This window comes from Sinohyriopsis cumingii, chromosome 6 (assembly GCF_028554795.1).
Source record: "Sinohyriopsis cumingii isolate HCF-2022 chromosome 6, ASM2855479v2, whole genome shotgun sequence".
Taxonomy (NCBI): Eukaryota; Metazoa; Mollusca; class Bivalvia; order Unionida; family Unionidae; genus Sinohyriopsis; species Sinohyriopsis cumingii.
The window spans coordinates 36418886-36675306 of NC_142966.1; the positions used below are offsets into that span (position 1 = coordinate 36418886).

General features: G+C 36.3%; 1 protein-coding gene across 3 annotated transcripts; it reads left to right on the forward strand.

Annotated features, from left to right (window-relative positions):
* The first annotated feature begins 6176 nt into the window (after nucleotides 1–6176).
* LOC149796718 (inverted formin-2-like) lies at nucleotides 6177–213671 on the forward strand. 3 transcript variants are annotated; one of them, XM_089961357.1, is made up of 15 exons: nucleotides 6177–6350; nucleotides 104805–105968; nucleotides 152754–152869; nucleotides 167564–167723; nucleotides 170887–171065; nucleotides 172944–173023; nucleotides 181464–182215; nucleotides 184340–184485; nucleotides 185780–185944; nucleotides 187300–187557; nucleotides 190955–191136; nucleotides 205809–205929; nucleotides 207516–207680; nucleotides 208390–208471; nucleotides 209418–213671. In XM_089961357.1, the coding sequence occupies exons 2-15, from the start codon at nucleotides 104810–104812 to the stop codon at nucleotides 209537–209539; spliced, it is 3687 nt and encodes a 1228-aa protein (XP_089817483.1). In that variant the 5' UTR covers nucleotides 6177–6350; nucleotides 104805–104809; the 3' UTR covers nucleotides 209540–213671. The 3 variants fall into 3 exon arrangements, with proteins under 3 accessions (XP_089817483.1, XP_089817482.1, XP_089817484.1); XM_089961356.1 differs by lacking the exon at nucleotides 6177–6350 and adding an exon at nucleotides 66068–66447; XM_089961358.1 differs by lacking the exons at nucleotides 6177–6350; nucleotides 104805–105968 and adding an exon at nucleotides 135830–136656.
* The last annotated feature ends 42750 nt before the right edge of the window (nucleotides 213672–256421 follow it).

The window sequence follows — 256421 nt, forward strand, 5'->3', positions numbered from 1 at the left end:
AACACACGTCCAAGTATTTGATTTCGTCTCCTTTCTCTTCGTCGGAGTGGCACAGCAAACAGGTGGCATTTGTTTCTCCTCCACATAAACTGTTCCATGGGTTCAGTGGAACCACCAGCTTGTAATTTTCCACGATGCATTTAAACTCGGCATCGGTTTTTAAACAGTGATAGTACTCGTGTTCCCACGTGTCTGTTACTTGGTATCCTTGCTGTTCTAACTTCAAAGCATCGTTGATGTGTGACAATGTACAAATCTTCCATGGTCCTTTATAAAAACTGATTTTTAGTTTCACGTTCAGGGTGGCAGAGAGGACATCTGTGAAATAAGCATCTGTTAAACTCGTACACAATCTGAGGGTTTTCTAAGTCTCAGCCATCCACTGAACACGTTCCGATGGTCTTTTCGCCTCCTCCGTTGCAGGCGTGTTGAATCGATGTGTCTTCCTTTGAGCAGAAGTAATCTAGGCAGCGTAGGGCTTTGACCGAGTACTGATGTTTGACAATGTTCGTCGTTTGAGGGCGTATGACAGCCAGGTCATTTACGGGCATGAATAGTTGGCGGGACACTAACGAACACGCTTTGTCAGTGGTGCAAGCTTCTTTCAAAGGATAGATCCCTCCATGTTCCATGAATAATTCTCAAAATGTAAAATGTCCATATGGGAACAACAGTACATTAACATTTCTTCCAAAACGTCGAAGGAATCCGTGGCGTGAGTCTGGTTCCAAGCGGTGAAAGCTTCTCGCTGTTCGGTACGCATGTCGTCGGGGTCATAGTAGTGATCATCAGTAACTAGGGTAGAACGGCGCGTTGATTACCTTAGGTATTGAAAAAGTGCTTAAAATAGCCTTTGACCATTTCTGTCATTCCTAACGTTTGAGGCATTCACCTCAATGGCATGGCAAAGTAACTCATCGAATCTCTAAACAGAACTTATCCCAGTTGCATTGAAATAATTTTGGCTTCGTTCAAAGTCACTTTAGGACCTTCGGTACTTTGCTCCGTATCGTATCTAAGAAGAAACCATCCATCGTATCCCGAGGAATTGTGAACCTTCGCCATGTCATGGCGATAACAATCTCCGTAATGTTCGACGTCCTCTTGGTTCCACGTCTCGTCGATGGGGTCTAAGAACCATTGGGCCGGCCAGCGTGTAAGGTCCCCGAATGATTTTTCACGTCCTCAGGAATCTTGCTGCAGTGAAGACAATGACTAAAGATAGGTTCTTGGATGCACGTCTCGCACGCTAGATGAGCCACGCAGAAATTATGAATGTGAATACCAGTCTCTTGCATGCATTCTAAATCGAACAAGATGGAATTGCCTTTCTTCTGGTCATCTTCCTCTTTATGTTTGGAGTGGTATTTTGTAATGTAGCATTTGTGCTCAAAGTCTACGATTTGGTGACAAATGTGAAATCGTTTCTTTCTTCGACATACGTGTAACATGGCACTGTTGGTAAATATGCCTTGTTCACAAGTAGTACACAATCTCAGGAGCTAGCAAGCACATTTCTGATGTGACCCCTGTGTCTTCAAATGTTGTTGGTAACAGGCAGGGCTGACAAAGGTGCACTCGTTGTAGTCCTGCTTCAATACAGGGTTTAGAGTCCAAATATCCCTCACAGTTCGATCCACATTTATTGTGTTGCTCTCGATTGTTATAGCCATAGTCAATTTTTCTCGCAGCAATAACTGTATCCCAGGAATCCTGATATACTGGAATATGCATTGAAATGTTCATCATGATGATAGACGTTAATGTATTTTTCGTCTTTGAAATTTTTGCCTCGAAACAACAAAGGTTCACGCGCTTCCTGAGGATGTACTTTCGAGGTGTAGCGTGGAGCTAAGACGCCTTGCGATTTTTGCTTTTCTGGAATGCCACAGGGTTTATATTTGGTTAGCCCGTCTTGCTGTAACAGGAGTTCTTCTTCACTTTGTTGCTTGGTTCCGTCCGATTATCGAATGTTCTCCCAGGCTGTATGTCATTCTGCCGTGTCGTTCTTGTCGACATACGTTCGTTCCACCACGATGGCATGGGCTAAACACATCTGGTCTTGAGTGTTGATAATTTGAACGAGGCTACGCTTGATGTTACGAAGTTCGTCCACAAGTAACACTTTTCTGCGTTGCCTGGTCCCTTTGGGAAGAGACACGTGGGTCATGAACAGTTTCGCTTTTCCGTCGGTGATTTTGAAACTTGTAATTGGATTGTTGCACGTGTTGAATCTTATCGATGACTTTGGAAGGTATCGATCACAACGGGGGACATAAAACTGTCGCGATGATTGGAAAGTCTCAAACAATCGTCTTCTTTGGCTTTACATTACCGACTCAGTGTGGTTAGCAAAGACTCCCACACCTCGGTGATGAACTCTCCTGCTTTTTCCAACGGTATTTCGGACTTGAAATCTTTAAACTTCCCTGTGTACGTGTAAGCCGTAGTTGTAAATTTTCTAGAGGAGCGCTTTTCCGTCTCTCGAATGTGTTAGTACGTTTGGGGGTTTACTGGTGGTGGTGAACTTTGGTTAGGCTTCCTATATCCAAGTTATATCAGTATCTTCCCTATATAAAGGTTCAGTGTCTTCCCTCCGAGTATTCATTTCACTCTCAAACATACCAGAAGGATGGAAGAGCCAACACAGATCGAACTTCTAATCAGAGCTTTGTGAAGTCTCATACAAAAGTTTTTTCAGACCAGCCGACCGACTACTCCCCCTCGTTTTGAAAAAAGGTCACGATACTTGCTATATCTGTAAGAAGAAAGGGCGTTGGGCTATAGAATCCAGACCGTCAAAACAGAAAGACGGGTGCAAGAAAAGAAAAAAGTCAAGATACATGTTATCATTGTCAAGCAAAAGTACATTGGTCTTCAGAATGCACTAAAAATAAAACAGGAGCAAGAGGAGGAGACGGGATCAGAACAGGAAGAAGAGGTACCCTCTACAAAGGAAGAACCCAGAGACGTCCTGAATGAACATAAAGAGATGAATAGAAGACGAGAAGAAACTGAGGAAGAAGAAGAGAAAAAAAAACTGTAAGCGTGAAGAGATTCAAACAACAGAGTGAACAAAGAAACATATGAAGTATATGCACTTTTTAAATTGTTGTGTTGTGAATTGGATTGTAAAATGTGTACCGGACTAGACCAGACAGAAAATGTGTCTCTTGTTTTAATTTGTTATAATACGGACCTACACTCACGCATTCGCACACGTATATCATGGGACAAAAAAGGGATTTTGAGTTTTAATTGATTTGAACAAAATGAATAATATCTCTTTTCGAGAGAGGTGGGTTGTCATTGAAAGGACATTTGGGTGTTTGTTTGTTTAAAAAACAAACTCAGAAACTAGATGTAATCAGCTTTAACTGCCTTAAGTATCTGATACGGCCGCGGCCTACTTCTGGACTGACTCCTGTCGATGATGATTTGTTAATAATCACTAGGGTGGTTCGTAGGCGTAGAAACAAGGTTGGATTGTTTGGCTTGGGAAGGCCTGTTTCTTTTGGGTCATATTAAAGACGTCTGATGCATTTGTTTCAGACTCCTTAACTCTCCTATAATGTATAAGAGTACCATCAAAGTTTGACTTTCACTGCCCTCTTCCTGTCGTTTCCTTCTTCTTGTCTCTACTTCTTGACGTTGCCTTTGATGGAGAAAAGCTGGCTCTGCTTCTTTCTGATGTTGCAAACACTTCTCGAATTCTTTTTTCTGTCTCTGTTTAAAATCCTCGACGTGTGGTAAAGAAGGACAAGGTGGCGAAGATACTGGTACCGGAACAAATTCTTGCGAAGAAGAAAGAAAATCCTCAAAATCCCAATTAAAATCGACCTCTCCTGGAAGCAGGACTGTGTTGACTCTGGTAGACGCTACTACACCATCGCTTCTAGTCCCCAAGACCGGTACACCCCAATTCTTAGTTTTCGTCGTGTTTGAAAACCCTATCGCATTGAAACACTGCGCACAGACTATATAGAGAATGTCACATCACAGGCAGCTCTCATAGGATTGGAACACAGACTCCACGCTCTGACTGCAGTTTGAGACGCGCGTTAGAATTGGTGAGAGAAAAAATGAATATATTTCGATCGGCTTTTCCACTCTAAATAAGCGCAATTATTTTAATTTCCTTCACCTGTTCACCTGTTCTCGTCACAAGATGTGGACTAACGTTGAATCATCTACCATCATATCGTCAATGCTGTTCAGAATGGACTTACCCATGAATGTGAAATCATCATGGACTATCATCCGGATCACCGATACGACCGTTTGGAAAAGAAGAATATCGGGAAAGACAAGGCTGTTTGAAGAGTCTTCATTTACGGTCCAGAAGTCAGAAGAAGTATGAGAAAGAGAAGAAGATGTATGAAATCCCTTTTATGTTAACGGAATGATGTTAACAAAAATATCCAAAGGTCCTTTCCATGGCCACACATATGACTCGAAAAGATTTGCTTTCTTGCCTAAACAAATATTTCAGTCGGTTATATAGTTGTTTGTGTGATAGACTGATGTTCATCATTTTATATATGTATGTTGAATGTTGTATGTGTTATATATGTCTTTGTCCCGCCTAACGTTTTAGGTTTTTTGCCCGCTATTTGGTCAGATTGAGGTCAACCACTTGCAGCATTGTTGCAACATTGTTTCCAGTGTTCAGTACCGTGACGTCACCCCTGTTCCATTCCTATTGACCCTATACAGGCCAAATCCATTCCCTATGTTAAACTCCCCTTGTACCTATACAGACCCACCCACGTTAAATTCCCTTAGACCCCATAGTGCCGCGGTATCTTTTTAACTAGGTTTCCATAGACCCTATATCATCCCCTATCACTACTCCTACAGACACATAGAGTATTGAATACTGAACGCTGATCAACGCATTGACGTGCAGGAGCAAGGAAATTAGCATGGAATATAATCTAAGTGAAACGACGTACCAACAAGAGGCACTTAAAATATTGTAATATGTTCAAAATTGATCTATGTCTTTATTCTGCTCTAATTAACATTACTACCGACCATAACTCTAACTCTCTCTCTCTCTCTCTCTCTCTCTCTCTCTCTCTCTCTCTCTCTCTCTCTCGTGCTTTGGTCGGTTTGACTTAACATTTATCATTGTTCTTCAGAGGCTGAGAGACGTTGTGATAGTACACAAGCGAAAATCATCCATTCTCGTCTTTTCATGGATTTTCGCCATTATCTTGATAAGATGCTCAACATAGAAAGAGATGGGAGGAGGGGGCAGCCTTTGGATATTTTCATATTTAGTTAACAAAAATCAAATTTTAGAACCTTATGATAGTTTTGAGAAGAAACAACAACAACATCAGCAAAGCCTTAAATACATTACATATGTGTGCCCCGTAACTAAGACAGTTACCTTACTATGTCGACCGGCTTTTGCAACTTTGTATCATTGATTATATAAACACTTTTGAGAGATCCCAAGGGAAGTGTAAACATACCGTTATGAAGAATGATATTTTAGGTTATTTGGTGCAATTCAGTTTCAATGTATTTTATCTAGCCCAATTTCTATTTCTCTGACATTCCAGATTTCCGCATGGTTTGTCTCTTGTGGATGAGATGGGAGGGGGAAATGGACAAAGAAAGGATTCCGATTAAATTGTGAACGATGTTAAATTCGTTTAGAAAACGGGGATTGTTATTACTTTTTATATTTATTTTCATACGTCACCAATGATTAAAGAGTGAAAATTCATCATTGATCTATAGGAATAAACCCAACAGAATACAGTTCAAGATTGTTTATGTATGCGTATTATTGCAGCATGGGCGGATCGCAATTTGATATACCAATAGTGTTGGTTTATCAAATAGCTTTATACAAACACTTTCAAAGCCATATTACTTTTAATTTATATAATCTTTCCATCGGATATTTGGCCACATTCTAGTGATAGATTTTAAAATTTCTGAGGTTGAAATATAATATAAACAAGTGTTGTGGTGTTATCTGAATGTTGAATAAGCCATATTGACTGAATTTTTATTACGCCCAATGAGCCGTCACACACACACAGAGTACGCCCAATGAGCCGTCAGACACACACACACACAAACACACACACACACAGAGTACACCAAATGAGCCGTCACACACACACACACAGTACGCCCAATGAGCCGACGACCGTGATTACAACAAAGTGCGCAGTAATCAAATCGTTGGCTAACGGACATCTATCAGCCAAATGTGGCGTGTGACTGTCTACAATTACTGCGATCGCATCTTTCCCGGAATACACATAGAAAGTTAGATGTATTGGACAGTGAAATAATTGGTGGTGACGTGCAAGACACAGTGACAAGTAAGTATATATATATTTTGGCTGTTGCTTACTAAATTTACGTGTAGTTAAAAGTCGCGTCATGGACGAGTGAGTCATATACACCATAGTATGTGATACCGTTTTAATTAGGTTAAGGACGAATCTGCCAGGTTTGTTGAGGCATGCACGCATCTATGCATACACGAAGCACTAAGACATCAATACGTACACATCAATACATACATACATACATACATACATACATACATACATACATACATACATACATACATGCATGCATGCATGCACGCAGACAGACAGACAGACAGACATAGTACATCAATTACATGTATAGAGGACTGTACACGAGTACTCTTTTTAAATACAGTATTCTAAGCGAGCTGCATAATTTTCATCTTAACAAAGCCTTGTCTAGCAAACGATTTCAATCATTCCACGAGTTTAATACAGTTTTGTTTCTAGTAGGCACTTTAGTAATGTTATGTTTATCACATGGGGGGGGGGGGGATTTTATTTTACTCGATAAAAGCGTGTAAATTGAATCGTCTTGCAAGTACATTCCGATTCATTTCATATTACGCCATTTCTCCACGTTATCTGATGTGACATCACGATTTGCTATGAAGATGTTTAGTATTGGTGGAAAATAAAAAGTAAAGACATTATAAGTATATATTACACAATAGATGTGAAAAGATGACCCGTTAAGATGTTTAGACCATTGCTGCACATTTGCATATTTGTAAACACTTCCTTTAAGCGTTTCGCATTTAGACTTTCTTGACAAATTTGTATCTCTACTATTAATCAAAACCAAAATGAAATGTGGAAGGCTTTGTTATATGTGCATGACCTGATTATATTGTTTTTGCCATTCTGCATTGTTTAATTCTTAATTATTTTTTTTTAAACATTGGAACTTTTTCTGCAATCGGGCATACGTGTTTTATAAACAATAACTTACTGACTTTGTTTAACTCTGCTATAACTTTTGAGCGTGACTAAGAGTTCAAGCATAGAAACCACGTGTTCAGGTGGAGGTGTCCTAATACTTCAGTTCGCGAGAGATGCAGTTTGAGCACATAAGCACGTACAACTTTCTTTTCAAACCAGTTGATTCAATTACCTGAACACCTTCCAAACTCTATGGAACCAGCGTGTGATAACAGCAGAAAATCAGTGCACTTTTCTACCAGATGAATTGATGGAGTTCACTCACCAATTAAAATTTGATAACCAGCGTGAGAGTGTACGTGCGGAATGGCAAGTACAATAACTGGCGAGCAGAAAGGTGCTTCTATTTTCAACAAGGACTTGGGGTAATGTTAAACACTTATCACCTGATTATAAGCTGAGTAATATGATGTCCCCATTTTGTGCATTGAATACTCAGAGAGATTATGTACATTAACTTGCGGAAACTGTCAAAGTACGGATGTCAAGCAACTTAAAGATGGCCTGGCTGAATTAAACTTTTGAATGAAAACTTCTGCGCACAAATTAACTGCGTACAGGAAGCCCAGAGGAACTTCATTTACTTCCAAAGAGTGATCACAAACAAACAACGAATTGCATACACATCGATTGCGGGTTTGATGAAATTTTAAAATTTTATAACTTAAGGAACACAGCGGCTGGGGTCTAAGAACCCTCATAATCGCAAAGCCAATAACGGTAGTCAAAATAGTTAAAGTATAAATTTCGAGAGCCCATGGATGTTAAGGACACTTTTGTGGGCCCAGAATTAGAGTGATTGGGGAAAAGTGGTAAGCCGTCATTCCCCTCGTGGATTAATATAGAAATACGTATGGGGGTTACGAAGTTTAAGGTATATCTCCTCACATTGGTGAAGTTATATAAATTAAAAACGACGGGCGGTGTATAACATATTGCTGTGCTAATATGATATCCTCTCACTAAAATACATGGTGTAAAGACGAATGCATGAACATAAAATTAAGCCGAGTTTATGCTGAGTGTCACGTTATAAGTAAGGTACAATAGCCGGATTGCAACATGTATATGCTAGACCCTGAGGCTGATTATTCGCATCATAAATGTTGCGAGTGTTTGCCTTGCAAACAATGAGTGTCAAAGCGATGTGTACACAGCTGGCCGGCTGGCTTATGTTACGATAGTGTAAGCCGACATCAAAAGGACGGGTGGGAAGCCAGTTGTATATAACATGGCCATATGAACCTGTTAATGTTGCATTATTTGACTGCGTGCGATTCACAGGTAAGTGGCATCTATTACGGCTAGGAAGCTTTTAGGGACCGGAGGAGCTGTAGGAGACAGAGAAGGGAAATACCTTGGTACAGTTGGTCGCTAGTCTCTGGGAGACAAGAAAAGGAAAAAACGGAAGTGAAGGAAGTGGATGGGTGAAGGACGTGGTTGTTGAACTGAAGGGGTACTGGGTACCAGTCAAGAAATACTACAGATGAGTAGAAACACAGGACAGGAGGAAAATCTATCACACTAAGTCAGATGATGAAATAGGCCGTCACTTGATCGAGTAAAAGACGAGTGATAAGGTTTTGAATATTGAATTTCATTTGAGGAAGGACTGTATGTTATTGAATGGCATTAAATTTGTTGTTTATTTGAATTCCAACTTTTGTGTATTCAGTAATTTAACTGTCGGCATCGCTGACTGGGGGCTCGGAGCTTTGCATCTCTATCACTACTTCAATTTCTAACAAAAACGAGCCAGGGTGGGTCTCTGTAATAATTCAAGATAATACTGGGTGCACCCCACCCCAACCTAAAGTAGTCTACGAGACCTTTACATTGAGTCTCTTTGAAGTATCCACGCGGGTAGATGGTGAATAGTGCCAGAGTTGATGATGAGTTTCATAACTCATATTACGTTTTGCGAGAATGTTATCTTGAAAGGAAAGCATCAGACACCGGTAAGGATGCTGACGTAACTTCCGGCGGCACCCGACGTAATTTCCAACGTGCCGTCGGACACATATATGTGCTCTGTTGCATCTAACACGATGGCGTTTTGGTCATCATAAAGACTGACGATCCAGTTGTAATTGATAACAATGCTATTGCGTGGTGACATTGGACTAATGAGGTTTCTAGCGGGGAGGGGGGAAACTGGTGGTGATTAAAATTAATCGTTATGCGTCATATCAAACCATGATGAGAATGGGAAGAAATTGCGTTTTGCATTTCGGAACATCCAGGACGTGGTGTCTGAACTCCTAGAGAATCTTCACTTTCCTTTGGTAACGAAGTGGTTATCTATGATATTCTATTATGTTAAACCTGGACGTCGAATATTGATGTGCTTGATTTTGAATTCATTTATTTCCATGGAAAAAATATAAACTTTCAAATGGGACTCCGGGGATTGATTATGTAATACATCTCTTCTGTCGAACAAGGGATTCAATTTATTTGAAATGAATGTGTTGTATGTGATTTGGGTCTAATTTAATTCTTTATTTTGTTGGGGTTTTCGATGATATTTATTTACGCCTGACATAACCCCCTGCCTTATAATGATGTGCATCAGTTGAGGATTATAGCTGAGACTTTAGAGAGAACATTAAATTGAATATAGATTAGGACATGAAAGGCAGCTGTCATTTATAGCCAGTGGCGATATGAATGGCCGTTCACGTTCTCTTCTATACCTTACTTACGGCTCATTTACATTTTTCGGAAGAGTACGTGCAATTAATATTTAGATGCTAACATGAGAAAACGCATCGGAAATATGAAAGAAAAATTAGGTACGACGACGAGACGCCAGGTATACAATATATCACTGATATATTTTCATAAATTTTTATAGTTTCACTTATCCAAAGACTTTTCTCTTCCACAGCATACATAGCAAGGTAAACTAAGCCCACGTAATGTGCAGCTTGCCATATATATATATAGTGAATATCAGTGTTATTAAGATGGTAAGCATGCTGTCTAGGTGTAGTTTACATCGGTGTCATTAAAATAGTATGCAGGCTGTCTATGTATAGCGTACATCAGTGTCATTAAGATGGTACACAGGCTATCTAAGTCTAGTGTACATCGGTGTCCTTTAGATGGTACGCAGGGTGTCTAGGTATAGTTTACCTCAGTGTCATCAAGATGGTACGCAGGCTGTCTAGGTATAGTGAACATTAGTGTCATTAAGATGGTATGCGAGTGATCAATGTATCTTATACCCTTGCCAGTACATCAGTTTTTAGGCCAGCCCATTGGAGTAAAAAAGTGCTCAAAAGCAAAGCACTGCGCCATGGCGCTGGTATTTGTGCAACTTTTATCAACCATTTCGGTTGATGTCATGCTATGTGTTCAAATCGGCTTGCAACATGCTTGATTGTTTGTTAATTTGTCATACATTTTTCCTTTCACAGAGTTACGTTTCTAAAGGAAGCATAATGCATCAACCCATATTAAGGCTTAATTTATATCAATGAATATTGCTTTTCTTCGTTCGCTGATTCTTTGCTTTCTTGAAACAAATACAATGTCAGTAAAATCTTCAATATAGACATTAAAATAAAACTAATATTTCATTCTTTTGCAATGTTTTTTATGGAATATATTTCATTCAGCACCGATCATTTTAGCAATTTTTTTTTTCAATTCACCTGTAAGCACAAAAGATGTTTTAGGTATTAGTTGCCTAGATTTTTGAGAAAACAATTCCTGTTAAATATGAATAATCAGACATGTGAATACAAGATAGTAAATGTCCTGATATCACCGATCGTGTATGATGTCAACTACAGTGAAATCTAATATACGGATATGAAATCAGATCGCATTTAATTTTACTATACATTCTGTCCATTTGTTTCTCAGTAAAGTACAATCCATTGTGTCCAAATCATTATGAATTATGTCGTATTATAAAGTACCTTCAAAGATAAATTCACGGTGAATGTTATCTAGCATTCTTTTTAGGCTGAACTTTAAACAAATCCCTGTACATTGGGTCACAGATTGCACTACCGAATTATAATCAATGCCCTTGTATATACTGTGTACTGTCGCCGAAATACACACAGGCGACCACACCATAATGCACAAATTGTCAAGAGTGCAAAAATACCTTGATATCAACACCAAAAATGCCTAAATCTAATTATGGTATTACCACCAAAAGAAGTCAGGAACAAATACTCTAAGAACAGATTGGGAAGACATTAATGGGTAGTGAACCGGAACTGATATAATTGTGATCTGAATCCTGTCATGCCAAATTATTGATGGCCAATTTCAGTCAAACTTTCATATTTGCATGCCACACCTATTTCAATTTTATACATCAAGTCTTTAAATTTCCTTGCAAACAAGACATGTGACAGCTGTCAGAAAGTGTGTAGTGCTGGTGTACCACAGGGTACAAGTTTTGCAATTAATTAATTAAGGAAGATATAGCAAATATAGGTTGGGTTTCTCAAGATTAATTAATTAATTAATAAAGTTTTGCAAGGTAATTTTGCACTCTTGAGAATTTGTGCATTATACTGTGGTCGTCTGTGTGATCTTGAGAAACCAAACCTATATTTGCTATATGTTCCTTAATTATAGAAATTTTTAAATGGAGTAAAACGAAGTTATAATACAAGATGAGGCCTGTCTGGAAAAATGTTTGAAATATAAATAAACATCGATAAATCAAATTCTAATGAAAATATAAATTACTAATTTAATTTAGTATTAACGGGAACAAAATGATTTTCATACAAGTTTAAAATTCAAATTGAAAAAATTTAACAAGCACGGTTGACTAATGCTTGGTATTTAAAACAAGAGGTAGTTTGTTTCTATACAAATGATAGCATTTTTCCCAGGGACAGTGAAGCATGACAGCTCTCTGTGATTTTGGCAGCAAATTGCAATATGCCTGTCCAGATGCATATATGAGTACACACTAAGAAACAATGACAGGTGCTATTTTCCAACTTTATTGTATCGGGTACTCAGCTAGTTGCTAGTAGAAATAATAGCACAACCAAACTGAAAATTGTGATGTGATTAGTACCTTGTTTCGTAGCAAATATGCATTCCATGGCAATGTTGATAACCACAAAATGCGACAATGTGATAAGAAAATACATTTCCAGGAAGGCTATACCATAACTGAACAATGGTGCTGATCTCCATCATGAAGACCTAAGTCATGTCAATGAGGTGCTGTATATTAGTGTGGTAATATGAACTAATACCGGTCACTTATGTCAGGTACCTTGTATATGCTCTTATGAAACCTTACTACCACCTTCTGACTACCGGAGAGCTTCCAAACTATTCCAACTCTTCCATTTTGTTCAAAATACCGGGCTAGACCTAAAACAGTTATAACATGTTTCACTTATCTTAGAGAACAGTGAGATGTAGGTAAATGAAGTTATAATGTATTAGATGTGGAGATTCCAAATAACATTATGGGTGCAAGCACGGGAAAAAAAAATTAACGACATATTGAAACTCGGAAACGTGAAGCAATGGGCATGTATTAAAGTGATAATACATTCCAAAAATATTAGAGGTGTCTAGAAGTGTATTTAGCCATTTACAGGCTAAACAACTAATTAGGTACACTAAGTATCATAAAGTTGAATGCAATGTGCGGACGGTGAGGTTTGATCATTGATGCAAACATTAGCACATACCTGTATGCGGAGATGTTAAGTAACAATGTACTAAGTCCAAATATAATATAACTAAACTTATCCGTGATATTTTAAGTGCATACAGCCATATATGTTCCTTACATGTCCACTATAGGTACAATGAGATTTTAATTGACATCCTAAGTGTAAACATTCTAAACTAAATGGGTATTTGCTTAAGTGGAAACTATATGACCATGTTAAGATCAGTTGTACAAGGTTAAACTCAAATAATCTGTTGAATATTTTTGGTGTAATCTTCAGAATGTCACCCAATAATTATTATTAGTAATTAATAATGCATCAAGTTAAATGGTTTATTAGAATCCCCATATTATCAGCATAGCCCACAATGCCGTACTACATCAGTCAATGTCTTAACTAAGCATAACAATCAAATGGAATGCAACGTGTATTCATCTTACTTCATTGTGCTGTTTTCTTTCACTATATGGTACATATCCCTTTGACCTATATTTCTTTGCACATCTGTCCTTCTATAATAGTTTCAAATGATTTATTGGATAATGGGAGCAGGTTCTACCATAAAATTTTCATCTCTGTCCCCTTATTAAGTACCATATAACTCCGTTTACAAACAATCACTGAATTCTATACAAACAGAAATGTGTTACTCAGGAAGTCACCTCATCATAAAGGTATAAAGTATTTGCTTAGACCCATAATAAATAGTTTGGATGACCTACAAGCACAACTTGAAAGCTGTCTTCATGTATTTTAAATAAAGGTCTCATTTTGACATTCAAAGATGTTTTCTCTGACACAAGTTGACAAATATCTACCATTGCAGCTTATATATGGTGTAGAGATACATACATGCTGATAATATTTAATATCATCCCCAATAAATATTATATATGCATTTTGGAGAAAAAGATTAAAAAATTAAAAACGAAAATTCATTTTTTTAAAATAGAAAATAATTTTTATTTTCATTTTATTTTAAAATTCAATATACGCAACATATTAAAATATCATGTTTCTGTCTTTAATAATATACTTTGAATACCAATTTAAACTTTGAAGTATAAACTACTGACATGAATCAATTAACTGTGATCTGACACGAATCAGATCACAATTAATTAAACTATATATTCTAGAAACTTGTTTCTCAGTACTGAACTTTCCATTGTGTCTAAATGATAATAATTCCAATTTTTATGAATGAAACGGATTTTCTGCAATACGATTCACGTACACGTTCACGTGATACTGATCTGGAATTTTTTTACACATCGATAAATTATGGGACTACTTTCGGTTTTTTGTACTGTTTGCAATATAAATAAACATTGCAGACACGTCATTGTGAAACGTCTGTTTCATCTTTTAATTTTGTTATTCAGCAAATAAACAGAACTTATACCATTTTTTATACTTTTCAAATATTCTTTGATTGAAATGCATAGTTTACAATTTGGCGTTTGAGTGTTATATAGTCGCGCTTTATGGCCGATTACGGTGATTTTGCAATTTTCTGCGGATTTTCTTTGAACAATTAGATGACAAGGAGTAAAAAGAAATAATAGCTGCGATTGAAGCAGATGAAGATGGATTTGACGATCATGCGATGGATGTTACAAATGCTGAAAGTAACAACAGTTTGATAAATTCCCTCACACAGCACCCCATGACATCAGTCACCCTAGCCATACACAACAACAACTATAATAGCGTGGGAACTGGGCCAGGAAATTTTGTGGCCGCTGAGGGATATAAACCGAGATTTGAGAAATTATCTGAGGAGGTTTTAAAGGCTATTGAAATAAATCAATACTAAGAGGCTACTAGACGAAACACAAAATGGGGCTTTTGCGTTTTCAATGGTAATTTCTTTTATTTTTTATTTATTTTAATTTTGTTTGCTTATTTAAATGACGTGTGTGGTTGTTGGTGGTATGGTAAATATTACCACGTACACAAAAATAAAAACAAATATTTATGAGATCATTATTAAAAGACTGAATAAAGTTTTTAAATGGTAAAACTACCATCTCCACAAATGTGACTTAACACCATTGAAAAATGTATATAATAGTCCATAAATGTGATCATTTTGCAAATTTAAATTATTTTAGATTTTTAATCATTAATTCCTTCCAGCACTCCAGCACTCAACTACGCAACCAAACAAAACATATGGCCGGTTTTGCGAGCAACTCTACATTTAACAACTGCACAGTTAACTTCACATAGATAACTGAAAGGGTCATGCTAAGTATTAACGCTGATGAAAAAGATTTTTTTTAAAAAAAATGTTATTCCTGTTTAGGACACACTAAAATTAAAAAGGAATGTTATTTTATTTATATGAAAAGAAATGTGCTGACAACACGGGTAACCGGTGCCTAAGATGTAAAGTAAGAAGTTGCCGAATAAACGTGTGTGTGTGTGTGTGTGTGTGTGTGTGTGTGTGTGTGTGTGATTTGGACTTTTAACGTAGCTTTAACAAAATTTCAGTCATATCGCTACGATGTCTGCAGTGTGCCAGTTTACAGTGATGTCTAGCACTGGGGCATCATGCCGCAGACATGAAGCACGATGTCCAACCCAGTCACATTATCCTGACACCAGGCCGATCATTCCTAACACTAACCTCTCAATGCTGCGCGCCAAGCGAGGCAGCTGTTACTACTATTTTTTTAAGTCTTTAGTATGACTCAGCCGGGGATCAAACCCACGATCTCCCTCATCCAAGGAGGGCGCTCTAACCACTAGCCCACCCAAGCGGTCCGAATAAATGTAAATGTGACAGTAGTTCCATTTCATTTGACATTAGATCACTGAACGGGTCTTTACAAGTATTAACGATGTAGAGAATGATATAAAATTTTATTCATGTACACAATTTATTTCATTGTTACCTATATGTTAGTAAGGGATAGCATCATCTTGTTTATATTTCCATTGTGCTCATTGATAAAATCCAATATGATTTAAGGTTTGATTGGAAATGTAATCTAGCACTCTTGCTCATTCTGTATCAGCTGTTATTATGTATGGTCGTGATCATCTGAAGTAGCAGATGGGACTGACTAATTATTGAACAAGAATGGTGTAAATGAACTAAATGTGTCGAAACCATCCGCAGCCATTTCCTAAGATGTAAAGTATGAAGTTTCTGACTAAACGTTACTGTGACAGTAGTCAATATGTTCGTGTGATTCTGTACAGGTTATGTATCATGGGGCGATGTGAAGCGGCCAATGAAAGGAAAGTGCACGCTACTCAAACTGGAATGCATTGTTGATGGAATAAGTTGATTTGACGGAAGAAAGGACGAAATTGGACTTATAAGGATAAATAATGGCCTTTACTTTGTGAGTGATTAGGTAAAATTTACACATCGATAAGTACCCAACCATGATCATTTAATCCTATAATAAATCAAATCTAATTATGAAGTACCTTCAAAGATGAACTCAGCGAAAAGTTCTTATCATAGGTTGCCCGGCATTTTGTGAGGGGCTGGACTATCCGTTTTTTACACGTGACGTCACAAAACGTATGTCCTTCCATATCCGCCATTTTGATTCCCTAGCCACGCAAACCGGCACCTAATAACATTGTTCTTCCCACATAAGTATGAAGGCACGTATCATTTTGTGCGTAAGAATATAATAATACATCACATTCTGTTGTGCATGTCAACCGACCCCGAAGAGACCGAATGTGTGACTTTCCCACTTTTTTGTATTCAAGTACAACATTGAAATTTCAACCATCTTTGTTATTCTGTCATAAACAAACAGATCCATCAATAAAAAGACACATAAACAAATGGATAAGCAAACAAGTAGAGACATGTAATGCTTATCAGTTGTCGTGGCTGAAATCAATAATTTGGTTATTGTTAAGGTTAGAAAGCTAATCGTTAATATATAATTTCATATTTTGTAAAAGCATTTCAGGAATACATGGTTTTGACATTTGACACAAAACCATGTTCTGTTAGGCACATATTTGATTTTAATACACTGAAGATAAAACTTCTATGAATGGTTCACGCTTTCATTCAGTCTCATCCTACGTCCTTTATCTCAACTACAAATAAAATATTTGACCGTACTAATTAAAATTTGTTTGTCAGCTGTCTTTGGCACAAGCACTTGTATTCGCGAACGGAATTCGTACATAAAGGTTCTGGCATAATACACGTATGAAATTTTAATTCCGTAACTGTTGTATCCCGAAGATCATTGTCCGGAAATATTCTTTCAGGATAACAAGCTTAGGGACATCATGAAAAATATTTTTAAAAAACATAAATATTGTCTGTTAGTAAAAAAAATAACTTCTTTTCCATTTGATAGCAATATAGACTATTGCTGTTATATTTCACTATTATATCTTTCGATATAAGCACGGGAACTTGCAGCCTTATTTTTATCTTCGTGCTGTAGAGGCACTTAATTTCAAATATAATCTATGTATCATTTCGATTAAGTAAAATTTCTTATCGACAATAAAATCAAATTACTGTTTTGAATATACGTGATGACTAATGTTGACAAAGGTTTGTTACGGACTCAAATTGACGGGGAAGTTGTGCGCGTTGCATTGAGAATATTTGCGTACACAATCGTGACGTCTGTAAAACAATTTATAAATAAACAGTGTGTAATAACAGCAGAGGGAGCGAACCCAACAATTTCTAGAAGGTCCTTTTTTAAAATGAAAGCCTCCTACGAAAACGAAAAATAAGGTCAATAACGTCAAACCAAAGCCTCTAACCAACCGAGAGTTTCTCTAATTGGGTTAGTTTAGTTTTGTTACTGTATTTTTGTCTTTGTGTTGTTTAAAAAGTATGCACGCGCGTTTATCCGCAATGACACTTATTTGTGGTCGCGCCCCCTCTGCTGCTGTAATTAAATCATTTTTATATCAATAATGGCATCAGCTATGAAGTGTCATACATCTAGATTGGCTGGAGAGAGATTAGAAGCAATCAAAATATTTCTTCTCGTTCGTGATTATGTTAGACAAACATTACAAGAACGCTAGGAGTCTCAGGTGGTATTTGCAGAGGGTGCAGAATAATTATTAAAACCGGTTACGAAGGTTACCGAATGGGTTACAGAGGCTACCAAAGGCCTTCTTCCTACGTTTGAGCAAACCGCTAAAGCAACTGGAAAAATAGCAGAAAGAACTAAAAAAAAAAAAAGATTCTACGAGAACTTCCATGTGAAATAGCTGCTGCTCACCAGTGCGAGAAATATTTGAGGGTATTGACCAAGCTCGTGCTCAAATAGGCGATATAAAAAATCGTATACGAGAACCAGAACCAGAAACAGAATCAGAATCAGAACAAGCAAGGGCCAAACTTGATGTAAATGATAAATTTACCGAAAGTAGTATTGCATACTTAAAAAGTATTACTAAAGTGGAAGAATTAGATGAGTTTGCCGTGCAAAGGTTTGATCGGCGAGGAGAAGTTTTGAAACCTTAGTATATCAATGATGTTGTAAGCCGTGATACCTGGTACAAATGGATATATCGTATACACTACGGAGTTGATCAGGCTCGAAATAGTGATAGTAGATATATTGTATTGATAAATGCAATAGATAACTACCTTGCACGGTTACAACAAAACCACAGCCACTATTACAACAACTAAGCAAAAAATCAGGACGAGGTCTTGTCACTGGCAATGTAAAAACCCTTCCGCTGCCTGATAAACTCAGTCCCAGCAACGTTCTTTCTGACGTAGAACGACTAGAAATTCTGATTGGAGGGAAACGTGCTGGAAATAATTCTCCAGAAATTATTAATGAAGCAGCTGATATTTGTCGAAGATTATTTACAGGTGGTATCATGGACATCGAGGTGTATCGGTCTCTCATTGATGAAATCATTGACGAGTATCACAGTGATTAAATACATGAATAATAAATAAGATCATCGCACATAATGCTCAACGTGGACATACAATGGTCAAGGTGATGAATTCGCGATTACCTTTTTATAAAGCGATTTACGGTGATCGGCTCTGCGATGTTATTCAGGGTCTATTCAGAAGGATAGCCACAAAAGTAATACCGATTGCAAAACAACCAGTAACGAAAACTATTGACGTTGTTCGTGATAAGGGTATTGGTGCTGTTGGTGATGTTGCCGGTAAATCGTTCAGCAATCAAGGATAGACTAGCACGATTAATACGACGAAAACGCAACCACAAGTAAAATTAGCCAACACCTAAATTATATTTGCGAATGTCAGTAAAATAATAAATCAAGCCGCAAATAAAAAACTAGCAGAGTTGGCCGGTGAAGCAGAAAAAAATATAGCTTCAAGTTTGATAGTTGGAAGTGGTATTTCCCGAAATGGTCTTCGTGTTAGACGAAGATAATTATAATACAGATGTTTAAGCGTATATCCAATCCAGCGTTAGATATGGATGCGCTAGTTCTCAAGGATGAATCTGTACGCGATTATGAATTTTATTCTTGTGATGCACAAATACCAAATCAACGTGGACGAGTCGAATTACAAGTTCATGATACAAGTAGATATTTCTTACCCGCTGAGGCTTTTATTGAAATAGAAGGTGAAATCTTAAAAACAGACGATACTGCATATGCAGATGAAGTTAGAATTAGTTTTGTCAATAACGGCATCATGGCGCTGTTTGACAGTGCTACGTATACAATTGATGGAATAAATACTGAAACAATTCCGAAAGACGTCGACGTTGCCACAACAATAATAGGTTTAGCATGATACTCTGATGATTATACAAGATCAGCCGGCCCCACAATGATTTTTGAGAAGGACACTTCCGACCATCCTAGCGACATACCGTTTAATATAAAACGACCAAGAAATTTTGCCGACGCCGCCGACGTTGATCTGTGACCGATTGTTCATGGTGCTAATCCAGAATTCAACCTAGGATTCGTAAAGCATCGATCAATGTTGGGACGAAATCGTAGAGGTTTTTCATGAGCGAATCCCCTACCTCACATCTTTGGATTTTGCAGAAATGTTAGAAAAGTTATCTTTGGAGCTAAGCATACAGTTGCTCTTGTAAGAAAGGTTACCGACGACGACGCTATCTGGCGACCTATGGGCGATGCTGGTAAAGTAATACTAGCACAACTCTCGTTGTGGATGCCACTAATGACTCCAACGATCGCCGAATTTCAGCTACTGCTATCTTTTACGGCTCAAGGCGGTAAATCACTGTTGTCATCATTAACAGTAACCATGGATAGTACTCAAACTAACATTAATGGCTTATTTGCATGGCATATAGCATCATAGCAAGGTGTTTGTGAACCGCTTTATATATTTGTTGCTTTTCAGGAATCTACGCGATTAAACTCACAAACGCGTAGTCATATGATATTTGACAAATTTGGAGTTAGTGAAGTTTCTTTACGGATAAACGGACTACAAGAACCAACTGAAAATATACTACTGAATTTTGATCAAAATCATATAGCGCGTGTGTATCATCGGTTAATGACATTTATGGGGCGCGATCAAAACGTAGACACAGAAATGTAAATATCACAATTAGATTTTAAAAATTTGTATCCGATATATTATTTTTCGTTAGAGCATCTTGATGCATTCAAGCAATCTGTTGGTGATATTCATTTTCAAGCCAGCGAAAATACAGGTGGCGGTGTTAATTACAGAGCAATAGCTGTTATCGTCAGCGACAAATCAATGTTAGTCGAGGGTGCTGGTGGACGAATGAGAGTTATTGACGCGCCAGTGGAAAATATTTAACATTTTTGGAACACATAATGTTCTGAATATGTAAATGAATCAGTCACAGATATTGTAATTCATATCAACATGTCAATGTCAGTCTCACTCCTGGTCAGATTAAAAGGATTCAATCACAATCAGAAAAACGCACCGGAATAAGAAGTTCACTAAAGCGAGATCAGATCAAAGTTGGTCAAAATAATTTATCTTTGACCGAACTTTCAGCTCAAGCATTTCAATAATGCCAAACAATCAGAAACCGGTGTTAAACTCAATCTTTCTGCGGTTGCCAACAGAGACTCGATTAAAACAGAAATTTTATTTCCATTACTTGAGCAGATACCGCATTGATAACTACTAAAGCTTCCGCCGTTGCAAAGGTAGCCTCGTTAGGTGATGTTGGAACCGCCTCTGGAATGGCATTAAAGAACGCAACTGGACAAGGAATGAAAAAGAGGGCGATCCGTGAACGGACTGGACCTAAGATTACCAGGAACTCCTTATCGATACTGAAAACGTCTGAGACTTCCAGGAACAATTCGTTAGTGTCACTGATGTCAAATTTTGATTTACTTATGCTACTAAGAAATTAAATATAAAATAATTCAGAGGTGTATTTATGCGCGATCAGTTACCTTTCAAACGAAACAATATTGAAACAGACATTATCAATCTTGATAATAGTACCGGCGTTGACACACATTGGGTGGCATACGCGATTGATCGACGTGGAATTATATATTTTGATTGATATGGGTTGGCTCCACCAAAAGGATTTATGAATTACGTGAAATCAATAAAAACTCAGGCGTTGAAAACGCATATCTGGTATTCATCATTATCAACACAGACAATAACTGATCAGCCAATATGCGACCGTGAAGCAATTGCTGTTATCGACGCTATATCAAAATCAATATAACCACTTCATAAGTCGTGCATGATTATAAAAGTACATGGCCTTTCCGCGCGATATAAAGTGATCTTAAAGTATAATGGTAGATATAACGGTAAATATTTACGGAAGATCCTCTTCGTCCAAAGACAAAAAACAAATTCGACAACGTAGATTTATCAAATTATGCGACCAAAGATGAACTCGCTGGTATTATGAACCTCTCTGGAGTTGACCGAGATGAAGTGTTTTAAAAACGCGTAATATCAGATGCAATGACTTAATTTGTAGAGTTCTCGGTGCTACCACTGATACCATTCTAGTATTTACTGACGGTGATAAAATCAGAGGTTCAAATATATCAATTGCAGCTATTAGAAATGAGGTGCAAAAGTTGTTGATAATCATTTGCGGATCACCGGCGATACAATGACAGGTGAACACAGGATGAACGGAAATAAAATAGTTGCGTTAACAGCTGATGAAGATGCTGCAACAAACAAAATAAGTAGACAATAACTATAATACCGTAGATACTAAAGTATCAGCGTTACGAGCTGAATATGACGTTCACGTAAATATGTTTTTAAATACTCGTAGAAATTTTCAAAACCTCAATAAACTCGCAGATGATTTCCTTGGAACCCTTTTGACTGTTGACGTGAAACTCTGATATTAACGCAAAACTTGATGGTAATAAGACCGCTATGTCAGGAATTGAAACGATTAAAATATGTCAGATACTGAATCGAAAAAATAACTAGAGGATAAGTGGCATTCCCTATAACGTTAAAAAAACTAATCTGATTAAACTTCCCCACACGCAGATTACCAACAACGCTTACACAGTGTCATCAGGATTATCAACATGGTCACAGCAAAATAACACTGTCAAACATACCGCGGACGTCATTAGTGTGTATAGACTGTCCGTGTTCAGCGCTGCAAAATTTAGTATACACACTACGTATCCGTGGCATCATGCAACCGATAAGTGTTCTGAAACTGTATCTTTTGTGTTAAATATCGGCAACGAAGAAACCTTATTCTGGAATTATCTGATAAAAAAATTAAGCTCAACGGCTTACCGGTGATGCTTGAAATTTGTCGCTGAAACGCCTCAGTTGTTTACTAAATAGGGTAGAATGAGCATACCAAACGTGCAGAATTTTAGGTACAAACAAGTGGGTGAATGGCAAACAGCGCTGAAAGATATGGTTTACGAGTATGTAGTAAAAGTAAAAACATATATCGTAGACGTGTAATTGTTATCGACCTTGTGGTTTATTCATCGTCTGTTGTTATTGCTGGAGCCGGCGTAATTTTGTCGGCGGTAACACCATTGGGGCCGGTGCAACCAGCCGCAATTTTTACAATTTGTGTGTCAGCGTCAACAACGATTGCTGATATTTTTAATATCATCGCGCAACAGTATCCCCGTGCACGAATGCAACATTATGCAATTATGTAGTAAAATTACATGCATCGACGCACGCATATTCTAAATTATCCTCGCTGATATGGCCAAGCCTCAATGATAGCGTAAAATCAGATTCTGAGTTTCACGCGATGGTTAAAATCTACAACGAAGTAATTGATTTAGACAACTGATATTTGAATAATGACAGAACTGTTATTGCAGATCGTCAGGAATACAACGCCGGTAAAAACCACGATGATATCATTAAGCTCAGCCAGTCCTGAATTTAATGTTAATTTTCCGACTGCAATTCCAGTGAAAGAAAGAGCGTTATAACAGTTGGGTGTATATTACAGCTGGCCTAATATCAGGGCAAGATCGTTTGGTGGGTTGGCTTTAAATAAATCGTTGGTGTTTGCAAAGAAACAAAAAGCCAGATGGAACCCCGGACGGGCAAGTTGTAGGTATTCCGACGGTAAATAATCAAATATAACAAATCAATGACGAATATCAGCTTAGAATAAAGTCGAGAACTGAATGTGAATCAAATATAGCTATAACGTTTCATGAACCAACTTTGTCGGCCGCGGTAGAAATAAATTCACCTCATTACACCGTTGATATTTATCAATCGCGATTAGAAGTGTCTTGGGTTAGCCTGAAGTAGCTCCCCATATGGCTGCACAAGTACCTGAACCGACGTGGGCTGATTTTGCTTCAGTTGATAGATCATATCATGGATTAACTGAGTTATGAACAAAATTGTTTTTTTCCAAGCAGCAAAAATATGTCCAGATGGTGGGGTGACCTTGATAGTGCGTACAAAGCTATCAATGATGAATATATTAAACATCTTACGTATTTGTCACAATTATTTCATGAATACATAGCCAGTGCTGATAAATTCAAGCATTCTCCCGATTTTGAAAGTGATTTCATCAAGGAAATAGAAATATTAAATAAAATTATATTTGATTCTGAGCTTGTTCATAACAGTGCTAAATCATGAGTGACAAATACAGTAGATGAAGACGAAAGGCTGCATTTTTATAATGCTTATTCGATAAACGAAATATATTTTCCAGGATTCAAATTTCTCGGGTTTGAAGTAGATAAAATACGTGAATTTATTAATATATACAGTGAAAAAGTGTTTAAGGATTTACATGATAAGTGGAGAGCAATAATATCACAGCAAAATAACATTCTTCGCGCTGACAACAGTGCCTCTGGCGATGGCTGTCATATTTTGCCGGGAATCGTAAATATAAACTCGACGATCGTGGTCAATCTTGTATGCGATACAATCGATGGTGGTTATCAGGCAAATCTGACATAATCAAATCAAGCTCAACAGGGGTATATTCTTTATACTTTTACCCCACAAGTTCCTCCCAGATATTTGACTATACAAGAACCGATCAATCCGGTCTATCTACGATGTCATAATCCGCTATTATCAAGGATACATTTCAAACTAATTGACCAGACCGGATACTTGCTTGATCTAAGGTGGGGAGACTCTGAGTATAAATGTATATGTGCGATCAGTGTGATCGTAATAACACCTATTTTTAATCTTAAAGAGTGTTTTACATATTAAATCAAGAGGTATGTATAATGTACCAACATGTGAGAGTTTTATACACGACTAACACGTACTTGAAAATGCCATCAGAACAATAATGACACCGTCCTAAGTCAATACGGAAGATTTTAGTGTTAATATAATTATTGAAGAATACGGCAATGAAAAATGTTTGTTGACACAGGAACAATTAAATGAACTGCAGCGAGAGTATCTTAATATGATTACATGTAATAGAGATCAGATTCAGAATTATGAACATTCTTGTATTGAGTTTGATCGACTTACAAATATTGTCTAATTCTGAATAAAAATATCATCTCATTAAAAAAGAAGAAAAAAATTACATAATAATCCTTGACAAGGTCGAATCAGGTGGGTATATTTTTTAAACTATTTTGTGTTAATTTGATGACCCAGATAGAGGCCTCAGAATAACCAATGATGACATTTCACCCGACACAAAATATTATACACATGCGCCACGACAGGGGGCCTAACTTTTATTTTGATTACTATAGTCACTGACAGTATTTTCACGATCTGACATAATCTTTCTTACACGTGTGTTCATAAATTTTTTGTTTCGTATTCTTGGGACAATTCCGATCTAATCTTTTCGATCGCGCGCGAAAGTGATACGAATTTATTCACTTTTGTTTCCTCGACCACAGTCAAAGATTTGAACATAGCTTTTTGAATTTGCTTAATGAATTTGTACTCCGCTGGTAGTGTATATCCACCTTCGAATATATGCTCTTGTAATGATTCAAAATCACAAATAATATGTTCATGCTTTAGTTCACCATATATTTTTATGCCGTCGGGTTTTAAGTTCTTAATTGCAGAAATAAAGGCATTGACATTTTCGTAGTTCATTATATAGATACATACATACATACATACATACATACATACATACATACATACATACATACATACATACATACATACATATATAGATAGATAGATAGATAGAATACTCAAATTTAAATATATGTTTGCATTAATTATAATTTGAAGGAGTTTGATAGATTATCTAAATTCAAACCTCCTAAATCTAGATTTGACCTTGACAGAATAACCCCTGACTTACCGAAGCAAGATCTGTTTGATCCGACGATTAATCTGATTGAAAGTATTAGTGCCGCCAAGAAAGAATTTCGCATCGATGGTGCATATCAGGTGTGGTCAACATTCAAAATTATAAGCAACACCAAAAATATTGACGATGTTATTAATGATATTATGAACGACCAACGAGAAACAACCATTATTATTTATCTCGACGATCAAAATATATTCTCAAAATAAAATTTATCATATTAGCCGAAACACATAATAATACTTTGATTATCCATGACAAACGTGACCCTGTCCTTACTAATGAAGAAATTCCTAAATTGAATAATAATTCCAAACCAGGAATATCGTCTGGTATTGACGAACCGTATTATACACGAGCGTATCCTGTAACCGCGGTTATTTATGGGATATATCCGCTGAATGATGATCCCAGCGTTGAAGATTTAGCGCCGATGAAATTTTCGAAAATAAATTGTGCAGCCGAACGAGTAACGGAACATTTCGCAAATGCGATACGTGGAAATAGGTTAACGGATCTACGACGTAAAAAATGGTGACTGGGCTGAATCAGTCAAGCATAAGGAAGCTACAATTATTGATGTCGCTAAGTTTAAAAAAACACATTAAAATTCCCAATAAGAGTAAAAACGATAATAGGAGAGATTTTACACGATTCGAAACATAAAAAGGGGGAGCTCCGATAAATATCGTTGATCATGAGACGCACGCGTAGGCTAATGCAGTAATAATATTTCCACGAAATCGAACCTTACGATTTTATGACGGTGATATATTTCATTTTATTAACGAAATAAGTAAAGCGATCCTGTATCCGTGTGGTTGTGTTCAAGTTCCGATGATGAAAACTATGATCAGTTTGTACGACCTAGCGGATATATTTATCGTTTAGAATCTCTCCACGAAGAACTGAAACATCTTGCGCAGAAATTTTCATCGTAGACTGACAATATTGAACAATTACTAAATGTTTCACCGTTCCGTCAGTTGCTGCTCACTTTGCAAAAGAAAAAAAAAATTCGTGGAAGCCAACACGATTTGAATTTCTTGAAGACGTGCAGCTAAGCTGCTGCGAATACGGACACGGTGGATTATGGGATACTAAATACAGACACAATGATGTTATCTCGGATGATATGGTTGCATACTATCCGAGAAGTTTTCTTGGTATGGGAGGATATTATGAGCATTTTAAGAGATTTGGAAATTCCACGCACGAGATGACCAGAGTATCGGTAAATGGACCACAAACGGAATATTCAGATAAAACTGATGAAGAAAATAAAACCGAAAAAGAACTTGGTAGAAAAATAATCGGTAACTTTACCCAAGGAGGACAATATGATCATAAATGACAATATACAAGATTAATTATAGACGATGTTGAAATCGATTTTATAATTGCTGATGCAAGAAGAGAAATATATTTGTAAGTCGAGAAATGCTTACTTGTCTAACGGAACACGATTAAGTACAAGTGTTGGTTACATTGATGACGAGTCACTGCAGTTTACTGATTTAAGATCTTCAATGCTCGCGTATGTTTCGATAAATTTATTATCGATGATAAAAAGATTTCCTGACACCACGGTCAGAATTGCTACGGATTCATTCGATATCGAAAGAAAATATTCAGAATTGCTGACTCAATTGTATATATGTACTACTTACGATGCATCATGGGGATAATGGAGAATAAAGCAAAAAATGTTACATAACTATTCTGAATCTGCCGACGTTGAAATCAAAGATATTTATTACAAAAATAATCAAAATTGTCATCAGCACCATCTGTATATGATCCCGTGACTAGACATAAGACTGTTTATCTAAAAGGACCAGGAGTTCCGTTAAAACAACTCGTGTTATTGAACTTTTTTCGGCAGCGTTCAGTTAATATGGTTGTTTTAACACCTACAAACAGACTCGCAAGAGAAATGAGCGAAGGAGGAGTAAAATCATGTACTTATCATAGCTTCTTCCGATGGAAAGAGAACACTTGGACTCCTGATCGAATGGGCGAGAAATATATTTCAAGGATTATCATTTGGGATGAAGTATGCACAGTATTTAAGATGTATTAAAAATATTTCTCGATTGGTTATTATTGAATAATACAGATGTGGTCATGTGTGGAGAGTTTGGTCAACCACCATCTTTTGTTGTATTGTCTCCTCACGAATAGCTAAAAAAGTGTGTAGATTGTTTATAAGGAGATAACTGATGATCATAGAGCGCTTGATCCAGAATTAAAAGAGTTTAAGAAACTAATCAGACGACAACCGAATAAAACTCAGTGTGAAATAATGCGTAAGATAATTTCAGAAATTCCTATAATTGATTTTTGGGATAGGCGGAGACCAAACAACTTAATAGTTGCAAGTAGAAAGATAGTTTGTGATACACGTCAGCAGAAAATATTTCAGTTACAACGTGAGACGTTTTCAGAATTGCCTGTACCATTGTGTTATCGACCAGCAGATACGCGAGGACAGAATATTGACGTTGATATAACAGGACCCTTGACAGAGTCAAGGACGAAACAAAATCTTGTATTAAATGATATTGTTTTAGTTGATGTCAGAGCTGTTGCTGATGCGCTGAAAATGAACAAATCTCCATGGACGTTAGGATACATAATGACGATCCATTCATCATAATGATTAACCATTTCTGATACAGTTGTTTGGATCGTTGATGATCGTATCGAATAGTCAAACTTGGTTTATCTCGCAGTGTCTCAAGTCAGAACAATATCTCAGTTGAGGAGTATTATTGAAAATTTTACAGAAATTGCTGGCACCAATAACGAAGTTGTTAGCGATGATATAGTATGAAAAAAATTGTTAGTTATAAACAATGTGATAAAAAAGCACTACTTTGATCTTCACGCTGAATTTATCAGCACATTAAAACAACAGCAGAATAATCATTGTGTGAGCTGTGACACAGTAATGTGTTTGCAGTATTCAAGTAATAATCCAAGACAATTTACCGTAGATAGAAACGATAGTAGTCTTGGTCACATACGTGAAAATGTGATGCTGGCCTGTCTTGAATGTAATCGATGTAGGGATGCTAGTCAAGTGAAGACTGTGGTAATTGTGTATCTTCAGGAATAGCTTGCAATTGTTCGCTTACAAATCCTCGTTGAGGAGCAGTTGAATCTAATCTGTATATTGCAGGTCTTCCCGTGGATCTTACCACGCTGGAAATTGTATGTGTAGTTACACTCCAAATAGGATCAGCCGGTCTTATTTTTACCACCTTCAGGTTCACCGGGTTCATGTAAATATCTTACAGTAACACTACCTAGTACTGGGTGTTTTGAAACGTCATGTCGTTGTATTGATATATGTTTCTTGTGATTGCATTAAGGGATTTCATAGCAGTTGCACGAGCAACTTCATTATTTAATGCAGCTATCACACTTGGTAATCTTGCAACCCATTCACGAAATCTTATATTTTGGGAATTATTTCCTTCGCGTATAGATATACAAATAACCGCTCAGCAAGCGTTCGATTAAATCGCTCAAACAATTGCCTGATCACGATGAATGGTGACGTTATGTTGCTTCATCAACGACGATACTGCTGCTTGAAATTCTTTTCCAGGATCAACCCGTAGCAGCTGTAGCCATTGTAGACCACCTTGTGGTCAAGATCCTCGCTGATAAATTCGTTCAAACGCAGAAGTAACTTCAGCTGCTGTTTTAGTAGATAACGGTTCTGCTTCCTTGTATCTACTAGCAACGTCAACAACAGTCAACCTGTATTTGTATGCTCATTGACGTCTTCCAATTTTAACAGTATTGTGTGGCAAAAATAATATATCCGCCTGATGAACTTCATTTGGAACGCTGACATCAAAATGTGCGAACTCGATTCGTTTAGGCTGTTGTAGATAAATTTACCATATTGCTTTTAGTGCTAACCCCATGCTAACCACGCTGCTCTACCCTTCCAATGTCCTTATGGGCTATAATAAATCGATTCCATTATAATAATAAACGGTTGATTAATTACCAGCCCCTAATGCTAGTTTACCTTTCATCGCGGATCTTACTAAACAATTAGCTAATGATTCTCTGAAAGATTTATTTTTTTGTAGAATTTATTGCATGAATTAATTTCACATATGCAATATGTCTTTGTTGTAAATCTTTAGTTTTATAAGCTTCATCATGAATATTACACGCTTGATCAATTTCATTTATCGGATATTCACCAGGTCTTGGTTGATCTTGTTATATGTTTCTCCTGGGTATTTAGCCCATGGGGTTCCTGGCAATTTTCTCAGTGAAGTAGCGATATCACCACCCTTAACATCCGTCAAGGAAGAAATAAATTTGTATGTATTTGCACCACATCGTACACACTTGCCTGTAACGGCACGCTTGTTATTTTTGGCTATCGTTGTTGTCAACATACTCGTAGGAGTATGTGTTCTGCATCGAACACAATATAGAATCTTATTATAAGTATATGGATGTAATTTATTTATCAGCGACATGAAAGCAAAAACCAGTCAAACATCATACAGCGCTGCCAAATTATATCAGAGCAATTATCATCAGTCCATCTGGGTCTGGTAAAACACAATTGTTACTTAATTTGATAATGTGATGGATCAAATGGGATACGTTGTATTTAGTAGCTCCATCCGTAGATGACCACAAATAAGAGTCACGGTGGGTAAACGCGCGTCCATACTTTTCAAACAACACAAAGACAAAAATACAGTAGCAAAAATAAACTAACCCAATTAGAGAAACTCTCGGTTGTTTACAGGCTTTAGTTTGACGTTAGTTACCTTATTTGTTTCGTTTTCGTATGAAGCTTTAGTTCTTTTTAAAGGACCTTCTAGAAATTGGTGGGTTCGCCCCCACTACTGCTGCAATGGAACATAGATTTCATTATCGGATAATCAAAATATAAAAACAATCGCACCATAATGCTCAAATTCTAAAGAATAAACAATGAACTTTAAATGAAAAACAGAAAGCCTAAATCTAACACTTATATCACCACCAGGAGACATGAATAAATGCTCTAAAAATAGACTGAGATTATAATCGTGTGTACTGAACCGGAACTAATAATTGTGATCTGATTCTAGTTCAGGTTCAGTGGTCTCAGTCTATTTTTAGAGCATTTTTCCAGTCTTCTCTTTGGTGTTGATACATGAGTTAGATTTATACATTCTCGGTATGGCTTTAAAGTTGATTGTTTATTCTTTAGAATATGAGCTTATTGTGTTGTTTTATTGCACGTTGGTTTGTTTACAGTCCAGCCTCTCAAAAAATGCCGGTGAACCTATAAAAAGAACTTCACCGTGAAGTCATCTTGGAAGATATTTTACATTAACCTATGATTTGTATTGATTGTCACACAGCGGAAAGTTCATTACTGAGAAACAAATGAAGAGAAGATATTGTAAAATTATTGTGTTCTGGGTCCATATAGGCTTTTTCAAAAACTAGGCTGCTCCCCTTGAAATGGAACTCGTCTGTCCACTCAGTACGCATGAACACCATGCCACCGCAACTTCCGGGGACTATTGATACACGTAATATCTCACGTCATTGACGTAAGCAGTTGTAAAACCAAAAATACGCAAACTAAAACAATCCCAACAAGATGAGTTTCGGAGATTTACTATTTGTATTTCCGTATATCATTAGATACTATTTCTTCCTTAGATGTGAATAAGTAAGTCTGGTTTAAGATTGACTTTCTTTCATATGTTTACAAAAGATAGATTGAATAAAGTAAAAACATGGTGTCCGCTGAAATTTCATTTGATATCGAGACACCTTTCAAAATTATTGTCTCCATGCACACAACTTGGCCTTACATCAGCTGTGCACTTTTCAAAACACTGCTAGCTCCACTTGGTCATTTTCAGTCAACAATTTACTTAACACATTAATCCCTGGAGGTTATTGTCGTTTTCGCCTGAAATTCGAGTAGGAAACTCATTTTGATCGCACTTTCTGAATACGTCCGAAAACACCAATTTCCAGGTGCTCATCCAATGACATACTGCCTAGTTGTGCTAGATACGTCGTTTTTCATTGGCTATTTGTCTCGCGCATGAGCAGAAGGGTAAATGTTGGATTTATTTTTTGGCTTTTTTTTTTTTTGGTTTTGCTAAACGGAGCCAATATTTTTGTATCGAGACCACTCTTTATTCCAAATGCTCATCTGTCTGTTTGCGGTTCATACCGGTTTGCCTTAGATCTGAGACCAAAACGTCTAAAATCCGGACACAAAATCGGATTCCGACCACGGAAGAAGTTTGGGTTTAAAAAAATCGGGTCCAAAAACGAGGTTTTTCCCTCTGTATTTTGTAGTGCAACTAGGAATTCCAGATTATTTGGTATCATGGTAGAGCTACATCTGTCTACCTTTCTATAATACCACCCACTTTAGTGTATCTTGCATGGCCATGACGCTACAGAGCTCGGCAGTAGGCTACTGCCTCCTGCCACGTTAACTCGTCGCCAGGGGTTAATGTGTTAAATGATGTCCTTCAATGACTGTCGAAAGAACCACTTAACTATACTGTCAAATTTATTTCTACGTTACGAACATATTCTTATTTCACAAGTTATTCGAGCAGCGTGGGGGGGGGGGCGAAACCTACAACTTTTTATACGGTTCCAAATGTCAAAATAAACCCTCCAAATAAAAGGGTTTCAACCGGAAATAAACCATCGACTACGTTTCAAGAGGAACCTTTGGAGGGAAAAGCCTCCCAAGAGGTCCTCCTGAGTTAGTCTATAAACGGTTTCTGGTTGAAAAACTCATTAATGGCGCTTCGATTAAAAAAATGAACCAATTTGTTGTCGTCGCCCTCCCCTGCTGCTCTGAATTAAAAATTGCTATACCAAATAATGGTACACTCGGAATCCTACACAGCTAGACTAGCTAGAGATCGAGAAGAAGCACTTAAAAAATATATTCCTGTAAAAGAAGATTTTTTAAAAAAATGTGCAATCGCGGCAGGAAGCACAAGTTGAGTACGCAGTGGAAACGGAACAGTTGTTAAAACCTATTACCGCGGTTACTGGAGATGTTTTAATTGCTATCAGGGGACCTAAAAAGGAACCAGGTGAGAAACAAGAAAGTCTTATTCAGGTATTAAAAGAAACTGCTGAAAAAATGGCTGCGGTCCAGCCTCAACTTGAAGGTGCTGTTGAAAAACTAAAAAAAGGAAAAAAGGGAGTTGATTTTAAGGAGAAATTTACTAAGGAGGGTATAACAACAATAAAAAAACAAATTGCTAAAAGTCCTGATGAACTAGTCGAGTTGGGTGCATTTGCTGCTGCTAGTTATAATTCAAATAAAGATTTTTTTCAAACCCGAATATGTTAAAAAAAAGTAGGTCGTGATGAATGGATTGATTGGATGTATAAAGTAAAAAAAGATAGTGATCGATTAGACACAAAAAATTTGTCTTATCGGACATATTTATCAGGAGTGGACAGATATGATAAAATGATGCAAGAACAAAAAAAACGACAAGAGAGAGAAAAAAGACTAGAACAACAGAGAAAAAAAACCAAGAAAAACAAGAAGCGCAAGAACAAAGGAGGAAAGAAAGGAAGAGGAAAAAAAGACAGTTTCGTGCTGATATTCTGGATAGTGAGTATTTCCCACCTGAAGAAGAAGAAGACCAAGATGATCCTCCTTTATATCTATCTTCTTCGTCTCCGCAGCAAACAGAACAACAACGATTCTGGCCCGAATTACCAGAGAATCTCGCAGAGATGTTTGAAGAACGTTCTATAAGAAAAATTCAAAAACATTCAGACCCTGCTTTAGTCTGGTTTGATGTGAGATATGATGATCGTAATTCTCATTTAAAACCTGGATATTCTGAAAAAGTAACGCGTGTGCAGTGGCCCGCTGTAGTATATTTTACCGCTAAAAACTTACCTGTTGACCTAAATGATCCCAATTACTTGGAATTTATGGAAAAGGTCAAAACATTTCAACAATCTCCAAAACCACCCAGTATTGGCCGTGGTTTAGGAAGTATTCCCTGCCCTGATAGTATTTTTAATGACGTTTCGCGGTTAGAAGTTCTCATAGGAGGAAAACGAGCTGGAAACAACTCACCAGAAAAAATTAATGAAGCAGCTGATATCTGTCGGCGATTGTTTCAAGGTGGTGTCATGGATGCTGGTATTTACCGAGAACTCGTTGACGATCTCATTGATGATTACAGCGATTAAACAATAGTAAATAGCATAATGGTCATATATAACCGACATACACCTGTGCAGATCAGAGCAGTAAACTCACGATTACCAATCTACAGAGCAGCTTACGGAGACGGACTTGGTGATGTAATTCAAAGATTATTTGCAGGGTTAGCACCAAAATTGGGTCCTCTTGCGAAACAATTATCGATGAAAGCCATTAATGATGTTAGTGAAAAAGCTCCTGGTGCAATTGTTAGCGCTCCTGGTAAGGCGCTCTCGGCGATCAAAGAAAGACTGGCACGGTTAATAAGACGAAAATCAGCACCGGTGAAATTATTGAGTACCGAAATTATGCCCGCGGATGTTAGTAAGGTGATAAATCAAGCTGCAAATCAGAGACTAGCAGCGTTAGAATCTGACCCCCAAAAAAATATAACAGCGAATTTGATAGCAGGAAGTGGACTTCGTGTTCGACGAAGATAATCACCATTTGGAAATAATATAAAATGTTCAAACGCATATCCGACTCAGCATTTAATATAGATGAGCCGGTCGAGCAAGATAACTCAGTGCGTGATTATCAATTTTATTCCTATGATGCAGTTAAACCAGGTGCACGGGGGCGTATCGAACTTCAAGTTCATGATACAAGTAGATATTTCCTACCTTGTGAGGCTTTTATTGAAGTAGAAGGTAGACTTGTGAAGACGGATGGTACTAACTACGGTGCTAATGACCGAGTTGGTTTTGTCAATAACGGGATCATGGCATTATTTAATAGCGCCACTTACATGATTGATGGAAAAAATATCGAATCGATTCAAAGTGATGTTGATGTTGCTACAACAATAATTGGTCTAGCAAGATATTCTGATGATTACACAAGATCAGCTGGTCCATCAATGATGTTTGCTAAAGATATTACCATCCACGCTGACCATATTCAGTATATAAAGTTGCGAACACCACGAGATACTGCATCTGACCCACAGCCAGTTGCTGAAAGTTTTTATTCACGACAAGCAAGCACTTGAAAAATACATCAAGGAGATGTTTATGCAGTCCCCGGTCAGCACAGTTAATTTGGTTATTGATGTATTCTGTAATGAAGACTTTTTATTAACGCAGGGACAGTTAGATGAACTGCAGCAAAAACATATCTGTGTGATCACATGTGACAGAGATCAGATTTTAAATTACGCGCACTCTTGCATGACACTTAGTCAACTTAAGGAAATATTAGTTAACCCTGTGGATCAAATTGATCCAAATCCAGATGCAGATCCAGATCAAATTGATCCAGATAAAGATGATATAAGTGAAAATAACTTATCTGATTGATGTGGGTCAGATTGATATGATATTGGTAAAAAAATGTGAGTAAAATATTTTTTTTTCTGTCAGTGCAGCGAGACTGACTCTACTTTCGAGTTCATTTCCACGTACTTGACTTCATTTCCCAGTAATTTCATCCTTGATTTCGTCAAGGGGATCTAACTTACGATCTGACATAATTTTTCTCAGCTGTCTTGCACGCGTACTAATTACCTTCCTGGCTTCATATTCCTCGGATAGCGCTAATCTGATTTTTTCGATTGCACGGCAGAGAGGCACAAATTCCTCTATTTGCTGTTCTTATATTGTAGCTAGTGATTTATACAACGCTGTCTGCATTCTCTTTGTAAATTTATACTGAGCAGGCAAAATATACCGACCTTCCAATTTAGCCTCATATAGTGCTTCAAAATCAGACATGATTTTTTCAGGATTTAATTCATCAGATATATTAATTTTGTTTTCTTGTACATGTAATTTTTTAATAGCAGCAATTACTTCATTGATATTTTCGTAGTTCATATAAAAGAAAAAAAAATAAACAGTTGTCTTGATGAGCGGTTATCAATCATGGGACACACTGGCCTGTGCGTCTCCACGAAGGTCATTTCAGACTTTTTGTCCTTGGAGACTTTTGTCTTACAGATCGTTTCTTGTCGATTCTCGGCATCCTTCGTGACCGTTTCTTTTTGGCCGCATTCTTTCTGAATGTTTTGTTTTTGTGGAACCCATGTGACGTAGAGCTTTCTGCATCCAAGGCAACTGTTTATTTTGGGGGGGTGCGTATTCACAAACATACCTCCAGCGAATTCTCTAAACGAAACCGAGGCGAAATGTTAGAGTATTCAGAAGGCTGTCTGTGTTTTCATGCACATACCCCCCCCCCAATTAAATCCCGGGGTGATAAAACGTCACCCCACGATTTAACGTGGAGGATGATATGTACATGAAGGGCCCTTCCTGGGTCCCCCAACTTATACAAAAAAAAGCCATAATATCGGCACCGTCGACATATGTCCGTGACGAGATTCGATCCGAAGGCAGTGATAAGTCAGGGACGAAAGTCGGCTGAGCTAACCACTAAGCCACGGTCGCACATCTGAGGATATAAGATTTAAAAAACATCATATAGGTAACTTGACAGAGCTTGGCAGCTGAATTCTGTTCTGAGCTATATTTTAAGTTCTGAACTAGATTTTAAGTTCTGATTTTGTGAAAATAACATTTATTTGTACTGACAATTGTTGATTTTATCAAACGCGGAAGAGTCAGTGCGAAAATAGACTGCTGCTAGTGTGTATACAATAAGACGGGTTACAATTGGCAGTGAAAAACTGTGTACAGTTCTGCCCGCCGCTGGATACTGTATATTACCTTTATGTTTGTGCAATTTCCTTGACGAAACATTTACTTGGACTGACAAACGCAAGGTGAAAATAGACTGCTGCTAGTGGCTGTGTAAAACAAAATTGTATATAGTTCTACTCGCTGGATTTACAGGTAATGACCTTGACTCGTCAAAGGGATAACTGCATCATTGACTTTTACACAGTCGCTGCAGAGTTATCTCCGTTATCTGCATCTACATAACGAAATGAAAACCCAGCTATCAAATTTACATGAAAACGTTGATTTGATTATCTCATCTGCAACACGTTTGACTGATACCTGGCGAATATCAAAATACTTGCTAGCTGCATACATCGAATGAAATATTCTTTCTTCGTTTGTCTTTAGATTTATAGATACAACTGTCTTGGCGTTTTTATCAGCACAGCCAGTGTTTCCAAATTTACAATTCTCGCTCGGTGTGACGATTCTCAGATTGGATAAAGAATTATTAAGTTTATTATTATCTATGTGATCAATCACAAAACCATCTTCGATCACTCCATTAAATACCTCAAACACAAAGCGATGACAGTGATATCTTTTCTTCCCAACACTAAATCTAAGATAACCAGCATTACTAACACCACCAACTGGGTTTTTCAACCTGCAATGTCTAACTATTCCATTACGTGACGCTTCGTAATTCTTGATGATGGGGTGTCGGACAAATTCCTGGGTCATTATAACAATGTCATTTGTCTAATTTATATTTGTCTGAAAACTTAGTTATATAATCGCGCTCCCATTTCAGCGCGTCATTTTTATTTTATTTTTTTTTTTGTTATAATATCGCTTAAGTTCGCGGTATCGCTTACCCCCGCAACCCGCGCATAATTGTGTTTTGCCCCTAACCCCAATACCACACAACAGACACGGTATTGGCCCTGAACACCCCCTTCGGATACTTTGGGAATGTTCTCCGCAGAATTCTTTTTTGCATGATTTGTTACAAACGGTCACAGACCCTACTTTGGGCCACTTGCAATGGTTCATTATATCTATATTTCTTATTTAAATGTTTGCCTTAAATATAATATGGAGGAGTTTGAGAGATTATTTGCAATCAAACCCAGTGCTATCGGCACCGGGAAAGCTTCTAGATTTGATCTCGACAGACTAACCCCTGATTCGCGAAGGCGAGCCCTGACTGATCTGTTTGATATTATCAGAGATGCCAAAAAAGAATTTCGTGATGATGGAGCATCTCACGTGTGGTCTACATTCAAAATTATACCCAACATTGACAAAGTCAATGTCGACGAAGTCAAGGACGCTACAATGAACGATGCACGAGCAAAAACAATTATCGATTACCTTGATATGCATCAAGGCAACCAGAATACCATTTCAGAATAAAGTCTATTGTGCAGGCGGATGATGATACTTGGATTATCCGTGACAAACGTGACCCTATCCTTGCTGGTGGAAAAACCGCTCTGTTAAGTAAAGATTCCAAACCAGGAATGCTGACAGGGATTGACAAACCATATTACGCTCGAGCGTATCCTGTGACCGCGGTCATTTATGGAATTTATCCGATAAAAAAACCAACATTAATGATCTTGCTCCGATGGGATTTTCAAAGCTGAATTGTGTAGCCGAGCGAGTAATGGAATATTTTAAAAATGCGAAGCGTGGAAACGGTTTAACTGATCTGCGACGTGAAAAAATAAACAGATGGGCTGAATCGGTTATGGATACAGGAGCGTCAATAAACGATGTTGCCGAGTTAGAAAAAGCATTAAGATTCCCCATAACCGTAGCAACGATAACAGGGGAAGTATTATACAAATCAAAATATAATCGGAATGGAGCTCCAATAAATATCATTGATTACAACGCTCATGCTTGGAGCTCCGCAGTCACAATATTTCCACGAAATCGTGTTGTGAGATATTACTCGTCAGAGAGTTTTTGGAATGGAATATTTGATGCTATTAGCCGAATAAGCAAAAACGACCCTGTGTCAGTGTGGTTGTTTAAAAGTTCCGAAGAAGGCGAGTATGATCAATTTGTAAGACCTAACGGCGAATTATATCGTAAAGAATCTCTCCACGAAGAAATGAGAAAACTCGCACAGAAATATTCAGAAAATACTGAGCAATTATTAACTAATTGTTTTACAATCCCGTCAATTACTGCCTATGCCGCGAGAGAAAAAAATTCATGGAGACCAACACACGCTGAGTTCCTTGAAGATGTCCAGAATAGTTGTATCGAATACGGACACGGCGGTTTGTGGAACACCAAGTATAATTACAGCGAGATGATTTCCGTAGACATGACCGCGTGTTATCCCGGAAGTTTTCTTGGGATGGGCGAGTGCGCCCGATATTTTGCGGGGTTTGGTCATCCTTGTCATGAGATGGCCAGAGTATCGATTAATGGTCCATTACCCGATTTTGATCTGACAGGATTTGCTCGTGTAACGTCGTTTGAATTTACTATGAATCTTCATCCGATTTGTTATGTTTGGTTTGGCAGACATTTTTCGGAGAAACGTTGAGCGCCAGTAGTGTTATTACGATATATGCTTGACAGTAAAATACTGATATCCTTGACGGTCAGCGAAGCAATTATATCGTACCGAAAACAGACTTCGATTTGGTTACCAACACCGGAGTGTATCAGTCTCGAAAAATGCAAACAGGAATATCCGGACCTGTCTGCGGATGTCATTGTTAATATTCTTAAGATTAAACTTAGCAACAGTGAAAAAACAGCAAAAGATCTCGGTAGAAGAATAATCGGTAAATTTACTCAAGGTGGTGCATATGATCATAAACGACATCACTCACGATTGATTATGGATGATGCTGAATTAAATTTTATAATTAATGATGCCACTGCGAGAGATATACTTTGTAATCGGGACGATGCTTACTTGTCTGACAGAACAAAATTGGGCACAATTGTTAGTTACATCGAAGGAGAATCTCCTCAGTACACACATTTAAGATCTTCGATGCTCGCTTATGTTTCTATAAATTTACTATCGATGATAAATAGATTTCCTGACACTGCAGTTAGATTTGCTACGGATTCATTTTATATCGATAAAGAATATTCAGAATTACTGACTCGCTTCACAAGCAATGATGAATCATGGAGTTCGTGGAGAATAAAAAAGGAAATGTTGCATTGTTATTGTGAATCCGCTGATATTGCGGTTAAAGATAGTTATTGTAAATCAGAATTATCAGAAATGTCTAATGCACCATCTGTGTACGATCCAGTATCCAGACACAAAACCGTTTATTTGAACGGAGCGGGAGGCTCTGGTAAGACAACTCGAGTAATCGAATTATTTCGACAGAATTCAGATATAATCGTGCTAACACCAACACACAGACTTGCCAGGGAGATGAAACAACGAGGAGTTAATTCTAGTACTTATCACAGTTTTTTCAAATACAGCGGCGGTGTGTGGACTCCAGATCGAATGGGAGAGAAATATATTCCAAAAGTTATTATCTGGGATGAAGTGTGCACAGTGCCGTTAGAAACATTAAAAACATTTCCTGATTGGTTGTTATTGAAAAATACTGCAGTGGTTATGTGCGGCGATCACGGTCAGCCACCTCCGTTTGTTGGATCATCTCCACACGATTGGTTGAAGAATTTTGTTGATTATTACGAAGTAGTGACTGATGATCATAGATCTCTCGATGCAGAATTAAAGGAATTTAAGAAATTAATCAGACTGCAACCGAATAAAATTCAGTGCGAAATTATGCGCAAGGTGATTTCAGAAACCTCCTTGAGCGACTTTTGGAAAACGTGGAAACCAAACGATTTGATAGTGGCAAGTAGAAAGATAGTCAGAGACACACTTCAACGGCAGTTATTTCAATTACACAAGAAAAAAATTTCCAACACTGCCAGTGCCATTGTGTTATAGACCAGCTGATACACGGTTACAGAATATCGACGTTGATATACCAGGACTGACCGAGAAACAAAATTTAGTATTAAATGATGTTGTTACAGTTGATGTCAATGTTGTTGAAGATGCACTGCGCGCTGATAAATCCCCGTGGACGCTAGGATACGCAATGACGATACATTCATCTCAAGGACTAACTATCTCTGATACAGTTGTTTGGATTATTGATGATCGAATCGAGTGGTCAAACTTAGTTTACTTGGCTGTGTCCAGAGTCAGAAGAATATCTCAACTGCGAAGGATTATCTTGGATGAGTTAATGGCCGATGAAATTAATAATGAAAACAACAGTGATATAATCAGAAAAAAATTAGCCGGTTACAAACAAAGTGACAAAAAAAAATAATCGAGAATTTGACCTTAATGTTGAATTTATCATGACACTGAAGCAACAGCAGAATAATCACTGTGCGGGTTGTAATTGTATAATGTTATGGCAGTATTCGGATAAACATTCAAGACAATTCACCGTAGATAGAAAAGATAATCGTCTTGGTCATACACGCGAAAATGTGATGCTGACCTGTCTTGAGTGTAATCGAAGTCGTGGTGCTAGTTAAGTGATTTGGGCGGTAATTGTGTATCCTCGGGAATTGTTTGTAATTGTTCACGTTTAAACCCACGTTGAGGAGCAGTTGAATCCAGCCTGTAGATTGCTGGTCTACCAGTAGATCTAGTTATGTTAGATATCTTGTGTGTGGTGATGCTCCAGATGGGATCAGTCGCTCTTTTTTTACCACCTTCAAGTTCACCTGGTTCATATAAATATCTTACAGTGACATCACCCAGTATTGGTTGTGCTGAAGAACCAAGTCGTTGTGGTATATTTTTTTTTGGTAATTGCATTAATAGGTTTCATATTGGTTGTTCGAGTAATTTCATTATTTAATGCAGCTATCACGCTTGGTAATATTGCGACCCATTCGTGTGATCTTTTATCTTGAATGAATTTCTTCGCGTATTGATATCCAAATAACCGCTCAGCAAGTGTTTGATTAAATCGTTCAACAGTTGCCTGATCACGATGAATTGCAGTATGCCCTCGTCTGATGGTAACGTTATGTTGTTTCATCAGTGATGATACTGCACCCTGAAATTCTCTGCCAGGATCAACTTGTAACAACTGTGGCCATCGTAGACCACCTCGTTGATAAATTTGTTCAAAAGCATTGGCTACTTCAGATGCTGTTTTAGTCGTTAACGGTTCCGCATCTTTGTATCTACTTGCAACATCAACTACAGTTAACGCGTATTTGTATGTGTTTTGACGTCTTCGGATTTTAATGGTATCATGTGACAGAAATAATATATCAGCTTGGTGAACTTCATTTGGCACACTAACATTGAAATGCGCAAAGTGAATTTGTTTAGGCGGTGGTTGGTAAATTTGCCATATTGCCTGTTCGGATAACCAATTTTTAGCAGTAACTCGCGTAACTTTTGCTGCTTCAGCGAGTTTACTAATTGCTGCGCTACCCCTCCAATATCCTTTTGGGGAATAATAAATCGGCTCCATTATAATTAATTACCAGCACCTAGCGCTAATTTACCTTTCATCGCGGATTTTATTAACCAGCTAGATAATTTTTCCTTGAGAGATTTATCAGTGATGGAATTTAGCGCGTGAATTAATTTCACATCCGCTAGATGCCTATCTTGTAGATTTTTTACTTTTATAAGCTACATCATGAGCATGACACGCTTTATCAATAGCGTTTATCGGATACTCACCTGGTTTTGGTTGATCCTGGTGATCAAGTCTGATATCAAGTCGGGTTCCAGGGCCGCAGTAACTATATCCTGGGAGGTGTTTTTCTCCTGGATATTTAGCCCACGGAGTCCCGGGTAGTTTTGTTAATTTTGCTGCAATATCACCCCCGTGTTGCTTTTTTTTACTCGATTTTGATTTTGGTTTTGACTTTGGTTTTGATTTTGACTTTGACTTTGGTTTTGACTTTGGTTTGGGTTTTTCACCTGACTTGCCAGTGGAAATAAATTTAAATTTCTTTGTACCGCATCGCTCACACGTACCCGTAACCGCAGATCAATTATTTTTTGTTGTAATGGTTGTTAGATCACTTGTCGGTGTGCGCACCCTACATTTCACACAATATAAATCCATATTCTTTTTATATATTTTCTAATGGAAATCACTGACTTTTCTGCTACAAAACGACGAGAACCAGTTAAACATCACGCAGCACTACCAAATTCTGTTCGTATGATTATTATAGGTCCATCTGGATCGGGTAAGACGCAGTTGTTACTTAATTTAATAATGAAATGGATGAAATGGGATAAGTTGTATTTGGTAGCTCCATCTGTAGACGATCAGCGTTGTTATGATGTAATAAAAGATTATAATGAAAGCGCAAAATTGTTAAATGAGAGCGGAGATGATGTTGTTGAATTTATAACTGACATTAATAAAGCACCAAGTATTGATTCCATTGACGGGTCAGTTAACAATTTAGTTGTGTACGATGATGTAATGCTGGATAAACAATCAAATCCTGCCAGGATATTTTCCAGAGGTAGACACAGAAACACATATAATTTATGTAACCCAGCGGTATACACAAATACCAAACGTGATCAGGGATAACTGCAATATTCTTGCTGTCTTTAACGGAGTTGATACTCATACGTTACGAAATATTCATCAGACCTGGTGTAACGGTGATATGGACATAAATAAATTTAAAAATTTCTTTAGTCGTGCTAAAATAACCCCGCACGGATTTGTAACAATAAACTTACATGATCCTCGAACACGGTATCGAATCGGGTTAGATAAAAAAATTTAATTAAGCAGCAGGGAGGGCGACGACAACGAATTTGGTTCATTTTGTAATCGAAGCGCCATTAATGAGTTTTTCAACCAGAAACCATATTTAGACTAACTCAGGAGGACCTTCTGGGAGGTTTTTCCCTCCAAAGGTTCCTCTTGAAACGTAGTCGACGGTTTATTTCCGGTTGAAAACCCTTTTTTTTTGGAGGGTTTATTTTGACATTCGGAACCCTATAAAAAGTTGTAGGATTCACACCCCTCCCTCCCCCCCCCCCCCGCTGCTATTCGTGTTGATTAGAAAGCTTGTTCTAATTTCATGCATTTTAAACCATGACGTGTTCATTATGCCTGCGTGTGCAACACGTAAGAGTAGGAAACAGAAGAGAACATTTGAAGAGTAATCGTCCAACCCACCTGTAATATCAAAATCTTCATATATTCACTCGTCTCAATTTAGTCATACTGATGGTCAGAAGGAGTGTGTGTGTGTGTGAGAGAGAGAGAGAGAGAGAGCGAGAGAGAGCAGGAGTGTGTTTATTCCCAGTTGAGTAGATTTGTCATTAGAACATGTATGAAAAAAAATGAAGACAAAAACAATTTTATTTTCATTTAAATGTATATATGATTGATTAAGTATTGTAAAGTTATCAATTAAAGAAGTGTATAACTAATAATATATTTATTTTTGTTAAGATATGTCCGAAACGGTTAGTGCAATATATTTCTTTTGATAGGCTTTCCTTTTCAGAACTAATGTTGAATTATGCCCCTTTATACAAATTGTGTACATGGCAACAATTATATAATATTAAACTTAGATTAAGAACTAATTAATACAATTAAAACTGTTTTGTTCTTAATTTAATAAATAAATAGTTCAAAAGAAAGACCATAGGAAATGATATACATTTTTTTAATTGCACTGTACATGGGTATTGATTCTGACAGTTTTCAACAAATAATTGATTTGTCAATTTCCTGTGTAAAGAGACAACAGCTGCTACGACCGATCTGAAATGAGTGTTCTATGGCATGTTTATGTATGTACATGTTATTAATATATTGATTTTCGGCTAAGCACAAAATGCACAAAATAACCTTGAACAAAGTAACAGCTTGGCGTTATATGTTTCATTTCCTAGTAGCTTTGCTGGTCTCCATTGACACCTGAATGGATTAAATAGGGATTTTGGTGAATTGTGTCAGGGATAATCATGCATGGTCAAAATCTTTTCTTGATGACATTGTTTGATTTATTTTATAATTTTTTAAGTATTAGTATTTGACAATGCCTTAAGTAACAAAACAAAAACAATATTTAAGCGATATTTCATTGCCGAGAATACGATAACAAGCTTTGAAAAAGATATGATTAATTATATCGTTGAAATTTTGTCACAGACAAAATATAATACTGATATAAGTACTGGAATGAATAGCAATCAATCATGTTCCGTCATTTTCAGGGAAGCCTGTTGATGCCACTTTAAAATCAGTTGTTGTATCTCGAAATTACGACTTACTATCTCTTAATTACGAGTTGGCTGTGTCCAAATTACGACTTAGCTATGTCAACATTACACGACAGCTAAGTAGTAATTACGAGTTGACTATGTCCAAATTACGACTTAGCTATGTCAACATTACACGACAGCTAAGTGGTAATTACGAGTTGACTGTGTCCAAATTATGACTTAGCTATGTCGACATTACACGACAGCTAAGTAGTAATTACGAGTTGACTATGTCCAAATTACGATTTAACTATGTCAACATTACACGACAGCTAAATAGTAATTACGAATTGACTATGTCCAAATTACGACTTAGCTATGTCGACATTACACGACAGCTAAGTAGTAATTACGAGTTGGCTATGTCCAAATTACGACTTAGCTATCTCGACATTACATGACAGCTAAGTAGCAATTAAGAGATATTAAGTTGTAATTAAGAGATAACTTACTCGTAATTACTGGTGGGTGGGGGTGGCACCAGACAGATGCCCCCATACATTTCCAAAACATGAGTTTTATGTGTATTTGTTTCCCACAAAGGTGTGTATGTTTGTATTCTTTTATGAAACGAATTTTGCTTAAAACTGTATTTAAAATCAAATTACTGATGGGGTATTTTATTTTCCTGGTGTTCTCTAAAGGGTGGTTCATTCGATCTAGGTTTTGTTCCTAGTCGAAATATCCTACCCATGTTTTTAGAAGTGACCTCTGCCAAGGGTCCTCTACGTCCTGTGTGTGCTATATGTGTTGTGCTATGTTTGTTTGTATGTTACAGATTTGTGTGTAAGGACAGCATTGATATCAAATTTACCCTGGAGTTTCCTACATCTTGGTGTTATTTCTTTTTTGTATTTTTAACATTACTTTTAATTAACAATGTTTAAGTGAAGTGAAACGGTTGCATTTTTACAATTTGAAATTTGAATCTTATTATTGTAAATGTTTGATCATGGTGATACATTTCCCGTGTTTATTTTGTGGTGGACAGCCATGCCCTGAATTAAGATGTGCATTTTCTTTACTTCTCTCATGCTTCTCATAAACCTGGGGAACGAGCATATCCACCATTTTTATTTGTGGCCGTAAGTGACTATTTGCAAGACATAAAAAAAAAACGGCGACAGATAAAAATAAACGGCTATGAGGATTTACTTTAGATGTTTCCCCTGTATTAGTTTACTGTTTGTCCATGTCTTACGCGTGGGTTTTTCCAGGACTGTTTCACAGGCCTGTCCACTTCACCTAGCGCCATGTGACTTAGCCCTGTAACGTCTACGCCTCGTACTTCCCCCATGCGAAGGTTCCTGTCCCTTTGTGTTACTTATTGTATTAATGGGTTTTAATTCTGTTTTATTAATTTGGAGGTGAGCAATGAAAATAAGGATCCGGCCCTCGCACTGTCCGTATCCATACCCCGAATGGGTAGCAAACCGAAGTCCCCCACCCCCCTCCATCAATTTGTGGATTCTATCTCTAAACGCGATCCTGCGTTTTCGAGACACCGAAGAACTAACTGAAGTTTCCTTAAAATAATTGGAAGGTAATTATTTTTCATGGGATGCATTGGTTTTATATTATTATATTTTCCAGGAGTGAGAGATGAAGGCGGAGCTCCAGCCCGCGCAGTGGCTGGTAACTGCCCCTATTGGGCAGCAAATGGGAGCCGCTCCCCCATACCCCCGCCCCCGGTTGATGATTCATGTTGAGACTATTTTTTTATTGTGATCACATGACCACAAGACAAGTTCGTTTTGGTTATATAATCCGTTGTCTTTATTATTAGTTTCTTATCAAACTTTCCATCTAAGAAGAGAATGTTGTTCCTTCGATACCTCTCTTCTTTTTTATACAGATATCTATTATTAGTTAGATTCTATCCTGTTTCTTCTTTTCGCACTGTGCTATATAGCATGATATTTGGTTACGTTTGCTATCTTACACATGGGACATTTTGGCATTATTCTAATCATTTTTCTTCTAATGGCCACTTCTCCTCTCAACCACGCATCTGAGCATGCATTTAAACATCAATCTTTGTATTTCTTACGGAACTAATGTTGGCACAGTGCCTCCATGCCCTGTCCCTGTTAACTCCGTAATTTTCTTCCCCTACTTTATTTCTTAGACTTTTTGTAACCTCCTCTCTTATCCAGTCATACGTTTTGTTTTGTTCTATTTCACATAGTTACTTCCTATCCCTAATTGTGACTAACATCACCTTTATATGTTTAAAATGTTTGGGTACTTCCAATCGTTTTGATAGCTTATTGTTTTTGCATGTATCGTTCCTACTTCTAATGGTGAAACCGTACCAGTATATGTGAAGTGCCTCCCAATGAGTTTGTGGTCTGAGTTACGCCTGTCAAACCCATTTATTGTGCTTGTAAATTTGTGAGCAGGGGACTAGGTAGAACTAGACCTCCTCTCAGTTTTGCCTTATATAAGGTGTCATTTCTAACGTAATGCGTTTCATAGTTCCAAATGGAATCTATTATATCATTATCTATTTTGTCCAAACGTGTATTCACTATATCTATGGATTTAGAGTATATATTATGTTTGAGTATATGTACGTTTTGGCAACTTGTGCCCGCTCCATAATACATAATGGCGTGAGTGCCCAGATATTGATATTTTATTTTATTTTATTTTCCATGTTTTTGTAGTTTTCTTTCTCTTTCCTTTTTCCAATAAACACCCCTAGACCTTTGACACGATCATTTAACAGGTGGGGTGGTAACACAGGGTGATTCCCCCACCAGTTTGCTATTTTTAGTATTTTTGTTTTATCTTGATTAATTTTAGACCCAGAGGCTTTTCCAAACGAATCGAATTCCTTTTCTAGATGTTTGTAGGAATTTGGGTCTCTGATAAAGTTCGTACAATCATTTGCATGTTGGAGCATCTTCATTTCAACCTTTAGGTATGGGGTTTTAGTTCCCTCAATTTGCATGTTGTTTCTTACTTTGATACTTAAGATTTCGACTGCTATCACATATAATAGCATGGACAGTGGGCATCCCTGCCGCACTAATCTTAGTATGTCGAATTTATCCGTGACAGCTCCATTAACCTGTACTCGTGTACTTGGATCCATTTTTGGAAATTTATTCCAAAACCAAAATTTTCTGAAACTTTCTGTATGTAGTTGTGTTCTAATCTGTCGAAAGCTTTCTTTTGGTCGAAAAGTACCATGGCACATTTCTGACCTGTTTCGTGTAAAAAAAATCGATAACTGTCCTCATGTTTAAAATATTATTTTGGATATTCCTTCCTTTCCCACTATATGTTTGGTTTAGATTTACTATATCATTTATATCTTTTATTAACCCTGTTTGTTAAGATCCTACTTAAAATTGTATAGTCAATGTTAAGGAGGGAGATGCACCTCCAGTTTGTTAAATATTCCCTATTCCCCTTCCCTTTATATATTAATGTTATTAAACCCTCCCTTACTGAATGAGACATCGTGTCGTTTCATAGTAGAATGTTATTATATAGACCCTCAAGAATCGGCGATAACTCACTTTGGAATTTTTTGTGGAATTCTGCTGTGAGCCCATCTCTACCTGGGGATTTACCTTTCTTAGAGACTGCTAGCTCACAATTATGACTGAAATATTTTTAAAGCTACGTTAAAAATCCAAATCACACACACATACACAGACAGAGAGAGAGAGAGAGAGAGAGCACGTAGTTACGAGATACTAAGTCGCTTTCAAGAGACAGTTAACTCGTACTTACGAGAGAGTAAGTCGTAATTATTTGAGGTCGTATATCACCATATGAAGTGAATCATTAAATGGAGGTTATACATCTAGGTTGTTACTGTTTTTGTATTAAAACTGTAGTCGAGAAAATGTGTAGGGAAGGTTGAAAGCGATAAACCCATACCCCGCATTCCTCACGTGTAAAAGATTATAACGGCATTCGAGCATTGGAACAGTTCCTTCAAATTTGCATATGTCAGTTTGATTAATTGTATTTTGTAAATCCACGTTGAGTGGCAATCCAGCAGTAAGGAACACAATATATCACACGTTTGATGAGAGGGAGAGAGAGAGAAGTGTGTGTGTGTGTGTGTGTTAGAGAGAGAGAGAGGGAACTTGAACTTGTGCTCGTTTGTACACAAGATTTGGGTGGCACAAGCACAATAATTGTTTCTGATTTACTCCAGCTACGAAATAAAAATAGAGATTAGCACTGTTTGTATATGAACTTAGACACAGTTCCAAGCAAACGAATTAGGCTATATACATTAGGATTATTGAAAACAGTTCGAAGTCGTGCAAAGGACTAGGAGTGAGTTGTTGTTGTGGTGGTGGTGTTTAACGCCATTTTTCAGCACACGATAGGCTATACATGGTGGCCAGTATTAATGGTTGAGGAAGAGCCCGGGAAAACCCCAGAAAGAACCGCCGATCCACGAGAAGCTACTGGCAAGCTTTCTCACATACCCACATTGGCCGATTCCGAGACTCAAACCCACGCAGACAGAGGTGAGATGGCAGTGATCCGTAACGGAGAGCAAATTAGACCACTCGGCCACTCGGAGCCCCGACTAGGAGTGAGAGAAATTAAAACTTTACATGCAAATCTGTAGATAATTGTGGACCGTTAGTTAATGTGGAGGCTGAGCTCTTCGATAGATTTGACTGGAGATGAAGGTGTAAATATTAATTATAATTATGAGCAACATGAAGATTATAGTATAGTGATATCAATGAGCGTACAAATAATGATGGGATGCAAAGAAAGAAACAGATGGAAAAATATATTTAAAACTTTGTTATCAACAAAATAGGGAGAGTAATTTTAAGATATCAGAGAAAAAAATGTAAAACAAAGAGAAGTATGGTGTTTGAAAATGAAATAAAGTAGTACGGCTAATTGGTGAAAGGCAAAATCAGAAGATGATGGTGTTGATGGTGATAATGATAGTGACGATGATGATGATGATGATGGGGGATACTTGTACTATATTACTACAACTACTAATAATAATAATGAAAGAAGAAGAAGACGAAGACGAACAAGAAGAAGAAATAGAAATAGAAGAAAAATAATTCCAAGCCCCCTTATGCCGAAGCACCCACACCCACCACCCACTCGCGACCGACCCCGCCGTCTAGTAATTACGAGTCAGCTATCTGACTCATTATTACAACTTTTGTAGATATCAAATACAACTGTTATGGTGGAATATTTTCATGAAACTTTATTTTAACTTAAGCAGATTATAAACTGTAATGTAGATTGTCAGTCAGTCCCCTTTATGTCTCTCCTAACTGCCCAGGCTAAAGTTGTCGGTAAGTGTGTCGCGGCAGGTAGAGGATTATGGAAAAATATTATAGAGAAAGTTTGCCTTGCATAAAGAGAGCGTGTTATCTTAACGGATATATTGCGTTACGGACGACGACAAGTCTAGCTGGAACGTAGAAGTTGAATATTTCAGAGCTCTGTCAATATCCTGGGTTGTTGTTGGCGGATTAGTAAACAGAGTTAGATGATTTGTGAGTCGTGCAAGCCACGCCTGTTCTACTTTTACCTTTGTAAGATTACCATTGCTCGTACAGAAGACCAGGAAACAGGTGGGTTTCTTTACAAAGAATCTACGGTATTTCTTTTCCTATACTATGTAAAGATGCAATAAAATAGAAACAAATTACGATGTACCGTATATAAATATATATCGGTTACAACTTTTGTATATATCAGATACAAATTTTGATCTGCCGTCGGATCATGCGCCGCCAGATCAATGTTTGTGTTGTTTGTGCTATTGGTTAGCCCTAGTAAAGTGCTTGGAGAAAGAAGGACTTTTTGGAAAGTTATGCAAAACCATCCCGGACCACTCTGGTGGCCTAGTGGTTAAGGCGTTGTTCTCAGATACGGGAGGTCGTGGGTTCAATCCACGGCCGAGTCAAACCAAACACTTACAAAAATGGTACTAACAGCTGCCTCGCTTGGCGCTCAGCATTAAAAGGTTAGTGTTAGGACTGGTCGGCCTGGTGTCGGGATAATGTGACTGTCTGGGACATCATGCTACATGTCTGCAGCATGATGCCCCAGTGTTGGACAACACTATAAACTGCCACACTGCAGACATCGTAGCGATATGACTGAAAAATTATTAAAGCTACGTTAAAAATCCAAATCACATCACACAGAGAGAGAGAGAGAGAGAGAGAGAGAGAGAGTGGCGTCGCTAGGTGGGTGCGGAGGGTGCGGACCGCACAGGGGTGACACCAAAATGAAAAATTGCAAATGTTACAGAGCACACACTGCTCGGTCTAGTCGGATTTCATAAGCGGATAACCGATCATAGTTAAATACATGACTAGTAGGCACAGGGTGCCACCATGCAGTCTGCAGAGCGTCTAGTGCTTATTTGAATGAGATTCAGAGCTGGTCGGAGCAAAATTTGGAGTTATTTTAAGAAGAAGAAATCCATGGTGGAAGTCTGGAGGGGTGACACCATGAGTTTACCGCACTGGGTGACACCAACCCTAGCGACGCCGCTGCATACACACACACACACAACCATCCCCACCGCACCGGCATGCTATACAATCCTAACGTTTTGGTACTAAATGCCCCCATGGAGCAGTCACTGAAGTTTCAGGTGTCAGATTATAATGTTGTAGGATTGCAAGGACGTTACATACGTCAGCACGGACGGAATGTATCTCATTATATCCAGCTGCTTTAAAGATGCAGAGATATTAGAAAAAACAACATTGACAACGACAACAACAAAAATGTGTGCGGACTTTTAATGCTGAGCGACAAGCGAGGCAGCTGTTAGTACCATTTTTGTAAGTCTTTGGTATAACTCGGCCGGGTATCGAACCCACGACCTCCCGCATCCGAGGCGGACGCTCTAACCACTAGGCCACCGGAGCGGTCAGAACAACAAAAAGGGACATTAGTACAGAGCCACATTATGAAGAAGGCTGTATGTATTCTATCCCTACCCAACCCCCGCCACACCCCCGTTACGACGAAATCAACTTTTATTAATGAGGTACAAAATGAATAAAAACAAAACTCTTCAAGTAAAACAAGAACGAGCATAACAACGTCGAACGTTCCTCAAATTTATCCGCCGCGTTAAAAGCAGAGAGTATTGTGATATGATGTTGTTTGTCTGTACGTACGTCAGCCTGCGTGTTCAATATGTAATTTTCTGACAACAGCTCAAGTTTTCCGCCAGCTACTACTACCGTACTACTTATAAAGTAGTTTGCGTTGGGGCAGAAGAAAGAAAACCTAACGATTTCGGACTTAAACGGTCAAATGTCAAAGTCAAGGGGACTAAAAGCGAAAATTGTTTCTCCGCAATTACTTGACTTGTATACCAGATACTTGACAAACTGAAAAAGGGATTTTTGTTTCACCGAAAACAGCAACAATAACGATATCAACACAACTACTATGCAGAGATCCAATTTAGGTCCCGTCAAATAATGAAAGCGACGATACTGTGTTAGGCATATGCATAGATATCAATGAGTTATGTCCCATGATTTTGTTTTGGCATGTAATTTTACCCGTGTCACGTATAACGTTTATTTCCCACACTCCTTTAAAATTCGTGAGCTGTGCTTGTTGTCTGCAAACCACTAAATTGCATTTCATGAAAAAGCATTGAATGCTGTCAAATGTAATCAAATAATGGTTTGTAAACACAAACAAAATAAACAACCCCAAAGCGAGCTTCCATGCGTGATAATTGTATGTATCTGCCCTAACTAATCAATTGGCGCGGAAAATATAAATATGTACATATGTATTGATTTTACTCATAGAGGCAAAATCATAAAAGCTGTACTTTTTTTGAACACATTTCTGCAAATAACCATAAATATTAACTGACTGCAGCAGTTCCGTCAACAGCGCTGAAACAAAGGAATTCCTTCCTATAACTATGACATTTAAATGGTGAGCTATTTTCTCGTTCAAAACCTAGCTGACACGACTACAGCCCATTTCGGATCGTCTGCTTGATCGAGTGTATAATGTTCCTGCATAATAAATGAAAGAGTACCATGAGAGGGCAACATATTCCCACGTAGTTGTAGTTCAGCAACATACATACATACATCCATGCATGCATGCTTGCATACATACATACATACATACATACATACATACATACATACATACATATATTGCACTTATTTTTAAAGTATGTACAAGTCACCTGATCTCTCTCTCTCTCTCTCTCTCTCTCTCTCATGCAATTCAGTTACCAAGTGGACGAGTAGTACATTTTATGTTTGACAAACGCAGCTAATGGATGCTACGTTCAAAATGAATTTATAGTATGTGAACAAAACAAGTATATTTATTCGTGTTCACGTCATTGGAAATATAAACTGACACCGTCGTCATGGTCATCGTCATTATCATCCACATCAAAGAGTACATCATTCAAAACAAAACTCGTCATCTTCGTTATCATCCAAATCCAACATGTAGATCATTCAAGACAAAAATCTCATCAGAGAAAACCGATGCTTTCGCTGTCTATATGTCATGTTTTTATATATTCATCTGAAAATAAGGCATGAATATTAGTTTGTAAAACTCCATTATCAATAAATCATGTGTCAAAAGAAAATGTTTTAAATTAAACGAAACTAGTATCAGATCTTAAACGCTAAAATCAGGCGAATGATCAGGGATCATTGATTGTTGGCGATCTGCGAAGATTAGGCTTGTGCTATTCGCCTTAAAGGTATGAGATATTAGAACTTTTCTAAACTGAAAACTATCATAAATGTTTGTGGTACTTGAAAAAACAAAGGCGACACCGCCTAATAGGAAACATCGATTCATTAACACCACAAAATAAACAATTATGTAGTGGTATTAACATCAACAATGTGTGGATAATAAAGAAGCCATTGTTATCACTCTTTACTTGAATTTGGAAGTATAAGCCATTTTTGTGTACGTGCAATGTTTGTATAAGTGGAAGGAGAACTTCATTGTTTTGAGTTTTACAACGTTTGAACAGATACAAAATAAAATTTAACGGTAGAAAATGGCATGCATGTATCAAGAAGCAAACTTATAAATAAAAACACAATTGTTGGTTACGTTTTAGCTGATTTTATTAACATATTATTACCTATATCATGCCCAGGAGATCCGAGGACATGTGTTTTATGTGCCTTTGCCAATATCATACCAAAGAACCCACCCGAGCTGGCCCGGTCGGGCGTTGAAACGTCTACCCTTGGATTAAGAGTTCGACGCTCCACCAACTAACCTAGTGTGGCTCCTCAACATATAAAGAAAAACGATACTGAAAATAGGTCACATGACTAAAACAGATAGACTTTTGGTCAGGTCGATGTTAGGAAAGCGAGATGATGTAGACATTTCACTTATCTTGTCAGCTTGTGAGAGAGAGAGAGAGAGAGAGAGAGAGTGTTGCATGCACAAGCAACATTATGCACTCGGTATAGAGACGCAGACGAAAAGGGGGCGATTTGGACGAGATCCGACTCATTTCACAAGTGGAAATAACACCCAGCTTCATGAACAAAGCCTGTGGAATTCTATTTAAAAATGCAAGCCCATTCTGAGTTCATGAAATTAAAATGATAAATTGGCACCATTTTACAACGCGAGGAAAGCGCTTGTCCAGGGATCACCGAATTAATTAAACACGATTATATGAAAGAAATATGTAAAGAATGACACCGATATCATCAAACAGGTTAGAGAATAACATTTCGTTTCAACGAGGTTTCAGAGTAGTGCCATGTTCTTCAATGAACCAGTGCCTTTATTTATGTGAGTGATCGTGTGTGCGTATATCCTACACTATATTATGCTCAACTTTAAAATGTATTATAAACAAACATTAATTTCTTTTCATCTTTAACTAGGAGAAGGTATCATGTAGGTGTGGTTCTATTTCTCGTCTAATGAAAAACCTAAAACAACGCCCCCCCCCACCCCGAAAAAAAGAAAGAAAAAAAAAACAACAAGCCAGCAAAAGAAAAGACAAACAAAAAATAATAACAACCTAAACCTGTGTGAACAGAATATATTCAGATTTTCTTCCTATTCTCTTAATGCCTGGGGATACTCTGAAGGACAAGGATATCAACTGTGTAGAAACAAGAAAACGCAACACAAAAGAAATCTAGTATTAGTGAATGTTGTTGTTGTTGTTGTTGTAGGGTTTAACGCCATTTTTCAGCACACGATAGGCTATACATGGCGGCCAGTATTAATGGTAGAGGAAGAACCCGGGAAAACCCCGGAAAGAACCACCGACCCACGAGAAGTATTAGTGAATGAGATTAATTTGCATATGTACGCGCTTCCAAAATATGACGTTTAGGGCGTGCCCTGCTCCGGTGCATTGCAAGAATGCATCCCAAAGTTTAAGATCTGTATCAGTTGAAACATATTCTGTAATTCATCTTTGTTTTGTAGATGGAAAGTCATCTTTAGATTTTGTGCTTTAATGTTGCAGAAGCAGCTACATATTATTGCTAACGGACAAACAAAATTAATGACGGCCTTGGCGACATAATCTTCCGCCTTGCAGGTATAAATAGTTTAGATTAATCCCATGTGAAACAACTATTTTTAGAAAACAATTCACACGATAAATTTACCAACTCTATTGCGCTTCTGTTTAGTTTAGACTACAGGGCGTAGCATTTTAAACGGCTTTCTACTTGTTGTTATATACGAAGCCGGGTGCCCCGTGTGGCCGAGTGGTCTAAAGCGCTCTCCGTTACGGATCACTGCCATCTCACGTCTGTCTGCGTGGGTTCGAGTCTCGGATTCAGCCAATGTGGGTATGTGATAAAGCTTGCCAGTAGCTTCTCGCGGGTCGGTTGTTCTTTCCGGGGTTTTCCCGGGTTCTTCCTCCACCATTAATACTGGCCGCCATGTATAGCCTATCGTGTGCTGACAAATGGCGTTAAGCCCTACAACAACAACAACATAAAGTCTATATACAAGTCTAAAGCGCTCACCGTGTCGGATCAATACCGTCTTACATATGTCTGCGTGAGTTCGAGTCTCAGGCTCGGCCAATGTGGGTACGTGAGAAAGCTTGGCAGTAGATTCTCGTAGGTCGATGGTTCTTTCCCGGGTTTTTCAGCGTTCTTCCTCCACCATTTATACTATCCGCCATATATAGGCTATCTTTTGATGAAAAGCGGCGTTAAACCCAACAGCAACAACAACACTAAGTGACCTTGAGTGAAGTTCTCCTATTCGATAATAGTCAATACTATCGAGAATACAAGATTTTAGAGTGGACCAGGGTAAATATATTTCATTTCATTGGACGGATGGCACGAAATTATATTTTAATTCATTATGTAAAATATTTCCCAATGTTGGAGCTTTCAACTACAAAAAAAGAAGCAACAAGCATATAAAGAGAATGAAACAATGTATGCAATACATGATATGGTTGATTCCATCTATACTGACACCATCAATCGAGCAAACAGCTTATTCCTTCAATTTGTGACAACACTGGGTTATTGTACATGTACATTTTTGGTCCTGACTTCTGATAAACATACATCACGTAATAATAACCACTGGACAGTCGTGCATGTAGAATGTAACGCTTACCAATACGATACCGACCCCCTACCCCACCCCTCTACTCCACCCGTCTTTCTGGTACTTCTATACTAGCAATAAATGTCTAACTTGACATAAATGTCTTACTAGTACTGCGTACCCGACGTACAGGGCCGTATAGATCGATTACGGGCCATGGGGTAAGAAACATCCGTGCCTCTCTTAGTTCTTGTTCAAACAAAACTTTTATTTTATAAAATTAAAAGGTGTTGTTCGGTCCGGGCCCGAGGGATATATCCCCAGTTGCCCACCCTTGTCGGCCCTGCTGATATAAATGTCTTACTGGTACCTGACAGTACCGTTTTAACTGTCATCGCTGATAATGCGCTGTAGGTGATTATTCTATAGCCTACACGTATTGCAAGCTAATTATGGAAAGATGTTTCTTCCTTGATAATTATGTTTGCTTGTTTGTTTATGTGTAACAGACAGACCGCATCAGGACACCTACCTGTTTTTATCCGGTTTCTTTTGCATCGTACAAGTAGACAAGAATGTTATCTGGCAAACGCCTTGGAGGAAGTTGCACATCTCTTGTGTATGCCACTTATATATTTGTGAATATTAATCGTTCGAGGGCTATGAATCGTAAAAGCGCCTGCGAACGTTGGATTTCATGACGTGCATTTGTGGTCTGACAGTTTTAATAAAATTATTTTGGACATAACTTAGTAGAAAGATGCATTTTTTTTATATTGATGCTTGTAATATTTTAATTATTTTCTGAATAAAACAGGCATTATAACACTATATCACATGATCATAGGTGTATTTAATTTATATAAACAAAATTGGAGAATTGCAGAGGCAGTGCAAAAGCGTGAGCGGCATAAATGTCCGAACCGCAACATGTCCTGTATTGATCAAACAAACTTAAGCGGCATCTCGTGTTAAATGTGCAACAGACATTTAAGAGCACATATTTAACTGATCAGTCACTCACGTACTCGCAGAAACCAATCCAGTCATTGATGCAATGGTCATCTTGAAACTCGAAGGACGAACGACACTTTTACTTGTATGTCGTGACAGCTTATTTGATTTGTGTTATTATTCTGTCGTTTGGACTATGTTATTCATCTATTAACATTGACAGCTGGTGTGTCAATAAAGTCTACCATTGTACTGACCGTGTCTTTGAACTTACACATGCTTGACTTAATTGCAAGTGGTTCAGACATCACATTGTTTATATCTGCGGGCAGTCATCTGCACATCCATCTTCGCTAGCAAAGGTTCCGATATAATAACCCTATCTAAACCTTGGCGTATCGAGCAGATATATCTGTGCTTCGGTTTGTGAATTTCAGTGGATGTGGCGGCAAGCCACCTCATCCAATCAAAATTAAGCTGTTCAAAATTGAACACTGTCCTACATGATCGAGACAAGCGAAAAATCATATTGAAAGGACCGATATATAAGCAATTTTCCAATGCCGGCCTGTGTTTGTACAAATACATTTCACTCAAACACATCTGTAATTTCCTCCATCTGGTACGTGGTCATACTTTCCATGTTAAACTTACAATGTATCCCTTTTAAGTCAATTACCTGCACCATTTTCGGCCGGTGTACACATTTTCGCTGTTAAACACTATTGGTTAGTTGGCATTAAATACTAATGGAGGCAACTCATTAAATCCAATAGATATCGCTAGGACAAAGCACTTACATATCTGTTCGATCCGCCAAGGTGTAGATAAGGTTATCATATTGGAACCTTGGCTAGCGAAGATGATGCACATCAATCTGATTAAAATCAGATTTCCACTGTCCTACGTGGAGATCTGACAGCGACCACTTAGAGGTCATGTTCTGCGGACATATGTTACTACAATAGGCGCTAATTTCATCATCCAATTAGATGGGATCTTATATCGCGTTTGGGAAACAGAGTCAGTATGGCTGATGGGCATCTGTGTGTGCTGAACGATTTGATTCACTTTTAGATTTCTCAAAACTGCATTTCCATTCGTTAATCTGTTTCAGCATTGTGTTGAGGTCATCCAGTTTTTCAGTGTTGTCTTGGCATGCTTGTCTCCCGTGCTTATATCATTTGCAGTTACAATGTTTTCAGTATAGGCGTCTACGGTAGATTGGTTCTGGTCACCATCCACTGTGACAATAAAGTTCGCAGATGTCATATAATCACTAGATGTACATTGCACGCTTGCAGATAGTTTATCTGTTGCTGTGCGTGATTGAAACAGTTCCCGCAACTGATGAATTGATGTAATTTGAGCCGGGAATCTTTTACATTCATATAGTCTCCGTGCCTCTTGTTCACGGTATTTTGAAATGAAATAGGCTTTTGCTCTAAATTTATCCTCACTGTATCTTGTGTCTATTGTTTGAAGTCTTAACAGAACTTATCTATATATTCAGATTTGTAGAAACCTTTCAGCGGTTACAGCAGTTGTACTTAGTTATTGTGACTTTTACATACTTCCATATATTTAACAAAGGATGTATACACCGTTATATTGGAATGAAGTTGCATCTGTTCAAGGAGGGGTAATGGGTCGGTTGTCTAATATTGTAAATTAACATTACCTTTTGACATATCTGAGTCGGTCTCGGATACATGTTCGAACAGACTATATATAGTATCTAAGTTGCGGGAATGACAGCTGGTCGTCTGTTAGTGATGTGATGCGCCAGAATGTTTGTTTGCAATAAACGACTTTCACTGTTTATTTTCTTGCGTTTTTGGAAAATTATGTGTGGGTCTGATTTGGATTTTTAACGTAACTTTAAAAACATTTACTCACATTGCTGCGATGTCTGCAGTGTGACAGTTTATACTAGCGATGTCTAGCACCGGGGTATCCTGCCGCAGACATGTAGCATGATGTCCCATCAAGTCACATTATCCTGACACCAGGCCGATCAGTCCTAGCACTAACATATTAATGCTGAGCGCCTAGCGCGGCAGCTGCAAGTACCAGTTTTATAAGTCTTTGGTATTACTCGACCGGGGTTCAAACCCGCGACCTCCTGCATCCGAGGCGTACGCTCTGCCCACTAGGTCACATGAGCTGTCACGGAAAATGATCCACGTGTATTCTGACACATGAAGTTAGAATATGAATCAGTCCACTATAAATATTATAGTCGCTATTTTTGTGTCTACATTAACCTCTAATCAACAGAGACGCTATGGCTGTCAAAGTTGATAAAAATATTAAAAATATTGATTACAGCCGAACTTATTCCTACTTGATACTTTGGTGCAAAGATAGTCTAATTAGAAATTAGCATCGCTAAATATGCATTATTTACTTGCATATGATATATGATGACAAATATGTTATGAGTGAACACTGCTTATGACAAGAGACGTATTCCTCTTCCTACAAAAGTACACGAAGTTGTTTTCATCTAACACTTCAAACTAAAACTGTCAGATAAATCACTGGTTAATTAAATGTTTGCCTTCGTAATAAAATGAAATCACAGATACGGTTTTGTTCTTTATTTTTATTTTTTATTTTTATTTTTTATTTTTATTTTTCTTGCACACTAGATTCATATGCTCATACGGAAATAATCTGTTATCTTTTTAATAAAGACATTAAGCAAGTACGTGTCATCTCTTCATCAAAAGAGAAAGCAGTTATGGGATTATATTTACTGCTGAATTCGTGATGTACGGAGAGTAGTCTCCTGGCTAAAATGGGTCACGTGAAAATATACCGTGGAAATTACCGTCTATGAAAATGTATAAGTCGAGTCAAACTGCAAACAACAAAAATCCAGATCTGTCGTAACCTAATGCGCCTGCAGAGCATAGTCTATTTGTTCGTTTCTACTAATTACTCTTAACAAACCGCACAGACCCGGATCTGGGTGTGTGAAGTTTGTACTTGGATTCGTCTTATAGGCAAGTAAGTACGGTATATCAAAAACTATGACATTTTATTGTTGTTCTTATGTGATATAAGTGATAAAATGAGGCATACCTTACATAAATGGTCTTATAAATATTATTCTAAGATTATTATACATAGAAAAATATATCGCTGTTCTATCGGAGAGAAAATAAATTTTCATGCAAAATGGAAACAGTGGGAACCATCTCTACTATTCAGCCATGGTTTAAATTTGCATCATATTGCATGTATGTAATTGGTTAGGTGTGATAGTAACTGTAATATAAATGTAGTTCTTTCTATATTTCTTTTTATCTTTATATATATCTTTCTTTCTCCTTCTTTCTTTCTTTCTTTCTTTCTTCCTTTCTTTCTTTCTTCCTTTCTTTCTTTCTTTCTTTCTTTCCTTTTTACATCACTGAACTACGTGCATTAGGTATTACTATTATTAATGTATTAGTTAAAATGACGGTGGTACTTTGCGTACGTAATAACTTCAAAGGAGGTGACCCTAATGTTACGATAACATATTGTTCAATTCCATAACTGTTCTGTTTGCAGGAACAATAAAATGTCTAAATAAGAAAATTTAGTAACAATTGTAGTTATAGCTTTGGGATACGGACAGTAAATTTGAGTACAAGCTGTGAATGGACTGGTGAAATCTATATACAGTTTATATGCAAAACTATGATCTTCCATTACTTACGCAAAGACACACCAAGAAGGAGACAATATTTACTCATCTTAGAAATTACAAAGAAAAGGTCTTTCAGATGAATTTGTATTTTGAAAGGCTTTAGTGCATATTAAATTTCATGACTGTTGATCAGACGATGATTGTGGTATCTTGCCGAAGTAGATTGAAAGTGGACGGACCGAATAACAGCATAAAAAAAATGCACTGCTTCTGTTATGGCAGTTGTGGCCAAAATAAAAATAAGAGTCAAATGCAAGATGAAATGTAGCAATTTGCTAAATATTACTGATATAGCAAACAAGATATTTAAGTGATATAGTAAACAGGCGTAATTATATTTACATGAGGCGGCAAACAGGGGTGATAGTATTTCCTTGATATAGCAAACAGTGGTGATTATATTTCAGTGGCATAGCAAACAGAGGTGCAAAACATGTAATTATATATATACGCGATATAGCAAACGGGTAATTAAATTGTATGGGATATAGTAAACAGGGGTAATTTTATCTACGCGATACACCAAACAGAGGTAATTATATTAACGTGATTGTGACGGTTGCACGCATTGGGGTGGGGTCCTTCGAATATAAATTAATTAAATTATGATGAAAGTTCCACCCGGGCTCGTGGGGTTAGAGAGTTAAATTAGTGACGAGGTAGATTTACAGCTCTGAGCCCCCAGTCAGTAATGCCGACGGTTAAATTATAGAGAACACGAAGATGAAGTTCAATTAATAACAATTTAATAAATTCGATAATTTAAAACGATAAACTCTCAATCACCCGTCTTTCCCTCGACCAAGTGACAGCCTAATTCATCCTGTGATTTACAGTGTGAGTTCGATTTTCCCCCGTCCTTGCGTCTACTCATCTCTTTCTTTCCCGCTAATTCCTTCCTTCCTTCCGTTCCTCCAACACCTCCTTCGACTCCGTTTCCCTCTCGACTATCTCCTCCTCCAATTTCGCTCCCAATTTCCTCTTCCTCCCTTCTCTCCCCTTTTCCTCCTAGACTTCAACTTCTCTTGACTTCTCTCCTTTCTTCTCCTTTCCTCCGTCTCTCTATCTGAGACTACGGGACCAAACTGTAACTGGTCTGTCCCTCAAAGCTTCCTTATTTGAAGCTGTCTGTACTTAGAATTTCCTGTTCTAAGATATTCCCGCCAATAACGAATGGCTGTTCGGAGTTACGCTATCCTCCTCTGGCAATCTCTCTAGCGAACTAATTCTTGCCGGAAGATGCGGAGATATCATTCTAGCCAAATCAGGGTCTCTCCCCTATCTCGATTCTGATTGGGTGGCATTGTGACCCTGTCCAATCGTCTTAGCGGCCAGTTCAACCTGACTGTCTGTCTGCAGGAAAAAGAAGTTAAGACACTCCCACTTCTTCGGGCAACTTCTTTTGATCTGGACAAACGTTTCCACATCTAGGTGATAATTGACTATCTGGCGGCCTCGCAGCTCCTAGGTCTGGCTCTCCACTTCTAGCCACGGCAATCTTACGTAAGGGATTAGTACTAGCCTGTTTAACATCAAACAATGGCTTGTCAGAATTATCTTGATTATACATGTTTCAAACTGGGGCTACTCTGGGTCGGGGTAAACGTGACAGTGATTTCGCACGCATGGTAATTCTATTTGCGTCATTTAGATAAAGGGTAATTATATTTACGTGATATAACAAACAGATATTGTATCCTCGTGGTATAGCAAGCATGGGTAATTATACGTGCGTGACATGCAAACAAGCAGTTCTATTTATATGATATTGATCATTCTTAATGAGATGCTCATGAATATTAATGTATCGCGAAAACGAGGCTAAGCTAGGCAGATCGAGAAACAATATGGCGTCCTACTGTATATCGAGTAACGATCTGAGCTGTTTCTCGGATATTTATTTTACATTCATTGAGAATTTCATCACGGGTGTCTCCAAAATAAAAAAAAACGATGAGTTAGTTGCAATAATCAGTTGTAAAAAAATCAAACAATTATTTCAGCACAGGCCATTGAAATGATATCATTTCAGTATTAAAAAAGATGCCAGAATATGCAGAAAAAGGGGAGAAAGAAATCATTTACAGAAATATATATTTGCTTCCCTTTTGGGGGAATTCTCTGACATTAACTTACTACAATGATAGAATTTCAACGGCCTGTGATTTAAGTGTGCATTTTTCCTTACGTTTACACACATCAATAGGTTTTTATCAACAGTTGTATTAATTCTTATCCAGTCTCTCTCTCTCTCTCTCTCTCTCTCGTAATTTCATTCAACTTGTCCTCTCATCGTTTTCATTTTGCTGGTGCTATGTCTCTTCTCTATCGTGGTCTTTATCATTCTATTGTTTATTTTTATTTTTTCAACGAGATAATAAAGTTCACTTTTTCTGTGATTACTACTCGTACATCAATTCAAAATCACTGATATGAATTCGCTGCGTGTAGGTACGTAGAGATTTCAATGACCCCGTTTTGTGGAATGGGACTTGGGGTAACATTTTTAGAACCTGCCATTATAAAACACAGAAAGATACACTCATTTACTTCATAGACAGAACCTATTTTGCGTTTTGATTTCTCTTTCTTACATCATTCAGTTGCAAGAAAATTCAAACACACCAGCAATCATCCAGTTTCTTATCTTACAAATCGGCCGCTCATTATGACGTATAACAACAATTCATTTTTTACGAAGCTCCATCTTCTTCACTGATTGAATATAGTGGAAGCTTAAATCTATGTGAATTCTAGCATTGCCATTGCACAACGGAACCAAACAATATTCGTCGAGATTTTTTCCCTTGCCAGTATCAATTATAGCAGCCATGGTTGCGAGGTAAAACGAAGCTGGTGTCTAACATAGCCTCGTTTTGGATTCGTTGACCCAGGGTCACATGAATACATGAATACATCCTGAAAATGGTCTATAGCAAACACGGGTAAGTATGTTTACGTTATACAGCAAATATAGGAAATTATATTTACATAATATAGCAAACGTAATTATATTTATGTGATGCAGCATAAAAGGTATTTATGTATACGTGATACAGCAAACGTAATTATATTTAGACAATATAGCAAACGGAGGTAATTATATTTACGTGATACGGCAAACGTAATTATATTTAGACAATATAGCAAACAGAGGTAATTATATTTACGTGATACGGCACAAAATATAGTTATATATACATGATACATCAGATACATGATACATGAAACTTAATTATATTTACACAGTGTGTGTGTGTGTGTGTGTGTGTGTGTGTGTGTGTGTGAATGTGAGTGATTTGGATTTTTAACGTAGCTTTAAGAATTTTTCAGTCATATTGCTACGATGTCTGCATTGTGTCAGTTTATAGTGATGCCTAGCTCTGGGGCATCATGTCCCAGACATGCAGCATGATGTCCCACCCAGTCACATTATCCTGATACCAGGCCGATCAGTCCTAACACTAACATCTTAATGCTGAGCGCCAAGCGTAGCAACTGTTAGTACCATTTTTGCAAGTCTTCGGTATGACTCGGCCGGGGATCGGACTCACGACCTTCCGTATCCGAGGCGGACGCTCTAACCACTAGGCCACCGGAGCGGTCTATATACACAATGTAGCAAACAGGCAATTATGTTGGGTGATACAGCCGAGTAATTTATATGTACATAATACAGCAAACAGAGGTAATTATATATACGTGATTAGCATTTACATGATGTAGCAAAAGGGTATACACACATATATATATATATATATATATATATATATATATATATATATATATATATATATATATATATATATATATATATATATATATATATATATATATATATATATATATGTGTGTGTGTGTGTGTGTGTGTGTGTGTGTGTGTGTGAAGTAATTATATTTACTGTTTGCCAACAAATTATGCACAAGGAATGCACAAGATGCCCCAGAACAAATCGAAATTACGCTAAGTCCTGATACAGCCATTTGTGAAATCGCTTCTGTAATCACATTTTAGTATCTGATTTTAAAAATGAACAGATAGACGGGATATGTCAATTTTTTTAGATGGGCTCCGGGTGGCATTTACCGATCACTGTAATCCTCACCTCTGTCCGCGTGGGTCCGTGTCTCTGGCCCGGCCAATTTTACTATGTCAGAAAGCTGCCAGTAGCTACCGTGGGTCGGTAGCTCTTACATGGGTTTTCCTGGGTTTTTCCTCTAGCATTTAAAGTGTCAGTCATATATAGTCTATCTTGTGCTGAGAAATAGCGTTAATCCCCCCAAACAACAGCATCTTTTAATATTTTAAGATTGGACTGAAGATGGAAACAGTTTCTATCTATTGATCTTATAGTTTTGTTTTTCAAAGGTATAAATACGGAGGATTTCATATTTCATCTTTTAATGTTAAAATGTTAGAGATCAGTATATGTGAGATGATATCGTTTTCCATATATTTATTTCAGACAGTGTCAAACGTTGCACTGCCCAGAAAGGCTAGAGCATTAATGTGTCGTATGTGGTCGGTTAATTCGGTTTCTCACAGGCATTTATCACCGCTCCGGTGGCCTAAAGTGTTAGAGCATCCGCATCGGATGTGGCAGGTCGCGGGTTCAAACCCCGTCTGAGTCATACCAAAGACTTATAAATATAATACTAGCAGCTGCCTCGCTTGGTGCTCAGCATTAAGAGGTTTGTTAGGACTGATCGGCCTGGTGTCAGGATAATGTGATTAAGTGGGACATGATACTACATGTCTGTTGCATGATGTCCCAGTGCTAGACATCACTATAAACTGCGACGCTGCAGACATCGTAGCAATACGACTGAAACATTGTTCAAGTTACGTTAAAAGCCATCACGTGCACAGGCATTTGGACTGGATATAAGAAGTAAGTATGCAGTTAGTCGTAGGTGAAATAGGCGAGACATAAATGGCGCTTAGTTTGACCGCATATTAAACATCTGTGTGATTGATGATAGTACTAAAGAGCTGTGTTGACACGCCGTTTCACACACTGTCAATTTCCAGCTGATTTGCCTTGTACTTGTGGCATCCGGTTGGCATAAGCTATTTCTTCCAACTGCTGAAAGAGGAAATTCAACGCAAATTGTGGAATTCATATTGAATTCTTCAGGCGTGCATTTTATGCTGTCAAGACAATACTGGAGGACGTCAATGCTTTACTGACGCAATTTAGATTCGAGGACAGGCATTACATTGTTTGCAAGTTGAACTTAAGTCTGTGTAATAACTAAAAAGCGAAATGGAATATCGAAGGGGAACTGTTTTCATCTCTTCAAGGAGGAGGTAAGGTTTACTAATGTTTGAGCGCTGATTGACACACACTACTTCCCACATTTTGTGTGTGTCCGTATTTTTGAGGTGTCTTTGTCAGCCTGTCTATATGTTCTTTGTTTTATTGCCTGGTTGCTGTTTTCTGTATACCAGCCAGCTCTGAATATACACCAGTTTTCTTAACTGCGTATCCACCCACATCTCTACTCAGTAGCACTGGGGCTCGTTACAAAGAAAATCAAGGGATGGTGTTATATTATTACAGGTTAGAACCCCCATCCCTTGATTTTCTTTGTAACGAGCCCCTGTGCTCAGCAGCTACCCCCCCCCCTCTTTCACTGATTAACAGGAGGACATAAAACGCACACAAAGACCTGCCTATTTCAAAGTATCCTTTATATGGTTTTCACCCTTCAGGCGAAGCGCTTATGTACTGCCTCACGAAGCCTCCATAAAGTAATGTAATGACTAACTTGAACATTATCATTTTTCTTTTATTTCTGTTGCAAATTAAACGAGTTTAGTATTTACTGAAGACAAACACTGGTGCGGTACGCTTCATGTGTTAAATGTAGGACATATTAATTTCATATCTGTCTACCATTTTGTTTATGTTATTAGCTTTAACATGTAAATAATAACAGTAGGGATTGGTATTAGTCATTCATGTCAGACACGTGTTTATACTAATATAAAACCATTCAAAACTTTCTTTTTAGTATGACCTATGGATTCACTAATAATGTATGTATATACAGCATAATTGTAAGGTTCAAATTAAATATTGTTACCAACCATTTTCAGTAGACTATATCTGAGGCGTGGTCGCTGAATTCTTTGATTTTGTTTTTGGAAATTACGGCGTACATTGTTATGCTGCAAGTTCTGTAAGTCGTGCTTGAAGAATAGGTCCCGGTCCCAGCCTTTAAAAATTTACAAGTTCAATTACTGCTGTGGAATCAATTTACTGGGCTTTAATGTTCTGTGTGTAGTGCAGTTAGGTAAATGTTAATATACTGCACTCCGCTAATGGCAACGCTGGTGTGTTATTTTGTTGCAGTTGTTGTTGGTTGTTTGGAGCCTAACAGCGATGCTTATGTCATGCAGATAAAATGAGGTTAATGGACTTTATCAAGGACACACTGAAGCAGCTCGAAATAATTTGTGTACCACTTACCACTTTATACGAAAGATGAGATTTCAATCTCGTACGAAGGACGAGATTTCAATCTCGTCACGCATAGGTAGTTTTCATAGCCAAAGGATTATTTCAGTTTTTCTACATGTCACTAGAGGCTCTCTCACATTCCATCGTCGATGTATCTTTTATCTTGATATGCAGCTTATTTTTAAGATCTACTTCATTTACACCAGGATAGATTAGATGTTGACCCATGTTTTCCGTCGGTCCGTCCACTAACACAAGTTTGTTATCACTACTTCTAAACTATTTAGATAATTGACAAGAAATTTGACACTCGTTCATCCACAGCAGACATCTTGAAATCTTTTTACCACTACTCATCCTCAACGGATGGTCATATCCACACGGAGTTTTAATTTGAAAGACTTCTTATGAAGTCTAGTTAGTCCTACATAAAAATGGCACCGTTCTGACGCCCATTATGGCCACTACGGCATCCATCTTGAAAATCTTTTTATCACTGTATTACCTGAACGGAAGGTTATGTTAACCAGAGGTTTCCACCAGAAGACTTAGCACCACGTATAGTTTGCCATACGTGAATACGGCTCCGCGTTGAAATCCAGTATGGCAATTTTTAAAATCGTGTTATCGCTGTTCCACCAGAATGGGTGATTTTATCTGTATGAAGTTTTACTGAAAGAATTCTTAATCATGTTTAGTTGGTACTAATTGAAAATGGTGCTGATTTGACAGAAAGTATGGCCACCACAGCAGCCATCTGCAATATTTTCTTATTGCTACTCCATCTGAACGGAAAGTCCCATCAGCTCAGAAGACGTCTTATCATCTCTTGTCGGTTTTAGCAAAACATTGTTCCGATCTGATATCATGTCCTTCACAGCGGCCACCATTAAAATCTTATCGCTACTCCACGATGGAAAGTCATATCAAAATTGGGGTTTAACCCGAAGACTTCTTATGATGTCAAGTTGCTACTAAATGAGAAAAGTGCCAATCTGACATGAAGTAAGGCCACAATGGCAGTTATGTTGAAAATCTTGTTATCACTGCTCCTTCTAAATGGAAAGTCCTATCCACATGATATTTTCAACACAAGACAGATCATGATATTTGGTTAGTCCTGAATGAAAATGGTGCCGACCTGACCTCAAATATGGCTGTCACAATGAACACATTGAAAATGTTATTCTTCTAAATGGATGGTGATATCAACATGGGGTTTTAACCAAAAGTCGTTTAAAGTCCAATTTGTCCTAAATGAAAATGGTGCCGAGCGTGCATCTTATATGGTTGCCACAGTTGCCAATTAGAAAACAGTACGGCTCAAATGTATCAGAGATGGTCGCAAATCTCAACTTTGACAGTCGAATGTCAGTCCCTTCAAAATTGCTCTCGCTTTTTTATCTTTATAGAGGAAGATCTATAAGAAACAAGGCGTGTTTTTCAGCTGTTGATGTTAGAAAAAGACTTTTCAATAAGTGATGAATGCAAGGTTAGAGGACGGGTTAGATAGCGCGACATCATGTTTCATACTGTATTGTATCTATTTAGACTTCGGATGTTCGGCATATCGCATTCGTATTGCTGTTACAAACTTGATGCTTTAGGTGTTAATTTACCAAACCGAACACTTGATTATGTATGTATACAAATAGCGACCGTATGAAACCTGGAGTGATTCCAAACATCCGAAATCGGAGTTGATACAATGCGCTTTTTCAGACTTGAAAATTCTGGACTAATTAATTGTATACGCTCATACCATAGGCGTATTTATTGAAAACAGGTTTTGTACAAGTGGCGCTACCATTGCAAAAAGTGTGTACATTTGCTACTTTTTTCTTTATTTTATTATTTCTCGAGGCCACAAAACATAATATTATTGACGCCAGCCTCATTTAAAAACGGGGGCACGGTGGCTTAGTGCTTAGCGTGTCAGACTCGCTACCGAAAGGTCGCGTTGTTCGAATCCTACAATCAGATCAGGCTAGGTCGGTTACTGTGGTGTTTCCCTGGGCAAGGCACTTTACTCTGATTTGCTTCGGCTCTAAATTGCCTTTTAGTGTTGCTATTCTTAAAATACTAAATCACAATAACTTGTTTAAAACGATGAAATATTTGATCACTGCAACTAAATAGTTCTAAACTGAAGAACTTACCGAATTACGTTTCATCTTAAGTACTCCCCCAACCTCTTCCCCCACCCCAGAAAGAAGAAGAAGGAAAATCCACAAAAAATATTGTTTTAATCATTATTTGTATGGCATATTTTTTTGCTATTATTTGTAACTTGTAACTTTCACTTTTTCACTTAATTTGTGTATGCGTCTCTGTATCTGTCTCTGTCCCTGTCTCTCTGTGCGTACACACACACACATATCACACACACACACACACACACACACACACATATATATATATATATATATATATATATATATATATATATATATATATATATATATATATGTGTGTGTGTGTGTGTGTGTGTGTGTTCTTAAAAAGAAGATAGTGTAATGTTTTGGGTGGTATGTAGCATGTATGTTCACCGACAAGGTATGACAATGATCAGTGATATTGGCAAGTTTCACGTTTAATAGCGGCAATCAATACAATGCTACGTCCAAACGCCAGTAGCGACAAAATCTCTCACAGCCTATTTTGATATAGAGGTGACAGTCCTATTTGTAAAAAAGAAAATAATGTCACACAACTCGACATAAACGCAATATAATGCCACATAACTCGACATAAAAGCTATATAATGCCACACCACTCGACATAAAAGCAATATATTGCCACACAGCTCGTCATAAAAGCAATATAATGCCACACAGCTCCATACTCCTGAAGCTCTGATAATTAGTTTGTCCAGCTAGAAACAGTATTAGGTATGTGGGAAGCCCTCGCCGCCAAAAATACGAAATGAAAACAAAAAGCAAAACATAAATTTCGAATAAAGAAAGAAAAGCTAAAATAAATCAAGCGTTCTTTTAAAAACAAAAACGTTAAAGCTCAAGCTAGAACAATATTCAAATGAAGCAAATGAGTCACAAACTAAACTGACAAAAATGGAAGATGTAAATAACAGGGTAAAGGAAACCAAAAGCAAGGAGAACAAACTTGATCTTGTTTGTCTGCGCTTCGATTTGTTGTTTTTATGAGCATACATGTTTTGTTATAGTTTTTCTGGCCTGATTTGAAATTTAGTTATTTAGTTTTAATTTCCTACTGTGGCACCGATGGCCTTCTATAACGCCAAAAATGACCGTGGAGAAAGGTTAACGGTTGTTCCTATAACATCGGATTTTGTCCATAAGCAAGTAATAATTTTGTTAACATGAAGATATATCCCTGTCCCAAAATCATTTAGAAACATAATTTGTTCATACAATTTGGGAAAAAAAAGTAGTAGTATTGACTGGCTGGTAACATAGGTATTAGGGTCATGAAAGGGATGTTAAGGCAGCCAAAGCTGCCCTGTAGCAATCCGTTTCTGAATGGAAACTTCCTTTTACTGTCTTCAAATATTAAGAACAAACCAGCACGTTCTCCATTGGAGACCGCTCCGGTGGACTAAGTGGTTGGAGCGCCTGCCTCGGATGCGGAAGGTCGCGGGTACGAGCTCCGATCTTTTTGTATAGTTTCTGAATGTTTGCCGCCAGGCTTCAGGAACTAATAATAACCCTTTAAGATGCATTCTTTAACCGTATCATAGTCACCACTTTGTTTAACTGAAAGTGAATTGTAAATATCACTAGCCTTACCTTGCGAGTACACAGTGTAATAATTGAGGCCAATGCTTCCTTGTCCATTTCAGATTTTCAGCAACTTTTTCAAAACGAATAAAATATGTGTCTACTTCTCTATCTCTGAAAGGGGGCACTAACCTGATATTCTTTGCAACATCAAAACTTGACTTTGTATTTGAAGTGGGAATGTGCTTTTCACTTCCAAGCTCCATTTCGTTTATTCTTCATTGATATTCCCTCACTTCTTTCTCACTTTGCATCCGCATCTGTATCTTTCTCCTCTTTCTCAAATTGTAACTGCATTTGTTTTTCTTGTAACTGCATTTGTCTTTCTTTCTCTTTTTCTTCCTTATCTAATTGCATTTGTTTCTGTTTCTCTCTTTCCTGTCTCTCTCTCTCTCTCTCTCTCTCTCTCCTCTTTCTCAAATTTTAACTGCATTTATTTATTTTTTCTCTTCCTGTCTGTTTCTCTCCTCTTTCTCAGATTGAAACTTCATTTGTTTTCCTTCTTTTTGTAATATCATTTGTTCTTTTTCTTTCTCCAGTTTCATTTATTCTTTCTCTTTCGCCAATTTCATTTGTTCTTTCTCTTTCTCCAATTCCATATTGTATTTTAATTCTAATTCCTTAACTTTTATGCCAGAATCTGATACAGACTTACGGATCACAACCAAAGCACTTTTATCCAAAACATTCTTTTCTGCCAAGTACTAGACCACAATATTTTTTATTTCTTGCTTTGTTAAGGGCGCCTTTACCTCAGAAAGATAATATTTTCTGGCAAGTTGAATTAACTCATCTTTTTTTAAAAGGTCTAATTGGTCCTGGTTAGGACTTGAAAGAAAGATTTCCACTTTCGATGAGATTTTAGAAAAAACTTGCCGATTTCACTAAAGATTTTAAAAAGAACCTAAGGGAATTCAAATTTCAAAAAACAAAGTTTTCTTAAATATTTTAGCCAAAATTAAAAAATCCAAGGACGAAGTCCCAATTCTTATTTTACGTGTTTAGGCTCTAATAAACAGTAACAAAAGAATGAGTAAAAACATCAAGCTTTGAAAAATTTAATAAATAATTTATTTCCCAGGAAAAACACTGTAAAAACACAGCAAAAATAAAAAAAAAAGAACTTACGGTTTTAAGAATCAAATCCAAAAGTAATCCAAGAATAATCCACAAATTAAATTAAAGACTTTCTAGTAATGATACAGTAATTCGAGACGCAGATCAAACTGAATTTTCTGGAAGATATCAAATGCCTAGTAAACAAAATTATATTGACATGTAATGAAAATTAAAACAAAATTTAAAACTTACAGACAATTAAATTAATCAGATATAAATTAAATCAAATATACATAACAAGAAATTATGATTTTCTAAATATTGATAATAATTAAAACAGAAATAAATATTGCAAAATTTAAACACACTTAATTACCGCCATCTTCTTTAGGCATTGAAGCAAAGACAATTCTTTTCCTTTCGTTTCCATAATGTCTTTACTTTCAACCTGACAAAGGTTTTAATTTTCCTCTTTTATGTCTTTACAGACTTAATTTTTGTTTTCTTTTATTTTGTTTGAATTATTGAATAAGATTTGATTGTATTCCTTTAAAATTAAAGAGTTCCTTGCTTTTGTATTGATTGTTGCAAAGAGGGTCCAGACAACTTTATGGCGTGCGTGTGGCAAATATTTTTATTTTGTCTCTCATTTCTAGCAAGAACAGCTTCGGTGCTCCAATAGTATTTTCCCCAGGATCCAATAAGAGTAGGGTATTTATCTTCCTAGAAAGGCATTCAAACGTCTGTCTCATAATACAAAAGGGTACCCGCTTTTATTATGACTGTTAGGGGCACATCGAGAAATATAGGCATTCGGAGTTTCTGCCTATAAGGTATTTCCATGGAATAGTTTTAGCAATCTAAATGTAAAGATCACTTACTTACTTAAAATGTTGCAGTTGCTTCGCGCTCGTCTTTTTCTTTGCTATTGTTGTTGTTGTTGGTGGGGATCGTTGGCCCCGCCACCCATCTGCTTCTGATTATTGTTGTTTGTTTTGTCTATTGTTGTTGTTTGTTTTTGTTTTTTGTGGGTTTTTTTTCTTTTTTTTTTGTCCTTAAATAATCTTCAAACGGCTAGTTGATTTGCAAAATTAGAAATTCCAACGTTTCATATATAGTTCATCCTTTGCACAAAACATCCAAGGTTACGTTTATGAGAAATGAAAGAGCTATTTTGAACTAAACAAAACGCAGATTGCTGGGGAAAACGCCTAGCACCGTGTTAAAAATGGCCTGAGGCAGTAAGTAAAATATAATGAAAAACTAAAAAACGAAGAAGAAAAAGAAAAGCCCGCCACAGCGCCAAATGGCTGGGACAGAGATTGTTGGCGGGATGGACGGCGTTATTGACTTCAGGCGTAGATGTGTCGCTTATAGCACATTTGTGTGCATTTTTCTTGCGCACAATTCTAGTGCACTGATTTGTTTGTCACTGCTTTGCTGCAGTCTTTTATTAAATATCATATTTGATATTAGCGTGTTATATTCACAAATACGTATCTCAACACCATATATGATGCTTACGATGCATATAATTCTTGATAAACTGAACTAAACGCAAGAAGGCCAGGACCTGCACGTCGTGACCTCCATGAACATGTGACCTTGACCCCAAACCCTAATAGTTGAGCTAGAATGTAGCAGTATTAATTTTGATAGCTCATTCAATGTATGAAAAAATCAGCGACTGATTTTGGGAGAAAAAAAATATCTGAATGTCAGTTTATATTATGACTGTGACCGAAAGATCATGGGTGAGAGTGCGTGTTGCAGAATGGTGTTAGCTTCATAATGACACCCCACCCCCACCCCCAAGTAGGATGAAAACTCGTAGATTGGTTCAAGGAATACAACTACAACAAAAGTAAAAACACAAAACAAACAACAAAAACTTTAACAAAATCCTTAACGCAAATTTTCAGTGATTGTGTCCATGACCCCTAGGTAAAAGGGCAAGTGTGCATGTCAACAAATGTATCCTTATCTTCGTTTTGACTCACTGCAGATATGAACAAATCGATACAATGAGTTTAGGTAATATAAGCAAGTGAAAACACTTTTACCAGAACCTAATTGTAAATTATATACGACTGTGACCTTGTGTCCGAGGTCATAGGTTGAGGAAGCATATCATGTAATGAACTGTCTCAGCTGTATAACGACGAATGCCAAGTTTGATGAAAATCAATTAAGGATTTTAGAAAATATTAGCAAACGAAAAACCAACCCAAACCTTAACGCAACATTTCTGTGAACTTGAACCCAGGGTAAAAGGGTTAGTGAGCATTTTGTAGAATGGATTGTATTAGGGTCATAATTATTTATGCCAAGGGGGATGAGACTCTACAGAGAGTTTTAGAAAATGTACGCAAATATTTTTTTTTTTGCATAAACGTTTAACTGTATATGCCGCCTTCGGAAAAGGGACTGCTTTGTCTCGCTTCCCACTAACAAGAGTTCGAAAATAAAAGGACATATTGGTCTGGGTCTAGCAATGCGAAAGGAACTAACCTAAAAAGCACCTGAAATCAGACTCACATTAGCATTTCATCGACGAAATTTCAGTAAAAAAAAATCTAAACACAATGCAAATCATTGCAGACATTGTTAAGCAGGTATATTTAGGGAGCCAGTCATTTCACCTGACCCCATGACAGCATTACAGAACACATGTAATGTCATAAACAAACATCACAGAGAATTTAAAAAAGTGCAAGAATAAATACAGGAGTTCACATAAAACAATATCTTACATACATGTACTTATGGTGGTTTCTTGACATAGGAAATGGAACTTTCAGCCACTGATGTGTAATTCAGCAGAAAAAAATATAAAAAAACCACCCCTTGTCATATGGAATGGATATTTCAGTTCAAACAATTAGATTCAACTTGTGAAATTGAAATTCTATACAGAAAGCAATGAATTTTCAACCACTGCTGTGTAATTCAGAAATTAAAATGTGAAAGCTCAACAAACAAAATGCAAATTTCAACCACCGGTGTGCCAATCAGCAAATGCAATTTAAAAACGCGACATATGAAATGGCACTTTCAACGTAAACACTTTGACTCATAGTGTGAAACTGGAATCCTCGATATGTAATACTTAAATTTCAACCACCGATGAGTAATTAAACAGGTAAAATCTGATAACTTGACACAGAAAATGGAACTTTCAGCCACCGCTATGTAATTAAACAAATGAAGTTTCAAAACTTGAAATATGAAAGCAACTTTCAACACCAACAATTTGACTCCGCAGGTGAAATTTACAAATCGATATATGACATTGAAATTTCCACTGCAACGTTCTCTCTAGACCAGCTTTTGTTGGCTACGGTGCTTGATAACCATCTGGAGTATCGGACACACATGCGCGACTCATGCATGCTTCCTGAACGGTGTATACCCTGCCAGTATCCACTGGCGGTGGAACATGTTCTTGTCAAGTGTATCAACTTTACAGATTTTTTATGTGAACATAAAAAATAAATTGTATGATGAACCTATCTTGAGAATATCTTGGAACATTTTGACAGAATACGGATTATAGAAAACTAGTTTACCATATATTTTAATAACTGTACATGTTATACATTTTACAGATTTTTAAAAACTTCTTTGTCTTTTAAGTTTTATCGTTTAGTACTGAAGGTTTATGTGGGTTTTTGGTGAAGACTTAATGTTCCAAGTTTTGGGGTTTCTTTTGGTGCAGTTCTTGATATGCGCTCTTGTATGGCTTGTCTTGAATCGACACCAAATATCCAATATTGTTCTGATGTGCCGTTAATTTTTTTTTTTTGTATGTTGATTTTTCACCCCCAAATATATATATATATATATATATATATATATATATATATATATATATATATATATATATATATATATATATATATATAGAGAGAGAGAGAGAGAGAGAGAGAGAGAGAGAGAGAGAGAGAGATAGAGAGATGTATACGTGTTTCTGAACCTTTTGTAAAGAAATGCTATCTTAAGTTCTCTCTTTGAAGGTATATATATATATATATATATATATATATATATATATATATATATATATATATATATATATGTGTGTGTGTGTGTGTGTGTGTGTGTACATGTTCTTAGTTAGTGTATAACACGTGTGATCCAAGGTAGTAGTGTCACAAAGATAGACTGAGTTGCCTCTGTCTTTGAATTCACATTTTATTATTTGCTTACTAATCTGCTAATTTTATGATTTTTTTTTCTTCTGGAGAACTGCACATCAGCTAAAAAATATTAAAATCAAAATAAATTTTACAAACTGAACAATCCTGTTTATCACGAAGGATGGGATGAAAGTTTATTCAGTTCTGGTATCCCAGTTTTGTCATATTAGTACTTTAGAAATGTGTAGGACTCGGTCAAGTATTAGTAAATATTTTGTGGCTACATTCTGGATGACCCCTCAATTTACAGTGTCGACCTGTCTGGTTCGTGTGATAAGGACCATTTCAAACTGTTCACTTGACCACAATAGACTGTTTGGATATGGGAGATGGAATGCAAACATTGAAAGCGATAAACATTTTTTCTTTTCTCCTGGTGTATATTAAATGAGATCTAAATAACAGGCATAGTGCTTAGATACATGTTGATGTAACGGCCTTTATATGTACGGCATATATGTATGTATATACTAATGTACGGCATATATGTATTTATATAATAATATGCGGCATATATGTATTATATAATAATGTACGGCATATATGTATGTGTATAGTAATGTACTGCATATATGTATGTATATAATAATGTACGGCATATATGTATGTATATGATAATGTACGGCATATATGTATGTATATAATAGCATTTAGCCTGATCCAGATTCCGGCATTTGCATATGATAGCATTTAGCTTGATCCGCATACATGCATATGTGTTCATAATATTTACATTGATCCGCATAGCGACATATGTATATGACAACATTTCAGATCTCTTTAGAAGTTTAATAAACAGGAAGGCACCACCTCATACCTTTTCGAAGTTTTAATGGTTCGAGTTGTAAAGTGCTTATGGCCAATTATAGCGCCATGTTCCGTCTTTTCAGTATTAAAAATAGTGCCGATGGTATAATTTTCGTATGTAACGTGAGAAAGTGTTTTGTTCCTTATCGCTAATTAGAGTAGCTGAAAAACAAATGAGACTGGAAATATTATCGTTTTAATAATAGCAGAAGAACTATGTTAGATATGTGACCTTATAAGGGCCTACATGAGTCTATCTCATTTCTGTTCACATGACGATTTATCGGCCCAGGATTGGCGCTGTGCGTTAATCCCTTTATACAACGTGTTTGGTCATCATCTAATACATGTAAACTGTACAGAAATACAGTATGCGTTTTTGCCAGAATGAAGATAAGTGACTTGTGTAAATTTTGTCTCATTTGTAATACAGCAAACGCGCCTCGAGGGTAAACTTGTAGTGCTAGAATCCGTCCCGAATTGTCTAAGTGATACAAACACAGAAGTCCTTGAGACAATCTCTCACATATGTTTCTTGAAAATTACTTAATTGTTTAGTACTGATTCTAATTTTTGGCGCTTAATTGTACACAAGCGTACATTTCTGGACATTAGAAAAGATAACTGTGCGGTATTGTTCAGGAAATTTCTGTATCAACGTATGTACTCGTTTTTATATAATAACGGCAGTCCCATAATGGGGAAAATATTCCCCATTTCCTTTCATGGGTGATAAGGCCTAAATCATTTGCATCTCTACGGATAATACCTCAGATATATGTCAACAGCTGTCATTAGGACCATCTTGGTTATTTATGAAACAAGGAGTAACCGAAATGTTGCGAATGCATCGAGCAATTTTGTCATTCGCAGCTTCTCGGTCAAATCAAAAGTCAAACCAGTTGTAGGAGTAACCTAGATGGTTTGCGAAGATTGCATTTTCGTTCTTGCGAACAAATTCCCGGCGAACCGATTTTTGCTTCTTCTGTAAATCACTGTACGGACATACATTCGAGGCATATTTTTGTCTCGCATAAATAGCAGAAGATATCCGAATGGGCCTAAGTTATACATGCAATTATCTGTTAATCTGTATACCTTTTTAACGTCATACACTAACTTGCAATCCTCCTGAAAATCCTTTGTATGAAATTTGTTTCGAGTATAATTCTAAGATTGAGTTTCCGTAGAAAAAAAAATATTTCGGAAACTTCTACACGAAAGAAAAGATGAAATTATGAATGCTCAGAGAATCTGAAATTTCACCAATTCACTGATGCACTTATTAGTGTTGTTTGCAGTACGCCACCAACACGTTCGAGAAGAATAGTTTTTAGCTAGGTTCCCTATGAAAGTAAATTAGTTTGGGGTAGAATGGTACTTTCCGGGGCATTTCGTTTTAAAAAGAAACTCACTAACGATAAAAGCATAACAATTATGGAAGCACTGTATTATAGGTTTTCGCTTTTCTGTGTCGCTGGCAGCCTTAATAAGATCTGAGTTGGACACGGTGCACTTTTTTAAATTTTTGGCATGCTGATTGAATTGTAAATACCACCAGGTTGTCTCCAATGTCCTTCTGTTTCACATATACGTGTGCACTTGGATTTAACGTTCTTTTCATAGTCTGAAAAACAGACTTTAGCTTTGCGACAAATACAATATAGGTTTATGACAAATTCAATATAATATAGCTTTGTTTTTAAAACAATACAGCAACGAGTGCATGAGACTGCTGTATTTGTATGAAACAGCGTGCCCCGAGATGATTAAATAGGGAAACGTTTATGCGAAACCATTTTTGAAATGATAGCAAGAATTAATTAGGGTCGGAATGGCCCAACGTAATACCAGGAGATTTTCCGGATGGGTGGGGTTGTTGGGAAGGGGGATCCTATGAACTGATCTAGGTGAAGTATCCATTTAAGGTGCTGGGGGCATAGTCCACCAGTCATACCCTGGTATTGATTACAAACGGAAATATATGCTTCGTATTTAGTAACCCAACCCCCCTTTATATAATTGACTGACTGGCTGTAGCATTTGCATTTACCTTGAACGGCCTGGCGTAAACATTATATTTTTACAACAGCAACATTTCGTATACAAGTTGCAGTACTTCCAAAACTAGTTACAGTAAGTAACCCCATTTTCATTTGCCTTCCATTGCAGAGACAGCCTGTGTATTGCTCCGACTTGGTTGCGTAAACAATCATACAACCGAGCACATATACTGTCTTCATATAGAGTTATTTAAGCAACACAACCAGTATATGCAGGCTTTTATGTGCTTTTGTGCATGGTACTTATCACATGTTATAATCAGTCAAATACAGTTTGAATCGCACTCCCATCGAAACACGCTTTACTCGACAGGAGCGCGAAGAGGGTCGCCAGGATTTTTTAATTTCACGTTTTGTTAAAGGCTGGCGCTGCAACGCTCCGTGCGAAACGATCTCGTCTATGTATACTGCTCATTTAGCTGTAAAACAAAAACATACACCCATAACGGCTGATGTATAGTTACCTGGCTGATGAGGATATATGCAGTTAGTTTATGAATTTAAATGAATATGTTAGACTATGATTTAACCGAGCAATAGGCGATGGCAGCCTGGGGCTATGCTTTTAGAAGTTAGATTCACAATATACTTGGTTATACATGAACAGTAGTCCTTTTAAAGAAAAGAAATGGCGACTGTTTCGTCACGCTCTTTTGCACGTGCTGCACCTCTCCAACGCCATGGTGGATTGACACATCACAATGCAGATTTGATTATTGTCACGTTTGCTCAGCTTCAGTTCGTAAGTCGTATATAAACAAAGGTATTATTACAAGCCATGGGTTGATGTCTAAACATGGCCGCAGGCAAGAGGTAATCTCGTACGCAAGGTTACCGTGATCAGATATAAGACCCCCGCCCGGCAAATTGGATCGGCACAAGCGTTAAAGCGAGCGAATTTCCACATATGTGTTACAGATTAGTCCTAAGATCAGAGGAACCCGCCAGGAAACAGGACGTGTTCTAAATCCGTCCCCACTTGGATCGAGTCAAAACGAAACCAAATCAGAATTGTGATAAACGTTTTGATCCGAATTATAACTTCAAACTAACAAGCGAAAATGTAATGTCGCATAGGAAGATTGCTGAGCAATATAAGGTCACTCCGATAAAGCCACTTGTAATTTGGTGGTAAAAACTTAGAGAGGAGATTCTAATGAAAGACAAAGCTTCGTTAAGGTCAGTAAGTTATTTAGTAGAGTTTTGCATAATATTACGGCATTATCATTGTAATTATGTGTAGTATGTATACCTAATTGCTAGGTTCGTTTAGTGCGTACAATTTCCTATGTAGTGTTCATTTACAGGCGTATTTGAGTATTATGTAGAGAATTGTGTATATTGTTAGCTTGTGGTCAGAATTAATTTGTCATTCGCTAATGGGTTACTTAGTACTAAACTAGGCATTTTATTCGTCTGATATGTTAGAATTTACTCGTGCTTAAATTGCTAATTTGGAAAAATGGCTGAGATGTGTAAGATTAGTTAATATGAATGTATGGATATATCGGAGCATGAATATTTGGGTACTTGTATGAGTTGTAGAGAGAGATTGAGATTACAGTTGTAAATATAATCTTAATGAATATTAGTATATGTTAAAACCTGCATTTGTGTATATTATAAAATTTCAGGTCTTTTTATTAGCGTAACTAAATGAAGGCACGACCTCATACTCTATTCGAAGTTTCAACTTTTTCATTTTTTAAAGTGCTTATTGCCATTTATAACATAATGTTTAGTTATTTCAGTATAAAAAGACTACATTTTAGTATGTAACATTAAATAAATAAAAGATAGAGCCGACTGTACATTTTTCATATATAACAAAATATAATTGTTCCTTGTCATAGGGATGTGTAGCACTGGGGCATCATGGCGCAGACATGTGGTTACATTTCCCACCCAGTCACAATATTCGGACACCAGGCCGACCAGACCTAACACTAAGCTCTTAATGCTGAGAGCCAAGTGAGGCAGCTGCTAGTGCCATTTTACAGAAGTCTTTTATATGACTCTTCTAGAGTTCGAATCCGCGATCTCCCGCATGCGAGGCGGATTCTCTAACCACTTAGGCCACCAGAGCGGTCTATGGACAGTAGTCATTTTGAAGAAAACAAAATGGCAACTCATCCCTCATATTATGAGTTAGATTCAAATAATACATAGCTAAATATAAACGGTAGTTTTTTTTAAAGAAAAGAAAAGACGACTCATTCGTCACGCTCATTTGCACGTGTTAACCTCTCCTACGCAGTAGAGGATTGACACAGCACAATGCATATTTGATTACATGTAGGTTTTTACAAGTGCACTGTTACTTGAAAACTATAATAGACGAGGAGCACAAATGACGGGCATTAATGCAAGGGAGTGTTCAGTGGAAAACAAAGAAGCTCAGCGGGCCTTTAATAGTTATTTAATCCACATCTGTACTAATATCCCTTACGAATTTCAGTACATTTATTTCTTGATAATTGTACGGTTTTATGATAAATGTAAAGGTCTGAATTTCGAAGCCATGTTATCACAGCAGTAGGCAGTTGATTCCTCCTCCTCCTCGATCGATCGATCGTGTTACAGTAAATATTTCGTAGAGATTTATATTGTCCTAGCTTCTTTATTTATGATCTTCAATTAAAATGTGTAACATTAAAGTGAGATTGTAAACTTTACCTCGTTACAAGTCTATGTATTTTGGATGATGCTTTATACGTACATGACTGACACTTTTTGGGCATGTTAGTTTTAATAGTATATTCAAAAGTTTTCAAAACTTTCCACACCAGGACCATTTGAAATGTTTGAAATATCTCTTAACTGGGTGCTGCAGAGACGTTTGTATTTTGTTACTGCTTCTACGCTTCCGTGTCCTCTCCGACCTGTTATTAATATTTCGTCTAGACCAGCAGGAAATAATAGAGTTCTCTGCCTTTTTATGACATTACTGATGGTTGAGAGCAACAAGATTTGGCACTGTTTGTCCTACAATTGTCAGCCTCATTCTCTGTCGGACTATCAGTCAGTGGCTAGTAATTAATGGATTTATTTCGAGCGACCTTTGTATGCTGATGGCAAAAAATAATTCCCTCTTCTTTTGACTCATGGCATTAAATCCTTCAGAACGCTCACTTCTTTTACAGTTTTATTTCCTATCAGAACAAAAAAACCGTGTATCCCTCGGTTATTGACTTGAAAAAATTTAAATTGGTGACGCGTCCGTGGAAGCGATAATCCCTTAGAGCCAAAAGCTGAAAGTTTCAGCAGAAACAGTGGCAGTCATCGTTGTTCTAGAAATAATGGTGTTACATAGGTTCCTTTTTTTCGACTGGTTTACGCAATTTCTCTCCCAACTTGCCGACTTGTGTAATTTCCTTATCGTCTTAAATCGGTTAGAATAATGATAAGTATTTTGAACGAAACGAAGCTATCTAAAGACATTATTCACTAATAATATATTTTTATTCGTGTCGTTAAAGAAACATATGTTCACTTAATCCGATTTTGGCATTCCCCGTTTCCATCGCATTCCAGTCAAATGTGTGTGTGATTTGGATGTTTAACGTAGCATGATGTCCCACCCCGTCACATTATCCTGACACCAAGCCGACCAGTCCTAACACTAACCTCTTAATGCTGAGCGCCAAGCGAGGCAGCTGTTAGTACCATTGCTGTAAGTCTTTGGTATGACCCGGTCGGGGATCGAACCCACGACATCCCGCATCCGAGGCGGATGCTTTAACCACTAGGCCACCGGAGCGGTTTCCAGCCAAATGAAATGTTGACCGACGGAACATGGAAACATGTACATTTGAATGTGAGAGAATTTGAATTTATATGGAGAAAAACAAGGACATTGTACCAAGTAAAGTCTGACTAAAATCATTATGACTTTAATCTGTATAAAAGAGTCGCTGTATGTTTGAGATATTCCTGAAAATTTGATTTCTCGTTCCGACGTTAGTCGATATCGGAACACCCTACACAGCGCCGTTAGTGAAGCAGTAAGACATCGACCCCTAAAACGTGAATATCAGAGTCTATCTCTTCATAGTAGAACTAGGGGAGTACGGAGTCCCAGCGTTTTTGACAACTTCAATTACATACTCAGTGTTTTGTTTATATCATCTTCTAAAATGTTTATAAACTGTGCCGAACATGAGCCTTTAGCCATCGGCCTCAAAAGTACTCAACGCACAATTCGTTGCATCAGTGATATTTTTAATCACAGTTTCATTTATAAGTTTATCAATGTCACTGTCACTTACTTTGTTCTGAAATCGTAGCCGTATCTCATCCTTGGAATTTATCTGTTCAACCTTCTGTCCATCCACATCAGAATCACCAGTGTCCTCTAAGATTTTGTTCCATGCTTTCCAAAACATAAAATTTTTCATGTAGTAAATCTATTACGTTTTGTTTGTACGGTTTATAATAAGGCATTATACTTCACATTTCCACACTCATCGAAATCATCGCCAGTCTGATTTATGTCGTCTGGTTCGTCGATATGCCATATAGTTTATTTTTCTACTTCGTCCAGAATCTAGCTGAGCAACTTTTCTTCATCACCATTCCACATATTGAAACCAGACATCGTGTACTTTCTCACTCGATAGCTTTCAAACGTGTCTGCAACATTTTCCCCACGGCTTAAGAGCAGTATTGACCTGGGCTACTTGCTCATGTGATTGAAACAGCCATTGCACTAAAGCATGTCGTTTTCCTAGCGGTTAAGAGACAATAATTGCAATGCCATTAGCTGGTAAAGGAAAGTAACATTTCCATTGGTCACAATGTTACCACGTGATCAAAATGAATCGCGTTTATTTCTGTATGAACTGTTTAGTAGAACTACTTTTCTAAGAATACATACTTCTAAAAATAGAGTCAAGCGTACAGCGTAAGATAAACACTGTCAGTGAAGGAAGACACGAAGTAAGCATTAAAGAAAAGGAACATTCTTACAATTTTGTTTAACAAATAATTGAATAAATGTAAGGCTTCCATTGTTTGAAGGACTGGTATTATGATGACCTTATTACGATCAAGCAGGACAATACAAAGTGCTATAAATAGCTACGTAACAGAAAACCCGAAACATGTATTACTACGCTTAGTCATGATTTCTGTTTTTTAATGATGCAAACAAAATAATATAACGAATAATTGAAATTTCAGTTATAAGAATTTAACGTTGTTTTTTTCCGAGTTTGTTTTTGAGCAATTTGTAGCAATGGGGAATACCATGATTACATTAGACCCAAAGCAGTTTAAACCGTATTGTATTAGTGCAACTCAATGGAGTATTCTGTATACTAATTACATAATTTGAACTTATTAACCAATACTTAATTAATCTTAGCTATTAAAGTGGGACCGTCCAAGTTCACCATATTCATCGACGTCAGAAGGGGATATTGTTACGTTAATAGTGTTTTAATTACTCTCGTTGTGAATGTTCAATGCCGTCAAGATACTTGATTCAAAATGGTGACAAAATACCCGTATATTAAAATGTTTCAAAAGTTCTTCATAATTTAAGTAACATTTGTTGCTAAATTACGGATAGGCACATGTGTTGCCTTCAGAGCGTTACCATCCAATGTATGTTTAGTTGTCAAGAACTTAACATTATTCGATAAAACAATACCATCATGATCGAAACTCTCACACCACATCATCTCTATTTCCGGCTGTATACCATACGTCATCTTGTCTCAACGGACCACCATTTGCAAATACCATACCTTTAATTGTATTACGATAAATATTCAAAGAGTTTTTGTAAACATGAAACGTATAATGAAAACAAGGTACAGTGGGATTGGGTACAGGTTCTAACAAATTAATTTATCCCTCTACCGACATAGTACAAGTATTACTACATATTTCAGCACGACAACAATGGCTGATATTGAAAAAATGATTTAAGAGAGAGAGAGAGAGAGAGAGAGAGAGAGAGAGGCACAATGATAGTATTCACGTAAGTTATTGAAATGGCCTGGTATCAGTTTTACATTTACATACATGTAGAACTCTGTATGCTTCGTTGCATCGCTCTTTCTCCAGAGCAGTAAATCCAAACTAACAGTTAGATATGGCAATGAAAATAATTTTCTCATCAATGCATTTCGTTGCTGTCTCAGCTTGGGACAGAACATGAAGAAATTCATGGTGATTTCAATTCAACGCATGAATCAAAAAAAAAGGGTATCAGCAAGCTGAACACTTTAAAGATTATATTTGCATGAACTTATATTACGTCGTAATCTAGTATGGATAATATCTAGGATTTGACGATTAATACTAGGCATTTTGCTAGATAAGGTATTTGGACAAAACACTTTTTCAAAGCACTGAAAGAATGATACATTGATTATCAAGATTGTTCCACTAGGCCACGGCAGAGGGTATGCAAGATGATTTGGTAGAATTTAGCCTGAAATAGAGAATGGTCGTTGAACGTCGAAGGTTATGATTTGTTTTGTTTTTTGTATAATAATTATTGGAACTTTTTATGCCATATTTATATTTCGTTATCGTCACAATCATCATCATATGGCGATGAGTTTTTGTTGTTGTCTAAACGGACTGACTGTTTGTGAAACCGTTATATTATTTATTAAATTGTCAGGATGATGATGACGATAATAATAATAATAATAATAATAATAATAATAATAATAATAATTATTATTATTATTATTATTATTATTATTAAAATATTTGAAACAAATGCTTGAAAATTGTGCGATTGAATAGTTTGTCATGAAATAAATTTTAGAACCATATATATTGAAACTATGTATTTAATAACCTATGGCATCAAATATTTGAGTTTTATGTAATTTTTTATTTATTTATTTTGAAATACTTACCTTTAGTAACTGGACTTAATTCATAAAAGAACAAAAATAAATCTTAATATGAAAATTAATCTGATGATAAGACAAAGATAACGGCGATTGCTGGTTCTAAAATACACTGATCTTGTTGTGATAATTATCAAATTTATTTATAATCTTGCTATTAGGTATTGTCACATTCAGATAAAGCGCGCTTTCCTTGTCGTTTTCTTTTTTCTTTAACAAATAGAAGGTATTTGAAAAAGAAATTAGTACTGATGACAGCAGAAATGTTTATATCTTCACCGCAATATTGATGGGAAAAGCTTTATTTAAAGTTACCGGAAAAATGATAAAACTGAAGATAATTTTGGTATTTGAATGATATATTGGGGATGGATTAGAGCTGGGCTTTTCCTGTGTTGACGTCTTTTCGAGAGTAATAACTTTATAACGAAGGCCGTTACATTGAATATACCAAGTACACCTTTACTATCAACTTTTCTATTATTTTTTAATTTGCTTGCATAAGGTTCCATAACATAACCTTTTGGAATTCACGTTAAATATGTTCAGTAAAATACAGATTTTGTTTACATTTGAAATGAATACAATATACAGGCTAGCTCAGTGACGCAACTTCAAATTTTGGGTCGCAGAACAAACTTCAGGCAAAGTTGCGGATGTTGGGCACCTTTCTTAATGCCCCCCTCCCCCGTTGGGGCGAGAGAGGTAGCTAAGCCAATGGGCTAGCCACATGCATGGATGTGGGTATTTGTTTCGTGTGTGTGTGTGTGTGTGTGTGTGTGTGTGTGTGTGATTTGGATTTTAACGTAGCTTTAACAATGTTTCAGTCATATCGCTACGATGTCTCCAGTGTGGCAGTTCATAGTGATGCCTAGCACTGTGACATCATGCCGCAGACATGTAGCATGATGTCCCACCCAGTCATATTATCCTGACACCAGGCCGACCAGTCCTAACACTAACCTCTTAATGTTGAGCGCCAAGCGAGGTAGCTGTTAGTACCTATTTTGTAAGTCTTAGATATGATTCGGCCGGGGATCGAACCCACGACCTCCTGCATCCGAGGCGGACGCTCTAACCAATAGGCACCGGAGCGGTGGTGGGTGGGTTATGGTTGCGTAAATACAGATTGATAAAACTAGAATGCAGATTTTAAAATCATTTGAATTAACATTTCAAAACTTGATATTGGTTACTAATTCTTGTAATTATGGTTAGATTATCCTGTCAATGCCCTTAGTAATCAAAAGCCTTCCAAAGTAGATGATGATTACTAGACAATTCTATACCATCGTAAATATCTTTATTTCCTGTGCTTTCGTATTTTCTTATTGATTTTCAAAAAATGCGAATTATTTCCTTTAAATCCTGAAAAGGTGAGGATTTGTTTATGCCACATGGGTGTGGTGGGTCTGAAAATATGTTTTCGAACATACCCTTAAAAGCCACATGGTCCCACATAGTTGAGAAAAAATTATCGGTCGCTTCAAAACAAATTTTTAAGAAGAAAAATGAAAATGATGGTTCTGGGACTAGGAGATATATTCTGTCTTTATTCTTTACTCTGTTCTTTAGGATGATACTGTGCTCGACATGGAGACCGTAACAGATCTAAAGGGAATTAACAGACATTCATACTCTAGTCCCAATTTAACTATTATCTCAATCTGTGCCCCTCAAATTGATATCTTTGATGTTTTTTAAATTGCATGGTTAGTAAAATTGACTCTTTCTCCAATTTAACAATCAGCAGGCATCTGATATTAAAATGAAGGTAGAAAACTTGAATTTGCCTCAGATGAATGTTGCATTTTATTATATCTTTTGTAAGAATGTATCACTTTTGGAACTACTTTTTTCGCCATTTAGAAAATATATCTGTAATTATGTATATTATTCACATATATTCGTCTTCTTCTTTATTGTTCTAACGTTTAAAAAATATAGTCTCCCACACGAATCATGCAGTTTGGCAGTGACTTTGTTGAGACGACTTGTTTCTATTCGATATTCAGTGTCATCATACAGTGCCTGTTGCCTCGACGACAAACGGTACAAGTTTTTTGGTGGGGAACTCTTGATTAAATATATTAATGAAACGGTTGAAGTTTACACATATACAGTTATTCATGCCCTGGTTTTATACGGATGCAATATATTTCAAATATACAGTTTATTGTTATGCATACTACAAAAAGTTTAGTATATAAGTAATATACGTATATATTTTAAATGTTTAACATTCTTCAAACTCGTGAATTGTCCAGAATTCAGAATATCATGACTATTTATATAAAGTTATTTTAAATAAGATTTTGGTTCTGCATCAGGAAAATTATATTAAAGTAAAAGGTCGAAATTCTGGAATTGTTTTACCACAGTTACATGCAGCACTTGTGCGGTGCCTGACAATTACATACATAACTTATACGATGCATAAAAATTACATAAAGAACTTGTACGGTGCCTGACAATTACATACATAATTGTACGATGCATGACAATTATATAAAGAACGTGTACGGTGCCTGAAACTTACATAAAGCACTTGTACTGTGGAGAACAATTACATTCAGAACTTGTGCGGTGGATAACAATGGCATACAGAACTTGTACGGTACATGACAATTGCATACAGCACTTGTACGGTGTCTGACAATTACGTACAGCATTTGAACGGTACATGACAATTGCATACAGCACTTGTACGGTGCATGGTAATTACAGTACTTGAACGGTGCCTGACAACTACAAACAGAACTTGTGCGGTGCCTGACAATTACATACAGCACTTGTACGGTGCATGACAAGCACATACAGCACTTGTGCTATGGATAACAATTACATTCAGAACTCGTACGGTGCGTAACAATTACTTGCAGCATTTGTACGGTGGATAACAATTACATACAGACCTTGTGCGGTGCATTGCAGTTACATACAGCACTTGCACGGTGCATTACAATTGTATACAGCTTATGTACGGTGCCTAAAACTTACAACACTTGTACGGTGGATAACAATTACATACAGAACTTGTGCGGTGCCTGACAATTACGTACAACACTTATACAATGCACGTCATTTACATTCAGAATTTATACCGTGAATGAGGTATACAGCGTTTGCTGCGATGTTCAAAATTTGGATAATGTAGCAATGTTAGCTAAATTTTACTTTAATCTGTAGAATGACGAGACACGTCAGACTTGCAGATACGAAAGGTTCCAAAGCCATATACCAGATATAAATTGTTTGGTTTGATGTATAATGGAACATCAACAGAATTAGGTTATTTACTACCAAGAAAATCAGAGTTAAGTACCTTGTCTAAAGACACCCATGTAGCCGTCAAGGGCTGATGCATTGGTAGCATTAGAACTCGCATCTTTTCTGCTACGTGTCCGGCACACTAACACACACGAACCCTGCATCTTTTAGTTCCCTCTTACCACATGCAGGAGAGGGCATGGCGCCTCTTATCCACCCCAAGCCCGGATGACGTAATTTCGAGTGAAATATATGTGCAATGTGTACATTCGTAGTTTACATTTCTGAAAAATCATAACCCAAAGAGAAAAGAAATAAAAAGTAGTTACAATTCACACATTTGTTAGAAACCATTTCCTTCGAATGAAAAAAGTAATATTTAGAAAAGGTCTTAATACGTCGGTAAGTTTTGCGTTGTAAGTAATTCTATATTTCATTTGGATGTTATCTGGTTATAAATCCCCATTGATACATAATAGCATACACACACGCACATGTCAGATATCGCTTCTTAACATGAAGGAGTAGTCTCTCAGTACAAAAAGGTCGTTCATTTGGCAAACTCTGAGACGCCGTAGCGGACAAAAGCTGGTCCAGTGAGAAAGTTGCAGTTAAACTTTCGATGTCGTATGTCGAGAAATCCAATATCACCAGTGGCGTCACTAGGGTTGGTGTCACCCAGTGCGGTAACTCATGATGTCACCCCCATGGACCTCCTTCCTGCACAAAAATTCTAAATTCTATAGACAGTCATGTACAGTAACTCATGGTGTCACCCCCATGGAACACTTCCTGCACAAAAATTCTAAATTTTTATAGACAGTCATGTACAGTAACTCATGGTGTCACCCCCATGGAACACTTCCTGCACAAAAGTCGAAAATTTTATAGACAGTCATTTGGGTGTCACCCCCTCTGATGGTGTCACCCGGTGCGGTCCGCACTCCCCGCCCCCTCCCCCCCCCCCCGTGACGCCACTGAATATCACGTGTTGGATCAAATCGCATGTCCTTAAAGCTCCATTTTCTAGATCGAGATTTTAGATTGCATATGTTGAATTATACAGTGGTGGTTTAATGTTCTATTTCCTATGTCGACGTTTTACAGTGTATATTTTGAATTGCACAGTGGTGGTTGAAATTTCAATAGCATATATCGAGAATCCCTAATTCACACGTTGAATGTAACTGTTTGTGATGAAAGTTCCATTTCATATTTCGAGTATTTAGGTTTCATCTGTTGAATTTCACAGCAAAGAGAAGCAGTCTCCTTGTTTAAAAATAACACGGTCCGTTCACGTGAGCGACCTATAGCGAAGAAATTCATAGTAATTCTCGACCTGTGAATGGTAACTTTCAAACTGTAAATGCAAGAAATGTAATGGTGCCTCATAATAAAATACACGAATGATGTATCTTAATACTCGATATCATTTTGAATTGTTAAAGTGGACATTGTGTAATGTTACTTTTAACACATCATTTCACCATATAATTCTGACAAGCACAATAAAATGTCCAACCACCGCTGTGTAATTCAACAGATACAATCTAAAAATTCAACATATGAAATGGAACTTTCAACATAAACTCATTGACCAATACATAAATTAGGAATTCTCGACATATGACATTGTAATTTCAACCACCGCCGTGTAATTAAAACGAAACAATGTTAAACCTCGACATAGAAAATATAACTTTCAACCATTAATGTTTAATTCAACAGATACAATCTAAAATCTCGACCTAGAAAATGGAAATTTAAGGACAAGCATTTTTGATACGAGACGTGGAACTGGAATTCTTACATATGACATTAAAATTTCAACGGCAACGTTCTGATTGGACTAGCTTTTGTCCGCTACGGTGCCTCATAGCAATCGATATTATCCCCCGTGCCTATGAAGCAGTTACTTCAGTTCTTGCTTAACTTCAATTATCCATAATAATGCAGATATGTTACCTGCGGGTGGCTTTTAAACATTTCCACGCGATGCATCTAACAGCAGCGTCAGCTAATCGATACCAAAGCCTATTCTCTCAGAGATTATATTTCTGCCCTGGTGAATGTTTCGAATATTATTTCAACACAGCGTTCACTCTGACAGCCAAATTAAAAGTTAATTTTTCTTGTAATTAGAACCGGCGACAGCTTCTCATGGAGGCTACGCTAATCTTCCGGAAACACGTTTGACTCAAAATCGATTTTAGAAAGCTGTTAGTCGTGACCTCAATGGGAGGTTACTTGGTCGTGCTAGAAAGCAGCGTGCTATCAGTTTGGCAGATCGACGTGACCTGCTTGGTTATGTAATCTCCTTTGATAATTGCCTCCTCTAACTCTCTGAAACAATTATGTTTCAAATCTTTCTTTGCCGACATGTTCTGCTATTTATAATATTAGAATGGTTTGTTTTGATGTTTTCCAGCCAAGCAAAAGTAGTAGGTTATTTAGTGTCAAGGAAGTTAAAGCACTTTTTTTTTTTTTACATTTAACGGTACTAAATGCCAGTATTATAAAAATGATCATAACCGAACACAGGGAAATTATATTTTTTAAACATTATCGTACATAATTACGGGGGCCCCGAGTGGCCGAGTGGTCTAAAGCGCTCACCGTCACTGCCATCGCACCTCTGTCTGCGTCGGTTCGAGTCTCGGATTCGGCTAATGTGGTTATGTGAGAAAGCTTGTCAGTAGCTTCTCGTGGGTCGGTGGTTCTTTCAGGGGGTTTTCCGGGTTCTTCCTCCACCATTAATACTGGCCGCCATGTATAGCCTATATTGTGCTGAAAAATGGGGTTAAACCCTACAACAACAACAACAACATAATTACAAAGCACATACACTTTCGCTCTACCGAGTACTTGATAATTTCTATGGAAGAATATAATGTCCAGGAAACGTCATAACTCTAGCCAGGGTCTGAATCAGTGACGAATCAGTGACCGGAGCAAGACATATGATTCCAACATCCTCTGCAGGTCCCATGCTTTACTTTATTGCTATTGTTATTATTGACTTTCCCTGCAAACATTACTCGGTTCTACAGTGCGCTAATAAATATTAAGCCCGACAAACACTATAAATAATGGATGAGAAAGAAGACATTGGATAAATTTTCCAATTGCTGATGTGACTGATTCGCAGTTGGGGATCTGCTTCAGGCAGTGACCTAGATTTGTCATTGATCATCTTTTCTGAAGACCAGCTTCACATAGAAATATATATATATATATATATATATATATATATATATATATATATATATATATATATATATACACTCACCGCTCCGGTGGCATAAGCGGTTAGAGCGTTATAAATATATACCAGACATAACGGAAAGTGATATTACTGGATTCTGCATAAATATGCTTGATAACATAGGCCGAATTAATATTTTAATACACATAATACTATCTTAGAGGTTAGAGAATTTTTAATCCGTACTCTAAGGAGATTCAAACCCAGGTCTGTGGGTAAACGACACCCATCGCCTTGCCTGCACACACGAGCTCATATTCCCTCACGACTAAGCACACATCACCAAAAAAATGACGTCACTCAGTCCCTGTTATATGCACTCGTGTGTAGCAGACACACTCGAATGACGACCTTGTAATTAATTTTCATGTATCTACACAGTCATTCCAGATTCCTATGAAAGAAATCAAGGTATATAGAATTAATTATAGAGAATTATAAATATACACCAAACAGAACAGAAAGTGTTATTCCTGGATTCTATAGGAGAATGCTTGATAATAGTAGGCAGAATTAATATTTTAATACAAATAATACTATCATACAGGTTAAAGAATTTTAATTCTATCTCTACGGAGATTCGAACTCAGGTCCGCGGGTAAACGTGTATATATATATATATATATATATATATATATATATATATATATATATATATGGAAAAATTACATTTATAACAAAATGAAATCATACTTTATCCATTATATGATTTTGGAAAAAATATTAATTAATTTGAGATAAAAGGGAAGAAAGTATTTCAGTTCAAACGAGAATTACAGTCCCTCCTACTCCAATGAAATGGCATTTACCTAGTAGATGAATTTGCTATGTTTATATGAGCTGTTGTACAAGTTGCAATCTCAAAGCTGTGACTAAAAAGTAGGCTAATTAAGCTGACATTATATTATAGCTGATATTGTGAAAGAGATCGTTCTGACATTAGAAGCCTAAAAATAAAAATAGGAAGTATTTTTACTGAAGCCAACAATTTCCTTTTTTTAGCGGTCCGTTTGAGAGTAAATTTGGAGAGACAGAGAAGGCTCACAGCATCTACCGTCTTTATGTTTCACTGTATCACAAGAGTTTTTGTTCGTAACCCATTCAAGCAAAGATAGGTATGAAGTTCTTTTGAAGGTCTTGTAAATATGCTTGTGCAATAATACGTATTGAATAGTGTCAGACATCCATATTGTATGTTAGCTTATAACATTTTTAATACAGAATGTAAAACATGCTGATAATCTTCTTCAAATATGGGACAGTGTCACTGATACAATCCATATACATGTTGCTTGTTACCACGGTATATTCTCTTTGCACTGACATTTCTGTAAATGAATTCCCACGTCTGTAGGTTATATTTATATTCCCACGTATGTTGGTTATGTTTCTATTCCAACGTCTGTTGATTATGTTTCTATTCCCATGTCTGCTGGTTATGTGTCTATTCCACGTATGTTGGTTATGGTTCTATTCCCACTTATGTTGGTTATGTTTCTATTCCCTCGGCTTTTGGTTATATTTATATCCCCTTATATGTTGGTTATGTTCCTACCTCCCCCGTCTGTTGGTTATGTTTCTGTTCCACGTATGTGCTTATGTTTCTATTCCACGGCTGTTGGTTATGTTTCTGTTCCCACGTTGGTTATGTTTCTACTTCAAACATATGTTGGTTATGTTTCTATTCCATGTCTGTTGGTTATGTTTATATTCCCACGTGTGTTGGTTATGTTTATATTCCCACGTTGGTTATGTTAATATTCCCACGTATATTGGTTATGTTTCTATTCCACGTCTGTTGGCTATGTTTCTATTCCCACGTTGGTTACGTTTCTATTCCCACGTATATTGGTTATGTTTCTATTCCACGTCTGTTGGTTATGTTTCTATTCAAACGGCTGTTGGTTATATTTATATCCCCTCATATGTTGGTTATGTTCCTACTCCCCCGTCTGTTGGTTATGTTTCTGTTCCACATATGTGTTTAAGTTTCTATTCCACGGCTATTGGTTATGTTTCTGTTCCCACGTTGGTTATGTTTCTACTTCAAACATATATTGGTTATGTTTCTATTCCATGCCTGTTGGTTATTTTTATATTCCCACGTGTGATGGTTATGTTTATATTCCCACGTATATTGGTTATGTTTCTGTTCCACGTCTGTTGGTTATGTTTATATTCCCACTTTGGTTATGTTTCTATTCCCACGTATATTGGTTTTGTTTCTATTCCACGTCTGTTGGTTATGTTTCTGTTCCCACGTCTGTTGGTTATGTTTCTACTTCCCACGTATGTTGGTTGTTTCAATTCACACGTCTGTTGGTTATGTTTATATTCCCCGTCTGTTGGTTATGTTTATATTCCGACGTTTGTTGGTTATGTTTATACTTCCGTTTGGCTTATTAATACGTCCTAATTCCTTCTCAGTTTAATTGCTTATTACGGGTGGTGGTTGTGGTGGTGGTTGTGTTTCAGTTGTTGTTAGTATAGGCATATCAAGTATCAGTGTGTTCATTTTGACTTTTTAAACTATAAATATTTCAGAATATATTTAACTATTTTTGCATATTTGTTGGATTGACAGAAAGAAAACTGTCTACAGTGTTTGTATTTTTTTGTATGGAAAAGCAGCAAGAATAAGCCGTTCTTAGATAAGCAACACAAACACAGGAATATTGTAATTTGCTATTGAGAGCTATCATTTATTTGTTCATTATGATCAGTTGTTTCATCTGTATGTCACTTGTGATCACACTGTAAGCAAATGTATGTTAGTATAACTTATATTTTCCATACATATGGTTGTTTTGAGCAGATGTTCACTTTAACATGATGCTTATTATTAATAGGTACTCACTCGAACACTTTGTTCGTTCTGATCAGGTATTCACTATAAATAAATATTATGACTATGTGTTCACTTTAAAAACATTTATGTTTTGAGTACATGTTCACTCTAAACACGTGTCTGGTGTGGACAGGTGTGTCTGTCGGCTTTGCTCAGACGCATAAAGACTCTTGAATTAGTTTGCCTGAATTTACAATATCTAAAAAATCACATTTCCATATGTTTCCGTACCTCTTTCTGGTACGTCAGTCTTTTTTTAATTTAGAGTTTAATATTCTTGCATGGGGCTCCCAGAACATTAAAATATGAAAAACGTAAGTGTTTCTATAAATGTATAGCTCTGACTTTCAATGTAGCCCCAACTCATATTCTGGTCTAGTAATTTTTACTTTTGGTTTGTAATGTTATTATATCCTTTTATGAGACGATAACGCACGCACACACACACACACACACACACACACACACACACTAAAAGGTAAAGTATCAGTAGTCCAGGACTTTCAAATTATTTCCTACAATACAAATACTTTCGAATAAAAGTTTTAAATTATAATTCATTCGTTTGCTTTGTTAATTTAAAGTGAAAGTAGGGTGTGTTAAGCATGTCAAGTGGCGTTCGATACTAACATGTTGGTTCGGTCATTGTCGAAGTTATTCTTCTAATAACATTTTACGGCGGCAAAGATGCATTAAAGTCGAAACCAATTTAACCTTATAAGCAGTGGAAAAATATAAATTCTAGTTGATGACAGCACTAAAATTCACTCTGGGGAATCTATACGCTTTTCAACCATCACTGTTTCAATTGTTTTACACATGAAGAAATCCTCCATTACCATCTGATGAAGGTGCATTAAAGTAGCGCGTGGGATGGTGGTTGGGGAGGTGGAGGGTCAGGTTAGCTCGCATGAATATCTAACGGTTCAACTAGTTAAATATACATGTTACCAGCATATTATTTGCCCTGCATTCACACTGTACAGACCGCATCGGTGGCCTAGTGGTTAGAGCGTCCGCCTCAGATGCGGGAGGTCGTGGGTTCGATTCCCGGCCAAGCCATACCAAAGATTTACAAAAAATAGTACTAACAGCTGCCTCGCTTGGCGCTGTTTGGAGGGGATTACCGCCATACTTAATATGCGTGTATTTCCTAATCTTCCTTGATGCTTTATTGTAAATGGCTGCTTGCAAGTGCTACTTTCATAATTCTATCAATGTATATTGTATTTTCATTGATGCAGATTGTACGTAGCAATTTGCAAGTGCTACTTTCTTTCTGCATTATAGTAAATGACTGCTTGCAAGTGCTACATTCCTAATTATAGTCATACATTTTCTGTTTTTCATTGATCCAAGCTGATTATGATTGATCGCAAGTTTTTTTTTTTTTTTTTTTTTTATCAACTTTCCTTCTGCGTCATTGTATCTTGCGATTTGCCAACTACTGAATTGATTATGTAGTTTGTCGTATGACAAACACTATGTCATTTATTACAAGATTTGTATATTCTGTTTATAAACTTTACTATTACGTCATTCCAACTGCTGTTTTCATACAGATTTGACCTTGCAACAATGTAAATACTTTTTATCAGTATCGTCCTTGTTGTCCAACTTGTGTCGCCAGCTGTTGTCATAATGGCATATTAGAGATTAGCATGGCATTATGACAACAGACAGCGCTCTAAATTTCAAAAGTTTTACCTTTACGGCATTCATTTTGTGTCGATAACTCTTTCAGTCCCTATTTAAGGTGTACGTTAGCAACAAAGCTTTAATCGTCTCTAAAACCATATGCTTTTTTGAAGATATAAGTGATTTATAAGCACCTTACGAAAACAAAAACGCATACAGTACAGAAGGGTGGTCCATCTTTTTCAACCCGAGTTTTGACGCACTTAAGTATTTATCTTCACCGTTTTAGAAATCTACTTCTTAGTGATATCTCTCATTACTTTGGAAATATTAGTTATTTTAGCAACGTAAGGATCAGAAATGACAATGATATATTTCGTCGTACTTTTCTTAACGAGCTTTCATCAGACGAACCCTGGTTGTAAGGATTGTGTTGTACGTCACCCATTTTGACGCAACTCACAGACGTCTCTTTTTCTTTGTTACTCTTGTACATAAGCTCCCGCGAAAATAAAATATTTCAGAGCAACATCAATAGCACATAAAAACGTTTATAGGTAAAGTGACATTTTAAAAAAATTAAGCATTCCTTAAAGGTGTAGTTTTAGGGTAGTCATGGGGTCTTTAAATTGGTGGTAATTCTTATCATGATCTTCATTTTGGAACATATTTTACCGCAAAAACCGAAATAATCAAACTGTGGAAAATCATGTTCGTATCATGATAAAAATGTTTACTTGCGATTAGAAGTATTAGATTTAGTGTACGATTATTTTCCAATACTTGATTTGCATTGTTAATGTACATAACCTCAACCTTTGAATGTATATATATATATATATATATATATATATATATATATATATATATATATATATATATATATATATAACAGCTATAAAACTGGTTTGCGTCCTTTAAAACTTTTGTCTCTAAAAGTGGAAATAATCAGAGACAAAAAATGTTACAATAGATTTTACTTTTATTTATTGTAATTTTTACCATTATCAAACCAATTAAAATTAATAATTTGGATCAAGAATTTTAAAAATATAAATATAGCACACCTAGTTTCTAATTTATCAGCAGCTCTTTGTCACATTAAAGATTTTTAAGAAAAGCATTAAATAATTTATTGAAATATGATTGTTGTGACGCTTGATTCTGACGTTTTAATTGTGCTGCTCGTTGCAATATGAAAGTAGTTTAATGAATTATATATAATCAGAGAAAGAGAGAGAGAATGCACCAAAACTGCATATTTCATTAAGTTATTGTAATTGTATACATGTATACATGTATCCTGGGTCGATGAGTGTGTTTTGGGACAGTCTTCACCAGATATCAACAAAAGAATAACCTCTACTGATCTTACTCGATACTTTTTATTTGGTTTTATTCTATTTAATTGCCTACACGTATCCTGAGTAGCTGAGGGTGTTTTGGGACAGTATTTTGTTGTTTTAGGTTAGTCGTGGGGTCTTTCATTTGGTGATAAATACCAACATGGGGAAAAAACTCTCCTGCTCTTACTCGATAATTATACAATGCAGGAGTTTACTGATCATTGTCTTTTTTAAGGTTTGATTCAATATAATGTTATACATGTATCCTGGGTAGGTAAAAGTGTTTTTGGACAGTCTTGAGCTAGCCCCATTACTTTCAGGGTGACAGATATAAAAATTAAACTGTTGGATGTATGATTCATACTGGACAGATTTGGGGAGGCAAACGAGTGTTAAATACATTGTCTAAACTTTTAGAACAGTTTTTGTTTTAATATTCTTCAAAGGAATAGACTATGGAAATCTTGAGGACGCATACATTATGGTCAGCAAATATTCGTTGCTTGACTTGGTATTAGGTAAAGAACCGACAGTCTATCATTTTTTATGTTAAGTGGCTTGTCAAATGGTCAAATGCAGGAATAGGTTGCAGATGTTCCTTAGATATCTTCTGATTGGGATTTCCTACCATTTGACAAGTGTGACAAGATCTATGGTACTTATAAACATCACTTTTAATTTTCGGCAAACGCAAATGATTCAGGATATTGTGTTAAGTATTATTGACACCAAAATGACCAGCTTAATGAGTTTTATGGGCTAGACTATGCATTTCCTGTCTATATGACTTAGAACAACCATTTGATTGCTCACTGACCACTCATCACCGGCAGGTACATCAGGTGTCTCAATTTTCTCATGATGACCCCATTTTTCACAAAATAACAAAATGGTACTTGTGTGGCTTTAATTTCTAACACCCAGTCTTGTGTCTTCTTTGAGGAATATTACTTTGGGGGTCTATAACTCACATTAAAAGTACTTGCATGCTTATAAAGTAGTTGTTACTTTCTGCTCAGATATCTTACAACTGCAGTCAGAAATTGGCTAGTGGTTTCTATTATTCTGTGAAGAAACTAACTTACTTAGGAATCTCTGTCTGTCTCTCTCTCTCTCTCTCTTTCTCTCTAGCAAATAAAATATAATCCTTTTCATGGTTAATTGCTCATAGCAAGCACAATCAACATTTTTTTAATTGCCCGCAAAAGAAATTCTCCAAAAAAGTGAGCATTTTTGTACAGTGTATATATTGAATACAGATCCAGTAATGGAATGTTTTTGGGATTAATTCTTGAAACAGACACTAGGGAATATTACCTGACTGTTCTTGAGTCATAATTTACATCTGTATGTGATATACAAAAGGTAATGTGTCTTGGCCAATCTAGAATTTACAGTTTTATTTCCTCAGAATTCGCAATGATGAGTGCATGTCCAATCCAAAAGCCAGACTGTATGAAAAGCTTGTCTTCATTCATGTTTTATTCATGTGAAAGTGAAAAACAAAAGGGATTGGCAAATAAATATGTAAGAACAATGTAACAAGACAACCCAGTAATTGTTCCTTATAATTGCATACCTGTGTGATAATTATTTGTTTCAGACTAATTCATCTAACAATATTGATTTTATGAATGCCGATTTAAATTAAACTTTTTTTCTCTTGTATTTCCTATGAAAAGTTAAACATAGGACATTTTTATTTATTTTGCTTTATTGCATATTTGTATTGTGCTGATATTTTTGTGTCATGACAATATTAACTTATATTTTAAACAGGATAGAATATTGATAAAATGAAGATGTCTATGTGGGGTGGGGGGTGGGGGTGGTAATGGATGCTACAACCGCCTGAGCTGTGACTAGCCTTAAAAACTTTACAAATTTTTTTTTAGAAAATTATATGGGGGGGAGCGTGTCTTGCACTTCTAACAGAAAACAATCACATCTGTAGAAGATACATGTAAAAAAGTGCAAACAAATTGAGTTGGTTACTGGTAGCGATAGCAATGTTATTTATATTCAGTATATTATATTTTTATAATTGCTACCAAAGGAGTCTGATGTTTTATCAGTGAGGTATCATACAATCAGTCAACTTATCTGTACTTTAAATATCGCTTCATATATGGATAAATACGGCTTTAAATAATTAAAAAAATGTAGTTTCCAGTTTGATATCTGTCGAAATAAAGCATCTCATAATTGTATGGAAGTGTTCGTTATGTTTACATATAGAAAATATATTTCATACTCTTAGAATTTTTTTTTCTTATATAATGCAATAAGTTCAAATTTATATAGCATATATCCTTTGTATGTGATGGCCTTGTTTCAAGTTATTTGCCTTTTGCTATTGTATTGGAATTGGAGATTTAAAATGAAATTGGAAATATGACATACTTGTCACAGACAACTAGTGACAATACCTGCTGGCTATTGCATAATTATCCATGCCATACATATATAAAAATTCTGTATAATTTGATTATTTACCTTACTTCTTGTTATATATATATATATATATATATATATATATATATATATATATATATATATATATATATATATATATATATAAACTGCCACTGTAAGCTGCAGAATAACGGTAAAATTAATTACATACGGTTGAGATAATAAACAGAATCCTCATCTCTATAATGTACTCTCTCGTGAATAAAGAAGAAATGAAAGTATGGCCTCGAGGTGCAATTATGTGCAGTTTGCTCAAACTTTATGAGGTCTTCACTGCTATAAAAAGCAGAATTTGCATTGCACTCTAAAATAATAAATATGCTTTAAACTGATAACATTGTGAATGAGAATATGTAAACAAATCGGGGTCTTAAATTTTGCTTGTAAGCGGCTACCCTATTCTACCACCGTGCGGCAGCGGTAAATTAAGCATACAAAATGTTCAAATAAAGTTGTGTAAATACATCTCATTGTATACAATTTGATACATTTAATTTGTTTTGTGCTACTTGTAGGCCACCTCTCTTCCTAATGTTAATACTCTGAGTCATCAGCTACTGTAATTTAATTCGAATGATATTTTAAATAAGACGCCCAAACATGCTGTAAAGTGGTATAACCTCTTGATGCCAGGGTCAGGGGAGGAGTCGTATTGTAAGAAATTGACGTGTCACAGCGCCATCTGTTGTCATTACTGAGGCATTATTTTATATATATTCTTTGATTCTAACTTGCAACGTGCTTGATGCTACATTATAGTCATGATTTGGGAAGGTGCAATTTGTTTAACTTGTGATATAGCAAGTTTATAAAAACAATGTTAAAACTTGTAATAACTGACAGCATTTGCCATACGACAAAATACAGAATCAATTCAGTAGTTGGCAAATTGCAAGATACAAGGACCAGAAGGAAAGTAGATCTAAGCACTTTCAAGCAGCCATTTACAGCTTGCATCAATGAAGAATAGAAAATTCATGACTAAAATAATGAATGTAGCACTTGCAAGCAGCCATTTACCATAACGCAGAAGGAACGTAGCACTTGCAAATTGCCACGTACAATCTGCATCAATGAAGAATACAATATACATTGATAGAATTATGAAAGTAGTACTTGCAAGCAGACATTTACAATAATGCTTCAAGGAAGATTAGATAATACATGCATATTATTATGGCGGTAATCCCCCTCCATAGGCGCTCATCATTAAGAGGTTAGTGTTAAGACTGGTCGGCCTGGTGTCAGGATAATGTGACTGGATGGGAAATAGCCGAGCGCTGTTCTCGTTATAGTTGCCCCATTTTTTTAAAAAAAAATGTTCACGTTCCCGAATGTGCCAGTCTAATGTTAGTGACGAAATTGTATGCCAGAAAATTTGAACGTAAAGATGCCGAAATTAGAAACTGTACTTAAAAGTATTTGTCAACCATGAGATTTGTCTCAATATTAGGCTAATACTTATTATTTTTGTTTTTGTTTGTTTGTTTTGTTGCTTTTTAATTTGGACCTCTTTTTTATTATTATAAAGTTATCTGCAATGAAAATGATCCAGTGTTTTGTCCGAAATCAATTTCGGCGCTCAAGACATTTTATGACAATGGGGCCAAATTGAATGTGTCCGTCTGTTTAGAACTGAGAGAACAAGTACATAAGTCAGTATTACAGGAACGAATTTGCATGTGGGAACAAAAGGAAGAAAAGAAGCTAAAGTTCATTGAAACTTTCACTTTTGTTTTGGATTTTAACTTCTGTCCGGAACGAATGAAGACAAGAGGCCGGAACTCCCATTTCCTATTGCTGTATCGGTAAAGAATTGGCCTCAAAATTATAGTGACTTTATATCACGGGGTTGGGATATTGAAAGCAAAAGTAGTTTTTGATCGATGCATATATAATCCTGGTGTCTTCTTATGAGTTCTGTGAAAGTTATGCTATTAACCTTTGCTGTGAGTTCCCGATGACAGACTCATTTTGGAAGTTAATGTAACATTGGAATTTCCAGTTCACCATTTGTACGAGCATAACCTTTTTTTACACTGTATAGGTATTGATTACTTCTTTTTATAGAAATCTCGAAATTTCATACTTCTGTCATTTTATGCATAACTTAATAATATAAATCGCTGTGCCCTTTTCCTTGCCCCCGTCTTGTCAAAGTCAGTATTGTATGAACCTTATTAATTAATTTTGGAAATCGAACACACGTGCAAAGTATATATATATATATATATATATATATATATATATATATATATATATAGTCTTCTGTAATTTCGTTGAAACCTCCACCGCCAAGAAAGTACACATGCATTTCCTAGTTTGTTTAGAAAGTTTCTCCTCTGATATAATTTCATGCCTGACTTAATCGATGTGTATTCACTTTTGTGAAGTCTGACATTGACAATTTCGATTTATAACTGTCAATATGTGTGTATGTATGTATCTATGTATGTATCTGTGAATCTATGTATGTATGTATCAATGTATGTATGTATGTATGTATGTATGTATGTATGTATGTTCCAATTTATGTAAGTACGTACGTACGTATGTATGTATGTATGTATTTGTGTGTATGTATGTATGTATGTATGTTCGAATGTATGTACGTACGTACGTATGTAGGTATGTTCGTATGTCTGTATGTATGTGTGTATGTAATAAATTTGAAAGGGAAAACAGTATTAATTCAGTATTTGAACTCATGTAGTTGGAACTATACGGTGTATCTTCCAAATAATGGTTGCAACAAAGTTCAGATGATGCTATCTAAGAGTCTCAGCCGTTATATTATCCGCATAATGGTTCTAAAAGAAGATTTTGAACTAGGGTACAATGTTACACGATCGAATCTGGTAATAGAGATTCGTATAGTACATTAGTCTGTACTAAAGATCCACTATCTAACCCCATACATGCTTTAACCACGTTCTAGTTGCAAGATATCCGTTCATAAATATTGGTATGTCGAATTGTTGTGACAGAGGATACTTTACAGCCATTGCCAGTGTCTTTACATATTATAAAACAAATATGTACGCAAAGTAATTGACCTAGCCTTAGTGTTAGATCTAGAGTTAACCGACAACGTTTTAACCTTAAATTTAGGGGTAATTGACTAAGTCTTAACCTTAGATTTAGTTTATATTTGTGACATGGAAACTTGTAACCTCAACAGCCTGCCTCCTCTTTTTCAAATCTAAACTAGGTAACCATGTGCAGACTATATAGTCTGTATTTGCATTGAGAATTTCATATGTAGCATTAAAATGACTTTTTGGATCACTACTACTACTACTATTACTTATTATTATTATTATTATTATTATTATTATTATTATTATTATAAAGAGGAGAAGAAAGAGAAGCTGGAAGAGTCAGCCTGTAGCGAACTCCCCCATGTAACACAATTGAGTAGAATGGGTCTTTACACTTAGCTGGACCATTCCATTATCTATATCAATAAATAGTGCACATTATCAACTTTTTCGCCCACAATGGCATGTGATGAATTCCCTGTTTGCAGTTTAGTTCCCTTATCAGATTGTGTGGGCTGTATTCAAATCTCTTAAAAGTCGGTCATTTGTATTTTCAGGGACCATGGCAAGTTTTCGGAAAGGAAAGAAAGTGAATGCCTCGTCGGGTAAAGAAAAGCGTTCCAGAGGTAAATTTAAATTTTTTTGTGGGTTGTTTGACCGCGGATCAGAAGAGGAAAGTCTGAATCCTCCCTTTGAGTTCGACATGGGAAAGGCGGAATCAAAAAGAATTCAAGTGGTAGATAAGACACCGGATGTGGCTTTTAGTAATGTACCGGGTCAACAAGCGCAGGGAGAAAACTGGAAAACTGAGGGCTTAAAAAGTGCTCCTGAACAAATAGGAGAAGCGAAGACAAAACGTCTGGATGATCAATGTAAAATGAAGGCTGAGACTAATGGATTGTCTGCAGATGATGTGACATTAGAAGAATCTGATATTTTGGCAGAGCAGCAGAAATCTGTAGGTAAATTACAACTTGTAAAACAGCTCGGTTTTGATACAGAAGATAACGTTAATTATGCTGCTAAGTCAGCTGTCAATAAAAACAAAAGAACGGAAGTAGATGGCGCGGAGAATAACTCCAGGGATAATGGGATCCCTGGCCGTATTGAATCTGACGAGGAAGAGAAGGTACGAGACATCTACAAAATGGACGAGCAAGCCATGTCAGGCATCTGTGTTGCCAGTACAAACAATATTTGCGAAGTGCAAGAAAAGAGAGGTCAGTCAGATTCCTCTGACACTGACGATGAGAAGTCTGAACAGTCTAACTCTTCCTATACTTCATGTGATGAAAGTGTGGCGTCAGAGGGCGTAGATTGTGTGGATGGTGAAGACACAACAGAAGGTAAAACTCCTCCGAAGAAAGGGATAATGAGGCTGCAAAGTAAGCTTTTGGACGCTGTGCTTAAGCAGAAGCTCGATGACTGCACAGCTGAGTACTTTGTACAAATACTGAGTTCTCCCAGCGCTAAAATATTCGCTGCTTTGCGGACAAAACTGAGAAAAAACAACCAGGAGTGGAATCAAGAATTCTTGGAGCTTCACGGATTGGATTGTTTGTTCAACTACGTCGATGTCGTTGGACAAAGAAAAGTTACTCAACTCTCGGACGCTTTGCTGCTGTTGGAATGCGTAGAATGTATCAAGGCACTGATGAATTCCAAGATAGGCATGCAATATCTCGTACAGCATAGCAACTACGTGTCAAAACTTACGAAAGGTAGGTGATCGCCCCGTTTTTTTTAATTAAAATATTTCATTACGATCTTTTGAATACCACCATTTCTTAAAGAATGATCTTTTTGATCTCTCTAGACAGTGATGCCACCATTTTAAATTCATTTTTCATAATGATAATTATATTAATAAATAACTAATCGTCTGGAAGAATTCTTCTAGACTTTGCAAAATAATATTTTCAAATTCGGATTCATTCCAACCACTATTCTACAAAACATTGTTTTCTTCCATTACTGTAGATGGTTACCTTCTTTTCATTTTACCTCGTACAGCCAGCTGAACCTTTATTTCTACACCCGCTATATGAAAATCCCACCAAATGCAAATTTCATAATCTCTGTGTAGCTTTGTGAATAACTGTGTTTAAAATAAGTTGAGAGAATGTTTTACATTATCTTGCAGTTTGAAAAAAGAAAGATGCGCTTTACCAAGCGTTTCCTGGATTCAGATTCATCTGTTTTAGCTTGTTGATTCAAGCGTAATTGCAAACCGGGTCTAATCTTCATATCAATCTGTTCCGCATTTGTTGTATTGTTTTGTTGTTTTTTTTAAATACAAAAATTCTGATAAAGAATCTAGACTAGAAATGTTTTTGAATGGGATGTTCCAAGATGGCGATTGAACGAGAACGATGACAGAAATACCATCAGATCAGGTTTCTAGAAAGATTAAAGATTACATTTTCTTTGCGAAGGGCCAGGGGTACTTTGGACTCTAGCACTCTGAAGTCGAGACTGACGGGTGCACATTTGTAACCCAGCCACAGGCCAAGCCAGGAAGAACACTTCGATGTGTCTCTGAGACGTTTTACCTCAATGGCTTCGGCATGACATAACCTTTCATGTGTTGATGCACCTGTTACACCAATCAAGCAAGCAATTGGATGACTCGAGAATTAATCCGACTTGAGCGCAAAGACATCAAGATGTCTTACTAAGCTCCAGTCTAAATCTCAGATGGCATTTTCAATAGATGTTCACTGGTATAGGTGCCATGACTTGAGGTATCTTCAGTGTGTAACCAATCACATGTCATAAATCATCAGTTTTGGTTTGTATTGCCTTATTTATTTGCAAGTCTTCGCTGCTAAATCTTCAAGTCTTCACTACTAAATATCGAGTCATTCAAATGAACCGAATGTGAAAGTAATGAATCCTACATCATAGTCAGGTGTAGCACTGTAGCAGATAAATCCGAGACCTTTCTATAATTTGAGTTTTAGTCCGGCTGGTCTCTCTCTCTCTCTCTCTCTCTCTCTCTCTCACACACACACACACACACACATACACACACACAGAGTAGATATATGTCATAAATGACAATTAGAACTTTCCTGACATGATCTTCAGTACCATATGTTTTGGCTACGGAATCTTCTTAACTAAAATAATAATCACCTTCTCTTGGAGTTTCATTTTATGCAGTATTTTTAAGGATTTGTTATTTGAAATCATCTGATCATGAGCTTCCACTGCCGTGTGCTTGTGTTGGTATTGAAAGGCATATCAAAACATGAAAGGATCTAGTATGCTGTGGCAACTAGAATAAAGTGCATTGGCAAATGACACAACACACTGGCTGACTCGCCCTGGTCTGGGCAGAATGGAAACCTGCATTGTACTGGTCTCAGTTCAAGGAGATGTACCTCTTATCCTTCACAGCCTAAAGCCATGGATAAATTTGATGGAAACGTTGAGTTTAAAAACCTTATCCAACGTCAACTTTATCTACGTAAGCTTTATGCAAAAGACATACTAAAGTTCTTGTTATATATATATATATATATATATATATATATATATATATATATATATATATAGATAGATAGATAGATAGATAGATATAGATAGATAGATAGATAGATAGATAGGTAGGTGCAGTGTCACCTTTTTAAAAAGAATTGATGTAGGACTTGTGAGTATTATAAAAATTACAGCCATCACTCAATTTCAAATACTTACAGTCTATATCAGTACTAACTGCAGCAGTTAGCGTAGTTAATACGCTGCTGAACTGCAGACAAATCCATATTTTATGATCAATGCATAACGAATGTCCCATTGTTGAGGTAAGAGTTGTATAAAGAAAAATTTAGGCATCTTCATTTCTTTAGTCCGTTTGGGTGTCTTTGTTGGTAAATTATTGTGACCTCATCTTCATGTTGTGGTATCCGAAATGTAGATGAAGATTTGAAATGGAAATCTGGCATAAGAGTTCAAGTCTATGTAACGATGTGAAAAGGGGCATTTATATCACTTATCAAACAAAAATCATAACTAGAGCAATAACTCTCTCTCTCTCTCTCTCTCTCTCTCTCTCTCTCTCTCTCCTGTTCGTCTTTCACGCGATTAAAAGTATTCCATATTTGTACAGCCGCACCTGACATAACTTTTAAATTACTCCAGCCTGAAAACACATACAGTAATGCATTCAAACTTCAACAATTATCGCAATTCTTGGCCAATTAGACTAGCGCGGGTGTATTGATTCATACAGAATTAGTGGCACGTTCTCTGATCAGTCCGGTGTGTAAAATTGATTCATTCGCCCCATGGATCAATGCATAAGGCAGCGCCAAGAGTAATAAGCCAACCCCTCAAATTTGACAAAATTTTGGTTATAAATAAACTTGAGAAACCGGTTTGTTGGATAATTTAGTGCAGAGGAAAAAGAGGATACGCTAATGTACTACACTATGGATTTTTGTTTTGTTTAATTACACACTCTTGTCACGCCCAAGGAGCAATTCAGTTTATATTTTGAATGAATAATTCACTTTTGCTCTTGAATTATCCAAGATCACCCGGGTTTCTTTGAATATTTGTCGTTCCCCTTGCACTGTGATCATTCGTACGCCCGCCTGCGTACAGCAAAATACAGAGGAGATAAGGCAAAGTACAGTCACAGGCGAGACCGTGTACAGAGGAACTCGTGTAATAATGTTGGTTCATGAGGTTGTGATGGCGGCCGCGAAAGTTGCATGAGAATATATGTCAGTTTCCCATCTCATACAGCTCATACGCTTATGAATCGCACGGACTTGCGCGAAAGTATTAAATTTAAATGTATCCCCTTTAGAAAGACTTGAGATTCAAAACTTCGGTCCGTTTTCGTTGGACACGAATGACGTTACAGTTCATAATAATTTTACACAGTAGTGTAGCAAGAAATTCTGCCCCCCCCCCCCAATCCCCACAGCGAAGCCTAATTAGACGACATTGTCACCCTCTTAAGAGAAAGAGCACTGAAAATAGTTGAAGAACATTCATTAGGATGTTTTGTACCAAATATTGGGACCAGGCGGCTCGATATCAACGGCGTGGCTCCCATTGTAACAAGGTGGAAAAATATCGTCTACTTCTTTTCCAACACTGCTGAGCTAATTGTATGTGTGTGTGTGTGTGTGTGTGTGTGTGTTTGTGTGACTTAGATTTTTAACGTAGCTTTACGAATTGTTCAGTCATATCGCTACGATGTCAGTGTAACAGTTTATAATGATGTCGAGCACTGGGTCATCGTGCTGCAGACGTATAGCATCATGCCTCACCCAGTCACATTATCATGACACCAGGCCGACCAGTCCTAACGCTAACCTCTTAATGCAGAGCGTCTGTCGACACGGCTGCTATTACCATTTTTATGGGTCTTTGATATAACTCGGCCGGGGCTCGAACCCGCGACCTCCCGCATCCGAGTCGGACGCGTGAACCAACAGTATTCCTAGGACAAGCCCAGACAAAATTAAATCAAGGTCGGATTTCCTATCAACAGCGCTGCTTAAATTTGTTTGACTTAATCTGGCATTCGGTGCAGTATTTAACAAACTTTTACGAAATTTCCTTAGGGCATACCTGACCAACATTTGATATGGGTCGGCTTTACTAGTAGCAATATAGTTTCCATATCAGCCAGTCTATTGTCGAGTTCTTCTTTAAAGCAAATGAATAATTTCTGATTAAACTTGGTCGAAATATTCATATGGCAGCATGACACGAGTATTATACTTTCTTGAAAAGATCGCTTGATCAGTTTTGACAGAAGATGTGTTTGGATTGGAGTTCTTTTTCGATACTGTCATTTAAACGACCTGGGACCCACTTCGGTCTCTTGCTTACGATCTTAACCACAGGGATATGTGAGGTATTATCATGTGAAGGAGTATCTTAATTAAATTGTTTGGTTAATACATGTGTAGTTAATTCGAAATATTTGTACTAGAACACTGACATTTTCTAGACAATACCACTTAAATTAAGGAGCCGTCTTGGCTCCCTGGTTAGCACAGAGGCTGAGCGACCAAATGTTTCAGGTTCGAAGCCTATCATCGGATCGTCTTTGGTCAGCTACATTGGTGTATCCTTGGCTAGAGCTCTTGATTCCAGTTTCCTCCGCACTAATGACCTATTTGTACTGCTGTGCCGCAAATCTTAAAACAAACTGCATGGAATAAATGGAGACATGCCATGTTTACCCGTGGGTTTATTCGAGATTAAAGAGGGAATATTTTCTATTTCACTTATTCACACAGGTAGATTTCACTTCTTTTCGCCGATAATAACAATTTCAAAAATCTGAAATGGACTGTTCTAGAAAGCAGAAAAGGACAGTGATCAATCTGCCAGCTTATTTACATCACGATATTCCGTTTGCTTTAAAATTCCAATAAGTAGACAGTGTTGGGGACCACTTTGACGACAGTATGGTTAGAAATTACAAATCATTGATTGAAATGACCACGTTTCGAGCATTTTGTTTACATACTTATTTTCGTTTTTAAGTTCAGGGGAGGGTACAAACAACCAAGAGAGTGTGCGAATACTATTAAGACCTTTACTCCGATTAATCGAAGCATGTAAATGCACGAAGAGCACGTTCGGTCGTCATGGCGGAACGTCAGTTCATGTAAATGCACGAAGAGCACGTTCGGTCGTCATGGCGGAACTGTCAGTTCATGTAAATGCACGAAGAGCACGTTCGGTCGTCATGGCGGAACGTCAGTTCATGTAAATGCACGAAGAGCACGTTCGGTCGTCATGGCGGAACTGTCAGTTCATGTATACGTCTCGGACATCATCAGTCATCTTAAAAGTCCTAGTTCTAGATTCATTCCTAGCAAGTCCAAAAATAAAAATGACGTTTCATAAGTAGCTTGCTCACAAAAATAATCAAGATCTAAATTATAACTGAATCTCCAGATTTGTCCACATTTAATTCGAGGAATCGGTTTCTCAACTGCGAGTCACTTGTAGTTCAGACTTTATCCAAGGAATGGAACTTATATAATCCAGCAACTTGTTGACATAGAGTTACGTACGAGTTACGTACCTTTTCTTATGCTGCTACAGCCTGCATCACACCGGTCATTCAGGACTCAACGGTACTAATTCAGTTCTCATTTCAACCTTTTGGAAACACCGTGTTAATAAAAATTCAGTAATTTCAACTTTCTGAATGATCATGATCGAACCTATATTTATTAGTTAAGGATCATCTTTTATGCAATCTTCTGTGTACAAAAAAATAGTTAAATACCCATGCATCCCCGAGACGCAGTATTTTGTTTGATCATAAATGTGAAAGTTGTAATTCGATTGAAGAATGGAAAGGCCAGGAGAACATGACCTCGCGTTGGTGTCTATCAGCTTTCCGTTTTGTCGACATCTGAATTAAAATCCGATTGGTGGAACTGGTTATCCGGTAATTAATTACATTTGTAGTTGATAGAGAATAGTCAACCTTACTTTTTACTTGGAATTCACTATTTCAGCCTTCCATGTATGATAATTACGGTTGTGTCGCTTTTCTTGCATTTCGTTACCTGTGTGTTGGAGATATAAGCCTCAGATAACAGACTGGTTGACATTTATCAAAATCACTACTGGCATCATTTTTTCTAATTAATAATGAGATGCGTTAAAAGAAAAATTATCCTGATTTGAAATATAAGGACCAGACATGTAACCGATATTAAAATGTCGTAAGAAGAAAAGGAACTGGATAATATACACATATGAACAGATTTATTACTGTTTGGGTAAAGGTAAAAAGAAATTCGAAGAGAAATTGAAGGGTAAAACCCGAATGATTTAATAAGCACAGAATGTCAGCCATTAGCTCCTTCTCGCTGTATCAGTATTTATTGATCCTTGTTTCATTTGTTTAGGATTCGTTTCGCTATTTTTTAATGTTCACACTATCCATTTCATCGTTTCAACTTTGCATGTGATTTTCTAATATGTGTGCGATGCTTGACAACAAGACCATCATGATGGTTAAAATAATAATAACAACAATAATACAAAATTGTCATCGATCTTTTCGAGATAAGCGACAGTGATGGCAGTTAAATGGAAATCATATAAAATTAAATACTTCTCGAGTAATGAAAATAATTGCTCATATCGAACTTTTTTTTAGAAGAAAATGTTTATTTAGTGTTGTGTGGCTTGTGTACATTTTAAATATACCGTTTTAACATTAAGCTTATAAAGGAAGTATCATTTAAATTTACTCCAGACTCAAGACTAAGAGCTTTCCAATAAAAGTTCCTCATGTGTATTGTAGCAACTTACAAATTTTTGTTGGTACTTTATAACATTTTTTCCAAACAGATATAAATTTGTTCATATGTGTATATTATCCAGTTCATTTTCTTCTTACGACATTTTAATATCGGTTACATGTCTGGTCCTTGTATTTCAAGTCATGATACTTTTTCTTTCAAGGCATCTCATGATTAATTAGCAAAAAATGATGCAAGTAGTGATTTTGATAAATGTCAACCAGTCTGTTATCTGAGGCTAATACCGCCAACACACAGGTAATGAAATGCAAGAAAAGCGACACAACTGTTATTATCATACGTGGAAGGCTGGATTTCCAAGTAAAAGTAAAGTTGACTATTTTATACCAACTAAATGTAGTTAGTTATCACCAACCTGAATGTAATTCAGACTTCCACATTAACGGAGATCTGATAGACTTGACAATTCGATTTACTTTTCAAATTACAACTTTTACATATTCGAAAGTCGAAAACCATTCGGAATATAACGTTTCTTACCATTAAATACAATACTGTATTTTAGTTGATGGTTGATAGTTACTAGTGACCTGTTTACCTCTGCGGTGGTTTACAAAGTGGCAAAGATCATGTCCCGGACATCAACACCGTGACCAGAACTTAAGTATGCCAGCGAAATAAAATTTGTTGTATGGTTTAACGCCATTTTTAGCACAAAATTGGCTATACGTTGTGGCCAGTATAAATGGTGGAGGAAAAGCCCTGGGAAACCCCGGAAAGAACCGCCGACACACGAGAAGCTGCTGGCATGCTTTTTTCGCATACCCACGAATCCGAGACTCGAAACCAACTAGAGGTGAGATGGCAATGATCCGTAACGGTGAGCGCTTTAGACCACTCGACCACTCGGGGCCCCAATAAAATTTGAACACTAGTTAATGTGTTAACAATGTATTATAGGACAATTGATCTGGAAGAAAACAAAACATGAACACTGGAATAAACCTGTTGGAAAGAGAAAAATAGCAAGAGAACACTTCACCATTACGAATATTCCTATTTTGCAAATAATGCTCTGATACTTTACATTTTTCTTTACGTAAGGTTTCCTGTTACTTCGTTTTTATTTATTACGTACCTGTTTTTCTTATTATTATTTTGGTCTTTACGTACACATTTAAACGTAATATAGGATACAGTTATGTAAATCAGTTGTTCACTTTTTAAAATTACCATTCATACTATTATGTTAATATGGTATTGACTACAAGGGGAGGAAACACTTAGCTCCAAGTTGTATTCGATACCTTCCCGTGATTAAAAAAGGCAATAAAATATATGTTTAAACCAAACTATGGACAACGGCCATCAAGCCGTGTTTGTACATCGTACATGCTAACAACTTCCAAGTACAGCAGGCACTTTCTCAACATTTACGATGGTGCAGTATTGGACAAGGTATGTAACTCACAGTAAGCAAGCATCTGGATTATGAGTTCTTTCCCTTAGATATAAATTTGTCAACTATGAATCTCATTCGAGAGACCATTTCCTTACTTTGAATGCGGATAAGATCTAGTTGGTAAAAATAGGAGGTGATGATACTGAATCATACAATTTACTAGCTACACTACTGTTATAACAGACGGGGAAACTTTGTGTGGGATGCTGACACCAAGGCAAGATATATATCAGAGAGAGTCAGTAAACATAATACACTAGTTACTTTACAACGAGAAAATATTTAGTGAACTTCAGAAACTGCATAATATTAAAACAGAAGACAAGTTCTCATCTGGAAATTTTAGGATGATCAGCAGTCTTACCAAGGAGTTCATGTACAAAACACATTAACATACGCTAGCGAATGCCTAAAATTCCTTCCTTTTTTCAAAATCCGAAATATTTCAAAAAATTCGCACTTGACCCGAATATCTTTCACAAAGTCCAAATCACCACGTTGCCATACGTGATACGTGTAAAACACGATTAAAGGATGAGACATAATTATATTTCTAATATTTAAAATAAATTTGTGACAAATACGATTTATCTGTAAAAACAAATAATTTTGTGAATTATTTCGTCATGAAAAATGAAAACATTTTGTTTATATAATTAAATTTGTAACAAGATTACTGGTGAATTTCCATACATTTCTTACTTACGAAATATACCGACTTAACGGGGTAGTGAAAAAGTGAGATACGTACCACCGGAAAGAATTACCACGGGTAACCATTATACTGGTAGTACCGCGCATATCTAAGCCATAAACACACATCAACCAGATCATAATTAACTTAGCTCTTTGTTATAATAATACTTAATATATCCACGTAGTTGAAATCAGAACCAACTGGCCCAAAGGTGTCTGAGACGTTCACATGGAAGTGTCTTTAGAGAAAAACAGCCCAAACATATTTTCTATCCAATTGGTAAATATTACTCAAGCGATTGTTTAGAAATTAAGATGCACATGTACTGCCAAATGAACACTTATACCACGTTTGATCAGAAGTAATTCATTGGTTTAAAGAATTCGGCAATAGGTTTTTCACTTGTTGATGTGGATACCAAGCTGGTACTTGCGAAGTCATTTAATATGAAATTTGCATAGGGGATGCTCATGGGAAAGTTCTATCAGGTTGGATCAGAATTGCATCAGCTGTCAAAAAAAAAAGCCGAAAATACATTTTCGTTGTGGTTGCTATGAAAGTAGTCCGATAAATCCACCCCAAAAATCTGTGTTGATACTGATGGACGATGTTGTGGGTATGATGTCACCTGTTCATTAAAATGTGCACTTTTGCTGCATGCAAATTATTCTAAAACAAACCCGCTTACACTTTAGACACATACCGGTAATTGATAACAGTCATATCAAGCGCGAAATTCAAAACGGCCATAGGACAGATGGTTGTGCTATTCCATGTGGATTTACAAGTCACCAAACATATGATTTGCGCAGGAAATATAATCTACATGTCAACAAAAGAACCCTTTAGCTGACGGCAGCTGCACAGCCACGAGAAATACCGGTAAGTATATAATATTTGCACCGATGTGTGCAGCCAAATTTAGATGCAAATAATTGCAGCTTTTCATGAATAGGTGATATCAGCCCCTCACCCGAAAATCGATATTATCACGTGTGAAGGGTTGATTTACGGGCCTACTGTGAAAGCAACGCCCTTGCTGGGGATGGAACATTCTGTTAAGTTTTGATCAACATTAGTACATTTTAAGATACTTTTTGCGTTCACGTTTTTACAACCGTTAAATTACATACACATCTACAACAAGTATTCTGTCTATGTCTGTCTGTCTGTATGTCTCTCTCTCTCTTTCCATATATATATATATATATATATATATATATATATATATATATATATATATATATATATATATATGATAAAAGCCAAATATAAGATATATACCGTCCCTTTTTAATACCTTTTCATCATTTTTCATTAACATACAACATTTACATCCCCCGTTGATCGGGAAGCTTTATTTTTCACCGTTACCATCTTACCGTTTTAATTTCAAATATTTGTGTTTTAATATCGCTGGTCGATATGAGACTTATCATAATATTTAAAAGATTATACACATAACATTTTGTTTGGCGCTAAATAGCCTTACAGTGCTGATGCGCCGTTAAAAATAAAATCAATCAATCAATCAATCAAACCAAATATAAGATAAATACAACTTTGCTTTACAATGCCCTTTTTATGTAGATCTCAGAAATAGATTTGTACCATAAGTATAGACACACAAATCTTAACGTTTACCCGCATTGTATTTTATTTATTATACAATTTCCTAGATTAAATTAGCTCCCAAATATATCGTGTTGAAACCCTTAATATACATCGCCGACTATCGACATCCTGCCATTTCCAGACTTCTTATTCAGCATGTGTCTAATTAGCTCATCACGCATACACGATTGGAAAATCTTACATTGGTTTCTGTTTGTAAGGTAATCAATAGTTTTATAGCTTACAAAATTCCACTGTTCCTCTAGTTCCTTTTATTATTAGCTAACTGTTATGTTTTAGAGTGTCTTTATGTTCATTAACGTCGTGGTGTGAGTAAAACATGAAATACATGTAATTAACAATAAACCCCAGGAACAATTATAGTGAAGATACTTATTTTGTCTTAAGTCACTTCAAATAAAATCTTTTATGTCCATTTCGAACTATTTTTTGTACCATTATCTGCAGCTAAGTATTCAAGTAATCACACGCCTGTCTATTTATTTGTCTGTTTTCTTGTCATCTCAACCGCTCCGGTGGCCTAGTGGTTAGAGCGTCCGCCTCGGATGCGGGAGGTCGTGGGTTCGATCCCCGGCCGAGTCATACCAGAGACTTAAAAAATGGTACTAACAGCTGCCTCGCTTGGCGTTCAGCATTAAGAGGTTAGTGTTAGGACTGGTCGGCCTGGTGTCAGGATAATGTGACTGGGTGGGACATCATGCTACATGTCTGCGGCATGATGCCCCAGTGCTAGACATCACTATAAACTGCCACATTGCAGACATCGTAGCGATATGACTGAAAAATTGTTAAAGCTACGTTAAAAATCAAAATCACATCACACATCACATCTTGTCATCTCGGTGTATCTCTCTGCAATTCCAGCGTGAATTTCGGTACTATCCTAGAGTCGTCTTTTCTTTACAGTCGCCATAGCAACGCACCATCAGAGTATTATGTTTTAAGGTTCTGGAAAGCATACAAACAATGAACCTAACTTAAATACGATTACTTTTTTTGAGGGGAAGAGGGGATGATTGCCCCCTCACCCGAAAGTTTGATATTACACAACGTATGAATAACATTTTTTCCGCATTAAATATTTCACTTCGCTCTTGAAGCAGATCTGTTGCTTTACAGGTAGCAACTGTAAATGTGTGTGTGTGTGTGTGTGTGTGTGTGTGTGTGTGTGTGTGTGTGTGAGAGAGAGAGAGAGAGAGAGAGCTATCAGCCTGTGGTATTTATGCGCAGTTGTATGCCTTTCTTATCATGTATTATTTATTGTCTTTTTAAATACATCCAAAAAGGCATGTTAATTAGTTCCAAATGACAAATATAATTTTGTGACCTATGGTAGCCGAGTGATTCGTATAGACCACTGCCATCTGATATATGTCCGCCTTTGTTCGAGTCTCAGGCTCGGCCAATGTGCGTATGTGAGAAAGCTAGCAAGTAACTTTCCGCGAAAGGAAGAGCAACATAGGCAACAAAAACAACCAAGCCCAACAACGACGACCCTCAAACAGACAAAATAGATACATCAACAACAACAACAAAAGCAGTGACATAAACAAGAATTTTAACATGCTAAAGAAAGTTCACTGGAACTAGACGAAGAACAACAACAACAACCGATATAACAACAACAGGAAGAAAATGTACAGAAACAAGCAGAAGAACAACAACAAGAGAGAGAGAAAGGAAAAGGGGAACGAAATCCGACGACGAAAGGAAAACAAAAAAAAAGCTTAGAGAGATATCGAAGAATGAGGACAGTGGCGAAAAGGAGAAAAAGACAAGGAAAAAGGAAGAACAAGAGAAGAATAGGAAGAGTTACTATCAGCTACACCATGATAAGGAATTGGAAGAGACATTCCATGACATCAGAGATATGAGCTATTTTTCTGAATTAGTCATACAATTATAAAAACGGAAAACGATTACTATTACAAGATCCCAAAGAAACCCCCATATATATATTTAACTTAACATATTCCACTTAACTCTAAATTATAACACCTTCGGGTAACCATAAAATTTGGATCACGCTTTTCCAATTTTTAGCTGTTTTTAGTAATCATAAAAATGACGTGGGGCACTCTAAGCAGTCTGAAAAGATCAAAGAGGGAATAGCTAACTCCAACCCCACACTAACACACACACACACCAACCCCACACTCACACACCCCAACCCCACACACACCAACCCGACACTCGCACACCCACCCACCACATACACATTATCAAATGCAAAATGTCTTCCTTATAGCTACCAGTGATAAATAAAAACCAAGCTAACCTGATATTTTGTTTCAGACCCATCTCAACGAGATGTTCATTTCGCGTTATTGATCGGTGATAATGATCATTCGATGATCTATTTCATTTTATTGCTCGAGGTTTATAGAGCTGTGTAGGACGTAAACAATATAAAAGCGGTTTTACCGGTTTTGAAAGCGACTGTCAGTTTTCACTTTAATTACCTTTCAGGATTTGCTAACAGAAGACTAAGATTCAGTAACTCTTATCTGTATACAAATTTGCCAATATTTCTTAAATTTTTTTTTACTTAGACTTTAAAACCGATCTGGAGACTTCTGGACACTATGGCGTTTATTATGCAGCACGTATAATTTAATGAGTACCAAAGTAACAACACTGAAATAAAATAACGAAATTCATATCATAAATTGTTTACATCAAAAACAAGTTGTACAACCTGACTTCCAAATCTAAATTAAATCATCTTCCTTCTTTACGCTGCCTATGATTTTTACTTCTGAAATGTGCAGCCTATGATTTGACGTCTTAAATGTACAGTTTATGATTTGACGTCTTAAATGTGCAGCCTATGATTTGACGTCTTAAATGTGCAGTTTATGATTTGACGTCTTAAATGTGCAGCCTATGATTTTGACGTCTTAAATGTGCAGCCTACGGTTTGACGCATTAAATGTACAGCCTATGTTTTGACGTCTTAAATGTGCAGCTAATGATTTGACGTCTTAAATGTGCAGCCAGTGACTTTCTCATCTTATAAATTTAGCCTATGATTTGACGTTTTAAATATACAGCCTATAATTTGACGTGTTAAATGTGCAGCCAATGATTTTACGTCTTAAATGTGCAGCATATGATTTGACGTTGTGCAGCCTATGACTTTGACATTTTAAAAATTAGCCATTGAGTTGACGTCTTAAATGTGCAGCCTATGATTTAACTTATTAAATGTGCAGCCAGTTAGTTGACATATTAATTTTGCAGACTATGATTTGACGTTGTAAAAAATTAGCCTATGATTTGACGCCTTAAATGTGCAGCGTATGATTTAACGTATTAAATGTGCATCCAATTAGTTGACGTATTAATTGTGCAGACTATGATTTGACGTTTTAAATGTGCAGCGTATGACTTTAACATCTTAAAATGTTGCCTATGATTTGACCTTTTTTAAAAGGCAGCCTATGATTTGACGTATTAAATGTGCAGCCTGTGTGTGTGTGTGTGTGTGTGTGTGTGTGTGTGTGTGTGATTAGGATTTTGTTTAACGTAGCTTTAACAATTTATTACTCATATTGCTACATTGTCTGCAGCGTGGCAGTTTATAGTGATATCTAGCACTGGGGCATCAGGCCGAGCAGTCCTAACACTAACCTCTCAATGCTGAACGCCTAGCCATGCAACTGTTAGTACCATTTTTTTAAGCTTTTGGTATGACTCAGCCGGGGTTCAAACCCACGACCTCCCGCTTCACTAGGCCATCGGAGCGGCCAATGATTTGACGTCTTAAATGTGCAGCATAAGTTTTGGCCTTTACATTGCGTTGAAATTACGACACATTGTTCCTTTAACCCCCAGTCCCCCAAAAAATAATAAGAACCCCTCCCCAAACCCCAAACCCCCCAAACAAATAGACAAAGAAAACACATGGCACTATCAAAGTGCAACGATTGTTAATACTGATCTGCCAATATAGTTCAGATTTCAACTGTAAGGTTATTATAGGTTTGTAAATTTAATATTTTTCTCTTGAAATTACGTCCCAATGCTACCGTTTATAATTAATACCATTATAATTGGTCCCATTCCTATTCAAGTACTTGTCCGTACGTCCACAACCATGTTACTTAGAATTAGGATACATTTTGTATGTGTACATCACCGTTTTTTCCAGTGGCTCGAGAGCAGGCTAGACATGTAGGCCATGGCCATCGTTTTGTTATGAGACCCCCATGGGGCTCGGGGATGCAGAATAGCTTCGATGCGTCCTTCTGCATTCCGTAAGTGACAACTAACAGAGACAGGATCCCGGGTCAGGTACCATTCTGTGTCGTTGGACAAGAGACTTTACTCCAGTTGCGTCGGCACCAAATAGCCTACTTATATTGCTGTGCCTTAAAAGACCAAAGCAAACCAAATCAATGCACCTTAACAAACCAAAGCAGACCATACCAGACCGTACAAAAGAAAAAGCAAACCAAAGCAAAGCAGTCCAGACCAGGTCGTACCATGATTGCAAAAATAATCAAATACAGTCGTTTCCTTTTATATTAATGAGGAGTTTATATATCCATAACTTGCAAAGATAATTAAAAGAATTTCCATTCCAAACGTATCTCACAAATCTTGGCTTACAGTACATCTGTTTAAATTGAATTGCGCAGGGTATAGTGCAGATAACGAATGTGTAACCAAAGTTAACGGAAATGTCTTTCGGAAATATTTTATGTAGTGGTGGGTAAGTTTACTGGAGATGTTTCACGAACCGCACACTGTTTTTCTTCAAGAGACAAAATTTATCAAATAAAACAAAATAAAAATAAAAATATCATCTGTTTGAACTGTATCTAGATCGAGGTAGGACCTGAATGAAAATCCGAGAAACAAATAAAAGTTGATGTCGAGGGTTTTCTCCCAAAAATAGCCAGCACATAAAGAAAAGAAAGAGCATCATGGCCTGCTTCAAATGCTGTGTGTGTGTGTGTGTGTGTTATCCTTAGTGATGTAATGGAATTTATTAATTTATAGAGTCTTGACTTATGTATGAAATAATATCATCAGTAGTAACTTAAGAGATATTTCCGTATCGATCAACAAGTTGACATCGTTTGTAATTGCAAAGTGTTTTACATTTGGATCTCTGGATACCATTGTAACGTGGCCCATCGTATATATTTATGAAATGTTTAGTTACATAATCCTTCCTGTTTGAACGCAAATCGATGAACATAACGTGCGTCATTTTGCTCTGATTACGTGTGTTCGCATTTAGTTATTATAGATATTTGATGGGATCAGGTCATAAATAGATGAGATTATTGATTATTTCGTTAAATCCTTTTGAAAATATATATATTGTTTTATAGTTTTTGTCGTTTTCCGCTCATCCACTAGTCATCACTAATCGTACGTTTTAAAGTTGAAAATAATCACCAATTACCAGCCCTGGTAGGCACGAAGCTTTCGAAGAACAGAATATATCTCTGGTTCCTGATATCATAAAAAAAATACGTAAATTCTTTTGAGATCTGTGACATTACCCAGATATATCTTGCATGCATAATTAATCATTTAATGAAGTCTTCTTATTTCTAAATGTATTTATAGTAAAACTATGTTGATATGCTATCCAGATTGCATGTATCTTTGGGGACCTGGGTTGCCAAATGGTCAAAGGTGCACGTCTTTACAGATTACTCACACATCTTACCTCTGCCCGCGTGAGTTCGAATCTCGGTTCAACCAAGATGGGTATGTGAGAAAGTTTGCCAGTTGCGTCCCCTATCAGTTATACTGGCCGCCATGTGTAGCATATCATGTGATGAACATTGCGTTAAACTCAGCAAGAACAACTTTGTGTATCGGAGTTCTTATATTGTCACTAGGACGGTATGGAACGTGAAATAGCTAATGTTATACTGTAGCCTTATTCTGAGAAAACTGTCAGTGTGAGTTCGAGTCTGGGTTCGAGCAGCTTGGGTTTTTAGCTACACCGAAGGGCCACCAGCATCGGTGCCAGCACATAGGGGCAAGGCCCCCACAAGGCCTTTGGATTTCAGCTCTAAACATGTTTTGGGCTACATCAGGAAAACGTAATAGCTTACCACTAAATGTTTACCCTCTCCGTCACGGAAAATATTTTTGCGGCGCCTCTGTCCACCAAATATACTGGCCACCAAGGCGAGAGCACTCCACTCCAGCAGACAGTGCCGAACAAGAAGAAGACAATGATAAATTTAGTACATGCCTGCAACGCCATCTAATGGTGGCGCGTGAGACGTACTGGATGGAACAGTAGTCGGTGGGTAATGCATACCGTCCTAAAGTATTGTCAATCAATAGAAACAAGGAAATCAATCATATAATGTACTAAACTTTATTACTGCGAAAATATTAAATGATGCGCAGTACAATGATCTAAAAGTATTTTGATGTTATTTGGGAATTATCACTCTATCTAGAAAGCTCCTCTGCATCGCTGCGGCTAATCATTCATCGCGAACTCAGCTGTTTTGATGGGTACATGTAATTGCAATTCAAAGTAAAAACTGAAACTGTAGACGTTGGATTATATAGATGATGTCGATAATTCAGAGATCACATAAAATGCAAATGATATTTATTTACTGTCAGATGGTCATCGATATATAAAAAAGACAAGCGGAGGAAGGTCGTTGAATAGGGATGAAAATACTTACTAATATAATCGACGTTAGGAAAAAAGTCGAGGTTAGGAATTAAACCTATGGATTTGTAGAAAGATATTTAAAAATATACGGACCATTTCGTCACCGAGAGAATACCTTTGGTTGTTGGTAATTCTTGTTAAATTCTGAATTATTATTTTTGTATCCGCTGAGTCAGACTGGATTGTTGCAGAAGCATGGGAGAGATATTTGCCGAAAAATTGAATATCATAATACCTATTTTTAAAAATGACGCATCTCCCCATGTTCCATAGATTGTTCAAGTCATATCACGAAACAAACAAAAGATTTCTTACGTTTACCGAGACTTTCACCAAAGTTGCCATACATGACAGCCTTTAAAATGTGCTCAATTTAATAAACATTCGCTTCCTTGTTACTTTGCACACACAGTGGATAGTCATTTATGTGCGATACAGTATTGACGGACTCGCTCCAGATGTAAGAACTAAAACAGTACCAGTCGGTTATGTAAGTACCGAAGTTCCTTTTCCTAAATCAGACCATAGCTGATTCAGCTGTGTGATTCGAACCCGTACCCATTTGGTTGCGAGTCTTTCACACTAGCCACTGAGCCACGGTGACTCCTTGTATAATCAGTATCTCAGAAATCTTCAAAGGTAATGTCGTTAAACCTACAGATAATATGTTGAAATTTCATTGTGTGGAAAGATGCTCTGTAAGTTGTAAAAACGTGAGGTAGATCCAACTTTGTGTTTTGAAGCAATACAAGTCTGTGAAACAAAATGAAACAAGCAAGTAATCAGGTTGGAAGGATTGAGACATTGTTTGTTATGTTTCATGACATACAAGTAATTGAAAATATCAGCATAATGGGTATATTTGTGCTTGATGGTATCTACAGCAATTCTGAATAAAAAAATGTCGCATGTTATCACGTCAGTACTGAAATTTTTCCTCATATGAAAAGGTGTAAATGAAATGTTTTTTTATGTAGCACACACCTGACAAGGAAAAAAAAAACAAACATTCAATTCGTGAGGCATTCGAATCTGAGTTCAATCCTTCGTCACGCATTAGAATCCGAGTTCATTTATTGTCAAGCCATGGATCTAGTTTAAACCTGGGATATAGAGCATGTTTTTTTTTATTTGGATGTTGTTTTTATGGTTTATAGACATTATGCAGCACATTTTAGGCGATGCATTGGGGCCGTTGTATTTGGTGGAAGAAAAAACTAGGTAAGACCCCTTAAAGAACCACTGACCCACTGGAAGCTACTGGCAACCATTCTCACATACCCATGATGGTCAAGCTGAGAGTCGAATTCCTGCGGATAGAAGTGAGATCTGTGAGTTATCTACAAAGGAGAGTGCCTTAGACCACTCGGCCACCCAAGGTCCCGTTTCGTTTGGGAACCTGACTCAGTGTCAATGACAAATACAAATAGTACATGAAGCGGCGTTGTTTTCCATTATCAGAACATTGGTCTCTGTTCCCATTAAGCCGCAATGAAACCATTTTATCATCGGTTCTTTTGTTTCAAGATATTAATAATGATATTGGTCACGTTATCACATACATACATTGTAAACTATCATGTCAAAAAGCACGTCTCAGTTTGACTAGCTTCCTGAATCATTTAGATCTGCACTTGTTGATTCATCACGAAAATCCCTTATAAGAATAATTTCGAATTATAGTTATTCGGGTTTGCCAATATTTTGGGATTTATGGTTTCTGCCAGCGACACCCACGATTTTGAAGATAACGCGAAGACGATGACGCCCAATTTCTACATTCCGATCATCCTAATCTGTTTCCGATGCGAGACAAACAGCTTCCATTCTTTGAAAGACACTGAGGTAATGATACTCCCCCAAATTGTTTGTGCACGCTATACAGTTCATATACTTTTAGAATATATCGCTGCCATAATACACCAATCGAAGACAAAGGTCTTACCGACCGTGTGTCATCTTCCATACATTTGTCACAATCTTCAAAGTGATGAAAACACCTCAGAATTGTGGAACATAACGGAGTTACATCTGCAAACTGTATCCAACTCGGCCTTGATACCAATCAGAGTACCCTCATACTGTCTGGGCTTTACAGTAGTCTCTTTGCTTAGTTAGCATAATTGTTCTGCTTCTGATATTTTAGGTCCTTGTCATTAGCTGTATTACGCCAATACATATTTCTACAGGTATCCGTCGTGCTGCACGTGCAGCTGCCAATTATTTTATAGAATGTTAGTTTGTATTTCTATTGGTATGACAAAATATTGTGATAAGCATAGTGTATGTGTGTTTTATATTTACGTCTTCGTTTATAGCTTTGCTAGATTTGAGCGATTATTTCTTGATTATGGGGAGTGACTGTTAGAAGATGGGACTCAAACCGAGCAGTTCGTCCTGTTGCTGTAAATAAAATGCACCCACAAGACCTGTCGTGCACTGCCGTATTGTTACGGAGAAACAGAACAAAACGGGAGTGGACACATCGTGATGCTGACACTGAACTATGTTGCTCTGTTCGTATGAATGTATGCAAAACGGCCCTTACTTTTAAGGTGTAGAATAATTTTGTTCGGATCGTCTTCAGCTAAATCTTCCTATTGAAACGTAGCAACCATGTTACAAAGTTTGTCTGTAGACACTGCTCAAGTTTGGATATTTGTATGTACGAGGTCATTACATGTGGAATCTCATCCGCCTAATTCGTAACCTGCCTTGTTAGCCAATTTCTAGGAGCAGACGTCATAATGTACAATATTCACGAGATTGTATGACCATTTCTAATTTTTTAAACATAGTGAATTCTCAGGAGATTGTTAGGAATGCTTGTTAAGTAATCTGAGATTAGAATAATTCTTGGTATTAGGCGTTTTGGTCATGTTTTCTTTTTCATAGCGCAAGGTCCTAATATACAGTTCAAAAAGGCTTGAATAATACAAATGTGAAGCACGAAAAACCATGGACTTGAATAATACAAATGTGAAGCACGAAAAACCATGGACTTGAACAATACAAATGTGAAGCACGAAAAACCATGGACTTGAATAATACAAATGTGAAGCACGAAAAACCATGCACTTGAATAATACAAATCTGAAACAAGAAAAAACATGCACTTGAATAATACAAATGTTTAACAAAAACAACCATGCACTTGAATAATACAAATGTGAAACGAGAAAAACCATGCACTTGAATAATACACATGTGAACCGAGAAAAACCATGCACTTAAATAATTCACATGTGAAACAAGAAAAACCATGCGCTTGAATAATACAAATGTGAAACGAGAAAAACCATGCACTTGAATAATACACATGTGAACCGAGAAAAACCATGTACTTAAATAATTCACATGTGAAACAAGAAAAACCATGCGCTTGAATAATACAAATGTGAAACAAGAGAAAACATGCACTAAAATAATACACATGTGAACCGAGAAAAACCATGCACTTAAATAATTCACATGTGAAACAAGAAAAACCATGCACTTGAATAACACAAATGTGAAAGACGAAAAACCATGCACTTGTGAAATCCGAGTTTCGTGATGTGTGGTCGTTTGTTTATAACGGATAATTGTTCAAGGTCAAGGGAATATAACAAGAAGAAAACGACAACAACAGAACAACATAAATAAATAAATAGCCGAACAAATATAAACTGAATAACAGTGAGACATTTGCATATGTAAATGAAATTTTCTATATTTGTGCGTGTTTGCTTCCGTATATATAGAAAAATACCGGAAGTTATGTGCGCTTTTTCTTTTTTAATGTAAGTTTTATTTTCCTTTTGAGCTTATTGTCCAGATTTCCAGTTATTTTGTCCGTTCATACATTTACTTGAATACATCGCCACTCACTTTGATCTACTTTCTGTAATATTTATTTACTTAGTGATATATTTATATGCAGGGGATTCTTACATTTCAAAACATGTTCTCATAATTCTAGTAGAAGACAAAGAATTATTCGATCAGGTTACGGTTAAGAAGGAGCAGTCATTTGTCCGAAACTGTTAAAACGTGCGTATCTTAGAGCAAATTCATTGTGAATTTTTTTTTCTGAATAAAATCAGTTTATTTCTCACTACAAATGGAAATTTGCTCCATTAAACAACATTCGCAGAAATTATATTTTCACCAAGCATAGAAAAAAAATATTTTACAAAATTGTTTAATAAAGATTCGGAACAATTAATGTTGTATCATAGAAAGCCAGTATGTGTAAGTATACTTGTTTTCCACCAAAATAAATTCTTCATTCTGTTGGAACTTGTGGGTGTGCAGTACGATTTGTATTTCATGTGTGGCATTCTTTATTTCATATGCAGGGTTCTTAATTTCATGTGTGGCATTCTTTATTTCATATGCAGTGTTTTTAATTTCATGTGTGGCATTCTTTATTTCATATGCAGTGTTCTTAATTTCATGTGTGGCATTCTTTATTTCATATGCAGTGTTCTTAATTTCATGTGTGGCATTCTTTATTTCATATGCAGTGTTCTTAATTTCATGTGTGGCATTCTTTATTTCATATGCAGTGTTCTTTATTTCGTGTGTAACATTCTTTATTTTATATGCAGTGCTCTATATTTCATGTGTGGCATTCTTTATTTCATATGCTGTGTTTTTTTTATTTAATGTGTGTCATTCCTTTTTTATATGATGAGTTCTTTATATCATATGCAGTGTTCTTTATTTCACATGATGTATTCTTTATTTCATATGATGTGTTCTTTATTTCATGTGCAGTGTTCTTAATTTCATATGCAGTGTTCTTAATTTCATATGCAGTCTTCTTTATTTCATATTAATTGTTCTTTTTTCTGTTAAGTGTTCTTTATTGCATATGATGTGTTCTTTATTTCATGTGTTGTGTTCTTTATGTCACGTGCTTTTATCTTAATTTCATATGCAGTGTTCCGTATTTAATGTGTGGCATTCTTTTTTCACGTGCAGTATTCTTTATTTCATGTCCGGTGTTCTTTGCTTCATGTCCGGTGTTCTTTATTCCATGTGCTGTGTTGTTTGAAAATGCGTTGAACTCATTCTTCCATTTCCTGATATTCACGCTGCAAGTAGAATCTTTCACCTCTTGACTGAATGATTTTCAGATTATAAGATTCCATTAGTACTGTAAAAGTAATTCAAACTTGAGCTGAAAGAATATCCATTCCGTGCAGAACTCCAATGTATCGACGTATAATTGTACAAGTACAAGGATAGACGCCTACCTTCCTGTTAATATCCGCCGGATTAGAGTAGAGTAAAGTAGATTAGATTCTATTAGATTAGATTATCAGAACCATTTAGTTAGTATACAATTAATGGAAATCTGCTGACATTTTCTTGGACTTCGCTCACATTCATTTTGATTTTGCGGGTAATTCGTTGCAAATGTGAATGTTGGAGCTTTGGTGAGTTAGGTCTCTACAGATGTGTCCAATAGCAGTAAAAGAACTTACTGTCAGAAATAAATATCTTAAAACTATAGCAGTGTTACTGTTTATGTTCTAATATTGAAACTTGATAGTTGGATCTGTCTATGTGAATAATGTACCCATATCGCTAGAGAAGGTCACTGTGGCATAGTTTCTGTTTTACTAATATAGGCAACTGTGCTTAGCCCGTGATCACAGATTTGTCCATGCCATATCCAACAATTAATGACAAGTGCATTTGAAAGCATGAATAAATATGTTTGGTCACTGGAAACCATCCCTTATTGTAACTTTAGACGGTATATGCTATGGGTTACCCGTAACAAATTAACTGTATTCATTTGTATATGCGATGAGCTACCCCAAACAGATTAACTGTATCAGAGATGTGTGAATAAGTATAAAAATCATGTAAGTGAACGGACTGCATGCATTTGACACGAGGCCTCCACTTTAGCTAATAATCAATATATCTACTGACGCATGCATTTGACACGAGGCCTCCACTTTAGCTGATAATTAATATATCTACTGACGCATGAAAGAACTTATAATAGTTGTCATACTGGGTGTCAGCCATACCTACTGACGCATGAATAAAGCCTATACTAGTGGTCATAATGAGTGTCAGCCATATCTACTGATGCATGAATAAAGCCTATACTAGTGGTCATAATCAGTGTCAGCCATATCTACTGATGCATACATAAAGCCTATACTAGTGGTCATAATGTGTGTCAGCCATATCTACTGATGCATGAATAAAGCCTGTACTAGTGGTCATACTGGTTATCAGTCTATTCTTACTCAGGGACTTTGTCTCCAAGTAAAATACGGCTTCTAGGGGTAGAAATGATGATAGATTCTGATGCAAATTGAATCTAATGAGATTTTATCAACATATTATTGTACCTCTACTTTGATATTTTGGAAAAGAATATTGTTTTTCATCCGTTCTATGTCCTTTTGCAGGAGTTAATATTTCGTCGGCAGGATCACGTTGGTCTGCATGCTGTTAGTGCATGATAATTAAGCTGACAATACATATAGGAGTCAATTAATAGCTTGACATAGGTCGCGGATTACATTCTAGTTTTTATGTGTCTGAGGTTAACTTCTCAGCAATAGTGTATTGTTGACGTGGTATTGCATACTTTTTCATCATGCTTTGACAAGTATGTGTTTACTTGGTGATGTCACTGAAAACAATATCCTATGTATGTTTGTTACCGACATATGAGAGAGAGAGAGAGAGAGAGAGAGAGAGATCGTTTATTATATTGATTTATTGATTTAATTTCAAGATTGTAGAAGTCCAATAATATCATTAGCTCAGCCACAATGTCACATGAGTCCAAGGTGCAGTCACATATAACGTTTATCTTTCTCTTATAGTAATCTAGTTAAAAATACCCTATTCCCAAATTTGATCTGCATTATACAAGACAAATTCCATTAGGCCATAATTTCGTTATGCAGAAACAGCTACAGTAATAAAGATAGTCTGCATAGCTAACAACATGTTGCCTACGTGAAGAACGTTTTTGTTGTGGGTTTAACGCATTTTTCAGCACACAGTAGGATATATATGGCGGCCAATATATCTGGTGGAGGACAAAACCGAGGAAATCCCGGTAAGGACCACCGACCGAAGGGAAGCTACTGACAAGCTTTCTAACGTACCCCACATTAGCGGTGCCCGAGATGCGAACTCACGAGGACAGAGGTGACATTGCAGTGGTCGGTATAGTAGAGCGTCTTAGACCACTCAGCCGCCAGGGCCCTCTCTGAAGAATGTGATATACGGTATCAACAATCCAATAAACCGAATATTATACGTAAATAAGAGATAGTTTGTTTGCGTGTTTGTTGAAAGCAACTTTATCACAGATAAAACAACCTGCCAAACATCTATCAACCGCACATCTGCACGTTTTATCTTCATCAGGTTTCCGTACCGCCAACCGTTCAGGCCTTAGAAAATATACGAGTATCCCCTAACACTGGGAACTATTTTAACTCCGCCACCTTAGGCCAGTCAATGTATGCTTTCCAGGCACATTTCGCCAATATAACTGCACCACATTTGCCCCCCAATGGCAACATAAATAGTATCTGCCGAGTCCCTTCTTATTCATTCCTTTGTGTAATTTACCGGTTTCCTACCGTAAATACTGCCACTGCAGTCACATCAACAATGTACACCACTAGATTTGAATATGGACTATCTTACTCCAGGAACATCATTCAGTTTTGGCCTGAATTCACTATTAGTGAACCATGGCATCATGGAAACTCACTAACACTTCACTCCGTGACGTTTGCTCCTCCTAGTAATTGGCTAATTATTTTAGCTAAGGATATTTTCGTTGCGCCGAATTCCAGTAATCACACAAATCTAAGAATTCCTTAAAATGGGGCGCTATAACCAATATATATATATATATATATATATATATATATATATATATATATATATATATATATATATATATATATACAGTCTGCACAAAGTCTTTCACAGTATATGTTGTGATTGATAACGAGATCACGTCCAAACGGTTTCATCGTTGAAGAATGGCGTACACGGTATATTATCATAATATGTTCAAGATCTTGTCACATTCATGTGTGTGTGTGTGTGTATGTGCAGGTATCGTAGCTTTAACAATATCCTTACGATGTCTGCAGTGTTACAGTTTATTGTGATGTCTAGTAATGGGACATTATGCCGCATACACGTAGCATGATGTCCCACCCAGTCATCTTGACACCAGGTTGACGAGTCCTAACACTAACCTCTTAATACTGAGCGCCGAGCGAGGCAGCTGCTTGTTTTATGCCCTTGGTATACTTGGCTGGGGTTCAAACCCGCGACATTCCGAATTCGAGGAAGATGCTCTAACCACTTAGGCCACCGTAGCGGTACTTTGTCAATTTACTATTTTGTATTATTGGAAGTTTAATCTGAGTAAGTACTTTACAGCACAGTATCACAAGTAGATTATTTAAGTGTAATGGGAGCAGACTGGTCCGATGGTAGGATTCGAACCTCTCGATCGTGAGTCCGGCACTCTAGCCACTGAACCACCGTGGCTGCCTATTTATAGGAATACTGTCACGTAAATAACGTATTTACTCGCATACAGGACTGGTCCAACTGAAAACAGCACAGACCCAGATCGGCCGCCGCCTAACTCGGTTTGTTAAGAGTAATAAGTAAAACAAACAAGCATATCCATGATCTTTAGGCGGATTATGCTACGGCAGATCAGCATCCATGTGTTTTGCAGTTGGACTCGACTTATAAGCGAGTACATACGGTAAATCGCATGAAACGGTGTGTAATTTAAACTAAAACACAGCATTACTAACACGTATATATGACGACACAGACAGACCAATATATATATATATATATGGATATCAATATATATATATATATATATATATATATATATATATATATATATATATATATATATATATATATATATATATATATATATATATATATATATATGGATATCTTCATACCAGATAGAGGGAAAGGTAAATCCTTATTACGAAAGTTTGGATCGGTTTTTTAGAATAGCGTGAAAGCATGACAGTTACATACTTACCATTTTCAAGCTGCCTGATTTGTCGTCTCAAAGAAGCTTCTTAATTTCCTTCGTTGTTTTGTACTCATAGACCAAAAGAGCTTAAGGGATGAGGTGTTGTCTGTCGTCCGCCTGTTCGCATGTGCTTATAATCGCAACTATTAAACTACTTGTAGGATTGTCATGAATCTTCAAACACACTTTCATCCTGTTGTCTAGTTTGTCTTAAAAGAAAATGGTGCAATGTACATCCAAAAACATTTTAACAATGTTGTTATCGCCACCTCTCCTGAACGAAAATAGTGCTGCCAAGAGTTTTGTATTGCACCCATCTTGAAAATCATTGTTATTGTAACTGAACGTCATGTTAACATCGGTTTTCCACCAGAAGACGTTTTGTGATGTCTTTATGGTCGTATATGATTTAATGGTCCTACAATATGTATTGTGATACTAAATGATGTCATGTTGGTCCTAAATGATATCACATTGGTTTTAAATGATGTCATATTGGTCCTAAATGATATCACATTGGTCTTAAATGATGTCATGCTGGTCCTAAATGATATCACATTGGTCTTAAATTTTGGCATGTTGGTCCTAAATGACACCACCTTCGTCTTAAATCATATCATGTTGGTCCTAAATGATACCACATTGGTCTTAAATGATGTCATGTTGATCCTAAATGATATCACATTGGTCTTAAATGATGGCATGTTGGTTCCAAATGATATCACCTTTGTCTTAAATGATGTCATGTTTGTCCTAAATGATATAGCCTTGGTCTTAAATGATGTCATGCTGGTCCTAAATGATATCACATTGGTCTTAAATGCTATCATGTTGGTCTTAAATGGCATCATGTTGGTCCTAAATGATATCACCTTGGTCATAAATGATGTCATGTTGGTCCTAAATGATATCACATTGGTCTTAAATGATATCACATTGGTCTTAAATGATGTCATGTTGGTCTTAAATGATATCACCTTGGTCTTGAATGATGTCATGTTGGTCCTAAATGATATCACCTTGGTCTTAAATGATGTCATGCTGGTCCTAAATGATATCACATTGGTTTTAAATGATATCACATTGCTCTTAAATGATGTCATGCTGGTCCTAAATGATATCACCTTTTTCTTAAATGATGTAATGTTGGACCTAAATGATATCACCTTGTTCTTAAATGACGTCTTGTTGGTCCTAAATGATATCACCGCGGTCTTAAATTATGTCATGTTGGTCTTGAATTAAAATGGTAGCAACCTGACATTCAGTATGCCCATCACATCAGCTAATTTACAAATCTTGTTTTTGCTGAAGAATATCAGAAATGGCTTAAACACTCATCTGTTAAAAAGGAATAAATGCTATGGAAATTCTTTTGGGACAGTAGAGCATAGTCGCTTCTTGGGACTCTTGTAAACAATCATACTTACATTGCCTTTTGTATAATATGTAGTATTTGTGATTGTAAATTATTTAATGAGCAAATGATAGCTATCTGTTTCATTTTTAGATTCATATGACCTTGACATTTGAGCTGGAATCCAGAAAGCAGGAAGGGTTCCAGCTGAATCATAAAGATTGTCAGCAATATTGATTTGCAAACCTGTTAAAAATAAATTACATTACCTATTTAGATTCACATAAATACAATGAAAACCTTGAACATTGGAACAAATGTAACATTTTAATCTTGTGCTGTATCGTTTTTTGTTTTTGTGTGTTTTCTTTCTGTTATGGCTATATCGGTATCGTGTAATGTCAGGCTACTAATCATTTCTATTATTTGATGTGTACAGTATGAACAGCTGGGAAAGACATTTATTATTGCATTGATCCATAACTGTAGTAAAGAAAACAAGACATTAAATGTAAATATAGAAATAATTTAATGTACATTTTTTCTTCTTAAAAGTCAGGCATCTTGTAAACACGTAGCAGGTAATTCACACTAATCAAACCCCTGTATATTTAGAACTAATATTTATGGAATCGTGACTCGCACTAAAGCGATGAAAGGTGTCCCCTGCAGTCACGAATGCTATTTGTTGTATAGGCTTTTAGGATAATATATTATCGTTGTACATTGTACCAGAAAATTAATTGCACAGTTTTCACCAACAATATATATATATATATATATATATATATATATATATATATATATATATATATATATATATATATATATATATATATATTAATTAAAGAAATCTTCCTTGGTTTTTATTTACCTGATGTGGTACTTTCTATAGCCTCATATTACAATGTATTTTCCTGTCGAGATTTTGGAGACCATTTTATTTATTTTTTTTTTTATTCTTCTTTCTCTTTTCTTACCTCGCTTCTGTGCCTTTGCTATTGGTTTGGATTGCCGCAGTTTTAAAACTAATCCAACATATTGCTTCGTTCGATGAAAAACAATCATAATATGATCTTGAAAACTTCCCAAAATTAAGAAGCCATTCCCAAAGGAGTTTTGCTGACATTCATTATTGAATGTTTCCTATTAAAATGTATGATGACGAATATGCATTGCTGTGTATGTATGTATGTATGTATGTATGTATGTATGTATGTATGTATGTATGTATGCGTGCATGTATGTTTGGTGTGTGTGTATGTATGTTTGTATGTATGAATGTGTGTGTATATGTATGTATGTATGTGTGTGTGTGTGTATGTATGCATGCATGCATGTATGTTTGGTGTGTGTGTGTATGTGTATGTTTGTATGTATGAATGATGTGTGTATGTATGTATGTAGGTATGTATGTATGTGTGTATGTATGTATGTATGTATGTATGTATGTATGTATGTATGTATGTATGTATGTGTGTATGTATGTTTGTATTTATGAATGTGTGTGTGAGTATGTATGTATGTATGTGTGTATGTATATATGTATTTGTGTGTGCGTATGTATGTTTGTATGTATGAATGTGTGTGTGAGCATGTATGTATGTATGTATGAATGTATGTATGTATGTATGTATGTGTGTGTGCGTATGTATGTTTGTATGTATGAATGTGTATGTGTGAGTGAGTATGTATGTATTTGTATGTATGTATGTGTGTGCATGTATGAATGTGTGTGCGTGTGTGTGAGTATGTATGTATGTATGTATGAATGTATACATGTATGTATGCATGTATGCATGTATGTATGTATGTATCAGTGTATCCCCTATGGGTGCAAGACTGAGAGTCAAAAATCTCCTTGTTGTCAAAACTGGGGGTCAGACTGAGTTAAAAAACAAACTTTGGTATCAAAACTGGGGGTCAAATTTAAAATGTGGGGGTCTCTGAAGCGCAGATGAGGGTAAAGGGAAACACTGGTAGGTATGTCTGTCTGTACGTATGTATGTATGTATGTATTTGTGTGTGTATGTGTGTGTGTATGTAGGTTTGTATGTGTATATGTATGTTCGTATGTATGTATGTATGTATGTATGTATGTAAATAAAGGTGTGTATGCATGTATGTATGAAAACTGCATTTCTTACTCGTCACTCTGCTTGCATTGTTTACCCAGCTAGATAATCATGTTGAATATAATTACCATGCCATACTACTTCATAATTGTCACTAATATAACTATTACTTACCTACTCATTCACTCGTCTAAACTGTCTACCTTCGCAACAATTTTACGTATCCACCTTGCCAGCTATCATCCTCTGGTGCTTCTAGCTATGTATCTACCGGCACATAATGGGGCTCAGCTACCGATCTGCCCGACGATAACCTATTGTACCGCTTAATAACTAAATACATGTCAATAACCACCATTTGAGTTCAGCGAATGGGTAAGGATGCTGTGACAGTGATCGCTATTTATTTCCTATCCGCGTATTTTACAGGATAAAAAATACGAGCTAAAAAGTGTCAGGTTCATTTAGCTATTACACCTTCTTCGAACTCTTTGGATCGTATTATCAACGCCATTATTGATCGCCGATTGGTTACATTCCCATAGCATTCCGTGGACAGAGATGGCATACTGGTGACTGTAAATAACCTTGTGCAAGCATCAAACTGGTGTTTAATTGCTACTGTTCGCTCTCTAGACTGAAAGGGAACACGAACAATAACATAACCTCCTGAAGTTCGCCGCCTCGATGTTGTTGTGATATTTTGTGTCATGTTATTGTCAATCACTTAACACTTAAACATTGCAATGACTTCGAAAAGAAATCTTTTTGAGCAGAACAATCTACGGATTCAAGTGAATGCAACCCTTACGAGGGGTCTTTTAGAGCAGGAACTTCTAAATGAAAACGAAAATGGAAGCGAGCCTCATCTTGCAGACATTACGAACGATATCTTGCTTTCGCAGTATTGTTTTCATCTCTTACGGCATCCATCAGTCGCCAATTTTGGTCGTCTGAGAGCGAAACTAAAATGCGAAGACCGGCGATGGATGGATGTCTTTTTACAAAATGGAGGACTAGATATGTTGTTTGAATGCCTGGGCGCTCTAAGCGTCTATGTCGGATCTTTTACAAACCTTGTCTTGAGGTTAGAATGTGTCATGTGTATCAAGACGGTGATGAACTCTCGAGTTGGATGTCAGTGTCTGGTGATGTCAGGGACTTACGCGCCAAAATTTGCAGCAGGTAATTAAATGCAATTAAAGGTAATTAAATGCGATTAAATCTCTAATCAGATAAACTTCTGTCATGTGGGTTCTGCTTGTTGACAAGTTATTGTGAAAGAGAAAACTAGTACTTTCGAGGAACGTATTATCTGACATTTATGAATGAGGTATTTTCGATGGTATGCTTTAAAAATAATATGCCTAATAATTATCTCAGGATAGCGGAAAACGGTATTATGAATTATGTTTTTTGAATTAAAAAACACAACCCCAAAACCACCAAATTATCACGAAAATAAAGCTGCAATCTTTAAAATAGGTAGGATTTTTTTTTCATACATAGGAAAGCTCTAGTTTTGATCTGCATATATTTGAGTTTTTCCTTTTAAGGAAAATGGTAGATTTTTCCACATCGAAGTCAACAAAGTAAAATGGGTGGGCCTTTTCTTTTAAAATACTTTTCACGTTTGCTGATGGCTATATTTCTTTCATTATTTCTAACCTTTACGCTGCATGTTTCTACAAGGTTAAAATGTTATTTACATCATTGCTTTTTTCTTATATATTTACCTTTATACAAATGTAATTTTCATTTTTATTCTGTTTTCTAAGCAGTATTCTTTGTGTGCATCGACGAGTTTACAATGAAGTGACGTTTCTCATCAAATAGTTTGACATTTTTAACTTGCGTGACAGGTTGATATTTTATTTACAACTTCTTATTGATATGCACAGATGGAATGAAATACATACGTATAAAAACGGCATATCGTCATATCCTTGTCATTCGCAAAATGTGTGGGTAAAAAAATAGCACAGTATCATTAAAATAAAACTGATATAATACTTTATATATTATGTCAGTGAAACTTGTAAAATTATTTTTACACGAATTACTTCAAACATGTGAATAAATAAAAAATCGTTACTTCAGGAAGTTTATATAACCCTTGGATGGGCCATGTTTTTTTTTCTTCTTGTGAGATATCTTATTGGAATCTTTAACCAACTGGTTACCGTTTTACTTTCCTTTCAAAAGTATTTTACAATTTTAACTCTGTCCTTTCAATTGGCTCCATATGGATGCTATTGTACTAATGTGCCGTTAAATTTTAATGCGTATATGTGTTTACCATTCATGTTTATATTTACTGAATGTTTACGTTTATTCAAGGCTCCTTCATTCAGAATTGTAATGCAGTCTTTTATTTTATACATTTGTAGAACTTGACTTTTAATTGGCACCATATAATCCTTATTTTGGAAACGTTCTCTTAAGCCATATACATACCGTACCCTGTACATACCGTACCATTCTTCCTTTCTAACGTGAACTGTATTGTTGAGGTAGAGGGTTTCGTCGCCAAGCGACTAGCTTCTTATATTCACGTACAAAATGGCTTTTATTTCTCTTTTGTGATATGGTGTAAAAAAAATAAAAGAAATAATAGAAATGGTATTTTAGAAATGATGTTTCTTGCAGAATCTAGTGACATCAACCCCTAATTTTATGTCATTCGAATTGTGTCACTTTTGTACATTTTTACGAACCATGTATGACTGTTGCACAGATTTACGTTCCGGTTTAAATCACAGCTTATGTATTTTCTTGTCATCTCGTTTAATCTTGTAGATTTCTAAGCTTTCAAATCCTTCCTGTACGATAAGAAAATTTGTTTCAGAAAATATTCCATAATGTAATGAATCTGACATAATATTGCACTGCCCGTTTTTCTTAAAACGCGTAACAGTTGTGTATTTTCCGCAAAAAAAGAGCATTCTTGCCAGTTAACGGACTCCACACAGGAAAGCACAAAACGGACGCGATGATTGTATGTGGCACTCGACAGTAAGAATACAATTCATCACACCAGGGATTATAGAATCATATGCGCTCGGTGCTTTGGTTCGATCTATGATCCTGCATGCCAGCTTTAAAAGTGATAAATTCAGAATGACAGCTCTGGTGAAGTGTACAAGTTTTACGCTGAGGTGCTAAACTTACTTCGTCTTTTCTGTCGATATCATGATGAATCCATTCCAAAGTGTAAGTATAAAATAAATAATTAAAGTTGCTGGAAAATATCCAACTTTATAAATGTATCAGCTGTTCGTTTAATGTACATTGAAACGCTGAGCATTACAAGTTTTTGGGAGAGAAGAGGTGGCTGAGTTATTATTTTTTGGACTCGTGACTGAAAATTTACGGGTTCGAACCCTGCAATCGGACCAGCATGGGTCAACTTCCGCGTTACGTTTTCTGGCAAGGTACATTACTCCAAAATGCCTTGTCACTAAATAATCTACTTGTGTTGTTCTGCTGTAAAACACAAAACCGAAAACTTCTGCTTAATGCTAATTAAAAGCATACGTGTACAATTATTATTACAGCCGCTGTGCCTAACTTTGGATTTTTTGTGCGTAGTTGGATTCGGTCTCATCGATTCGGGTTGAAACTCTCTTACTCTGTAGGTCTCTATCACAGGAAATCTTTCTCTCTCTCCCTCTCTCTCTCTCTCTCTCTCTCATATACACACACGCAAATTATATATATATATATATATATATATATATATATATATATATATATATATATATATATATATATATATATATATATATATATATATGTGTGTGTGTGTGTGTGTGTGTGTGTGTGTGTGTGTGTGCACACCTCAAAGCACATATTTTATATGTATTAACAACAATTAATGACACTTGAGCAATGTTTTGTTACACTCTTTATACTATCAATAAGACAAGCGGCCAACAGTTCATTATTTCCCCAGTATCTGCTCAACCAAATTGTAATCTACGTGTTCCGTCCCCCGCTATAGTTGTTTGGACTATTTACTGGAGGATATTTAATGTAAATCTCGTTTGTGTGACAATTTATATTGATCTTCACAGAGTTACTTAGGTATGATAATTTCCGTTCATATTAGAACCGCACGAATGTAAGATAATTTAATGAAATGAACAGATAAAGACCAGAAAATGTAAACAGAAAAAGGAACAATGAATAAATCACCGTCAAGGATGTTCAGTTTCCTTGGGTTTAGTGTCTCATGCACGTCAATACATATCAGTGAAGTAAGGTGTGGAGCCTTAAGTGCATGTCGATGCGGTCATGCAGGCACATTTACTCATCTTAAATTAAATACTAATTGTTATCGTAAAATTTATTATTTTGATAGTTTAGACAACGTCTATTTAATCCTGATTATTGAATGTTTTGCATCGTTACTGTCATCAAGAAACTTCCCAGGCGGCAATTTTGAATTGCTATTGCCTTTTACAATGGTGGCCAGGTACTACTCTGTGTGAAAGAAAAAAGCACGTCGCGTTTAATCCTGACAATACAGAGTAGTACTAATTTTATTTTCAACATACGTAGCTTTCACTATGACATCACAACACGCGACATTCAATCCGGTTTGTACCAGACGTACCTTTAGGGTGACATCGTCCGAAAATGCGAGCGTAATTTAACATTTAGTTTATTGTATGTGTTATCAGGACGTGTAAATAATGACCTTACTAAGGAATATGGATGTAGGAAGATCCAAAATAGGCTACTTAATCGCCATTCAAAGGTATGTGTAATCAAATTCTAAAACTCGGCACACGATACATAAATAGTCGGTACTGAACGCATACATGACCTGTATGACTTTTAACACAGAGACACGACTGTAACTAACCATGCCTGGTCAGAGTAAGATTTCAACCATAACTCGCCTGACCTAGATTTTTGCACTCTAGCCACTGGGGCACAGTATCAAAACCGAGGTTCTGGTCTTAATTAATATATGTTGGAAGCACGCCGTGCACAGATGAAAAAGGTAGTTTGTGCGTTACCTTTTCAATAAGATACTCTTTTTCTATGCATGGATTTTAATGTAGCAAGTATTGTACAAGTCAACATAACGCAATCAGTTATTTATGGCAGTCCACGAAACATCAGCTTTACTTAATTCAGAAACAAATTTAAACAACCGCAACGTAAAGCTCCTACTTGATTTGTTTACAAATCAAAAGTGCTGGCGTCTGCGTCCATTGTTTGTTTACAATAGAAAGTAGTTCTTTTATGCACGTGAATGCAGTAGGAAGGTGTGCAATATCATAAAATACTGAACGATTCTGACAATATAAAGTTAACGGAGACACAAATGAGCATATAATAATTAATCAGACGTCACTTTCTTGACCGCTCTATGTATTGAAGACCATTAAATGCTTTGAGATACTGAGCTTAAATGGCGTAATTAAAACTTATATTTTTTACGAAATAACGAAACAAAATTCTGATCTAACCATGAAGTCAACGAAATGAGTACGAGATTTTCGGAACGCTTAAGGAATTTATTTGACCCATCATATCGGCTGCGCAGGCTTTCTGTTGCTGATAGCCGATGTGATCTCAATGATTGTGTCGTACTGACAAGTTTCATTCACCAAATACCATTTTCTTTAAGTATTTATTAAGAAGAATACATAGTCTTGAGCCTGTGCACGTTTTATGAATTTTAAAATACTCATTCAGCTTTAGTTTACTGACAGTAAATTGATCCCCACATTCTTCTATGTAATAATCTTTACTTGGGGATGGATATTAAAACAATGACAAAGATAAAATAATGCACACTATGCTTTACATTAGTAAGTGGTTTGGGATCTTTTGGACCTGATATATAATTTTAAAAAAGTAAACAAACTTAAATAATCCAGGAATGAACCCTCTAACAAGTCTGAAGATTTGGAAAAGAATTATTCTACCCTCGGTCCTATATAGATGTGAACTATGGTCAGATATCACAAACTCAAATATAGAAGAACTTGAGTTATGCCAGAGATATGCAGCGCGACGTATGCAAGCTTTCGATAAATATTCGCCTACGGAGGCAACGAGTAGTACCTTAGGACTCTGGTCAATGGAAGCATACATAGGATGAAATTGCTCTTTTTCAACCGATTGTGTAAGGGCGATTGGACTTTTATCTGGAAAAAGATTTTCATTATGCGCCTATGTCAGTATCTGAACAACCCGCTAAAACAGACGGGATTTATACCTGATATTGACAAAATAACTAAGAAATATGGTATGGGAAGTGTTCTTTTAGACTATGCAGAAAGAGTACAAACTGAAGAAAAACTCATCTGGAATCGACATATTATTGATATTATCCAAAACCATGAAGAAACTACCTGGAGAGCAAATATGGAACTAAGGGATGATTTAATTCACTTCAGAAACATTCATTTGGACTTAAAACCAAGTAATATATGGTTTCTTGGGCGTAAATTTCCATCCATGTTATGGCCTCTCCCTGAAGTAATGAAACTATATGTCATGCCTGTTGGTAAAGTTATGGTATGCAAACTCTGTGGAAAAGAGACTGACGACAGAGCGAAACATCTTATTTTAGGTTGCGAAATGCTGCTTGAGGAACGAAACGTTTTCTTTGAGAGAGTGATTGACTCTTTAGAAGTGAGAGACGGGGTTAACTTATTCAATCAAGAAGACGATATATTGTTGGAGACACTTCTTGGAAGCAGGGTTGACTGCATGTCGTCTATTGACGATGACGTATCAGATACGCTCATGTTGGTGACCGCAAACAGCATAGCTTCATTCTACAATAAAATGTGTGCCCTGCTATCAACTAACATGCCCTAACATGATATTAAAAGTAAGTAGTAGATTAACATTAAATATAAACAATTAAAGGCCAAAGTCTTCTTGTCAAATCCGCAAATTTTGTTGTATGACAGCTGTTTGTGTGTGTGTTTATGTATTTGTTTATGTATTTGTTTATTTTTATTTCCAAGAGATTTCTATATGGTTTTCTGTATTTATATATCTCATTTTGTAAACACATTAGTTGACGATGTATATATGTCATGCTTGCGTTCTCGTCTATGATGGGTCTCATAATCCTATGATATGTATAATATGTATCTTAGCAACCTGATATACTCTTTGTTGTAGAGGTAACTAAATCATTTAGACAGTCAGTCATAGATAAATGCATGCACGCACGCATACGCGCAAACAAGTATATATATGCATAAATACATGCGTCATATAAAGAAAAAAAAAACTACATATAGAATTACACTGTTAAAAGTTTTTCATTTCATTTTCGTTACTATCTCGAACTTAATGCTAAGCACATAACACTATAGACGTATTAACTTTTCGAAATATTATCATCATCAAGCAACTGTTAAAAGATTAGTGCCTTGCTCCGCCAAATGACTGCAGATTTGCATAATTGCAGGCAGTGAGATATTTCGTTTTGTCAATACGGTAGCTGACACAGTATTACTATTGTATTTTTGTCAATTTTCTGTTTTATTTTATGATCTTGTATTATCATGAATTTGTTTATTCTGATGTAATCTCTTTTTAAAGAGGAAATAAAGTCAGTCAGTCAGTCAGTCAGTCATACATACATACATTACATGCATGCATGCATACATACATACATACTACATACATACATACATACATACATACATACTACATACATACATACATACATATATATTGTCAAATCCGCAAATTTTGTTGTATGACAGCTGTATACAGTGCATATGTTTATGTATATATATGTATGTGTATATATATGTAAGTATGGGTGTATGTATGTGTATGTATATGTGTATGTATGTATATGAATGTGTGTGTATATATGCGTATATGAATATGTGTGTATGTGTATATGTATGTATATATATGAATGTTGTTGTTGTTGTTGTAGGGTTTAACGCCATTTTTCAGCACAAGATAGGCTATACATGGCGGCCAGTATAATTGGTGGAGGAAGAACCCTGGAAAACCCCGGGAAGAACCACCGACCCACGAGAAGCTACTGGCAGGCTTTCTCACGTACTCACGTTAGCCGAGCCTGAGACTCGAACTCACGCAGAGGTGAGATGGCAGTGATCCGTAACGGTGAGCGCTTTAGACCACTCGGCCACTCGGGGCCCCTATATATATGAATGTATGTGTGTATATGTGTATATGTATATGTGTGTATGTATGTATATATATATGTGTATGTGTGCATGTATATGTGTATGCGTGTATATGTGTATGTGCATATATGTGTGTATGTGTGTGTGTGTGTGTGTATGTATATATATATATATATATATATATATATATATATATATGTGTGTGTGTGTGTGTGTGTATTTGTTGATGTATATTTCCTAGAGATTTCTGTATGGTTTTCTGTATTTATATATCTCATTTTGTAAATGCATTAGTTGACGATGTATATATATCATGCTTGCGTTTTCGTCTATACTGTGTCTCATAATCTTATGATACGTATAATATGTTTCTTAGTAAAGTGATATAATCTATGTTGAAGAGGTAATTAAGTCATTTAGACAGTCAAGTCAGTCATAGATAAATGCATGCACGCATGCATACGCGCAAACAAGTATATATATGCATAAATACGTGTGTCATATGAAAAGAACTACATATAGAATCACACTGTTATAAGTTTTCCATTTCCTTTTCGTTGCTATCTCGAACTTAATGTTAAGCACATAACAATATAGACGTATTAACTTTTCGAAATATTATCATCATCAAGCAACTGTTAAAAGATCAGTGCCATACCCAGCCAAATGATTGCAGATTTGCATAATTGCAGGTATTGAGATATTTCGTTTTGTCAATACAGTAGCTGACACAGTATTACTATTGTATTTTTGTCACTTTTCTGTTCTATTTTATGATCTTGTATTATCCTGAATTTGATTAATCTGATGTAATCTCTGTTGAAGAGGAAATAAAGTCAGTCAGTCAGTCGGTCATACATGCATACATACATACATCCTTACATCCATCCATACATACATCCATGCATGCATGCATGCATACATACATACATACATACATACATACATACATACATGCATGCATGCATGCATGCATGCATGCATAAATACATACATACATACATACATACATACATACATACATACATATATTGGTCTGCTCGTTAAGACTTGTTTTAATATCGCGAGAAATATGGAATATAATAGGTGTACCTTTCTTTGTGTGTATGTGCGTTTGTGTGACTTAGTGTCTCGCATTGAAAATGCGAATTTTAAACATTCATAGGTTAAGATTGTAAACTTTGATCTTTGGTTTGAGATTTTAGTTACTGAGTTTAACAATTCAAATAGAATCTCATTTGTATGGGTTCCAAGTCTTAGAACTTGATTTGTGCAATCTCTTTCGTTCTCTGTAATTTAGCACAGCGCCTTAAGCCATAAATATATTTGTTTGATGTTCAGAACTGAACAAATAATGCTTCCTATCAAGCATGTTAATAATAATATTGCAACGTTCTATACTTGTTCAAGAAGTCACGTGTTTCCGTAACAAAATGATTGTAATCTCCGTTTCTGATTCATATTTCAATATTAGTCTCTACTCATTGCTTGCCAGACTTTAATAACCATTTGCGCACACTCTCTTTTCTTACTAGCCGATAATTATTTTTTATATTTTCGATTCAGTCCTGTCCAAATCTAATTTAGTCACGTCAAAGTAAGGTATTATGTTCAAAACCAGATTAATACGTCAAAAATGGGGCACAGTTTAGTGGTCAGTAAATGCCCAAACTTTTTAATAAATGAAATTAGTCCATAGCTGTTTTCTTTCTCTCTGTATACATGTTTTGCGAAGCTAAGATCTTTTGACATGTTTATCGAAATTCAGATCCTTTGACATGTTTGTCCAAATTCAGATCCTTTGACATGTTTGTCCAAGCTCAGATCCTTTGACATGTTTGGCCAAGCCCAGATCCTCTGACGTGTTTATCCAAACTCAGATCCTTTAACTTGTTTGTCCAAACTCAGATCCTTTGACATGTTTGACCAAGCTCAGATCCTTTGACATGTTTGTCCACGCTCAGATCTTTTGACATGTTTGTCCAAGCTCAGATCATTGGACATGTTTGTCCAAAGTCAAATCCTTTGACATGTTTGACCAGTCTCAGATCATTTGTCATGTTCGTCCAAGCTCAGATCCTTTGACATGTTTGGACAATCTTATATCCTTTGACATATTTGTTCAAGCTCATATCCTTTGACATGTTCGTCCACGCTCAGATCCTTTTTGACATGTTTCACCAATCTCAGATCCTTTGATATGTTTATCAAACTTAGCTCCTTTGACATGTTTGTCCAAGTTCAGATCCTTCGACAGTTTTTCCAAGCTCAGATCCTTTGACATGTTTGACCAAACTCAGATTTTTTGACATGTTTGTCCACGCTCAGATCTTATGACATGTTTGTCCAAAGTCAGATCCGTTGACATGTTTGACCAAGCTCAGATCTTTTGACATTCACATAGAAAAAATAGAGTAAAAGTATGGCGATTATTTAATCACTGAACATATGTGCCAAAATAAAACCAAGATACACTCATTATTGTAATAAAAGTTACTCTTACTAAGTACATTTCACGTGCAATGGATATAAGTCGAAATCTGTCAAAGCATGCTTATTTTGTTTCACTCTTTCATATTTTATATTTCGTTTCATTAGCCTACTCACACTTGCCCGAAGGCCGATTTTTCTTATGTGTTATAGTAATTTACCGAGATAATCCAAGGCCGATTCTTCTGATGTGATATAGTGATTTACCGTGATAATCCAAGGCCGATTCTTCTAATGTGCTATCGTGATTTACCGTGATAATCCAAGGCCGATTCTTATAATGTGCTCTAGTAATTTACCGTGATAATCAAATGCCGATTCTTCTAACATGCTGTTGTAATTTACCGTGATGATCCAAGGCCGAGTTAAACCGCTCCGGTTGCCTAGTAGTTATAGCGTCCGCCTCGGCTGCGGGAGATTGTGGGTTCGATCCCCGGCCGAGTCATACCAAAGACGAAAATGGTACTAACAGTTGTCTCGCTTGGCACTCAGCATTAAGAGGTTAGTATTAGGACTAGTTGGCCTGGTGGCAGGAAAATGTGACTGGGCGAGACATCATGCAACATGTCTGCGGCATGATGCCCCAGTGCTAGAAATTACCATAAACTGCAACACTGCAGACATCGTAGCGATATGACTGCAAAATTGTTAAAGCTACGTTAAAAATCCAAATCACACACACACACACATACACCAAGAATCTTCTAATGTTCTATAGTAATTTACCGTGATAATTCATGTCCATTCTTCTAATGTGGTATAGTAATCTACCGTGATAATCCAAGAGTTATTGCCATGGACCTCCTTTCTTTTTTTAATTAATTGAAATATCCCCCCCCCCCCCAGGCTTCACGTGGTAATTGCTAACTCATCTTTTAGTTCGTGAACCATTATCTTATTACTTTCGGTTTTAAATCTCTGCAGGGTAACTCTGGTCTAACTTACAAGAAGCTAATGAAGTAATAAAAGATAATTTGGTAAAAAGATCATTGGGTTACTGTTTTGTCTTGATGCTCACAAAGAAATCTGTCCAAGTTAATGACACTACAAATGTGTAATTGGAAGATCGTAATGCTGTCTAAGATTTCACTGATGTGCCATAAAAAGACCAACAATAGTGCCTTATCGTGCCTTCATATAAGGTTTCGAAGAACGATAATATCTATAGAGACGTTTCAATTAATTAAAACACGAGATGCAAGCAGTATGAAAAAGTAACTCCATTTTACTTAGGGCATGAACCTATTTACGTTGTGCATTCGTCGTGCATCCTTCCACATCTAATATTTTCAAAGTCTTTTGAAAAATCGCAGAGCATCCCCTAACAACGGTTTGACTCCATAGCAACCACATGGAACATATATTTTTTAAGGTCTTCTCCAGATTGGCCGAACTAATGTCAACCAAATAACTTAGCAATGTCTTTGGACATGGTCTGTCAATTTTTATTGGGGATAACTCCTCTAGCTTCTTAGAAACAGTATGGAAACCCCATATTCAAGTTCTTCAGAACGGTTCAGAAAGTTGTGATCAAACGTGATAGAAATGTTTACTAGGATATGTTTTATCAAAATGTCCACGGTGATAATCCAGTACATGTAAATGGTATGGTTTCCATAGCAATCGTTTGGAAATTTTTTCACTTTCTTCTTCAGAATGGCCTAGCCAGTTTTATCAAATTAGCATGAATGTTCATAGGATACATATACAAATTATATCGTAGATTGTTCCGTTAACAAGGTGTACCTTCCTTAGCAACCATATGCAGAACCTATTTTCAATTTCTTCGCTACAAGAGTTGAACCAATTTTGACCAAACATGATAGGACTGTTTCCTTAGACAGGATATAATATAACTGGTATTGGGATGGCTCTCCTAGCAATGGCATTGCTTTCATAACAAGCGCATGGAAAACCTATTTTTAACCTGCTATCTAGCACGGATGAACGAATTTGTATTAATCTTGACAGGAGTAAAAAGGAAGACACAATCTGTTCAGACCGCTTCTGTATTTTTTTTTCTTCGATTGGATTGACACTAGGATTTGCCGAAAAGTTACGAATTCAAACAAATATTTCTTGGTCCATCCTTTATTCGTAAATAAGGTGTTTTACCAAGTTTGTGTGCAGAGTATCTGTTCGTGCAACGGTGTGATTTCCACAGCAACCACGTGTGAAATCTATATCATACAAAACACAAAAATTTGCATCCATAAAATACACAACACTATGCATCCATACATTACGCAATAATATGCATCCCTACAATATAGCGCGAGTTATAGTCTCATTATTATATCAACTCCTACAATATTATCGCTGCCGGTTTTGTCATGTGACTTATTTACACTTCTGACTGTGTGGGTTCAAGTCTCGGGCTCGGCCAGTGTAGGCATCTGCAAAAGCTTGCCAGAAGCTACCCATGGTCAGTGTTTCTTAGGGAGGTTTTCCCGGGTTCTTCGTCCATCTGTTATACTGGCTGCCATGTATAGCCTAACAAGTGATGAGAATGGCGCTAAATCAACAACATTATTATTGTGTACGGTTTGGTACATTAAAATCCAGACTGTTTTGTTTTCAATTTACCAAAATAAACACTAGATTTTATATGAACTTTATGCGTGCAAAAAGAAGTATTTTAGTTCCCGTATGAATATTCGTTGTATGTCTTAAGTTGAATGAATTTTGACGCATTCTTTAACAAAAGGGGAATTATCTAGTATTTCGTATGCTTCTAATAGATATAAAATAAATAATTACTCAATGAATATAGTTGGATAAAATCAGTACTGCTTGCCTTTCTTCGTTCAGAGGGGCATGTCTGGCAAATGTGTTTACGATATGTGTGCGTGTACAGTGAATGCCATAGAAAAGGGAACTAAACTCGGACCTCTTTTCTCAGTCATCGCAGAATTTATTTCCACCACCTTTGAGTGATCAGTCGGTTCATTTCTGCATTAATGAAATCACAAATCAATTTCTTTTTTATTATTTATCAAAGGAACGATCTTTTCAACAGGAATAAAATGAGATGATGTGCGTCATGTTTGTGAAAAATACCCGTGTAGGTGGTACACACTACACGGCCCGATGAGAGCGGCTACACCGATAACATGAAAATAGTTTAAGGTTGAAGTCTATTACTGGGTAAGATTTACATGGGCTTCTACCGAAAAATTATCATAATATCTTACGGTAATTATTTTCAGGCAATCATCAACCTTCATTCTTCATTCGTAAGTTCGACGGTCAATCCAATTAACCATACCTTGAATGTATACCGACAGATGTCATTAACTGCCGTTCAGACCACCTTGGTTATTTACGAATAAAGGATGGACCAAGAAATATTTGTTTGAATTCGTAACTTTTCGACAAATCCTACTGTCAATCCAACCGAAGAAAAAAAAATACAGAAGCGGTCTGAACAGATTGTGTCTTCCTTTTTGCTAAGCAATATCCGACGAAGAAACTGTATGATTGTTTAATTAAATTACCGAGCCGCTATACATGCAAAACATATTTTTGTCTGGCAGAGACGGCAAAGGTGGTCACAATGCTTCATTGTTTTGAAAAAGGTATTTAATATACGACCACACATAGGTTGCTTCCTTAGTTCTTAACAAAATTAAAGTTGGCTCTGACCACACATAACACCGAGAGGAAAAATTACTGCAAACCTTGCGTGTGACTACATTCGTGGGTACTGATCCGGAAGTAATAATTGTGTTTTGAATCCTATCTGGTCATCTTTTTATGGCCAGTAGTCAACACTCTTAGATATGCATGCCACACATATTTCAACTTTGCTCATCATATCTGATTATTTTCCATAGCCAACTAGGAGTGTTTACAACTGTCCGAAATTGTGTAGTGTTTGTGTTCAGCAAGGTGCATTGTTTGTACTTGATGCTTTTAAGACCCGTAAACTAAGTTAGCTATATCGTCTTTAAGTATAGGATTTTTCAATGCAGTAACATATTATTTCGTGTAGAAGGTAATTTCTATGTGAACTATTTTTAAATAAGTAATTACGTTTAAGACAATTCTAAATGAAAATTTTAATTATATTTTAAGGCATGTAAGTTAAACTTTTATACAAATTTTAAAACATAAAGATGCCAAATTTTGTCGGCAAAAATTAGCAATACATTATATTTAAGACAAGTGGTAACATGGGCTTGTGCAGCTTACAACATTTGCTCGAGGTGTGTGAAACACAATAGTTCATCGTGATGTTTTGAGGCAAATTGCAATATGCCTGTTCAAATGGATATAGTTGTACGCAATAAAGAAACAATGATAAGTGATTTGTTTCCTCCAGATTTTACCATATCAGGTACTCAGTTTTTAGGATAGATAATAGTTCACTCAGATTCCCGACAGTCATGTGACTAGTACAATGTTGTATGCCAAATATACAACACGTTTCATGCCAGTAACCATAAATGGTGAAACAGTAACAGAACATTGATGTCGCTGTCTCTTGAAGATCTAAACCACCTCTTTGGGGTACAATATACCAGTGCGTTAGTATCAACTAATCCTGGTGACTTTTGCCGGGTACATTGGAAACGGTCTAACTAGACATTGGTATCACCCCCTGACTATTGGAAAGCATCCAAGCTAATCCAACTTCTCCGTCTCGTTCCGAATATTAGGCCAGATATAAACAGAGATTAAACATTTTTGTTTGATCTCACTGGATCACTGAGATGTAGATGGATGAAGTGAACATTTTGTTATATATCGTAGTTTCAGAATGACATTAAGTGCACAAGCATACAAAGAAATAAAACCGTTAAACCTTACATAGTGACACTCAGTAACGGAAAGTAATGGACGTATTGAGAAAAAAATATGAATTCCCAAAATATGTGAGTTTTAAGAGGTATGTTTATAAGCGTATGCCCATCCATTCTAAATTGTCAATAAGGTACACCAGGTTTCATAAAGTATCGGGCATTGTGTGTGGGGTGTGTGATTATTTGCGCAACAATTAGTACATAATATTGTACGGGGAGGTTGAGTGACAAAGTACTAAATTAAACGATATTTTCGTAAGTATGCTAAATCAATATTTAAACAACATTTGTGGACATTTCAAGTGTAAAGACCATGCTGTGTGCCGGACGGATTTTGACATGTTACCACGTACTCATTAGGATCAAGTACAAAGAGTTCATTCATATAATTTGAATGAAAATACTGATCCGTTTTTAAGTGTATCAGTCAGTAATCATTAGGTGGAATAGCTCATCTTAATATATGCCTTGTCCGTCGTACATTCCAAGCTATATTGCATTTTGTCTGTCTGTCTGCCTCACTCAGATGCGGTCTCAACCAGTTCATGAGAGATAGAGAGAGATTTTAATTTTTAACGTAGTTTTAATAATTTTCAGTCTTCTGCTACGATGTCTGCAGTGTGGCAGATAATTGCGATGTCCAGCACTGGGGCATCGTGCCACATACACGTAGCATCATGTCCCACCCAGTCATATTATCGTGACATTAGGCCGACCATTCCTAACACAAATCTCCTAATGACGAGGCCAAGCGAGGCATCTGCTTGTACCATTTTTAAAAGTCTTTGTTATGACTCGGCCGGGATTCAAACTGGCGACCTCCAGCATCCGAGGCGGACGCTCTAACAACTTACGCCACCGGAGTGGTCAAATAATTTTTCATGATTAATGTTTCAAGAAAGTGAGGATGCTTGTACAAAGTGGTTATGTAGAACAGGGTAGATGTAATACCTTGTTAAATTACAAATATGGCTGTTCAATTTGCACGATGTTTGTTTAATATCGATATTGCAATTTAAATGGCAAGAATCACTGACAGGATTTCGCTTGCTTTTGTCTTTCAACGGTGCCAAAAGTACACGCAGTATAGCAGTCGACCTACAACAAAGCCATTGTCTTGGGGGTTTCTTTTCTTTTCTGAAGAGTAATCGTTCATTATGTACAGGCTAGAAACATGTCAGGAAACTTGAAAATATAAAATTAACCCGCAACGACAGAGCTGAAACATGACAATAGAATAATAATAATGAAGAAAATAAAATTGTCGAATAAAATGAACGTTATGCAGCCGTATAGCACACCTGCGTTGCACTCTTATATGAAAGCCATGAAATAAAACGTATTTTGCGTGCAGATTTTGAAATTTAATTTCAATTTATGTGACTTGGTTATTCATTACTTTCATTTTATTAGACTGTTGTATACTTCGTACACCTTTCTACATTTTAAGTGCAATTGATGGCGATGTTTTAAAGACTGGATCAGGGAACAGAAATGGTCACTAGCCAATACATTATATGACATGCATGCCGTTTATTCATGACAACGATACTGAATATATTCAAATATCATTCTGTTAACAACATCCAGTGTTTTAGATAAATGGAGAGGTGGTAAAGATTCCGAGTTTTACTTTTCACGACTGAATTCTATTAATGATTTCACATGCAATGATATGAGTATTCACTTTAGGCTTGGCTTCTCCACTTTGGGAAAAATTCAAGAGAAGCAGATATACAATACATTTAAACGGATAACCATTCTGTATCAAAGGTCATAGTTCAAGCTTAATCTTACTTAAATTAAAAAGTCATGGCTTTATTTTTTTTCGTTTCAGCGCTAGACACAAACAATGTTATGGTCAAGAAACAAGTGTTTGAGCTTCTATCTGCCTTATGCGTTTACTCCCCAGATGGTTACCGGCTGACTCTCAGCGCTCTCGACAGCTACAAGGTAAATAATAATAATATTAGTGATAATAATAATAATAATAATAATAATAATAATAATAATAACAATAATAACAGTGATAATAATTTTTGAAGACTTTCTATCAGTGACAAGGTATTTTTATTAAAAGGGTTTTCATAAACAAAATTGAAGAGGAAAAGGACGGGTCATTTCGATGAGTCTGTCTTCAAAGAAAGTTGGTTATGTACTGCTGTAAGATGTTGTCTCCAACTTTATCTTAAAAGACCATCTTATAGCCTTATACAGGCAATATAAAATGAGCTTCAGATCGATATATTGAGAAGCCCTTGCGCACGTACAGAGGGATAATGGATAATATGAGGTGACAACAGTATTCTATTATTTTCTTGTTCCATAACATATTTCCCCTTGGTCAAATTGCACCACCATACCCCTGAATATCATTGACATACGTAAGTAAACATACACACACACACACAAGCACACATTTGAAAATCATTAAATGATAGAATGTATGTACCTAATATGACATCATCACATCACTCCTGACCGCGATGTATCGAGTGTGAAGACTTTCCTCGATGTAGATATATCAAAAAAGTTAATTTTATTATACCTTTAACCGCACATCCGACAGTCGGAGTACTGATGTTTAGCCTGGTACTCTGGCTTGCCATTACGCTTCGCACACGAGGCCAGGCACGCACCGTTGAATGGCCGATAACAGTGGAGAAATTCAATATGGCGGAAGTAATTAAAAAAGTGCGTTTAACCTAACAGTGGAGTAGAGAATGTGTTTTCAAACCACTAAACATTATTACTGTTTTATTCGAAGAAAAGCAGACTATTTTCCCATTCGATGAAGACGTGAAATTTGTACATTTTTCGACTCGTAGAATGTATTATATATATATATATATATATATATATATATATATATATATATATATATATATATATATATATACAGAGAGAGAGAGAAAGACAGACAGACAGAGACAGACAGATAGAGAGATGTATAAGTTAAATAAATCTTTACCTCAGTAAACGAAACGAGGCTAACAATCGCAAAGAAAACTACCCATATAAAGACTATTATATTTTGACTTGTATGGCTTAGTCTTTTCCCTCTCGCACATACGGACATTACGCATAATTTTCTGATTGCATGATAAGATCTGAATCTTGATAAAGTAGACGGATATTAAATACAGTTCTTTATTGATTTAATATGTTCAGGCTGGTACAAATGGCAGTGAAAGATGGCAGTTTTTGGTAGATGTTAAAAAGTTTTACAATGAATTAATACAATCGTACAAAATGAAATACAAATCAAACTACACAATTTCTAAATTAATTATGCGTAGCTGTTTTAAACCTGAAAGTGAACGGAATAATTTTCTTTCAAGTAATTGTTATTGAAAAAACTAAGTATTTTTCGGCATATTTCTTGCATTTAGTTAATGACCACAAACATTTTTTAATGCTATATAATACTATTATATACAGAATCATGAAATTTGGCGAGGTGATATATCTTGATGAGCACTACTTTTTTATATCAGCAGTAGGTCGTTACGATTCATATTATATTCCTCGCTGACTTAAGTTAAGTTGTGTTTGATGTTCTTTTCTCACACAATAGTCATGCTAGAATCGTGAAATTAATGATGATACGCACTCTGTGATTACCACAATCATACAACAAAATTAGCGCATTGTGACCTACATTTAATCTTTTATGGCTTATTTAAGTTATCGTATTTACAATATGAGCTATCGGCAAACTATAAAGAATCATGAAACTTGGTGAGTGGACGCAGTTCTAAATCTGTATTTCCAAATAAGATCTGTATGACCCATCTTGCATGATCCAGTTACTTGATATTTTATGTTTAAAGTTCAGTTATTGGGGCACTTTATGTTCCAACCATGAAACTTTATAATTGGATGCTACTTTAATAGTACTACACCCTTATAGTCTAAGAAGGTCACTGTGACCAATATTTTATGTTTTCTAACATGCATCATGTATTTGTGAGTATGACCACATACTAGTTCAATCATATATACATCCTAGGATACTCAGAATGTCCTCTCTGTACAGGGCAGTTGGAAATACTAATGAATATGCTTATTGACTTGTAGACTATCAATGACGGTGCATTGCATATCACCAAGTCAGGGTTCTTGTCCATATCACTTCAGATGAGCATATCATAAACTATACATTTTAATTATTTCGAACTAACACGAATGGCTTGATTAAAATGTTTCAGTTATACTGTTGTATTAATTGAAACTTGACCAACGAATTTTTTTTCCTTTACTTTCCAAAACTTAACCAAATATTGACTAAGTGAATTAACCCCCATCGTAATGGTCATATATTTAAAACATAGTGGTTACTGATGTTACGTGTGAATGATTATAACTTCACAACTACATGTTACGTGTGAATGATCATAACTTCACAACCAGATGTTACGTGTGAATGATCATAACTTCACAACTACATGTTACGTGTGAATGATCATAACTTCACAACTACATGTTACGTGTGAATGATCATAACTTCACAACTACATGTTATGTGTGAATGATCATAACTTCACAACTACATGTTACGTGTGAATGATTATAACTTCACAACTACATGTTACGTGTGAATGATCATAACTTCACAACTACATGTTACGTGTGAATGATCATAACTTCACAACCACATGTTACGTGTGAATGATCATAACTTCACAACTACATGTTACGTGTGAATGATCATAACTTCACAACCACATGTTACGTGTGAATAATCATAACTTCACAACTACATGTTACGTGTGAATGATTATAACTTCACAACTACATGTTACGTGTGAATAATCATAACTTCACAACTACATGTTACGTGTGAATAATCATAACTTCACAACTACATGTTACGTGTGAATAATCATAACTTCACAACTACATGTTACCTATGAATGTTCATGACTTCACAACTACATGTTACGTGTGAATGATCATAAGTTCACAACCACATGTTACGTGTGAATAATCATAACTTCACAACTACATGTTACGTGTGAATGATTATAACTTCACAACTACATGTTACGTGTGAATAATCATAACTTCACAACTACATGTTACGTGTGAATAATCATAACTTCACAACTACATGTTACGTGTGAATAATCATAACTTCACACCTACATGTTACGTGTGAATGATCATAACTTCACAACTACAGCTAGACATCACTATAAACTGCCACATTGCAGACATCGTGGCGATATGACTGAAAAATTGTTAAAGCTACGTTAAAAATCCAGATCATAACTTCACAGCTACATGTTTAGTGGGTCAAATGTAAACTGAATAGTAACGCTTACGCACCTTTTAAGTTCCTTATTACCCGCTTATAAGTCGAGACCAACTGCAAATTGTACATACACAGATCTGCCTGCGCATAATGCGCTTGCAAATCTGGGTATGTGCAGTTTGCTAGGTGTAATCACTTGAGCAAATAACATAAACCATGAACTGCAGCCGCAGTATGCTACTGAAGAACAGGATCTTTGCTGTCTGCAGTTTTACTCGACTTATAAGCGAGTAAAATCGGTATCCGGGAGTTGTTTAGAATTTGTTATAGTGGCATTTGATACAATATTATGATCTATTTGCAGTTACAATAATGTGTTTTAGGTATTTCTGTCATTTAGAAATAATTAAAATGTATATATGTATTATTTATGCCTTACTCGTGTGAAGTAATATGCAAACATTGACGGTGGAATGATAAAAAAAGCTGGCATTAATCGGAACTGAGTACAGGTATTGCACATGTAAGTGGGCACAGGTATTGTGCGTGTAAATGAGTACAGGTATTGTGCATGTAAATGTGTACATGTATTGTGCGTGTAAATGAGTACAGGTATTGTGCGTGTAAATGAGCACAGGTATTGTGCGTGTAAATGTGTACAGGGTTAGATGAGTGACGGCTCTCCGCTTGATTTTCATGTGAGGGTGAGGTCTGAGTGTTTTTCTGTATGATAAATAATATTTACAATGGCTACAAGAAACTAACAGAAAAAGTGAGCTTATTTTTTGTTTTTAGCTAAATTCGTAAACCATACATACATCGCTATGAGATTCACAAGAAAAGCATATCTCGGTCTCTATACCCATAATATTTTCAAATACTTGTACATATTCTCAAATAGTATGCGCATTTTTTTCCGAAACAGGATATGATATTAAGCGCTCTTTTGTCTGTTATCCCCGTCCACAACGCCTTTTACTCTCTTCCAGAAAGGCTGGTTTTAATCATTTCCGTCGAATTCCTGTCAGTACTTGAGTTACTAAACAAAAGAAAGTTGGAAAACCCCTGATCATTATTATTCTCATCAGACATGCTGTTTACATCTCACAATACAGTATAATGTTGGTTGTTCGGCCATATTGGTGTTAAAAGTAATGAAACAAGACACCATGCTGCTAAAACAACGCTATCTCTACAGGCATCTGATTTAAAACAACCATACACTAATTTTAAATCTGGTATAAATAAATCCTTATTTAGTAAGCGACAGGCATCATGGAATGAGGAATGTCGGTAACAAGCTCCATGTTATCAAACCTACCTTATGAGAATGACATCCTTCCACGAGAACCATCTGTGGGGACGAGGTAGTCATTGCAGGAATTAAAATTGGTCAAACTTATAAAACCCATTTCTACATATTAAAGCTCCAATGCTGCCGTTTTTCATAAAATTCACAATTCTTCCAATCTAACTAAAATTTGGAAGGAAGGAAATCATTTGTTCAACATTACTTTACATTAACGGCGTTTTGAAATAATGAACATGTTGGGTTAAAAAGACGTTTAAGAATTTAATTTAGAATTAAGGGGTGTGGAAGTGCTCCAAAAGTAGTGATATCATACATTCGAGAAATTCCTTTAATGACTAATCGAATAACAGCAACATTTGCACGTGGGCGGACAACTCGATTCCAAAGGGAATGAAGAGAGTCAGTCCGGCTTTTTGTAAACGGATCTGTGAGGAAAAAGCCTGCATTAGATAAAAAGATGACTCGAGTGAGTTTTGATGAACAGCTAGGACGCTGAAATACTATAAAGGACGAATTCGTGCTGAAGAGAAAGCCAGCAGTTACTGATTTCCACATCATTTGGTAAGCTTACTACGCGGACTTCCCATAATTAATGTACGTCAGCTATGCCTTTGAAGACAAAATACTTGTAAATGCTAGGCCGAGTTCTGCATCATATAAGAGGCAAAATGATAATAGATTATCAAATAAGGATCACTCACTGTATTTGACATAGCTTGGTGTTGGCTTCTTATGTTTACAACTGTGACGTCATCATATCTTCTGTTTCAGCTTTCGACTGAAATCGGTTGACCTACCGATGTCGCCGATCAGCATTGAATTAATTCGTACGCATGTGTAAAATGGCCGGGTTTTTTTCTTCTTCAGTTATGAGGGAGAAATTACATGGCTCATAACGTAAAGAAACGTCGATATTATCAAATATTAATGGCACCCAACGATGTTTAGGACCAATATATCTCAAGATTCAGTATTATTCAAATGATTTGGCATATACGACTTTGCTATGAGATTTTGTTTAACCAGCATGGTTACTGTTAATCAGCACAGTTTTTTCTTTTGTTATCTAATTACTTCTATAAACACCATTTACATCCCCCGTTGATCAGAAACCTTCATATATTATCCTCACTATATGTCATCGCTGTGTCTTTGTACTTGTTTCGCTCGTTGGTATTAGGTTGATTATACATTTTCATCATATTTTGTGGCTCTAAAAAGCCTGCACTGTAAAATCCACAAGCAACTAACCAACAAATCCACAGACATCAAAATTATAAGGCGAAATCCATAGACATCAAACTTCTACGGCGTTTCAGATTTTAAGTTCAAACTCAAATCTTGTATTATTTAAAACTGTTCCTTTCATTCTCTTTTTCGCTTTTTCTCCCGCACGATAAAACTTTTGGAGATTATAAATTGAATTTAGTTTACTGATGCTGAACAGTTTTATATTTGGACTTCTTTTTCCAATTTACAACTAGGTATTGAAATTTTTTCCAATATATACAGATCAGGTCCTTGAACTCTTTTTCCAATCGAAAAGTTAGGTCATTGAACTCTTTTTTTTTTCTCCAATCTACAAATTAGATTATGACGCTCATTTTCAAAGAAGTTAAATTTATTAATATGACGCAGTTGCAACACAGTCTTATTAAACCGTTTGATACATTGCTTTTGGAGCCAGGGCGCTTAACGCTAATCGTATAAAATAAGGCATGCGTTTAGTTCTTTGAACTCAAATTTACGCGCTTGATTTTATCCAGCTTCACTTTGTGCTGAGGAAAATCGGAACATTATTTTTCGATTGTCTTATGTTCGCCGTTTGCTTGTAATCAGTCAACAAATACATTAGGGTTTATGTGCCCATATTGATCATTACACCATGTATTTTGGCCATATGACTTCCAATGAGCACAGATATAGATTGCAACTCATTTTAACTGATAGAAATACATTGATCTATTTTGAGTAACTGATTTTAACTGATAGAAGTAGATTGATCTATTTTGAGTACAAATAAATAATAATAATTAATTGACTGCCACTTAAAAAAGTAATGTCATTTTATATATATATAAAAAGTCGAAAACATATAAAAACTCTTTTGGCACGACCACTATAAACGTACGCAAAGGTGTCGTCACACCTGTATTCATTTATTCAGACTATAAGAATCAATCATGTTATGGAGAAGTCATTTTAGGTGTACAAATATGTTGTTGTTGTTGTTGGGTTTAACGCCATTTTTCAGCACACGATAGGCTATACTTGGCGGCCAGTATTAATGGTGGAGGAAGAACCCGGGAAAACCCTGGAAAGAACCACCGACCCACTAGAAGCTACAGACAAGCTTTCTCACATACCCACACTGGCCGAATCCGAGACTGGAACCCACGCAGACAGAGGTGAGATGGCAGTGATCCGTAACGGAAGGCGCTTTAGACCACTCGGCCACTTGGGGCCCCGTACAAATATATGTTTTAATTAATGGTTATATTAATGTTCTTCCTCAATCTTTTTGACTTGGTAAATTTTTTGTCAATACTTGAAATTTAAAAAAATAAATAAAACATTACCTGTTGATTAGCTATTCACACCTATTTCTAAATACAGTAACGTAGTCTAAGTACTCCTTTCAGTCAGAATTAAGTACGATGTCTAACTTCCACTGTGCTTATTTGAAGTCATATATTCAAAATATACAGGTGTAATGTCCAGTAAGGGTGACAAAACCTAAGGAGACAAATATATATTTTTTTTAAATGCTAAGGAAAGCGTTCAGCTTATGCATTCTTACCTTTTTTACTTTGATCTCAAAAGGGTTATTATGAACTTGTTGAATTTTGAGATTATCGTTATTGCCTTTCAAACGCAAATGTATCCATCGGCATTCTAGTTTGTTATATATATATATATATATATATATATATATATATATATATATCTTACCGTCATCTATGTATTTAGCTTCTGACAGTCAGTCAACGGTGTTTACTCGCGTATTAGTCGAATCTAACTGCAAATTGCATAGACGTAGATCTTCCATGGCATTATGTTATGGCAGATCTGGGTCTATGCAGATTGTTAGGAGTAATCGGTAAGACAACAACATGGACCTTGATCTACCGGCGCATTATGCGATGGCTGATCCGGGTCTATGTTGTTTGTAAATGGACCCGACGTCTACTTAGTATGGACGATATGTGTAAATGGACCCGATTCTACTCGAGTATAGACTATATTTATATAAATGGACCCGACTAATATTTGAGTATAGACTATATTTATATAAATGGACCCGACTAATATTTGAGTATAGACTATATTTATATAAATGGACCCGACTAATATTTGAGTATAGACTGTATTTATATAAATGGACCCGACTAATATTTGAGTATAGACTATATTTATATAAATGGACCCGACTAATATTTGAGTATAGACTATATTTATATAAATGGACCCGACTAATACTTGAGTATAGACTATATTTATATAAATGGACCCGACTAATACTTGAGTATAGACTATATTTATATAAATGGACCCGACTAATACTTGAGTGTAGACTATATTTATATAAATGGACCCGACTAATACTTGAGTGTAGACTATATTTATATAAATGGACCCGACTAATACTTGAGTGTAGACTATATTTATATAAATGGACCCGACTAATACTTGAGTGTAGACTATATTTATATAAATGGACCCGACTAATATTTGAGTGTAGACGATATTTATATAAATGGACCCGACTAATATTTGAGTGTAGACGATATTTATATAAATGGACCCGACTAATATTTGAGTATAGACGATATTTATATAAATGGACCCGACTAATATTTGAGTATAGACGATATTTATATAAATGGACCCGACTAATATTTGAGTGTAGACGATATTTATATAAATGGACCCGACTAATATTTGAGTGTAGACGATATTTATATAAATGGACCCGACTAATATTTGAGTGTAGACGATATTTATATAAATGGACCCGACTAATATTTGAGTGTAGACGATATTTATATAAATGGACCCGACTAATATTTGAGTGTAGACGATATTTATATAAATGGACCCGACTAATATTTGAGTGTAGACGATATTTATATAAATGGACCCGACTAATATTTGAGTATAGACGATATTTATATAAATGGACCCGACTAATATTTGAGTATAGACGATATTTATATAAATGGTGTAGACGATATTTATATAAATGGACCTGACTAATATTTGAGTATAGACGATATTTATATAAATGGACCTGACTAATATTTGAGTGTAGACGATATTTATATAAATGGACCTGACTAATATTTGAGTGTAGACGATATTTATATAAATGGACCTGACTAATATTTGAGTGTAGACGATATTTATATAAATGGACCTGACTAATATTTGAGTGTAGACGATATTTATATAAATGGACCTGACTAATATTTGAGTGTAGACGATATTTATATATATGCACCTGACTAATATTTGAGTGTAGACGATATTTATATATATGGACCTGACTAATATTTGAGTGTAGACGATATTTATATAAATGGACCTGACTAATATTTGAGTGTAGACGATATTTATATAAATGGACCCGACTAATATTTGAGTGTAGACTATATTTATATAAATGGACCCGACTAATATTTGAGTGTAGACTATATTTATATAAATGGACCCGACTAATATTTGAGTGTAGACTATATTTATATAAATGGACCCGACTAATATTTGAGTATAGACGATATTTATATAAATGGACACGACTAATATTTGAGTGTAGACGATATTTATATAAATGGACCCGACTAATATTTGAGTGTAGACGATATTTATATAAATGGACCCGACTAATATTTGAGTGTAGACGATATTTATATAAATGGACCTGACTAATATTTGAGTGTAGACGATATTTATATAAATGGACCTGACTAATATTTGAGTGTAGACGATATTTATATAAATGGACCTGACTAATATTTGAGTGTAGACGATATTTATATAAATGGACCTGACTAATATTTGAGTGTAGACGATATTTATATAAATGGACCTGACTAATATTTGAGTGTAGACGATATTTATATAAATGGACCCGACTAATATTTGAGTATAGACGATATTTATATAAATGGACCCGACTAATATTTGAGTATAGACGATATTTATATAAATGGACCCGACTAATATTTGAGTATAGACGATATTTATATAAATGGTGTAGACGATATTTATATAAATGGACCTGACTAATATTTGAGTATAGACGATATTTATATAAATGGACCTGACTAATATTTGAGTGTAGACGATATTTATATAAATGGACCTGACTAATATTTGAGTGTAGACGATATTTATATAAATGGACCTGACTAATATTTGAGTGTAGACGATATTTATATATATGGACCTGACTAATATTTGAGTGTAGACGATATTTATATATATGGACCTGACTAATATTTGAGTGTAGACGATATTTATATAAATGGACCTGACTAATATTTGAGTGTAGACGATATTTATATATATGGACCCGACTAATATTTGAGTGTAGACGATATTTATATATATGGACCTGACTAATATTTGAGTGTAGACGATATTTATATAAATGGACCCGACTAATATTTGAGTATAGACTATATTTATATAAATGGACCCGACTAATATTTGAGTGTAGACTATATTTATATAAATGGACCCGACTAATATTTGAGTGTAGACGATATTTATATAAATGGACCCGACTAATATTTGAGTGTAGACGATATTTATATAAATGGACCCGACTAATATTTGAGTGTAGACGATATTTATATAAATGGACCCGACTAATATTTGAGTGTAGACGATATTTATATAAATGGACCCGACTAATATTTGAGTGTAGACGATATTTATATAAATGGACCTGACTAATATTTGAGTGTAGACGATATTTATATAAATGGACCTGACTAATATTTGAGTGTAGACGATATTTATATAAATGGACCTGACTAATATTTGAGTGTAGACGATATTTATATAAATGGACCTGACTAATATTTGAGTGTAGACGATATTTATATAAATGGACCTGACTAATATTTGAGTATAGACGATATTTATATAAATGGACCTGACTAATATTTGAGTATAGACGATATTTATATAAATGGACCTGACTAATATTTGAGTGTAGACGATATTTATATAAATGGACCTGACTAATATTTGAGTGTAGACGATATTTATATAAATGGACCTGACTAATATTTGAGTATAGACGATATTTATATAAATGGACCTGACTAATATTTGAGTGTAGACGATATTTATATAAATGGACCTGATTAATATTTGAGTATAGACGATATTTATATAAATCGATCTGACTAATATTTGAGTGTAGACGATATTTTTATAAATGGACCCGATTAATATTTGAGTGTAGACGATAAATGTATTAGATGAGATGGTCAACATGTTCAATAAATCATAGTTACCATTAGATTATTTAAGTCTGTTCGAACTTGTTGCAAGACCATGTCATATTTCTCTATACTTCCCTTTCTTACATTTTTTTTTCTTGTGGCTTTTTCTATAGTTTTATTCCTTGCATTTTGTTTGTCTTTGTTCGTTAGTTCTTCATGTACAGAATGCTTTTTAGTTTTTGTCCATTTGTCATTCAGTTAATGCTTGTTTGAACTGCGACGGATAATGACTTGCAAAGCAGTTTCAGATATCAAATATGAAATAGGTTTAAAGTCAAAGTGTTGTTTTCTCTTCGGTTTTACATAAAACTAGTTGCTTTTTCATAAAATTAGTCGATACCTTTCAAAGAGCAGAATGTCAGAAATAGGTGGAATACTTACCGTATCTACGCGCTTAAAAATTAGTCCAACTGCAAATAACATAAATTCTGATATCACTGGACAACAAATTTTTACAAAAGTCATGTTACTGAAATAAAATTAGTCAATTCTTATCAATTTTTATGTGCTGAACACGAATATGACAGTCAAATTGCAAAATTGGCTCTAGTTTTTTTGTAATCTGCAAGAAATTAATGTTTACATAACGAAATGCATTCCAATAGTAAAAGGTCAACTGTAATAGCCTACCTATAAAAAATCAAGTCATTGACTACATCTTAGATTTCTTCGCCTGTCTCTTGTACAGCTGTTCGGGAGCATTTCTGAGGAGTGTCCAGCAGTAGTCAGCCAGCATTGTAGTGGACCATTTTCCCTGGTATCTTTGTTCCATTGTTGCGATATCTTGATGAAAACGTTCGCCGTGTTCATCACTAACAATACCACAGTTGCTAGGAAAGAAATCCAAATGGGAATGAAGGAAGTGAATCTTTAGAGACATATTGCAGCCAAGTTTCTTATACTTCATCAACATGTCTTCTACTAGTTCCTTATAGTTTTCTGCCCTAACATTTCCGAGGAAGTTTGTAGAAACTAGGCGAAAAGCATTCCATGCTTGTTTCGCGTCACCTTCCAGCAAGTTGTTGAACCGGTCATCTTTGAAAAGCTCTCGAATCTGAGGACCCACAAAAACCCCTCTTTAATCTTTGCTTCGCTGAGTCGAGGGAATTTTTCATGCAGGTATTGGAATGCTGGCAAAGTCCGGTCAATGGCTTTCACGAAGTTCTTCATCAAACCTAGTTTGATGTGAAGGGGTGGTAGCAAGATTTTCTGAGCCTCAACCAGAGCTGGGTGTTGGATATTCTTCTCTCCAATGGCTACATTCTGCCTGTGAGTCCATTCCTTCCTCATGTAGTGCATTTCCCTTGCTCGGCTATCCCACTCGCATAAGAAACACATGTATTTTGTATATCCTTGCTGCAGTCCCATTAAAAGGGCAACTACCTTCAAATCACCACAGAGGTGCCAGCTGTACTTGTTATACTCAATGGAATTCAGTAGCTGCCTTAAGTTATCGTATGTCTCTTTCATGTGGACAGCATATGCTACTGGAATAGATGGAAGAATGTTTCCATTGTGCAAAAGCACAGCCTTGAGACTCAGTTTCGAAGAGTCCACAAATAGTCTCCATTCTTGTGGGTCATGAGTGATTTTTAAAGCATTCATGAGGCCCTCAATATCGGAACAGAATATCAGATTACTTTCCTTTCTGAAGAAAGGCTCCAATTGCTGGTGGCGCTTTCGATATGCAGTAATTGTGACATCTTCTTCTAGAAGATTCCATTGTTGGAGTCTTGATCCTAGCAATTCTGCCTTGTTCTTTGATAAGTCCAAATCACGAATCAGGTCATTTAGTTCTTCCTGTGTTATTCTGTGTGGGGTTGATGATGCACCACAGTGAAAATCTGGATCACTGCATGCTGATGGACCAGGAGAAGAACAGGTCGACTCACCTTTGTCTTCGTCAGATGAATCAAGAGAATATTCTGCTGGAGGTTCTGGAATAGGAAGTCCCTCACCATGTGGAACTGGTCTCAATGCAGACGGAATGTTTGGGTAGACTATTCTCGACTTCTTTCGCTTCGTTATTCCGCCGGAAAGAGGAGGAACCAAGCAGAAGTAACAGTCATTTAGGTGGTTGCTTAGCTCTCTCCACACCATTGGGACTGCAAACGGCATTGATGACCTTTTGCAATTCAACCACTGTGAAAGCTGTGTTGTACATGTAGCACAGCATATATGCGGAGCCCAAGGCTTGTCTTGGTCACCAACCTTGCATCCGAAGTAAAGATGATATGCCTTCTTCACTTGAGAATTGATACTTTTCTTCTGGTTGGCAAATGTCACTTCCCCACAAATATAGCAAAAATTGTCCGCGGTATTAACACACTTTCGAGGCATTACTGTTCTTTATTGTACGTAAATGGATAAAATAATAAGTTTTATGTAACAGTAGCTTGAACTGTCTCGCACAACGTCTAAAATATTTTAAATGCTGAACCTATCTGATTGGGCTTTATATAGTACACTGCTTACGTCAGCTTCAGCAGCCGCCTGGCATTAGTATAATAGGCCTACACATGTATAGTACACTGCTGACGTCAACTTACTTCAGCAGCCGCATGGCATTAGTATTGCATTGCATCAGAAAATGATGCAATCAACTGTGGATGATGTGAGCATGATGGTATTATGCAATGTTACATCATTATTCCCGATGTTGCTGCGGTCCTACTGGAGAAATTTACACAGTGAAACATAGAAAATGAGGTATATGAATATCTTCAAAACGAGAGCCAATACAAATTTTTCACGGTTATATTCGTGTTCGGCACACCAAAATACTACAGATTAGGGCCTTTTCAAGTCAGTAATGATTTCACTGTTGACCAGTGTATCCAGTGCATTGCGTGCGGACATATCTGGGTCTGTGCTATTCTTTCTACTGATTACTCCTAATATAATACGAAGACTTGGATCTTCTAGCCCTTTATGCGAAGTCAAATCTGGGTCTTTGTAGTTTGCAGTTGGACTCGTCTAATAAGCGAGCATAGCTGGTAAGGTTTGTCACAATGAAATAGGCTGTAAAAGCTTACAACAACGGCATGCACCGGTTTTCAGCAAGAAAGAAAATATCGAAATGATAGCGTATTTTCAGTAAATTAATGTTTTTTAAATGCAAGATATCAAAGATGAGACTTTGTTTTTCTTTGAGTCAGGATTTAAGATGTTTATATGGATGTGAAGCCTTATTTATTGTATCGCCTTAAAGTTGCCACTGACATTTTGTTTAAAAAAAAATCAAGTCCCTTTTTTTTAAGAATACAAGATTTCGATTACTCACAATTCTTTTTTCATTTAAATGGATTGAGCCGTGTTGAAAACTAAAATCATTTTATTTTGTATGCTAAATTGTGCAGATAAACTTCCTCGTCGACGATGGACACGTGTATCGACAAAATATACTGTGCCATCCTGCATTTCTTAGCTTGACACATTGTTATATCGTTCATTTAACTGAAATCAAATGCTATATTGTGTTTAGTTAAACAGACGAAATATAAGTAATTAACTGATTCCACGTCACTGTTCTTAAGTTAACTGCATTTGCTTAATTCCAGGTAGCAAAGAAACACCGTTACCGGTATAGCGTTATTGTGCATGAGCTACGTACAGCAGAAATAAAGCCGTACAAAACAACCTTGCTTGCCTTCATCAACTGTATTCTTGTGGCCACCGAAGATCGCAAGGAGAGAGTTCGACTTAGAAACCAATTTATAGGTAATGCTACGTTGTTTTAATGTTTATTTTACATATCCATTCTAAAGGCGGACGAATTGCCCTAAGTATATCATGGTCATGTAAATTGGTATATCATGGTCATGTCCATGGTATATCGTGCTCATTCCCTTGGTATAGTGTGATCATACCCTTGGTATATCATGGTCATGCCATTGGTATATCATGGTCATGGTATATCATGCTCATTCCCTTGGTATGGTGTGATCATGCTCTTGGTATATCATGGTTATACCCTTTGTATATCATGGTCATGCCCATGGTTTAGTGTGATCATGCCGTTGGCATATCGTGAACATGCAGGTTCCAGTACTTTCCACAAAGCATTCATGCATATAAGTTATATTTTATTTCCACTGACATACCGTATCTACTCTCATACAAGTCGATTCCAACTAAAATCTTTACACACTGAGATCTACCGTCGCATAATGCACCGGCAGATATATTGCTGTGCTGTTTGTTAGGGGTAATAATTCGAAGATACAACAAAACCCCTGATCTGCCGTCGCATTATGCAACGACAGATAGACTTATAAGCGAGTAAGTACTGTTATCAATTATTCCTGTTTGCAAGCGAGACCGTCTCATTAAAACTTTTGCTTCATTTATTGACTCAGACTGTATATTGTAGCCAGTAATAATAATTGTCATACTGGGTAAAGATAATATTATTATTTAATTCCAGTTGTTATGAACTGACCGAGTTTTCTGCAATCCGATTGGATATAAACGATCACGTGATACTGATCTGGAATTTTGTACACATCGGTAAATTCTGCGGACTACTTTTAGTTTCTAGTTTCCATATCATTTTATGTAAGGCTTTATCTGTGCCAACGCCTTACACGTTATTGATGGGGGCCCCGAGTGGCCGAGTGGTCTAAAGCACTCTCCGTTACGGATCACTGCCATCTCACCTCTGCGTGGGTTCGAGTCTCGGATTCAGCCAATGTGGGTATGTGGTTCTTTCCGCGGTTTTCCCGGATTATTCCTCCATCATTAATATTGGCCGCCATGTATAGCCTATCGTGTGCTGAAAAATGGCGTTAAACCCAACAACAGCAACAATAACACCTTATTAATAACAACTAACCCCATTCACTTACCCCGTGATTTACGATAAAAATGTGCTACCCCTGATTAAAATCGCCCATTAGAAGTTTAAACATTTTAATCGCACATTCCTTCCTGTATTCCAACACTCACCCAATTTGCCAACGAAAGCATTTGTCAGAATTTACAAGTCAGTATACATTCAGCAATTATTTCATTTTTTGACGCAGTGTTCCACCAGCTGTTACTAAATGTCAAAGTCATATGACGAGCATGGCAATCTCACTAAAAGTGATACTCTCGCTATAAAACAATATAAGAGCTGACGACTCTAGGCTTGCGTAGACGGGGCTACGTATTTGGTGCCGTTTGAAGAGGGCAATGAAATAAAACTACGAGCTATCTACATTCAAATGCTTTGTTCATGAAATTCGCTGATATGATGATAGAAAAGAAGAAAATTATAATTGTGTGGATTAAACGATCAAGAATGGGCATTTATCAGTGTTTAAATTGCTACCGAATTACACACATAGTTAACATAACGTCTTTCGGACTTTATTTACTTGTGAGTGATTAGGTAAAGTTTACACATCGATAAATGCCCATCATCATCGTTCGGTCCTGTAATATAACACACCTGATTATTTTTTCCCATTTCCTTTTTTTACTATGCGTTTTTTTACCGCCATCATGGAGTTTGTTATTGTTCTGTGTATCTATTTTTCACATGCCATTATTCCTTATGTCGTTAAAGTAATCGGATTAAACCCAGATTTCCACTGTCATATGTGAACATCTAATTTTGATCGGATTGGTCAGTTAGGTTTTTCTGACTTTGCTTTGAAATACGAGTTACATCTCACTTTGGACAGCTTCACTGTCTGTAACATTCTGTTCTCATTTAACAAATATTGTATCTATTTAAAACTCGGCGTGTTCGATGTGCGATATACTTTGTAAAATATGTCGTTGATGTTGTAATGGATTTAATGCCATTTTTCAGCACATGATTGGCTATACATGGCGGACAGTATATTTGGTGGAAGAAGAACCTGGAAAAACCCCGGGAAAACTGACCGACCCATGGAAGCTGCTGGTACGCTTTCTCACATATCCACAATGCCGATCCCTAGACTCGAACCCACACAGAGGTGAGGTGTCAGTAATCATTAGAGGCGGGCGGCTTAGACCACTCGGCCGCCCGGGGCCCCGGTAAAAATATGTGGAGTGAAAATCTTATAAACAAGCTACAGACAATTCAATCCATCGTTGGAGTCTGGCATATAGAACAAATCACATAATGGTGATGTTGAAAGGTACTTCACCCTAATTGCAGATTATTAAAGGTGGATGTAAACGGTATATGATTACAAGTTTTCCAAATAAATAACATCGACATATATGATTTTATGGAAAATCGATGAAAGTGCAGTTACCATACTAATATTCGTTAACTATGTGGAAACAGTTAAGTTCCACCTAATGTAATTAGTTTACGAGATTTACCTTAGGACTGCCGGAGACGAAGTTAGATTTTTTTATGTTTTTTCTTCTTCTTCTGTTTTGTTCTTTTTTTTGAGCTTATTAATGCAGGGTTGACCTTCGAGCAATAAATACATTACAGAATTCATATATCATTTCAATTGTATAATAATAATAATAATAATAATAATAATAATAATAATCCTCGTGATAATCATCATCGTTATTGAATGAGGATAACAAACTTGGTCATACAAGTCCCATCTGTCATGCGGTCCTCGACATATTTACATCATTCCAGGTTACTTAATGATAAACTCAATGGCACACATTCAGGTCAGCTTTCCACTATGTAGATTGCATTGCATATATATATATATATATATATATATATATATATATATATATATATATATATATATATATATATATATATATATATATATATCTGTCATTTACTTTTGAATAAGTACAGTGCAGTCAGTAAGGCAGTAAGTTCCGTGGTTTGTTGGACACATTTTGTTCACGACAAAACTGAGTCTCTAAATTCATTGTTCGTGGATGGCCGTTATCTACCTTCAAATTTATCTCTTTCCGTTTCCAGGCCTGAATATTCTGGACATTTTGGAGGAGTTACGTAACGAAGATGACGAAGACCTGTTGATACAGTGTAACGTATTTGACGACGAAAAGCTAGCTGACGAGGAGGCGCTGGCATTTCTGAATCCGACTGGTGTCGACATCAATAACCATCAGGAGATTTTCAGTGCCATCTATCAGAGAGTAAGCTTTTTTGTTTGTCCGTCTGTCTGTTTTCCGCAATGTTATCCTACTTACTTCACAGATAATCATAACAACCCAACACGAATGCTTCCGATGTGATAAGCACAGACGGACAATACATATACACTTAATATTATTGTGAAGGAAAACGAAAAGATTAATATTTACCTAAATTGTTCTTGAAATATTTTGAATATAGTTTTTAAAAAAAAATGATGGTGACAATACAAAATATGAGACCCTTCATCCAAAATATGCATATTTAGTCTCTCTCTCTCTCTCTCTCTCTCTCTCTCTATATATATATATATATATATATATATATATATATATATATATATATATATATATATATATACATACATCTACTGATGCAGGTATGTGTGCAAGGTGTGTGTTGAATTGCATACCTACATGTCATTATAACTGAGAAGATATTCTCTCACATAAGTGATAAATACCGTTTTGTAACTCATACAGGTTTATAGTATTCCATGCTATTGCAGGTTTATAGTATTCCATGCTATTACAGGTTTATAATACTCTATACTCTTACAGGTTTATAATACTCCATACTCTTATAGGTTTATAATACTCCATACTCTTATAGGTTTACAATACTCCATACTCTTATAGGTTTATAATATTCCATACTCTTACAGGTTTATAATTCTCCATACTCTTATAGGTTTATAATACTCCATACACTTATAGGTTTATAATATTCCATACTCTTATAGGTTTATAATACTCCATACTCTTATAGGTTTATAATACTCCATACTCTTGGTTTATAATACCCCATACTCTTACAGGTTTATAATATTCCATACTCTTATAGGTTTATAATACTCCATACTCTTATAGGTTTATAATATTCCATACTCTTATAGGATTATAATACTCCATACTCTTATAGGTTTATAATACTCCATACCCTTACAGGTTTATAATACTCCATACTCTTATAGGTTTATAATACTCCATACTCTTATAGGTTTATAATATTCCATACTCTTATAGGATTATAATACTCCATACTCTTATAGGTTTATAATGCTCCATACTCTTACAGGTTTATAATATTCCATACTCTTATAGGTTTATAATACTCCATACTCTTGGTTTATAATACTCCATACTCTTACAGGTTTATAATATTCCATACTCGTATAGGTTTATAATACTCCATACTCTTATAGGTTTATAATACTCCATACTCTTATAGGTTTATAATATTCCATACTCTTATAGGTTTATAATACTCCATACTCTTACAGGTTTATAATATTCCATACTCTTATAGGTTTATAATACTCCATACTCTCATAGGTTTATAATACTCCATACTCTTACAGGTTTATAATATTCCATACTCTTATAGGTTTATAATACTCCATACTCTTATAGGTTTATAATACTCCATACTCTTATAGGTTTATAATACTCCATGCTATCACAGATTTATAATAATCTACACTCTTACAGATTTATAATACTCTACACTCTTACAGGTTTATTATACTCCATGCTATCACAGATTTATAATAATCTACACTCTTACAGACTTATAATACTCTACACACTTACAGGTTTATAATACTTCATGCTATCATAGATTTATAATAACCTACACTCTTACAGATGTATAATACTCCATGCTCTTACAGGTTTATAGTATTCCATTCTATTTCAGGTTTATAATACTCCATACTCTTACAGGTTTATAATACTCCATACTCTTATAGGTTTATAATACTCCATACTCTTACATGTTTATAATACTCCATACTCTTACATGTTTATAATACTCCATACTCTTATAGGTTTATAATACTCCATGCTATCACAGATTTATAATAATCTACACTCTTACAGGTTTTTAATACTCCACACTCAGACGTTTTCCTCACCATTCTGCAGACTCTGTCACATATTGGAGATGAAAGTAGAGAATGGTACGTATTGGCCTTTTGAATTATGCATGTCATACAACATTTTAAAGTTGACCTAAACGAATATCTTTTGGATATTTCACGATAAAGAAGGACATTTTTCAGAGGCTCAAGTGTGATATTACTTATGTACAGAGTGCGTTTGTAATTTTCGTGTCTAAAGTTTCAATAGAGTCCCTTTCGAATAGAGACTTGGCTTACTTTTCGCTATTGTGTCGTCACATACACTTCTGTTAAGGTTTGTTTTCAAGTTTTTCATAATAGTTATGTATGTATGTATGTATGTATGTATGTATGTATGTATGTATGTTTGCATGCATGTATGTATGTTTGTTTGTATGTGTATGTATGTATGTATGCACATGATTGTACGAACATTAGCACAATTCTGGCAATATAGTGCCGATTAAAAAATATTGCTTAAAATATAAAGAAAAATTGCAAAAAATGACCGGAAGACAACAGGGGCTCGACATGCAAACACTCACTATATATATATATATATATATATATATATATATATATATATATATATATATATATATATATATATATATCCACCCAGAAAAATGAAATCAGCTATGTTAAAGAAAAGTATTCAGGTGCAAAAGAACTTACTTGTTGGGCAAGTAGAATTTAGCAAGCACAAAACCACTGTTTTCACACACACACACACATATATATATATATATATATATATATATATATATATATATATATATATATATATATATATATATATATATATATATATATGCAGGTTATGTACCGCATATCATTGGAAATTGACAAGTATTTATCAAACAGAGAGAAATGCTCTTACACTTGAATACCACATAGTTATTTTTAGATACAGGATTAGGGGCGGATTGTGGTGGGGGAGTGATGGAGCCGCTCATCACACCTCTCTACACCATCCCCCACCCCCCCGGACAAAGCAAAAAGGGCACGAAACAACCGGTAGGTTTCGTAGAGTAAGTTTCCGTTCACACCCAGATGGTTCAGATTATGGAAAAGCTTAAAATGCACGACCTTCCGGGCGTTTCGCTCCTTGCCCCCCCCCCCCTCCCATCGGTGATACTATTACACAAAACTCACGCCTGCTTGCTTAAGTTGCACCGCCTAACCACATTTCTGGATCCGCCTCTGTCTAGGATGACACCAATGCAATAAATATTATCAAACACAAGCCGCGAGTAACAGCGGCTCTCACTAGCTTAGACCTCGCATCTCACCTGTGTCCGCCTGCGTTCAATACCTCCTTCGGCCAGCTTGTGTATGCCAGAAAGCTTGCCAGAAACTTACTACCAAATATAATGACCGCCATGTTTATCGTATATTTCGCTAAAAACAAAATTGCGTTCAACTCACAAAACTAAATAAAACCACACACAAACACACACACACACACACACACACACACACACACACACACACATATATATATATATATATATACACACGCGCGCACATACACACACACACACACACAATTTGTGAATAATGTATTGCTTAAGGGAACGGAAATACAGAAGTTAATTGCATGCATTTACTTGCATGCGTTCTTGGTTTAAAATAGCATGGCTCTTACCTCTGAAATTTTGAATGTTTATGTTTTTCACAACTTCTTCAAGTGTTGTAGTTGGTTTTAAAAAGAAACCTGGAAATATCACTTTTCCCTCACATAACAATATACATTGCAATTTTGGAAAATTTAATTCTTTTCTACATGTTTTTAGATTCTTGTGTTTCTTGGATCGAAATCCACAACTCACGAATTCGCTTCTCTGGCAGCTTGGTTGGACATCATAATGCATGTGACATACGTACGAGAAATAAATATTAACGCTCTTTTAGGCGGTAAAAAAAAAATTGTGTAGTAAATCGTCTAACACGTGCAGATTCAAAATTAGCTGACACTGGCTTCTCTGGAGGCATTTGAAACGACGTAAATTTTGATCTCAAGGCCGTAGAATTGTTCTTTTTTTTAAAACTGCGACTTTACTTCGCCGGATATATTTTGTTACATTCAAACTGTCTGCAGTTAGTAGAGTAACAGGAATAGAGCCTTAAGTGAATGTCGGCAGGAGGATTTTCCCAGCATGCAAATGTAAAAATATTCCTTATCCCAAAATCTGCATTCAGTAATATAATAAACTAGTAACCGTCAAGATCATGATCTTTGAGGAACATTATTTACTGTCTTTTTATACATTTAATCTATGTTACACAAGTTGCAGATTTTATCTATCTAGTCAAGAGTCCCAACGATTCTTTTAATGCAAGTAGCCTCAAACTTTCTCTCCTGTTTTGTGAGCAAAACGGGATATGACGAAGTGTTTTAGGTGAAGAAAATTAACGGGATCTTTGTATTTTTTTAAATTTTTTAGCAAAGTGAAGGAACCTGCGATGGTGTATGAATTTTTTACTTCTATAAAACCTTCATTGCTTTCAGTTTAACGGTCGATATCAGGGAAATTGCTTTCGTAATGCTGTGTAGTATTCCATGCAGATGTGTTTCTAATACATTATAATCGAAACAACCAGCACTTTTGCCATGTTTTTCATTGCTATTTTGCAATAGTTTTTGTCCATTCGTTTTGTCAGTTATTTAGTGCTTCTTCTTACAAAGCTTTCAGTCTTTTTAAGACGTTAGGAATCGTGACAGTAGAATCCGCTATTTATATAAGCATGCAGGTATTGACTTGGTTGTCGTTCGTCAAGTTGTTTTGCGCCCGCCTTATTCTATGAACCTGTCTGTCCGTTTGTGAACGTTTCCTTCTCCGCACGATATTTCAGTTCTTGAGGACGTACCTTCGCCAAGCTTAGTGCATAACTTGTCATCGCGTGCAGGTAGAAGCCTATCGATATCTGGGCCAAAGGGTCAAAGGCCAAGGTCACTCTGACGGAAAATAAATATGATTTTCGCAAACTAACATGAGGTCTATATCACATACCTGGACCAAACTTTTGTGATTGCACTCGGGGTAAGGAAGAATCTTGTCAGTTTTGGGGATAAAAGGTTAAAGGTCAATGTTGCTGTGACTAAAAGAAAAGAAATGGTCTCTGCACATTCTCGCCCATGTTCCTTCGTCTAAGTTTGTGGATGACTTGCAGGCTTCGAATCAAAATATCAGCGGTCAAAATAAATTATGGTAATAAATAAAATTAAATTGTGGGGTCTAGAGGTCACGGTGATGATACATCTAAGAAGAAAATACTGGTTTCTGGCCAGTAACTGTAGTTCAAGGCTGTATACCGGTTCTGTTCATTGAAATCCATTGTCTGCAGAGTGTACTGTGCCCAATAGGTTCCTATATAAAGGACTATTACACTCGGGGTGTGCGAATAATGTGCCCTTCACAATATTCATGTTTATTATGGAAGACAAGTTATGTGGCCTTTTGGTTAGAGCATCCGCCTCGGATGCGGGAGGTAACGGGATCGATCCCCGGCCGAGTCATACCAAAGACATAAAAATGGTACAAACAGCTGCCTTGCTTGGCCCTCAGCATTAAGAGGTTTGTATTAGGACTGGTCGGCCTGGTATCAGGATAATGTGACTGGATGGAACATGATGCTATATGTTTGCGGGATGATGCGCCAGTGCTAGGCACCACTATAAACGGCCACACTGCAGACGTCTTAGCGATATGACTGAAATTAGTTTTAGAGCTACGTTGAAAATCAAAATAACACACATACACACACACACATTTATATGGAAATTGTTCTCACCGGATGCTAAAGACAGATGTCATGTGCCCACAATAGTCCATCCATCATACTATCTATGCTTTTTATTTGCATTTGTTTCTGTGGAATGGTTGTCGTTCCATCGATCTGTCGGTACATTCGATTGTATTCATATTGCCGTCAATAAACGTGTACATGAAACACTTTAGTTTGATAGATAGTTAGATACATTGATAAATAAAATAAGCTATTCGCTAACATTGTCAGAATCTAGTAAAGATAATTGATCTAGATAAGTTCAGAAAAAAGAATAATTAAATTATTTTTAGGACAGAAATGACAGGCGTAGTGGCATTTTTTCTGCGCTTTTTTTATTACAAAAATTAATTAACCCGTCTCCCAAATGGAATCTCAAAATTAACAAATATTTAGCTTCTGCACAAACTCAATCATAGCTTTTGAAGATGATTTCCAACTTCATAGTAGGAATAGTGCGAGTTTTCTTACGCAGAGACTGGCATAATTACATACACCTCCATTTTTTTATAATAGCAAAATGACTACTGTACATAGAGTGTAACAGTTATGGCTTGGCTCAAAAATGACACACTACGTCTGTAATATACACGTCAAGCACGTGCATGCATGCCAGACACGCCGTGGACTAATCACTTGCAAGTAACCATGAAAATGTATGTTTGCATTGTCCTAGAGGGAATTTTACGCAAACAGGCAATACATTGGGTCTGCTGGATAGACCCTTGCTATGGTTACGATGAAAGGTACTTACGTTTTGTCTTTTCGTTCTTTTCATCAAAACGTTTCTTTTTTAACTCGCCGAAAACTCAGATATATGTTGATATAGAACTGTGAGTGAGTACAATGGCGAAAATAACTGTAAACGTGATTTACTACGAGAATACGGATAAAAGGACATTCATTCATGATCAGTAAATCGATGTATGTTCTCAATCACATTTTTCTTACATAAATGATCTGTCAGCGGGTGATTTGCACGAGAAAGATCCACGGTCATATCAGAAATATTCCGTATATCATCATAAATACCAGTGTACGGTAAATATTTAAAACAGACGGACCAACGATAGTTCAGCTTATTTGAGACGCTGCAGTCGAATATGCGCCCGTCGTATGACCGTCGTCTTTCAAAACTCAGTTACAACATTATTTGTAAATAACTTACGTGTGTGATATTTTAATCATTGCAGTATGCAAATATATGGTGACTTGCATTTGTTTATGCTGTTGTCACATGTATTTGGGTTGGGGGTGATTTTAAGAGTTACACACGTTCGTCCACAACCAGTGATCTATACATCAGCATAGCATTGTTAGATTGAATTTTCCTCCCCCCTTCCTCTCTATAAATTAAATCTCTGACCTAATTAATCCACTCATCCACACATTTGCACTTGAACGAATATTTCCTCTTTTCCTCTGGACCATCGTTTCCTCTATCATCACTCTCTTTCGTCCTTTCTTTTTTCTTTATTACTTCAGGTTTGGTTTTAAATTTTCTCCCGTTGATTGCCACGACGTAATGTAGCAAAACAATTGTACAGGATATGAAATACCTCATGTGTTTTGACTGTCTACGAAACAAATGTGAAGCTCATTTTACTTAGTTATTTACAATGACGATAGCTGTTGAGCCTGTTAATTTATTGTTTTGCCATTAAAAAAAAAAAGGATTGAAACTGACATTCGCAAACAAGTCCACCTGGGAAAATTAGAAACCTGATGGACGGGAAATGAATAAAGGATAACTTTTAAAGACAAGTGAATCGTTTGGCATTTGGCTGATATTTTCTTTGTTGTCCTCTGAAATATTGCCATCAAAGTTGTCATAGGTCTTTTACTTACATATTAATGCAGGTCAAAGGTTAAATTCGCAGATAATGATATATCTTTTGGTAGATTTTTGGTGGAAGTCTAACTGGTGTACAAGGATGTATCTGTAAAATAACAAATTTAAATCAGTGATATTTCGTTATGCATGGCTTTACACCATAGAAACAATTGTAGGATTTTTGTATTCTAGTGTCCTTTGTCCTCGCAGATTGGCAAAAGAAGTCTAGGTACAGCCTTGTTTTAGACAAAATATATGGATTGTTTACAAAAAATATATTTGACTAAAGAAGTAAAAATGAATCAATCCGGAATTCACAAATCAGTTTTAAAATTAAATTCTTTATTTAGGTATAGATGTTTTTCCGAAATATGTCCTCTCACTTGAAGTTCCATTGCTCATAATTATGTAATTACGTAATAAAAAATTAATCCCCACTTGTGTCAAAGTGCATGCTTATATTCTCAAATTTCTATTAATCCTCAAGCGAATGCAGTATATAGACATGACTAAATCTTTCATTTTAGGGGCTTTCTTTTCGGTTTTACTCCCTTCAAACAGTCGTCTGTTACTTGGCGATAAAATCCTTGGAGGGAAGCCAATATTTTCAGTGTATATGCCTTTATATATTGCTTTATGACCTTTATGTATTGCTTTCAATTTGTGTCGTTGGTGTATTGCTGTCAAATTATATATTGCTGTCAATTTATTTCCGTTATGTATTGCTTTCAGTTGTTATGGGTTTATGTATTGCTTTCAGCTTGTATGGCTTTTAAGTATTGCATTAAATTCTAATGGTTTTCGTGTATTGCTTTAAATTCTAATTGCTTTTTTGTGTAGCTTTAAATTCTAATGGTTCTAGTGTATTCCTTTCTCTTAATATTTACATTAATGCAATTCTCTTCTTATGTAGCAATGTTAATATCTTCTTTCGTAGAACGCAGATTGATAGATATACAAAATCGGCTTTCGTAATACGTTGATTGGCGGATGTACCAAACTGCTTGCGTAATTGGTAGATTCACGGATGTACCAAATCTGCTCTAGTACTTGGCAGATCGATGCATGTGCTAAATCGGCCTTTGTAATGGGTAGATTGATGGATGTATAAAGAGAGCTTTCGTTATGGGTAGATTGATGGATGTTCCAAATCTGCTTTCGTTATGGGTAGATTGTTGGATGTTTAAAAACAGCTTTCGTTATGGGTCGACTGATGGATGTTCCAAATCTGGTTTCGTTATGGGTAGACTGATGGATGTATAAAAAACTGCTGTCGTTATGGATAGATTGATGGATGTATAAAAACTGTTGTTGTTGTTGTTGTAGGGTTTAACGCCATTTTTCAGCACACGATAGGCTATACATGGCGGCCAGTATTAATGGTGGAGGAAAAATCCGGGAAATGCCCGGAAAGAACCACCGACCCTCGAGAAGCTGCTGGCAAGCTTACTCACATACCCACATTGTGCCGAATCTGAGACTCGAACCCACGCAGACAGAGGTGAGATGGTAGTGATTCGTAACGGAGAGCGCTTTAGACCACTCGGCCACTCGGGGCCCCTATAAAAACTGCTGTAGTTATGGATAGATTGATGGATGTATAAAAACCGCTCTCGTTATGGATAGATTGATGGATGTATAAAAACTGCTCTCGTTATGGATAGATTGATGGATGTTCCAAATCTGCTTTCGTTATGGATAGATTGATGGATGTTCCAAACCTGCTTTCGTTATGGATAGATTGATGGATGTTCCAAATTTGCTTTCGTTATGGGTAGAGTGATGGTTATATAAAAACTGCTTTCGTTATTAGTAGTTTGATGGATGTATAAAAACTGCTTTCGTTAAGGATATATTGATGGATGTTCCAAATCAGCTTTCGTAATGGGTAGATCAATGGGTGAACTAAACCCCTTTCGTAATTGGCCGGTTGATGGATATACTATATCTGCAATTGGTATATTCATGGATGTTCCAAAGAATAAACGTTCATATATCTCTATATACTTGTGCACGTTAATGTTGTCGCGACTGGGCTAAGATTTACGTTGTAATAAATTAAAGCTAAGTGTCATTTCCCAAAGATGCACCGAGGCAGCCACCCGGGTCTGGCCTGGGCGGGTTTCGAACTTTGAATACGATTTCGAGGTGGACTTCATAATTGTACATAATATAGCCACATGTTAGTTAATATAAACATGAAGACCACGAGTAACTAAGGTCGAACCACGATGACTAATTTCCTGGCGGAATTAATAATTATAACGGGTTTCCAGTTTGATATATCCACTAAAATACATTTCCGTTTAATTTGGAGTTTGCCAACAAAACGAGTTTTATCCGGCGAAGGGATACGCAAAGGCCGTCATGCCGAGGCTTATTCGTACGTCATATGAAACGAGTTCTTTCCCAAGAATTTAAACACAACAAGCATACAGTTATGTGCTATTTCATGCTTAATCTGTCACGCTTTCCGCTTATTTTAGTTATACAATGTGAATAGAATTCAAAATAGAGCGGAATTTGTAATAGTTTATTCACCGGAGCACAAAATTGCGTTGGATGCCTTTTATACACTTTATAACTGCAGATTGCTTTATCTTTGCAGATAATGCTGGAGGAAAGCCACTACGTCTTTATATAATCAATGTAGTATAGCTGAGGTACACATATATGAATTCATGTTATGAAATATTTTTCTTCTGTTAAAATTACATAAAAAGACATTTGTTTTAAACGCAAACGTTTTTGTGTATTTTAAGAACTAGAGTGGTACTAAAAGAGTATATTTAAATTTGACAAGTAATACTGACATTTCCCTGTTCCGAAAACGCTTAAACTGATTAGGCTAATCCTTGTAAATTATCTTTTTTGTAGTGATATTCGGTGGGATTGTGCAGAGACGGCAATACGACAGGCAGTACTAATGCCTCTTCCTAAGGGAAGTGATTCCTCCAACGTGTTCCTTAGTTCAAAACCTTACTGTGATCACTGTGGGTTCTTCCAGAAGCGGTTTAAGGACGAAACAATTCAGACTGACACATCTACAGCCATAGAATCAGTTTGGACAAGCCAAGATACCCGCTTATTAAGTGATGCAGAGAAAAAGACTGTAATGCAAGAATTGAGTAATGCTCTTTTGTGTTCAGGTGCTAAACAAAGTAATCAAAATCAAATAACCCCAATGCCCCCTCCACCCCCACCCCCTCCACCTCTTCCAGGACAGCCGGGCGTGACTCCACCTTTTCCATATCCAGCTTTTTCTTTGCCTGGCCAACCACCACCACCACCACCACCACTTACATTACCAGGTCAAGGACTTGCACCTTCACCGCCACCGCCGCCACCTTTACCCGGCTTAGTCGGAGCTGCTCCTCCGCCACCACCGCCTCTACCTGGCCAAATAGGGCCACCGCCGCCACCGCCACTGCCAGGTCAATACGGACCACGACCTCCACCTATTCCACCTGCACCAGGCAATGTTCCACCTTCTCCTCCTCTCCTAATAACCAAGGAATCCAATTCCAATGTTCATTCTCAGCCGCCTGTGAAGGGTATCTCTACACCGACTCCTAAACATATAATGAAGTCATTCAATTGGACCAAAGTTCCTCCCCATACGATATCAGGTAAGTATCCACATTTTGAGTATTGACTGTGAAATAGCAATCAGAAACTGTAGAAGTTACCCTGTCTGTATTCTGGTGTCAGTCTCATTCGATTTGTTATTTTTTTTTTTGTTCAGAGCTCTGTAAAAACTCGACAAATGTCTGAGTACGCCATCATATTAGTCTTGTGGCCGAATATGACAACGTTTATCAGGGGTAATCTAGGTCGGAAAAGGTGTATGTATCTCTCATGTGAAATATTAATCCCAAATTGTATTCTGATTTAGCCAAATGTATAACGAGGGAGTGTACAAGATACTGTTTCCATCTCTATTTCCTGGCAGCCTAAGCTAACCAAACTTTTTTGTATAATAAAGAAATGTTTTCCAGAGTGGAAACGAATAAAGTTGCTAAATTAAAGAAGATGTCAGAAATGTTTTCTACCTGTTGAACCCAAATTGTGATTATAGAGGCCTGCAAGATTTAATTTTCTGTTGGACATCTGACAAGCAACATTTCCACAATGTTCAATCCAAATAAAGCTTTTAATCTGGTTCCAGTGAAATTCAGCGGTTTATAGGGAGGACACCAAAGATACAACATTGACTATATCAAATCATATAGTATATCTATGAAAGTTTAGATATAGTATATCTAGATACATATATAGTATATTTATGAAAGTTTCACCCAACTCGTCCCAACGGTGTTTTATATGTTCTGACTGGGTTGGGTACGTCCCAATGGTGTTTTGTATGTTCAGACTGGGTTGGTTATGTCCCATTGGTGTTTTGTATGTTCAGACTGGGTTGGTTACGTCCCAGTGGTATTTTATATGTTTAGACTGGGTTGGTTACGTCCCATTGGTGTTTTATATGTTCAGACTGAGTTGGTTACGTCCTGATGGTGTTTTATATATTCAGACTGGGTTGGTTACATCCCAATGGTGTTTTATATATTCAGACTGGGTTGGTTACGTCCCAATGGTGTTTTATTTGTTCAGACTGGGTTAGTTACGTCCCAATAGTGTTTTGTATGTTCAGACTGGGTTGGTTACGCCCCCAATGGTGTTTTATATGTTCAGACTGGGTTGGTTACGTCCCAATGGTGTTTTATATGTTCAGACTGAGTTGGTTACGTCCCGATGGTGTTTTATATATTCAGACTGGGTTGGTTACATCCCAATGGTGTTTTATATGTTCAGACTGGGTTGGTTACGTCCCAATGGTGTTTTATTTGTTCAGACTGGGTTAGTTACGTCCCAATAGTGTTTTGTATGTTCAGACTGGGTTGGTTACGCCCCCAATGGTGTTTTATATGTTCAGACTGGGTTGGTTACGTCCCAATGGTGTTTTATATGTTCAGACTGGGTTGGTTACGTCCTATTGGTGTTTTATATGTTCAGACTGGGTTGGTTACGTCCCAATGGTGTTCTATATGTTCAGACTGGGTTAGTTACTTCGTTGTTACATAATCTAAATGGTTCCTGTATAAGCCTCCAAAATCACTCATTTGGTGGAATGTTATTTGAAAAACTATCGGAACAGTTTGAAAAAATGGACACATATTTATTAGATGCACAAATTATTTTCTTCTCCGTTTTGGTAGATAAATAGATATTGGTTTTTTTATTTATTCTTATCGGAAATACATTTTGATTTTGGTTGTTATGAGAAACTAGAACACAGAACATTTCATGAGAAGTAAGCTTTCAAGCGTTTCGTCAAAAGTGTTTCAGCACTTTCAGAGCAAGTGAGAAAAATGACTAACGTAAGACGGACGACAGACAAGTCAGCTAGAGTCGTATAAGCTCACGTGCCCTTCGGACGTTCATGTGGAATAATACAGAAAGCGATTGGACAAGTTTTATTTCCTATCATACATATCTCTCACTATGTTATTGTATAATTTAACAATATTTAAGTTTGTTTATTAACTTAAAGTTTGAGGACGTTTTGAGTTTAAAAATATGCACACGGATCCAAATACCACATGTCATATTCAGCGTCAGAATCTTGTCTGGATTATATCAGCAAAACCATGTATAAATTTCTTCATAGAAGATGTGATAAATATTCTAGTGACTGAAAGTGATAGAGGGTCATTAAGTTCGGATTGCAAGTTCTTTTTTATTTTCCAATCCAGTGCAGGAAAATGTTTGGAAAGAGGTTTTGTCCATGGATGACCAGATACCGGTTCACTATGACACACTAGAGCAGCTTTTCTGTCAACAACAGATGGAACACGACAATGGAGATGAAAAGAAAAGCAACTCTAAATTACCGAATGTGGTAGACTATCACCCACCTTTGATGTCTCTCTCTTTCTCTCTGTGTCTCTCCGTCTTTCTCTTTCTCTCTCTCTCTTGTTTGTGAATGTTATAATACGCAATTTATGTTAACATATCTCCAAGGAATTAACTATTCCAGGACCTTTAACAGTCACAGTATCACATTAATCATCCCTCCAAATCCAGCTTTATTATTTATCTTTTATGCTTAGCAAAACATTCTTCCTTCAGTTCCACTTTTATTAGTGTCTCACCTGCATAAACATGGGTACACAGAATAATCAGTGTATCACCTGCAACGTGGATGGCGTCATTAACAACACCACAATTCCCATTGAAGTTTTTGAAATTAGAATGTCTTCTACATCAGTTGCAGCATTCAAGTGAAGCTATTTGATATTGCTACAGGTCTAAACATTATGCCGTGATATGCTAGAATTCCTCTCTTGCCTGTCTCACCTGCTTAAGTATCATGGTGAACATTGATACAATTTAGCTTTAATGTGTTAAAAGTCACTCATCTTCGACGTTAATGGCTGTATTCAATTGAAGCTTGGGGATAATACAGATACAATGCTTATATGCTGATTCGCTAAGAGCTTCCAACTTTTTTTTATCTTGCCTCCTTAAACATTTTAGTTTGGTTCATCGTTGTGAGAAATTTAAAACTTTTTTATTCAAGATTTGAACAATACATTTGTTATGAATGTTTATGAAAGTCAGAGAGAGGGGTTGTATGGACACACATACCAACGTAATATTTAACCCAATTATTGGACATAACTTTATGTGGGGAACATTAAACGAATATATATGCGATCTTGAAAACAAAATATCAGTTAATTTTAATTGTTTGACATTTATAGAACATATCTAAAAAAAACTACGTTCTTTTTGGTTGGCATAAAACTGACCTGAGATTATAGAACTTTTTAGCTACAAGCCGATATTGCTGCTTAAGCAATTTAATTGAGTTTTTACGATGTATAGTGCAAAGCAAGATCTAGGTGACAAATACAGCCATAAACCATGTCAAATACACAGGAAGACAAAGCTCTGCGAACTAATGTGCACGGTGAGACAAATTTAAAGGCATGATCGCTACTAAAATTCTATAAAAAGCATATAAAGCAAAATTAAAATCAAAAAGTGGAAACTTCTTAAAATTTCTAACTAAACATATTTTAATTAACCTCCTTGATTAAAACAAATGTCTATATTAGTCAATCAAGATCAAATTCAAATACAAATTGCATGATTCCCAGGTGTAGTTCTTTCATTTGTTGATTCTACAGGTGCTACTGCTAGATAACAAAAGAAGTATGAGTGTCAACATATTTCTGAAGCAATTCAAGCAGGGCCACAAAGAGATCGTGGAGATGATCCAAGAGGGAGACATCAACAAAATTGGAGCAGAGAGATTGAGGGGACTCCAGAAGATCCTTCCGAAACCAGATGAGGTTACTATTAGTCCTCGTATCTTTTTTAGCTTTATTATGAATACTTAATTACTATATTTATTATGAATGCTTAATTACTATATTTATTATGAATGCTTAATTTCTGTATTTATTATGAATGCTTAATTACTGTATTTATTATGAATGCTTAATTACTGTATTTATTATGAATGCTTAATTACTATATTATTATGAATGCTTAATTACTATATTTATTATGAATGCTTAATTACTATATTTATTATGAATGCTTAATTACTATATTTATTATGAATGCTTAATTACTGTATTTATTATGAATGATTAATTACTATATTTATTATGAATGCTTAATTACTGTATTTATTATGAATGCTTAATTACTGTGTTTATTATGAATGCTTAATTACTATATTTATTATGAATGCTTAATTACTATATTTATTATGAATGCTTAATTACTATATTTATTATGAATGCTTAATTACTGTATTTATTATGAATGCTTAATTACTATATTATTATGAATGCTTAATTACTATATTTATTATGAATGCTTAATTACTATATTTATTATGAATGCTTAATTACTATATTTATTATGAATGCTTAATTACTGTTTTTATTATGAATGATTAATTACTATATTTATTATGAATGCTTAATTACTGTATTTATTATGAATGCTTAATTACTGTATTTATTACGAATGCTTAATTTCTATATTTATTATGAATGCTTAATTACTATATTTATTATGAATGCTTAATTACTATATTTATTATGATTGCTTAATTACTATATTTTATTATGAATGCTTAATTACTGTATTAGTTTCGCTCTTAGGCAGTGTTTGTGCTTCATTGTAACTAATATGTGTATAATTTCATATTAATCGTGCTGAAGGTACAGAACAAGTTTCATGTTTACTAAAAGATGTTTGATGTTAGGCAGAACAGTATGAAATGTCAATTACATGACAACTGAACTGAGAAAAATCTTCCATGTCAGTGTTTCCTCCAGAAAATTGAAAAAAAATGTGCGAGTTATTTTCATAAAGTTGTCAGGAAATACTTTGCATTGGGAGTGTTTAATGGGGGACAAAAACATTTATAATAACACGTCTTTCTGGCATTTAATTTAAAATTCCAAACTAGTCATATGAAGAAAATATAAAAGTCTTAAATATGGTATGTGCATTAAAAGATATGACTACACTTAGGTTATATTCTGGCACATATAAACACTGATGGATATATTTGATCAGAAAAAGATTAGAATCCACTCTATGTTTCCTTAAACTCTCTTTTGCTTGTCATCAACAAATAAAACATTAAAACAAGAATCATTTCATTAGAAAAGTTGTATTCTTCCAGATTGCCAGAATAAAAGAATTTGATGGTGACAAAGATAATCTAGGAGCCGCCGAGAAGTTTTACCTGCTTCTTTCTGACCTGCCTGGATACAAGACAAGGATAGATGGCCTCGTTTTGAAGATGGACTTCCAGATAAATATGGAAAAATTACTGTCTGCTATTCAGACATACATACATTCCTGCACAGCTTTGTTGGAAAACGAGGCGCTTAAAGTTTTTCTCAGATTCATTCTTCATACAGGCAATTTCATAAATTCAGTAAGTTAGAAATTATCAATTTTTTTCAGAATTCTTAGGCTTATCTTTTTTGTACCAATTATCGTTTCAGTTGGTGATAGTTATGCAGTTGAAAACGAATGTGTAATCTATGCTATTATATGATTACATTTATTATGTTCATCACCTTTACCATGTCATTGTGGGCCTGTCAATTGATATCATCACCATTATCATCAGTTTCATCAAATATGTGTAGTTATCATCATTGTCGTTGTCATCACACAAAGCTGTACTGCATTTGACACTGCTTTGCCATCATCATCTTTTTATTTTAACCCCAGATAAGACAATTTTCATGTGAGCGTTTCTTCTTTAAATACGTTACCTAGTTATAATGCATTAGGAGTACTACTACTACCTCGCAAATCCAGCCGTCCCAGACGCTACTTTGAGATAAAGGGAGCTAAACGTTCTCTACCGACCAATGTGGTGATCGGGCAGAGTTATCTCCTCTAAGGTATAAGACTTGGCGGCAAAACCTAAGAATACAGGAGTTGCTAGTTCTGCTTGTGCTAAACAGCACGCTGTCATCACGAGAGATGTCACAAATGCCAGAACTATGTGGAAGATACACCATTACAAGCTGGAGGAGTTTATCGCTTTTAAGGAAAGTATACTCCATCTATATTTCCAACCTTTTCTCTTCCTGTCCCGACAGAGTTCTTCCATTAAAATTTGCTGACACTTTGTCGTCACCATACATTTAGGTACTTGCACGGGGAGCCTAAGCGACTTCACGTTAAGTAGGGGCTGTACTTACTTTATGTACTTGCAAGTCTCTAGCTCTTGTAAAAACGTCTAATATATGTATAATACGATTACTAACTGCTGAGTTTATATTCCAAGGCATTCATAGCGTCCGGATGCCAACTTCATTGTTTTTTACTTGTACATTTGGTCTGTGGGCTTTTCTCCCCGACAGGTAATTGACTCATTTTGGATATTGTCGCATACACTTTGTAAGTATATATAACGTTGCCTCAGTTCCTCCTATGTGAAACTATTTGTGTATAAATTTTTACATGTGTGCACATTTCTGTATTGCTTCTGCTCTGGTAGGACAAGTACAGATAAGATTTATATACGTAGGTTACTCAGTGGCATCTCGCTCATGCATGTTTCAGCTCAGGACAAAGACGTCATCATCCTGCATGCTGCACTTTCCTCAGCATGAAATGTCTGGCGGACAAGGGAGATAAATCAACTTACCCTTCAGCCACGAAGCGCCCGACATTGACATGCTCTGAACTCCTAGGAGACTTAGGATTTTCACTCATCTGCTCAAGCAGCTCTTCGGCATTTGTTTCATTCCTACTCAGAGCTACGGAACATGCACGTCTGGATCATATAAACCAGATCCGCTGAAATAAACAATTCTCACAGCTAGTCATGGATAGAATCATTCTAATAAGAGAGTCATACACTCTGAAAGCACGCATAGGCAAATTGTATATTTTAACCTTGTGGTGCATAAACGAACACATCATACCTCTCCAAGCCTCTATACAGCAAATAGATAACTTCCTCTGGCTCTTCGTCGAGGGAATGGTCGCACTGAATACGATTAACGGTTACCACCCCGCGATCACTGACACCTTTCGTCATCATGGAAGGATAGCAGACAAAACAAAGACTTATTCGACCTTCTGTCCAAGTTTGAGTATACACGACCATAAACGTTAGCCTTATGCCCAATGGGGAACCTATCCTGGGTAAAATCTGGCTGAGAAAGATATGTTTGAAGCACTTTCAAGGGCATCTATGGCACACCTTTCATACACGACCTGCTTCCACATGGAATCACAGACATCGGGCAGAATTACCGAAATACACATCATATCAGCGGACCCGAATTGTGCGCAGTACTGACAAGATGGGTCAGTCTTACTAATTACGACATTCTCTTTCATCGCCAAGAACCGTCTTCCTGCCATGGATAACCAGACATTCGTCATGAAGCATCTGTTTAGTTTGGACACACCTGAAGACCACAAACAAGACCCACTTCGGGCTTTCAGGTGGTACCCTAATGGATTAGAGCCTTGCGTCAAGGGAGATTAAGCCTCTTTCTATTTCTCATAAAAGGAAGGAGGATATATCGAAATAGAATATCTCGACTTGGTTTAAGTGGATTATTCGCTTGGCATATAGAGACCCCCATCTCAAATGCATGTATTACGCATTGTAGCTCACAAGGTTAGAGCAGTTGCCACCAGCCTAGCATTCGAACGGAACAGTTCGCTAACCGACATCATTCAGGCTGTGAGATGGAGATGGGAGCTCACATTCTCTTGCTTTTATCTCTGATATATTTCATCCCAAATTGTCCAGTTCGATCTGGTATGACCTATATTCGCTGCTCAACGGGTCACCCTTCAAGGTCAGTCGACAGCTCCATAAGATGAGCCTTTTCGATTGCCGCTCGATTTGCGGAGGCTAATTTTTCCCTTCTGAAGCCGCGCCCTAAAAGGTGGAGCCCCCACAGTCAAGTTACCTAGAAGCTGTCTTGAATACCTTATGGGACCAGAGATGGTATTTCCGAGGTAGGGGAATGTACCTTCCTCCACCTCACACTTATTTTTTTAAGGTATTATGATTAGGAAACATATTTAAAGAGGAAACCAGTTTTTCATAGTAAAATGTTTCTTTGATAATATTTACCCAGTCATAATTCACATACAACCACCCGGCCTCTCCGCAATTACATCCACACTGTGCGCGCCTTCCGCTCAGTAGTAATTTTTGTATTCTTAGGCTTTGTCGTCAAGTCTTTTACCTAAGGGGATATAACTCTGCCCAGCCGCCACATAAGTCGGCAGACAATTTTTAGCTCCTGTCACCTACAACTAGTATCTGGGAAGGCTGAATTTGCGAGGTAGTAGTAGTTATCCTAGGGTATCATTGGGTAAGTATTCTCGATGAAACATACATTACTTGGAAAAATCGGTGTTCAGTTTCCCTTCTATTTCTTTCAAGTACATTTTCGTTCACGCCTATCGTATATGAACATTAGGTGAACATTAGGATCCATATAAATGACTCCAACAGGGAGGTAATCCCGTGTTTCTATTTGCAGTCGAATTGTATCTTAGAGGACTGGCCCAGAGAACGTTATTGAATTTAAGATAAGAAGGAAACTAATATTGTTACAATGTATGTATGTTTAAAAAACAGGCCAGAACATAAAACCCAGATATTTGCAAAAGAAAGATTGTTTTTATCTATCTTTGTATTCCGTAACCTAGTATGATTCCATAATTTGTCCTGCACATTAATTCATCTAACATGCTTGGATAATGATAATAGTTCCAGATAATGTTCGGATTAGTTGATGTTGAGTTTCTAATTGAGTCATAATGACATTTCCTTTTAACAGGGACGTTTCTCGGGCAATGCAGTGGGATTTAGGATCAGTTCCCTGACAAAGTTGACGGACACGAGAGCCAACAAACCAAGAGTCACCCTACTGCATTATCTGGTGAACGAGGCTGAGAAAGAAAATAAAAACGCCATTTCATTTGCAGATGAACTTTTGCCCAACCTGAATACCCTTAGCAAGTAAGATGTTCAATAAGTAGCAGTGAGTGTTAAATATTTTCAGCTCCAGAGGAATAGTAAAATCATGGAAACCATATTCACAAACTGAATGTCACTTATAGTAGCAAGGGTTAAAATAAGAGGTTCACAGGTGTGTAATATATATATATATATATATATATATATATATATATAATGCATGCTTTGCTGTGAAAATGGTATTAGGAATATTCCATCTTGACCGCTAGATGATAGTAGGGATGTTGTAGTGTGACCCATCGTTCCCACGTTACCGGGAAATCGGGAAAAAGTCGTGAGAAATGATAATTTCTTCCCGACCGTGAAATTTCCTTGAATTTTGCAAATATTGATGAAAGTCGGGAATTTTCCGCCACCACTTGACGCCCAAAACAATCACGTAATTGAGTCGTAGCTAAAGAGATCGTGAGTTAAATGTATCGAGTTCTATTCAGAATATTCGGAGGGTGCTTGGATCATTTGGTTGCTGGCAATAAAGATATATGCTGAGTCAATCCAAGCGCCGAGTGGATTATTTTCGTCTAGTAGAATTTTATTGTCAAAGTCAGCTCGATATCTTTATTTTTCCTTACATGCAAGATATGAAAACCAGTCTAGCATCACAAGCGGCCAATATGTTGGTGGCAAATCGTAGCCGCTTACCTGAGGGCCTATCAAACTTTAAACATTATTAGATCGAGTGATACATTCATGAGATCGATATAACAATTACTTTTTTTCTCAGAAATTGTGAGTATTAAAATCGTTATGTCTTTAATCAGCTGAAAGACAAGATAAAACTTAAGTTGATGATGAAATGTGACCTGGTGCTCGCGATTTGCATTGCTACTCGCGTGAGTACACAAATCTAACAACCCACATTTTCAGATGTTGTAGAGAAAAAAAATTAAAAAAATATTAAATGAAAGTCATATACTGGTTGTAATAAAAAAAATACAAAAAACGAAACGACACAATTGTTTTTACATTTATGTATTCCGAGAACAACTTCTGGAGTTCTGTTGTATCACATGACTACCATGTTGACATGTGCTCTCTGCTTGATAAATCAGACTGGCCAGATTGCTGCTTTTTACAAGAAGTATCTGACTTTCATTTAATACAATTGGGTTTCTGTACAACAACATTATACAGGAGTTTGTTGATGGTATCACGTGACTATTGGACTTCGTTATCGTCATTTGAGATTTGTGAAGTCATGTCACTAGTACTGCAATTGATGAGTGCTCGGTCAGGTTTCATCTACGCCGTAGTTTCGTCTTGTCTGACTGCGGATTAACGACATAATGATTATAATACTTGCAATTTCTTAGAAAATAAATCATTTTCCTATCGATTTCATTCAGGTTTGAGTCGATATAACATAAGTTTAAATTTTCTAGGCCCGCTGGTAAGCGACTACCATATGTCGCTACCGCACGATGGCGGCAAATTCCAAATTTTCGATAAGCAGTTGCAATGACCCCACACCCCAGCCTAAATGTCCAAATATGAAAAATGGGGTGAGAATATTCGGAGGAAAATCTGATTAGAAAACGGACTGTTATTTGTTTTAAGCCAAATTTGCAGTCCAAATTGTTGAATCTCAGAGCAGAAATGAGAAATTGTCGTCCCTTGTATTAATGCCATGTCAGCCAGTTCTGCGAGTTGGGTAATTCTGCGCAACGATACGTAATTTCTGTAAACGTTGGATCATGTGTTCTTTTTTGTCATAAATTCATTTTGTGTCAAGAGACCGTTCCGGTGTCCTAGTGGTTAGAGAGTCCGCCTCGGATGCGATAGGTCATGGGTTCGATCCCATACCAAAGACTTACAAAAATGGTACAACAGCTGCCTCGCTTGGCGCTAAGCATCAAGAGGTTAGTGTTAGGACTGGTCGGCCTGGTGTCAGGATAATGTGACTGGGTGGGACATGATGCTACACGTCTGCGCCATGATGCCCCATTGTTAGATATCACTATAAATTGTCACACTGCAGACATCATAGCGATATAACTGAAAGATTGTTAAAGCTAAGTTAAAAATCCAGATCACACACTCGCACATTTTGTATCAAGAAAGAATGATCGTACTTTAATTAAAAATATCCTACATTTCGACTGGAAATGCATATGAAAATGTGATTTCTAAACGTCAGCATGAAGACTCACTCCATGAGGTTCTTGAACCTGTAACCCAGAAAATCCTATTTACTATATATCTGTTAGAATCATACAAATAAATGCATTTTATAAAAGACGGAAATGTATACCTTAACAAATTTATGCATCTTAATCAAAGGTTCCAATTTTGCAACAAGTTGTCCCACACATACAAAATCGTCTGCTACCCAACATATCAGCTTGCCGCTAGAACAGGATTCTCACAGAATTTCCCGGCGTATAGTCTGTTTCTAAATTCTTTAGTAATTTTTCCCCATAAACAAGACGTTGTAAACATATTACACCCTATTCATTGTTGTTTCTCTTCCACATAATAGCTTCTTTTTTCATAAAATGTTGAACTTTACTAAATTTTTTACAAGATCGGTTTAATATCGCTTGCCATTTATTGGCATTTCTATGTTGAATTTTTAAAACTAGCTATAAATCTGATCAAATTACCTGACTGAACTGCTGACAGAAACAGTCGAAAGTAATGTATTTCATTTATATAGCCCAATGGATAAACATTTCATCTTTTCAAAGCTGTGCGCAGAATTGGCCGACATATCGCGAATCATGAAAACACGGGGGTGGTATCCCGTGTGTCCATAGTTAATATTATTTTTAACAGAATATTCTGGTGTTAATTGGCTCTTTTCATATGACAAGCACTGCAGTATTATATTTTCATCAATCAGTCATATTTGGTATGATGTTTGCCTCAGTAATAGAGACGGAAACCTTAGGTGCACGGAAATGCCCGACAGCGTTTTATATATTAAAACACGATACGAAACACTATATCAATTCAGGTTTGGGGACTGGTTTAACGATTTACAAGAAGACACATTGATTTTACAGAATGTTCAGTCCTTCCTTATACAAGAGTGTATAATTTTGAAGGTCTTTTGTCAAAATTTAAATCAATCCTTTTGAAAATGTTTTTTAAATGATGGATTTTTAACCAGATCGTCTTAAGGAGATTAGATTGTTTGAAAAATCTTGTGTGGGATTTTATTGGCATAGATAAATTCAGGGTTAAACTCTTTCGTTACAAGACAAGATTCTATTTATTGGCTTTCATTTTATTTTTCATACTGTAATATGAAATGTTACTTTCTATGAGATGCATATACATTTTGCTATATAATTCTTTTGAATTAAAGGTTTCAAAGGAAACAAAACATAATTTATTTTCATTATGTTGTTCCCACTTATCCATATAATGCAGCAAAATAAAGTTAGAATTTGTATTCTGTACATTGAAATGGCTTTACATGCCAATTTATAGGAATATAATCAAACTTGTTTCGTGTGATACATTTTGTGGTTTTGTACATGATCATCTTTTCCGACTTCGATGTTTTTGGAGAGTCTTGAAAGAGAAGCATCATTAGATTTAGAAAATGCATGTTTTATAATCTAAAATATTCCTTAATTCCATTCAGTAATGGTCATATGTGAACCGTGAAAAAGTAATTTCATAAGGGAAAAACCCTGGACATGACCTGGAAATTTATCTTTAGAAAACGTGGGAACCATGGTGACCGCCAGACACTATCATCTTGTTCAGACCTTCGACAATCTTCAGGATAGTCCAGACTCTTGCACCAAATAATATCCAATCTGTGTTCTTCTATGTGCAAAAAATGTATTTGCTTTGTTGCGTTTTTTAATTATTCTATTTAAATTGGCCACCGTGTTCAGATGTTAAATTTGTAATGCTATAAAAAAACTATTGCATCAAAATAAAATTAAAACCACACAATTGGTAGTTGAGTAATTATGTAAAACAAACCTTGGTGGATTTAAATTTTTCTGCAAGATAGTACAGATCTGATAGCTGAAATATTCCAAGGTTAAATCAAGAAACAGGTCACATAACAGTTGTATCTTAGGTGCTCAAGTTCAAAGAGAATATCTATTTCACGGTCTATTTGAAGCGTTAAGATTTATCAAGATAGTTGTTTTAGAGAGAAGTGCTAGAAGAATAGGGTTGTGGCTCAGATGAAAACAGAGGATAAAGCAATAATTGGTAAAATCTAAATCAATCAGCAAACATGAACAACTGCTTTATTGTTTGTTGAAGTGATCCAGTAAATTAAACTGATATGACTACCAGATATTTTGTAACTACATGTGTTGGTTATCAAACAAGTAAGATTTGCTACATATAAATAGTGTATTATTCAACTGCTCTTCATGCTGCTTTAGAAAAATCAAGAAATCTAAATTTGTCGCTTTTTGCCAACGTTTTGATCAGCAAGTAATTAAGGGTATACATTTGTTGTAGGTGTAATATGTATTAGCGTTTATTGTTGCTTTCAGTTTTCTTGTTCAGCTCAAGCTGTTAATCAGTTAGCATTGAACAGATGATGAGATGATTTGATTTTTTATGGCACAGCAACAGAAGTAGGTTATTCATTTTCGAGGAAGAGGAATAAAGTACATTTCCCAGTTACATCTCACAGTAGCTGGCCATGGCTGATCTGAACCCCCACCCTTGTGGTCTCGGGTTAGGCACACTAACCACTTAGCCTTAGCGACACTCTTGTGTTGAAATAGCGTAAATGGCAATGTTTGGTAAACACACATGTTTATGAAAGCCAAAAAGATAACACAAGGTGCTAAACGGCGAAATATTTCAAATTATTTAATTCGCATACTCCCAGTAGTATTAACCTGAATAAATATTGCAAGTAGTATTACTATGTTGGTGCCTAATTTTCATGATTGTTCCAAGTAAGAGTTCATGTTATTTAATGCATGATGGAAGGACATGCTAACAATTCAATGGAGAATAATGTAGGTAGAATATTCATGGCATAACCATTTCTCTTATGATAGAGATAATATGTTGAAATTAAGTTATTGCAGCATTATTCATGATGACCAAAAATTTACGTTAGTAAAATCAGGACTGAAAAGAAACTGAGACAGCTAGCTGTGTTCTGTAGCTGGTAATACATATAACACTCTTATTAAACTTGTAGAGTTTACATTATAAGAAAAAATATTTAGAATTCCATTTGACTTTCAGATATAGAGAAATTGTTGTCCACAGTATGGTCTTGTTTTCTGCAAGATTCACGGTTTACCATTGCATTAACGAAAGCCTCCGGTAGTGATATAAGGTGATGACCCTGATTACGAATTGGAATATAAGTGTCTGCAATGCAATGCAGTTACCATAGGAGCAATTGCTTATTTCAATTATTATAAAGCAGAAACGAGATTCCTTACTTCTAAGACTACGCCATAAGAGCAAGAATTATTGATATGGCGGGCTAATATGACTTTTGCAGATTTAATACTTGGTACACTTTGAAAAGAGTTTACAAGTAGTTTTAATAATTTGTAAGCAGGTGGAACTGGTAAAGGAAATGCTTTGCATTCCTCAACTGAAACGATCATGATTACTCTGGAAGGATTATCCAGCATACTTTTTATCTCTGTAACTTGAAGCAACAGTTTGTGGCGCAACCAGATATTTATTTAACCAAGAACAAACACATAAATTAGCAACATGAATGTCAACCGTTTGCTTCACAGATTACGACTGCCTATGTCTTATATGAGCTGCACACATGATTAAAGCTGTATGGGAAGGGTCAGAATATAAACAGGAATACACCTGCAAATAAACAGAAACGCAATCATAGATGCACACAGAATGTACTTTACATTGTTCCAGATCCACATAATGTAACTTACATTGTTCCAGATACATAACGAACAATTGAAAATAGCTAAATTAAATATACAATTTTGAACAATTGAATGGTGATATATTAAAAATACCCAATAACACGAGTATATGCCGTGCTATATAATGCGGGGAAACAAATGGTATTGCACTAGATTTATTAGAAACACAATATTAGTACTTCTTATTCTATGGTATCACCATACAATAACACGTATAGCGTAACTAGTGCTGAGAAATAGCATTAAGCCCACACAACACAAAACTACCACCAATGTGGTTATTTCAAATGAAGAACAATTGTTATAGATCTGCTGATACACAGATGGCGTGAGTTAACTGCCCTAATTTAACAGGGTACAGAGTTAACTGCCCTTATTTAACAGGGTGCTAACATTCATATACGCTTTGAAATAATCCATCAGTTTTCTTGTTCACTAGCGATGTGTTTATTTTCGCTAAACATTATTGGTAAAAATAATTTTAGCAGCGTTGTTCGAACTAGTTTCTTCATACACTATCTCGGCTATATTTCGTAAACACTTGCAAAAACATTTTAATGCAATATTTGTTCAGCTAAAAACTGCAGGGCCATAGTCTTTGTGTGCTGCGTTAATATAGTTGCACAGTCGTGCTGGAATATGTATTCATCGTCAGTGAATGATAACTACATTCCTTCACAACCTTTAATTGGTTGTATAATACTTTAAACTCAGAGTAAATCAGAAAAAGGCACTGTCGACACTTGATTGAAGTTTCTAAATTTGCATTCTTGTTGACATGGAGTCTCTGACGCTTTCTGTAATTTTAGCCAATCGTATAAGAGTTACTTGCATCACTTTGCCCACGTCGCTCTTACCGATCTTCTAGTATCATTTAAAACTTTAACTTGTACCTTAAACTCATTTTCAAATGCATCAACATATATTGTCTTTCTTTTGCATTTGTAAAACCAATAATTATACTTTTAAGGGCTTGATTGTTTGAATTTGCAATCTCTACAAGAGGAAAGAACTGATTCAATCACATAATTTGTTTTTAAATTACCGTCATTATTTTGAATCTAAATACAGGCTTTATTCTCAATTCCCATTCTGTTATTTCTGTATTTGAGCTTTTTCCAATAGGATGGTATAACTCGGTTGTTTTTGTATCTGTTAATTGTTCATGGCGTTTAAAGACTGTTTTTTTCGATACCAGCTTTTAGTGCCTGATAGTCACGCTTCAGTTTCTGATGGTACTAGTTGTTGCTTTAATGACAAAATCAGCCTGAACTGCACTAATGAAGATTCTATCATCCTTTATTATTTGTTTCTCCAGTATCAAGACATTTTGTACACATTTGGGCTGTATAATTTAAAATCATTCATACTTCTATTGCATAAATCTTGAAGCTTTTGTGCAGTTATATTTTTAAACGTTATAGCCATTTTTAACACGTATTGCTCACCATAAAACCATGTTAGCTTTTATGGTATGGTCCTTCGTCTGTCGCGCTTCTTTTGTTCACAATTGATATTTAAACATTTTCTCAAAGACGGCATAAAGAATTTGTCTAAACTTGAAAGAGAGTACCTGATATGACCCTATCTCTGAATATTCAGTTGAAACAGTTCAACCGTCAAGTATGGCTGCTCTTACTAAAAATGTAACAGATTTCATGCAACTACATCTCACAAACCACTCAACCGATTTGACCAAATTTCACAAAAGCGTTTTATCAGGAAGGTCTTTCAGATTTATTTATAATCTGTCGAACGTTACAATATACATGCAAAGATTAGACAAATCTTTTAAAGGACTGGTCCGAAACTCCCAGAACACAGTTGAACCACATTTGATGGAAAGCATCTTGACGTGACGGTTTTTCAAATTTTCTTTCATGGACGGCGTTAATAAACTAGAAGAAAAACTGTAAAAGAGATCTAAAAATAGCTTATCACCAAATTGTATGGAGATCATTGTGTTATGAATATATTTAACATTTGTTTATATAGTACCGATCCACTTTCAAATATGGCTGCCATTACTAACAAAAGACTTATCAACAGTTGCTTAACAGAGTTCGATCAGAGTTGACAGAAAGCATATACGCTTTTCAGTTGGTTACACATTTTGCCCATCTGCTATAAACAATGGCCGCCGTTACTAAAGTAGAGGAAGGTTAACAAAGAATTAGTCTTATTTACCATTCAACAGGAGCATGGCTTAAATGGTTTTCCAAATTTTACAAAAGGTACCAATCCACCATCAAGTATGGCAGCCATTACCAAAAGGAAAATACATTTAGACCAATTTGCTCAGTAGAAATCGACCACATTTGACAACAAGCATTTACGTATTTAGGGCTTTGAAAAATGTATAAAACTGACGTCAAGTCTCCATCAAATATGGTCACTATTACTGAAAGTGGGCAGTCTTTTAAACGACTTCTTTGGAAAATGGCTTCAGCAAATTTGACCAAATTTTAGAGAAAGCATTCTGGTCTGTGTTATGTGTGGCCTTTAAATTGACATATGTCATGTCACTTTGCTATCAAATGAGGCCGTTGTTACTAAACAATTATAAATGTTGTTTCTACACCACGTAAACAGTTTGAACGTGATGAATTATGGCCAAGTTCTAGGGGTCCGTGGATGCTTTCTGTCAGCTCTGATCAAACGTATTTAAGCAACGGACACTGATTCTTAGTTGGCCTAACCTTATTGCTATATAGACATAACCCTGGTTGAAGGTAGAAAAACTGAATAATCTAAAACTTTATTTTTTTGTGACCTAACAACTGGTCAGTTTTGCACTCTACAAATTTAAAATTGTGCAGCAGATTTCAAAATATAAATCTACCTTTTCATATGTGTACTTACCTAATTTAACGGAAGGTAGTGTTAGGAATTAGATAATCCTGTTGTATACAAACAGGAAGACTTTAAAGAAGAGAATATATATGAAATAATTTACGAGGAAAGGTTTTGACTCAAAAACAATTTAAAAACATACAAACAAATAACGACAGAACATTGTTACGTCTGACGAGGAAAGTATATTATAATTACGATAAAAGTTGTGAACCAGGAGGAAATATTACGTCATTTTGAAAACAATTTATCAACTTTTAGCAAAAGCCCTTTTACCCGCAACTGATCCCTCAGTCACCAGATTCAGTCGTCTCTGAGGATTAGGTCACTTTATGATCTGTCAAGTCTAGATTAAGTCATCTCTGGGGATTAGGTCACTTTATGGTCCATCAAGACTAGATTCAGTCGTCTCTGAGGATTAGGTCACTTCATGGTCCGTCAAGACTAGATTCAGTCGTCTCTGAGGATTAGGTCACTTTATGATCTGTCAAGTCTAGATTAAGTCGTCTCTGAGGATTAGGTCATTTTATGGTCCATCAAGACTAGATTCAGTCGTCTCTGAGGATTAGGTCACTTCATGGTCCGTCAAAACTAGATTCAGTCGTCTCTGAGGATTAGTTCACTTTATGGTCAGTCAAAACTAGATTCAGTCGTCTCAGAGGATTAGGTCACTTCGTGGTCCGTTAAGGCTAGATTCAGTGGTCTCAGAGGATCAGGTAACTTTATTGTCCGTTAAGACTAGATTCAGTCGTCTCTGATGATTAGGTCACTTTATGGTCCGTCTAGAATAGGTTCAGTCGTCTCTAAGGATTAGGTCACTTCATGGTCGGTCAAGAATAGATTCAGTCATCTCAGAGGATTAGGTCACTTTGTGGTCCGTCAAGACTAGATTCAGTCGTCTCTGAGGATTAGGTCATTTCATGGTCCGTGAAGACTAGATTCAGTCGTCTCTAAGGTTTGGTCACTTTATGGTCCGTCAAGACTAGAGTCAGTCGTCTCTGAGGATTAGGTCACTTTATGGTCCGTCAATACTAGATTCGGTCGTCTCTGAGGGTCAGGTAACTTTAGGATCGTATAGACTAGATTCAGTCGTCTCAGACGATTAGGTCACTTTATGGTCCGTCAAGACTATATTCATTTGTCTTAGAGGATTGGTCACTTTATGGTCCGTCAAGACTAGATTTAGTCGTCGCTGAGGATTAGGTCACTTTATGGTCCGTCAAGACTATATTCAGTTGTCTCAGAGGATTGGTCACTTTATGGTCCGTCTAGACTATATTCAGTTGTCTCAGAGGATTGGTCACGTTATGGTCCGTCAAGACTAGGTTCAATCGTCGCTGAGGATTAGGTCACTTTATGGTCCGTCAAGACTAGATTCAGTCGTCTCTGAGGATTAGGTCACTTCGCGGTCCGTTAAGTCTTGATTCAGCCATCTATGAGGATTAGGTCACTTTGTAGTCCGTTAAGACTTGATTCAGCCATCTATGAGGATTAGGTCACTTTACGGTTCGTCAAGACTAGATTCAGTCATCTCAGAGGATTAGGTCACTTTATGGTCCGTCAAGACTAGATTCAGTCTTCTCAGAGGATTATGTCACTTTATAGTCCATCAAGACTAGATTCAGTCGTCTCTGAGGATTGGGTCACTTTATGGTCCGTCAAGACTAGATTCAGTTGTCTCTGAGGACTAGGTCACTTTATGGTCCGTCAAGACTAGATTCAGTCGTCTCTGAGGATTAGGTCACTTTATGGTCCGTCAAGACTAGAGTCAGTCGTCTCTGAGGATTAGGTCACTTTATGGTCCGTCAAGACTAGATTCAGTCGTCTAAGATGATTAGGGGCACTTGATGATTCATCAAGACTAGATTCACTGCTTTCTAGCACATCATTGGGAACTTTGTCGCTGTAATTGGTTGCTTACGTCAAAATTAGCCGTGATATTGCTTCGAATGATTCAATTTCACGTTGTAAAATGGATGAAATAAACTAACATGCACCAACAAAATTCTAATTGCTGTCAAAATCGAAATTACAAAGTAAATTTTTTCTCTTTGCCTACACTTTGTTATTCTGCCCTTGTTGTTTTACTAATTTTCTGCATGTGTAACAAATGGTTCCAGACAGTTTATGAAAATACGTTTGAGGTGGGACTTAACGGTGGTTTGGAACGTTCTTGTATAATTTTTTTATTGGTAACGGTGTGAAATATGGTTGTAGTGGCTTAGAAATGAATACACGTTTTGTGGTTGTAGCTTGGTTTGACGTAATATTCGCATGCTTTTAGAAAGCTAAAAGATAAAATTGCATTCAGAGGACACGGGCGTCTCCGTTATTGTATCGTAACTGACGAAATTTTGGTTCAAGATGCATTTGCGAACTTCTGAATTAAAGAAGGGTCACAACTCAATCAGTTATCCACCGAATTTGACCTGTGAGATTTTTTTATTATTATTCCACGTATAATTATAGTTGAAATAATTGAAGTACTTGAAAAGCAATGTGGAGAAAACGAGAGTTGTTAATAATGTCTGTAAGGCCTTGCCTCTGAAATATTGTGATGTTAATTGTTGCATAAGTTGTATTCTAAAAACTGTTATTAAGTGGGGTAATTAAGCTTACACTAAGCCGACATCTTGTAAAATACATTGGAGCCTGACATTTGAGAGCTTATTGATAGAAATAGGAGGCACTGAAAATGAAACCTACATTTTTCTTGCTACACTATTAATATAATAGTCAAGGAAAGTTTGAATAGGATACTAACACCCAGGCAATATATTCATCAGCGAAACATACTCAGTAAACGAGAAAAACTGTTTAATAGACTGGATAAATTTTACGTAAAATTCAAAAGAGAAAGCAACTACTCTCCTGCAAGTCATAGGAATATTCGCAGTATTACAAATTAATGCAATTACTTAGCACATTAATGTACGCTAATAAATAACTCAAAAATATTTAGATTGTTGAAAATCTGTTGCTTTTTTTCTTCCCAGAAAAGTTCGATTTGGCCCTAATATTTTTCACTACATTCCATCTTGGCCACCATGCTGGCATAACGTGGCATATCTCAAACACATGATTAAAGAACCATACATATATTTGTAATATTCAAAATTAATTTGTGACAAATACTGTTTTGTAAAAATAACTTTTTTAAAACTTTTGAAATCAAAATGAAAACACGCTGTTAATATCATTAACTTCTGAACAAGATTACTAGGGAATCTCAGTATATTCCTTATGGATGGACACTATCGAAGTGAAAACGTACAGTGGTATGTACCACAGAATAAAACAAATATCACAGTAAATCGGTATGCCGGTAATACATCACTCCTCTAATGGGAGGCAACATAAGTTTGGCTTTTCATAACATAATTAAAAATTTGACTCTGGGACAAATACGATCCGCCCACCCCCTCTTCATTATATAGTTTATTTGACGTAAAGGGGAGAATTGCAGTAGGAAGTGATGCATCCATTAGCATGCATATATAGACTTGCACCTGTTCTAATGCACAACATTTGCTGATCAGTTACATATTTCGCACATGTGTGAATTTGCACTCTATGTATTAGCAAATATGCAATGCGTTCACGTTGGTTTTCTGATAGGTGACAATAATTCATGTAAACGTGCTGATGATAATGAAAAGAATAAGAAAGATGTTGACAAAGAAAACGAAGATAAAAAATATTTTCGTTTCATCAAGATATTTTTATTAGTAGTATCAGCAATAACATTATTTGCAGTAGTAGAATTAGTAGTGTATTCGCCCACAATCATTGTGGATAGCAGTCTACATGTGCATGCCATATGGTAGGATAAACTAAGATCTTGCAGGCTGTAACTTGTCTTGCACCCAGAACCTTTCTCAAGTCTCCAGAACTGAAACCAAAATTGTTATTTTGGAGGGAAGGGATATGATTTTCTTCTGAGTTAATGTATCTAATTTTGTTTTATCACAAGAAAATAATTTTAATCTTCAAATAAAATATATATATATCGTATAGTGTAATGTTGCTATAAATCTGAGTAATACATTTTTGCAGCGATTGACAGACAGAAATATAATAAAAGATATCAGGACAATACCCCAGAACATTACATTTCCCTAATACAATTTATGTATACTGTGGTGCTTTTCGTGGTTTGTCAAGAAATACCGCGGTACAAAATAGTTCGTGTTACACAACTCTACCTTCCATATTGTTTGATACTCTACTTGGCGTACTTCTGATCATCATATAGAATATAACGATAATTACAACTTTTGGAATGATAGCGGTTAACAAACTGATAAATATACGGAGCCCAAAACTGGGGGTATGATGGTCCATCCTTTGTCATTGTTTTTCTCCAGGTTCTCCAACATGTTTTTTGTCTGCCTCAGAGATTACATTAATCAAGTATTTTGACCATCGAGAGTATTTTGTGTTTTCTTCACCCTTTTTGCCATTGCAATTCTGACCGTCTCTAAAGTACGAGACAGATGTAAATTATGTAAAGCGCACTTGACTTTGAAATGTCTTTTTAAATGTTAAATCTTTTTAAATGTTAAACGTTTTTGTCCCTTTGTACTTGGTTTTGTGGAGCCCATGTTAGTGGGAAACTAAATGCATCAAATACTTTTATACCATCGTAAACAATTTGTTACAGGTTTATTTCAGCAATGAATTGTTTGTGGGGTCAACATGCAGTTACTGGCCTCTTTTTGCATGCAACTAGCATGACTAGTTGTTAATACAGACAAAAAGGTAACACCAATGCAACTAGCATGAATAGTTAATACAAACAAAAGGTAACACGAATGCAACTAGCATGAATAGTTAATACAAACAAAAGGTAACACGAATGCAACTAGCATGACTAGTTGTCAAGAAAGACAAAAAGTAACACCAATGCAACTAGCATGACTAGTTATTAACACAGACAAAAAGTAACACCAATGCAACTAGCATGACTAGTTGTTAATACCGACAAAAAGTAGCACCAATGCAACTAGCATGACTTGTTATTAACACAGACAAAAAGTTAACACCAATGCAACTAGCATGACTAGTTGTCAGTACCGACAAAAAGTAGCACCAATGCAACTAGCATGACTACTTATTAATACAGACAAAATGGTAACACCAATGCAACTAGCATGACTAGTTAACACAGACAAAAAGGTAACACCAATGCAACTAGCATGACTAGTTATTCATACAGACAAAAAGGTAACACCAATGCAACTAGCATGACTAGTTGTTAATACAGACATAAAGGTAACACCAATGCAACTAGCATGACTAGTTGTTAAGACAGACAAAAAGGTAACACCTATGCAACTAGCATGACTAGTTGTTAATACAGACAAAAAGGCAACACCAATGCAACTAACATGACTAGTTAATACAGACAAAAAGGTAACACCAATGCAACTAGCATGACTAGTTAATACAAACAAAAAGGTAACACCAATGCAACTAGCATGACTAGTTGCTAAGACAGACACAATGGTAAGACCAATGCAGCTAGCATGACTAGTTATTAATTAAATTAAAAAAGTAACCTAAAAACAAGATTTTACCAGTCTAATAATAGTAAATATGTATTTTTCATTGGCACATTATTTGCAATAGCTGTGATCAGTACTATAGTTCTCTGTACATCATGACAGGATACTCTGAAATAGCAGTCGATCAAATCATTTCATTGTACTTTTAAATCAACAGAATAACATCTGTTTGGAACATCCATCAAACATCTTATTTATAAACTCATTTTAGTGTAGGACAAACGTATTAAAAAACATCTTAAAAAAATTAGTCGGGTGATAAATGTTTGAAGATTCAAAATTGGCAGAAAATTTTAATTTTAAGACCGGTCAAAAGCCAACAAGTAGAATATACTTTTACCAAGCGTTAAAAATACATATTATAATTTTTGTCTTCCTTTAGAATGACTCTGGACAATCTCAGCACCGAACTTCGGGAGCTTGACGTCGGCGTAGAGACATTATCGAAACAGCTTCAAAATTCTCCTGATGACATAAAGAATATGCTGGAAACGTTTGTGCAAGTAAGTATTTCCTACATTTCAATGACATAATATTCCATTATTGGATGCATGGAAAAAATAGAAAGTCAGTACCAAATTTTGTCTTGATTAAACAGTTGCATATGATAACATGTGTGGTTTCAAGTCCTGACAAATTGTATTCTGGCTTTGGTTATATCTTGTAAGTCTCCTTGCAACTTCCATTAAATATTAATTTCAAACTTGCTACTGTTTTTTAAACATGGAATGAACTTAATATAAACTATTATCGCATACCCGGCATGCTGAGTCATCGATGAGTAGTTTTACTCAGACGGAATCCACATATTCCAAGTACCTTTATCTAAGTGTCTTTGCATTCAAGCTAGTTAGATATGTTTTATGATCAGAGATGTGCCGAAGACGTTTTATCATCAATTATCAAGCAACTAAGATGTTTCCTTTCAGCTTCAAAATTAGTGAATTCATTTAGTACAAAATTCTTGAGATTGAAATTTTTGGGATCAATCACACATTTGAATAACATTCTTTATGATTTCCGATACATCATGGAATATGTAAACGTTCGGAAACTTATTTTCCAATGAGAATCGGTGTCGTCAGAATTCAGTTTTAATAGTTTTTGAAGGGAAATTCTAAGAAAATGTTAACTCTTTATTATTCATAGATTTTTATTCATAAATACAGAAATGTTTGTCTCAAAGGTTTAAGCATACATTATTATCAACCGTATGTTTAGCACTGCCGTATTGTAGGAGTAAACTATGAATTATACGAAGGGACCAGAGGATCTCGGAATGCTTAATTACATCACAACGTCGAGCAGTATTTACTCTAAACCTAAGAATAGTGTTAGAGAGAAATATTTTTTAATGAAATCCAAAATTGTAACCAACCTAAACCTCTAGTTATGTTTGGTTTTAGTTCAACTACACTTTAAGTTTGTGATGATTTCCGACCGGAGTAAAGTAAAAAGCGATACTACGATCGCTGAATGATCTCGTGGGAAACATAAAAATAATGCCTTATCTGAGCAGAAAACTAAAAACATCCGTTTTAACTTTAGTATCAGGAATGTCTGACTGGTGAGTAAATGGTTGATATTTGACATGGAAGGACTGTAACCTCGAGATACATTCGTTGTACATGTAACTATTGTAAACAAACGGAGCTTGTGACATGACGGACAAATTTCTAATGGTGAATGACAGTAACGGAGAGAATACAGTACTTTGAAGTGATATTAATGCTGATTAAGAAGTGATATTAATACTGATTAATATTGTACACAGATTTGCTTTACATTTTTTATGTTGATTAGTTGATTTTCTCGGAAATAATTTTAGTTTTACTTGACGAAAGTGACAATATGTGGAAAGACTAACTTTTAATATATGTCTCAATTTGGATATTGATACTTGATAAGCATCTAGCAGGCTGTACTTGCCTTTATTTATTTGTTACATTCTTATAAGCATCTCATTTGTAGACAGTTAAGTTAATCCAGTTAGTGACAGAAAGGAAATCCTTAACTTGTAGAATAGTCCTTACGTCCTTATTTGACAATATGAAGGAAATATGTAATCGGGTATACATTGTCGTTTTAGGCTGCTCAGAAGGAGTTGGCAGAAGCGAAGTTCAACATGGGCCAGATCGAAAAACTGACAAAACGTGTAGCTGTTCATTTTTGTGAAAATGAGGCTTCTTTCAAAATTGAGGAATTCGTTATCATAATGAATAGTTTCTGTGAAAAGGTCAAACAGTGTCAGAAGGTACACATCATGCATCTTTTGTTTTACATCATTTACATATTGTTTTGTTATCGTTTATTCATGTCTCGTGTGTTTTCCATCCAGAGATATTATCTGAGATTTAAAAGTTGTAGACGATTTTGTCCGAGTTTGTAAAGGTTTGGTTAACGTTTTTGCAATTAGGCTTTAATCGTATGCTCGAGATGCTGGTCATGGTCTTCTTGATAATTTGTTTGGGGTGGTGGTGATGAGGTGGGATGTGCATGGTTCGAGTATCCGTTCCTGTCCATCATGACCTTGCACCATCATACCGATCAATAGTATTTAAATTTAGAAAAGAGTTTCTTTATAGAACTTTTGTACTCGTCTTATTTGGCTACGTATTTGGCGTGTTCCACAATGGATGTCACAAGGTAAAATATAGACAGTTTGATACGTAAACGTAGATTGGCCTTTGTATAACATTGTTTACAATAGAATTAATGAGACAGATAATGAGGAAGGATATGATATATGCTGTTTTGAGGAGTCACCTTCATGACTATTTGCCTTTTTAAGAAAGGTTGCTGCAGAAGGGAGGTTAAATACATGAGGAAACCAGAAATGGGGTGGGGAGAGTCTTCAGTAGAGGTGGCAGTTAATGAGGATAAAACTGGTTGTCTTTTGTACTTTACATATGTCATTAAAAAATTTCCTGCATAGGAATTGTATTATAAAATATTCCTTGTAGGAAAATGAACAGAGGAGAATCCAAGAGGAAAAGGCAGATAAGAGAAGGAAGGCACAAGCAGCTAGTGCTGCCAACGTAAAAAGTACGTTTTTTTTCTTCTTCTGAATAATAGCCAAAATATATCAGTGTCGTTGCGTTTTATTATATCACAACCAGTATACAGTTAAATCTCACCTTGAATTCAAACTTTAATTTGAAGGACTTTATCTTCTACTCGACACCCAATCGATCAAAACCATAATTCCACTAAAATGAAAACTTAATATATTCGCAGAAAAACTTTCTTAGAAGAAACTCAGAGTTAAAGATGCAATGTAAGCACCTTCAATAGCTTTGTGAAAATAAAATTGAAAGTTTGGATGAAATTATAGGATTCAACTTTTTACATGTTTTGATTTTATGGTTCAGGATCAGCTCACGAGAATTTCCCTGTAGTATTACTGCAGATTAATTTATCTGAGTTTATTGATGACGTTATGTTATATAGCTACATCAATAGCAAAAAAAAAACAGCTTATATTCCATCAGATTAAAATTCTGGGTGTCATATTTTAGATATGTAATGCGTTTTTTAAAACATTTTTTCCACTGCTTGCTTGTTCGTGTTTCAGATCGGGTTAATCAATTCTCAGTAGGCTGAATGGGTTTGAGGTACAGAACACAGTAACGAATGTAGCATGAAAGTGACATTAGGGCAAGAAGAGTAAACGAAATTCAGGTTGCTTTGCAAACGATTTTTTTTTTCAAAACTATTGACGGGGATGATCCAGCATCATCAACATCATGGGCAGCATGGACCTAAAAAGTAAAGTTTGTGGGCCGTTCATTATATATATAACAATTTTTGTATCAGCGCGGCCCACAAAAAATGACCCGCAGTAATACTGTCTTTCTTGTCTCCTTCAATTATTTGTTTTACTATGATAACTATTCATCCATCTGCGTTTATATGTTAACTAGTTATGATATGCATTGTATAATACTGGTAGTGTTTCTGCTGCAGTAGTACTTGCTCATTTCACTTTCAGAATCACACTCCCTTCCGCCAAAGGAGGAAGATGGATGCATCATAGATCGCTTGCTGGATGAAATAAAGAAAGGGTACAACCTTCGAAAGGCACCATTACGTCAGACGCAATCCCTTACTTGATTTTGAGGGAGTGGTCAAGTTCTGATTTAATATTTTGTCATCCAGTGTATCATTTTCGTCATGATAGAAGATGGGTTATATGCAAAGACTAAACATCTGAGTCGAAATGCTGTCATCTAATGTAGCGTTTGTGTCAAAATGAAAGTTGGGTTATATACAAAGACTAAACATCTGAGTCGATATATTGTCATCTAATGCAGTGTTTGTGTCAAAATGAAAGATGGGTTATATACAAAGACTAAACATCTGAGTCGATATGATGTCATCTAATACAGCTTGTTTGTCATAATAGAAGATGGATTATATGTTAGACTAAACATCTAAGTCGATAAATTGTCATCTAATGCAGCGTTTGTGTCAAAATAGTAGATTGGTTATATACAAAGACTAAACATCTGAGTCGATATATTGTCATCTAATGCAGCGTTTATGTCAAAAAGGAAGGTTGGTAACATCTGATTCATTGACCTCTATGATTACAAAAGAGTTTTGCCCTATTTTCTGTTATATTTGTTATGAGTGAAGGAAAATGGAGAAAAAAAAATAAATGGTGAAAATATCATTCGACCTTAATCTAACGTCAGGGGTGTGGATGGATAAATCCTGTTTTCCCTGGACTTTAATAACAATTTCAAGGAGACTTGAATATATACCTTTAGTGGTGGTTTGGAAAGTCAGGGTAACAAGTTGGTGGTCGGGTACTGCAAGCAGGATAATGGTTTTTTATTTTTTTAAACGATATTTTAACATTATTTTTATTTTAGTTATTTTCATCTTTATTAACTAACATTTCTTTACACTCGGAAATTTCATCAAATTGTTCTAGACCATAAGTGGCAGAATACTATATCCCATAACTGTACTTTAAATGTAAATAAATTAAAGAACACTACTGTTGATATCTTTTGGACTAAAGTAAAATTAAAAAAAACAAAAGAACTCTATATTTGTATGTGCCTTTTTTGAATAAATATACTTAGCAAATGTACATAGATACCGTTCATCGCCTATTAATTCAGTGTTGCTGTAAAGTTAATTTTAAAATTGTTAAAAGTCTCATTGAAATGCTATGTTATACTGTAAAGCAAGTCATAGATACGGACTCGGATTATGGACATGCACGAGGAAGTAGTTAGATTGTTTCGATTTGTGCCACCCACCCCAAGAACCAACCACTTTTTTAACAATAAATGATATATTTGGTAAACTCCAAACTGTATTCAGTAAACACTGAGGTAATGCTAAATCGTGCACATTTTCAACCGAAATCAAATTATATTCAAATTCAATCAAACGTTTCTAATAATTATCAAAACATCAAGTCAATTTCAACCAGTCATGTCGTTGCATAACCTAAATTAACTAAATAACACCACAGGCAACGACATTTTCTGTTTTCACGGGTGAATAGCTTACAAACATGGCGACATTCTGTGCATCTGAAAAAATTGGTCATATAAAACAAATTGAGAAGTTATTTCTTGCAAAGGTGGCAAAAGCAAATTTGGGCGAGTTCTGAATTATCGAAACATTTGCATTCGGTACATTTATTTGTCACAGGCGCTTCGTTTTGCTTAAATATTCTACTATTATTGATTTCGATAATCAGCTTTATACGGTAAGAATGAAACTATCGGTATCTATTTCGAATCATCATCACCGTACTTCTTTAAGTTTTATTAATTCTGCAAAACATTTATCAAATTGAAGATCATGACAATACAAGATACACCACTCCCTCGATAACTCACGCCCTGATAACTCACAAGCCCGCTTATAACGCGGGGTCAGGTGTTGGTCCCATTTTTAAATCAGAAATTTCCCCAAAACTGATTCCTATTTGTTTAGCTTGAAGGAAATCGCGATCAAAATTGGTAACGGAAACTTTGATATTTCGCTTGTTTTATCGTCGAAAACGGTAGATAGGACCTGGAAATTTTAATCAACATTATGAAATATCAACTTAAGAAAGAAGTCATACAGTTTGTTACTTTTTTCTTCCAAACAACATTCTTAGTACACCGTAATTAACGATATTCAAGGAAATTTCGATCAATGAAAATGTCACTTACGCCTAGTGTCGGCAGTGTATTAATAAATAAATACCAGTAGAATATTGTTTTATTAACTGAAATTTGTGTTCTAGTTCTGTCTGTTAGTTCCTTTTAAGTGTAATCATCATAAGTGCAACGTGTCCTCTTGTAATTAAACGTAAAGCTTGTCAACCTACCGTAACAGCTATGTCCGCGAGCGTTTCTCTGAGAACATAACTAAGTGCTGACGGTGGTTTGATATCGGAAGCATTTGTTGTATTGTTGAACTAAATAAAAAGCGGGCCACGTTTTCTGTTATCACGTTAATTACGTCTGTTGAATCAAAGGAGGTGGAATTAACAACAAAAGTTAAAAGGCATACAAATCCAACGTTCTTAAGAATCAGCGGCCCTGGTCGCATGTCAGGTAACTCATTTCAGTCGATCAATCGAACACTGTTATAAATGTTATTGTGTATGTAATCTAATTAAACCACCTTAAAATAATATACTCATTCATAACTGTTTAAAGATAGCAAGGCAGCCAAGCGAAATGAGTACTTCGTAAACTAAAGAGTTTTCTTTCATATATACGGATTATTGTGGCAAAACGAGTTTCAGATAATTCCCGAATTCACACGTAGAGATATCCTCAAGGATGATAAGAAGTTTCTGTGTTACTTGCAATGAAATTACGGCATCAGTATCTTACTAATTGAACAATTACAAAATTGAGTTTCGACGTAGACGATGGTCACATGAAATGTTGCGTTTTTTTTTAAAAAAAGAAATCTTGGTTGATAGTGTATCAACAGTTCGTTTGGTTTCCTGCTTCGGACAATACTCTCAATGACACTCCTGGAACCAGACTAATCATCCAAACAAAAAACAGTGATGTAATACACGATTGTTTTTGCACACATGTTGTTTGTTAAAACCAGTTCGAATCATGTAATCAATCTTTCAGATATTGGACATTTTAAAAATAAATGTAATTTCTACAGAATAACGAACAACTTCATCGGAAAAAGCGCTTTATTGACAATTATTCTCGATGCGATTGTAAAACGAGGATTCAGTCATTAAACAGCCCAGTTTCCACACCCAACCCCGCGGTTCTTTGGATGTGTAGCGGATTTTTTGGAGGTCCCTTGGTAACTCGCGCCTCGCTTATAGTGCGGTCTATGTTTTTGGACCCCGATGTGTGCGAGTTGTCGAGGTTGAGGTTTATGCACAAAAATACAAATCATAGATTCATATAGATGCATTCACAATGTGTGGGGGACTCTATGTTTTATCCTTCCACTTGAAGTAATTAGTAGAACAAGTATAGACCCCGGTTTGCCAGTGCATGATGCGATGGCCAGATCCCGGGTTTGATGGCGCATGTTTAAAGTTACATTTTCACATCCATTGTCAGTGGGGGCCCCGAGTGGCCGAATGGTCTAAAGCGCTCTCTGTTACGGATCACTGCCATCTCACCTCTGTCTGTGTGGGTTCGAGTCTAGGATTCGGCTAACGTGGTAATGTGAGAAAGCTTGCCAGTAGCTTCTCGTGGGTCGGTGGTTCTTCTCGGGGTTTTCACGGGTTATTCCTCCACCATTAATACTGGCCGCCATGCATAGCCTATCGTGCGCTGAAATATGGCGTTAAACCCCACAACAACAACCATTGTCAGTGGTTTGAAAAAGAGCTATACTTTGTTAAACTGGATAAGGTCATAGTTTTGTCAGCCGCCTTCCAAACACGAGTGTAATTGTTAACATGTCAAAAGAAATATTACTTGTATAATTCCATATTTTGTTTACAAATGTAATTTGTGCTACTTCATGAAGTTAACGTGCTGAAAATGTCATGTTTTTGAAACTATTTGATATGTCTTGTTTATATGTACTCCAAAGATGGTGTAATTATATTTCATAAAAAAGTCACTGTTTATGATATTTTGTACATTTATTACAATTATTACATTATACAGTTCCAGGTACCTGTGCTTTGTTCTCTCATTGCAGCTGTTTGTTATAAGAGCCTATAAATGAAGTCATGCATAGGTTACATCAATTTCATATGACATCATTTGAAATAAAATGTTTCACCATCCTTATGTTGTTTTTCTATTCTTTATATATGATGGGTATTTCATAGTTTATATTTATAATTGTGGCTTGTGGTTTTTTGGGGGTTTTTTTTTGGGGGGGGGGGAGATTTTACGCCATTTCAGCACATGATGACCGGTATAATAGGTTGAAAAGCCTGTGGAAGAACGACTGACCTACGTGAAGGTACCGGCAAGCTTTCCACATACCCACGTTGGCTGAGCCCGAGATTCGAACCAAAGCGGACATGACTGAGATTACGGTGTTATGTAAAGGCTAGCGATTTCGACCACTCGGCCATCCAGGGCCTCCTTATATGTACGATATTACATATAAAATGACCATTATTTGGAGCTATCTCAATTGTTGTGTTGTTCAGTTAATCATCTTCACAATCTTTGAACGTACCATACCCAAAAAAAAGTGTTCTTTTTTACCAAAGTTTCTTCTTTAGCTTGATTAATCGGCATCAAGGAGAATCTGTATCTTTTATGTAAACTATAGTTTATAAAAGTCCATGACTTGTATTGTTATAGAGTCATCAGAAACCCAAAATTTACTGCCAGAATCAGCATGTCATTTCAACCGTGCCATTGACCCCGACAAAGAATTTGGATTTCACTTTGTATGGTTTAAAACACGTGACACTTATCTGAAAGTGATAAGTTTGAAAATGATACGTTCGAGGTATTATATGCAGATCAGTTATCCTCCCAGATGAACACTACGGAATAAGTAAGAACGTCATCTGTCCTCATCGTCAAGTCGAGAAGAACCCGGTAATGTAATTCGCCACCATTGAGAAGTATATTCTAAAACTAATTTTGCTCACATGTCGCAATATCGCGGCAGAAGGAGACAACGTCACAATCGGAATATTGTCGGCGTCATCTATTGCATTGTATGTGGTGCCTTCCGCCAGAGGCGAATCACCAAAACCACTAAACTAGACGCGTATTCATTCAACCATGGCCAAGGTTATTTATCGACTAACAGATACAGACTTGGCCTTTTTCAGCGATAAACGTCAGATGTTGCGCAGCGGAAGCAATTTTATTTTCATTGATGAAACGAACATACCACGTGACGAAACATGCATCAGTGTGAATATGAAAACTAAAATATTAATTTATTTTAAAATAAAATTGAAAATAATCATTTCAGTTCATTATATACGTTTTGGTTCATTGACCTGTTTTTTAGTCTATACACATTTAGGAAACAGAACACGTTCTGCTTACTGTGATGGTGCGTAAAACTTTTGTGCCTTTTTTATTTACCTATAATCGGGAAATAATGAGCCAAATGCATAAACGGATTTTCTGGCTTGACAGAACGACCGATTTATGAGGTACAGTTACTTGCTGAGTCGCGGGTTTTCAGGCATAGAAAAAAACTTCAAAAAAATTAATTTATACACTGTACCTAATAACAATAAAATAATAATTGGAGATTCCCTTCATTTTTGTCACAGTACAATCGCCTTTGCTTGTGTTGCTTGAGATAAGATTGGATAAGAATGACCCCCACCCCACCCTTAGTTATTTTGTTTTAGATAAGACCAAATTGTATTTAAATGTTTATAAGAGTGCGGTTCTTATCGAGAAATGCAGAAGTCGTTTTAAGAATTAATTAGGTATTAATAGGAACTATTTGTAAGACAACTGCTTGGAAAACACGTACATAATACACTCCAACCGCCCATAATTGGGATGGGTTTCAAAATAATCAACTAATGAAATAAGATAATGGGATTGTATCAAAGAAATTTATTCCATCTTTGCTATTTTGACTCTGTAGTGCAGAAATGGATTAACCCGATGCAAAAGCTGGACCGTTGATTTTTATACATTAATTTACCGTCTTAAATGTAAAAGACATGTACCCTTTTCGCATTACGTAAAACGTGCATAAAGTTAGTATAGATGAGTGATCGGCGTGCATTTCATGATTGTAACGAGCTACGCAACAAAACGTTTCCCAGTTGTCACCAAAAATTGTGCATACGAATATGCACTTTACAGAGCCATTTTCAGGTACTTCCAATTCCTAATTTAGTATATAAAGTTGTTCGTAAAGTGCATGTTAATCTTATGTGTGGCATGCATGCTTGATTATTCTGGTCTGCTTGTGTATGGTAGATTTAAGAGATCTGTTTGCAGTGTATTTTCACCTAGTGTGAGTTCATCGTTTTTAAACTTTGTGTGGAAGTCAGCTCTAATTAATAATGGAGAAAAACTATTTATATACTTTGACGAGGCAATATTTGATCACAACCCCATTCTCTCTCTCTCTCTCTCTCTCTCTCTCTCTCACACACACACACACACACACACACACACACACACACGCTGCATTTGACTTTATACATGAAACTCCCTACAATACAAAATTACCACTAAGCGTGTTTAGGAGATATTTATTCGTGCAACATATGGTGGAAGCTGTTCAAGTATGATTATAAAATACATTCATCATTATTAGAGAGTGGTATCCCTCATATAGAAATACCACATATGGCAGAGCTGAGTTGATATTGTGCCAATACGTAAAGAACACGTGGCTCTTGTAAACCTTCTGTAGGAGGAATCTGGACCAGATTGTATTTCTGCTAAACATAATTGTCGAGTGTATCGACTTCCACCCTGCGAGACAGAGTATTTTAAATCCAATTAAGAAACTTTAGCAGAAGACACAATCTTGAATGTTCGAAGGAATGTGGCATATATAACATTTTACCAAATATTTTAAGGAGTTTATTTTTACCTTTATATTTATTTAGATGTATGTTGCCGAAATTTAATGTCGTTACCTTTTATATTTATTTTGTAGTACTACTTGGAAGGAGTTATCTTCCTATGTATTATTAAATGGTCGATGTGAGATGACAATATATTTTGCTGAGTCCTAGACATCCAAGTTTTTATTTGATCCTATAAGCTATCACGTCATTTAGAGACACAGCGTGCCCTCGGGATACCGTCAGTAGCCAGTGTCCGATGAGGAATAAACAGGTGTACACGAATACATGGATGAAACTGATTCAGCACCCATTCCGCGGTAGATACAAGAGACGGTATGCGACTCTTTACCTGCTAGAAATACGAGCAAGTACCATCGCCACTCATCACATATTCAACCACTGTGGAGATGGCCACAGGGATGACAAGATGCGATGCATATACCTAAATGCCTGACGTCAATTTAAGAAGACACTTAGCAAGCTGCACATTAAAGTTGCTCTTACTTACAGGTCATGCAAAGTGACAAACGTCTTTATTAAATTAGTGCAGAAGGTGACATTGATTGAGACACTAACAAGAAAGTGGTAAGAAAGTTTAAGGACGAACATAACGGGAGTTCCAATCACTGAGTTTGTAGGCCTACGCCCCAATATGCCCTCTATCCTGAGTGCATACAGTGTAGAAGTCCTATAGGGCCAATTGTGTAGTGAGATTTGTCTTGAATTGTATTGAACATTAAAGTTGAATGCATTGAACATTAAAATTTTATCACATTTAAGCTAGAAAAGTCTTTGTGAAGGATCATTTCGACCTTTCTTCTCTTGTTCCCCCTTGTCAGTGTTAAAACGTGAAAGGTCTAGAATTTATGACTCATTGAGATTTGAACAGGGCATTGTAACGCTGTCCTGAGAAAATAAACATCTGAAATACCAACCATAACCATTTGATAGGAACCCATGTGAAATTATCATTTTCAAAAGAAAATTGATATGCTGTTTACGATTGGCCAGAGTAAATTTAGGCGTACACTTTAGAAGTAATGTAAATTTAAAGTGACGACCTTGATCGAAATTCTTCAGTCTTAAAATTCCTCAACGAGACTAGTTTCACTCCAAGGAAGCCTAAAAGTAATAGTGCTTCCCTCGTTTAACAAGAAAAGGGGTCTAGGTGGTTGTCTTGTAAGAAAAGACAGGGTTTAGTGCTAGGACGCACAATTTCTGAAAGAGAACAGCATTAAGGTACACAATTTTAATTTTCCACGTAATCTTCTATTTTTCATTCTTTTGTGCAAATGTGTTTGATATGACTAGGATCCATATTATGTATCGTTTATTCAGCTTCATGAAAATCTGTTAATGCTAGAGTTGTTATGCAATTTATCTCTATAATTTTACAGTTACTAGTTCATTGATAGTATTGACGATTGCATGCTATCCAAATTTTTATATGTGTAGGATTTCATAGGGTTATATGAAATAATTTCTTTATCTATTAGGACGGTACTAATTATCGTGAGTTAATGATAATCGCATACTTATATCTGATTTTGTAATGTTTAAATACTCCTGTAAGCTGGGGATTGCTGTGAGATAGAATTTTGTGAATTTTATGCAATAGTAATCGAGCATTTGGTAGCGTAGATAAAGAGATACATAAATGTTGGATATACCTTTAACGTGTTAATTTATGGCCTGTCGCTGTGAATCGAGGGTGATGTTGTATCTTATTAGTTCAGAATTTATGCAGTGTGGATAGCTAGTATGCTCCTGAGTAACGTAAATGAGAAATGTATGTACGTGTAGAGAGTGGTACATACAGAGATTTAGGGGTAATTTTGTCCTTTAAGGAACAGCTTTCTGGGGAGAGACGGGACAGTCTGAAGATGGAAGTCCGAAAGAAAACAAAGAAGTGACCAGTTCGGAATAAAGGACTAAGAAGTCCAGGAATGGATGAATTCTAGAGAATAGTAAGCTCGAGTAAATAGGAAGACGTGGATACATGGTCAAGGGAGGAAGATGATGCAATCAGTCGTGGACATTGCGCTCTTTTCACCACTCGTTATTATGATGAAATAAATCCAAATTAGTCACTGCTATTGAATTCTGTTGAAATTATTTAGACTGAATTGGAGTTGCTGTTATTATTTTTCTTGTCTTAGGCGGCTGGTATTGTCATATTGCATTATTTCTTCCCTATAGTCTTGCCCCGTTCCCTGTTAAAATGTTGTCTTTCCACTCCCACTGGGCTATAATATCGAGGGAGGTCATCCTTAAGATAACGCCAGCCGAATAAGAGGGTGACCTTGATATATATATATATATATATATATATATATATATATATATATATATATATATATATATATATATATATATATATATATATATATATATATGTGTGTATGTGTGTGTGTTGATGAAGAGAGAATTAAGGTATATACACCTCTCTCTCTCTCTCTCTCTCTCTCTCTACATAGGTTGATCAGAGGTTGATCAGTCAGCATCAGACAGTTACATTAGAATGAGTCTAACCAAATACAGCTAATCGTTCATTGGTACTCAATGAAACAGATCATATCAGCTCAATACTATGCAAACGAATCCCTATTGCCAAGTAATGAATGGATAATTTGACTGTGTGACACACTTGCTTGTCATACCATTTCGGTTCTGGTCTTAAATCTTGTATCGTACCTGGAACCTACCTTCTCATGTACACGTTTTTGCTTATCGGTTGGCGCTGTGCCCTATATTATATTTTGATACACAATTCTTGGCTATTTTACTCATATCGGTTAGTGAACATGCCACGTTATGTTAACCCAATTATATGGTATTCGCGCTATATTACATGTAGCCTAAAAATATAAATACATTATATGGTGAACGTATTTATATCGTACATAACAGTATTGCTATTTAAAATAGAAGATTAGGGAACCATGGAGAACATTTGATTATCTGAGTTTTTTTGTGTAATTGGCAAGCAGATAATGTTAGTCGGATGATCTCAGTGTATTTTAAAAAATTAGCAAGGGTAAAGAAATTTCCAACAGCAGATCGTGACTCAAAGTCAGGTATGGTTCTTTAAGTGTTCTATAACTGTCTAACAGTTCACTTTTTATTTAAAATTATTTCTTCCTTTCTCTCAGATAATATGGATTATTCGTGAACTTTGTACACTATGGAAAAAATAGGTGAGGTACGGTGTAAGTTGACACCAGTAATCGATACAAACAATAGGTAGTAGTAACGAACACTTTACTGTCTATCACTTAATAGCAGTGTATGCAAAACTTTTATATTAAACATATGGAAGAAGTACCCTGAGGTCAGGAGCACTTGAGTTATCCTATCATTTTGAGTTTCTACTGAAAAATAAGACACAAAAATCGGAGGGGGATGAATGAAGACATAAAAGCCTTTAAGTGTTTCGGAAAAGCCACGGGGGGACACACCCAAGGTCAGTATCTTTCCATAGCTGGGCCCTGGTTGGCATGAGTCGTCTAGAGGCTCCCATCCTTACAGATTCCTGACATCTCACCGTCATTTGGAGTCTCAGCGGCAATGCGGGTATGTGAGAAAGCTTTCCATTAGCTTTCCATGTGTCGGTGGTTCTTCAACAGGGCTTTTTTTTCGTTACAGTTTACCACTAATGTGCCCACCGGCTACAACGTCAATAATTTTATATTGGAACAAGGATTACCTGGTGACACGTGCTTGAATGCTCACAAAAAAAATATGTCCCAAATGGGTATTTTGTGAGTGCAAATACGTCCCAGAGTATCACCAGAATGAGTAGAGTCTTGTCTAAAGCCACTTACCGTGGGAGAATCCTGTGAACTAGAGTTTACATCAGCGTCCATGAGTGTATATCACAGTTAGCCTAATATCAGATCGACTCATTTTGGAGGCTTTGCCGCAAATAGCGAGCTCGTGTTTGTGTCATACGTCGGCGCAACCTGGAATTCTACTGGTCTTTCTACGAGCGTGAACGACACTTAATCTATCAGTGATGAGAACCGAAGGAGGATTTCTTGGTTGACGAGCGAAGACACTAAAATTTTCATGCGTGAACGCGAGCCTGTGACACCAATAGTGGCAGTACCGAGCCTCTACCTGAAGCGTGGACTCTCATACATATTGTTCGACTTCTTCTCGAAACTGCTCTTCCATGTCGATCAAATCGGCATAGTACGTGATTGATATCGAACATTCTTCGCTGGGAGCAGATCTTGGTTGGCCTGACAACATTAATAAGATTCCCCAAAGTAATTTCATACACCAGCCCTTGTGAGGATTAGCTCCATGATTTAGGTTAACTTGGCCTGTGACACCAATAGTGGCAGTACCGAGCCTCTACCTGAAGCGTGGACTCTCATACATATTGTTCGAATTCTTCCCGAATGTGCCCTCGAGTGATTTGCTTTCGTTTAAGCCAACGGCACCAGTGGATCTTCCATGCAACAATTCCCTGTTAATGTACCTTTGCTTGTATTTTCTCATTGACCAAGAAAGGCACGCGTTTGACCTCTATGAGGAAACTGCTCAAAATAAAATTTTACTTCTGCGTAAACTTCTGAAGTTGAATAGCGATCAATTCGCAAAGATCTCAGCCGCGACGAAAACAGATATCAACAAAAAGCTAGCAGGACACCCACCACTTATGTTTACATCGACGGATGTGTAACAGTTCCAAACAGCTAAACAGCAATGTCGGTGGAGAGTCACTTAAGTTGTCAGCGGTGGCCGCGATGAAACACAACGTCAAAATATTTCCATTCCTCGAGGCCTTTACAACCTTGTTGGTGACTGCAGCTTCCGCGATTGCAAATGCAAATGCGTTATGGACCGTATGAACTACATCCGGAAAGATTCTGAAATATGCGGTTGATGAAAAAAAAATATTTTTCTCTCACAGAGTTTTAAAAATAGGAACTGTCATCGACTACTCGGGACTACTAGCACAATGCTCTTGATCCGATGTCTTCAGTTCTGACCTTGCCTTTAAGTAATTTTGATTTACTCCTGACGACAAAAAATCGGTTAAGTATTTCCTATGTGTCCTTATGCCGAATGAACTTATATCAGCGATCCAAGGAACGTGAGAAATCGGCATCATTAACATGGCTTCGTCAGCTAATGCATCAATCTCACAGACACATATAGTTGTTTGAGTGAAAGTGAGGGTCTCACACCACTCTGAAGCAGATATTCGTTAACAAGTGGATAAAAATTGTTATCGACATTAGTATCCTATGTCAGCTGGTCCAACACCCACTAGATAAATTCCGCAACATCGTCATCGCGTGACTATTGAGAATATATCACGTCTATGTAATGTTAAATCTTAAGCACAAACACCAAAGGCGGTTAAGCATCATTCTGCATAAACAATGAGTTATTCAAACTGAATGTCATCTTCAGCGATTAATGATGTTCGCACTGTATATGTGAACAATTCGTTAGCAGTTTCCGGTTTGTCGATGCGTGATATTGGTGACAAAAAAAATAAATACCCGTGACTTTTTATCAATACTGACATTCTACACCAACCGCCTTTACTTCCGGTTAAGATAACCAAGTGTGATCCGATATGTTGTAACGTTAAGGTGCGAGATTTAGGATGTCGAAGTCATTTTCAAGAGACAATAACAATATGTGCCTAAATCAATACATGAAAATCAAAAAGGTTTTATGAAAGTAGCTATATGTGTTAGTTAATCGATTAACGATTATCGATAGATTAATTTCAGTCGTGGTTGTCGATGTGGCTACAACTTATATATTCTTTCATTGATTAGCAAGGTTTATACTTATCATATAAAATGTTACATGAATATCACCTCAGATTAGACAGTTTTGTGGTTTTCGTTTGTGCAATGATATTATAGGATTTAATTCGCAAAATGAGAAAATAAACTTCATCTTTTTCCTGAAAATATGGAAATTCGACTCAGGAATTGACGAGAATGCTGAGATACGTATTAAATGTAGTAAAGTCCTTTTTCAGTTCAACAAAACTCTCGAAACTTTTCTTAATTATGTATATCTGAAAGATTGAGTCGATTAAGTCATTAGATTACCTTCTTTGATAAACATGAAAGTTGAATGACATTATCTATCTATCTATCTATCTATCTATCTACATTTATGTCTGTCAGTCTGTCTGTTTGACTGTCTTTCTGTCTCTGTGCATTTGTACATACGTTGGCCGATATAATAATCCAAACGATTTACTTATACATCTATCTATATAATTATCTATATATCGATGTATGTTTTTGTCTTCTAGTCCACAAATCTAATTTCAATGAAAACCTCTCATCCATTAATTTTAATAAGAATAGTCCCAGTTCCTGCCCCCACCCGTCTCTCTCACTCTCTCTCTCTCTCTCTCTCTCTCTCTCCAAATTTACTCTCAAAAAGATCCGCTAAAACACAAGATAAAAAATAAGTAGAGATTATCAAAGTTGATCATTAGTTACTTAACATTCTTCGTCGTTAAGATCAGGATTTTTTATTGCATTCTATTTATGATGTTTTCACTTTGTGTATTGATTTTGAAATCAAGGAAATATGTGCTTCCCGATTTGTTACTACACGCTTTCGTTTGGTTTGGTTTTGTTGGTTTGGCGCTATTTTTCAGCACATGATTATCTCACATGACGGTTCAGTATGTTTGATGGAGAAAACAAACCTGCTGAAGAACCACCGACACATGGAAAGCTAATGGAAAGCTTTCTCACATACCCGCATTGCCGCTGGGACTCAAAACGACAGTGAGATGTCAGGAATCTGTAAGGATGAGAGCCTCTAGACGACTCATGCCAACCAGGGCCCAGTCACTCACGGATTATATATATATAGACACACACACACACACACACACACACACACACACACACTGCAAAGACATGGTATAAAGAGGACGTATAACCAAATAAACATAAGTGGATACAAAGATGTGCAACTTCATTTTGGTAAGAAACGGCTCTTTAAGTTGAAGAGAAAAATTACGAAAATAAACAACGAGGTGAAATAATAGAAAAGGGTAAAAAAATATAGTATACATATTTACATAAAGGAGAATTAATCTTTAACAGAAGGAGAAACTACAATGAATTAATAAATATTGATATCCAGAAACGATCTATATCTTACGAAATCAAATTTATTTAATAACAATTATGCGTTCATCTTTCTTTTATCTCCTGATCTGTGAAGACATCTTTTTTGGCAAATATAGAAAATTAAAAAAAAAAAGTAAAATATATTACGCAGATGCTTAGAAATCGATACATGACTCAAAGTTACGATATGTTGATTTAATTATCCCGATCTTACTCACTAAAACTGCGAAATGCCGACCTGGGATAGATCTTGACAACATAACTTAGCTTAGATCAGCTGACGAGTATTGTTTGCTTTCCGATCATGTGAATAAAACTTTTATGTACCTTTGTTGGATCCTTTTTTATTTTCCAAATAAAAATAACACCTAGCCCTATGTTTAGACTACTAGCTAATAGTCGAATATCTAATGACCAGAATTTGGAAGCATCGATATATGTTCCACAACTGCAAGCATTGCTATGATATAAATCGATGAAGTAAATAACATACATACGGTTTTCTAGATTAATCTATTTTATTGTCGAGTGTGTTGACTTTCTCCATGTGAGATAGACATGAATTTACTTGAACACGAATAAGAAACTCTTTGATGAAGTAGTATGATAAAATAGGTTAGGGTGTTCGTCAATGATGGAGGTAAACGCCTTCTATCTCCCCCATCATCCCGTGCGAACCCGCAGAGCAAACTTACCATGAGGCGCCCATGCCAGAGGAGAGACATGTAGGTTTGATCAGTGACCAAACTAAACCCACTGTTATCGTCTTACTCGTACATGTCTATAGTTACAAATCACTCACATCATGTACAAACTGAGCATTATTATTGGTTGTGATTATTTTATCTGTGAGGCTAAAATACTACTGCAGGAAAAGGACTATACATGTATAATATATTGTTTTCTTTGTGTGTGACTATATTTTATATTTACTGTCACAGAGATTGAGGGAGAATATTATATTAAACACCTACCATGTTACATACAATGGCTAAAAGTTCAAAGATTGATGGGTATTGAATTTGTTAAGAATTGATTGATGGGTATTGTATTTTGGAAGAATGTACGAATGTAACTAATGCGAGAAATCGCAATGTCCGAACAAATGAGAGTTTTAACATTACAAAAAAGATTAAATATTTTTTTTCGCTCAAAACTGCGTCATACAGATTTATCAAATACGTTTCAAAGATGAAATATGATTTTTAAATATGTATCAAGTACATCTTGATAAATAAACTGACTGAGTGATTATGTTGCAAACACAACGAAGTAGGCTCGGTCATGCGTTCAACAAAACCCCGGAAAATGCATTTTCGAAATTGTGCAAGAAAATATCAGGTCGCTGACCACAGTGAGAGAAGTGCTTGAAGACGATAGTTACGCCATCAGCGACAGCGGAGACAGCGAGGATCACCATATTTAGAGAAATACTTTCAGTATTGATATAACAATAACATCCGCACTCACTAACCGATAAAAATAGATTTAAGATACCCTTTCTATGTTCAGAAAAGCCAGACCCATAGCTGAGATATACAGACAATCCAGAACGTTTAGAATTATTGCATTTGATGCTGCGAACAGAAGCATGCGGTTTGGAGCAGTACTCGGTGATGAATTATTTCAGCTTATTTGGCCCGGCATTGATTTAAGACATATTTCATATACGTTGCAGATTTATTTGTTACTGATTATTCAGAATGCATGCGTGTTTATTTACACGACCCTTGTATGGTATTTCAAATTATCATAAATAAAGAGCTTGCTCTAAATTCCTACCATGTTAGATAAACTGTTCACATATATAAAATGTTCAACACAGTGGGACGCAATCACTGCCAAAGGTTTATGCTTTGGAAAAATGTTAACTCTGCAGTAGATAATGCGATCACGAATGCTGTAAATCACATTTGCAGACCATGCTGATCTTCTCGTGAGTATTATCATAATCGATGGTCAATGCTTATCGAACCATTGTTTGTAGATACAAATTACTATGCTGTTAAGAAACCCAAATTAAAAACTCAGTGAAATAATAGCCAGGACTGAAACAGTTGCAGTTTCTGATCTTGCTCAACCAATACAAATTTTCAAAAAATTTCTCAATTAAAGAATGATTTCCCTTATGTATGAGCATGCCGAAAATGATTCAGGTAAGGTAACTAGTGCGAAGACGTGGAATATGAATGCCAAGTGGAATGAGAAAACCGATATCAGGACTTTCTCCAGAGGTGCCACGTTTGACCGTGAGGCAACTTCGTGAAATAGCAGCGAAGTAATATATCATTCCTACACGCGCCGAGGGGGCTGAAATAGCATCTGTTATCGTCACTTAAGCTGCCAAAAAAGCACGACGATTGGACGTCCCCGAGTTTTGCGTTACATACACGTCGTGGTGATTTGCAAGATTATCGGTTAATTTTCCTGTCTAGTACGAGTTAGATAAGAATGCGGTGAAATTTCTTTCACAGATGAGCCCTTGCATTATATCAACTTTACAGCGCATTGGCATCTTCGCAGTTAAGATTGAGTTTGTTTTTCATGTGACTTTGATTATGTTGCTTAAACGATATAATGATTATGCGTTTGAAATAACAGGCCCGAGGATTCATGGTGGATGCTCGTGTGATATGAGATTGGTAAGTCGATGAGACCATTAATGAGGAAATTCACAAAGCTTTTGCAAGGATTCTTGAAAAGCTGGAACAATGCACAAGCGATGAGCCCGGGTGGACTGTGGACAGATGTATAGAAGTTTAACCGCTTTATTCTCCGATAAATGCTTCGAGTTCAGTTACACTCAAAATCCAGCATATATTCTTCCGCGAGCATGAGAGCAGTAATGTATATGAAAAATGATGACTTCCGATGTTCTGACCGGACAATGTTACACTAACGATAATAAAGACCTACCTCCAAATCAAAATGTCGCCCTCGATGTGCAGATGTCGGTCCCCTACAAGGTGGAGGAGTAGCTGTCTGCCCTGGACCAGGCTCTCCAGGTCCTGCCAGACCACGATGCCACACCCAAGTGGAACGCCATAAAGGGTGCCATGTCCAAGTTTGGCAAGAAGGAACGGCCCAGTCAGGACTAGCTCAACGCACACTTTTCAAGGATGCAACCAATAATCGAGGACAAACAAAAATCATTCACAGATTACAAAAAATGCCCTCAAAAGTGCCAGAAGCACCACCCAACGCATCGCCAGACAGTGCACGAACGAGTACTGGCAGCAACTGTGCGAAGAAATCCAGAACAGTGCCGAATCTAAAAAGATCCAAAGCATGTACAGTGGCATCAAGAAGGCGCTAGGCCCTACAGCGAAAGTGGTTGCCCCCATGAAATCTTTAACGGAAGAGAAGATCACAGACCATGAGCAACATATGGCCAAATGGGTCCTTAGCAGCATACAGAAACTGCCCACCACGGAGGAACTCGATAAAGTGTCCACCTTAGAAGAGGTAGCAAAGCCACCGACTCCCTCCCAAACGACAAAGCACCAGGTAGCGATAGCATCCCGCAAAGAGCTCTCGATCGTGGGAAACCAACATTGCTTCAGCCGCTGTATGAGTTACTCTGTCTCTGCTGGGAGGAAGGAACAGTCCCCCAAGACATGGGCGACGCCACCATTTTGAACTTTTACAAATAGAAGGGCAACTACAGCGACTGTAACAATTACAGAGGGATATCGCTCCAAGATCGGTTGCCCCAAAAACTCAGCGAGAATGATAATATATTTCCATGTCGATATGAAGGGAACAGTCCTGAATGATGGATCCCACTTCACCAGAGAAGTCAATGGCAGTTCATAGCAGAAGAAGTTTATGCACCCCACCCCCTATTTTATGCATGTATTTTTCACATCCGAAGGCCATTTTTCACAGCATGTGGTGCTCACAGTGTAAAGGCAAGCCTTTTCCCTGGATGAAAATTTTGAAAAATATTGTCTACTAAATAGTTTGATGCAATTGAGAATAGTTGTCATCCAAGCCGTTTTGGAGATATTCTACTTGCCTTGAACCCACGTGTCTACTGCTATGGGAGGCTAGCTCTTCTTCCTAACTGACTATTGGTATTTCACTATTAACATACTGCAGAGCAAATATGGAAGGTGTACATGCCTGACACCAATTTTAAGAACAACACAAGTCCGAAACACTATGTCCACAAATATATCCATATCTATAAATAGTAAACAATAATAGCTGAAAAAGTCACACCATAACCTTAAGTTAAGAAATTTGCCAGGGGGTAATTTACGAAACTGTACCCTGCCACCTTAAGGATTTGGCTGAAAATAGTTTATGTCAAAAGTTGTGTACATAACACATGTTTAGACATTATCTAGTACAATGGTATAAAGGAAAACCTTCTGTGCATAAAACTAAAAATGGTATTACGCATTTAGAAAAGTGACTACTTTGTGGCAAAAAGCACTGTATTATTTACATTGTGACTTATGACTGACTGAATTTCTTGATAGATTTCAAATTGTTTGCAACTTAACAATGCTTTTCGTCTTTCTTTACCACCATAACATCAGTACAGAATCAAAATTACTTTCCAATGGTTAATGAATGTCAAGAAGAGATCTGGAAGATATAAATTTTAGGAAGCAATGAAAGAAGTGGTATATTAGTTGTCAGTGACAGAAGTGAAAAGTTTCTATAACTCTTCAAGCAAACTAAAAGATATCACAAATTTAAGTACATCATATGCTTTAGAAGTACTTTTAGACTGATATAAAAGAAGCAGTTCATAAATTTTCATTATCATTCTGGAGATGCTATGATCAGCATCAGTGTTGTGTCAGTGTGTGTTCTGTGTGTGTGCGTGTGTGTGTGTGTGTGTCGGGGGGGTAATCGCAACACAAGTCTAGCTAGACTGGAGAAGTCAAATTGTAATGAATTAACATTAGACAATGCTGGAATATTGATATACTGATGTGAGGGACCCTGATAAGCTTACAAACTCACATATCAAATAAATTCATCGATACATAGCCAATGAAACTGACCATGCATGTACAATTACTCAGTACAATTTAACAGAAAAATGTCTTCTCAGACACCAATTTACTTACAACTGACTTTAATGCTTTCAGGCGTTTACAAAATCATAGTAAATAATAAGATAAGGTATAGAACAAATATTTACAGTGGAAAATTCAATTCAAGGTAAAAATCATTTCACCGGCTTGGCTTTTAATAAGCACGTACCATAGAACAACTCCTGCAGAAGCTAAATCTGTCTATCAAAGTCACTCTGTTTGCACTTAGATCAGAATGAGTATCTGGATGAGATTGGACTGTATGCGTATTGTCAAATGCATGAAACTCACTTAATTTTAATATTTGCCCCCTTTATTAACTGAACCTAGAAATTTCAAGATATATACATAACACTGAAACATTTCCTATTATCACCGAAGTGTGTTATATGAATCTCTCATATCAACTTCAAAGTCGGATCATGAAGGGAGAAACTATGTCGATGTGCTAAAACTTTCATTCTTCTCACCAAAGTATAGCAAGCAATATGCCATATGCATCACTATTTCAAAGCCCGTTCAACATTCACAACAGTATGTTTGTATATGATTCTTCTGAATTAAAATTTGCTCCTGTGGAGTTAAATTACTTTTAAGAATACATGTTGAGATGCTATACAATTGTTTATGAATGTCTGTATTGAAATGTGAATAATATTCATGAAAATAGGGGTGCAAATCTTGACAGCTACTGAAAGAGCAAGACAATACATTATGGTCACCATTTTGTACCCATATTTAGTAAGTTAAGTCCAAAATATGCTACTTTGTCATGATGTAAACAGTTCTCACATTGAGGTACGAAACACAATTACCTCCCTCTTCAAAGTGCATTACGTACAACAATAACTGATATATGGAAAAAGGAAGGAAATATAATGAATCTAATGCATAACAATTATTTAAATATACACAAAGAAACAGAAAAGTATAAGAGATGTGGCTGACTGCACCATAACAAATTATAAATTTCCTTAAGGTGTAGGGGCCAGAATTTATGTACAAAATTGATGCCGCGATCAGCGAACTAGTATACAAAATCATAAAACAAATCAAATACACAAGGGAGGTGAAAAGGGTCCATGTTGTTAGATATCTATATTAAAACAAAGCATGAGAATATTATCCACTTAACAAGTGAAGTCAAAGGCAGTTCACAGCAGAAGAAATGTATGCACCCTAACCCCTATTTTATACATGCATTTTTTCACATCTGAAGGCCATTTTTGACAGCATGTGTTGCTCACAGTGCAAACGCAAGCCCTTTTCCTGGATGAAAATTTTGAAAAATATTGTCTACTAAATAGCTTGATGCAATTCAGAATAGTTGTTATCCAAGCCGTTTTGAGGTATTCTACTTGCCCTGAACCCACGTGTCTATTGCTTTGGGAATCTAGGTCTTCTTCCTAGCCGACTATTGGTATTTCACTATCAACATACTGCAGAGCATCTATGGAAGGTGTACATGTCTAACATCAGTTTCAAGAACAGCACAAGCCCTACACTCCATATTTAACAAATATATCCATATCTATCAATAGCAAACAATAATAGCTGAAAAAGTCACACCATAGCCTTAAGTTAAGAAATTTGCCATGGGCGAATTTACGAAACTGTACCATGCCACACATGCTACATACATACTGTCTTCATATAGTTTTTTTTTTCAGCAACACAGCCAGTACATGCAGGTTTTTATGTGCTTTTTGTCTAAGGTACTTATCACATGTTGTAATCAGTCAAATACGGTTAGAATCGCACTCCCATCGAAACACGCTGTACTGAACGGGAGCGCGAAGGGGGTCGCCTGGATTTGTCAATTTCACGTGTTCATAAAGGCTGGTGTTGCAACGCTGAATGCGAAACTATTGTATATATGTGTATTGCGCATTTAACTGTAAAAGACGTACACCCATAACGGCTGTTGTATAGTGACCTGGTAGATGAGGATCTATACAGTTAGTTTATGAATTTAAATAAATATGTTGGACTATGATTTAACCGAGCAATAGGCGATGGCAGCCAGAGGCTATGATTTTAGGAGTTCGATTCGCATTGTACTTGGTTATACATGAACAGTAGTCCTTTTAAAGAAAAGAAATGGCGACTGTTTCGTCACGCTCTTGTGCACGTGTTGCACCTCTCCAGTGCCATCGTGGATTGACACATCACGATGCAGATTTGATTACTGTCACGTTTGCTCAGCCCCAATTCGTATGTGGTATATAAACTAAGGTATTATTACGCGAAGTTACGTGACCAGAGAGAAGACCCTGCATATTGGATCAGCACAGGCGTTAGATCGAGCGACTTTCCACCTACGTGTTACAGCTTAGTCCTAAGATCAGAGGAACTCGCGAGGAACGGGGCCTTTTCTAAATCAGACCCCTCGTGGACATGTTGCGAGAAGGACATTGTCCTCTAAGTTTGATCGGATCGGGTCAAACCGACACCAGGTCGGAATTGTAGTAACAATTCCGATCCGAATTATAACTTCAAACTAGCAAGCGAAAATTTAATCTCGCCTAGGAAGATTGCTGAGCAATATAAGGTCACTTAGCGGAAGCCACTATAATTTGGCGGTAAAACTTAGAGAGGAGATTCAGAGGAAAGACAAAGCTTCGTAAAGTTCAGTAAGTTATTTACTTGATTTTTGCATAATATTACGGCATTATAATTGTAATTATGTGTAGTATGTATACTTAATTATTAGGATTGTTTAGTTCGTAGAATTACCTTTGTAGTGTTCATTTACATGCGCATTTGAGCATGATGTAGAGAATTGTGTAGATTGTTAGTTTGTGGTCAGAATTAATGTGTCATTCGCTAATAGGTTACTTCGCACTAAATTAGGCATTTATTCATGTCATATGTTAAAATTTACACATGGTTGAATTGTGAATTTGGAAAATGGCTGAAGAAACTGATTAGCCGTTATATGATGATACGCTGGGTGTAGTGTCAGATGAGAGGGCTAAGGAAAACATTGTACCCTCCTTGTGCTTTCACAGGAAGCTTTTTGGGGGACAGAACTTCCGGTTCGGTTAAGTTCCGAGTCTCTAAGAGGGAGACGGAAGTGAGACTAGCAGAGCAGTCGCAGTCGCCACTTCTAGTCGGTGGAAAGAGTCGAGGAGGAGGAGGAAGGGAGTCGAGGAGGAGAAAGTGGAGAAGGAGGAGAAGTATAGAGAAGTCGATAGAGAAGGAATCTGGAGAAAGTCGGGACGAAGACGAGAAGGAATTGGAGGAATAGGAGAGAAGAATACACAGATGAGTAGAATACAAGGACAGGTGGAAAGCTGTCTCACACTACTAATCAAATGATGCAACAGGCTATTACAGGGTCGAGCGGAATGAGAATACTAGGGAAATTTTAATCATTTGATTAGTGAATTGTCATTAAATTTGTTATTCGCTGAATTTAACTTTTTTATATTCAATCATTTACCCGTCGGATTTGCTGACTTGGAGCTCGGAGCTTTATATCTATCTTTCACTCATTTAACTTCCAACCAAAATCGAGCCTGGGTGGGAATTCTATAATTTAAATATAATATTTGGAGCTTCCCACCCCAACCATACACACCTAGCACAGTGGCGGCCTAACAAACCGGCATATCACAATCACATATCGATTTTTACACGTGCATTGGTATTTGAGAATTATAATACATGATCATGGTGAGTACTAATGAATGAAAATAATGCGAAGGAGTGTTCAATGGAAAACAAACAAGCCCAGCGGCCCTTTAATAATCATTTAATCCACAGCGGACCATACCTCCTTTTAGGGTTTAAGCACATTTATGTCTTGATAATTGTATGGTTTTGCAATATATGTTCGGTTCTTTTTATTGGACGCCAGGCTAACACAGCTGTTGACAGTTGATTGTTCCAAACGCAGAGAAAGAGAGAGAGAGAGAGAGAGAGAGAGAGAGAGAGAGTAAATATGTTTTAGAAATAACACAATATATGGTGTCCTAGTTTCTTTATTTACGTTTTTCATTTAACATTAAATTACGATTGGAAATTTAGTCTTAATAAATATTAATATATATTAAAACCTGCATATGTGTATATGATACAATTTCAGGTCTTTTTATTAACGTAACTAAAAGAAGGCACGACCTCATACCCTATTCGAAGTTCGAAAGTTTTGATTTTTAAAGTGCTTGTGGCCATTTATAACATCATGTTTTGTCATTTCAGGATAAAAAGATAGAGCCGACTGTACATTTTTCGTATGTAACATGAGAAATTAGTGTTCCCTGTCATAATGATGTGTAGCACTGGGGCATCATGGTGCAGACATCTGGTTACATTTCCCACCCAGTCACAATATTCGGACACCAGGCCCACCAGTCCTAACACTAACCTCTTAAAGCTAAGAACCAAGTGAGGCAGCTGCTAGTGCCATTTTTACAAGTCTTTGATATGACTCTTCTGGGGTTCGAATCTGCGACCTCCCGCATCCGAGGCGGATGATTTAGCCACTTAGGCCACCAGAACGGTCTATGGATAGTAGTCATTTTGAAGAAAATAAAATGGCAACTCATCCATCATATTATGAGTTAGATTCGAATTACACATAGCTAAATATGAACGGTAGTCCTTTTTAAAGAAAGGAAGTGGCGACTCATTCGACCGCTCCGGTGGCATATTGGTTTGAGCGTCCGCCTCAGATCCGAGAGGTCGTGGGTTCGATCCCAGGGCGAGTCATACCAAAGACTTACAAACATAGTACTAACAGCTGCCTCGCTTGGCGCTCAGCATTAAGAGGTTAGTGTTAGGACTGGTCGGCCTAGTGTCCGAATACTGTGACTGGGTGGGACATCATGCTACACGTCTGCGGCATGATTTCCCATGCTAGACATCACTATAAAGTACCACACTGCAGACATCGTAGAGATATGACTGAAAAAAATGTTAAAGCTTCGTTAAAAATCCAAACCTCATACACTCACACACAACTCATTCATCACGCTCATTTCCGCGTGTTAACCTCTCCTACGCAATAGAGGACTGACACAGCACAATGCAGATTTCATTACATGTACGTTTTTACAAGTGCACTGGTACTTGAAAACTATAATACATGATGAGCACAAATGACTGGCATTAATGCAAGGGAGTGTTCAACGGAAAACAAACAAGCCCAGCGGGTCTTTAATAATCATTTAATCCACATATGTTCTTATCTCCCTTACCAGTTTCAGTACATGCATTTCTTGATAATTGTACGGTTTTGTGATAAATATTAAGTTCTATATTTAGAAGCCAGGTTCGCACAGCAGTTGACAGTTGATTCCTTCTCCTCCTAGATCGAGTGATCGAGTTACAGTAAATATTTCGTAGAGATTACACAATTTATTTTGTCCTAGCTTCTTTATTTATGATCTTCAACTAAAATGTGTAACATTAAATGGAGATTTTAAACTTTACTTCGTAAAAAGTCTATTTATTTATGATGGTGCTTTATACGCACATGACTGACACTTTTTGGGCATGTTAACTTCAATAGAATATTCAAATGTTTTCCAAATTTTCCACACCAGGAGCATTTAAAATGTTTGAAATATCTCTTAACTGGGTGCAACAGGGACGTTTGTATTTTCTTACTGCTTCTACCCTTCCGTGTCCTCTTCGACTTGTTATTAATTCTTCGTCCAGACCAGCACGAAATAATGTATTGCTCTGCCTTTTTATGACATAGCTGGTGGTTGTGAGCAACGAGTTTTGGCACGATTTGTCCTACAATTATCAGCCTCGTGCGCTCTCAGACTACCAGTAATTAATAGATTTATTTCGAGTAACCTTTGTATGATGATGGTAAATAAACTCCCACTTCTTTTGACTCATTGCATATGGTAAATAAGCTCCCTCTTCTTTTGACTCATTGCATTAAATGCTTCAGAACGCTCACTTTATTTTAGTTTTAATTCCTATCAGAACTAAACACCAATGTATCCATCGGATATTGACTTGGACAAATTTTAACTTGGTGAGGCATGCATGGTAGCGATAATCCCTTAGAGTCAAAAGCCGAAAACTCCAGCATAAACAGTGACAATCATCGTTGGTCTAGAAATAGTGGTGTTACATATGTTCGTTTACGCAATTTCTCTCCCAACTTGCCGGCTTGTGCAATTTCCTTATCATTTTGGAATGCTGAAATCGTTTAGAATAATGATAAGTATCTTGAAAGAAACGAAGCTATCTAAACACATTATTCAATAATAATATATTTTATTCGTTTCGTTAAAGAAACGTATTTTCACTAAATCCGATTTTTGCATCTCCCGCTTCCATCGTCTTCCAGCCAAATGAAATGTAGGCCAAAGGAACATGAAAACATGTATATGTGCGTGTGAGAGAATTTGAATTTATATGGAGAAAAACAAAGACATTACACCAAGAAAAGGCTGACTAAAATCGTTATGACTTTAATCTGTATAAAGGAATCGCTTTAGGCTGCCAAGTGTTTGAGATATTCCTGAAAATTTGACTTCTCGTTCCGACGTTAGTCGGTATCAGAATACCCTACATAGCGCCGTTATTTAAGCAGTACGACGACATCGACCCCCAAAACGTGAATATCAGAGTAGATCTCTTACATAGTAGAACTATGGGAGTACGGAGTCCCAGCGTTTTTGATAACTTCAATTACATACTAAGTGTTTTGTTTATATCATCTTCTGAAAAGTTTATAAACTGTGCCAAACATGAACCTTTAGCCATCGGCCTCAAAGTACTCAACGCACAATTCATTGCATTCCTGATATTTTTAATCACAGATTCATTTATAAGTGTATCGATGTCACTGTCACTTACGTTGTTCTGAAATCTTAGTCGTATCCCATCCTTGGTATTTATCTGTTCAACCTTCTGTCCATCAACATCGGAATCACCCGTGTCCTCTAAGAATTGTTTCCATGCTTTCCAAAACACAAAATTTATCATCTATTGAATCTATAACATGTTACGTTTGTATGGTTTATAATAAGGCAAAATCCTTCACATTTCCAAACTCATCGAAATCATCGCCAGTCTGATTTATGTCGTCTATTTCGTCGATATGCCATATAGTTTGTTTTCTTACTTCATCCAGAATCTAGCTGAGCAACTTTTCTTCATCACCATTCCACATATTGAAACCAGACATCGTGTACTTTCTCACTCGATAGCTTTCAAACGTGTCTGCAACATTTTCCCCACGGCTTAAGAGCAGTATTGACCTGGGCTACTTGCTTATGTGATTGAAACAGCCATTGCAGTAAAACATGTCGTTTTCCTAGCGGTTAAGAGACACTGGACGTGGGCCACTGGGTCATGTGATAATGAATCACCAATAGGCGTAAAGAATTCTGAGTTTTTTTTTCTTTTTCTTCAGTAAGGTAAGAAAGTACATGCTGGAATGGTCCATTGTATTTTAGGGACTGTAAATAACGACATACAATTAAAAATGTTAATGCTCATCTGACATCGCCAAAAAGTATTTTTAACATTTTAAAATAAATGTACGTACTTGTTAAATCAGATATATCCATACGTTTTAACGGGATGGAGAAATAATTGTACAGTTTATCAAATGTACTGTTACATGAGACTCGCCTCTTCACCATTATTTAGTGATGATGTACAATTATAACTGTACATATCACAAAACCGTACAATCATCAAGAAATAATTGTACTGAAACTCTAAAGGGAGATGTGGACAGCTGTGGATTAACACGAAAGCTGGGTGGTTTAACTTGGTATAGGATTGTCATACTGGACATTTTTATAACACCTTCGTAAGCAAATAGATTATATTCAAGTAGCAAGTAGATCCCGAATTCCTTCTTTCATTGGAAACTTCAGGGAATGTATGTGAGTGTCAAAATGAATGTTGCGTATCCTACAGCATGACACGACTTTTGCCCAGTTTACAAATCAGTTAAAATTAACTGATTTGTTCTGCTCCTGAGTAAAAACTACAAATATATACGCACAACTTTTAACACAAACTCAAAAAGACAGAGTAAGTAGCCGACAAAAGCTGACAAGGAGAGGATGGACAAATGTCAACTGTTGTGTTAAAATTGTTCTAAAAATAATTATCTGCCTCATGTTTTGCACGGTTCGTACGCAAATGTTGCGATACCATGGGTAGTTTGTTTCAGAAGTACTTTTAAACTAAATTTATGGTTAACATATTATTACCTAAATCACTGAGAGAATATGATATTCACCTTCTGTATCATGGTTTTTACATAGCATACAAAATATTTCACTTCTATCGATTCTGTTGTTTCCGTATATGTTTCCGTATATCCAAGTTTCATTTCTCAGTTTATGAGAATACAATTGGAGCTTCGTCAGATTTGATCTGAGCTTATTGATACACACAAATTCTCAGACCTTATCGATGTTTAAGAATTTAAAATAAGCTTAAGTCAGTTTTGAAATATTTATGTTGAGACATTTTATAATCAGAGTTTTGTAAACAAAATTTATTGCAGTCTGTTACAAAGGCATCTGTAACCCATTGCTCGAAAATGTTAATAAAGTTTGAGCAATTTGTAGAAATGGGGAATACCATGATTACGTTAGACCCGAAACAGTTTAAACCGTATTTTATTAGTGTAACTCAATGGAATATTCTGTATACTAATTACATAATTTTAAATTATTAACCAATACTTAATTAATCTTAGCTATTAAAGTGGTACCTTCCGAGTTCACCACATTCATCGACGTCAGAATGGAATGCTTTTACGTTAACAGTATTTGAATTGCTTTCGGTGTGCATTTTCAACGGCGTCAAAATATTTAATTCAAAATGGTGACAAAATACCCGTATATTTAAATGTTTCAAAAATTCTTTATAATTAAAGTAACATTTTTTCTTACCTTACGGATAGGCACATTTGTTGCCTTCAGAGCTTTACCATCCAGTGTTTGTTTAGTTGTCAAGAACTTAACATTATTCGAGAAAACAATACCATCATGATCGAAACTCTCACACCACATCATCATTATTTCCGGCTGTATACCATACGTCATCTTGTCTCAACGGACCACTGTTTCCAAATACCATTCCTTTAGTTTTATTACGATAAATATTCAAAGAGATTTTGTAAACTTGAAATGTGTCATGAAAACAAGATATCTAGAAGCTATGTTGGGTTGGGACCGAGACAAGGAAGTCCCAGTCAAGGGGTTACATTAGTTGTCTCCCCACAACGCTTGTCGAGGCGGGGGAGATATAATGTAACCCCGCGACAAGTGTTTCTTTGTCTCGGTCCAAACCCCAACGTAGATTCTTTTCCTCACTCAATAATTTCCTTTAAAGTAAAAAGAACTTCCCACTTGTGCAATATAGTTCACGCGCCAATGTTTACATGCGGTGCATTACTACAAATAAGTTAATGAGGACTGTGGCGTGACCGTGTAATCCGAAGTACACAGTTTTTATGCGTGAGCCAAACAAAATAACAACATAAATCGTTGCATAGTATTGAGGTATTATGACATTTAATATATGGATGCTTTATGAAATTAATTAGTTAATTAGTTAATATTTATTACCCAAAATAATGGTTAATTTTCATCTGTTCCAATGAAGAAAATTATATTGTAAATAATGAAACGATACTGAGCCCACACCTATGTTGTAGTGTATAGGCTATTATTATGACTAACAGTTACATGTAGCATTAGTGTCCGTGCTTGGGTTATTCACGGGTAATTTGTGATCTGTGTCACTATCGTATATAACTCCTTTTCTTTGGAGAAGGTGAAACTGTTTGTGACATACTTGTGTTGTCCTTAATATTGATTGTAAAGTTACCCCTGTGTATAGAAGACCCTCCAAATACGGACCCTGGCCGATAACCATGTGCGAAGCTTTCAAGTTCACGGATTCTTTGAAAATTTATTTTTTTGTCGTGGAATATGGCATGTGCTACCGTGAAATTTACTTATCGATTAATGTGTGCATTATTTGTCATTAAATATTATGTGTATATTTTTATTCAGCTGTGGCACAATGGAGATGCTTAACAAAATTAGAATAAAGTATGTTTGATATGACTCATTTTCTGGCTGTTACTAAGTTTTCTGTAGTTGTTAAGAGAGTTGGGAGACTATGAATGTATAAGTCTATAATATAGTCTATGTGCATGGAACAGTGGTTTCTGTCATAGTTCATTTCACACAGCATTGAGAATTTTATCCTATTTGTAGCAGTCATTTTTTAGGTCAGCGTCATTAAATGTAGCTAACAGTATATAACTTGTTTCACACGAAGTATTTAAAACTAGTTACATAGCTTTAGCTACATTTAATGACGCTGACTTGAAAATGTATTGAGTTAGGCCTGCATATAGGATAAAGTTGGCCATGATGTGTGGAAAGAACCAGCATAATACCAAAAATCCCGACATCGCATGAGTGTGTGTCTTTGTCTCTTTCGAAATGTTTTTGTATAGTATGTTCTCAGAGATGGATTTATCTTAAGGGTTTCTTTATTTAAAAGTAGTTCTGAGCGCGCAGACACCTTGACTGCAACGACTGGACTGAGACGACTAGAATGGGATAAGAAAAGTAAGGTTAGCAAAACAGCTATACTTCGTTGTCGCATGGGTGAGAAACAGTGGGATTGCGTACAGGTTCTAAAAAATTAATTTATCACTCTACCGACATAGTACAATTATGACAACATATTTCAACATGACAACATTGACTGATACTGAAACAAATGACGAGAGAGAGAGAGAGAGAGAGAGAGAGAGAGAAGGGGCACAATGATAGCATTCACGTAAGTTATTGAAATGGTCTTGTATCAGTTTTATTTTTGCATACGTATAGAACTATGTATGCTTTGTTGCATCGCTCTTTCTCCAAAGCAGTAAATCCAAACTAACAGCTGGATATGGCAATTAAAATAATTGTCTCATCAATGCATTTCGTTGCTATCTCATCTTGGGACAGAACATGAAGAAATTCATGGTGATTTCAATTCACCGCAGGAATAAAAAAAAAAGGGTATCAACAAGGTGAACACTTTAAAAATTATCTTTGCATGAACTTATATTACGTCGTAATCTAGTATCGATAATATCTAGGATTTGACGATTAATGCTAGGCATTTTGCTAGATAAGGTATTTGGACATAAAACACTTTTTCAAAGCACTGAAAGAATGATACATTGATTATCGAGATTGTTCCACAAGGCCACGGCAGAGGGTTTGAAAGATGATTTGGTAGAATTTAGCCTGAAATAGAGAATGGTCATTGAACGTGGAAGGTTATGATTTTTTTTTTTTTTTTTTTTTTTGTATAAAAATTATTGGAACTTTTATTGCCATATTTATTGCCATATTTATATTTCGTTATCGTCACAATCATCATCATATGACGATGAGTTTTTGTTGTTGTTGTATAAAGGGACTGACTGTTTGTGAAACTGTTATATTATTTATTACATTGTCTGGATGATGATGACGATAATATAAATAATAATAATGATAATAAGAATAATTCTTCTTCTTCTTCTTCTTCTTATTATTATTATTATTATTATTATTATTAAAATGCTTGAAACAAATGCTTGAAAATTATGCGATTAAATAGGTTGTCATGAAAATTTTTTTAGAACCATATATTTTAAAATTATGTATTTAATAAACTATGGCATCAAAAATTTGAGTTTTGTATTGTTTATTATCAAATACTTTCCTTTAGTAGCTGGGACCTAACTCATAAAAACACAACAAATCTTAATATGAACATTAATCTGAAGATAAGGCAAAAATACCGACGATTGCTGTTTCTAAAATACCCTGATCGTTTTCTGATAATTATCAAATTTATTTACAAATATTGCTATTGGGTATTGTCACATTCAAATAAAGCCCGCTTTCTTTGTCGTTTTCGTTTTTATTGAAAAATGGAAGGTATTTGAAAAAGAAATTATTAGTGATGACAGCAAAAATGTTCATATCTTCGCCGCATATTGATGGGAAAAGCTTTATTTAAAGTTACTGGAAAAATGATACAACTAAAGATGTATTTGGTATTTGAATGATACATTGGGGGTGGATTAGAGATGGGCTTTTCCTGTGGTGACGTCTTACAGAGAGTAATAACTTTATAACGAAGGCCGTTGCATTGAATATACAAAGTACACTTTTACTATCAACTTTTCTATTATCTTTAATTTGCTTGCATAAGGTTCCATAACATAACCTTTTGGAATTCACGTTAAATATGTTCAGTTAAAGACAGAACAGGTTTAAAACATTTTAAATGAATAAAATATAGAATCTAGCTCAGTGCCGTAACTTCAAATTTTGGGCCGCAAAACAAAATTCAGAAAAAATTGCGGGTGTTGGGCGTTTTCCTAATGCTCCCTCCCCCCACCCCCCACCGTCCACGTTGGGGCGAGAGAGGTACCTACGCCAATGGGCTAGCCACATGCACGGATATGGGTATTTTTTTCGGGGGTGGGGTGGTGGTGGTGGTATGGTTGCGTAAATACGGATTGATAAAACTAGAATGCAGATTTTTAAATCATTTGAATTTACATTTCAAAACTTGATATTGGTTACCAATTCTTGTAATTATGGTTAGATTATCCTGTCAATGTCCTTAGTAATCAAAAGCCTTCTAAAGTAGATGATGATTACTAGACAATTCTATGCCATCGTATATATCTTTATTTTCTGTGCTTTCTTATTTTCTTTTTGATTTTCTAAAAATCCGGAAAAGGTGAGGTTTTGTATGTGCCACATGAGTGGGGTCAGTCTGAAAATATATGTTAGAACATACCCTTTAAAGCCGCAGGGTCCGACATAGTTGGAAAAAAATTATCGGACGCTTCAAAACAAATTTTTAAAGAAAAAATGAATATTCTGGGACTAGGGGATGTATTCTGTCTTTATTCTTTACTCTGGTCTTTAGGATGATACTGTGCTTGTCAATGAGACTTTAACAGATCTAAAGGGAATTAACAGACAATCATACTCTGGTCCCAGTTAAACTATGATCTCAATCTGTTACTCTCAAATTGAGATCTTTGGTGTCTTTTGTATTGCATGGTTAGTAACAATGACTCTTTCTCCAATTTAACAATCAGCAGGCATCTGATATTAAAATGAAGGGAGAAAACTTGAATTTGCCTCAGATGAATGTTGCATTTTATTATATCGTTTGTAAGAATGTATTACTTTTGGAACTACTTTTTCTCGCCATTTAGAAAGTCTACCTGTAATTATGTATATTATTCACACATATTCTTCTTCTTTTTCTTCTTCTTCTTCTTGTTCTTCTTTATTGTTCTAACGTTTAAAAAAATAGTCTCCCACATGAATCGTGCAAATTGACAGTGACTTTACTTAGACGACTTATTTCTGTTCGATATTCAGTGTCACCATACAGCGCCTGTTGCCTCGACGACAAAACGGTACAAATTTTAGGGGAAAAAAACTCTTTTGATTAAATATAGTAATGAAACGGTTTAAGTTTACACATATACAATTATACATGCCCATAGTTTTATACGGATGCAATATATTTTAAAAAAATACAGTTTATTATAATAGTAATGCACGTACATATTTTAAATGTTTAACATTTTTCAAACCCACGAGTTGTCCAGATCTCAAAATATCATGACTTATATAAAGTATTTTTAAATATGAATTTGGTTCTTCATCAAGACAATAACATTAAAGTAAAAGGTCGAAGTTCTGGAATTGTTTACCACAGTTACATACAGCACTTGTACGGTGCATGATAATTACATGCAGCATTTGTACGGTTCATGGCAATTATGTACATCACTTGTATGGTGCATGGCAATTACCTAGAGCACTTGTACGGTGCATTACAATTGTATACAGCACTTGTACGATGCCCGAAACTTACATACAGCACTTGTACGGTGGATAACAATTACATACAGAACGTGTGCGGTGCATGGCAATTACAGTACTTGTACGGTGACTGACAATTACAAACATAACTTGTGCCATGCCTGACAATTACATACAGCACTTGTACGGTGTATGACAATTACATTCAGCACTTGTACGGTGCCTGACATTTACATTCAGAACTTATACCGTGCATGAGGTATACAGCGTTTGCTGCGATGTTCAAAATTTTAATAATGTAGCAATGTTTGCTAAATTCTACTTTAATCTGTAGAATGACGAGACAAGTCAGACTTGCATATGCGCACGGTTCCAAAGCCATATACCAGAGATGAATAGCTTGGTTTGATGTATAGTGTCAGATCAACACAATTAGGTTATTTACTACCAAGACAATTAGAGTTAAGTACCTTGTTTAAGGACACACCCATGTAGCCGTCCCTGGCTGATGCATTGGTAGCACTAGAACTCTTTTCGGTCACGTGTCCGGCACACTAACACTAGGCACTCCTGCATCTTTTAGTTCCCTCTTACCACATGCAGGAGAGAGCATGGAGCCTCTTATCCACGTATGACGTAATCTCGAGTTACAATATGTACAGTATGTACATCCATACTTTACACTTCCGAAAAATCTTAACCCAAAGAGAAACGAAGTAAAAATTAATTACAAAATTCACAAATTTATTAGCAGCCATTTCCTTCTAACGAATAAATTATATTTAGAAAAGGTCTTAATACGTCGGAAAGTTGTGTGTTGTAAGTAATTCTATATTTCATGTGAATGTTGTCTGATTATAAATGTCCATTTATACAGACTAGCATATACACACGCACATGTCAGATATCGTTTCTTAAAATGAAGGAGTATTCTCTCAGTACGAAAAGGTGGTTCACTATGGTGAACAAACTATGAGGCACCATAACGGACAAAGGCTGGTCCAGTGAGAAAGTTGCAGTTGAAATTTCGATGTCGTATGTCGAGAAATCCAATATCACGTGTTGGATCAAATTGCATGTCCTTAAAGTTCCATTTTCTAGATCGAGATTTTAGATTTTATATGTTGAATTATACAGTGGTGGTTTAATGCTCTATTTCCTATGTTGACGTTTTACAGTGTATATTTTGAATTACACAGCGGTGGTTGAAATTTCAATAGTATATATGTCGAGAATCCCTAATTCACACGTTGAATGTAACTGTTTGTGATGAAAGTTCCAATTCATATTTCGAGTATTTAGGTTTCATCTGCTGAATTTCACAGCAAAGAGAAGCAGTCTCCTTGTTTAAAAATAACACGGTCCGTTCACGTGAGCGACCTATAGCGAAAAAATGCATAGTAATTCTCGACCTGTGAATGGTAATTTTTAAACTGTAAATGCATGAAATGTAACGGCGCCTCATAATTTAATGCACGAATGATGTATATTAATACTCGATATTATTTTGAATTGTTAAAGTGGACATTGTTTAATGTTACGTTTAACACCAACACATCAGTTTACCGTATAAAAATAGCAATTCTGACAAGCACAATGAAAATGTCCAACTACCGCTGTGTAATTCAACAGATACAATCTAAAATCACAGCAAAAGAAATGGAACTTTCAAAATAAACTCATCGACCAATACGTAAATTTGGAATTCTCGACGTATGACATTGAAATTTCAACCACCCCCGTGTAATTCAAACGAAACAATGCAAAGCCTCGACATAGAAAATATAACTTTCAAGCACTAATGTTTAATTCAGCAGATACAATCTAAAATCTCAACCTAGAAAATGGAACTTTAAGGACAAGCATTTTTGATACAACACGTAAAACTGGAATTCGTACATATGACATTAATCTCTGAACGGCAACGTTCTGATTGGACCAGCTATTGTCCGTTACCGTGCCTCATAGCAATCGATATTATACCTCGTGTCTACGAAGCAGTTACTTCAGCTCTTGTTTCACTTTAATTATCCATAATAATGCAGATATATTATCTGCGGGTGGCTTTTAAACATTTCCACGAGATGCTTCCGACAGCAGCGTCAGCTAATCGATACCAAAGTCTATTCTCTCAGAGATTATATTTCTGCCTGGTGAATGTTTCGAATATTATTTCAACACAGCGTTCACTCTGACAGCCAAATTAAAAGTTAATTTTTATTGTAATTAGAACCGGCGACAGCTTCTCATGTAAGCTACGCTAATCTTCGGGAAACACGTTTGACTTAAAATCGATTTTAGAAACTGTTAATCGTGACCTCACATGGGGGGTTATTTGGTCTTGCTAGAAAGCAGCTTGCTATCGGTTTGGCAGATCGACGTGACCTGCTTGGTTATGTAATCTCCTTTGATAATTGCCTCCTTTAACTTTCTGAATCAATTATGTTTCAAAACTTCCTTGCCGACATATTCTGCTATTTATAATATTAGAATGGTTTGTTTTGATGTTTTACAGCCAAGCAAAAGTAGTAGGTTATTTAGTCTCAAGGAAGTTAAAGCACTTTTTACATTTAACTGTGCTAAATGCCTGTATTATAAAATTTATATAATCAAACAAAGGGAAATTATATCTTTTAAACATTGTCGTACATAATTACAAAGTACAGCCACTTTTGCTCTACCGATAACGTGATAATCTCCATGGAAGAATATAATGACCAGGAAATGTCATAACTCTAGCCAGGGTCTGAATCAGTGACGAATCAGTGACCGAAGCAAGACATATGATTCCAACATCCTCTGCAGGTCCATTGCTTTACTTTATTGCTATTGTTATTATTGACTTTCCGTGCAAACATTACTCGGTTCTACAGTGCGCTAAAAGATGATAAGCCCGACAAACACTAAAAATAACGAATGAGAAAAAGACATTGGATACATTTTCCAATTGCTGGTGTGATGATTCGCAGTTGGGGATCTGCTTCAGGCTGTGACCTAGATTTGTCATTGATCAGCTTTTCTTAAGGCCATATTCACATAGAATTATATATATATATATATAGAGCGTCTACCTCGAAGTCTCGAAGTTGCGGGTATGAACCCCGGCCGAGTTATACCAAAGACTTTTTAAAATGGTACCAGTCGCTGGCTCGCATGGTGCTCAGCATAAAGAGACTATATATATCATCATCGTTTAAATTATAGACGTTTTCGCCGTTACGGGCATGTATGTTTGGTTAATGTCCGTAAGCGGATTATTCAATTGATCCCGGGGGAAGGAATTAAAGCCTCACCACCCAGGTATTACTGTGCATGAAAAGAACTATTTAACTGAGCCGTCAGGTCTTGGGTCAAAATGACTAGCTTCATAGACCCTAGCGACCTGAATGTAAGGCTATACTCGACTGTGGATAGACCCAGCACACACTCGAGTAAAAGGTAGCAATTCAGTCTGCATTAGCTGCGCTAGGTGTCAACCAAGCAGTATGTGACACCAGTAGCGATTGGTTGCCACTATGACGTCACATCGGGACACCTAGGTTTTTATTCTCATGTGGAGGGTTGATTAAGTTTTCATGAAGAGAAGAAAAAGTGTTTGTCCCTTCATGTATTTAATATGTGCTATGCACGTTTATTAATTTAATGTCCGTCGGTGGCGAAGAGGACGGTTCAGTCAGGGAGGAGCCTGCTCATTAGGAAGGCACCTTGGTTTATCCAGGGTAAAAAATTTTTGACTCCTTGCCAAAAGGTTAATAAATTGTCGTCTTGACGGATTTTTGGAGATATATTTTCTGCCGTTTTTATTAAAGACAGTACCGCGCCAGTGACCAGTTAGTGATAGTCTGTAGGGTTATTTAAACTTTATCTATTGAGTCTGATTAGGGTGGGGTGGTTCTTGGTTTGGGTTCACCCTTTTGTGTATGGTTATTTAAACTTTCCTAGGCTTAATGGTGCGCCGCTTTGTGCAGCTGGGCCTGATGGTCCATGGGGTTGGGACCACCTCATATATTCTTAAGTTTAGGGTCCTAACTAGTTTCGCTTGGTATTTGGTTGCCGCATTGTGCAGCCGGGACTGGTTGTATTTGGGTTTTGGAACACTTTATATGTATTAATTTTGGGGTTATAGTAAGTTACCCTATCTTGATAGACTTTGCCGCCTTGTGCAGAGGGGCCTGATGGTCTTGGGCGGTTTAGACCACCTTATATATTCTAGTTTTTTGGGTCTTATCTAGGTTTTCTAATTGGTTTTAGTGTCTCGATGAGAGGCTGTGTCTTAGTGCAGTTGCGTTTGTTGTACTACAGATAATCTGCGGTCACCTTGCGGTAGGAAAAGATGTTAGTGTCCTTAATTTCATGTTGTAGGATTGGGGTGCCCTAGAAAAATAATTAATTAATATTTGTTTGGTTTTTAAAGAAAGACAGAAAAAAGATTTGTTGTTTTAAATTCTTGCTAAGAGTTATTGCAGTTTATTATTGCAGTGTGGGTTTAGGGTTGGGATAAGTACTTGCTAATATAACTTTATTTTTGTTTTATTCTCCTAGTTTTTTGGATGAAGCTATTAGTATGTTGTTGTTTTATTTTCAGTCTAAGTCTATTTGATTGGTAGGTTTGGACTTATTTTGTTTTGATTATTATCCTAGCTTGTGGATATAGTTATTTATGTAATCTTACTTTCAGGCTAAATCTATTTTGATACGACATATATCTTTGCCGAATATTCGGGTCGCTAAGACATGTCAAAAGCATCTGGTCTTGTTGTTCCTTACATTTAGTTTGTTAGCCTGTCCCCTAGTTGTAATTTATTGAATGGTATTTATTTATCATTTAGCAGGTCATACACTTTTGTTTAAATCCCCACTTTTTCCGAATGTCGGTGAGGAAGTTTATAATATTTTTGTAAGTAATGCCTTATTTAAGTTTTATTAATCGAGGAAATAAGACAGGTCGGTGGGGACCCTATTTTATGTTGTTTAGTCCTAAACCTAGTTCTTTGGGTTCCATACTTATTGCAGGTGTTAAAAACATGTCTAAATCGTCTTGGAGTGGACAGTGTGGGCATTTGACATTTGAGTTTATGTTGATGGTCAAATATTTCCCAAAGCTGCTGGCTAATTTAGTTTTGTCTATTAGTATCCTATTGATAAGCTTTTGATCCTGATTTCTAACGAGTTGTGGTGGGTTGGTATGTCTTGCGACCTTATTTACTATGGAGTATAGCTTGCGTCCCTTTTTGCTGCTATCCCATTGTTGTTGCCACTTATTGTCGATTTTAATTCTGATGATGCTATACAATTCGTGGACGCTGTAGTATAATGCTATGGAGTCAGGCTCATGGAGATTGTTTAGCTACTTGGTCTGCTTTATCGTTACCTGCTAGTCAGATATGGGAGGGCACCCACATGAACTCTATTATGTTTGTTACGTAGCAGTTCTTTAATTAAGTGGTTGGTTTCCTTCAGGAAGCTGCTTCTTGTGACAGAGTGGTGTGATTTATTCGAGTTGATGACGCTAAGGGAGTCGCTAATGATAACGACTTGTCTAGCGTGTGTTAGTTGGATCCATTTTAGAGCTTCAATGATGGCCCAGAATTCGGCTGTGTAAATGGAGCAGGTGTCGGGTAATCTAGCTCCGATATATGTGTTGGTTTCACGGATTACTATTGCCGCAGCAGTTTTTTACGGTTTTGTAATTTTTGAGCTATCGGTGTACATATTGGTGTACCCTATGTAATTTTCTTCTAGCTCGGCTAATATTTTTGTCCTTATATCATGTACCTGGTCTTGTTTGTTGCCATAAGTAAGGGCTATTGTGTTACAATTAGAGTTACATCCCGTCCATGGTGTTGGGTCTGGGTAACTGCATTGTTCAGCTTGTAGAGTGGGTAGGATAAAATATTTAGTTAGTTCATGGTTTTTGTTTGTACCAGGTGGTGGTGGTTTCAGTTTTTTAATGAAAGGGATATTACTTTGTTGGATAATGTTCCTGGTGGGATGGATTGTTTTGTGGATCGAAACTCGTGCGGCATATCTTAATATGCTTTCGTTTCTTCTTAGTTGCAGTGCTAGGAAGGTTGTGTTTAGTGCTCCATTGCAAAAGATTAGTGCCTCATGTTGTATGGAATCTAGTTTACTAAGTGATGTTTGGTTAGCTGATGCATAGACTTGGCAACCGTAATCTATTTTTGCTCTTATAAGTGCCTTATATAATGTTAAAAGTGTTTCTTGGTTGGCCCCCCATGTAGTTCCCTTTAAGTTTCTTAATAGACTTAGATCAGCTTTACCGTTTTGGGTGAGCTTTTCAATTTGGTGTTTCCATGTTAGGTTTTCGTCAAGGAACATTCCTAGGAATTTGGCTATTTTGACAAATTGTATTATTTTCCTTTGTATATGCAGTTTAGGGTATTTTATGGTATTTCTATTGTGTGGCGAAAACATAATGGCTTCTGTTTTAGTGTTGGATATTTTAAAACCACATTTATCTGCCCATTGACCTATTTGGTTAAAATTGTCTTGTATTTGCCTTATGACTGTTTTGCTGTTTGGTTGCCTGCTTTCCAAATCCAGTGTTGAATAGAGTGGGGCTACGCACTCTACCTTGTGGCGTACCGTTTTCTAGGTTGTATATATCTGAATATTTATCCCCTACTTTTGTCATTACATTCCGATCTGTTAGGAGGTCTGCTATCCAGTTATTTATGCGGCCAGTTGTCTTATATAGATTAAGTTTCGCAATAAGACCTTTTGTACAAACCAAATCGAATACTATTCCTAGATCGAGAAATACTGCAATTAGTTGTCTATTGCATTACATTCTAGCTTGATGCTTGCTTCGAGTCTGAACAATTGGTCCAGGGTGGCTCTTTTGTTGCGAAAGCCACTTTGTGTTTCTGCAATGTAGTTGTTGCTTTCTAGATGGTATTTTAGTTTGTCATTAATCATTGTTTCCAGTAGTTTGTATATGTTATCAGTTAGAGATATGGGTCAATGTGCATTGCTGTCATTTATTTTTTGCCAGGTTCGGGTATTGGAATGACGATAGCTTTTTACCAACTTTCGGGGAGTTGGCCCTTCCGCCAGCTATAATTAAATAGATCTATTATAATTTCGGTTATGTTTTCCGGGATGTGTTTGTATATTTCATAGCCAAGTTGGTCTTCTCCGGATGTGGTTGGCTTTTTCTTAGCAAGTGCAGCTATCCATTCTGCTATTCCTCATTTAATTTAGATTTTTGGATCCTAGGTCTGAGAAGATATTTGGATACTTTTGTTCTACATTTTGGCGGTGCTCTTGGCATTTTTGGGTATGGTTGGAGTTGCTGCTCATGCTTGCAAAGTGTGATGCCAAGCAGTTTGCCTTTTCTTTGTTGGTTAGATTTCCAGTCAATTTGGGTGTTGGTTGCTGGCTTATTCCTTTTATTGCTTTTATCTTGTCCCATACCTGTTCTGCGTAGATTTTGATCTTTATGTTAGAGCAGAAGGCTTGCTAGGAGTTTTCTTTTTGCATTTTGGATTATTGTTTTCATTTCTTTTTCCCTATTTTTGTAAATCCTAAAGTCATTGGAGTTCCGTATTTGTTGAAATCGATTAAGGGCCTTTTATATATATATATATATATATATATATATATATATATATATATATATATATATATATATATATATATATATATATATATATATATATATATTTTAGCTAATTTCAATTCTTCGTTCCACCACGGGACAGTGGATTTAAATTTTTGTCCTCCTGTTCTGGATATAAATATTTTAGCTACGTTCTTTACATTTAAATTGTATTGATCGATCTTATCATTATAAATATCTGCTAGAGTTATTGTTGAGAGGGCGATTTTAAATTTATCCCAATAGGCTCTGTCACACCTCCACCTTGGTATGTTGTTAGTTGGGTGTGTTTGTGTCATTATATTGAGGGTGAGTAGGATAGGGAAGTGATCGCTTCCAAGGGTGCTGCTTTGATCAACTTCCCAATCTGAAATTTGGGCCAGTTTAGGAGTGACTATGGTGAGGTCGATTGCTGATAGTGCACTTTTGATGGGGTCTAATATTGTTCCTGCTACATTGTTAATTATAACTAGATTTGATTCGGTTGTCCATTTTTCAAGTAGTTTTCACCTTGGGTATTGCGTTATTCCTGCCCATCTTACGTCAGTGGTCATTTTCGTATAGTGATTGATTGCTTTTGAATTATCTCCCCCTCGGTCATCTACGTTAGCAGTTTTGTAGTATGCTGGCCAGGGTTAATCTTGATCGTTTGAATTTCTATAACTTCTGAGGTGTTTGGAAGTGAGTCAGTAATATGAGTTGCTAGCCCCCTTTTAATTTACCATTTGTTCTATTTGTAGTTTATACAGTTGAGTATCCTGGAATTTTTTTTTTTTTTTTTTGGGGGGGGGGGGGGTCTTAGAGGCCTGAGTTAGATGGGTTTCTTGTAAGCAGATAATGTCAGGTTTTGGTTTGTCGGAGTTTATCTTTTGGATTAGCTCGGGGATATTCTTAGTGATGCCGCGGCAGTTCCACTGCCACAGTATCAAGCATTTACGTTGAGTGGGATACATATTGATTATTGATATTTACTATTGTTATGATATTGGTATGGTTTACTATGATCTCGAGTTTTGATTGAGAAAGAATTTGTTTGTTAATTTGGTTAGCACTTGATGAGTCATGGCGCTTGGGACATGATTATTCTTTGTATTGTGTACAATGCTATTAGCTAATTCACTACCGAACCGGAGGACAATATTGGTGGCTTGATTATTCTTTTCTTATGGTGTGCTAGTGGACTTGGGTAATTGGTTTGTTTGATATCTGGGTGCCTGGTTATTATTATAATGCCTACTAGAATTTATTGTAGGGGTGTGTTTGGATTGGATGGTGCTGTTTTGCTTATGTTAGTTTTCCAGGTTTCTTTATTCTTATTTTGGCTGGTTTATTTATTTAATTTTTTGGGGAGAGTCTGTTTTGTTTGACTGGTGGTAATGTTCAGTTCTAATTTTTTTTTTTTTTTTTTTTTGGGGGGGGGGGGCGGATTTTTAACGATATTTAGTCTTGCATCTTTATATGATGTGTGGTTCGAATCCATATGTTGTACTATAGCAAATTCACAAATAGTTGGGGGGGGGGGGGGCATTCGTATGATTTAGGGTTACGAGGTCCTGTACAGTTAGCGCATTTAATTTCTTTCCTCCTGCACCGCCCCTTATGCGTGCCCCCACAGTGGTCGCATTTTGAATTGTTTTTGTAGATTGTTTGGAAAAATATTCATTAATTTGAGATAAAAGGGAAGATAGTATTACAGTCCCTCCTACTCCAATGAAATGGCATTTACCTAGTAGATAAATTTCTTTATGTGATCTGTTGTGTAAGTTGCAGTCTCAACGCTGTGGCTAAAAAGAAGGCTAATTAAGCTTACATTATAGTATAGCTGATAATGTGAAAGAGATCGTTCTGACATTAGAAGCTTGAAGATAAAAACAGGAAGTGTTTTTACTGAAGCCTACAATTTCCAAGCTACACTATTGATATAATAGACAGGGAAACCTTGAATTAGAAGCCGGTAAAACGATAAAATATATTTAGTTGACTGGAGAAGCTATGTAAAGTTCAAACAGAAAACAACTGCGCTTCTGAAAATCGTAGGATTATTAGCACTTTTACAAAGGAATATATATATGTACAAATTTGTTTTAACTATTATGTCATGAATAATGAAAACATGATGTTAATATCATTAAAATCGCAACAAGATTCCTCGGGAATTTCCGAACTTTGTTTACTGATGGAAAGAAACAACCGAAGTACCTGTACAATGAAAATGTGTGTGTGTGTGTGTGTGTGTGTGTAAACCAAGGCCATTATTGAGATTACACACCAACGTACCGAGGACGTCCTCGGTTGGAAAAACGGTCAAATCCTGCTTCTCCCACTATTTTAGCCTAGAATAACGTAAAACTATGATTTGTAGGAAGGTCCCCGTTTACACGCTTGGTACATGTTCGCGATTTTGGAGTGTATCTTTCTTTATTAATATTTCATGCATGTGAGATAATAGTGTTGGGAAACTCACGATACATTCATATCATACGCGTCCAATCTACGACATGCACGAAAGAAGTACATCAAAATGCTATTGGAAATACGCATGAATTCATTGTAGACTTGGAATGAAAGTGCTAATTATCCGACCCATCTGTAAAGTTAAAACATCCTGTGTGCGGCGAGATTTTACACACTTTAAGATATTGAAAAGACATCCTTGATATGCAAAATTTATTTTGTGATTATTAAATGAGCTATATCATCCCCTATTTCATAATTTGCCTATTTAGTATTCAAACAGGATAGAACAGATGTGATTCAAGTAAAACATTCCGCACGGTGAGATCGAATCATCAATAACCGAATTTGGAACTTCTGTAAATATATAGAAAGATAAATATATTATATAGAGGTCAAAAATTTATCATCAAGATGATCAGTCCTCAAATGAAACATTTAATTACAGGAATATGTTTTTCATTATCACGCTCTTAAGAGCTGCGACTAAACGTGCAACCAATCATAAACTGCTGAATGCATTCAATGTACTTTTAAATGTATTTACTTGCTTCCGTTGGTGATAGGATGACTTTGCTGAACGTATCATGAATTATTGTATCGCTATTTCTGTTGTAAACGCAGTCTTATTAAAACAAAACACAACATGTAAATACAAGACGTCAATCCATATTGCTTTTCCAAATTTGAAGAGGTTTTTATCAATAGCCAAAACTTTCAGGATGTTCTACTGGACCAGCTTGTATTTATAACTTAACAGGACATTTATTTAGAGCTGCATTACACTGCAATATTCTTACTCATTTAATCTTTTTTCTGTATGTTTAATTCAGAAGGCGACGCGGGAAAAACACTGTTTAAAGCTTCCAATCAGCGATACAAAACACATTTACGTGATACCTTGAATTAGCAAATGTATACACTAAATGATTCTGATGGTGAACCAAGAGAGTGTTGTACCATTCAAGTATACTCTTGTTCATTCATGGGTCCAAAACAATAAAACAGAATAAACTGTTTGTAAAAAGGTATTAGACAAGTATCCCCATCCACTAAATTTATTCATACATCTACTCTCATAGAACTCTGTTCTTCGCCTCTGCAATTACTGAACTTTAAAGTATTTTAAGAGGTTTCGATTGAGTTAACATAGGTAAGTTGTTGTTTTTGTTGTTGTCGATGTTTTAGTCTATCATTATTCTTTTTCTTGAGGTTGATAAAAAACATTATACAGAAATAATGTTGTATGCATCATCGATTTATTCAACCAAAGTCACTTGAAAAATAAAAGGCTCTGTGAAATACACAATATGGCTAACACAAACATTCGTTCTAATTTTCAACTTTACATCTGCGCATGCCAGAGACATAAAGAGAGAGAGAGAGAGAGACAGAGAAAGAGAGAAGATTCGTATGCGTATTATGCAACAAAGATATTACTATATTTTGTCAAAATGCGAATAGTCATTGCCAATAAGGCGAGTTTCCTGCCATAAATGATCTAATCCAGCCAAATAGGATTGCTATAATTCAGGGGTATTTGCTTGACCGAGCAGTATCAATCCCTGGCACGATTCCACTAGAAATCATAAGTTCACCCCAAATTTCCAAGGACTTCTCTACAACTTCGGTTATAAATTAGAAAGCCCGACGTGTCAATTCTATACATAAATGTTTCGCTACTCAATGCAAGACCACAGATCTCAAAATTTGCCAAATATCTATCAACCGCACATCTGCATAATTTCTCTTCATCAACTTTCCGTACCATCAGCACAGTTCACGCCGTAGAAATTATACAACTGTCCTCTAACACAGGGAACTATATTTTCCTGCGCAACCTTAGGCCAGTCAATTCATGGTTTCAAGGCACATTTTCGCCAGTACAACTCCGTCATATTTGCAACCATGGCGACATAAACGGTATCTGCCGAGTCCCTTCTTCTTTATTCTTTTGTGTAATTTACCGGTCTCCTGCCGTAAATACTGCCACTGCAGTCACACAACCTATGTACACCATTAGGTTTTAATAGGGACACCCATGCGGTTTTGACCTGAATTCACTAAAAGTCAACCATGGCATTATGAAAACTCACTAACACTTCCCTCCTTGACATTTGCGCCTACTCAATGGCTAATAATTTAGACTAAGGAATATTTCCATTGCATCGAGTTCCAATAATCAAACAAGTAATCACACAAATATAAGAATTCTTTATAACGGGGCGCTATAACCAAACGCGCATACTCCAAATTTATTACGATATGATCTCCAAAGCGATGGATTAGTCCGAAGCGTGTTATGTCGTACCAAAGTCTAATTGCAGGACAATAAGTCAATCAATAAATTCATCAGTCCGTCAATAACAACAAGATATATATTCAAAATATAATGTAATTGCCCTAAAGACCAGCTGTAGACGAAACCCTTATAGATGTTACAGTTACTTAATACTAGTATGTGATTTAGATTTGATTTTAACGTAGCTTTAACAATCTTGCAGTCATATCGCTACGGTGTCTGCAGTGTGGCAGTTTATAGTGACGTCGATCATTGAGGTATTACGCCGTAGACATGTAGTATGATGTCCCATACAGTCACATTATTTTTACACCAGGCCGGCTAGTCGTAACACTATCCTCCTAATGATGAGCGCCTAGCGAGGCAGCTGTTAGTACCCATGTCATGTCTTTGTTTCGTTCTCTGCCTTGGTTCGAACCCGCAACCTCCCACATCCGAGGCGGACGCTCTAACCACTAGGCCATCTGGGCGGTCGTTCTGATTGTTAAGACTGGATTAGATGTGTAAATATGTCCTTGTTGGTCATAATGTACCAATGTCCACGGTCTCCGTGATTTTCTCAAATAGTATGCAACCTTAGTTTATATGGATTATACAGACTATTTGTGTAAACGTGTGAATCCTCGCATGCATTGCTAAATTTCATATTCCTTATAACTGATAATACAGTTCCCTCCTTGATAAATCACCATTTGCTATTAATGTACTGCCTCAAACAATATTTCTTTTTGCTCTAACATCACCAGAACAAATGACCTTTGTACTCGGTTCCAAACGCAAGTCCTCGATATCCACAAATACAAGAATGTGTGTGTGTGTGTGTGTGTGTGTGTGTGTGTGTGTGTTCGTTATAAATAAATGTTATGACCATGTGTTCACTTTAAAAAGATTTATGTTTTGAGTACATGTTCACTCTAAACACGTGTCTGTGATGGGCAGGTGTGCTTGTCGGCTTTCCTCAAACGCATAAAGATTCTTGAATTATTCCCACGTATATTGGTTATGTTTCCATTCCACGTCTGTTGGTTATGTTTCTATTCCAACGTTGGTTATGTTTCTATTCCCAAGTATATTGGTTATGCTTCTATTCCACGTCTGTTGGTTATGTTTCTCTTCCCACGTCTGTTGGTTATGTTTATATTCCCAGGTCTGTTGGTTATGTTTCTACTTCCCACGTCTATTAGTTGTTTCTATTCCACGTCTGTTGGTTATGTTTCTATTCCACGTCTGTTGGTAATGTTTCTATTGTCACGTCTGTTGGTTATGTTTGTATTCCCTCGGCTTTTGGTTATATTTCTATTCCTTCGTCTGATGCTTATGTTTCTATCTCCCACGTCTGTTTGTTGTGTTTCTATTCCACGTCTATTGCTTATGTTTCAATTGCCACGTCTGTTGGTTATGTTTCTATTCCTACTCAGGTATTCATTATAAATAAATGTTATGACCATGTGTTCACTTTAAAACGATTAATGTTTTGAGTACATGTTCAATCTTAACACGTGTCTGTTATGGACAGGTGTGCCTGTCGGCTTTGCTCAAACGCATAAAGACTCTTGTATTAGTTTGTCCTGACTTTACAATATCTGCA

Coding starts and splice junctions, on each gene's coding strand:
- LOC149796718 (XM_089961357.1), top strand. CDS start 104,810: ATGGCAAGTTTTCGGAAAGGAAAGAAAGTGAATGCCTCGTCGGGTAAA. Junction 173,024..181,463: donor GGAGATGAAAGTAGAGAATG/GTACGTATTGGC, acceptor TCTTTTTTGTAG/TGATATTCGGTGGGATTGTG. Junction 182,216..184,339: donor TCCTCCCCATACGATATCAG/GTAAGTATCCAC, acceptor TTTCCAATCCAG/TGCAGGAAAATGTTTGGAAA.